Genomic DNA, 258,968 nt, shown 5'->3' with positions numbered 1-258,968 from the left:
GCAGAAGATAAGGGGCAATGCCGAAACGGCTCTCATTTCTTAATTCAAGCAAGTTGGTCGTAATGGACCAACCCTTTGTAAAGCCATGTTGTGCAGGGGAAATTATCGATTTACAGAATCGATGCAAAGAAGAAACAAGGATTTCTTCAATTAATTTAGGAATGGCTGATAGCTTTGCAATTCCTCTGTAATCTGAAATATCAGACTTTCCACCTTTTTTGTGGAGGAGAATAATATAAGATTCTTTCAAAAGATATGGAAAGATTGAAGATTCAAGGGATAGATTAAAAAGCTTATGCAACGGAGCAGCTAAAGAAGAACAACACTCCTTAAGGAGATAACTAGTAATGTTGTCTGGCCCAGACATGAAAGAATATTTTAAAGAGCTAATAGAAGAGATTATAGTGTTAAAAGAAATAGAGGGAGCAAACATAGTGTTTGATTAAAAAATAGAATAAGGATAAGATGAGTTGGAAGTGGAGATTGGAGAATAGGTGGATTGAAAAAAGTTAGCAAATAGTTCAGCGGCTGCAGAGTCGTTGCTGGCATTATCTATCCCATAAAAAATAGAGGAAGGTAAACTGGGGGACTTACGCTTCAAGTTAACAAATTTGTAAAATTGTTTAGGGTCACGGGTCACATTAGGCAGAAGATAAGGGGCAATGCCGAAACGGCTCTCATTTCTTAATTCAAGCAAGTTGGTCGTAGTGGACCGACCCTTAATAAAGCCGTGTTGTGCAGGGGAAATGATCGATTTACAGAGATGCTGCAAAGAAGAAACAAGGATTTTTTCAAATTATATGGGAATGGCTGATAGCTTTGCAATGCCTCTGTAGTTCGAAATATCAGACTTACCACCTTTTTTGTGGAGGGGAACGATATACGATTCTTTCCAAAGATATGGAAAGATTGAAGATTCAAGGGATAGATTAAAAAGCTTATGCAACGGAGCAGCCAAAGAAGAACAACTTTCCTTAAGGAGACAACTAGAAATGTTGTCAGGCCTAGGCATGAATAAAGATTTTAAAGAACTCATGGAAGAGACTATGGTGGTATTAAAAATATAGGGAGCGATAGTTTTAGTTTGAAAAATAGATTAAGGATTAGATGAGTTGCTGGGGTATATGTGAAATGAGAGCCAGTCGGCTAGCCATTTCTCTACTACCGCCAAATGTTCAGCTAGACGTGCTGTTGCTTGACTGGGGCATCTGAAGTAACTAAGGATTGCGGTGTCGTCGGCAAACGGTAGATGTTGTTAGCCGCTCGTTTATGGGGATGTCCGCTGTATATATTACGTATAGTGTTGGTCCCAATACACTTCCCAAAGAAGCTCCAGCTTCTATAATATGATTATTAGTTGTAGTAGTGTTGTACCTCACTGCGAGGACTCTATTGTAGAGGGACGACTCGAGAAGCTTATGAGTGTACACAGGGAGAGTCGTTTTGATTTTATGCATGAGACCATCAAGCCACACTCGATCAAAGGCCTGGGAGACGTCGAGAAATATTGCACTGCAGTATTCCCGATGTTCGTATGCTGTACGTATTTCTGATGTTATTCGGTTAACTTGCTCGATACTTCCATTCTTTTCTCGGAAGCCAAATTGATGTGTTGGGATTGTGTTGTGTGTTCTCAGATGAGGAATTATGCGCGTCAACAGTAATTTTGTCAAAAAGCTTAGACAAGCACGGTAGTAGGCTAATTGGTCTATACGATGATGTTATTGAATGATCTTCTCCAGGTTTAAGAATCATTATAATGAACGATTTCTTCCATTTATTTGAAAAGAAGCAGAGTGTTGTAATTGCGTTGAAAATTTTACAGATGAGGGAAATAGCACAGTTTGGAAGTGCAATGATCATTTTTTGAGTTCTTAGACCGCAGCCTGGAGCTTTCTTTGGTTTAATCTGTTCTTTAATGACTTTTACAATTTCATTTGAACGAAATTCAGGTGGTTCAGGCTCGCCAGGACTGTGAGATGCACAGGATGATAGTAAAAACGAATTTGTTGCGGGATTTGGTTGGAAAACATTACGTAGGTGAGCAGCAAATGTGTAAGCTCTGCGTTGATTGGTCTGCACATGTGCGTGTTGTGGAGTAGAGATTTTAGCTGCTGCAACAAGTACAGATTTTAGTAAATCAGCAGAGCAGTCGATGTCCACTTCGATGTTGAACTGCGGGTCAATATCGTGGTGAGAGCTCACGTATTTCTTGTACTTGAGCCAGTTGGTTCTGTGCGTTGTAAGTCTAATAGGATATTCCACATATTCCGGGGATTGGAGTAGATTTGATAACACGGGGGAGTGGTCGGATGAAAGATCCGAAAGTGTTACGGCGCTTATCAGATTGCGTGGGACGTTTTTTGTCACAGCAAAATCTAATAAGTCTGGTTGTTTGTTAGGGTCTGCTGGCCAGTTTGTTTATACCCGGGGAAACATAGTTGAATTCACCTTTTGTGGAATTCATGTTTGATGAGGTTTCTTATTAGATGATGGGGATGACCTAAAGACGGCAAAATTTCCGAAGTAATTAATAAAAACTAGAACAAGAATTCGATCATTATGATTTCTTAATGAATTTGTTTGTAACAACGAGCAATCCAGCAGGCAATCTAAAAAATTATCTTGTCATAAAGGAACAAGGTAATATGTGTTACTGAAAAATTACCACGCGGAATTAAAGCGGGAAAAGAGGAGCACTTCTTAAATTTTTCTTGAATAAACTTCATCAACTCAATTCGGATATAAATTAACCATATCTTAATCGGCGACTATTTAATGTAGCTATGCAAATACAGGTTCAAGCCACAGCTCTGAATTTTTTTTAACAAGGTCAAAAATCGTAAAAAAAAAAAGTAAAAAGAACAAAAAGTCATTATTTTCTTAATTCAAATTTGATTGCTCCAAAGCTTCTGTTTGAAATTTAGAACTGTTTATAATTGAAATGTAGAAATATTTATTAGATTTAAGAAAATCCAAAGCATTTTAAAATCGACTGATGACAAATGTATGCCTGCCTCGGAAAACAGGTATGAAAAAAAGCTACATTTTAAAAATATGTATTAAAGAACTCTTTCACAGAAAAAATATTATGTGTTTGTCATCTGGGGCTCAAAGTCTATCAAAAAAGCGGTTCAGAAGAAAAAGTGAAAATTTGTTGCCTAGTGTAATGAAAGAAGGCAAAATCGGGTTGAGGGTCTAGTTTTTTGAGACGGTACTGGCGGTCTTATGTACGTTGGAGTCACCGGATGTAATACGATATATAATACCCAATAATATTGTGAAAGGATCGTGATCATCTTGAGGTCGCGCTGTTAACAGCATCTTTCATTCCGGCCTTAAGGCGCTTCATAAGCTTATGAGGAAAGAAACGCAAAATATAGACCGATAATGCAACTAAAAAGCAAGCTTAACAAAAAGAATAAAAACAGCAAATTTGCGAGCTTTTTCATCCAGCAAACAAAATTAATTTTATGCATATTTATCAAATAACTAGGGGCTCCGCCCCCTGCTCGCTGCGCTCCACACTGGTTCAAATTGCGAAATATTTGGCATAAAGTCGAAAATTTCATTGAAATAAAACAAAGTTTTAGTACAACATAATCAAAGTAAATACTTTATCTAAGAATAATTGATAAATATTTTCGCTTCAAAGTCAGGTGTTTAGTCAGCTGTTTGCATTGATAAAATTGGCGGGAAATTTTTATTGCTTTTGCGCGCTTGGCATTTGCACGCTATTGGAGCAAAACTTATTGTTAATATTGGATATTGAAGGTCAGAGAATGTAGAATGGATAAACCAAACAACATTTTGTTAACAATTGCTATTTGTCATCTATGTGTATTGTTTTATTTTGTCCAAAAATGAAGAAAATTCAAGAAAAATGCTTGTGTTCTGTGGAGTAAAAACTAACTTTCTGCGGGTTTCTGCTATCTGATATGTATGTTAAAATAAAGTAGAAAGTGTCTATTAATTAATGTTTGCTATGTTTTTTTCGGCCTTTTCGGATAAGCTTGAGTTCTCTCATGCAACGATTCTGAACGTTTGATCGACAATATCCGAATATATTTGTAGTGTGGACCACCTATAAATTAGTCATAATTGACTTAATATTTATATTTATTTATTACTGTTTTACATTAACAAAAATAATTAAAAATCTCAATTTCCGATAAAAAAAAAAAAAAAAAAAAAATACTTAATCAGCTTACGGTATCCAGGAACCTTCTTTACAAGTTTGAAGTCACTAGCTCTTATGGTTTGAGATCGACGCGGACGGACAGACTGACATGGCTTTAACACCCTTCTGCCTGTTACATACATTGTGCCAAACACATTATCCCCTTTTTTGACTAATGGACTCAGGGTATAAAAAGAGGAGCACTTCTTATACTTTTCTTGAATAAACTTGTTTAACGCAAAAACAAATTGCTATACTATTTCAATAATTCGGACACTTGTTAATTCGGACAAACTGATAATTCGGACACTCAGTTTATATCTGTAAAAAATATTCTGATTCTGAAATTAGATCACATTAACGTTTTTTTTTTTGTAAGAAAAGAATAAAAGTATCTAAAATATGTACAAGAGAAGGCAATTTAACTGCATCGGGCTTATGTTACAGGTTTTTTTTATCAGTAATGCCATCTTTAATTCTGATGAAGATCAGTAATCAGTACCTGCTAAATGACATGATAGCTTCTTGTGCAAATAAACCCACTACGCACAGTGGTCGATTTGGCCGATTTAGCGTAACAAAAACCAAAATATTTTTTCCAAATTTAATTTTTGTACATGCATTTTGACCCAAAAGCCCATAAAAAATGATTTTTTTTTTTAAATTTTTAAATATAAAAAAAAATTTCTTTTGAAATTAAAATTTTTTTTATTTTTTAAAATAAAAATTTTAAATATAAGTATTTTTTTTATTTTTGTGTTAAATATTTCACAAGTTGTATATATAACAAATTTTACTCAGAGTCGGTGCTCTAATTCGATTCCGAGTTATTCGGCTTATTAGAAAATTTTTATAGACAATTAAAATTTTTTTTGTTTTTTAAAATACAAATTTTAAATATAAGTATTTTTTTTATTTTTGTGTTAAATATTTCACAAGTTGTTTATATAACAAATTTTATTCAGAGTCGGTGCTCTAATTCGATTCCGAGTTATTCGGCTTATTAGAAAACTTTTATAGACAATATGTTACCTCAGTTTCAGGGTTTTTCACCTAAACATGGTTACTAAAATGATCAACAGTTTTAACAGCTGCAGACTGCTGCATTTTTGGTCAATTTACACAGGAGACGATCCATTTTTTCAGATAAACTCAAAATTACTGTAGTCTACGATAGTCCCACTAAGTTTTACTCCACCAAAGTTAAGACTTACTCACAAAAAGGTTGTTACAAAGGTTGCTATTTTAAGACAGAAATTAATAATATAAAACATATGCACAGGTCACAAAACAATTTTTATACCCGGTACTTAAAAAATAAGCAAAAGGGTATATTGTGTTCGTTGGAATGTATGTAACAGGGAGAAGGAGGCATCTCCTACCCTATAAAGTATATATATTCTTGATCAGCATCTATAGCCGAGTCGATATAGCCATGTGTGTCTGTCCGTCTGTCTATCCGTCCGTCCGTATGAACAAAAGGATCTCAGAGACTATAAAGGATAGAGATACCAAACTTCCACTCACAGACTTTTATATACCCCACGCAGATCAAGTTTGTTTCAAATTTAAGCCATGCCTCCCTCCGCCGCCGCAAATAGCGAAAAATCACCACACCCACAGTTTTTAAGATAATATATTTTTTGTTATAATTAACGTTATATATTAGTATTATCTGCTATCCCACTGAATCGCATTAAAATCGGACAAGTAGAACGGCCGTTATGGCGAATACAAGTTTTCAGAGCAATACAAGTATTTTCTTTAAAGTACTTTTATATTTATTGAAGTAAATAACGGGAATCCTATGGTCGGGATCTAGACTATAGGCTTTTCGACTAGTTTTTCTTTAATTACAAACCTTTAACTTTAAAAAAACCAAAAACAAGTTGCGTAAAACAGTTAACTTAAATGCATATTCTATTATATTAGTAACAATGTCTCATAAAACAAAAAAGTTTTTCATACTAAAACTTGATTTTCGACCGCCTGTTCCCATGGATATAGTGGTCCAATTCAAAACAGAAACAAACAAAACCTGCCTGCAATATAGAGGAATCTACATACCAAATTTGGTGTCACTAGCTTTTAAATTGTTCTTATAATTTTGATATGAAATTAACAGCCGAGTCGATCTAGCCCTGTCCGTCTGTCTGTCCGTCTGTCTGTCCGTCTGTTTGAACGCGTCGATCTCAGATACTAAAAGTGCTAGCACTCCCTAACTGAACAATCAGTTGAGAAGTATGCGTATTAAACGACCCTGAAAATTTCAAAGCGATTGACCCATAAATAGAGAAGTTATTTCGGAATTTACATTTAATTCAATAATTACATTTGCAATGCAAATCAAACGTGCGAGCGAGACAGCATGTATACGTTTGTATGCAAGGCGCGCACAAAGACAGAACGAATTAGTACCCATTTTTTTTTGGGTACCAAATAAAAATCAAGCGATAAGCAAAAATATTATCGATATCATGTAATGAAAATGATAATGTATAATTTATGTATATACAAATATACAATTTGATAATAATATAATTGTGTTAATATATAAATATGTATTTTTGCATGGCAAAAATCAGCAGAAGCTGATAGCTATGCATGAAATAATAATTTTAATTATTAATATTTCCGATTCTTACACATATATATAATAAGTATCTGCTTATTATCGTTGTAAAAAAACACTTAGCATTTTCCGCTTTAACAATCACATAAAATTAGACATTGTCTTTTATTTCAAATTTCGAGCGCACTGCAGCAGCCTTTGGCAGGCTCGAATTTGTTGCGTAAGAGGGAGAGAGTGAGAGAGGAAAATGGGTGCTGCCAGATTGCAGGCTGAGCGAAGTTGTAGTTGTAGTACATCAATTGCAAGCAATTACGATTACGACCTGCGATTTACCAATTTATCAATTTCTTATTAATTTTAAATAAGTTTAATATAATACCGAGTGATGTATTAGTTCATTGAGGCATTTATAACGTAGTCTGCAGTGATAAGCACAGTGATTTAAGAAAACCGAAAGTTGTTCATAGTTTCGCGTGTGTAATTTTTATAGCCGGAGCCCATTGAAATGGGCAACAATCAACTTTTATAAAAGAGTACATGGGCTCAGGGTATCCTACTGTCGAGCGTGCTCGACTGTAGCCGCACCTCACCGCGAGCGAAGCGAGCCGTGGGTAGGCGAACGAAGCGAGCAGGGGGCAGAGCCCCTTTGTTTTGTTTAGATTTGGGGCCAAAAACGACGAAAAACATTTTTTTTTTCTTAATCAGAGTTTTTTTTTAGAATTTTTTAAAAATCTGGCTTTTTTGCTTACTGTTTTATAAAGGTGCGCCCACTTTTGTCATCATTACTTGTGAATGCCAAAACCGATTTTCAAAGCTTTTCTTTTCTTCCTTAAGGCTAATGAATATATCTGTATTTTGTTTATACACAGTCTTAGATTTAAACCAGTAGTTTAAGAGCTATCAGTTTTTGAATTAAGAAAATTATGATTTTTTGCTTAACTTTTTTTACTTTAAAATTTAAGGAAAACTTGAAAAAAATTAATTTAATTAAATTTTCGTTTCTATTTTTATTTACATAGCTGTATTAGTTACGCGTTGCTTAAGATGTGATTCATTAAAATCTATGGCGAAACGGCGAAATAAATTTTTTTTTATTTTTATGACTTCCTTATGGAGCAGCATGACCTTTAGTATGAACATTTTTTGTGTTTTTTGAGATAGCTTAACCAATCTCACACAATAATAATTTTTTGTTATTTTACGCATTTTGACAATATTTTTTATTTAAATTAGTCTACTATATCATACAGCTGCCATAGAAGAGATTGGTTCACAATCAGCCTTTAGTATGAAAGCTTCCGCTGTTTCTTAAGATTTATCATCCAATCTCGCAGGTTGGGTATCTAGTAATATGTTATACTTCAGTATGAAAACCTTTTTAATTTTTTAAGATATTTCAACCAAACTCACAAACTGTGTATTCAACATTGTCCTTCACCAATTTTATTTCAAAACTGTCAACTATATCATATAGCTGCCATAGGACCGATCGGTAGAAAATCAAGTTTTAGCATGAAAAACTGTTTTGTTTTTTAAGATATGTTAACTAAACTGATAGAATATGCATATAGGTTGGTCTTATGCAACCTTACCGAAGTTGGTTCAAATCGCTTCACCATATCATATAGCTGCCATAGGGCCGATCGGTAGAAATTCAAAGTTTAGAATGAAAAACTTTTTTCGTTTTCATAGATATCTTAATATAAATTAACAAACTGTGTATTCTATATTGACCTTAACATCTTCACAATTTTGAGTCATAAAAATCGAAAAAAATATCGATACAGATAAAAAATTTATATCGCCGTCTCGCCATAGATTTGTATGAATCGTATCTTAAACAACGCGTAATTAATACGGCTATGTAAATAAAATATTAACGAATTTTTTTTCGAGTTTTGCTTGAATATTAAAGTAAAACAAGGGGGCTACGCCCCCTGCTCGCTTCGCTCGCCTACCCCCTGCTAGCTTCGCTCGCGGTGAGGTGCGGCTACAGTCGAGCACGCTCCACAGTAGGATACCCTGAGCCCATGTACTCTTTTATAAAAGTTGATTTTCAACCAATTGTTCCTATGGCAATAATATTATATATGGAACCAAATTAAACCAATATTGGTCAGAATGTAAAAAACCAACTTAAATACATATTCTAACAGTTTACATGAGATATCTCAAAAAACAAAGCACTTTTTCATACTAAAAGTTTATTTTTGACCGATCGGTTTTATGACAGCTATATAATATAGTCGCCCGATTTAAACGAACTTCGACCAGAATGGACAAAACCCAGTTAATTGCATATTCTAAAAATCAAGATTTCCGTACTTAAGCAGTCCGTTTTCAAGTACAAACGATCTCAAAAGCTGTCTAAGTTCGGAATTTCTAAAGTTGAGAACAAAAATCTTAGTTCAAGCTCGGTTTTCGCAAGTATCAAAATCTTAAAATGAGATTTTCCCGGGATATTTTAAGTACGCTTTGGGTTTAATTCAACTCTGAAAAATTGAAAACATACTACTTTAAGTACACAAAAATCTTGAACAAACGCCAAAATGTACTTGTTTTTAGTACAAAACATTGCCATAATTAATTAACTTTAATCTTAAAACATACTCTAGTATGTGTACTAAAATTAGGCAAATTACCAAAATTAAATACCATTTAATAATACTGTATTTTCATGGCTAGCGACCTTTCGGAATAGGTGCTGATTTTACCAGCGATCCAAGCTTAACGTCATATATGCGTCGCCAGAACCAGTTGAGAATTCTTAGGTGCGACAATGAAAAAGAAATATCCCAAAACGTACTTGTTTTTAGTACGAAACGATCTTATTTTTAAATTCCTTTCGATCTTGAAAAAAACTTTTTTAAGTACAAAAAAAAATCTTAGGCTTGTTTAGTACAAATAACTCAGTTGTTTCTCAAGGTATCTTTACGAGACTCACAGATTATATATTTACCATGGTCTTATATATTCTTACTAAGTTTGGATAAAATCAGACTACTATTTCGGATAGCTGGCATAGGAATGTGAAGACAGAATTCTAAATTTAAGATCGAGTCATACTTAATTCAAGATTTTTGGTACACAGCAATCTTAAAATTTTAAGAACAAAACGGTATAAATTCAAGTAAGGTCGTACCTAATTTTAGGATGGCATATTTTTCTGAGTATACTTAGACTTCATTTTTGATATATTTGATCTCTATTGCAGCTATAGGATATAGTTGACCGATTTTAACCAAACTTGGTCAGGATGTATAATACCAGCCCAGATGCATATTATATTAGTTTGGTTCTGATAACTCAACAAATAAAAAACTTTTCTATGCCAATTTTCATTTTCGATGTAACGCTCTTATGGCAGCTATATGATAAAGTGGACCGATTTCAACCAAATTTGGTCAGGATGTATTATACCAGCCCAGATGTATATTCATTTTCGATGTATCGTTTCTATGGCAGCTATATGATATAGTGGTCCGATCCAAAAATAAACATAATACCCTTCTTTGTGGCCATTTTTAATGGGCACAGGGTATAAAAACAAACTTGATCTGCCTATGGTATCCAGGAACCTACATAACTACATACATACAGACGGACATGACTCAATCGACTCGGCTGTTGATCCTGATAACGAATATATATACTTTGAGGGGTCTGCCACGCCCCATTCTGCCTGTTACATACATTCTGCCAAACATATTATACCCTTTTTTGCCCATTTTCAATGTGCTCAGGGTATAAAAATTACACACGCGAAACTATGAACAACTTTCGGCTTTCGTCAGTCACTGGGTTTATTACTGCAGACTACGTTATTAATGCACCACTGAACTAATATATCACGTGGTATTATATTAAACGTATTTAAAATTAATTATAAATTGATAAGTTGATAAATCGCAAATCGTAATCGTATTCGCTCTGAATCGATGTAGAGTGTGTCAAGAGTAGCCACAAACTACAACTTTGCTCAGCCTGCAGTCTGACAGCACCCATTTTCCTCTCTCACTCTCTCCCTCTTACGCAACAAATTCAAGCCTGCCAAAGGCTGCTGCAGTGCGCGCGAAATTTGAAATAAAAGGCAATGTCTAATTTTATGAGATTCTTAAAGCGGAAAATGCTAAGTTTTTTTTTACAACGATAATAAGCAGACACTTATTATATATATGTGCAAGGAATCGAAAATATTAATAATTAAAATTATTATTTTGCAGCTTTCAGTGCTCGGCAAAGATGCAAGAGTAGTGCTGCAAAATGATCGCTATTTCTCTCATGCAATTTCATGCATAGCTATCAGCTTCTGCTGATTTTTGCCATGCAAAAATACATATTTATATATTAACACAATTATATTTTAATCAAATTGTATATTTGTATATACATAAATTATACATTAACATTTTCATTACATGATATCGATAATATTTTTGCTTATCGCTTGATTCTTATTTGGTACCCAAAAGAAAATAGGTTCTGTCTTTGTGCGCGCCTTGCATACAAACGTGAACATGCTGTCTCGCTCGCACGTTTGATTTGCCATGCAAATGTAATTATTGAACTAAATGTAAATTCCGAAATAACTTCTCTATTTATGGGTCAAAATATGTCAAAAATTGCGCCTGTTAATCGTTTTTTTTGCAATTTGTGGGCGAAGGGAGCGTGGCATCAAAAATTGGAAACAAACTTGACCTGCGTATGGTATTCACAGACCTGCATTCCAAATTTGAAGTCTCTAGCACTTATAGTATCTGAGATCACGCGTTCAAGCAGACGGACAGACAGACGGACGGACGGACAGAAGGACAGACGGACAGGAGGACAGACGGACAGACAGGGCTAGATCGAATCGGCTGTTGATCCTGATCAAGAATATATATACTTTATGGGGTCTGCCACCCCTCCTTCGGCCTGTTACATACATTCTGCCAAACACATTATACCCTTTTTTGCCCATTTTTGGGCTCAGGGTATAAAAATGGGTTTCGTCCGTTTTATTGCCAAGAAGTTCAAATTTGTTGCCTAGTGTAGTCAGTTAACAGTTATTTGACAAGAACTTTACATTTTTTGTTGTTGGAAATTTCTTTCTGAACGTAATAAGTAGCAACAAATTTGTATAATACTAGGAGCTCCCCTCGCACCTGCTCGCTTCGCTCGCCAACCCCCGGGTCGCTTCGCTCGCGAAATTGAAGCGTGATAAAGTGCAGCACTTCTTACATTTTTCTTGCATAAACTAATTTCACGCAAATATAAATTACTGTTCTACTTCAATAGTTGGAACTTTTGTTAATTAGGACAATTTGTATCTATAAAATATTCTGTAACACGGCAACACACAAAATTATTGATTCTGAAATCTGATCATAATAACGTGTTTGTATGTAAGAATCGAATAAACGTATACTAGTATAAAAATTGCAAGTGAAAGCATTTCAACTGCAGTTTCTGTCGTTCAAGAGCAAAGGGTCGCTTTTCAACATTGGGTTTATTCGGCAGTTTTGTTTTTTTTTACTTCTGATGGATCAGTACCTGCTAAATGATATGATACCTTCTTATACAAATAAGACTACTACGTTTTTCACCGTTCGTACGAAGCAATTATTATCAGTTAAGAAGATTTTAAAGTTTTTCGTTGTTGAAAATTACCTGCTCAATGTAATAAAATATACAATTTTTTGAAAGAAAAAATAATAATTATTTTCACGCTGCCAGATTTGGCGGGAAAAAGCCGGATTTGGCGGGAAAACTCCAAATTTGGCAGAAAAATTTTGAGACTTGGCGTGCAAAAGCGAACCTGTGAGTTTGGTTGAGATAACTTACAAAATAGAACAGTTTTTCTTAATAAAACTTAATATGATCCCGATTGTTCCTATGACAGCTATTTTGACCAAATTGTTATTATCGTAAAATTTATTAAAATGTTAAGAAAATGAAATGAAAAAATAAAAATAAAATCTTTCTCGGCCTGGGTTCGAACTCGCGACCCCGTGCCCGTAAGCCTACTACACCATCCTCTTCACTACCAGAGTACTAAGACCGCTGCAAACAACAATAAAAATTCAGAATGTAGAAAAATATTAGTATTTTAAAAAATACGAATAAAAATAAATTAAAAAAAAGAGTAATATTTGCTTGAGCTAAGCCGGCAGGTCTTTAACCCGTGAAGCCTTGCGCGTGAGTTTAACAGACCTTTCCCTGCACTACTTTGCCACTGAATGCCTCGCTTGACCAAACTCTACTACATGTAAACTGAAAATAAATGTGAACTTTGAACTTCATTTTAACGCACCTACAGGTCGAACTTGGCAAAACGCAATCTTATCTCCCGATGAAATTGTAATTACTTTGTTGTCCCAAAATTTCAAACTTGTATATTGAGCCGCTTGGCCTGTAAGATGATATATGGATGAGTGAATGAGTGTACTCTGAGTATTGAAAAAACATTTTAAACTATAGAAAAATGTGAAAATGTTTGATGTAGCCACCCTTGGCGCGGATTAAAGCATCGAGTATGCTCGGCATAAATTCACACTCAGCACAAACGTGGTCTGTTGAAATTTGGTTCCATTCTTGGCGAAGAACAGTTTTCCAAGCGTTGACCGTCTCAAATTTTTTAGTTGACACTTTGGCCTACAGAATGGAATATTTCGAAAAATTCAATGGGCTTAGATTTGGAGAATATGGCGGCCATTGCTGTGATGAAATAAAGCTGCGAACGTTGTCTTGTTACAATTTTTTTGTGTTTCTAGCTTTATGAGATGGTGCCGAGTCCTGTTGAAATGTCATATGGTATCTACCAAATTATTTACGTAGCAAAGCATTGTTTAAAATATTTTCAAGGTAGATATGTTGGCTAACCATTACGCCCTGAGCGATGAAAACTAGTGTTAAGCGTCTGTGGCAGTTACTGCAGTCCAAGCATCACTGATGCAAGCGCTTGCTTTCGCAGAGCAATTCACTGGTCTAAATTGTCGTATAACCATACGCGGTCGTTATTATTGTTTACAAATTGCTGAACTGTACAAATTTTTTCATTAGAAATTATAATATTTTCAAGCCCGTCACGTTCGTGCTGAGTGTGAATTTTTTGACTAACAAACTCGATGCTATAATCGGCGCTACATCAAAGAATAACTCATTTTTCCTACAGCTTAACATTTTTTTTCAATACTTAGAAGTTTTGAAATAAAAAATAAAAAAAAAGGTCAATTTACAGCTTTTTTTTCGACTAAAACTTCGCGTGCCCACACATGTATAGTAACCCGATTCAGACCAAATTGTCAAATATTGTTAAATTTAAAATAAATAAATTAAACTAAATTAAAAAATAAAATCTTGCCTGGTGTGGAAAATGAGCCCGCGCTTTATTTCACCTAGGTCTAACACATCATCTCCTGCCATACTTAGGTACTAAACTCGCCAGCTGACCAAACACTGCTGTATGTAAATCCAAAGAACACTTTTTTAAAAAGAGAAGCAAATAATTATATTCACGCTGCCCGCTGCCTCTGCAATTCGACTTTGGGAAAATCGCCCGATTTGGCGGAAAAAATTTTGAGTTGGTAGAGGTAGAATTTGGTTGAGATAACTTAAAAAACAAAAAAGTTTTTCATAATATTTTAATTACTTGGTTGCTTCTTCATTTGCATTTATTTTTGTTTTTGGCTGTTGTTGTTTTTGTTGGTGACTGCCTTGCTGCTCTTGTTGTTGGCCCTAACAATATGCCTGTTGCCGTGGCTGCTGTAGCTGCAAATTGGGCTGCAGCGCATTCACCGATCTCTCGCCGCCAAAATGCATTTTCGACTATTAGTGATGGGTATCGCTATTTATTGATGCAAAGAAGCGATACTTATGCAAAGTAAATATCGATATGACATTCAAAGCGATGTATCGATAAGCATACTAAATGCGGCATTTATTTATCACTGCGGACGGCAGTTCGCGTTAGTGACGAAAGCAGCACGAAGGGTGCGAAAGGCGACTAACTATATATACAGATAAGTTGGAAAATTTGCTACGACTGTCCGATCAGATCAAGTTATATATTGATCGAAAGGTTTAGTCTTAACTTACAAAATGGCTTACTAAAACCTTTTCTAATTCACCTGCGTCATGAGATACGGGGGTGTAAGTGGGAGGGGAAAAATTTGTATGATCGCAGCTTGTGGAGCCGTTGGGGCTTTTTGGTAAAATTATTTATTTTTTAAAAATTTTTATCAAAAATACGCGTCGATTGATACCTCGACGACCCAAATCCGTTAACTGGTTCAAAAGATAAATAAATTTGAAATTTTTAGTGGACTTTTCAAAATGAAATGAAAAGTTAGTTTCTTTGTTTGTCTGTTTGTCTGTTTGTATCAAAGCGCTAAAGAAGCTAAGATGTAATGATGGGGATTTATTCCTCTTTGAAAATCTAGAAATGTTTGTTTTACGACTTTTTTCAATTTCCCGCTAGTTTAGCGGGAAAACGCTAAATCCCGCTAAAATTGAAACTCCAAACCATAGAAGCTACAGATATGTTCTATATATCATTGGAAAGGTATGTTTGAGGGCTTTTATGCGTACCTTAAAACTAAAGTATTCTGGTAACATTTTACAGGTGATATTATGTTTTTAAGCTTACATTTTGGCGATTTTTGACAAAACGGCTCTAACGATTTCTGTTAAATTGTATAATGTTGTAAAACGCGTTTTTTGGTATATGAAACATAAATTTTGGTTGAGGGGTTTGGAAAATATTACCTGTTAAGTGAATAAATACATTTTTCTATCGGTCGAAAATCATGTTTTAGTACAAAAAACTTTTTGGTTTTATGAGATATCTCAACGAAACTGATACAATATGCATTTAACTTGGTTTTATATATCCTGACCAAAGTTGGTTCAAATAGGACTACTATATCATAAAGCTGTCATAGGACCGATCGGGTCAAAATAAGGTTTTAGTATGAAAAACTTTTTTGTTTATTGAGATATGTTAACCAAATTGATAGCATTTGCATTTAAGTCAGTTTTAAAAATCCTGACCGAAGTTAGTTTATCGGACGACTATATCATATAGCCAATCGGTCCAATATTAAGTCTTGGTATGAAAAAGTTTTTTGTTTTACGAGATATCGTAACCAAACTAATAGAATATGCATTTAAATTAGACTTATATATTCTGACCAAAGTTGGTTCTAATCGAACCACTATATCATATAGCTGTCATAGCACTGATCGGGCGAAATCCAAGTCTTAGTATGAAAAACTTTTTTTTTTTTCATAGTAAGTACGGGGTCTCCGACAGTAGAGTATGCTCGGCTGTAGCAACGCGAGCAAAGCGAGTTTTTCTTTATAATTAAAGAACAATTTTTTTTTTAAATATGAAATACGTTGAACAACTAAATTTATATATTTTATTATTTACCTGCATTAATGATAAAGTTACAATGTCAAAAGCAAAAGCAATTGCAAAAATTTCTGATATCCCACAAAAAAAACCTCTACACGAGGTAAAGTCTAGTGACGAAGCATTTCTAGCCCCAAATTTCTGATATCAATTTTGTGACGACAAAATTCAGTTTAATCTAAAAATTTTAAATAACAATATAAATTAATAAAAAAAATAGCGAAAATTGGCATTCGGCACTGCGCAAAAAGTAATTTTTATGTAAAAAGAAGCTCACCCTTTTTGCTCACAGTGCACAATGCCAATTTTCGCTTTTTTTTTTTAATTTATATTTTTATTTAAGATTTTTAGATTAAACTGAATTTTGTTCGTCACAAAATTGGATATCAGAAATTTTGGGGCTAGAAATTGCTTTCGTCACTAGACTTTTACCTCGTGTAGAGGTTTTTTTTGTGGGATATCAGACATCTATATTATACAGCTGTCTTGTCATCAATCGATCAAAAGATAAGATTTAGAGTAGATTTCTTGGTTTTTGATATTTCTTAACTAATCTAACACCCCTGTGGTTCTGAATGTCCCTTTGCTTGATTGTCCCTAACAATTTCAATGATGTTGTTGTCATTTCTTGACGTTTTGTTGTTAGTTTTGTAATAATTCTTCCAGCGTCTACTGGCCGCTGCTTGGTTGAAGCAGGCAGAATTTTTTATACCCTGAGTCCATTGAAAATGGGCAAAAAAGGGTATAATGTGTTTGGCAGAATGTATGTAACATATATATTCTTGATCAGGCTCAACAGCCGAGTCGATCTAGCCCTGTCCGTCTGTCTGTCCGTCTAATTGAACGCGTCGATCTCAGAGACTTCAAATTTGGAATGCAGGTTTGTGAATACCATACGCAGGTAAAGTTTGTTTCCAATTTCGGATGCCACGCCTCCTTCGCCCACAAATTGCACTCCCTAACTGAACAATCAGTTGAGAAGTATGCGTATTAAACAACCCTGAAAATTTCAAAGCGATTGAACCATAAATAGAGAAGTTTTTTTTCGGAATTTACATTTAATTCAATAATTACATTTGCATGGCAAATCGAACGTGCGAGCAAGACAGCATGTATACGTTTGTATGCAAGGCGCGCACAAAACCAGTACGAAATAATAAATAATATGTAAATGTATAATTTATGTATAAACAAATATACAATTTGATTAAAATATAATTATGTTAATATATAAGTATGTATTCCTTATGACGTCACAATTTTCAATATAGTCGGGCAGAAGCTGATAGCTATGCATGAAATTGCATGGGAGAAAAAGCGATTATTTTGCAGCACTACTTTTGCATCTTTGCCGAGCACTGAAAGATGCAAAACAATAATTTTAATTACTTATATTTCCGATTTCTCACACATATATATAATAAGTATCTGCCTATTATCATTGTAAAAAAAACTACATTTTCCGCTTTAAAAATCTCATAAAATTATACATTGTCTTTTATTTCAAATTCGCGCGCACTGCAGCAGCCTTTGGCAGGCTCGAATTTGTTGCGTAAGAGGGAGAGAGTGAGAGAGGAAAATGGGTGCTGCCAGATTGCAGGCTGAGCAAAGTTTTAGTTTGTGGCTACTCTTGACACATTCTACATCGATTGCAAGCTATTACGATTACGACTTGCGATGTACCAATTTATCAATTCCTAATTAATTTTAAATACGTTTAATATAAACCGAGTGCTATATTAGTTCATTGAGGCATTAATAACGTAGTCTGCAGTGATAAGCACAGTGATTTAAGAATACCGAAAGTTGTTCATAGTTTCGCGTGTGTAATTTTTATACCTTGAGCCCATTGAAAATGGGCAAAAATCAACTTTTATAAAAGAGTACATGGGCTCAGGGTATCCTACTGTCGAGCGTGCTCGACTGTAGCCGCACCTCACCGCGAGCAAAGCGAGCCGGGGGTTGGCGAGCGAAGCGAGCAGGAGGTGGTGCCCCCTTGTTTGGTCTGTTTTTGTTCTTTTCTCTGCTTTGGTTCGTGTCGACGTTGACAGAAAGGCAGCTACAGCGACGCAGGCAGGGATTGTTTCTGTTCGTTTGTTTATGTTTCCGTCTCTGTTTATCTTACAGTTCGACGTTGACGTTGACGTCGACAAAAATCGTACGGTGCAGGCAGAGGCTGCGGGTGCTCGCATTTGTTGTTGTTTCCTTCTCCGTCTAGCGAACAAATTTTCGTACGGCGTTAACGTCGACTGAAAGTCTACTTCGGCTGTCCGTTGCTGGACCCGCATCACCCCGCGGGAACCCTGTTTCCAACAACTGCGGCAGAGAATTTGTGCAGCAATACGTTCGTCATAACGAAAGAAGGAAATACCGGACCCAGTTTTTGTATCTCCATTTCGTTTTTGGCACGCGTTGTATTGATCTCGAGTTTATTTGATTCTTGGCCGCAAAGTAGCCACCGTGTTTTGTTTTTTAAACCCACAAAAAAAACTTCTACAAGAGGTAAAACTCTAGTGACGAAAGCAATTTCTAGCCCCAAAATTTCTGATATCCAATTTTGTGACGAACAAAAATTTAAGCTTCTTTAGCGCTTTGATACAAACAGACAAACAAAGAAACTAACTTTTCATTTCACTTTGAGAAGTCCACTAAAATTTTCAAATTTATTTATATTTTGAACCAGTTGTCGGATTTGGGTGATTGAGGTATCAATCGACGCGTATTTTTATTATAAAAAATAAAAAAATTTTACCAAAAGGCCCCATCAGCCCCATTAGCTGCAATCATTTAAATTTTACCCCCCCCCCCCCCACTTACATCCCCGTATCTCATGACCCAGGTTGGCTAGAAAAAGTTTTAGTATGCCATTTTGTAAGTTAGGACTAAACCTTTCGATCGGTATATAACTCGATCTTATCGGACAGTCGTAGCAAATTTTCCAACTTAGCTGAATATATTGTTAGTCGCCTTTGTGATTCAAAGTGCTGTGTTATTAAATTTAACAAAATACACAAGTTAAGGTAAGTCAAGTGAAGATAATCAAAATAATCGATTTGTGATTGAATATACAAATGTGCATAAGGGTAGTTTTTATTGTTGTTTATTGCTGCGTGCATTATGTGTTTGAATGTGACCAAAATAAATTAACTATATTTGCAACAAGTTGCAACTATAATACTGAATTTGTGCAACCTTGTCATTTTATACCGGTCACTAAATAAATCGCGCAGCAACAATAACAATAGACTTACCGTATGTTCAGATGTTTTAAAAACAATAGCACTGCCTTCCACCAAATATCAAATTACAGTCGCGGTAAAAAAAATAGTTTGATTTCATTAAGTGCAATTATCAAAATAATTTCGATTAACAGAAAAAATAATATAAAAAAGTGAATAGATGTTAAAAATGTTAAAATTAATAAAACAATTAGAAAAAAAATAAAATAAAAAAAATGGTAAAATTTTATGAAAGCTAAAATTATTTTTTTATTTTAATAAACTTGCTAAAAATTTTCGAAAAATGTTAAAAAAATATAAAAATGTTAATTAGTTAAAAACTGCTAAAAATTTAGAAATATTCAACCATTTAAAAAAAATATTTATAAAATTTAAAAAAATGTTACAAAATACCTTAAAATTATTTAAAATGTTAAAGAGATAATAAAAATATTAAGAAATTGTTTAAGTTTTAGAAAAACTTCAAGATATTTTTAGTTTAACATTTTCATAAAATCTTACCATTTTTTTTAATATTTTATTTTTTACCACTTCATAAAAATTAAAAATTTTTTTTATTTTATAATAAATTTCAACATTTTAAAGATTTGTTTTTTGTTTATTAATTTAAAAAAAATTTGTTTTAAAGGAAATGGTTATACTTATACTGGCGTAGACAGTACTAAATAATTTTTTATTATTATTAATATTTTTTTAATTTTATATTATTGCTAATAATATTTGTTATTTTTTCTTCTATTTTTTTTTTAATCGTTCTAATATAAATAACAATAAGTAATCTGACCTACTTCAATTTAACAATAATATTAAAAATTTGAAAAAAAATTTTTTTTTTTTAAAGTAAAATATTTACAGGTAGCAATAAAAAATTAAAATGGTTGGTGATAGGAAAATGCTCAAATTAGCCAAAAAAGAAAGGAACGCTTTACGTGCCGAGCTAGATTCTGCAAGAAAAAGCTTAAGGGAGAGTGGTAATGTAGAAGAAATTAGAGAAAGTGAAAATTTTGAACAATTATTGGCAGTGGTAGAAGAAAAAGGTGGGATTAATTTACCGGAAACGGTTAACCTTATAGAAGTAAAAGAAATCGTTGGTGATGATATAAATACACAATTGAAAAATTGGTATTAAGAACATCAACCAACAAGAAGCAGCGCTGTAGAATTAGTTGCGATTTTAAAATCGCATAACTTAAAAGTGAAGCCCTTCTATAAGTTTAATTGCTCTGAAAAGCCTATCGGCCTTTCAAAGCAATTAAATAAAATTTCAGTTTTTCCCAATCTTCCCAATGTCTTAAGTATTGATATAAATATTGACGGACTTCCGTTATTTAACGCTTCGAGTGCGCAATTGTGGCCTATATTAATTCGATTGAATAATATCATAAATCGTCATTTTTTTCCAATAGGCGCATTTTTTGGTCACAATAAGCCATTAAGCTGTAAATCATTTTTATCAAAATTTACTTGCGAATTGCCAGACATTATTAAAAATGGCCTCACCATTTCAAATAAGATAGTTCAATTAGAACTTAGAGCAATTAACTGCGATGCTCCTGCCAGACCTTTTTTTACTGGCACACCTGGACATACCTTTAGACACGGGTGTAGCAAGTGCATTCAGGTTGCACGCAAAATAGATTCTGTTTTGACATTCAGCACAAACTCTGCTGAATTAATAACAAATGAAAATTTTAATTCTAGAAAATACTCTTCTCATCACAAGAAGAAAAATTTATCCAGGCAGTCAGCTTTTGAAAAATTGGAGTCTTGATGATTACTCAAGTTCCACTTGATTGCATGCACCTAATTGACTGGGTGTCAATTAAATTTTTGAGAGGACATTATAACTATAAATTATTAGATAAAATTTAATATGCCAATAAAGTAAACATTTCGGATATATTGATATCAATGCAAATGACAGTTCTAGAAGAGTTTGCTCGAAAGCCGAGAACATTGCTAGAGTTTCCTATGTGGTAAGCCACTGAATTCAGGCAATTCTTATTATACACTGGTATTGTAGCTCTTAAAGATACAACTTTTAATGACCAGTATTATTTGTTTTTGTTATTACATTGTGCTTACAGATTGCTCTGCTCCCAGAAACAAAGGGAATCTAACCTTCAAACTTCTCAACAAATGTAAAATCTATTTTTTGAGAATTTTCCTCGTGTTTTTGGGAAAAACAGTATCTCCTACAATGTTCACGGCTAACTTCATGTAAGAGAAACTATTCAGCAAATCGGAGACCCGATTGAAGGTTCATCTTACTCCTTTGAAAATTATTTGCAAAATTTGTCCGTAAAGGTTCTCATGTATTACCGCAAGTTTACAGGAAAATAGTTGAAGACAGAAGACACATTGGGGGAAGAGAAGAGAAAATAGAGTTAATAGGTAGAAAACTTAGACTAAAAGGATATTCCCTTAGCAATAAAAGGCGTGACAAGTAATTTATTACAGTAGAGAACATTCTAATTAAGGTAGTTTATTATAAAAAAAGAACTAGGAGAAATTTTTATCATAGGTAGAAGATTTGCAGAAATTAGAAGCTTTTATTATGAGCCTATAAGTTCCTTAGATTCAGGCATATATTTAGTTAGTTTAAAATATCATAGGAAAGCGGTATAAGGGGAAATTAGTATTAGCTCCATTCATACATTTTTAATATTTTTTTTCATAGTTGCTAGATTTTTTATTTACTGCTACCCTTGAATATTTTAATTTCTTAAATTAATTTGGTGGTGTTTAGTCCGTAGGCGTTATACGAATCGGGCATATTTAAAGAGACGGCCTTTTAGATATCTTTGAAGATTCACCTACCATGGTTCGCTAAAAAAAAATAAATGTTTTCTCAAATTTAAAAGTATTTATGCTCTTTAATACCTATACTAACCAACTTACTTACTAATAACTAATTACTAATACTTTTCCTTATAATGGCAGAATCAAATGTTCAGCCCTTGTCCAAAGTGCAAAAGGTCACTTTAAGTACAAGCCGTAAGTATTTTAAAAACAATAATTTTATAAATTGAAATTAGTGTGTTTACTTTTATTTAGAGAATGAGACGGAGTCCAGCCTTAGACGTAAGTTTGGATATCAAAAAAGACATGTTATTATCGGCATTATTTTAAATTTTCTTAAATATTAATCTTTTCTTTCTAATTTTGCTTATTAATTTTATAGAAGAAAACAACGAGCTTCGCCAGGATGTGAAGACGGTAAGGGAAGTGATGGACAACCTTAGGTCAGAAGTGAATGCAGCGATGTAGGACTTGGCTAAGGAGGTAAAAGCAGAGCTGTCTTTCCTAGCCGACAAAAATGGAGTCAAACTGCTTACATTAAGAAACTCATTGAGAAAGAAGGCGCAATTTCCGAGATGCAGGGGTCAACTTTCCCAATCAATTCGGACATAGATCTGATAGAGGTTGACTCCAAAATTACGCTGGAGACTAGGCAGATTTATGTAAGTACAAGCTTATTAACTAATATCAAGTCTTTTATAACAATTAAATATTTTTCCCTTATTCGCAGGTCAACAGAATGAAAGACTGGCTCGCCCAGCAAAGCTCACTTTCGAAATCGATCAAAAATGTGCATTGAAAAGAAATTATAATGAACTACAATGTGGACGGAGTGGGAAAAAAAGGAGCTAAAGTCATATGCGTCGTTTTTATCGGCACTGTATTAAATTCATTTATTTTTTTTTTCAGAGGCCATTCAATTCATCTCCATCCGCGGATAAGCAACTTCGGCAGGCCGTGCAATGCGTTAGAAACAACGCAAGTCACCAAAAACTTAGAGATCTTAAGTCCCTAGCTAATAATGAAAATATAATTTAAAATATTAAATTTTGTATACACATAATTATTGTACATTTTATATACTGGCGAAAAAAGAGGTAGGGAATATCTGCGGAATTTTTAGAAATTGAACAAGCGGAATCCATAGTAATTTTTTTTTGGCAAAATCGAGGTTGAATCCTTATAAAATATAGCATTGGAAACGTTAGGGAATCCATGAGGATTTTTTTTTCGCAAAAATCAAGGTGGAATCCCTATACAATATGGGTAAAAAATCATTGGGGAATCCTTAGGGATTTCTCGGCAGAGTTCCACTAGGATTCACTAACGGTTTGTGTGAGGAAAACCTTAGGGAACACCTAGGGAGGTTTCCCTTGTCCTCCTTCCTAGGAACTCACAATGTTAAAGTCCACAACGTTTTTCATACATTGTCCTCAAGGTTTTCCTATCGATTGGGAACAAATCCAATATACAACAATATACATTTTGGTTTATGTGTGCGTGCGTGTGTATGTATGGATGTGTGGGTGTATGTGTGGATGTGTGTGTGTAGTTTTTTTTTTATTAATATTAGTAGTAAATAGGTACAGTAGTATAGAATAGATATATGTCCGCGTTCAATTGGTGGCCTTCAGTGCTCATCCTGCTATGTTCAGTGTCAAACAAAGAACACTCAAAAAAGGCGTGCTCGGCGCTACCCACGACTCGACAATGGCCGCAATATGGACTGTTAGTTTGTTTAAAGCGGTGGAGGTACGAATTGAAGCAGCCATGCCCTGACAGCAGTTGGCAGGTATTAAAATCTACCTGTCCATGCCGTCGTTGTATCCAAGGCCGAATGTTTTCTATCAGGCGTTTTGTCCAGCTTCTATTGCTAGGGCTTTCCCAACTCGCTTTCCTGTTGATCTCTATTGGGAGCTATGCCGCTGCTCCGTTCCGCTGCCAAGTGGTCCAACGGAATCATTCCAGCTATTATTATGGCTTCTGCTTCGGATACTGATCGAAAAGCGCAGGCTACTCTTAGGGCACATCTCCTATATACAGCCTTGCAGTGCCGGCTGTACGTGGGTACGCTCATCGCTGGGGCTCAAATAACGAATCAATATAGCAAGATGGACGTGACTTCCCCTGCTATGATCTTCCTGCGCTATTGCTTAGAACCTCCGGGGTTTGCCATCAAGCCAGATGATCCTTGAACTTCAACCTGTGATCTATCATTATACCCAAGTATTTGATAGCTAGTTGGGTTACAATTAATGTGGCGCCTATACGTATTGAGTGGCTCTGCGGCTTTTGTCTGCTACTGATTAGGACTGCTTCCGTTTTGTGCTCCGCGATGGAGAGACCGTGGTTTGCTAGCCAAGTGGTAATAGTATCTACGGAAATTCTGAAGCTGTCGGTTGTATTGGCAAGCAGATTCTCAACAGTTATCAGCGCGATGTCATCAGCGAATCCAATCAGTGTGCATCCCTCAGGCAAGGTGATGCGAAAAATTTCATCATACATTGTGTTCCAGAGCAATGGGACAAGAACAGAGCCTTGGGGATCTCCTTCAGTTATCGAATACTGTTTTTCACCTTCTTCTGTATCGTAAAGTAAAATGTGGCCCTTGAAATAGCTTAGGATCAGCTGGATGAGATATTTCGCGACTTCCAGTCAGCAGGATGACATTCCATTTGGCCGAGTAAAAGTCATTTTTTACGTCTAGCGTGCAGACCAAACATAACTGTGCCCGATTTCCTTCAATAGCGCGTCCTGCTATGCCTACGAGCTCGCCGATAGAATATGATGGTTCATCGCTGCGGCTTTCTATCTCGCTCTCCAAGCGATTGCATATTATTCTCCCCAATAATTTGATCTTTCGGTTCCTTGCCAGGCTTGGGTATGGCGACAAGTTTTTGCTCTTTCCACCTGAGTGGTATAGAGTACTCCCTTAGGCATGCAGCTATGACTGTCCTAAACACAGCCAGGTTGCTTTCCAAAGAAAAACTGCCTCTAGATCTTTGCAGCTTCCGCTTAGCAGCGCAGCAGTCAGCGCGAGCTTTGGCTCATTTCACCATGGGATAGGGTGGCGCTTGCTCCTTCACTATAACAGCAATCGACTCTTCACATACCTTGAAAGAGTCAGCAAATCCTTGTACACAGCTACTGGCATCTTCCGTTGCTCTAAGTCTACGCAAATTAGAAGGCCCACATGGCGGGCTGGTTGAAGCCTTCTTGTGGCAATTGTTGAGCGAAGTTCCGTTATTAGCTTTGTGGTCGCTGTGGGTATAGAGTTCAGGGCTGGCAAGGATGAGCAAACGTGTCCGCAAGAATCAGGCCTCGTGGATTGTTATTTTTGCTACCCCAATCTTTGCTCCATGCGTTAAAATCACCGGCGATTATAATGGGAGATTTATCCTGTGCATTCTGAGCAATGTCCTTAAGTACCGCCTGGAATTCCTGAACTTGTACTCTTGGAGGCAAGTAGCAGCTGTAGTTGTAAGTGTTCTTAGCTTTGGCTCTTTCAAACCACATGTGCGTCAACCTATGGGTGAGCTGCATTGAATGCTGGCCGCAACGCGAAATAGCTAATCCGCCATCGCTACTCTGGGGCCAGATGCCTTCGTGTTTTGATGAGTAAGTATCGTACAGGAAAGCGACATCGATACTCATCTCCTAAACGGTTTGCTCTAATAGATCCTGCGCTGCTCTGATTGGTATTAAGTTGGAGAAACTTAATTTTGGTGGTTTCTGATTGCCTCGAGAAAACGCGGACACAGTTTGCTTAACGTGCTGCGTTCTGCTCTTCTTATCTTTTGCAGAGTATGCAGGCAGCGGTCGATTTGCAGTCCTTTGCAGTATGGTTTTCTTCTCCACACTTGAAGCAAAGCTTGGTGGCGTCGTGATTGCTTCTGCATCTTGATGCAATGTACCCAAGGCTAAGGCATCTAAAGTATCGCCGAGGGTCAACCTTGGCCCGAAGTCGGCAGAGTGACCATCCAATTCGCATTTTACCAAGCTAAAGGATCTGCTCGGCTATATTCTTGGGAAGAATTAGCTTGGCTTTTTAAGTGCCTTGGTACGCCGGGCGAAGTTTGGGAGTGACAATGTCCCGGATCTTCACTGTGACTTTGTCAGCGATGTCTGATTAAGCCTTGAATTGCTTTTTGCAGCTTCCCTGTAGACTCATCAGAGGCTTTGGTCATTCGCAGAAATACCTCGCCTGCTGCTGTTCGTCGGATTCAAGACACCTTGTCCTTAAACTCCTGCATGTTCCATCGCTCTGGGCAGCTTTAAAGACCTGGGAGTACGTCTCCTTTTCCTTGCATCGAACCATTACCACGTGAGGTCTGTAGTTGGGTGTCGTTACCTGCTTTGCGCGACTTTCTACTTTCTGCCATTTCGTCGTTGCAGATTAATGAAGGTGTGGCATAGCGTCCGCCGCATAAGGCTTCAAACATAGTGCGCGCGGAGACGAAGCTAAAGACGAAGAAGACGAAGCCGACAAGTATGCATAGTGGAAGTCGAATATGCTGCGCTATTTTGGCAGTTACAATAATTTTATCACCTGATGAAGAACCTTTTTTGCAAGATAATTTGTTTTTAAAACTAAAAGCTAACTAAGATGCTGACAGCTTGCGTTTCGTCATATGATTTGCTCTTCACAGTTTTTCGTCTTCATTTTCGTCATCAGCTTCTTCTCAGTGCGCACTATGTTTGCAGCCTTAGGGGATCGAAGAGTTCCATTTTGCTGATAACAAGGGGGACTGGGAGCAGAGTGCTCTACATTCCAGGATTTGGTTGACGCAGTCCAGAATCGCACTTGGGGAATTCTTTTGAATGGCCGCTCACCTGTTGCTGGATTTGTCTCATCCACTTTAACATCTTCTTCATATCAAGATTGATATGCCAGACAGCAGGATTCTTATCCTTGACCGTGTATATAATATCGCCGGTAGGTGATTTGGTCCTCTTGGGCTTTTTGGGCGGTGTTTTTCGCTTCATATTCGTGGGACTTTCCAAGTCCCTGATCTTTTTGGTGTCTCATCTTTGCTGGCAGAAAAAAACAAAGCAGCATTAAAAACAAAGACTCCTTCAGCGATCCACGGCGGCGCCGATCCCGCGGCAAGCGCACATGTTGGTGGCGTTCGTAACACCTATTTCGACGCCGCAAACGCCTGTCATTTGTTTCGGCATTTGCACCTATACTGCTAGCTGCTCTGGCGGCCAGGAAGGGAACCGCTAGAGTAGAGTCTGTTTGGACAGACAGTTGCTAAGCAGACTCCAAAAGAGCGACAACTGCTCAAATTGTACGTATCATCAATTCGAGTTTAAATTAAAATTCAAACTTTAACTTAAATATATCGCTTGGCGCGAACTTCGATTTATCTCCGTAACAGAAAGCTCACTGATATGTCACTCGGGCTTCTCGCTATGAAGATCTGTGAGCTGTTGTAAAAGCTTATTAGCGGTTCGTATTTTCCAAAACTCGCAGCGTGATATGCAAATATATCCAGCAAGTGTGTGGAAATGTTGTGCCTAAATTTCATGCTCCTCGGCCAGTCAGTCAGTCGGTCAGGACCAGAGAGCTGCAATGGGTATGTTCGAGTATGATCGATCATGTGTGCGAAAAGTTCAATCAAATCAACTTAGCGGCTCGGGCGCAACGTGTTCGATCGGGTTCCGCCCCTCTCTGTTTATGATCGAGCGTGATTGTTTGTTTACGAATATCTCCAAAGCCACGTTTTGGTTTGGGTATGCCTCGAACTTGTGTGTGGGTATGAGTATGGGTATAAGCATGGCTGTGCGCATGGTTGCCTGCGTTTGGTTATGCAGGCTTGCAAGCGTATACATACGCGTATGTTTTTCTTGTTAGTTAGTATGTATTATAATTAATTATTGAATGGAAAAATAAATTGTATGACAAAGAAACAATAATTGAAAATATATAAATGATTTTATTTTGAAAATATTAAACAAAAACGTGTTATTAAAAATATTTTTTTTTGCATTTTAAAAATGAACTTATACTTTAAACATTTTACTGACTGCATTTTTTAAGTAACTTAAACGAAAGAAAGAAATTATTATTAACTTATTTCTAGAAGTTAATTATAAGGTTCATTTTAAATTATTGACGAAATTATAGTTGTAAATATTATTTACCTAATTCTAAAAGTTATAGTTATTCAAGCAAAAAGTAAAATTTTATATTTTCTTACACCTGTACCTTACATACTATTTTTTTTATATACACATTTTAGTGTTAGAGTAAACACAGAGCGCTCAGTTCGAGCGGTCCGCTTCTGTCGCTCAACCAAAGCGAAAAAATCACAACGAGTTCGAGTCAATGTTCGTGTATGATCGAAAATTTCATACCCGTTGCAGTTCTCTGGTCAAGACAAACAGTTTTATATATATAGATAGATGAGATATCGTTTTCTGAGATGTCGTAACCAAACTGATAGAATATGCATTTAGGTTTTTCTTATACATCTTTTCGAAGTTGGTTCAAATCGGTCCACTATATCATATAGCTGTCGTGGGACCGATGGGGCGAAAATATAGTCCTCGTATGAAAAACATTTTTGTTTTATGTGATATTGTAACCAATCTGACAAAGTATGCTTTTTAGCTGGCCTTATAGCAAGATTGAGCTAAATATTTTTAAGTTCTTAGCAGTCTTTACTATTTCCATTGTAAGTACGGGGTCTCCGACAGTCGACAATGGTCGACTGTGGCAAAGCGAGTGAAGCGAGCAGGGTTCGGAGTCCCTAGTTTTTCCTTAGTTATTTTCTGTTTTGCTATCATACTTGTATTGTAATTTTTGTCATGGAAATATAGTCTGATTTGTCCTGAAAATAAGCTATATTTTGCGGGATAGTAAACAGTAGGTTAGAAAATTAACTTTTTGTGCTTTACTTTAATTTTCATCATTTCTTACTCTAGCTTCGATAAGCTATCCGATTTTGGCCAAATTTTTAAAAAGGGTATAATGTGCTTGGCAGGCAGAAGACGGCGTGGCAGACCCCTTTAAGAGTATATATTCTTGATGAGGCTCAACATCCGAGTCGATATAGCCCTGTCCGTATAGTTTTTATACCCGTTACTTAAAAAATAAGAAAAAGTGTATATTGTGTTCGTTGGAATGTATGTAACAGGGAGAAGGAGGCATCTCTGACCCCATAAAGTAAATATATTTTTAACCATATAAGATATAGAGATTCCAAACTTTCACTCACAGACTTCTATATACCCCACGCAGATCAATTTTGTTGAAAATTGAAGCCACGCCCCCCTCCGCCCCCGCAAATAGCGAAAAACCGTTCGCTCGTCTGTTTGAACAAAGGGATCTCAGAGACTATAAGAGATAGCGTAACCACATTTCAAACACAGATTTCTATATACCCCACGCCCCCCTCCGCCCCCGCAAATCGCGAAAAACCACCACATCCACAGTTTTTAAGATAATAAATTTGTTGTGATAATTAACGATATATATTTGTATTACCCATTATACCACTGAATCGCATCAAGATCGGACAAGTAGAACGGCCGTTATGGCGAATACAAATTTTCAGAGCAAAACAAGTATTTTCTTTAAAGTACTTTTATATTTATTGCAGGGACTGAAAATAATGATTATTGTTCAAAAAAGCAACATAAAAAATCAACCATAAGGAGAAGTTCAATTTTTGTTTTGAATGTACCAAAATTTTTGTTATTTGTATATCTCTGCAAACAGCTAATAAACTTTTATTTGATTTATAAAAGAAAAAAATCAAAATTAATGGTTATTTAAAGACTTGATTTTTTAAATCACATTTAATAATTATTTGTGATCAAAAAAATAAAGAATAATAATTATAATTGATTTTTATTTTATTAATCTTTTATAAGGGTCTTTGATTTTTTGTTGAATAAAAGTCTTTAAGGACTTTGATAAATTTTATTTTGATAAATAAAATAAAAGTCTTTAAAGACTTTTATGATTTGAAAACTTTTGAATAAATGTCTTTGTCAATATCTTCGCTTATACTCAAGATAAAACTTTCAAAATTACAACACCAGTAAAACCTACGACATTCTATGAACCTTTATTCTCTACTAACCAACTACGCTCTTTTTCGCACAGCGGGATCAATTCACAATCTTTTGTTGCAATAATCATATCTCTTAATCCAATTAAGATATTTAAATTTAAAATAGTGGGAAATTGGCGGTAGAAGGCGGCAGCTAGTTTTTCATCAAAGATAAAATAGGAAGATCCATTGCATAATTTATCCACAATTTTAAAGTTTATATTTTGGCACATTTGTGGGTTTCAGCATTGGCTTAAGGAATAAAGCGTCATTATCCGAGTAAGCAACCACCCGACATCCTGCACCGTTTAAGTCATGAAGCAATTAGCTAACTAATTTATTAAGGTTTCTTTTAAAATATGTTTATTTTGTTATTTTTATACCCTGAGCCCATTGAAAATGGGCAAAAAAGGGTATAATGTGTTTGGCAGAATGTATGTAACAGGCAGAAGGGAGCATGGTAGACCCCCCAAAGTATATATATTCTTGATCAGGATCAACAGCCGAGTCGATTGAGCTATGTCCGTCTGTCTGTCCGTCTGTCCGTCTGTTTGAACGCGTCGATCTCAGAGACTGTAAGTGCTAGAGACTTCAAATTTGGAATGCAGGTTTGTGAATACCATACGCAGGTCAAGTTTGTTTCCTATTTTAGGTGCCACGCCGCCTTAGCCCACAAATTGAAAAAAAACGATTTACAGGCGCAATTTTTGACATAGCACTCCCTAACTGAACAATCAGTTGAGAAGTATGCGTATTAAACGACCCTGAAAATTTCAAAGCGATTGACCCATAAATAAAGGAGTTATTTGGAATTTAGATTTAGTTGAATAATTACATTTGATGGCAAATCAAACGTGTGAGCGAGACAGCATGTTCACGTTTATGCAAGGGCACAAACACAGTAAGAAATAGTACCAATTTTCTTTTGGGCTTCGATTTCAAGTACTATATGACCTAGAGACTTCAAATTTGTTATGTAGGTTCCTGGATACCATACGCAGGTCAAGTTTGTTTCAATTTTAGGTGCCACGCCCCTTCGCCCACAAATTGAAAAAAACGATTTACAGGCGCAATCTTTGACATAGCACTCCTAACTGAACAATCAGTTGAGAAGTATGCGTATTAAACGACCCTGAAAATTTCAAAGCGATTGACCCATAAATAAAAAGTTATTTCGGAATTTAGATTTAGTTGAATAATTACATTTGGATGGCAAATCAAACGTACGAGCGAGACAGCATGTTAACGTTTGTATGCAAGGCGCACAAAGACTGAACGAATTAGTACCCATTTTTTTTGGGTACCAAATAAGAAGTAAGCGATAAGCAAAAATACTATCGATATCATGTAATGAAAATGTTAATGTATAATTTATGTATATACAAATATACAATTTGATTAAAATATAATTGTGTTAATATATAAATATGTATTTTGCATGGCAAAATCAGCAGCTGATAGCTATGTATGAAATTGCATTAGAGAAATAGCGATCATTTTGCAGCACTACTCTTGCATCTTTGCCGAGCACTGAAAACTGCAAAATAATAATTTTAATTATTAATATTTTCGATTCCTTACACATATATATAAAAGGTATCTGCTTATTATCGTTGTAAAAAAAAAATTTGCATTTTCCGCTTTAAGAATCTCATAAAATTAGACATTGCCTTTAATTTCAAATTTCGCGCGCACTGCAGCAGCCTTTGGCAGGCTTGAATTTGTTGCGCAAGAGGGAGAGAGAGAGAGGAAAATGGGTGCTGCCATGAGCAAAGTTGTAGTTTGTGGCTACTCTTGACACACGCTACATCGATTAAAGCGATTACGATTACGACTTGCGATTTACCAATTTATCAATTTCTAATTAATTTTAAAATAAGTTTATTATATTAAAGTTTATTATATTAAACTTATTTAAAATTAATTAGAAAATAAATTGGCAAATCTGAAGTCGTAATCATAATCAGTGATGTATTAGTTCAGTGAGGCATTAATAACGTAGTCTGCAGTAATAAGCACAGTGACTTCAGAAAACCGAAAGTTGTTCATAGTTTCGCGTGTGTACTTTTTGATACCCTGAGCCCATTGAAAATGGGCAACAATCAACTTTTATAAAAGAGTACATGGGCTCAGGGTATCCTACTGTCGAGCGTGCTCGACTGTAGCCGCACCTCACCGCGAGCGAAGCGAGCAGGGGGCGGAGCCCCCTTGTTTTATTTAATAAGCCGAGATATTCACAAAGACTTTTATTCAAATTTTTTCATATGACAAAAGTCTTTATAGACTTTTATTTTTGAGGAATAAAATAAAAGTCTTTTGAGACTTTTAAAATTTTAAAGTAACCATTAAAAGTGACTTTTTTGGATATTTCTCATAACAGTTATGGTCCCTGATTTATTGAAGTAAGTAACGGGTATCCTATGGTCGGGATCTCAACTATAGCCTTTCCGACTAGTTTGTTTTTGATTGACAATTTTTTTTTTTATTGTTTTTGAAGATGTCTCGACCAACTTAATGGAAAATGCATAGGGGCTGGTCTTATATATCCAGATCAAATTTGGTTTATATCTGTTCCCTGTACCATAAAGCTGCCATAGGAACAATCTTTCGAAAATCAGCTTTTATTATAGAGTACCTGAATACAGCGTTTTCGACCGTAGCCGCTCTTCACCACCGTGCGTGTGTTTGTATATGGTTGTATGTGTATGTATGTGTGTGCTTCTGTTTTTTTTAATTCGTACTTTATTAAATGAAAGAAGAAAATAAGTATTTAGTATTAGTATAGTATTTAGTATTTAGTATTTAGGAAAAAGGTGAGTGGTTTATTTACGTAACAGCTCTGGTTGGTGGCTTGCACGCCCGTCTTCTATGTGTGGTGCAGTGTTGCCAACTTAGCTATTTCCCCGCCTAATCTACCGGGTTGCAATTGGCAAATGCGGGATAAATTGTAAAATTGCGGCTAGCGGTATTTATAGCTACTTTCCAAGAAAGGTGAAATCAACAAATATTGAAGAGATTCTGTTCCAATACTCGAACTTCCACTTTATTGGTAAAAATCAAAACGCATCAAAACCAACTTTACTTTTTCACACAGTGTACAAGACGCTGCTGAAGTCATAAATCATAGCAAAATGAACACTTTTATGACCGTACGCGTCGCAGCCGAAACTCGAGCATTTGCTGTGTGTTTGTTGTTTAGTTGTTGTTGTTGTAGTCGGAGCACTGGGAGCAGCGAGAGCAAGGGCTTGCCCACCGCTGGTATAGAATACCACAAGCTTTTGGGTCAAATTGTCCAACTACGTGGATGCAACAGGAAATAAAAGATTTCCGGCACTGGCATAATTTGCGCTAGCCCTTTTATCGCTGCCATGGTCTAACGCAAAGGTGTTAAGAGTCTTTAGTCAAATGAATAATATTTAAACTTAACTTTGAAATAGAATGGTTGTTCAAACAATAAATTCACTTTTACACATAAGATACGGACTACGCAGAACTTGAGAAGTTTTCAAATATACTGTATTAAATCAGTAAAAAAATATAATACAAAGAAAATGTTCTGGCTTTTTCTAGCTTTTTCCAAAGGCTAGTTTATCTTTTTAAAGACCCGTAGAGTTGGCAATACTGGTGTGGTGACTTCTGCTTTTCTCCAGGTTTCTTAGTTTCTTCATCACCAATTTTGCAAAGCTGCACATTACTCTTCAGGTTGCCGGGCATCTCAGCATATGGGTGACGTCGCATTCTGGGCAAAGGGGACTCATGATGCCCGTATCAGTGTAGGTATTTTCTAAAGCACCCATGTCCACTTATGAGTTGCATCAGGTGAACAGTTATTTCGCTGTGCCTCCTGTTCACCCATGGCTCCACAAGTAGGAACAACTGCGCAGTCCAGCGTCCCTTTTCCGCTCTCTCCCAGCTTTGTTGCCATCTTTTCAGGCTGACTATGAGAGCGTCGGCTATTATTTGTGTCGAGGATCTCTGATCCCCATCGTTGGCCTTACCTTTGAATATATCCCTAGATTCGATGGCCAATATTTCCAGCGGGATCATGCCGGCAATCAGCAATGCCGCCTCAGCTGATACCGTGCGAAAAGCACTGCAGACCCTGACCGCACACAGTCTGTACGTCGAGTTTATTCCCCTCATGTACGTCGGATTTGTGACTGCGTTCGCCCATACGGAAGCGTCATACAGAATCGTCGACCTCAGAGCGCTGCTGAGCAAGCGTTTGGTGCTGTACCTCGGTCCTCCGTGGTTAGTCATCATTCTAGAAAGACTCTAGATGATAAGGTCTGCCTTCTTCTGTATCTCCTGCATGTGTTCCTTGAAGGATAGGCGTGTGTCAATATGTACTCCGAGGTATCGAATCGATCGTGTCGAGACGACAGTTGCTCCATCCAGTCTCAGCGTGGCTTGCTCTACCTTTTTTCGGCTGCTTGTGGTTTTGTGGTCGGCTAACTACAGACCTACCTCCGCCAACCAGCTTCTGCCTTTCCTGATGGAAGCCTCTTCCAGTAGCTTGACTTCATGCAGGTGCTTAGCCACGGCAACAATGGAAATGTCGTCAGCAAAACCTACAGTTTGCATATTGCTCGGAAATTGCAAGCGCAGTATTCCGTCGTACATTAGGTTCCATAAGGTAGTGCCCAGGATGGAGCTTTGTGGTAGCCCTGCCGTAACTGCGAATGAACCAGAGCCAAAATCTGTGTCGAATTCCAGAGTTCGATCGCTCGAGTAGTTATCTATTGTCCGTAGGAGATATTCAGGCACATTGAAACTTCGTAATGCTCCCATGATGCTGCTCCACTTTGCAGCTTTGTGAGCGTTCTTTATGTCGAGCGTTATGACAAGACATTTTTTTTTCGTCCCTCCTTGCGAAACCCGAATTGACCGTACTTCCTGCTGACCCAGTCCTCGATTTTTGGAATAAGCCGGTGAGTCCCGCGACCTTCTGTTGACGCATCCGAGCGACACTGCCACTTTCTTAAGCAGTGTTGCCTGCATGCCGTGAGCACTCCGTCTTTTACCGCTGGTGTGAGTTCCAAACCATGTGTCTCTACGAAGAACGAAGTCCTCTCCCCCGCAAGGTATTCTATGGGCGCCACTCCCGCAATCACGTGGGATGCCTCGTCAGAAACCGTTCTAAACGCGCATATGGTGCGAAGTGAAGAAAGGCGTTGCGTGGTCATTGGGCCTCGGGCATAGCTCATTGTATTGAAAGCATTTCTCCAGACTGGAGCTGCATATAGCATCACCGATCTGATAACGCTTGTCAACAGCTTTCTTCTCCATTGCTTGGGACCCAGGGTATTAAGCATTAGCCATGAGAGAGCCCCATTTACTGCCACCGCTTTGGTGCTCACATAGACCACCGCCTTTCCACCGGGTGCCAGATATTGCGTTCGACGCGATATCAAAAAATCTATTGATAGCGTCAATAGTAGATTTGGCTTTTCGAAACCCATATTGGTGGGGAGACAGATCGCCTGCCTCTGGAATCGCTCTCTCTAAGCGTTTACATACTATCTTCTCGAGCAACTTACCTGCCGTGTCGATAAGCAAATTGGCCTGTATGATGAGTCGTCCCCTTACGGTTTACCGGGTTTTGGGACTAAAAGTTTTTGCACCTTCCTCCTTCTCGTAGGCAATTGTTGAAGAACTCCACGAAGACATCTGGGCGAAGGGAGAGGACAAGCTTAAGAACTCTGTTGGGGATTGAGTCTGAACCTAGGGCCCTTTTTGGACTCAGTCCTCTCGCTGCGGCAGCAATCTCCTCCACAATGCTTGCAGCACTCCTAGCATCGATGAGATCGCCAGATGAAGCATTGAATTGGTCTCCAATGCTTGGGAACAGTTTAGCAACAATGGATCAGACCTGAACTGGATCCGACGGCGGAGCCTGATTAATCGTGCTAAGCTTTTTTGCTACAATATTGTACGCCTTTCCCCATGGGTCATTCTCAGCAGAATCACAAAGCTCCAGAAAGCACTGCCGCTTGCTCTCTCTGCAGTTTCGGAACTTTGTTTGCCAATGCAGAAAAGCAGCACTCCCACGCGACCGCTGAGAGCTCCGCCGAGCGTGTTACCATCCACGACTCAGCTCTGCTATGTGATCGTTCCACCAATACACGGGTTGATGGTGTAGATGATAGCTTCGCTTTTGGGTCTTGGTAGTTTCCTATGCCGACTCCAAATGTTGCATGACGACGTCTGCCATACGTTCGGCTGTCCCATGCGCAGAGAAGTTTGCCATCAACTCCGAAACAATGCCATGTTGAGGCTGTCAGTTCGAAAGCATCTCCATCTAACTGCCGCTGGTACGATACTAGCTGCTTGCTGGCTGACGATGCATGTACTCGCCCGATGGTCGCTCGCTGTGTAGGCACCGCTTTTGTTCCATCTCGTGGTATTAATAAGCGAGCTACTTACAAACGCCACGATCGAGCCAACTCCTGCTCTGCTAAAGGTTGAATCAGAAGCGCTATGTCTAGGGGTGCAAGAGTCTCCAGCAGAACCCTTCCTCTCGCGTATGTCATGACGCTTCCCCATTCTTCAGCCCACGCGTCAAAGTCGCCTACAATAGTTATTATATTTGTATGTGTGTGCACGTATGTGTGTGTGTGTGTGTTAAATTCAATCACGAAGTTGACCCCCTTCCAGTGCATTTTTCGCAAAAAGTCGTCTTATTACGCCCGATGAAATTTTCTCAGCTATGTTGTGCCAAAATTTCATTCTCCTCGGTCTTACCGTTTGGGCTACACAAAGATCAATAAGTCAGTCAGGAAAAACAGTTTTATATATAGATAACATTTATTGTTAAATACATTGTATTTGTAAAATTTATTGTAATTATATTGCATTGCATTGGATATTTGGCGTGCAAAAGTGAATCTTTGAGTAGGTTAAGATATCGTAAAAATACAAACAAAAATCATACAATAGGTTAATTTGAACAAGATCTTTTATATGGCAGCTATATTATAAAGTCATCTGATTTTGAAAAAATTTGGACAGGGTGTAACCTAAAGTAAAAAAGACATATTCTGTGAGTTTGGTTGAGATAACTTAAAAAACAAAACAGTTTTTTATTCAATGTTTCTATGTCAGCTTTATTATATAGTCGTTTGATTTTAACCAAATTTGGATCTACCTATGATTACCTTTGATAAAACTAGTCGGCCGGTGCTACAGTCGAGCATAGTCGACTGTCGGAGACCCCGTGCTTACTTTGGCAAAAACTAATAATGGAAAAAAGTTTTTCTTGCTAAGATTGATTTTCGTCCGATCGGTCCTATGACAGCTATATGATATAGTAGTCCGATTTGAACCAACTTTGGACAGGCTATATAAAGCCAAGTTTTATGTATATTCTATAAGTTTGGTTACGATATCTCATTAAACAAAAAAGTTTTTCATACTAAGACTTCATTTTCACCCGATCGGTTTTATGACAGCTATATGATATAGTTGACCGAATAGAACCAACTTCGGTAAGAATGTATAAGACTAACTTAAATGCATATTCTATAGGTTTGGTTACAATATCTCAAAAAACTAAAAAGTTTTTCATACTAAGACTTAATATTGGACCGATCGGTCCTATGACAGCTATTTGATATAGTGCTCCGATTTGAACCAACTTTGGACAGGATATATAAAGCCAAGTTTAATGCATTTTCAATTAGTTTGGCTAAGATATCTCATTTATCCTTTTGACCCCAACGTTGCCTGTGGGCAACTTGGCTGTTTGACAGTTAACTGTGAGCGATCCTTATGTTTTCGTTACTAATACTTTATTTTCACCCGATCGGTCCTATGACAGCTATATGATATAGTAGACCGATTTGAACCAACTTGGGTAAGTATGTATAAGACTAACTTAAATGAGTTTTCTATAAGTTTGGTTACGATATCTCATAAAACTTAAAAGTTTTTCATACTAAGACTTTATTTTCGCCCGATCGGTCCCATGCCAGCTATATGATATGGGGGTCCGATTTGAACCAACATTAGACAGGGTATATAGAATCAGGTTTTATATATATTCTATAAGTTTGGTTACGATATCTCATTAAACTAAAAAGTTTTTTATACTAAGATTTCATTTTCACCCGATCGGTTTTATGACAGCTATATGATATAGTTGACCAATTAGAACCAACTTCGGTAAGGATGTATAAGACTAACTTAAATGCATATTCTATAGGTTTGGTTACAATATCTCAAAAAACTAAAAAGTTTTTCATACTAAGACTTAATATTGGACCGATCGGTCCTATGACAGCTATTTGATATAGTGCTCCGATTTGAACCAACTTTGGACAGGATATATAAAGCCAAGTTTAATGCATATTCTATTAGTTTGGTAACGATATCTCATTAATCAAAAAAATTTTTCATTCTAATACTTCATTTTCACCCGATCGGTCCTATGACAGCTATATGATATAGTGGACCGATTTGAACCAACTTCGGTAAGTATGTATAAGACTAACTTAAATGGGTATTCTATAAGTTTGGTTACGATATCTCATTAATCAAAAAAGTTTTTCATACTAGTACTTGATTTTCGCCCGATCGGTCCTATGCCAGCTATATAATATAGTGCTCCGATTTGAACCAACTTTGGACAGGATATATAAAACCTGTTGTTATGAATATTTAATCAGATTGGTTACGATATCTCATAAAACAAAAAAGCTTTTCATACTAAGACTTAATTTTCACCCGATCGGTCCTATGACAGCTATATGATATCGTTCACCGATTTGAACCAACTTCGGTAAGGATGTATAAGACTAACTTAAATGAATATTCTATACATTTGGTTACGATATCTCATAAAACTAAAAAGTTTTTCATACTAAGACTTGATTTTCGCCCAATCGGTCCTATGACAGCTATATGATATAGTGATCCGACTTGAACCAACTTTGGACAGGATATATATAACCAATTGTTATGCATATTTTATCAGTTTGGTAACGATATTTAAAAAAACAACTTTGGACAGGATATATAAAACCAAGTCATATGCCTATTGTATCAGTTTGCTTTAGATATCTCATAAAACAAAAAAGTTTTTCATGCTAAAACTTGATCTGCTTGCAATATAGAGGAACCAACATACCAAGTTTGGTGTCTCTAGTCTCTGAGATCTAGGCGCTCATTCAGACGGACAGACGGACATTGCTATATCGACTATTGATAAAAATCAAAAAAGTTCCAAAGGTGAAATTGAACCCGATTATTCCTATGGCAGCTATATGATATATTAGCCCGATTTTGACCAAATTGTAAAATGTCGTTCAATTTAAAAAAATATTAATAAAAAAAAAATATTTAAGTATGGCCTGGTCTGAGGTTTGAGCCCTCGCCTGCACGCACCTGGGTCTAGCACACCTCTGCCACTACCTATGTAATGAACCCGCCAGCTGACCAAACACTGCTACATGTAAATCCCAATATATGAATACTTTTACCTCGATTTTGACGCACTTGCAGATCGAATTTTCCATAACGCCGCCTTATCGATAAAATTATCTTATGTATATTGTGGCCAAGTTTCAAAATCGCACGTCAAACCGTTTGGACTGTTTCAATATAAATAGTCGTGCCACAGTGTGCCAAAAGAAACAATTGGCTTGATGTGCTTGGCACGGGAAAAAAGGGTTTATTCGAGGTGGTTCCACGAGGCACGGATAGACACTGGCGTTTAGATTAAAAGTTACACATTTTTTGTTTAGATTGAATTTTATGTCACAGCATTTGTGTTCACGTTGCTCCGTGCCAATGTGGCAGTCAAATATGTCTTTCTGCGCCCCTTTGTAAACTCAGCATAACTTTACTGAAGGGAAAATGAGCTTGAACATCATATTTCGTCGGTCCTGCAACTTGTTTTCTGATGGTATCGAGTGTCCCATTTTGGCGACTTGCGGGAAGCTGTTGAGTCGTCGACCCATCCACTCTGACCCTTTCAGTCGATCTTAAGGTGCTTACGACTGCACACTTTCTAAAGGGATTCAGCTTTACTTAGTTTCCTGAGCCGGACGTCACTCAAAGGTCAATCGTCTTAGCCGGTGGCAGCAAGTCAGCCAGATGATGCCAAACTTCTGAAAGAACCGAGGCCCTATCCCTGATTCAAGAAAGGTCCAAGTGGCGTGCTACACCCAGCAACTTACATGTGGAATTGTCATGTTGCTGAAGGAAGGCAATACGCCTCCTCTAAAATGGCCGCTCGGTTCAATCGGGAAAGTGATCTACTTGTAAAATAAATATCAGCTTGATTGAATGACTACTAAGATTTTGCTTTATAGTGGCGAAAAGCAGAAAGAACAAGCATTTATTATTACAAAAGTACAAACTGGAAGGAATCCCAAAAAAAGGTAAATCAACTTACTTTATAAAAACCAACCATAGATTCTCACCTTGACAAAATGAAAAAAATAATATACCATTCTATCGAAGCCATTATACCCAAATTTAAGCCATTATCTCTGCTTTCAGCACTCCTTTTTATACCCGTTACTTAAAAAATAAGTAAAAGGGTATATTGTGTTCGTTGGAATGTATGTAACAGGGAGAAGGAGGCATCTCCGACACTATAAAGTATATATATTCTTGATCAGCATCAATAGCCGAGTCGATATAGCCATGTGTGTCTGTCCGTCTGTCCGTCCGTCCGTCCGTCCGTCCGTCCGTATGAACAAAAGGATCTCAGAGACTATAAGAGATAGATAGATAGAGATAGATAAGATACCAAACTTTCACTCACAGACTTCTATATACCCCACGCAGATCAAGTTTGTTTCAAATTGAAGCTACGTCCCCCTCCGCCCCCGGAAATAGCGAAAAACCTTTCGCTCGTCTGTTTGAACAAAGGGATCTCAGAGACTATAAGAGATAGCGTAACCAAATTTGACAGACAGATTTCTATATACCTTACGCAGATCAAGTTTGTTTCAAGATTAAGCCACGCCCTCCTCCGCCCCCGAAAATCGCGAAAAACCACCACACCCACAGTTCTTATGATAATACTTTTTTTGTGAAAATAAACGTTATCTATTAGTATTATCTATTATCCCACTGAATTGCATTAAGATCGGACAAGTAGAATGGCAGTTATGGCGATTTAATGTTTTCAAAGTAATTTCTTTAAACAAAAGGATCTCAGAGTCTAAAAGAGATAGAATAACCAAATTTGGCTCGCAGATTTCTCTACACACCACGCAGGTCAAGTTTGTCTTACATTTTTATCACGCCTCCCTCCGCCCTCGCAAATCGCGAAAAACCACCACACTCACAGTATTTAAGATAATACGATTTTGTGGGTATTAGAGTTGCAAGTTGCTATTATCTATTATCCTATAAAATCGCAGCAAGATCGGACAAGTAGAACAGCAGTATTAACGTGCCGAAGCTCTTGAAGCAAAATTAGCTCCTTAGAGTATGCAATAGTTTTAATATTGTTAGACAACAAAAATGCATCAAATAATACTCAACTGGTTCTGACGACGCAAATATGACATTCGGCTTGAATCGCTACTCGACTCAACCCAAATGGTACCGATGAATCTTCAATGATGATGGAACTGGCATCTATCGAATCGTATTGAGCATACTCCTTGCATTTATGCAAGTGTAGTATGTTGTTGAGCGTGTCAAGTCACCGGTTACCATATAGAGAGGTCGCTAACCAAGGGGATTGACATTTAGAAAAATTATAAACATGAAGAAGTTGCTAATTTAAAATAACAAAAATTAATAATAACAAAATCCTTTTTTCCTTAAAAAAAAATTCTTAAAAAAATACTTTTATACATATTTAAGTTAAGTAACGGGTATCCTATCGACTATAACCTTTCCCACTTGTTTCAGCTATAGAGTTGCTCCGCGCATTCGACTTAGAAGACGTTTATATTTATTTAAAAGGTAAGTAACTCATCAACACATTAACTCTCTCTGTGTCCAGTCGTGTTTTTTCTGTGCTCTGTGAAATTATTAGTTTTTGTGAATAATAATAACCAATTTATATATATATATATATATCGTCATATATGTGTGTAATTGTGTTACCCATTTGATTGGTGTTTTATCTTACATTTTTGATACTTTTGCAGGGTTTTATTTAGTTAAAAATATCAAATCTTATGTGTGCATCAAATTGTACATATATATTTGTTTTTGTTTATTTTTTCCTTTCCTTCTACTTGATCTGCTGCTAAGTACATTGTTTTTGTTTGGGTAATTAACATTCTGTTAACTTGCTCTTTCGCTCTCAGTGTGCTTAGTTGCGCTCTCACTTAACAACGTCTCAAGCATTGCAAGCGCAAGCGCATTGTTTTTGTTCGTGCGTTAAGCCTATTTCTCCGTTAGCTAGCTCTCTAACTCTATCTTTGTGTCGCTTTTTGTTTACATTCTGCATTTTTGCGTCGGTTTGTAACCAAGCGTTGTTTTTGTCGTTTTCTGTGATCTTGTTTTGCATTGACATTTCGATTTGCATTTCCTTGTGAACTTTCGCACCGACTAGAAAATACCCTAAATTAAAATGTCAATCAGATTTGGTCTGTTATTATAACATGTGTCATGTTACTGATTTCAGGAAAGAGTTTACTGCTTGCTACTTCTGTGACCGGACTTATCATTTAAAGTATGTTGGTTTAACAACTAAAGCTTTAAAGAGAAAGTTTTAAGGACTTATCAAAGCTTTTTCATAAAGCAAATGTCGGTTTTTCGGATATGGAGAACTAGTTCAGTAGTTCGTCATTATTTAATGAGGAACCTAAACGGTAAAAGAGTAGCTCTGCTTCGCGCCATGCGCAGACTTCCTTTTCGATCCCGCAATCAGACCTGGATCTGCAGCAATCAAATACAAATTCCATTTCTCAATCATCCAATTTATTACCTCAACATGCTAGGACCCATCATGACCCACATGTGAGTGAAATATCTGCCTCACAATCAACATCTGTATCCAATAGTGTAAGTCTAAATGTCACGCCGATACGGCAGCCAATCCACTGACAACCGTACCGCCTCGCCTGTCAATGCCCCTCCAAGGCATACCCCCGCCGAATCCTTAGAGACATGTTTTTATCTCTAGGCTTTCTAAAGATCAGTCTTCGTATGATGTTAAGGCTTATGTCCAAAACAAAATACAACTAATTTCCTCTATTTCTGTAGCTTACCAAAAAGTACGAGGCCTTAATAGAAAGCTATCTAGACTATTTCTAAACAGTCATTCCTTTGACTTTGACATCATCTGTTTTACTGAGACCTGGCTCAAACCTGCCACATCAGATTTTTGTATTCTTTCTTCTAAATATACTACATGTAGATGCGATCGTATTACTCGAATTAAATGTGGAGTACTGTTGGCTGTTGACTCCAATCTCCCCTCGGAACCGATTCCAACCACTTTTAATTCGGACATTGAGTTCATTTGTGTAAAAGTATCTTTCAATAAATTTTCTATTTATTTAACATGTTCTTACATTCCACCCCTTGCTGATGAGACAGTATATGATACTCATCTAAGCGCTATTAAATATATATCATCTTTAGTTTCTGACACTGACTTGCTCTTTGTCTTGAGTGATTTTAATCTGCCCGATGTTAAATGGATCGCCTCAAACGGCTCGAATTTACTTATTCCTGATAATTCCGATAGCTTTATTGATGGTCTCTCAGAGCTATCGTTGGTTCAGATCAATCCAGTTCGAAATTCTATTAACAGGACACTCGACCTGCTATTTGTATTGGATTCTTCCGATACCATTGTATCTAGGATTGACATCCAACTCTTAATACATGCATCCATTTACCTTTGCGTTCATATGTATTATCAGCTGATACCGCTGTGCGCAGTCGGTGTTTAAAAAAAATAGATTTCAATAAGCTAAACAATCTGATTTCGTGTATGGATTGGTCTGAACTATACGCATATTCTGATTTGGATAATGCCAATAAGCTTATTTATAGTACTCTTAATTCTTTACTTGATATCTGCGTTCCGCTTGTATCTCCTATCAGTTCTGCTAGACCTCCTTGGTTCTGTAGAGAATTATCACATTTAAAAAGTGTAAAATCCAAGCTATTTAAAAAATATAAAAAGTCAGGAAATCCTTACGATTTCTCTCGACACGTAAATACCAACTCAAATTTTCTGGTACTTAACTCTCAGTGCTACAACAATTACTTACAACGTTGTAATGTTGAATTCTCTAGAGATCCTAAATTCTATAAATTTGTAAACTCTAAACGCAAAACTGTATCATTTCCATCATCTCTCACCTTTAATAACGATCAAGCTAATCCTGACCAATCCATAGCCGATTTGTATGCCGACTTTTTCCAAACTACATACTCTACGAGTCACTCTTACCCTTACATGCTGAACAGTATAAACTGTATGTACAGTCCCGCAATCACAAAGAGCTCGCTTCTTTGTGAGCTTAAATAAATTAAGCCAGTACGAGGTGTGTTCAAAAAATATCGCGAATTTTGAATTTTCGCGGGTTACGTATATTCGAATTTCGATTTTTTGTGGCGTTATGTTGGTACTCATGCCTCTCTTTTATGCCGACAAGCTCGGCCATTTTGAATGTTCACTTAATTGTTGACAGCTGCTTTGCTTGCACGTATTTTGGATCGTCTTTGATTTTTGCCTATTAAAAAAAATGGATCAAAGAACCTGTATCAAATTTTGTGTGAAAAACGAAATTAAGTGCGCGGATTCATTCCGAATGTTGACTGTGGCATACGGAGAAGCTACCTTGGACCGAAGCAACGTTTATCGGTGGTACAAAATGTTCTCAGAAGGCCGAGAAGCTGTGAACGACGAAGAGCGTGCCGGACGCCAAGTTCGGTCGAATGGGAAAGTTTTGCTGACAGTTTTCTTCGATTGCAGGGGCGTGGTGCATCATGAGTTCTTGCCACAGGGTAGAACGGTCAATAAGGAATATTACCTACAAGCTATGCGCAATTTGCGCGAAGCAATCCGCTAGAAACGCCCGGATTTGTGAAAGAACAAAAATTGGCTTTTGCACCACGATAACGCCCCTGCTCACACATCGTTGCTTGTGCCCGACTTTTTGGCCAAAAACAACACACTAATGATGCCGCAGCCACCGTATTCCCCAGATCTGGCCCCCTGTGACTTTTTCTTGTTCCCTAAACTGAAGAGGCCCATGAAAGGATGACGTTACGCTACGCTTGACGAGATAAAGACGGCATCGAAGGAGGAGCTGAACAAGATAAAAAAAAATTATTTTTTGAAGTGCTTCGAAGATTGGAAAAACCGTTGGCACAAGTGTATAAAATCTCATGGGGATTACTTTGAAGGGGACAAAATTGATATACATGAATAAATAAATAATTTTTGAAAAAACACAAAATTCGCGATACTTTTTGAACACACCTCGTACATTCACCAGGTTCCGATGGTGTGCCTAGCTCCGTATTAAAGTACTGGCGGATTCCTTGTGTAGACCGCTACGTAAGTTATTTACTTTGTCAATTGACCCTTCATCTTTTCCAAATCTATGGAAAGACTCTTATATTATCCTTCTTTACAAAAAGGGTGTTAAGTGCGACGTTCAGAATTATAGGGCTATTGCTAAGCTTTCTGCAATTCCGAAGTTGCTTGAGAAAATAATAACTTCTCATCTTCAAAATTTATGTGGGTCTATTATCTCCCCTACTCAGCATGGACTTATGAGATGTAAATCGACAACCATTAACCTTCTTGAGTTTACTTCTCTTGTGATTAAAGGGTTCAAGAAAAAGATGCAAATTGACGTTATTTATACGGATTTTAGTTAAGCTTTCGATTCTGTAAATCACTCCCTACTAATTCATAAGCTTGATCTTCTCTGCTTTCCGAAAAATCTTCTTCTTTGGATATCCAATTATTTAAGTAACAGAGCTCAAAGAGTTAGTTTCAAAACTTTCATCTTGGCCCACTTCTATTTACGTTATTTATAAACGATCCTCCAACTGTTCTATCTCACTCACGTGCACTCATGTATGCGGATGACGTCAAGCTTTGTTTAACCTATAGTGAACCTTTCTCTGATAGGTTTTTGCAAGCGGACTTAAACGCACTGTTTCTTTGGTGTCAAGCTAATTTTCTAAATTTAAGTAGCTCAAAATGTAATGTAATGACTTTCTACAGATCCTTTCGGCATATTTGTCAGTATTCACTTAATGGCATTATCTTGGAATGCTTAAATGAATCCGAAAATGATTCTAATCGCACGGTAAGTGATTTGGGTATAATTCTAGATCATAAACCGAAGTTCGATAAACATATTGCTGTTGCAGTCAATAAAGCAATGGGAGTTCTTGAGTTTATTAAGTGATGGTCCAAGGAATTCGATGATCCTTATATTACTAGGCTTTTATATACATCTCTTGTTTGCCCGATTCTTGAGTATGGGTCATGCATTTGCTTCCCTCAATACGAATCACATCGTGCCAGGATACAATCGGTTCAAAAACAATTCTTAATATTTGCTCTTCGCGGCTTGAGCTGGAACTCAGAAATTCAGATGCCTTCATCTGAAGACTTCGCTTAATCAATCTTCCCTCTCTTACTTATCGTAGAATTATGCTTGGAGTAATGTTCGTCCATAAATTACTACAGGGTCAAGTAGACTCAGTTAGTTTGATGGAAGATATTACTTTCAACATACCTTTTAGATTAACTCGTAACTTTAACCCTCTGTATCTTCCGCATTGCACCACTAACTGGGCTTTGCATGAACCTCTTCGTATTCTGTGTGCTGATTATAACAATCTATATCGTACGATTAGTTTCGAGTGTTCTTCGCTTACTATTAAAGCCTCTATATTAGTATTTCTAACTAATCGTACTAGCTAACTTATCTCTATATTTATCTTGGTCGGATTGGGTTTTTCTGGGTTTTCCCCAATCCTTGCAACAAATTTTGGAACAATCGTTTTCTTTTTCATTTTAGATACTCCCAGAATATTTATATTTACATTTACATTACACAGTAATATTTTATATTATTTGTTAATTCAAATGTATAGTTAAGTGTCGGCTGCTTATAATTTGACAATAAATAAATAAAAATAAATAAAAACTAATTACACAGCCACACAAAAATAAGTGATGTTCTGATCTGGGGGTAGATTTTGAATGATGAATTTTTCAAAAAAGTGTCTGCCATATTGGATTTTTTGGGTTATTTCGAGTACCTGACGTGCTGGGGAAAAATGGATTCGGACTTAGCGACCCAAAATCCATATAGTAAGCATAGTGAGACCCTCAGATCAGAGCATCACTTTTATTTTGTGTGGCTGTGTTATTAATTACAAATATGTATATTTATGTACATATGTGTGCACGATAGGGAGAAGTGAATTTTATTTTTTTGTTTTATTTTCGAAAACGTTGTATTGTCAATGGATGATACGATATAAAAGCATTATGTGTTAAAAAAAAATTTTTTTTTTTGAGGTCATCCTCCGCGCATCGACGATCTATTATGAGAAATCGGTCAAAAAACACAAGAAATCCGACATAACTGTGATATAATCCCAAAAGATAGTTATTTAAAAAATATATATTATTTTTGTTAGTTATCTCTTACTGTATAACATAAAACCATATCAACTGTTAAGATCGGTGAAAGAACGTCGGACTTACAGATTTTTAAAGAATTCAAAATTAGTAAAAATCCGTTACATTTAAGGAGAACACGATCTTTTGGAATGTGTGCAATTTATGAAGAAAGCACGTTATTTTTGGCAAATGTTTAAATGCATTTTTTAGGTTAATTAATTTAATAATATAGTTGTGAAAATTTTGTAAAATAAGTTGGCACTATAGTAGTCATAATGCCGGTCATAAAATTGTGGAATATTGAAAAATAATATACAACATATAAATACAATAAATACTGTACTCAAGTTGATTTTTGACCAAATGTTCCTATGGCAGCTATATGATATATGGATCCGAAAAAACCAAATTTTGTCAGAATGTTCAAACCAACTTAATTGCATATTCTAACAGTTTAGCTAAGAAATCTCAAAATACAAAAAACTTTTTATACCCTGAGCCCATTGAAAATGGGCAAAAAAGGGTATAATGTGTTTGGCAGAATGTATGTAACAGGCAGAAGGAGGGGTGGCAGACCCCATAAAGTATATATATTCTTGATCAGGATCAACAGCCGAGTCGATCTAGCCCTGTCCGTCTGTCTGTCCGTCTGTCTGTCCGTCTGTTTGAACGCGTCGATCTCAGAGACTGTAAGTGCTAGAGACTTCAAATTTGGAATTCAGGTTTGTGAATACCATACGCAGGTCAAGTTTGTTTCCAATTTTTGATGCCACGCCCCCTTCGCCCACAAATTGAAAAATAACGATTTACAGGCGCAATTTTTGACATAGCACTCCCTAACTGAACAATCAGTTGAGAAGTATGCGTATTAAACGACCCTGAAAATTTCAAATCGATTGACCCATAAATAAAGAAGTTATTTCGGAATTTAGATTTAGTTGAATAATTACATTTGGATGGCATATCAAACGTGCGAGCGAGACAGCATGTTCACGTTTGTATGCAAGGCGCGCACAAACACAGTAAGAAATAGTACCAATTTTCTTTTGGGCTTCGATTTCAAGTACTATATGACCTAGAGACTTCAAATTTGGAATGCAGGTTTGTGAATACCATACGCAGGTCAAGTTTGTTTCCAATTTTTGATGCCACGCCCCCTTCGCCCACAAATTGAAAAATAACGATTTACAGGCGCAATTTTTAACATAGCACCCTAACTGAACAATCAGTTGAGAAGTATGCGTATTAAACGACCCTGAAAATTTCAAAGCGATTGACCCATAAATAAAGAAGTTATTTCGGAATTTAGATTTAGTTGAATAATTACATTTGGATGGCAAATCAAACGTGCGAGCGAGACAGCATGTTCACGTTTGTATGCAAGGCGCGCACAAAGACAGAACGAATAAGTACCCATTTTTTTTTTGGTACCAAATAAGAATTAAGCGATAAGCAAAAATATTATCGATATCATGTAATGAAAATGTTAATGTATAATTTATGTATATACAAATATACAATTTGATTAAAATATAATTGTGTTAATATATAAATATGTATTTTTGCATGGCAAAAATCAGCAGAAGCTGATAGCTATGTATGTATGAAATTGCATGAGAGAAATAGCGATCATTTTGCAGCACTATCTTGCATCTTTGCCGAGCACTGAAAGCTGCAAAATAATAATTTTAATTATTAATATTTTCGATTCCTTACACATATATATAATAAGTATCTGCTTATTATCGTTGTAAAAAAAAACTTATTATTTTCCGCTTTAAGAATCTCATAAAATTAGACATTGCCTTTATTTCAAATTTCGCGCACTGCAGCAGCCTTTGGCAGGCTTGAATTTGTTGCGTAAGTGGAGAGAGGAGAGGAAAATGGGTGCTGCCAGATTGCAGGCTGAGCAAAGTTGTAGTTTGTGGCTACTCTTGACACACGCTACATCGATTGCAAGCGATTACGACTACGACTTGCGATTTACCAATTTATCAATTTCTAATTAATTTTAAACAAGTTTATTATATTAAAGTTTATTATATTAAACTTATTTAAAATTAATTAGAAATTGATAAATTGGTAAATCGCAAGTCGTAATCGTAATCGAGTGATGTATTAGTTCAGTGAGGCATTAATAACGTAGTCTGCAGTGATAAGCACAGTGACTTCAGAAAACCGAAAGTTGTTCATAGTTTAGCGTGTGTAATTTTTAATACCCTGAGCCCATTGAAAATGGGCAACAATCAACTTTTATAAAAGAGGACATGGGCTCAGGGTATCCTACTGTCGAGCGTGCTCGACTGTAGCCGCACCTCACCGCGAGCGAAGCGAGCCGGGGGTAGGCGAGCGAAGCGAGCAGGGGGCGGAGCCCCCTTGTTTTTATTAAGACTTAATTTTCGATTGAGCGTTATTGCGATTGCAGCTATATGATATGGTGGACCGATTTGAACCAAATTTAATCAGGATGTATAATACCCGCTCAGATGCATATTCTATCAGATTGGTTAAGATATCTCAACAAACTAAAAACTTTATCGTACTAATAGTTCATTTTCGACTAATTGTTCATGTAAAACAAACCGTCGGACCGTGCAGACGTGTTTCTTTAAAGCGCTCCGAATTAATCAAAACTAAATGGTACCCAAGTGCGGTAAAATCTAAATCAAGGCAAAGAGCCCCCTAGTGCGATGCGCACGATCATTAATTTAGATTTGAAAGTGTAATTATAAACTATAGGCAAATCAAAAAGAAATTGAATTGAGCAAGTGTTAACTTTGATGAGCGCGATCAGCGCGAGCAAGACGAGCGGCGACTCTCTTTAGCCAAAAATAGTTCGTACTTTAGCAATATCTCCGGCGCAACACCACATACAGCCGAAGAATCAAAGCAGAACCTCTTAGCCGTAGAAGATAAAAGAGCGCGTTCTTGCACTCCGATTTTACCAACTACAGCTCCAAAAACCTGGAGCGAAGAGTGTGCCTCTCCATTGCCGACCCTCCCTGCGGAAACCACTATCACCACCAAATTTGCCCTCAAAAGTCGCTGCAGCTAACGCTACGGCAACAACAACGTTAACTATGTCAACAGTCGTCGTACCATCTTTTGCTGACCAAGCGCAAGCTCTTTCAACTACTGCTTCGATTGCAAGCGCAGCGTCAAAACTAGTGGGTTCGGCTAGGCAGACCAGAATGGACCGCTACATTCAAATAAAGCCGAAACTTAGCTCACAAAAAATACGGGGAAAAAAAAAAAAAAACAAGGGGGCTACGCCCCCTGCTCGCTACGGTGAGGTGTGGAAGGGCTACAGTCGAGCCCACTCGACAGTTATACGCTCGCTACCCACATCTTTGCGGCAGTTAGATTTAATGACCAATAATAAAATAAATAAATATTCAAAAAACTTCAATTCGTACAGAAGCTAAATTAAATTGACACTTTAAACTTTCAAAATGTTTAAATAAAAGAAAATTTAACATACTTACCATCAAACATACATAAATATATGCAAATTTAACATTTATAGATTAACATAATTTATTGAACAATTGAATTAATAGAAGAATTGTATATTAACATAACATTCATATAACATGTCGAACATATATTATACTATGTTAATATAACATGTATATCTAAAACTATATTATGTAATAATAGCATTAACAAAACAAGTATACCAGCTGTTACCCCCATCCCTTCAGACTGTGCGTACCACGGCGTGCAAGCCGAAACTTATTTGATTAATATATTCGTTGTTTATTATCCGATGGCAATGAAATTTGCAGCATACATTATAAAGATGGAAATTTATATGTACGTGTGCTGAATTTGAAATCTCTACACATTAAATTGGATATTTAAGTTTTTTTTTCAATTACAGGAAATTTGGGAGGCGTGGCAAATAAAGGTGTTCAAATTAGTGTACCATAATTTCCACGAATCTAATAGGCTCTACTACCTATTTTTTTTGGGTACCGAGCTAATAAACCGCGGTGACTCAAACCAAACTGCTGGGGACCCAGTAAACATTAAAAATAGGTTTGCACCTTTGGCTGATACTGTCCACGACCAGCCTACCGAAGCTGGAAATGGACCAAAGAAACTAAAGCCCCCACCTCTATACATTCGGGAGAAGATATTCAACGCATTGGTGACCAAGATTGTTGATCTCGTTGGAAACAACAATTTTCATGTCGTTCCTTTTTATTAAAGGGAATATTCACAAAATCAAGCTTCAATCAAAAGACGAGGAGCATTTCCGTAGAATCTTTAAGTATCTAAATGATACTATAAAAAACTTCTACACTTACCAACTAAAATTCAGCAAGGGACTGCAAGTGGTACTTATAGGTATTGAACCGGATGTAACCCATTTCGAGGTCGCAAGTGAGTTAAAAGATAAAGGCTTTCTCGCTAAGAGAGTCACAAATAATTTAAGCAAAAGCAAAATACCGCAACCTCTCTTCAAAGTGGAGCTGAAGCCAGATAGTAAAGCACAAAAAAAAAAAAAAGTTCACCCGATCTACAAACTACAGCTCCTGCTGCATCGCCGGATCACTGTTGAGGAACAACACAAACGTGCTCAAACTGCCACGCATATGGGCATACCAGGACGTACTGCACGCTGCTTTCGGTATGTGTAGCTTCTGGAGACTCCCATGGCCCTGATTCCTGCCAAGTCAACAAGAATGACCCCAGTGCGAAAAAGTGCGGAATCTCCGGTGGAAATCACACAGCTACACAACTACAGAGGCTGTCCAGTGTACAAGGAACTAAAACACCGTATTCGACGATTAGCAACAGCGCGCCATTAGCACCTGCCAGGTGCAGTTAATGCATCCCAAGCTCCAGCTTTCTAAAGCTTTTCTCCAAAGCCGCCAGGTTCTTATTTGGTCCCGCAAACACTATCAACGTCATATCTTTCGCTAATGCTTTAAAGTCTGGCCTTCAAAAATCAACTCCCTCAGCAGCGCCCCCAAGTGTAATCCAAGACGATTCAGGTATGGATAACGCTCAGCAACCCATGCAGCAGTCACAAAGCTCTATTGAAGCGATGATTTTCACCCTAGAACAAGGTATGATGGAATTCATGTCGTTTATGAGATCAGCTATGCAAAATCTTATGCAGAATCAAAAAAACACCTTGATACAGATGCTTGCATCTCAACAATCCAAATAATCAATGGGGCCTCTACGAAAATCTCTGTGGAACGCCAACGTTGTTTCACGGCATAAACTTGAACTTACCCAATTCCTTTACGACAATCCCAAAATATAACTTACTAACAAATATAACTTTCAAATACGAGGCTACATATTCTACGGCACAGATCATCCGGATGGAAATCCACACGGCGAAACCGGTATTCTAATAAGAAACCGCATCAAACATGAATTCCGCTAAAGGTTTGCGGCAAACTATCTACAAGCCACATCTATAATTGTACTGTCGGACATCAGCAATCTTACTATTGCCGCTGTATACTGTCCTCCCCGCTTAAGAATCTCTAAAGATCAATTCATGCAATTCAACAATTCACTGGGTCAGCGATTTATAGCAGCAGGAGACTACAATGCGAAGCTCCCGCACTGGGGCTCTCACCTTGTGACCACAAAAGGAAGGCAGTTATACAACGCAATCATAAAATCAAGCAACAAACTCAACTATGTTTCCCCGGGTATAAACAAACTGGCCAGCAGACCCTAACAAACAACCAGACTTAATAGATTTTGCTGTGACAAAAAACATCCCACGCAATCTGATAAGCGCCGTAACACTTCTGGATCTTTCATCCGACCACTCCCCCGTGTTATTAAATCTACTCCAATCCCCGCAATATGTGGAACATCCTATTAGACTAACAACGCACAGAACCAACTGGCTCAAGTACAAGAAATACGTGAGCTCTCACCTCGATATTGCTCCGCAGTTCAACATCGAAGCGGACATCGACTGCTCTGCTGATTAATTAGAATCTGTATTTGTTGCAGCAGCTAAAATCTCTACTCCACAACACAAGCGTGTGCAGACCAATCAACGCAAAACTAATCTTCAAATATAACAACTTGTTATGGAAAAGAGACGATTGCGACGTGAGTGGCAGTCTCACCGGTCGCCATCTACAAAACAACGCTTCAAAGATGCTTCACGCAGACTCAGCACAGCTCTAAAGCAAGAAAAAGCAGATGCCCATCGCCGCTACATAGAGCAATTATCACCAACCAGCACCAAGCATCCTTTGCGGAGGGCTCACCCTACGCTAAGAGCGCCGATCGAAACGGTAACGCCTATAAGAAATTCTTCAGGCTGCTGGGCCCGTAGCGACAAGACAGAGCTAACAAATGTGCTGCTCACCTACGTAATGTATTACAACCAAATCCCGCAATAAATTCCTTTTTACTCTCATCCTGTGCATCTCATAGTCCTGGCGAACGTAAACCACCTGAATTTCGTCCAAATGAAATTGTAAAAGTCATAAAAGAACAGATGAAACCAAAGAAAACTTAGGCTGCTATCTTATAACTTAAAAAATGATCATTGAACTTCCAAACTGTGCTACTTCCCTCATCTCTAAACTGTTCAACGCGATTACAACACTCGGCTTCTTTCCAAATAAATGGAATAAATCGTTCATTATAATGATTCTTAAACCTGGAGAAGATCATTCAATAACATCTTCGTATAGACCAATTAGCCTACTACCGTGCTTGTCTAAGCTTTTTGAAAAATACCTCTTGACGCGCATAATTCCTCATCTGAGAACACACAACACAATCCCAACACATCAATTTGGCTTCCGAGAAAAGCATGGAACCATCGAGCAAGTTAACCAAATAACATCAGAAATACGTACAGTTTACGAACATCGGGAATACTGCAGTGCAATATTCCTCGACGTCTCCCAGGCCGTTGATTGAGTGTGGCTTGATGGTCTCATGCCTAAAATCAAAACGACGCTCCCTGTGTACACTCATAAGCTTCTCGAGTCGTACCTCTACAATAGAGTCTTCGCAGTGAGATGCAACACTTCTACATCTGATGAACATATTATAGAAGCTGAGTTCCTCAGGGAAGTGTATTGGGACCAACACTATACGTAATATATACAGCGGACATCCCCATAAACGAGCGGCTTACAACATCTACGTTTGCTGACGACACCGCAATCCTTAGTCGCTCCAGATGCCCCACTCAAGCAACAGCACGTCTAGCTGAACATTTGGCGGTAGTAGAGAAATGGCTGGCCGACTGGCGTATTAAAATTAATAAACAAAAGTGTAAACACATCACGTTTACTCTCAACATGCAAACATGTCCTCCCTTAGCACTGTCTAATACGCAACTCCCACAAGCCAAAGAAGTAACGTACTTTAGCGTTCATCTTGATAGGCGTCGTCTTGGCGTCGTCACATTGAATCAAAGAAAACGCAGATTAAGCTGAACGCCAATAACCTTTATAGGCTTTTGAGCCCCGATTTCCTCTCAGCTTGGACTACAAGGTCCTACTTTACAATTTCACCATAAAACTAGTGTGGACCTACGGCTCGCAGCTATGGGGAAACGCGTGCAGTAGCAATATAGATATCATCGAGCGAGCACAATTAAAAATCTTGAGGACTATCACTGGGGCACCATGGTATGCTCGAAACGAGAATATTCATAGAAATTTGAACGTTGTATACGTCAAAGATGACATAGCACGACAAAAGCCGTACTACAACATTAAGCTATCCCTGCACCCAAATCCTCTTGCTCGGTGATAAGCTCGGGCTTGCAGTCGAACCCGTTTTTAACGAAACGACCTTACAGCCCAACAATAAACCCTTGGGGCACCGTAGCTCAGATTAAGTCAACATGGCTTAAAAGCTTAAATATAAGATTTGATAAATTATAAGTCTTTCTTGGAGAAGATTATGGCCCGTTTTTATCATCTTGCTATCAACCTTACCGTCTAGACAAAATGGCTTTTAAGGGAGCTTTGATTTTCTTGTCAAAAATTTAGTTGCAGGCAAGCTATAAGTTACAGGGCAAGTCATCCATCGGGCTTAACATTCGCCAACTACGATTATTTCGGTGTTGCTAAGGGCAACGCCATACAGTGTATCAATTATTGCAAGCCTTTAGGAGCCTGATCTTTTTATCGTAATTTATGCTAATTTATTCCCGCGATGTATATCTGATATTTATTTATTTATTTATTGTCAAGCTATAAGCAGCCGGCACTTAACTATATATTTAAATTAACAAATAAATTAGAATATTACTGTGTAATGTAAATATAAATATAAATATTCTGGAATATTATATATATTTTCTAAAATGAAAAAGAAAACGATTGGTCGAACATTTATTGCAAGGATTGGGGAAAGCCCAGAAAAACCTAATCAGAACAAGATAAAAATTAGAGATTAGTTAGTTAGTAAGATTAGTTAGAAATACTTATATAGAGGCTTTAGTAGTAAGCGAAGATTGTATCCTGGCACAATGTGATTCGTATTGAGGGGAGCAAATGCATGACCCATACTCAAGAATCGGGCAAACAAGAGATGTATATAAAAGCCTAGTAATATAAGGATCATCGAATTCCTTGGACCATCACTTAATAAACCCAAGAACTCCCATTGCTTTATTGACTGCAACAGCAATATGTTTATCGAACTTCGGTTTATGATCTAGAATTATACCCAAATCACTTACCGTGCGATTAGAATCATTTTCGGATTCATTTAAGCATTCCAAGATAATGCCATTAAGTGAATACTGACAAATATGCCGAAAGGATCTGTAGAAAGTCATTACATTACATTTTGAGCTACTTAAATTTAGAAAATTAGCTTGACACCAAAGAAACAGTGCGTTTAAGTCCGCTTGCAAAAACCTATCAGAGAAAGGTTCACTATAGGTTAAACAAAGCTTGACGTCATCCGCATACATGAGTGCACGTGAGTGAGATAGAACAGTTGGATGATCGTTTATAAATAACGTAAATAGAAGTGGGCCAAGATGAAAGTTTTGAAACTAACTCTTTGAGCTCTGTTACTTAAATAATTGGATATCCAAAGAAGAAGATTTTTCGGAAAGCAGAGAAGATCAAGCTTATGAATTAGTAGGGAGTGATTTACAGAATCGAAAGCTTTACTAAAATCCGTATAAATAACGTCAATTTGCATCTTTTTCTTGAACCCTTTAATCACAAGAGAAGTAAACTCAAGAAGGTTAATGGTTGTCGATTTACATCTCATAAGTCCATGCTGAGTAGGGGAGATAATAGACCCACATAAATTTTGAAGATGAGAAGTTATTATTTTCTCAAGCAACTTCGGAATTGCAGAAAGCTTAGCAATAGCCCTATAATTCTGAACGTCGCACTTAATACCCTTTTTGTAAAGAAGGATAATATAAGAGTCTTTCCATAGATTTGGAAAAGATGAAGGGTCAATTGACAAAGTAAATAACTTACGTAGCGGTCTACACAAGGAATCCGCACAGTACTTTAATACGGAGCTAGGCACACCATCGGAACCTGGTGAATGTACGAGGTGTGTTCAAAAAGTATCGCGAATTTTGTGTTTTTTCAAAAATTATTTATTTATTCATGTATATCAATTTTGTCCCCTTCAAAGTAATCCCCATGAGATTTTATACACTTGTGCCAACGGTTTTTCCAATCTTCGAAGCACTTCAAAAAATAATTTTTTTTTTATCTTGTTCAGCTCCTCCTTCGATGCCGTCTTTATCTCGTCAAGCGTAGCGTAACGTCATCCTTTCATGGGCCTCTTCAGTTTAGGGAACAAGAAAAAGTCACAGGGGGCCAGATCTGAGGAATACGGTGGCTGCGGCATCATTAGTGTGTTGTTTTTGGCCAAAAAGTCGGGCACAAGCAACGATGTGTGAGCAGGGGCGTTATCGTGATGCAAAAGCCAATTTTTGTTCTTTCACAAATCCGGGCGTTTCTAGCGGATTGCTTCGCGCAAATTGCGCATAGCTTGTAGGTAATATTCCTTATTGACCGTTCTACCCTGTGGCAAGAACTCATGATGCACCACGCCCCTGCAATCGAAGAAAACTGTCAGCAAAACTTTCCCATTCGACCGAACTTGGCGTCCGGCACGCTCTTCGTCGTTCACATCTTCTCGGCCTTCTGAGAACATTTTGTACCACCGATAAACGTTGTTTCGGTCCAAGGTAGCTTCTCCGTATGCCACAGTCAACATTCGGAATGAATCCGCGCACTTAATTTCGTTTTTCACACAAAATTTTATACAGGTTCTTTGGTCCATTTTTTTTAATAGGCAAAAATCAAAGACGATCCAAAATACGTGCAAGCAAAGCAGCTGTCAACAAATAAGTGAACATTCAAAATGGCCGAGCTTGTCGGCATAAAAGAGAGGCATGAGTACCAACATAACGCCACAAAAAATCAAAATTCGAATATACGTAACCCGCGAAAATTCAAAATTCGCGATATTTTTTGAACACACCTCGTACTGGCTTAATTAATTTAAGCTCACAAAGAAGCGAGCTCTCTGTGATTGCGGGACTGTACATACAGTTTATACTGTTCAGCATGTAAGGGTAAGAGTGACCAGCATGGGGACTACTCGTAGAGTATGTAGTTTGGAAAAAGTCGGCAAACAAATCGGCTATGGATTGGTCAGGATTAGCTTGATCGTTATTAAAGGTGAGAGATGATGGAAATGATACAGTTTTGCGTTTAGAGTTTACAAATTTATAGAACTGTTTAGGATCTCTAGAGAATTCAACATTACAACGTTGTAAGTAATTGTTGTAGCACTGAGAGTTAAGTACCAGAAAATTTGAGTTGGTATTTACGTGTCGAGAGAAATCGTAAGGATTTCCTGACTTTTTATATTTTTTAAATAGCTTGGATTTTACACTTTTTAAATGTGATAGTTCTCTAGAGAACCAAGGAGGTCTAGCAGAACTGATAGGAGATACAAGCGGAACGCAGATATCAAGTAAAGATTTTACAGTTCTATAAAAAAGCTTAATGGCATTTTCCAAATCAGAACATACGTATAGTTCAGACCAATCCATACGCGAAATCAGATTGTTTAGCTTATTGAAATCTGTTTTTCTAAAACACCGTCTGCGCATTTTTTATATTAATATTAAGAGTTGGATGTCAATCCTAGATACAATGATATCGGAAGAATCCAATACAAATAGCAGGTCGAGTGTCCTGTTAATAGAGTTTCGAACTGGATTGATCTGAACCAACGATAGCTCTGAGAGACCATCAATAAAGCTATCGGAATTATCAGGAATAAGTAAATTCGAGCCATTTGAGGCGATCCATTTAACATCGGGCAGATTAAAATCACTCAAGACAAAGAGCAAGTCAGTGTCAGAAACTAAAGATGATATATATTTAATAGCGCTTAGATGAGTAGCATATACTGTCTCATCAGCAAGGGGTGGAATGTAAGGACATGTTAAATAAATAGAAAATTTATTGAAAGATACTTTTACACTAATGAACTCAATGTCCGAATTAAAAGTGGTTGGAATCGGTTCCGAGGGGAGATTGGAGCAAACAGCCAACAGTACTCCACCTTTAATTCGAGTAATACGATCGCATCTACATGTAGTATATTTAGAAGAAAGAATACAAAAATCTGATGTGGCAGGTTTGAGCCAGGTCTCAGTAAAACAGATGATGTCAAAGTCAAAGGAATGACTGTTTAGAAATAGTCTAGATAGCTTACTATTAAGGCCTCGTACTTTTTGGTAAGCTACAGAAATAGAGGAAATTAGTTGTATTTTGTTTTGGACATAAGCCTTAACATCATACGAAGACTGATCTTTAGAAAGCCTAGAGATAAAAACATGTCTCTTAGGGTTCGGCGGGGGTATGCCTTGCAGGGGCATTGACAGGCGAGGCGGTACGGTTGTCAGTGGATTGGCTGCCGTATCGGCGTGACATTTAGACTTACACTATTTGATACAGATGTTGATTGTGAGGCAGATATTTCACTCACATGTGGGTCATGGTGGGTCCTAGCATGTTGAGGTAATAAATTGGATGATTGAGAAATGGAATTTGTATTTGATTGCTGCAGATCCAGGTCTGATTGCGGGATCGAAAAAGAAGTCTGCACATGGCGCGAAGCAGAGCTACTCTTTTACCGTTTAGATTCCTCATTCAATAATAACGAATTACTGAACAAGTTCTCCAAATCCGAAAAAACGACATTTGCTTTATGAAAAAGCTTCGATAAGTCCTTAAAACTTTCTCTGGTTCGCTCCATATATTTGAGAACTTGAACCTCAATTTCCCGGCAAGTTTCACAACGCCATCTCAAACCAATGTGTTTCTCAAAATAATACTTGACTTTAGTTGTTAAACCAACACACTTTAAATGATAGGTCCAGTCACAGAAGTAGCAAGCAGTAAACTCTTCCCTGGAATCAGTAACTTGACACTTGTTAAAATAACAGACCAAATCTGATGTCATTGTAATATAGAGTATTTTCTAGTCGGTGCGAAAGCTCACAAGGAAATGCAAATCGAAATGCCAATGTAAAACAAGATTGCAGAAAACGACAAAAACAATACTTGGTTACAAACTGACGCAAAAATGCAGAATGTAAACAAAAAGCAACACAAAGATAGAGTGAGAAAGCTAGCTAACGGAGAATTAGGCTTAACGCAGAATAAGCAAAATAATAGCTAAAAATAACACGAAACGTTATTTAATAACAAAAGAGTTCTATATTCAAAAAGGTGGGTGGAATATATTGTTTTTGCGATTTGCATTTGACAACAGTGGCGTGGAAAAAATTGGAAAGGCTCTTGAAATACACCATCGTTATGGTAGTCTGTAGTCCAAATTTGGTTGCTCTAGCTCTTAAAGTGGTTGAGATATAGGTACAATTCACTTAAAAATTTCAGGATATTAAATTTTGCGCCAAATTTTCCGACAAGTGTTGCTCATTTCTAAAAAGTGTGACCCTTTTTGTGGAACTGAGCTGCCGACTTAGTCACAATTCTAAATGTTATATTTAAATCAAGATGAGAGAACGAAAAAAGTTAACGCCTATATTTAGGGTAAAGTTCCTTATGGGTAAAGTAGGCTTTAAAATTATAATGAGAAAACGGCCCTTAATAAATAAAGGCAATGTAAATTGAAAAAAAAAATATATATATATCGACGGACAGACAGACAGACGGACATGGCTAAATCGACTCGGCTGCTGTTACTGATCAAGAATATATATAATTTGGGGGGTCTTCCACGCCCCCTTCTGCCTGTTACATACATTCTGCCAAATACATTATAGCCTTGTTTGCACATTTTCAACGGGCTCCGGGTATAAAAAGAAGAGTTCGCCTTTTTTCTCTGCTATGTCCGCTAGATTTTGCACCTTTTACTTGGCGCATTTCATCTTAGTTTTAACAAGTTCTATTTAAATGATGGTCCGTGACGCAATGATCAGAGTAGCCGCTGCAGTCTCAAACTAGTCCCTGCCTTCTTCGCCCGCGGTGTTACAGTCAAGCATACTTAACTATCGGAGACATAAATGCAAATTCTATCAGTTTGGTTACGATGTCTCATAAAACAAAAAAGTTGTTCATACTAAGACTTGACTTCGCCCGATCGGGCCTATGTCAGCTGTATGATATAGAAGTCCGATTTGCACCAACTTCGGTCATAATTTAAAAGAATAACCCAGATTCATATGCTGCTCGTTTGGTTAAGGTACATATCTTAAAGACTTGATTTTTCCCAAGCGAAAGGTGCATTTTCGAGATTTGTTAAGAACACACATACATATAGAACAACAAACAAAAAATTTTTTTAATCATAAAACAAAATAAAACGTTGACAGAGCCCGGAATCGAATTTACGACTCAATTTTAAAAGTAAATTCAAAGCTTCTGTGGCGCAACCAATTGAGCCACACGGTAATTCATAATTTCAAAAATTTTTTTCAACATTATATGTTACCAAAACATTTATAAATACACATTGAATGTCAAAGCAAAATTATTGAATTAAAAAACATACGTTCCTACCAGGGCTCGAACTCATGACCGGCTGACCAACCATCTCCTGAGCTCTGTGACTCAGCACACTACGCCACAGAAGCCCACGACTGGTCGAACGCCAATTTGTTATATAATATGTTAACAAAATCTTCATTTTATGAACCCAGCAGTTCCAGACATTAAGGAAAAGTTGTGGTATCCATATGGATTTTTCCCTAATCGATAGGGAAACTTTGTGTACATTGTATGAAAAACGTTGTGGACTTTAACATTGTGAGTTCCTAGGAACGAGGACAACACTCCATCATCGAATCAAACAACAAAATTTATTATTTGAATATTTGGTATTTACTGTCCGATCGGATTAAGAAAACAGCAAAAATCTAGGCCACTTTTCTCTTTGTCTATGCAAAATCTTAAATCTCTAGCTCTTAAATTGTTCTTAAAATTTGGATATGTAATTTTCAATGTAGATTTTAAGGCGGTAAAGGGGGCGTGCAAAATTCTGAAACAAACTTGATCTGCTTGCAATCAAGAGGAACCTACATACCAAGTTTGGTATGTCTAGCTTTTATGGTGTTCATACAGACGGACGGACAGACCGACGGACATTGCTATATCGACTTGGCTATTGATGCTTATCAAGAATAAAAGTCTGAAAAGTTTTGTATACTAAGTCTTGATTTTCGTCCGATTAGCAGCTATATGATATCCCACAAAAAAAAGCCTCTACACGAGGTTATAGTCTAGTGACAAAAGCTATTTCTAGCAATTTTTATTTTTATTTCAAACTTTTATATGTTAAACTGAATTTTGTTCGTCACAAAATTGGATATCAGAAATTTTGAGGCTAGAAATTACTTTCGTCACTAGACTTTTACCTCGTGTAGAGGTTTTTTTTGTGGGATATCAGAAATTTTGACATTGCTTTTGGTTTTGACAATGTAACTTTATCATTAATGCAGGCAGATAGAAAAATATATAAATTTAGTTGTTAAATTTCTTTCATATTTAAAAAAATATTTTTTTTTAATTATAAAAAAATCTAGGGGGCTCCGCCCAAATTGAACCAACTTTGGTCAGAATATATAAAACCAAGTTAAATGCATATTGTATTAGTTTGGTTGAGAATCTCATAAAACCAAGAAGATTTTCGTACTAAAACGTGATTTTCAACCGATAGAAAAATTTATATATTCAGATAACAGGTAATGTCTTCCAAGCCCCTCAGCCAAAATTTATGTTTCATATACAAAAAAACGCACTACACTAAAATCGTTAGAGCCGTTTTGTCAGAAATTTAAGCTAAAAAACTTTATTTCACCTGTAAAATTTTACCTTAGGACTTTAGAAAAAAAGTAAGAAATTTTACCAAAAAGCCCCAGCATCCCCATTGGCTGTAATCATTGAAATTTCACCCCCAATTATAAATCATAATAATAAAATAATTATAATAATCGAGCAATTTTAAATGAATGAATATAATGACAAAAATCAGAATAGAACTTGAGATAAATTTCAATCGTTAATTACACAACTTTTGGCATCTTTCTTTACGTCAAACTTGCCATTACGCTTGACTTAAAAAATGTCGTACGGGCCAATGTATTTGTTGCCCAATTTATTGCCGTTAACGAATTGTGTGATTTTTATGGCAACCAAGTCTGCTACTTGGTAACCGTGTTGTTGTTGTTATAAGTGTTCTGTGCTTTTCCAATATGTACTTTGGCTTCCAATCTTATTTGATCATGTTCTTCTTCTCTTCTCTACCAACATCTGCTTCAGGTTCGTTTCGAATTTCGACGCCAAACATAATTTCGAAATGAGTGAATTTAGTTGATCACTCTTTGCTCCTGCGAGGTATATTTATACCACTTCGGCGGTCTAGCTGCTGACAGTTTTGATAACACTGATAGTATAACCCTGTTGACCCTTTCTATTTGCCCATCTCCTCTCGGGATACCAGTGGTTGTCTCGACGTGCTCTATCTTGTGTTCTAAGCAAAACTCCTTAAACTGCTTTGAAGTAAAGGCTGCTCCTTTATCGCTGATTACACTAGGCAACAGCCCAAATCTGAATTGAACCAAACCGACTTTTTTGGATAGATATGGGGGCCCAAACGACGAAAACCATTTCGTTTTTTTTTATGGCAGAGTTTTTTTTTAGAATTTTTTTAAACTTGCCTTTTTTTTCTTGCCGTTTTTTAGAGGTACGCTTATTTTTGTCATTATTTCTCGAGAATGGCAAAAGCTTTCCTTTTCCGAAAAGCGAATGTTTAAGTTTAAGTATAAGATTTAAGCCAGTAGTTTAAGAGCTAACAATTTTTGAATTAAGAAAATAATGTTTTTATAGCTTTTATTAGTTTAAAATTCAAGGAAAGCTCGAAAAAAATTCTGAACTTCGATTTTAATTTTTTTTTTCAAAGCTGCTTCTGCTTGCGACGTGCTTGGGCGCTCGTGTGGAGCGTCCTGCTGCCGCTCACTCGTTCCACGTGCTGCATCCGATGGCTGCTTGACCTCTTTGGAGCCGCTGTTCCGCCTTGTGCCTCCGGTGCTGCACGTGGCTCCCACCGTTCACGACTGAGCTAGTTGTTAACCCGGGCCCCCAGCCAGGCTGACTCTCGGCACGGTCCGAATAACACACTTAGTCCGGCCCGGAATAAGATGAGGAGTGAGTATGGGGGTAGGTACTTGTGGGAGAAGTTTGGGAAATTGTGAGGCTACGCTTTGTAAGTCGGCAACACAAACACGTTGCCAGTACGATGGTGAACATCGTACCCGCTGTTTGTCCGGGACTGCTTATTTGTCCAGACTTCTTCTCGAGAATGATGACAAAAGTGGGCGCACCTCTATACCCCTATACCTCACCAATCTGGTAACATTCATATCAGTATTATCTTTTTCAGCATTCTCCTGTGCTTTCTCAAACGTGTAACCATATGCATCTAACTTGATCGTAAACTTCTTAAGAAAATCGAATCCAAATATTACGTCAAAATTTAAATTCGCATCAGGAACAACAAGCAATGTGTGATTTTTAACGAGCCCATCCACCTCAACTTTTTCCGAAAATTCACCCAATACTGAAGTAGCAACATTACCCAATCCGAAAAGTTTTATGTTATTCTTTTGCAACTTTTGACCACTGAATGTCTTTTCATATATTTCTGTTCGCATTAATGAAACGTCTGCTCCCGTATCTATTAAACACTACATATTAGTTTTTCCGATTTAAATTAACTTAACGCGGCTTTCCTTTTCATTGCACTTAAAACATTTTGTCTTTTCTTTGCATTCTGCTCTCTTGAGGTGCAATTAAAACAATTTTGTTGTTGTTGCTCTTGTTGTTTTTCTCCCGTTTTTCATTTTTGCGGCTTTTCTTAAACGAACTGATTTTGGCAACTGATTCTACTAATTCATACCGAGTCAGTAGCTCTATAAAAGAGGACGCACTCTACAATGGAAACTTCAAATCATCTCGAATTTCTAGGCCGCCCACAATGTAGCTTATGATTGACTTATTTTCAATATGTCCAAGATCCGCTATTTTACGCAATTGTAAAATATATTCATGAAAATTTTCTGACGCTCGCTTCTTATGGTTTAGCAACAATTTGTGTTTTTTGTTTTCGAAAAAGCCTTAATTGAAATATTGTTTTTGTATTGATTATAGTCATTCTTCTCTGTTAAAATTTTTTATAAGAGCTGACAATTCGTTATTATGCACATGTGTGTGTGTTTCTGCGTAATACATATTGTTCATAACGTTTTGTTCTCCATTGATGTTTTTCTCGTCTTCATCATCATTGATCCTTTTTTCTTTATCCATATTATCTGCGTTTGTCTTGGCTTCAGTTAAAGTGTTTTCTGCTTCTTCCTGTTAAGTTGTCACCAACACATCTTATGCTCTGTCACTCTTTCTATCTCATTTTCTTCTTCTTGATCAGCTTTCTTGCTTCGACGCTTTATTTCAAACGTGCCGTCTTCGTCTACTCCGCTTTTGTCGATTTGTTTTCTTTCTTTTGGGCAGTATTTTTTTCGCGGTGTTTTTTGTGTAGCAGTTTTAGGCGTAGCGCTGCTTTTCTTCTTATTTGAGTGGTGCATGATTTCACAACTTTCAGGAAAATGTTCAACTTGTACCGTATTTAGTTTTTAAATTCTGACTAGCTGCTTTACAACGTTTTCAACATTTCAACTTTTACATTAATTTATTCATTTATTAATATATGTGGCTGCTCGACGCGGTTGAGCCTCCATGTAAGATTTATTGTTTTAATTCAGTTTATAAATCATAATAATAAAATAATAATAATAATCGAGCAATTTTATATGAATGAATAAAATGAGAAAAATCAGAATAGAACTTGAGATAACTTTCAATAGTTAAGTAAACAACTTTTAGCAATTTTCAATGAATACACAAATTTATTGCTGCCACTTCGCCAATATAGTGATGATCGTCAGTTCCTAGGGACGGCATACCATTCGATAGACGGGCATGCCACCCTGCGTCAAATGACCAGTGTTACCTCATTACATACATACCAAGTTTGGCGTCTCTTGCTTTTATAGTCTCTGAGATAATGTGGATATGAAATTTTCTATGTTGATAATAAAGCGTTAAAGAGGCTGTGGCCAAATTCTAAAACAAACTTGATCTGCTTGCAATATAAAGGAGCCTACATAGTTTGGAGTCTCTAGCTCTTATAGTATCTGAGATCTAGGTGTTTATACAGACGTTAGGACGTCAGGACAGACGGACATTGCTATATCGACACGGCTATTGATGTTGATAAAGAATATATATACTTTGTAGGGTCAGCCACGCCTCTTTCTGCCAAATTTTTTTAAGTAAGCTAAATGGACCGCTGTACTTATTTTAAGAACGGGGTCTAAAAATGGGAGTTCAAATTCTACACGGGACAGATTTTTAAATTTAACCCTCAACGGGTAAGACCGTCTTTTTTTATATTTTATATTTTTTAAATATTATCAAAAATACGCGTCGATTGATACCTGAATCACCCAAATCCGACAACTATTTCAAAAGATAATAATCACCCAAATCCGACAACTATTTCAAAAGATAATTAAATTTGAAATTTTTAGTGGACTTCTCAAAATGAGATGAAAAGTCAGTTTGTTTCCTTGTCTGTTTGTATCAAAAGCGCTAAAAAAGCTTAGATGTAATGATGGGGATTTATTCCTTTTCGACAATCTAGAAATGTTTGTTCTACGACTCTTTGAAAAAAAACGCTAGTTTAGCGGGAAAGCGCTGAATCCCGCTAAAATTGAAACCTTAACAGTTTCCAAACCATAGAAGCTACAGATATATTCTATATATCATTGGAAAGGTGTGTTTGAAGGCTTTTAGGCGTTCTATTTTGTCTTAAGTACTCAGGTCACATTTTACAGGTCAAATAAGGTTATTTAGCTTAGATTTTGGCGATTTCTGACAAAACGGCTTTAACGATTTTTATTCAATTTGAGCATGTTGTAGTACGTAAAATTTTGCGATTTTTGGTATTTGACTCATAAATTTTGGCTGAGTGGCTTAAAGGATATTACCTGTTTACTGAATAAACACAATTTTCTTAAGGTCGAAAATCACGTTTTAGTACGAAAAACTGTTTAGTTTTATGAGATATCCCAACCAAGCTGATACAATATGCATTAAACTTAGTTTTACACATCCTGACCAAAGTTGGTTCAAATTTGACCAGTATATCATATAGCTGTCATAGGACCGATCGGGCGAAAATCAAGTTTTACTGTAAAAAGCTTTTTAGTTTTATGAGAAATTTTAACCAAACAAATATAATATGCATTTAACTTGGTTGTATATATCTTGACCAAAGTTGGTTCAAATCGGACCACTATATCACATAGCTGTCATAGGACCAATCGGTCTTATATTAAGTCTTGGTATGAACAACTTTTTTGTTTTACGAGATATCGTTACCAAACTAATAGAATATGCATTTAAGTTAGACTTATAGATCCTGACCCAAGTTGGTTCTTATCGAACTACTACATCATAAAGCTGTCATAGGATCGATCGGAAGAAATCCAAGTCTTTGCACGAACAATTTTTTTGTCATAGTAGTACGGGGTCTTAGACAGTAGAGTATGCTCGACTGTAGCAACGCGAGCGAAGCGAGCAAGGGTCGGAGCACCAAAGTTTTCTTTATAATTAAAAAACACATTTTTAGACCCCGTACTTAAAAAAAGTACGTTTGTTTTAACGAATATGTGCGTAACAGGCAGACGGAGGCGTGGCAGACCCTATAAAGCATATATATTCTTGATCAACATCAATAGCCAAGTCGATATAGCAATGTCCGTCTGTCTGTCTGTCCGTCCGTCTGTATGAACACCTAGATCTCAGAGACTATAAAAGCTAGACATACCAAACTTGGTATGTAGGTTCCTCTATATTGCAAGCAAATCAAGTTTTTTTTCAGAATTTGGCCACGCCCCCTTTACCGCCTAAGAATCGACATAGAAAATTTCATCTCCAAATTATAAGAACAATTTTAAAGCTAGTGACACCAAATTTGGTATGTAGATTCCTCTATATTGCAGGCAGATCAAGCTTGTTTCTTTTTTCGATCGCACCACTATATAATATAGCGCCCATAGGAACAATTGGTCAAAAATTATGTTTTTGTATGAAAAACTTTTTTGTTTCATGAGATATCCTAACCAAACTGATACAATACGCATATAACTTGGTTTTATATATTCTGTCCAAAGTTAGTTCAAACCGGACCACTATATCATATAGCTGTCATAGGACCGATCGGGCGAAAATCAAGTCTTAGTATGAACAACTATTCTGTTCAATGAGATATCGTAACCAAACTGATAGAATATATGTAAAACCTGATTTTATATACCCTGTCTAAAGTTGGTTCAAATCGGACCCCCATATCATATAGCTGGCATAGGACCGATCGGGCGAAAATTAAGTCTTGGTATAAAAAACTTTTTAGTTTTATAAGATATCGTAACCAAACTTATACAATATACATAAAACTTGGCCTTATATTTCCTTTCCAAAGTTGGTTCAAATCGGAGCACTATATCATATAGCTGTCATATGACCGATCGGGCGAAAATTAAGTCTTAGCAAGAAAAACTTTTTTGTTTTATGAGATATCGTAACCAAACTTGTAGAATATGCATTTAACTTGGTCTTATACATCCTAAACAAAGTTGGTTCTAATCGAGCCACTATATCATATAGCTGTAATAGGACCGATCAGGCGAAATCCAAGTCTTAGTACGAAAACCTTTTTTGTTTTATGAGAAATCTTAAGCAAACTAATACAATATGCATTTAACTTGGTCTTATATATCCTGACCAAAGTTGGTTCAAATCTGACCACTATATCATGTAGCTGTCATAGCACTGATCGGTCCAATGCTAAGTCTTAGTATGAAAAACTTTTTGTTTCATAGTAAGTACGGGGTCTCCGACAGAAGAGTATGCTCGGCTGTAGCGGAACCCCCTAGATTTTCTTTATAATTAAAGAAAAAAAATTTTTTTTAAATAAGAAATAGGTTCAACAACTAAATTTATATATTTTACTATATGTCTGCATTAATGATAAAGTAACAATGTCAAAAGCAAATGCAAAAAGTTCTGGCATCCCACAAAAAAAACCTCTACACGACGTAAAAGTCTAGTGACGAAAGCAATTTCTAGCCCCATAATTTCTGATATCCAATTTTGTGACGAACAAAATTCAGTTTAATAGAAAAATTAAAAAAAAATATATATAAATTAATAAAAAAATAAAAAACGAAAATTGTACTGCGCAAAAAGTTATTTTTATGTACAAAGACATTCACCCTTTTTGCGCACAGTGCACAGTGCCAATTTTCGTTTTTATTTTTTTTTTTATTAATTTTTATTTTTATATAAAATTTTTATATTAAACTGAAATTTGTGATTCACAAAATTGGATATAAAAAATTTTAATGCTAGACTTTTTTTTCGTCTTTAGACTTTACCTCGTGTAGAGGTTTTTTTTGTGGTCTCAATCAAACTTATTAATTGGGTATTTGTAATTGCCCATTACATCTTTATCAAATTTGGTTGAAATCGGATCACTATATCATATAGCTGCCATAGGAATGATCGTACCAAACGTCGATTAGCTACCTTTAATACGAAAAAATTTTTTTTAAGTTATCTATACCAATCTTTCAAATTAAGAATCTCGTATTGTCTTATACAACCTGTCCAAATTTGGTTGGAATCGGACCACTATAACATATAGCTGCCATGGGACCGATCAGTCGAAAATCAATCTTTGCGAAAAACTTGTTTCATTGTTTATATACTAATAACTTAGACGTCTTTCCATCGATTTTAACGGTAAACATACTTAACGATGGGTAATTAATATAGCTATATATATAGAAGCAAATTTAATAGTTCAAATAACAAATGTATGCATATTCTGTCAGTTTAGTTAAAATATCTTTAAAAACAAACAGTTTTTTACACTAAATTTTGATTTTCGACCGATCGTTCCTATGGCAACTATATGATATACTCGACCGATTTCAACCAACTTTGGTCATAATGTGTAAGACAATAACAAATTCAAAGTCTGTGAGCTTGGTTAGGATATCTTAAAAAACACAAAAAAAAATTGCATACTAAATATCATGTCGCTCCACAAGGAAGTCATGCAAATCAAGAAAAACATGCATAGATGTAAAATTGTATCAATTCGCCGTTTCTTCATAGATTTTAATGAATTGACGCTCAATAAATGCAGCTTTGCAAAAAAAAAAAATTAAAATCGAAGTTCAGAATTTTTTCGAGTTTTCCTTGAATCTTAAAGTAATAAAAGCTAAAAAAAAGTTAAAAAAAAAACAACATTTTCTTAATTCAAAAATTTATAGTTTTTAAACTACTGTTTTAAATCTAAGACTGTGTATGGATGAATTACAGATATATTCATTCGCTTTTAGGAAAAGGAAAGCTTTTGAAAATCGGTTTTGTCATTCTCGACTAATGATGACAAAAATGGGCGTACCTCTTAAAAACGGCAAGAAAAAAGGCAAATTTCAAAAAATTAAAAAAAAAACTCTGCCATAAAAAAAAAATAGTTTTTGGTCATAGAATATGCATTAGTTTTGATTTTGTACATTCTAACCAGATTTGGTTAAAATCGGTCCACTATATCATATAGCTGCCATAGGAGCAATTGGTCGAAAATCAACTTTCATAAAACAGTACCTGGGCTAAGGGTTTTTTGTTGTAGCCGCACCTCACCGCAGAGCCCCCTTGTGCTCTTTATTATTAAAGAAAACAATTTTTTTTTTTAAATATGAAAGAAATTCCATAATTTAATTTTTTTAAATTTAGATATTTTGTTATCTGTCTGCATTAGTGCTAGTTATAATATAATGTCAAAAAAATAAACTGCAAAAATTTCTGATATCCCACAAAAAAAACATCTACACGAGGTAAAAGTCTAGTGACGAAAGCATATTCCAGCCCCAAAATTTCTGACCTTCAATCTTGTGACGAAAAATTAAGTTTGTATAAAAACTGTAAATAATAATATAAATTAAAAAAAAAGCAGGAAAAAGTAATTATAATGTTCGTAGTAGCTCAACCTTTTTACGCACAGTGCAGAATGCCAATTTTCGTGTTCTTAGACCCCGTACTAAAAAAAAGGACAGGGGTCTATTAAGTTTGTTTTAAAAAAAATGTGCGTAACAAGCAGAAGGAGGTGTGGCAGACCCTATAAAGTATATATATTCTTGATCAGCATCAATAGCCGAGTCGATATAGCAATGTTCGTCTGTCCTGACGTCCTGCTGTCCTGACGTCCTGACGTCTGTATGAATACCTAGATCTCAGAGACTATATGAGCTAGAGACACCAAACTCGGTATGTAGGTTCCTCTATACTGCAAGCAGATCAAGTTTGTTTTAGAATTCTACCACGCCCCCTTTACCGCCCAAAAATCGACATAGAAAATTTCATATCCAAATTATAAGAACAATTTTAAAGCTAGAGACACCAAACTTGGTATGGAGGTTGCTCTATATTGCAGGCAGATGAAGTATGCTACAAAATTTGTCCACGCCCACTTAACCGCCTACAAATCAAACAAAAAATTTCATATCCAAATTATAAGAGCAATTGAAAAGCTAGAGACTTAAGATTTTGCAAAGACGAAGAGAAAAGTATTCTAGATTTTTGCTGAAAATTTCACTTCGATCGGACAGTAAATAGTCAAGATATTGAAATAATAAATTTTACTGTTTGATTTGAGCGAGCGTTGGCAAGTAATAAAATCTTGAAGAACTTGATAACATGAAAATTGAGTTAACTTATTATACATATAACAAATTTGCTTCCGATCAGTCATGTGCTTCTGTGGCGTAGCGTGCTAAGAGACGGGAGGTCAAAAAATGTTCGTGTTTTCTTTTTCATTTAAAATAAATAAATGTATTATTAAGATGATTAAAGGCTAAAATAAAATTTTTTAATTTTGTAATTAAGTAATAAAAGAAGAAATATGTCAATTTGGGAGGCTAAGCGGATATGTGCAAGTCTGGCTCAATATGTTAAACCTCTGTCATTTAATATTTTTTAAAGTTTTGTTGCGGGTTCGATTCCCGCCGGGGAGAACTTTTTTGTTACCTGATTTTTTAGCTATTTTTTAATGTTTTTCAAATTATTATTTAACTTCAAAAATTTTATAAATTATTAATATATTGACATATTATATTGAATATATGTTTAATATTTTATTTTTATTATTTTATATTGACATTTATGTAAATGTCATGTGAAAATTCTATGTAAATTTAATGTTTTATAAATTTAGTATGTAAATTTATGTTATTAATAAATTTATCTGTTAACTTTTTTTGATTCAAATATATTATTTAATTAAATTTTGAGCTTCAAATTTGTTACTATATGACTTAAGTGTTGGTTAGTTTATTTACAACAACATTGTGCATATTGAACATGTAGTTTTAATTTAATCTCAGTTAAAGATTTACATTTATGTCGGCTTATATATAAGATTTTAAGTTTATCTTAAATATTATTTAATTATTAGAAGTGGCTGCTTTTAAAAAGTAAGTGCGGGGTCTCCGACAGTCGAGTATGCGCGACTGTAGCACCGGCCGACTAGTTTTTTTTATTAATTTATATTATTATGTCAAATATTAATTTTAAACTTAATTTTTTTCGTCACAAAATTGGCTATCAAAAATTTTGGGGCTGGAATATGCCTTCGTCACAAGACTTTTACCCCGTGTAGGTGTTTTTTTTTTTCGAACATACATATATTTAGTTTTTCAAACGCTTATATCGAACTAATTATTTTTGTACCGCCTTCCCGCCCTAATTTCTCACTGTGCGCCGTACCGCATTTGGTGGACATGTGTGGAAAAATTCAACAGAAAATTTGTATGAACCGCAGAGCGTCCATGTTTTAGTTACATACATATGTATGTATATATGCTTGAGTGCTGACCTTGTCGTATACATATACATATACATATACATATACATATACATATACATATACATATACATATACATATACATATACATATACATGCATATATACATATACATACATACATACATTATTATTATTATACATATACATATTATTATTATTATACATTATTATACATGCATATATTATTATATATAATATATGCATATACATATTGCATTAATTAATGCATATACATATACATATCATATGCATACATATACATATACGTATACATATATACATATAACATACATATATAGCCATAATACACATACGTATATGCGTATAACATACATACATATATACATACATATTATATTATACATATACACATACATATACATATACATTACATATATAACATTATACATATACATTATACATATACATATAACATTATACATATACATATAACATACATATACATATACATATACATATACATATACATATACATATACATATACATATACATATACATATACATATACATATACATATACCTTCGATAACAAAAAAATTTTTTTTGCGTTCCACCCTATACACATGCTTATGCATATACTCATGTACATATATATATGTTTATAGCAACAAATTGCTCACAGTGATTGCACAGTCACACATAAACACACAAACACTGCGGGCGTATACATCGTGGGCAAAAAAAAGATTTGTATGGACGTCGCGACATAAACTTTTTTCATTACCTTTCCAAAACTTGATTCGATTCTTTGAATTACCTCTGCAATATTTTCTCTTAACATTCTTTTGTACACAGTATGCAAGTATGTACATAACTATATTGTTGTTAGAACCAAATATTTCACATAAAAAAAAAGAACAATTTTACGCACTTATTTTCTTGGCAATGTTTTTTATTTATATTAATACAATTGAGTATATAATATTTATTTATCTCATAGGAATTTTCGAAATTTCAGTTCTTGAGAAACAAGGTGAATAAAATATTGTATTGTATGATTTGGTGGTGTTCGTTTTTATTTAAGCATGCAAACAGACTGAGTAAGCGACGCTCGCACGACAAGGATGTCCGCCGCAAACGACACGATGAGCCTGTGCTCGCGGCTAAAAATTGTGGAAAATGGTTTTTCCAGTGCTGGTGCTCTATCTCAGCTGCGCAGCGCAATTGCAGAGAGAGAAAAATAATCAGAGTGGGAGTAAAAGAGAGAGAGAGAGAAAGAGGGAGGAGCTTTGAGAGAAATCCGGAACGTGTGAGAGTTACTCAGTGTCATACATTTTAATATCTGACTACCCCATCTCCACGATTGAGACAACAGCTGGAAGTACTGGTGCTAAAAAATTTTTGTATAAGCAGCTGTTTCCCTAGAACGAATAAATTTTCATTTTATTTCTGTTGTTGTTTTGAAGCGCTGATGCGTCGCATCACCATATACATACGTCATACTCTCTCTTGACCGCCGCTCAGCTCATTAACTAGGGCGACTACCAAAAATGCACATTATTATAATGCTGTTGTTATTACTCCTTATCTTCATATTTTTGTTGAGTGCGTGTAAGCCAAAATATACATATATTGTACAAAAATAATATTTATAAGTACATACTAGCATTCATACAAACATGCAATCGACTTTTATCGGCGTAATATTTAAAGCAACCTCGCACGCGTGCATATGTTCGATTTACCAATACACACGCAACGAAAACAGTAGCAGTTAGAACGACGAAAATGGGGGTTTTGCGAGCGCTTGGCTTTAACAGCATTAAAAATGTACATATGCACTGCAAGACATATTTGAGAATCTCCATTTGTAGAACAAATATTTATTTACTTTGAATTTTTATTGCGAACCCCAATCCTTTACCACACAGTTGGACACTATTTTGAGTTTTAAGCTAGAAGGCATAAATTCGGTTGTCACGGGAGTAAGAAAATGCATACACAACAAAATATTGAATGAATTTAATTTGACTCGCATTTGACATCAGCGCTGCCATTTCATTATTTTTTAAAGGGTTTCAAAAGTCTTTAAAAGTAACCTTTTATTTTTTATACCCTGAACCTATTGAAAATAGGCAAACAAACTTGGTGTGTAGGTTCCTGGATTTTTTTTTTCGATATTTTTATTTTTGGATCTGACCACTATATCATATAGCTGCCATAGGAACAATACGTCAAAAAAGGAAGTTTTAGTATGATAAAGTTTTTTGTTTGTTGAGATATCTTAACCAATCTGGTAGAATATGCATCTCGGCTGATATTATACATCCTGATTAAATTTGGTTCAAATCGGTCAACTATATCATATAGCTGCCGGAGGCCCGGAAATAAAAATGTCAAGCTTCATATTAAAAAAAACTGCAGAAATTTTATTTTTTGGTTTTTTTTTTTTAATGTAGTTTGACAGGAATTTTTATTTCCAGGTATGAATAAGTGTCTTGGTTTTTTAGATATCTTTACCAAGCTGATAGTTACTTAGTTTTGTTCATTCTGGCCGAAGTTCGTTCAAATCGGTGGACTATATCATATAGCTGTCATACGATCGATCGGTCAAAAATCAACATTTAGTATGAACAAATTTTTTGTGTTTTGAGATATCTTATATCTTATGTACCCAAACTGTTAGAATATTTATTTAAGTTGGTTTTGTACATTCTGAACAAATTGGCTGAAAATCAACCTCAGTACAGTAACCCCCACTTGTTATACTCATTACTTAAAAAATAAGTAAAAGGGTATATTGTGTTCGTTGGAATGTATGTAACAGGGAGAAGGAGGCATCTCCGACCCCTATTGATCTTGATCAGCATCAATAGCCAAGTCGATATAGCCATGTCCGTCTGTCTGTCTGTATGAACAAAAATATCTTTATGGTAAAGATTTTTATGGTAAATAACGTTATCTATTGATATTATCTATAATCTCACTTAACAGCAGCAAGATCGGACAAGTAGAACGGGAGTATTACCTTAATAATAAAGTTATTATTTCAATACAATTGCCTAAAAGTATGCAGTAGTCTTTGTTGGGTAGTAATTTCTTTAAAGTACTTTGATATATATTGAAATAAGTAACGGGTATCCTATGGTCGGGATCTCGACTATAGCCTTGCCGACTAGTTTTATCTTGTTTCTTTGTATATGTGTTGTCAAATCTTCCCTTATTTAACAGTCAAATTTTGGCAGCACTGTTCGGCATGCGTCGGCTCGTGTCTGTGTGAGTACCCGTTAACGATTTGATAAACGTGCCCATCATTGATTTGGACCTATATTTTGGTAAAGTTTCGGTTCGGCGATGCTTACCCGTTGGGCCCCCCTGAAGGATTGGGTTCGAGCTGGGCAAGAGATGGTTACGGATCTATTCGGGATTCGTGTCCCGCGGGCTTCTTAAAAACATTCACGAGCTTCGGGCCTGCTAACACTAGGCAACAGCCTATAAATACCAAGAACCAAACCCACTTTATTGGATAGATTTGGGGCCCCATATGACGAAAAACCTTCTTTTTATAGTGAGATTTTTTTTTAATTTTTTAAAATTTGCCTTTTTATACCCTGAGCCCATTGAAAATGGGCAAAAAAGGGTATAATGTGTTTGGCAGAATGTATGTAACAGGCAGAAGGAGGGGTGGCAGACCCCATAAAGTATATATATTCTTGATCAGGATCAACAGCCGAGTCGATCTAGCCCTGTCCGTCTGTCTGTCCGTCTGTCCGTCTGTCCGTCTGTCTGTCCGTCTGTTTGAACGCGTCGATCTCAGAGACTGTAAGTGCTAGAGACTTCAAATTTGGAATGCAGGTTTGTGAATACCATACGCAGGTCAAGTTTGTTTCCAATTTTTGATGCCACGCCCCCTTCGCCCACAAATTGAAAAATAACGATTTACAGGTGCAATTTTTGACATAGCACTCCCTAACTGAACAATCAGTTGAGAAGTATGCGTATTAAACGACCCTGAAAATTTCAAAGCGATTGACCCATAAATAAAGAAGTTATTTCGGAATTTAGATTTAGTTGAATAATTACATTTGGATGGCAAATCAAACGTGCGAGCGAGACAGCATGTTCACGTTTGTATGCAAGGCGCGCACAAACACAGTAAGAAATAGTACCAATTTTCTTTAGGGCTTCGATTTCAAGTACTATATGACCTAGAGACTTCAAATTTGTTATGTAGGTTCCTGGATACCATACGCAGGTCAAGTTTGTTTCCAATTTTAGGTGCCACGCCCCCTTCGCCCACAAATTGCACAAAATGATTTACAGGCGCAATTTTTGACATAGCACTCCCTAACTGAACAATCAGTTGAGAAGTATGCGTATTAAACGACCCTGAAAATTTCAAAGCGATTGACCCATAAATAAAGAAGTTATTTCGGAATTTACATTTAATTCAATAATTACATTTGCATGGCAAATCAAACGTGCGAGCGAGACAGCATGTTCACGTTTGTATGCAAGGCGCGCACAAAGACAAAACGAATTAGTACCAATTTTTTTTTTGGTACCAAATAAGAATTAAGCGATAAGCAAAAATATTATCGATATCATGTAATGAAAATGTTAATGTATAATTTATGTATATACAAATATACAATTTGATTAAAATATAATTGTGTTAATATATAAATATGTATTTTTGCATGGCAAAAATCAGCAGAAGCTGATAGCTATGTATGTATGAAATTGCATGAGAGAAATAGCGATCATTTTGCAGCACTTTGCATCTTTGCCGAGCACTGAAAGCTGCAAAATAATAATTTTAATTATTAATATTTTCGATTCCTTACACATATATATAATAAGTATCTGCTTATTATCGTTGTAAAAAAAAACTTAGCATTTTCCGCTTTAAGAACTCATAAAATTAGACATTGCCTTTATTTCAAATTTCGCGCGCACTGCAGCAGCCTTTGGCAGGCTTGAATTTGTTGCGTAAGTGGAGAGAGTGAGAGGAAAATGGGTGCTGCCAGATTGCAGGCTGAGCAAAGTTGTAGTTTGTGGCTACTCTTGACACACGCTACATCGATTGTAAAGTGATTATGATTAGATTTGATTTTATTTATCATTTAATTAATTTTAAACAAGTTTATTATATTAAAGTTTATTATATTAAACTTATTTAAAATTAATTAGAAATTGATAAATTGGTAAATCGCAAGTCGTAATCGTAATCGAGTGATGTATTAGTTCAGTGAGGCATTAATAACGTAGTCTGCAGTGATAAGCACAGTGACTTCAGAAAACCGAAAGTTGTTCATAGTTTCGCGTGTGTAATTTTTGATACCCTGAGCCCATTGAAAATGGGCAACAATCAACTTTTATAAAAGAGTGCATGGGCTCAGGGTATCCTACTGTCGAGCGTGCTCGACTGTAGCCGCACCTCACCGCGAGCGAAGCGAGCCGGGGGTAGGCGAGCGAAGCGAGCAGGGGGCGGAGCCCCCTTGTTTTAATACTATTTTCAGAGGTGTGCCCACATTTGTCATCATTACTCGAGAATGCGAAAGCCGAAAAAGAATTACTTTTTCTGAAAGCTAATGAATATGTCTATAATTCATAAATACAAAGTTTATGATTTGAGCCAGTAGTTTGAGAGACATAATTTATTGAATTAAGAAAATCCCACAAAAATAAATTCTACAAGAGGTAAAAGTCTAGTGACGAAAGCCATTTCTAGACACAAAATTTCTGATATCCAATTTTGTGACGAACCGCTTCGCTCGCCAGCCCCCGGCCCGCTTCGCTCGCGGAATTGATGCGTGAATAAGAAGAGCACTTCTTATATTTTATTTGAATAACCTTCTTTACCGCAAAACTTAATTACTGTACTATTTCAATTATTCGAACACTTGATAATTCGGACAACCTAATAATCCGGACACTCAATTTTGATCTATAACATATTCTGTAACCCGGGCACCACACAAATTTGTTTATTCGGAAATCCAGTAACATTAACGTGTTTGCATGTAAAAATATAAATTAATAAAAACATAGCGAAAATTGGCATCTTCTTTGTACTAAAAAATTACTTTTTTTATTAATTTATTAATAAATTAATTTAATTAATTTAATTAATTTATATTTTTATTTAAAATTTTTAGATTAAACTGAATTTTGTTCGTCACAAAATTGGATATCAGAAATTTTGGGGCTAGAAATTGCTTTCGTCACTAGACTTTTACCTCGTGTAGAGGTTTTTTTGTTGGGATATCAAACATTTTTGCAATTGCTTTTGCTTTTGACATTGTAGCTTTATCATGAATGCAGGCAAATAGTGAAATATAAAAATTTAGTTGTTAAACGTATTTCATAAATAAAAAATTTTTTTTCTTTAACTTTAAAGAAAAACTAGGGGGCTTCGCCCCCTGCTCGCTTTGCGCGCGTTGCTACAGCCGAGCATACTCTACTGTCGGTGACTTCGTACTTACTATGATAGAAAAAAAAATTCATACTAAGACTTGGATTTCGCCCGATCGGTCCTATGACAGCTATATGATATAGTGGTTCGATTAGAACCAACTTTTGTCAGGATATATAAGTCTAACTTAAATGCATATTCTATTAGTTTGGTTAAAATATTTCATTAATTAAACATTTTCATACTAAGACTTAATATTGGCCTGATCGGTTCTATGGCAGCTATATGATATAGTGGTCCGATTTGAACCAACTTTGGTTAGGATATATAAAACCAAGGTAAATGCATATTGTATTAGTTTGGTTAAGATTTCTCATAAAACAAAAAAGTTTTTCGTACTAAAACGTGATTTTCGACCGATAGAAAAATGTATTTATTCACTTAACAGGTAATATCTTCCAAGCCCCTCAACCAAAATTTATGTTTTATAAACCAAAAAACTCAAAATTGTAGGTATCAAAACATATTTAAATCAAACAGAAATCGTTACAGCCGTTTTGTCATAAATCGCCAAAATGTAAGCTAAAAAACTTTATTTCACCTGTACATTTTTACCTGAGTACTTTAGAAAAAAAGTTCAAAGGTACTTTTATGCGCCCTCAAACACTCGTTTCCAATGATATATAGAACATATCTGTAGCTTCTTTGGTTTGGAAACAGTTGATTTTAGCGGCATTTAGCGTTTTCCCGCTAAACTAGCGGCTTTTTCAAAAAGTCGTAGAACAAACATTTCTAGATTTTTGAAAAGGAATAAATCCCCATCATTACATTTAAGCTTCTTTAGCGCTTTGATGCAAACAGACAAACAGACTTTTCATTTCATTTTGAGAAGTCCACTAAAATTTTTCAAATTTATTTATCTTTTGAACCTGTTATCGGATTTGAGTGATTGAGGTATTAAATGATATTTTTAAGTAGAATTTTTAAAAAATACAACATTTTACCAAAAGGCCCCAACAGCCCTATTAGCAGCAATCATTTAAATTTTTCGCCTCCCACTTACACCCCCGTACCTCATAACCCAGGTTGGTTAGAAAAAGTTTTAGTATGCCATTTTGTAAGTTAGGACTAAAACTTTTAATCGGTTTATAACTCGATCTGATCGGACAGTCGTAGCAAATTTTCCAACTTAGCTGTGTATATTGTTAGTCGCCTTTCGCACGCTTCGTGATGCTTTCGTCACTAACGCGAACTGCCGTCCGCAGTGATAAAAGTAACAAAAATATGTGCAAATGAAGGCATTTAAACTGCAGTTTCTGTCATTTAAAAGCAAAGGGTCGTTATTATTAACATTGGGCTCATTCGGCACGTTTTTTATCAGCTTATTATTTTTTACTTATGATAGTTCAGTAATTAGTACCTGCTAAAAGACATGATACCTTCTTATACAAATCAGACTACTAAATTTTTCATCGTTCGTACGATGCAATTATTATCAGTTATCAGTTATTTGAAAAAAAATTAGAAATTTTTTGTCATTGGAAATTTCATGCTAAATGCAATAAGTAACAAAAAATTTATATATTATAACATTTTTTGTAAAAGAAACGAATAATTGTATGCACGCGGCTAGATTTGGCAGAAAACTTCGATATTTGGCGTGTTTCATATTAAAGGTTAATTTGAAACCGACGTTCGTATGGCAGCTATTTTATATAGTCATCCGATTTAGACCAAATTTGAACAGGGTGTAACATTTAGTAAAAAAGACATATTCTGTTAGTTTAGTTGAGTTAGCTCGAAAAACAAAAATAATTTTCATACAAAATATTAATTTCTATCCAATTGTTCCAATGGCAGCTATATGATATAGTTACTCGATGTTCACCAAATTTGGTCAGGGTGTAACAGGCAGTCTCAAACACACAATCTGTGATTTTGGTTGACATGTCTTAAAAACCAAAAAAGTTTTTTATACTGAAGGTTAATTTGAGGTTGATTGTACCTATGACAGCCATATGATGCAGTCATCCGATTTTGACAAAAGTTGGTCAGGGTGTAAAATATGGTAAAAAAAAACACAATCTGTGTTTGGTTGAGATAACATGAAAAACAAAAAAGTTCTCCATACTAAAGTTGAAATTGAACCCGATTGTTCCAAATGCAGCTATATGATATAGTAACCCGATTTTGGCCAAATTGTAAAATATCCTAAAATTTAAAAATATGTTAATAAAATTAAATTAAAACATTAAATAAAAATCCTGCCTGTTGTAGGAAATAAACCCGCGCCTCCCTGCACCTGGGTCTAACACACCATCCTCTACCCTACTTATTTCGGTACTGAGCTCGCCAGCTGATCAAACACTGCTAAATGTTAATTAAATAAATGTATGTCTGTGTTTTGTCAAATTGATCAAGCGAGATTCGAGCTCGGAGCTTCTGCTTCTGAATCTAACAGACCATTCTCTGCACCACTTTGCCACTGAATACCGCGCCTGACCAAACTCTACTACACTACCATCACATGTAAACAGAAAATACATGGGAACTTTGAACTTTAATTTAAAAAAAGGGCAGCCTTATCTTGCGATAAAATTATCTTAAGAATTTTGTGGCCAAGTTTCAAGGTCGTACGTCAAACCGTTTGGCCTGTACAATTCCAAGTCAGTCAGTGAGTCATTTGGACAAAGAGATTCCGAGCATAGGATACCCGTTACTTACTTCAATATAAAAGTACTTAAAAGAAAATACTTGTTTTGCTCTGAAAACTTTAATCCGCCATATCTGCCGTTCTACTTGTCCGATCTTGATGCGATTCAGTAGGATAATAGATAATATTAATAGGTACCGTTAATTACCACAAAAAACGTTTTATCTTAAAAACTGTGGGTGTGGTGGTTTTTCGCGATTTGCGGGGCGGAGATAATACTAATAGGTACCGTTAATTACCACAAAAACGTATTATCTTAAAAACTGTGGGTGTGGTGGTTTTTCGCGATTTGCGGGGACGGTGAGGGGCTTGGCTTAGATTTGAAACAAACTTGATCTGCGTGAGGTATATAAAAATCTGTGTGCCAAATTTAGTTTCTATATCTCTTATAGTCTCTGAGATCCCTTTGTTCATACAGACGAACGAACGGCTTTTCGCTATTTGTGAGGACGGAGGGGCGTGGCTTGAATTTGAAACAAACGATCTGCGTGGGGTTTATAAAAGTCTGTGAATGAAAGTTTGGTATGTCTATCTCTTATAGTCTCTGAGATCCTTTTGTTCATACAGACGGACAGACGGAAAGACACACATGGCTATATCGACTTGGCTATTGATTCAGATCAAGAATATATATACTTTCGGAGATGCCTCTTTCTCCCTGTTACATACATTTCAACGATCACAATATACCCTTTTACTTTTTTTTTAAGTAACCGGTATAAAAACTACGAAAATTGGCATTCGGCACTGCGCAAAAAATAATTTTTATGTACAAAGACTTCTTACCCTTTTTGCGCAGTGCCGAATTCCAGTTCTCGTGTTTTTATGCCCTGAGCCCATTGAAATTGGCAAAAAAGGGTATTTGTATGTAACAGGCAGAAGGGGGCGTGGCAGACCCCCCAAAGTATGTATAGTCTTGATTAGGATCAACAGCCGAGTCGATTGAGCCATGTCCGTCTGTTTGAACGCGTCGATCTCAGAAACTATAAGAGCTACAGACTTCAAACTTTTTTGAATGGACCTCTACATCAGATAGCTGGCAAAGGAACGATAGATCGAGATTAAGTTTTAGTATGAAGAACTTCTTGGTTTTTTGAGATATCTCGACCAATCTGACACAATATACATCGAGTCTAATATTATATTTCCTGTCTAAATTTGGTTCAAATCGGACCACTATATCATATAGCTGCCATGGGAACGATACATCTAAAATGAAGTTTTAGTATGAAAAAGTTCTTTGTTTTTTTAAATATCTTAACCAAAATGATAGAATATTAATTAATGTTGGTTTTGTACATTCTGACCAGATTTGCTTCAGATCCATACATCTAATAGCTGCCATAGAAACAATTGGTCGAAAATCAACTTTTATAAAGAGTACCTGGGCTCAGGGTATCCAACTGTCATGCGTGCTCGACTGTATTCGCACCTCACCGCGAGCGAAGCGAGCATGCGGCGGATTTCCCTTGTTTCTTATTAATTTTTATTTAAAATTTTTATATTAAACTTAATATCAAAAATTTTGGGACTAGAAAATGCTTTCGTCACTAGACTTTTACTTCGAGTAGAGGTTTTTTTGTGTGAGATTTTAACAGTGTTTAAGAAACTGCCGTAAGTTTTATCCCACAAAAAAAAAATCTACACAAGGTAAAAGTCTAGTGACGAAAGCAATTTCTAGCCCCAAAATTTCTGATATCCAATTTTGGGACAAACAAAATTCAGTTTAATCTACAAATTTTAAATAAAAATATAAATTAATAAAAAAAAAAGGGAAAATTGCCATTGTGCACTGTGAGCAAAAAGGGTGAGCTTCTTTATACATAAAAATTACTTTTTGCGCAGTGCCGAATGCCAATTTTCGTTTTTAGACCCCGTACTTAAAAAAAGTACAGGGGTCTATTGGGTTTGTTTTAACGAATATGTGCGTAACAGACAGGAGGAGGCGTGGCAGACCCTATAAAGTATATATATTCTTGATCAGCATCAATAGCCGAGTCGATATAGCAATGTCCGTCTGTCTGTCCGTCTGTATTAGCGTCTAGATCTCAGAGACTATAAAAGATAGAGACACCAAACTTGGTATGTAGGTTCCTCTATATTGCAAGCAGATCAAGTTTGTTTCAAAACTCGGCCACGCCCCATTTATCGCCCACAACTCGAAAAAAAATTTCATATCCAAATTATAAGAGCAATTCAAAAGCTAGTGACACCAAATTTGGTATGTAGATTCCTCTATATTGCAGACAGGTCAAGTTTGTTTCTTTTTAGAATCGGACCACTATACCATATAGCGCCCATAGGAACAATCGGTCGAAAATCAAGTCTTAGTATGAAAAACTTTTTAGTTTTATGAGATATTGTAACCAAACCTATAGAATATGCAATTAAGTTAGTCTTATACATCCTTACCGAAGTTGGTTCTTATCGGTCAACTATATTATATAGCTGTCATAGGACCGATCGGGTGAAAATGAAGTCTTAGTATGAAAAACTTTTTTGTTTAATGAGACATCGTAACCAAACTTATAGAATATACATAAAACTTGGCTTTATATAGCCTGTCCATAGTTGGTTTAAAGAAAAACCTTTTTTCCATTATTAGTTTTTGCCAAAGTAAGTACGGGGTCTCCGACAGTCGACTATGCTTGACTGTAGCACCGGCCGATTAGTTTTAAAGTCAATTTGACAAAACACAGACATACATTTATTTAATTAACATATAGCAGTGTTTGGTCAGCTGGTGAGCTTAGTACATAAGTAAGTAGTGTAGAGGATGGTGTGTTAGACCCAGGTGCAGGGAGGCGCGGGTTTATTTCCCACAACAGGCATGACTTTTATTTTATATTATAATTTAATTTTACTAACATATTTTTAAATTTTAGGATATTTTACAATTTGGTCAAAATCGGGTTACTATGTCATATAGCTGCAATAGGAACAATCGGATTCAGATTCAACTTTTTTGTTTTTCAAGTAATCTCAACCCAACTCACAGATTGTGTTTTTTTATTACCATATTTTACACCCTGACCAACTTTTGTCAAAATCGGATGAGTATACTATATTAAATAGCTGTCATAGGTACAATCAAGCTCAAGTTAACCTTTAGTACGAAAAACTTTTTTGTTTAAACTTTCATTTTCGATGTAACGTTCCTATGGCAGCTATATGATGTAGTGTTCCGATCCAATAATACAAAAAACAAACTTGATCTGCCTATGGTATCCAGGAACCCACAAACCAATTTTGAAGTCTCTAGCTCTTATGGTCTCTGAAATAGACGAGTACCAACAGACGGACGGACTGACAGACTGACATGACTCAATCGACTCGGCTGTTGATCCTAATCAAGAATATATACACTTTAGGGGTCTGCCACTTCCGCTTCTGCCTGTTTTATACATTCTGCCAAACACGTTATATCCTTTATTGCCCATTTTCATGGGCTCAGGGTATAAAAAGAATAAATAAATTTCATATGCGTTACAGAAAGACACAACAAGTTTAGGTCAATTAAACTAGTTTAAGCCCGCATTGTCAAAAAACAAAACTTAACTATCTGGCAACACTGGCTGTTTCTGCAACACAAAACAAAACTTTTGGCAGCACTGGTTATTTTTGTCGCGCAAAAGCTGTCTGCTACATAGGTTTGCTGACATGCCACTTTATTGCTGCTGTCATCTTCAAACTCTTAGTAATATGTATATATACACTTGATCGGTAATAACTTGCCGAAACGAATTTTTACATATAATTGTGATAATTCAAAAAACGCGAAATTTTATTGACTATCTGGCATATACCTGGAATGCTTTGCACATCCTTCCATTTTTCATCTAAATTATAATCTAATGACAAACTTTCAATTTGTGAAGACTTAAATTCCATTTATGTTGTTTTCTGCACATTGATAAAAATAAAGTGCATCGGGTAAAAAAACGTTTTTTGTTTTTATTATTTGCCATACTTTTCTTTAAATTACGGCTGCAACTCCGTCCACAGCTCCCTTTCCGTGAGAACTGGCAAGAAAATTCCATTCAATGTTTTTCTTTTGAAAGCTTTTCTCTCCACCGTTTGCAGCTGGATTTATTTTTCCCGCCGTTATTTTCATTCATCTACATTAAAAAAAAATTATTTTTTTATTTACATACACAAAAAAAGATATTACAAACAAATGTTTTTTTTATTTAATTTATTTTAGACTTACCATGTCGCACGCGACTAACTTTAAAAAAAAGTTTCAAAAACAAAGCGCTGCTTATTTTCAAACAAAATTTTAATTTTTAATTAGTTTTGTACAAAAATATGAGTTTGGACCCAATATTTGATGCGCATTGAACAAATATCTTTTACGCACCGATAACAAATGTTCTTTTTCAACGTCGCACGCGATAAGATAAGAAATTCTCCGTAATTAGCAACCTCATCGTTTCTTTTAAAATTTTTTTATTTTCTTTGAAAGTAACCCGAGATTTAAAAGAGTGAATATATGTTAATGCATAATGTCTCTCATTAAGAACATAAATTAAAACAAAACGTGCAATAGAAATGTTCAAAACAGAACTATTGCACTTGTTCGGCTTTACATATAAATATTACAAAACGTGTTATGAGTAAATGTGTAATTCGCTTACATTAGTCAAATTTAATAGATTCCCTATAAAAATACGTTAAAACAACATACTTTTATTTACTTTGAATTTATTGGCTGCGGTTGACATTTCTGTGGAATTGCCCATATATAAATCTGTCCAGTACACTCACTCATGTATCATTGTACAGGTCAAACCGCTCAAAATGCAAATTTAAAATTTTGAAACAATAAACTTAAGATCATTTCATCGTGGGATAAGACGTGCGTAAAATTCGAGCCCAATGTTCGAGTATATTTTCATTTACAGTGTTTGGTCAACTAGGTAGTGCAGAGGATGGTGTCGTAGACTCCCGCACACGGTAACGTGGGCTAAAACTCAGGCGAGCCCAGCAAGATTTTATTTTTAATTTTATTTTTTTTAATATTTTTTATAATCAAAAATAAAATATTGCAACATTTTGCATTTTTGTTGTGTTTTGTTATGCTGTCATTGATATTCTTTTGTGCTAATCTCGCGCAAAATCTCAAAGGGCTGCAACATAAAATTTGTATAACAGATGCCAAAGCTGAGGTTAACAGGCTGTGTTAATATAATGATTTACATAAAATATTTTTTTTTTAAATTCTTTTTATCAAATACAATGTGTTGCTATATTCCGTACTTTATTTGTTGTTTGTTTTTGTTTTTGTTAAAACCAAAGAAAACTAAGCCCAGGGCTCCAGCATATCAAATTTCCCTAGCAGCTGTTAAAGGTTCTGTAAAGCAGCTGATTCACACTAAAAAAAATTTTCTTTTAATAAATAATTGTTTTCTCAAATTCTGTTATGAAAGCTAAATAAACCGAATTGTTTGTAAATTGTTAAACACGAGGTAAAAGTCTAGTGACAAAAGCAATTTCTAGCCCCAAAATTTCTGATATCCAATTTTGTGAGGAACAAAATTCATTGTAATCTAAAAATTTTAAATAAAAATATAAATTAATAAAAAAAAAAGCGAAAATTGGCATTGTGCACTTTGACCAAAAAGGGTGAGCTTCTTTGTACATAAAAATTACTTCTTGCGCAGTGCCGAATGACAATTTTTGCTTTTTTTTATTAATTTATATTTTTATTTAAAATTTTTAGATTAAAATGAATTTTGTTCGTCACAAAATTGGATATTAGAAATTTTGGGGCTAGAAATTGCTTTCGTCACTAGACTTTTACCTCGTGTAGAGGTTTTTTTTGTGGGATATCAGAAATTTTTGCAATTGCTTTTGACATTGTAGCATTATCATTAATGCAGGCAAATAGTAAAATATATAAATTTAGTTGTTAAACGTATTTCATATTTAAAAAAAAGTTTTTCTTTAATTAGAAAGAAAAACTAGGGGGCTTCGCCCCCTCCTCGCGTTGCTAAAGCCGAGCATACTCTACTGTCGACCCCGTACTTACTATGAAAAAAAAAAGTTTATCATACTAACACTTGGATTTCGCCCGATCGGTGCTATGACAGCTATATGATATAGTGGTTCGATTAGAAGCAACTTTGGTCAGAATATATAAGTCTAATTTAAATGCATATTCTATTAGTTTGGTTACGATATCTCGTAAAACAAAAAAGTTTTTCATACCAAGACTTAATATTGGACCGATTGGCTATATGATATAGTGTTCCGATAACAACTAACTTCGGTCAGGATTTTTAAAACTGACTTAAATGCAAATGCTATCAATTTGGTTAAAATATCTAACTAAACAAACAAGTTTTTCATACTAAAACCCAATTTTGACCCGATCGGTCCTATGACAGCTATATAATATAGTAGTCCGATTTGAACTAACTTTGGTCAGAATATATAAAACCAAGTTAAATGCATATTGTATCAGTTTGGTTGAGATATCTCATAAAACCAAAAAGTTTATCGTACTAAAACATGATTTTCGACCGATAGAAAAATGTATTTATTCACTTAACAGGTAATATCTTCCAAGCCCCTCAACCAAAATTTATGTTTCATATACCAAAAATCGCGAAATTGTACGTTTTACAACATAATAATTTAACAGAAATCGTTAGAGCCGTTTTATCAAAAATCGCCAAAATGTAAGCTTAAAAACATAATATCACCTGTAAAATGTTACCTGAATAATTTAGAAAAAGGTACGCATAAAAGCCCTCAAACACACCTTTCTAATGATATATAGAAATTATCTGAACCTTCTATGGTTTGAAAACTGTTGAGGTTTAAATTTTACCGGGATTTAGCGTTTTCCCGCTAAGCTAGCGGTTTTTTCAAAAAGTCGTAGAACAAACATTTCTAGATTTTCGAAAAGAAATAAATCCCCATCATTACGTTTAAGCTTCTTTAGCGCTTTGATGCAAACAGAAAAAAAAAAAAATTATAGCATCAGTCCCATTAGCTGCAATCATTTAAATTTTTCCCCTCCTACTTACACCCCCGTATCTCATGACCCAGGTTGGTTAAAAAAGTTTAAGTATGCAATTTATTAAGTTAAGACTAAACCTTTCGATATATAACACGATCTGATCGGACAGTCGTAGCAAATTTTAGAACATAGCTGTATATATTGTTAGTCGCCTTTCGCACCCTTCGTAATGCTTTCGTCACTAACGCGAACTGCCGTCCGCAGTGAAAGCATACAATGAATTTGACACCGATTTTTTAACGATTCACATCACATCCTTCACATCCCATCAGCATTAGCACATCGTTTATTTAGAAAACTTCAAATAAATTTGAACCACTTACGATCATCAATTGGACAAGATAACTTAGCAGTCTCCGTTTGTTATCAATCGAATATCTCTAAATATGGGTAATGTAATTTATGATTTTGCTTTCATTAAAGCTAAAAATTTATACCTCAACTTGGGGGACCTTAAATCAATTTTACAATTTTAGAAATAACAAACCAATATAAAATTAAAGATTAAAATTCTAATTTTTATCATGTATTTTAAAGTATGTATTCAGGATGTTATCGTTAAATTCAGACAATATGCTGATAAAATGGCAACGACTCAGCATTTAAAAAGTCAAAGAAGTCTAAAATATTTGATTTAACTAAAAAAAACATGGGCTGACGTGGGCCTGGCCAAATTATAAAATTAACTTTCGATAGTTCAACACCCTAAGAGTATAGTCACCCAATTTGGTTCCTCTAACTCGAATAGTCTCGGAGATAAAAGTGTTCAAACTGGTATACCATAATCTGTCGCGAATTTAATAGTACCCATTTTTATGTAACGAGATAATTATCATGCTATAAGTTTTTATTGTAGTAACATTCAATAATTTTAAGAAAATATTTTTGACAGTGGAGCTGTCAATTTAATATGTTTTTAAAGGAATTATCTTTGTTTTGTTTATTTGCTTAAAAAATGAGTTGCTAAAAAGAAATTGTAGGGGGTGGAGGGGGCGCCGACAAAATCTTTGCCCCGGGAGCAACTTTTCGTCACAACGGCGCTGAAAGTAAGTAACGGGTATTCTATGGTCGGGATCTCGACTATAGCCTTTCCGACTAATTATTTTTTAATTTTATTTTATTAATATTTTTTTAATTTTACAATATTTTACAACTACATCTACATCATATAGCTGTCATAGGTACAATGAAACTCAAATTATTCTTAAGTATGAAAAACTTTTTTGTTTTTAAAGACATATCAACCAAACTCACAGTTTGTGTATTTGGAACTGCCTGTTACACCATGACCAAATTTGGTGAGCTTCGGCTGCTGTAGCTGCAAATTGGGCTGCGTTGCACTTATCGATCTCTCGCCGCCAAAATTCATTTTCAACTGTTAGTGAAGGGTGTCGCTATTTATTGATGCAAAGAAGCGATACTTATGCAAAGTAAATATCGATATGACATTCAAAGCAATGTATCGATAAGCATGCTAAATGCGGCATTTATTTATTAACAATTAACAAACAATTCGGTTTATTTAGCTTTCATAATATTAATTTGAGAAAACAATTATTTAGTTAAAGAAAATTATTTTTTAGTGTAAATCAGCTTCTTTACAATACCTTTAACAGCTGCTAAGCAAATATGATGAGCTGCAGCCCTGGGTTTAGTTTTCTTTAGTTTTAACAAAAACAAAAACAAACAACAACAAAAATACGGCATGCTTCCGATCAGTCATGTGCTTCTGTGGCGTAGCGTGCTAAGAGACGGGAGGTCAAAAAATGTTCGTGGGTTCGAGTTCTGTCGTGGGCGAAAGTCATTAAACTTTTATTCTTTTTTCTTTTTCATTCAAAATAAATAAATGTATTATTAAGATGATTAAAGGCTAAAATAAAATTTTTAATTTTAAACGGATATGTGCAAGTGTGGCTCTATATGATAAGCCTCTGTCATTTAAATTTTCTTGGAGTTTTGGTGCGGGTTCGATTCCCGACGGGAACAACCTTTTTTTAGCTGATTGTATAGCTATTTATAAATTTTTTTTAAATTATTATTTAATTTCAAAATTTTGTTTTAAATTATTATTTATGAATGTTATGTTGACATATTATATTGAATACATGTTTAATCATTTAATAAAAGTTATTTTATATCGACATTATATAAATGTTATGTTAAAATTCTATGTAAATTTAATGTTTTATAAATTTACTATGTAAATTTATGTTTTTAATAATTTTATCTGTTAACTTTTTTTTGTTTCAAATAAATTATTAAATTTAATTTTGAGCTTCAATTGTGTTAAGTGTTGATTAGTTTATTTATTACAACATTTGGCATGTTGCACATGTAGTTTTAATTTAATCTCTGTTAAGGATTTATGAAGGCTTATATATAAGAATTTAAGTTTATCATAAATATTATTCAATTTTTAGAAGTGACTGCTTTTGGATAGTATGTACGGGGTCTCCGTCAGTCGAGTATGCTCGACTGTAGCACCGGCCGACTAGTTTTTTACCATATTTTACACCCTGACCAACTTTTGTCAAAATCGGATGTACATATCAAATAGCTGTCATGGGTACAATCAAGCTCAAAATAACCTTTAGTACGAAAAACTTTTTTGTTTCTTAAGACATGTAAACCAAACTCACAGATTATGTATTTGAGACTGCCTGTTACACCCTGATAAAATTTGGTGAACATCGGCTGCTGTAGCTGCAAATTGGGCTGCAGCGCACCCACTATTCATATATTAGTGATCGGTATCGGTTTTTTTAAATGCAAAGAAGAGATACTTATGCAAAGCAAATATCGATATGACATTCAAAGCGATGTATCGATAAGCATGCTAAATGCGGCATTTATTTATTAACAATTAACAAACAATTCGGTTTATTTAGCTTTCATAATATTAATTTGAGAAAACAATTATTTAGTTAAAGAAAATTATTTTTTAGTGTAAATCAGCTTCTTTACAATACCTTTAACAGCTGCTAAGCAAATATGATGAGCTGCAGCCCTGGGTTTAGTTTTCTTTGGTTTTAACAAAAATAAAAGCAAACAACAACAAAACTACGAAATGTAACAACACATTATTTTTGATAAAAAAAATTTAAAAAGAAAAAAATATTTTATTTAAATTATTCTATTAACAGGAGCTTTGATATTTTGTGCGAGATTAGCACAAAAGAATAACAATGACAAAGCAGCATAACAAACATCAACTAAAAAGCAAAATGTTGCAATAGTTTATTTTTCATTTAAAAAAATATTTCAAAAAAATAAATCTATATTTATAAAGTTGTTTGTCCAACTGACTGATTTAGCATTGTACAGGCCAAACGGTTTGACGTACGACCTTGAAACAGTGTTTGGTCAGGTGGCGAGCTCAGTACCTACCCTGTGGTTCTGAAGATCCCTTTGCTTGATTGTCCCTAACGTTGTCCATGATGTTGTTGTCATTTCTTGACGTTTTTTTGTTATTATGTAAAAATTCTGCCAGCGTCAACTGTTCGTCAACAGCTGCTCGTCCGCACTTTAAAATTTGAGTCAGTTAGTACATTATTGTTAGTCGTGAAATTTTAGGCTGAGTGGCGTAATGGTTAGGGTCGCCGACTCGCCACAAGCAGACCTATTCGGTTTGGGTTTCCGGGTTCGAATCCCCCTCTAAACAGTCTTCATAAATAAAATTAAATAAATATACGCCCGTCGTCAAAGTATCAAACATGTAGTTTAAAAATCTAAAAAAATAATTAAAATAGCGAAAAAAAAAATTTTAAAATAAGCAAAAGTTAAAGATATTTTTATTTTCACTATATTGCTTAGGGATTTCTCGTCAGAGTTCCACGAGGAAAGTCTTAGGGAATACCTAATGTGGTTTCCCCTGTACTCGTATCTAGGAACTCACAATGTTAAAGTCCACAACGGTTTTCATACAATGTCCACAAGGTTTCTTTATCGATTAGGGACAAATCCACATGGATTCCACACAGATTCGCTTTTGCATGCCAAATATTGAAGTTTTCTGCCAAATCTAACCGCGTGCTTACAATTATTCGTTTCTTTTACAAAAAATGTTATCTATATATATAAAGTTGTTTTTCCAACTGACTGATTTAGCATTGTACAGGCCAAACGGTTTGACGTACGACCTTGAAACTTGGCCACAATATTCTTAAAATAATTTCACCGGGAGATAAGCATGCGTATTTCGAAATTCGAAGTCAGGCGCGGCATTCAATGGCAAAAGTGATGCAGAGGATGGTGTGTTAGATTCAGAAGCAGAAGCTCCTGGTTCGAATCTCGCTTGATAAAGGCTTTTTAGCTCGGTACCCAAAAAATGGGTACTAGAGCTTATTAGATTTGTGACAATTATGGTACACTAATTTGAACACTTTATCTCAGAGACTATAAAAATTAGAGCAACTAAATTTTTTGACAATACTCCAAGGTTGTTGACCTATATCAAGATAATTTTAAAATTTGGCCACGCCATCGTTCGCCCACGTAATTGTTATAAAATCTAATAACAAGATCAATTTTAAAGCTACAGCTTTGAAACTTGGCACACAGGATGTGAGAACGAGTTCTGAGGTGTGGTGGAAATTTTAACAAGATCGGTTCATAAAAAGAGAAGATATTTGAGGAAATATGTATACGGCGGACATATAATTACCTGCATCTCAGAGATTATAAGAGCTAGAGCTACCAAGTTTCGTGACAATACTGCTATGTTGCGCGCGCAGATCAAGTTTGCTTTAGAATTTTCCCACGCCCCCCAATTTTCCTGTAATCGACAGAAAACTCAAATATCCAATTACAAGTCCAATTCAATAGGCAGAGATTTCAAAATCAGCGCACATATAGATTACTATCTTTTTGATGTATGCTGATAATATAATTGCGATTGGAAAATAAACAACGAATATATTAAGCAAATAATTTTCGCTTTGCACGCCGTGGTATGAACAGTCTGGAGGGGTGGGGGTAACAGCAGGTACACATGTTATGTAAATGTTTTATATCAATGTTATATTACCATAGTACTATTTATTCATTTTCAACTGTTAGTGAAGGGTGTCGCTATTTATTGATGCAAAGAAGCGATACTTATGCAAAGTAAATATCGATATGACATTCAAAGCAATGTATCGATAAGCATGCTAAATGCGGCATTTATTTATTAACAATTTACAAACAATTCGGTTTATTTAGCTTTCATAATATCAATTTGAGAAAACAATTATTTACTTAAAGAAAATTATTTTTTAGTGTAAATCAGCTTCTTTACAATACCTTTAACAGCTGCTAAGCAAATATGATGAGCTGCAGCCCTGGGTTTAGTTTTCTTTAGTTTTAACAAAAACAAAAACAAACAACAACAAAAATACGGCATGCTTCCGATCAGTCATGTGCTTCTGTGGCGTAGCGTGCTAAGAGACGGGAGGTCAAAAAATGTTCGTGGGTTCGAGTTCTGTCGTGGGCGAAAGTCATTAAACTTTTATTCTTTTTCCTTTTTCATTCAAAATAAATAAATGTATTATTAAGATGATTAAAGGCTAAAATAAAATTTTTAATTTTAAACGGATATGTGCAAGTGTGGCTCTATATGATAAGCCTCTGTCATTTAAATTTTCTTGGAGTTTTGGTGCGGTTCGATTCCCGACGGGAACAACCTTTTTTTAGCTGATTGTATAGCTATTTATAAATTTTTTTAAAATTATTATTTAATTTCAAAATTTTGTTTTAAATTATTATTTATGAATGTTATGTTGACATATTATATTGAATACATGTTTAATCATTTAATAAAAGTTATTTTATATCGACATTATATAAATGTTATGTTAAAATTCTATGTAAATTTAATGTTTTATAAATTTACTATGTAAATTTATGTTTTTAATAATTTTATCTGTTAACTTTTTTTTGTTTCAAATTATTAAATTTAATTTTGAGCTTCAATTGTGTTAAGTGTTGATTAGTTTATTTATTACAACATTTGGCATGTTGCACATGTAGTTTTAATTTAATCTCTGTTAAGGATTTATGAAGGCTTATATATAAGAATTTAAGTTTATCATAAATATTATTCAATTTTTAGAAATGACTGCTTTTGGATAGTATGTACGGGGTCTCCGTCAGTCGAGTATGCTCGACTGTAGCACCGGCCGACTAGTTTTTTTACCATATTTTACACCCTGACCAACTTTTGTCAAAATCGGATGTACATATCAAATAGCTGTCATGGGTACAATCAAGCTCAAAATAACCTTTAGTACGAAAAACTTTTTTGTTTCTTAAGACATGTAAACCAAACTCACAGATTATGTATTTGAGACTGCCTGTTACACCCTGATAAAATTTGGTGAACATCGGCTGCTGTAGCTGCAAATTGGGCTGCAGCGCACCCACTATTCATATATTAGTGATCGGTATCGCTTTTTATTGATGCAAAGAAGAGATACTTATGCAAAGCAAATATCGATATGACATTCAAAGCGATGTATCGATAAGCATGCTAAATGCGGCATTTATTTATTAACAATTAACAAACAATTCGGTTTATTTAGCTTTCATAATATTAATTTGAGAAAACAATTATTTAGTTTAAGAAAATTATTTTTTAGTGTAAATCAGCTTCTTTACAATACCTTTAACAGCTGCTAAGCAAATATGATGAGCTGCAGCCCTGGGTTTAGTTTTCTTTGGTTTTAACAAAAATAAAAGCAAACAACAACAAAACTACGAAATGTAACAACACATTATTTTTGATAAAAAAAATTTAAAAAGAAAAAAATATTTTATTTAAATTATTCTATTAACAGCAGCTTTGATATTTTGTGCGAGATTAGCACAAAAGAATAACAATGACAAAGCAGCATAACAAACATCAACTAAAAAGCAAAATGTTGCAATAGTTTATTTTTCATTTAAAAAAATATTTCAAAAAAATAAATCTATATTTATAAAGTTGTTTGTCCAACTGACTGATTTAGCATTGTACAGGCCAAACGGTTTGACGTACGACCTTGAAACAGTGTTTGGTCAGGTGGCGAGCTCAGTACCTACCCTGTGGTTCTGAAGATCCCTTTGCTTGATTGTCCCTAACGTTGTCCATGATGTTGTTGTCATTTCTTGACGTTTTTTTGTTATTATGTAAAAATTCTGCCAGCGTCAACTGTTCGTCAACAGCTGCTCGTCCGCACTTTAAAATTTGAGTCAGTTAGTACATTATTGTTAGTCGTGAAATTTTAGGCTGAGTGGCGTAATGGTTAGGGTCGCCGACTCGCCACAAGCAGACCTATTCAGTTTGGGTTTCCGGGTTCGAATCCCCCTCTAAACAGTCTTCATAAATAAAATTAAATAAATATACGCCCGTCGTCAAAGTATCAAACATGTAGTTTTAAAATCTAAAAAAATAATTAAAATAGCGAAAAAAAAATTTTAAAATAAGCAAAAGTTAAAGATATTTTTATTTTCATTATATTGCTAAGGGATTTCTCGTCAGAGTTCCACGAGGAAAGTCTTAGGGAATACCTAATGAGGTTTCCCCTGTACTCGTATCTAGGAACTCACAATGTTAAAGTCCACAACGGTTTTCATACAATGTCCACAAGGTTTCTTTATCGATTAGGGACAAATCCACATGGATTCCACACAGATTCGCTTTTGCACGCCAAATATTGAAGTTTTCTGCCAAATCTAACCGCGTGCTTACAATTATTCGTTTCTTTTACAAAAAATGTTATCTATATATATAAAGTTGTTTTTCCAACTGACTGATTTAGCATTGTACAGGCCAAACGGTTTGACGTACGACCTTGAAACTTGGCCACAATATTCTTAAAATAATTTCACCGGGAGATAAGCATGCGTATTTCGAAATTCGAAGTCAGGCGCGGCATTCAATGGCAAAAGTGATGCAGAGGATGGTGTGTTAGATTCAGAAGCAGAAGCTCCTGGTTCGAATCTCGCTTGATAAAGGCTTTTTTAGCTCGGTACCCAAAAAATGGGTACTAGAGCTTATTAGATTTGTGACAATTATGGTACACTAATTTGAACACTTTATCTCAGAGACTATAAAAATTAGAGCAACTAAATTTTTTGACAATACTCCAAGGTTGTTGACCTATATCAAGATAATTTTAAAATTTGGCCACGCCATCGTTCGCCCACGTAATTGTTATAAAATCTAATAACAAGATCAATTTTAAAGCTACAGCTTTGAAACTTGGCACACAGGATGTGAGAACGAGTTCTGAGGTGTGGTGAAAATTTTAACAAGATCGGTTCATAAAAAGAGAAGATATTTGAGGAAATATGTATATGGCGGACATATAATTACCTGCATCTCAGAGATTATAAGAGCTAGAGCTACCAAGTTTCGTGACAATACTGCTATGTTGCGCGCGCAGATCAAGTTTGCTTTAGAATTTTCCCACGCCCCCCAATTTTCCTGTAATCGACAGAAAACTCAAATATCCAATTACAAGTCCAATTCAATAGGCAGAGATTTCAAAATCAGCGCACATATAGATTACTATCTTTTTGATGTATGCTGATAATATAATTGCGATTGGAAAATAAACAACGAATATATTAAGCAAATAATTTTCGCTTTGCACGCCGTGGTATGAACAGTCTGGAGGGGTGGGGGTAACAGCAGGTACACATGTTATGTAAATGTTTTATATCAATGTTATATTACCATAGTACTATTTATGTGTATTTTTACGTGTATGTTAATCCATAAATGCTAAATGGCATATATTTATGTTAGTTTTTTTATTATAAAATTTTAAAAGATAAAACTGTCAATTAAATTAAGCCTCTGTACGAATTGAAGTTTATTTTATAATTTGTCATTAAATCTAACTGCCGCAAAAATGCGGGTAGCGAGCACATAACAGTGGGCTCGACTGTAGCCCTTTTACACCTCATCGCGAGCGAAGCGAGCTGGGAGTAGGCGAACGTAGCGACTAGGGGAGCGGAGCCCCCTTGTTTTAAAATCAATTTGACAAAACAAAGACATATATTTATTTAAGTAACATATATCTGTGTTTGGTCAGCCAGCGAGCTCAGTACCTTAGTAGTGCAGAGGATAGTGTGTTAGACCCTGATGCAGGGAGTCGCGGGTTCATTTCCCACACCAAGCAGGGTTTTTATCAATTTTTTTTTAATTTTATTAACATATTTTTAAATTTTTGGATATTTTACAATTTGATCAAAATCGGATTACTATATCACATAGCTGCAATTAAAAACAATCAGGTTCAGATTAGACTTTAGTATGGAGACCTTTTGTGTTTTTCAAGTTATCTCGGGTAGCTATATCATATTGCTGCCATTGGAACAATTGGATGGAAATTAACTCTTAGTAGGAAAATAATTTTTGTTTTTTGAGCTATCTTAACCAAACTAACAGAATGTGTCTTTTTTACTAAATGTTGAAACCTGTTCAAATTTGGTCTAAATTGGATGACTATATAATATAGCTGCCATATGAGCGTCGGTTTCAAATGTTAGTCTAATTTTTGTTAGAAGGTATAATGACATTTAGCAAGTTCTAATTACTGATCTATCAGAAGTAAAAAATAATGATAAACTGATAAAAAACGTGCCGAATAAACCCAATGTTAGAAAAAACGACCCTTTGCTCTATAATGGCAGAAACTGCAGTTTAAATGCCTTTTAATTTGACATATTTTTGTTACTTATATTATTTTTTTACATACAAACATGTTAATGTGATTGGATTTCAGAATAAACGAATTTGCCCGGATAACAGAAAATTTAATAGATAAAAATTGAGTGTCTGAATTATAAGGTTGTCCGAATTAGCAAGTGTCCGAACTATTGAAATAGTACAGTAATTTAGTTTTGCGGGAAAGAAGGTTATTAAAAAAATATAAGAAGTGCTCCTCTTTTTCAGGCATTAATTAAGCGTGAGAAACTAGCCGGGGGTTGGCGAGCGAAGCGACCAAGTGGCGGAGCCCCTGTTTAAAAATTAATATCTTGCTTGGTCTGCCTGAGTTTGAACCCACGTTACCGTGTGCGTGAGTCTACGACACCATCCTCTGCACTACTTAGGTTCTGAACCCGCTGGCTGACCAAACACTGCTATTTGTAAATCAAAATAAACGCGAACTTTGACCTCGAATTTAACGCACTTGTGGGGCGAATTTGTGAAAACGCCGTCTTAAACGCCGATAAATTTGTCATATCTGTGTTGTGTTAAAATTTCAAACTTGTATCTTGAGCCGTTTGGCCGGTACAATGCTCAGTCAGTTGGACAAAGAAAATTATATATATAGATTAAATATTGTTCGTCACAAAATTGGATATCAGAAATTTTGGGTCATCTAGACTTTTGTCACTAGACTTTTACCACGTGAAGAGGCTCTTTTTTGGAAGATATCAGAAATTTTCTTGTTTCATATGTTCCTGATTGTTACTTCACTAAAATTAAAAAACAAATGTAGGAAGACCCCAATCATTTAATTCTTTTAAATTTTATCTGCCCGCAATGTTAAAAAAAAAAAAAAACTTTTACTAAAACTGGTTATTACTGCAACGGAAAACCTATGCTACAGAAAAATTTCTGGCAGCACTGTTTATTTTTGATGCCCAAAAGCTGTCTGCTACATAGGTTGGCTGATATGTCATGTAATTGGTGCTGTCGTATTTCCCCTCTACATAATATGTATAACTATATACACTTATATGTTAATATCTTAAGAAAGCGAAATTTTACAGATATGTGTGATATATCAAAAAACGCGGAATTTCATTGACTATAACATATTGATTTATTTAGAGGAATCATTCTTTTTTTATTCAAAAAGTCGTAGATCAAACATTTCTAGATTTTCGAAGAGGAAATAATCCCCATTGTGAAGCGGCACTAGGAGTACCGCCTCCCATTGTAATATGTCACCTAGAGGGCGCAATAGGATAGCGGCAAGGAGCCGACGCAGCAGCGGGCTGTCCCTTGTATTATTTATTTAGTATATGTATTATTAATTTATAAGTAATTATTATTAATATTACTGTTAGTTACGAAGCATGCGCATGAAGCGCAGACTTAAAATATGAATTAAAATAGATTTAAGCTAAGAAAGCAACGATGGTTTGAAATTTGGGCAGGATTTAAACGTAACTGCGGCTTTCGCAGGCTTGCCCACGTTAGCGATCGGCTACACAACATTGCCAAGCGGAGTGCCGCTTCACCTCGTGATGAGAGAGCGAAAGCTCCGAGGTGAAGAGCGAGAGCCGTAGATTGAACTGAATTTTGTTCGTCACAAAATTGGATATCGGAAATTTTGGGGCTAGAAATTGCTTTTTTTGGTGGGATATCAGAAATTTTTGCAATTGCTTTTGCTTTTGAGATTGTAACTTTACATTTAATGCAGGCAAATAGTAAAATATATAAATTTAGTTGTTGAACGTATTTCATATTAAAAAAAAATTTTTTTCTTTAATTATAAAGAAAAACTAGGTGACTCCGGACCCCACTCGCTATTCTCGCGTTGCTACAGCCGAGCATACTCTACTGTCGGTGACTTCGTACTTACTATGAAAAAAAAAGTTTTTCATACTAAGACTTGGACTTCGCCCGATCGGTGCTATGACAGCTATATGATATAGTGGTTCGATTAGAACCAACTTTGGTCAGAATATATAAGTCTAATTTAAATGCATATTCTATTAGTTTGGTTACGATATCTCGTAAAACAAAAAAGTTTTTCATACTAAGACTTAATATTGGACCGATTGGCTGTATGATATAGTGGTCCGATAAGAACTAACTTCGGTCAGGATTTTTAAAACTGACTTTAATGCAATAGCTATCAATTTGGTTAAAATATCTCACTAAACAAACAAGTTTTTCATACTAAAACCCAATTTTGACCCGATCGGTCCTATGACAGCTATATGATATAGTGGTCCGATTCGATCCAACTTTGGTCAGGATATATAAAACCAAGTTAAATGCATGCTGTATCAGTTTGGTTGAGATATCTCATAAAACAAAAAAATATCTCATACTAAAACGTGATTTTCGACCGATAGAATAATGTATTTATTCATTTAACAGGTAATATCTTCCAAACCCCAAAACCAAAGTTTATGTTTCATATACCAAAAAACGGGAAGTTGTACGTATTACAACATATTTTAACAGAAATCGTTAGAGCCGTTTTATCAAAAATCGCCAAAATGTAAGCTTAAAAACATTATATCACCTGTAAAATGTTATAATAAAAGCCCTCAAACACACCTTTCCAATGATATATAGAACATATCTGTAGCTTCTATGGTTTGGAAACTGTTGATTTTTACGGCTTTTTCTTGCTAAATTAGCGTTCAAGGTATCAATCGACGCGTATTTTTGATAAGAATTTTTAAAAAATAAATAATTTTAACAAAAAGCCCCAACGGCTCAACAAGCTGCGATCATACAAATTTTTCCCCTCCCACTTACTCCCCCGTATCTCATGACCCATGTGAATTAGAAAAAGTTTTAGTATGCCATTTTGTAAGTTAGGACTAAACCTTTCCATCAATATATAGCTTGCTCTGATCGGACAGTCGTAGCAAATCTTCCAACTTAGCTGTATATATTGTTAGTCGCCTTTCGCACCCTTCGTGCTGCTTTCGTCACTAACGCGAACTGCCGTCCGCAGTGATTTTATTAAATTAAGGAGTACCTGTCGTTTCCTAGATACATTGACGAGAATTCAAGCTCTAAAGTTGAAGGTCGTGTTTTGTTCAGCTTTGTTCATTTCTAATAGCATCTTCTCTTTAAAGTTAAGTTTTCTAAAAATAATATTGTATTTGATCTCTTATCGCAAACAATTTTATTGAAGCAAGAACTAACGACAAAAATGCTAAAGAGGAAAATAAATATCAATCAACGGTAAAATGTTAACTTGTTTTTAATCATATTTCTATGTAACGTCAATTCATAGAACAAGCTCTTAATCTCTACACATCTTTGCTGATGATCTCAAGTACATGAAATCTTAAACTTAAACAGAGTTTAGTACGACAAAGTAAATAAATTATATAAATTTATATTATAAATTTCCTGTTCCAAAGAACTTGTGAGATGGTTCCGATGGCTTAGCTGAGGCCACCAGGCGGATCGCGGGTTGCGGATAGCGAACTTCTACCCCTTGGGGAGGTTAGCTGCGAATAGCGAATGGCCACCCCTTGAGGAGGTTAGATGCGAATAAAGCATCTCCCAAACCAGAGCGAATAATTCGCAGCGGCAGCGGCGCGAATATATAATTACATTGCGTCTTATGAACGTTTGCACACCAAAGCGGAGCGAATTCGTTTCGACGGCGAAATTGCAGCGTTTTTTTCCAGAACCGCGCATGCAGCGTTTTTTCCGCTTGCCGCCAAGAACGATAAAAGTAGATTGCGCAGAAATTTGCCCATGTTCTGCGCTGATGACGTCACATGTGATGCATGTGTTGAATTTTTGCCTTGTTTACATGTTAAATTACTATATTTTGGCTTTTAATACAATATAATTATAATAATATAATACGAGAAGCAGTTTTTAACTTATAATCATTCACTTTTATTGAAAAATATTTATTAAAAATCATCACATGTGACGTTTATGCGTTTAGCTGTTTATGCGCAATGTCTTTTTTCATGGCTGTCATTTGACGAAGACATTTTTGTGAACAAAGAAACCGCGAATAAATTCGCCGCGATGTGAACACACTTGCGATTTTGGCGCGGAAAACATCACGCGGTTTTTTCGCGCCGCTGCCGCTGCGATTTATTCGCTCTGGTTTGGGAGATGCTTAACGAGTAAACCTTGTAATAAGCAGTCCGGGACAAGCAGCGGGTACGATACTGACCATCGTACTGACAAGGCGTTTGTGTTGCCGTCTTTAAAGCATAGCCTCACACACCCTCAACTCCCTCACAAATACCTACCTCTAGCACCTACCTGAGCAAATGAGCACGGTTGGACCATCCTAACCGATGCGATGGCCTCGGATAGAAGGCAAACGCAGCATCGCATGGCGAAAATATTTCTAACATTAAATAAAACAAATGAAAATCGGTTAAAATCAAATAAAAAGCAATTAACGAAACAATAATAAGAAATAACAAAATAATAATAAGAAAAATAAAGTAATGTAAGGTTTTAAAAATTAAAATTTAATAATACATTTTATTTTCCACTCTTCTTTAAACATTTTTTTTCAGTGTGCATATTAAAAGTTGAGCAGTTTTAGTCGACGGCTGATCAGCAGCTGTTTCTGTGTTTTCTGCCGCTCTTCGCGCTTTGCTGAAATGCAGTGTTGACAACAAATCACGACAAAAAAAATGACAAACCGAACAGAAAAAAGGGGCAAAAAAAAAAATACAGATGCTTCTAACATAAACAGTGTTGACATTTAGATGATATTATTATTAATATACTTTCATTAGGCTTCTCTTTTTTTTGATCAAGTGTGCATGAATTTCATAAGTTTTAGAATTTATAAAATTGGATAGATTTTCAGCTAGAAAATGTCTGACATATTTTCCGTCGGACGTAGTTTTAAAAAGGACAGATCTGTTCAGAAAAAGGCTTAGTTGGCAACACTGCTGAAGTGACGAAAAGAGACAAAGAGAGCGCGAAGCCGAAGCACATGGCGAAGCACACGAAATGCGTTTATACTGTGTATGTGCAGCAGAACGCCGGCAGAGACAAATCCTATGCTCACTGTATAGGAGGCTGGGCACCGCTTGTTTGTAACCAAGCATTGTTTTTGTCGTTTTCTGTGATCTTGTTTTGCATTGGCATTTCGATTTGCATTCCCTTGAAACTTTTGCACAGACTTGAAAATACCCTATATTACAATGCCATCAGATTTGGTCTGTTATTTTTACAAGTGTCATGTTACTGACTCCAGGCAAGAGTTTACTGCTTGCTATTTCTGCGACCGGACTTATCATTTAAAGTGTGTAGGTTTAACAACTAAATTCAAAGATTATCTTGAGAAAAACATTGGTTTGAGATGGCGTTGTGAAACTTGCCGGGACATTAAGTGCAAGTTCGCAAAATATGGAGCGAACCAGAGAAAGTTTTAAGGACTTATCGAAGCTTTTTCATAAAGCAAATGTCGTTTTTTCGGATATGGAGAACTTGTTCAGTAATTCGTCATTATTGAATCAATCAACCAATTTATTACCTTAACATGGTAGGACTCACCATAACCCACATGTTAGTGGAATATCTGCCTGACAATCAACATCTGTCTCCAATAGTGTAAATAAGCGGTGGGCACAAAATTTGCAATCGGGAGCACTACAACAACATCTACAACAAACACAACTTCTGAAGTCATAAATTTAAGCAAAATGAAGACATTTATGACTCTCTGCGTCGCGACAAAAAATCTGTGTCGTTGTTGTTGGTTTTGACAAACCAAAACAATTATACACTAAATGAAGTTCTAATTAATTTTATTTGCAAGTCAAACGCTTATTATATGGTAAAAATCAAAACGCATCAAAACACATCAAAACCATCTTACTTTTTCACACAGTGTACAAGACGCTGCTGAAGTCATAAATCATAGCAAAATGAACACTTTTATGACCGTACGCGTCGCAGCCGAAACTCGAGCATTTGCTGTGTGTTTGTTGTTTAGTTTTGTTGGGGGGTCATAAATGATTTGCGCGCAGCCTCAAAAGTTGTTGTTGTAGTCGGAGCATTGGGAGCAGCGAGAGCAAGGGCTTGCCCACCGCTGGTGTAAATCTTGATGTCACGCCAGCTGGTACGGCAGCCAATCCACTGACTACCGTACCGCCTCGCCTGTCAATGCCCCTCCAAGGCATTCCCCCTCCGAATCCTAAGAGACATGTTTTTAACTCTAGGCTTTCTAAAGGTCAGTCTTCGTATAATGTTAAGGCTTATGGCCAAAACAAAATACAAGGTGCTGAAATTTCTCTGATAGGTTTTTGCAAGCGGACTTAAACGCACTGTTTCTTTGGTGTCAAGCAAATTTTCTAAATTTAAAAAGCTCAAAATGTAATGTAATGACTTTCTACAGATCCTTTCGGCATATTTGTCAGTATTCACTTATCTATCTCGGAATGCTTAAATGATTCCGAAAATGATTCTAAACGCTCGGCAAATGATTTGGGTATAGTTCTAGATCATAAACTGAAGTTCGATAAACATATTGCTGTTGCAGTCAATAAAGCAATGGGAGTTCTTGGGTTTAATAAGCGATGGTCCAAGCAATTTTATTATCCTTATATTACTAGGCTTTTATATACATCTCTTGTCCGCCCGATTCTTGAGTATGGGTCATGCATTTGGTCCCCTCAATACGAATCACATCGTGCCAGGATAGAATCGGTTCAAAAACAATTCTTAATATTTGCTCTTCGCGGCTTAAGCTGAAACTCAGAAATTCAGATGCCTTCATCTGAAGACTTCGCTTAATCAATCTTCCCTCTCTTACTTATCGTAGAATTATGCTTGGAGTTATGTTCGTCCATAAATTACTACGGGGTCAAGTAGACTCAGTTAGTTTGATGGAAGAAATTACTTTCAACATACCTTTTAGATTAACCCGTAACTTTAATCCTCTGTATCTTCCGTATTGCACCACTAACTGGGCTTTGCATTTACCCTATCGTATTCTGTGTGCTGATTATAACAATCTATACCATACGATTAGTTTCGAATGTTCTTCGCTTACTATTAAAGCCTCTATTTTAAAATTTCTAACTAATCTTACAAACTAACTAATCTCTAATTTTTAACTTGGTCTGATTGGGTTTTTCTGGGTTTTCCCCAATCCTCGCAACAAATGTTGGACCAATCGTTTTCTTTTTCATTTTAGATACTCCCAGAATATTTAAATTTATATTTACATTTACATTAAACAGTAATATTTTAATTTATTTGTTAATTTAAATGTATAGTTAAGTGTCGGCTGCTTATAGTTTGACAATAAATAAATAAATAAATTTTCATTTTAAATGGTTGTACCTATCTTGCTTATATTGACACTCCCTGGGTAAAACTCATTTAACATACCAGAATTTTGTATTTTTTTTTTAACAGATTTATGATGCAAACCCTTTTTCTCTTAAGAGACTGCTGTTTTGCTTGTATCCTATTTTCCCCGTAAGTTTATAATTTCTGATATACAAAACAATTTTAAATAAGTTATTCATTGGTTGATGGTCTTGTTAGACTAGAATTTAGATTTATTCCGAACATTTTTATAAGACTTGTTCTTATTGAACGTTTGAAAAACTTTTGGATTGGATGTAATGTCAGTTCTTTTATTCTCTTTTTGTCTAGTTTCATGGTTTAGTAGTCTATTTTTCACAAATGCCAATGTTATGTTGTCTTTTGCAAAAGTCTCAATTGCAGTAATAACTTCATCGTAAGTTGGTGGTAGGGACATTAAGAGGTGGGACACCGTTTTCATTTCGGACATAGCGCGATATGTCTGCGAGAACAGAATAATAATGTGAATTTGCATCTGCAATTGAATAGTTTTTAGAGCCATTTGCTTAAAAGTGGTTCATGCTCAACATGATGGCGATAGCTAGCCATAAAATAGCTGATTGCTCAGCACTGAGTTCGTTTTACTCTTACTTTTACCTCTCAAAATCTATGCTCTACATGGATTCGCCATAGTTTTAAGCAGTCAGTCGAAATTGTATACTAAAGAAGACAAGAAGTTAATTAAAAGTGAAGTGAAGAAAAAATCTATTTTTTTTTTTAACTTAGCTGTTCTGCCGCCCCGCCACAAACATTGGTTCTTCGAGCCGGAGAAGCTCGCCGCCACAAAGATTTTCGGTGGAGAAGAGAAGATAAGTTAATTATTCCATACCTACTTATATGTATGTGGTCCGCCATTTGCACTGATGGGGTATTTTTTTTAACTCCAAGAATCCAAGGGTCCATATCTATCTGTAATCCACATCCATATGAGCGCATTCTTGAAATGATTTGATTCGGCTAATATTTATTATTCACAGAATTTAATAAATGACTCCCAAAAAACTTTGAGATTTATGTACATTTGTACATACACATATGTGCATACATACCTGCCGGCAATTATCCAATTTGCCCTGTTCCAATCAAAGGCACTAGTTATCCGAAGCTGTTCTGTTTAACTCCAAAGCTCTAATTATAAATACATAATTAATTTCCATCAACATATTGCTCTCATATATACATACATATGTATGTATGTTGGCGATCTCTTTGACATACATACATACGTAGAGGGCTCATATGCTCTCACCTCTGCATACGTGCATATGTCCTACTACTACTAATATTAATACAACATCAACATCATAGTGAGCTGCATATTTATAGTTATTGAAACAAATAATTATTTAATCTGTGCTATGTTTCAATTATAATTATAATCTTTGTATTATTCATACGCATTGATTATTTATCCAAATTTATTATTTCACTTATTATTTAATATTTAATGCGTGGTGTTCAATATTTAACATTTAATATTCAGTGTTTGATATTTAATGTTTGATATTTAGTATTTAATATTCAATTGAATAATTATTATTTAACAGTTTTTATTTATTATTTGTTACTTGTTATATTTTTTTAACTGATTATTACTTATAATTTAACTTTATTAATCCACAAGTTTATATTATGCATTATCTCGGTCCTGATGTTTTCTTGTAATTCGTTCTGATTCACTGTTCCATTTCCGTTGTTCCACTCCTCTAGTTTGTCATTTTTCGAAACTTGCTAAATTTATCAATGGGAATAGTTATAAAAGGAATTATAAAATAGCAATTTTCAAACAGTCTGAGCTTAATATTGACTCCGTGGGGAGTCAATTATGTCCAGTGGAGACAATCCAGAAAAGAAATCTACACCTTTTACCCGAAAATCCACTCTTGAAACCGTATCAACTTTAAGACAAGCTGATTCCAATACACAACCCGAAGATAAGGCAGGTAAGAAGGAGTCCACGGCAAAACGAGTTAAATCCTTTAAGAGTACGATTAATGTGGAACCTCAATCCTGCAAGTCGATGAGAGATCGTCCTATATAAAGAAGCAAAAGCTTTGTTTAAACTGCTTCGCCAGAGGCCATCAAGTCAAAGATTGCACAAGCGCGCACAACTGCTACACGTGCAAAGGTCGCCACAATACTTTACTACATCGTGGTGATCCTCCACAAGTCTCTTCTGGTTCAGCCCCCGCAAGTTCAACTATTCCAAGTGTACAGTCCACTTCATCCAACTATCCAAATGTCCAGAACTATCTAGCAGCAAGCGTTCAAGGCGTTCTTCTCGGTACTGCGATGGTTAACATTTGCCATCAAGAGACAGCCTATAAAGCAAAGGCATTGAGCTATTCTGGATCAGAAGCTTCGTTCATTTCCGAACGGATGTTCAACCTTATTTAACTCCCATACCAGTCCGTTCACGCTTAAGTCGCTGGCCTGAACCAAGCAGTTGCTGCCAGTCCAAAGAAGTTATGTCACTTCAACATCGGCTCCCCATAGATGCCGAGAATCCAAATTCAGACCTCTCTAAAGGACATGCCAAATATTCAGTTGGCTGACCCCTCTTTTCATCTGAACTCGCAGGTAGCTGTGCTATTGGGTGCAGATATTCTCCCTTCTATTCTAGTAAGCGGCTCACGCTCCAATATATGAGGTTCACTACTGACCCAAGAGACTATTTTTGGATGGATTTTAACAGGACCAGTAAAGAAGTCACCGGCTTAGGTAATCTCTTCGTTTTCAACGAAAGTCATAGTCAGCCCAGCTCAAGGGCTGGAGAAACTTCTCACCATGTTTTGGGAGGTGGAAGATCGAAGGTGAACGAAGGTTCACGTTGTATTTAATGCCTCTATTCCTCCCTCCAATGGCAAAAGCCTTAATCTCATCCTGCGTACAGGACCAGTTCTCCAATACGATGTTAACATACAGATCCTAAAGTGGCGTTTTTATCGCTACGTATTTAACGCCGATATAACTAAGATGTATCGTCAAATTCTGGTAGACCCAAAGCACACACCTTCCAAAGAATCCTCTTTCGCAACAAGGACGACCTATTGTGCGATTTCGAGCTTAACACGGTCACCTTTGGTGTCAACTGTGCTCCATTCCTTGCAATTCGAGTCTTACAGCAGCTGTCCAAAGATGTTCAAACGCAATATCCATTGGCAAGCGCCATTCTATCCGAGCACATGTACGTGAACGATGTGCTAGCAGGAGCACACACCATGTCGCAGGCAATCCTGGCAATTGAAAAGTTACGGGCCGCGCTTTGCACGGCCGGCTTCCCATTGAGAAAATGGACATCTTATGAAAAAGCTGTCTTGCGCAACATTCCGAAAGGAACACCTACTCCGAGGTGACTTCCTTGAAATTGAAGAAGCTAGCGTCGCAAAGACACTAGGTATACGACTGCAGGCTGACTCCGACGAGTTATTTTTTTTGCCCTCCAATTTATCTTCCACGAAGTCCTTGACGAATCGTGAGGTGCTCTTACAGATTGCGAAGCTGTTCGATCCTGCAGGTTGGCTGGCGCCAAGATATTTATGCAGGAAATTTGGCTGCACGAACTTGGGTGGGATGATGTGTTACCAGATGAACTGGTACAACGTTGGCACGACTTCCTCCACAACTATCCATTTCTAGGAGGGATCCGCATTCCTCGATAAGTTGGTTTCCAACCCAAGGCAATTGTCCAATTACACGGATTCTGCTACACATCTCAACGTGCATATGGGGCAGCACTTTATGTGCGCATAGAAGTGAACGGGTGTATCTCTATCCATCTCCTCACAGCAAAGACACGAGTAGCACCGGTGAATACGGTGTCTTGACCACGCCTAAAACTGTGCGGAGCTGTGCTTCTAGCAGAATTAGGATCCGCAATTATACTCCATCTACCTGTCAATAGCTCCGAAATATTCTATTGGACAGATTCAACGATCGTGCTGGCCTGGTTAGGTAAGACTCCGTGCAAATGGACCACTTTCGTGGTTAACCGTGTAAAGAAAATCGCTGCATCCAATGGTAAATGGGCTCATGTTCGTGCTAAGCAAAATCCAGCAGATTTGGCAAGCCGAGGTGTTTCTCCCCAAGACCTGATTGAAAGATCCTTCTGGTGGCAAGGGCCAGAGTGGTTACAGACGACAAAGGACAAATAGCAGCGCAGAGCTTGCTGAAGCTAAAGACGAACTTATTATAATGTCACAACGTACGGAGTACCCAAAGGAATACTGCTTTTTGAAGGACATAAATCAGCTCCACAAATCAAGTAGTCTTGCCAATTTAAATCCGTTCATCGATCACAAGGTTATACTTCGCTCATGCGGTCGTGTGAATGCATCCGCCTTCTAAGTTATGACGAAAGGCATCCTGTCCTCCTTCCTTACGACTGTGACTTTTCACGCCCCTTGGTCCGCTTCACTCATTTTATTTCTCTTCATGGAGGCAACCAGCTCATGTTACGCCTCATACGAGCCAGGTACTGGATTTCAAAGGTGAAGGTTCTTGTCAAGTCTACCATAAGTTCCTGCAAGGTGTGTATAATACACCGTAAGAAACTGCAGACACGGTTGATGGGCTCCCTACCCGTTGAAAGATCGACGTTCTCCCGAGCATTCACCAACATAGATGTCGACTTTGCAGGTCCATTCGATATAAAAAAAATTATACAATCCGTGCGTGCTTTATAGCAAAGGGCTACTACGTCTGTGTCTTCGTATGCTTCTGTACGAAGGCAATCCATTTAGAGGCCACAGCCGATATCACTGCAGAAAAGTTCTTGGCCGCCTTCTCGAAGTTCGTTGCAAGACGCGGCTGTCCTCGTCAAATGCACTCCGATAATGGAAAAACATTTGTTGGAGCTTCTAGAGCACTAACTAAGGAGTTTTTGAAGCTACTAAGCTTTTGACGTCCAAGTTCAGTCAAAGCGGCCTTTCCTGGCACTTTAACCCTCCCAGCGCTCCTCATATGGGTGGTCTATGGAAAGCGGGCGTGAAAAGTTTTAAGACCCTCTTCTATAGGTCCAACTCCTCCACAAAATACACATTCGAAGATCTTTCTACTCTTTTGCGTAGAATCGAAGCGTGCCTAAGCTCCAGGCCTATTTCACCTATGTCGAAAGATCACTCAGACCTTTTGGCTAACACCGGGCCACTTCCTGATCGGCGGTCCCCCTTTGTCCATCTCAGAGCCAGAACTCAAGGAACCGGCCATGTCAATCATTAACCGGTGGCAACGACTCAAAGCCATAAGCCAACAGTTTTGCACACGATGAAAGGATGAATACCTCAAGGAACTGAACAAACGGAACAAATAGCAACTTCCGGGGAAGGATCTCCAGGAGGGCGATGTGGTCAAAGACGATAATCTACCGTCTAATGAGTGGCGCCTCGGAAGAGTGGTGGCCACCTATCCCGGTTCTGACAATAGAGTGCGTGTGACGACATTCAGACTGCACAAGGAATTCTAAAAAGACCTATTGTTAAGTTGCTTCGTCTCCCCACTGATACATCCGTTCTAAGTCAGTGCTAAGCGCTGACGCCTTTCATCCATTATTTCTACGTTAAGTTACATAGTTTAGAAATCGTTTATTGTACCCATTCAGTCAGCTAACATAATCAACTCTTTTAATCCAATACTCAGCAGATTTTCAGAATGGCTCCCCGCACAGCTAACGCCCAGGCACTGGAGGGCAGACGTTCGCGAGAAACTAGATCCTTCCGTTGCCGAATCTGCCGGGGCATCCATCCGCTACGGAAGTGCAACCGTTTGCTGCGCTTAAGCGTGGAGAAGCGTCTCCGGGCAGTTCTCATAAACAAATACTGCTCGAACTGCGTGGCCCACCAAAATTCTGGACAGTGTCGGAGCAAGGACAAGTGTTGGAAATGCGATCAAGAGCATCATACGCTCCTTCACATGCACGAGCGGAGTAGCCCATCCCGCCGACAGCCGCGCTCCTCGGCCGCACAAATCGGTAGCGCTCTCCTTCTTTGCGTGAAAGCAGGTCCTGGCACCCTCCCCACTCATCGTCACGGTCCTCCACGCCCGACTTACGCTCAAGACCACTTTCACGCTCCCAGACTCCGTCGCCGAACACAGATCTCACAGCATTGTGAACATGATGGAAATATCTAGCCATAAAATAGCTTATTGCTCAGCACTGAGTCCGTTTTTCGCCACAGTGGCTCTTTCTTACTTTTCCCACCCAAAATCTATGGTCTACATGGATTCGCCATAGCTTTAAGCAGTCAGTCGAAATTGTATGTTGAAGAAGACAAGAAGTTAATTAAAAGTGAAATGAAGAAAAAGTCAAGTTTTTTTTTTTTAACTCAGCTGTTCTGCCGCCCCGCCACAACTGCGCAGCCCTTAGCTTGCGTAAGACATTTTGATGTAAAATTCAATTAATTAATAAATGTCCCTCAAACATGAAACGTCGTTCTTTTCGTACTACATGGCGACCATGACATGTGTAATTTGTATCCTAAATAATGCTACAACAACACCTGCTTTGTGTGAAGTTTTGATTTTTCAATCACTCGTACACGTTTTAATGTACAAACGAACGACAACCTAAATTATTAAAAAACAAGGGGGCTCCGCCCCCTGCTCGCTTCGCTCGCGGTGAGGTGCGGCTACAGTCGAGCACGCTCGACAGTAGGATACCCTGAGCCCATGCACTCTTTTATAAAAGTTGATTGTTGCCCATTTTTAATGGGCTCAGAGTATACAAATTACACACGCGAAACTATGAACAACTTTATCACTGCACACTACGTTATTAATGCCCCACTGAACTAATATATTACTGGGTATTATATTAAACGTATTTAAAATTAATTAGAAATTGATAAATTGGTGAATCGCAAGTCGTAATCGTAATCGCTTGCAATCGATGTAGAGTGTGTCAACAGTAGCCACAAACTACAACTTTGCTCAGCCTGCATTCTGGCAGCACCCATTTTCCTCTCTCACTCTCTCCCTCTTACGCAACAAATTTAAGCCTGGCAAAGGCTGCTGCAGTGCGCGCGAAATTTAAAATAATAAAAGACAATGTCTAATTTTATGAGATTCTTAAAGCGGAAAATGCTAAGTTTTTTTTTACAACGATAATAAGCAGATACTTAATATATATAATAACAATGTTCAATCCGGTTTAGTTATAAAAAAATAAACTTTATTTATAATACGGAAAAGGCGAACTTTCGAGTTAGAGAATAAATCTAGACTAATCATAAAGTGTGTTGGCGACGCTTAGCAAACCTCGGCTGTGGGATCTTGGAGATGGAATCTGCTCTTAAGTAAACAGAGATCTTAGGGATCGCTCTCTTGAGATGACGAACGTTTGGGGTGCTAAGCAACAGATTGGATTTGTACTGCGTTGACAATACTGACCCTTAGTGAGCTAGCGGATGTTTATTTTAACATTAGGTTCGTGGAAGCACTTAAAATGTTATTTTCACTGGCCCTCTATTCTTATTGATATCTTATGACTTGATACGAGAATGTTCCTAGGCATACATAAGTGAGGTGTCGTATTAAATAATATAAGTGGGTATGTGTTGTGGATATGTCACTATACAAGTTAACTACGAGCTTCCCGCTAACCGAAGTAGAGAAGAGAATTTGCCACACGCGCTCCCCAGACTTGCTGACTCAACGTTATCAGTGGTCAGCGAGTTAGCGTAAACAAAAGCGTCAAATTCGGCAAGCTCCATCGGTCAACAACTTGCAATTATGTTGCCCAACATCCGCTGGGTAACGCGACACTATGCACGAGGCGCTTACGCTGCATTACCGTGGGACAGCAATGTGAGGCTGACGGCTTCAGCGGCAGCGCTGCCGGCGAGCTTAGGTTAGACGTTAAGCTTTTATGTTCTTTAGATTCAGATCTTATTTTGTATCACCAGGAAGCGTATCGCTCGAATAAATGTTAACAAAAGTATCTCGCTTAGTGTTTCCACTATTCTAACTTATCAAAACTTACTGGCGCCCAACCACGGTAACTCACGGTTGAATAAATAAATCCCTCGCGTCGCGGATTAATAAAACTAAAATACAACTCACAAGTGAAGTGTAATGAAACACAAATAAGTTGCAAGTAAAAACAAAAAACTAAACCAAACCAACGCAAGTGAAGTGCAACACAAACGAGTTGCAAGTAAAACAAAGCCACCATCAAAGTACACCGAAGCCGCAGGAGCTCTTCGGGCAGCGGAGAAGAAAATAAAGAAGCCTTGCAACATCAACGGAGCAGCAACATCAACGGAGCAGCAACATCAACGGAGCAGCAACATCAACGGAGCAGCAACATCAACGGAGCAGCAACATCAACGGAGCAGCAACACCCGCACAAATAGTCGCATAAATAAGAGAGAGCATGTAAGTGAGCCTTTCGATTAAATACTTGAGATCACATAGGTTTTTAAAGTTGTGAAAAATAAATATTTATGCTAAATTTGTGAGTTTCCTGTTCTTGTGTGAAAAATCATTTTTCTTTTGGTTTCGTATGCTACGTATCGTAGTAGGTTGAGTCTTATGAGTTATAGAACACGAACCGATTCAGACGATAGCGAATTAGCAGACTTAGTACAAGACCTGTGGCAGGTATCTGAAGTTCAAGCTACCCACTCAGAAGATAATAACGACAAAATGGACGCAAACCAAATGCGCGATCATCGATGCTGCTTTAAGATTTCAAGCCGAGGAATCAAATAGAAGAGAACAGCAGATCAGGGCGGAACTAGAAAAGAAAATAGAAGAATTGTCAGGGCGACTAGAGGCAACAAGGTTAGTAACTCCTGAAGTAAAAGTCTACAAAGAGGCGGAAATTATTCCGGGTAGAACTTGTGATGAACCCATGGACGCGGTAAAAAGCTTACCCGACTTTCTTGGGACACATGACACATACGTAGCTTGGCGACAAGCGGCCCATGCATCGTACAAAATTTTCGAAAATTATGTCGGTAGTTCACGACATTATCAGGCTGTCATAATTATTCGTAACAAAGTAAAGGGACCTGCTAACGCAGTACTGGCTTCTTTAATACAGTCCTTAATTTCGAAGCGATCATAGCTCGCCTCGATTTCACTTATGGTGATAAGAGACCCATACACGTTATTGAACAAGAAATGGGTACGCTGAGACAGGGACAAATGGGTATCTTAGAGTACTATGACGAGGTAGAGAAAAAGCTCACCTTGCTCACTAACAAAGTAAACATGACCTACGACAAGGATTTAGCAAAGGGCATGTGCGAAAAATTCAGGGGAGACGCGTTACGAGTATTTATCTCCGGCCTAAAGAGAAGTTTGACCGACGTTCTGTTTGCGGCACACCCTTCGGATTTGCCTTCTGCCTTAGCATTGGCCCAAGAGGTGGAAGCCAACCATGAACGATACGCATTTGCGACAAGCTATGCCAGGGGTCAGGAGGAGAAACTTAATAGGAATGAGTCACGAAACCAGAGTCGCCACAATTATCAGTCTCAGGAGCAAAAACCCAATGCTCAGAATAACCAGGGCAAAAGCCCAGCATTTAAAAGACAGAAATGGCAACAGAGGTCTGAGGCAGCTAACCCTACAACAGGTAATTCATCAGGGGTGGAACCAATGGACGTTGACCATTCGATGTCCAAATTTAGGCAACCCACGAGCTTTCAAAAGGCTCAAGGCTCTGGAAGAGTTAATCAAAACCAGGGTCAAGCCATGAAACGCTCCAATACGTCCGAACGGGTATCTGGCCAAAGGCGCCAAAGGGTAGACCATGTCTCAGCTGAAGCGGATCAAGATACGACTTACAGCGGGAAAGCTGAGGAGAACGTAGCCGAGATCGAAGACGGATCCGATAATGAATACGAGTACGACAGCGCCAACTTCCTTTTTGACAGCGTCAATTTTTTAGGGCAAAGTCCCTGCTGCCGTTCCTTCGGCGAAGAGTAGCGGGGGTAAGCCTTAAACTATTAATCGACACGGGCGCATCTAAAAACTACATCAAACCCTTTGAACAACTAAAAGGTGTAGGCCCGGTCGAATCCCAGTTTGTCATCCAATCCATTCACGGTTCGAACAGCATAACTAAGAAGTGCTTGTTACCGATGTTTGGACAGAGGGCAACATTTTTTATTTTGGATAACCTGTCCACATTTGACGGGATCATTGGCCTCGACCTGTTAAAGCAAGTCGATGCCGCTATCAGAATGAAAAAAGGTACTTTGGTAGCGGGTGGTGTTCAAGAAAAGATACACTACCATAATTGCAGAGATGTGAATCATTCAAAGATTCTTGACATCGAAGTTCCAATTGCGGTAAAACCGCAATTCTTGCAAATGTTAAAAGATTGTGCAAACGCATTCGCGGACCCTAACGAGTCTCTGCCTTTTAACACGGCTGTTGTCGCCACTATAAGAACAGTGAGCGATCAAGTTGTCCATTCAAAACTATACCCATACCCGCGCGGTGTAGATGACTTTGTTGCCTCAGAGGTAAACGACCTTCTAAAAAACGGCATCATTCGAAAATCTAGTTCACCCTACAACAACCCAGTTTGGGTGGTGGACAATAAGGGTATCGACAGTGACGGCAATAGGAAAAAACGGCTAGTGATTGATTTCAGGAAACTGAATAAAAACACAATTGCCGACAAGTACCCCATGCCAAGCATAACGATGATCTTGGCGAACTTAGGTAAAGCAAAGTTCTTTACAACGCTCGATCTCAAGTCCGGCTACCATCAGATAACTCTGGCGGAGCAAGATAGGGAAAAAACGGCGTTTTCTGTTAGCGGCGGAAAATACGAATTCTGTCGACTGCCATTCGGCCTGAAAAACGCTGGCAGCATTTTTCAAAGGGCCATTGACGACGTTCTTCGAGAACAGATTGGCAAATCATGCTATGTCTATGTCGATGACGTCATTATCTTCTCCGAAAGTGAAAAGGAGCATGTCAAGCACGTTGAATGGGTTCTCAAAAGTTTGCGGGACGCAAATATGAGGGTAGCCCAAGAAAAGTCACAGTTTTTTAGAAACAGCGTCGAATATTTGGGATTCATCGTGACAAATAATGGCGCAAAAACGGATCCTGAGAAGGTGAAAGCCATCCAGCAGTACGCAGAGCCAGACTCACTTTTCGCAATTAGGTCGTTCCTGGGGTTAGCAAGCTACTACCGCTGCTTCATAAAAGATTTTGCTTCAATAGCAAAACCCCTTTCCGATATCCTTAAAGGTGAAAATGGTTCCGTAAGTAAGTACAGGTCGAAAAAGATCCCTGTAAAACTTAACGAGAAACAACGCAACGCTTTTGAGAAACTAAGAAATATCTTAGCCTCGGAAGACGTATTGCTGATGTACCCTGACTACAAAAAACCATTTGATCTGACCACTGACGCGTCAGATTATGGCATTGGGGCAGTTCTTTCGCAAAACGGCAGGCCTATAACCATGATATCACGAACTTTAAAAGACAGGAAGCAAATTACGCTACTAACGAGCGTGAACTGTTAGCCATTGTTTGGGCTCTCGCCAAGCTTCGTCATTACCTTTACGGGGTAAAAGACATTAATATCTTCACGGACCACCAGCCACTTACGTTTGCGGTGTCCGAGGGAAACCCGAATGCAAAAATCAAGCGTTGGAAAGCACGCATTGACGAGCTAGGGGCAAACCTTTTTTACAAACCTGGTAAGGAGAATCACGTGGCTGATGCCTTATCACGACAAAAGGTAAATGCGCTCGAGAATAATGAGCCTGAGTCAGACGCCGCTACTATTCATAGCGAGGCATCCCTGACCTACACTATTGAGACAACTACCAAGCCGGTCAATTGTTTCAGAAACCAAATTGTCCTCGAGGAGGCCAGGTTTCCCTTAAAGAGAAATTTCATCCTGTTCGGAGAAAAAACTCGACATGTAATCAACTTTGTCGATAAAAATTCCCTTATTGACATTGTGAAATCAGTGATCAACCCAAATGTGGTAAACGCGATACTTTGCGAGTTTCCAACACTGGCCCAGATTCAACACGAACTGGTCAAATCTTTTCCCACTACAAAATTCTGGCATTGTAAGAACATTGTCAACGACGTTTACGATAGTGGGGAGAGAAGGGAAATCATCACCACTGAGCATAATCGCGCCCATAGGGCCGCCCAGGAAAATGTGAAGCAGGTAATGAACGATTACTACTTCCCAAAAATGACCAAACTCGCAAACGAGGTAATTCTCAATTGTAAGGTTTGTTCGAAAGCGAAATACGACAGACATCCAAAGAAGCAGGAACTTGGACAAACTCCAATCCCTTCACGCACCGGGGAGATGCTACATATCGATATCTTCTCGACAGACCGGAAATACTTTCTAACCTGCATTGACAAATATTCAAAGTTCGCTACTGTTCAGCATATAGCGTCCCGGACGATCGAGGACATTATACCTCCATTGCTCACTATTATGAACTTTTTTCCCCATGCAAAACAAGTGTATTGCGACAACGAGCCTTCACTCAAGTCTGACACTGTAACATCCCCATTGTTAAACAGTTTTGGGGTTAATACTGCAAACGCGCCTCCGTTGCACAGCACGTCAAACGGCCAAGTTGAGCGCTTCCACAGCACTCTTCTAGAAATTGCCCGATGCCTCAAATTGCAGAGAGGCATCAGCAACACGGTCGAGCTAATGCTTCGGGCTACGATCGAGTATAATAAAACAATTCATTCGGTCACCGACAGAAGACCAGTTGACATCGTGCATAGCAGCGGGCCGGAAGCCCATCAAGGCGTCAGGGATAGGATCGAAAAAGCACAACTGGTGCAAAATGCTCGAATCAACCAGGCTAGACAGAACAGGGTTTTCGAAGTAGGCGAAAAAGTCCTCGTCAAGACAAACAGGAGGTTGGGGAATAAGCTCACACCATTGTGCAACGAGGAGAAGGTAGAAGCGGACTTGGGGACAACGGTCCTCATTAAGGGGAGGGTGGTCCACAAGGACAACCTCCGTTAGGTTTACTGTTTAATCATTAAGATAGATTTAGACTTTATTTCGAAACTCCAACTGACGGACAATTACATTACAGGACCAACTGGACAACGATGTACGGAACGATACTGTTAATGCTGACTACAGTAACGGCACGAATAACGGACTACTCACGCTCGAACTATATTCCTGTCACGGACGGGGACGTACTCGTATGGAGGGACTACGACTTCTTGCACCACACTACGAATCTTACAGAGTTCACCCGCATGGCTGACGAGACCGAAAGGCTGACGGAAATGTTTCCACAATCTCTCATGCGCAAGCTCTTGGAGGTGGACACTGGACATGTCCGGGACTTGTTGGCAGCTCTCAGCGTTCATCACCGACTAGCGAGAAGTTTAGACTTCTTAGGGACAACACTAAAAGTAGTAGCGGGAACGCCGGACGCGCATGACCTAGAAAACATTAGAATAACTGAGGCTCGACTAATAGATTCCAATAGCAAACAAATCGAAATTAATTCTAGGACTCAAAGTCAAATTAACCTACTGACTGATACGGTCAACAAGCTAATCAAAATTTCAAAAAATAAACAGATTGATACTGCCCACTTATACGAGACATTACTAGCCAGGAACAGGATTCTCATTAACGAAGTTGGCAACCTTATGCTAACGATCACTCTTGCTAAATCAAATGTAATTAACCCAAACATATTAGACCATGCCGATCTCAAGTCCATTTTAACGAACGAGCTCATAGGGACTAGTGTTACTGACCTTTTAGGAGTTTCTAGAATTAAGGTTTTACAATCACCTAATGTAATTAAATTTATCATAAAATATCCTAAGGTTAGCAAGCTCTGCCGTAAAATAACAATCTTCCCCGTCACTCACAACGAATCCGTTCTGCAACTTCAAGACAACATAGTAGCAGAATGTGGCAACCAAATACTAGCGGTCACGGGTTGTATCCCAACAAGCACGGCAACATTCTGCGAGGAAACAGCTGAGGACACATGCGCCCGAGGTCTTCATGCAGGAGACATAGCGCATTGTAGTACGCAGCCTAGCCACTTGGACCCAGTCACCGTGGTAGACGAGGGAATCCTAATCATCAACGACAGGCCAGCAGTCGTGGTATGTGACGGAAGCAAGGAGGTTAGCGTTTCCGGAACCCAACTTTTGACTTTCGACTCATATGCTCTCGTAAATGGGACGAAATACGTCAACCAAAAAAATATCCAGGAGAGGTTCCCTGAAGTTGCGTCAAACCCGTTGCTCAATATTACTGGACATGACACCATCCTAAGCCTTCCCTACCTGCGCCGCCTAAGTGAAGACAACCTTAACTACATCAAGATGATCAAGGATGATGTCTCATCGGAATCGAGATTCGCGCTGGCAGTTGGAATGGGCCTTGGAGTCTGTGCCATAGCATGCGGCACCGTGTTCCTGTGTCAATTCATAAGAAGACGTCGGAACGCCCAACAGATCGTAGAGCTGGTGAAAGTTTTGAACGCGACCGAGGACGGTCGGTCTTCGAAGGGGGGAGTAGTTAACTACGAGCTTCCCGCTAACCGAAGTAGAGAAGAGAATTTGCCACACGCGCTCCCCAGACTTGCTGACTCAACGTTATCAGTGGTCAGCGAGTTAGCGTAAACAAAAGCGTCAAATTCGGCAAGCTCCATCGGTCAACAACTTGCAATTATGTTGCCCAACATCCGCTGGGTAACGCGACACTATGCACGAGGCGCTTACGCTGCATTACCGTGGGACAGCAATGTGAGGCTGACGGCTTCAGCGGCAGCGCTGCCGGCGAGCTTAGGTTAGACGTTAAGCTTTTATGTTCTTTAGATTCAGATCTTATTTTGTATCACCAGGAAGCGTATCGCTCGAATAAATGTTAACAAAAGTATCTCGCTTAGTGTTTCCACTATTCTAACTTATCAAAACTTACTTACATATATATTTTTATTCTCCATAATCAATAACTTTATAAAACTTTTTAAAAAACAAACATAGACACCATTTAAATATTCAAAAAAAAAAAATCAATAACAAATTTTAGGCCATTATTACATACAATCATATATATAAAAAAAAATTCATAATAAAACTCTTTTTAATTTTATAACTAGTTTATAAACATTTATACATTAAATTTAAAATAACTTCATAAGATTACGTTATTTTTCAAAAGGAGGGAGATGTAGTATGCGCACATATCGAATACACACTGTAACACTTTGTTGCAGTGATTACATAAACATAACATAAGTTCAAAGTGCAAAGTAATATGATCGCACAATAATGCAATGGGCAGCATAAGTGACAAGACGGCTAGCTTGCCGCGCATGGCACTCTCTTTGTGTGCACATAACATTCTCTCTTACATATATAAAACCCAAGGCGGCTGCTCCGCTGCCAGCGTACCTGGCGGACAAGTATAACGACAGTTATGACGATTTAATATTTTCAAAGTAAAACAAGTAATTTCTTGAAAGTACTTTTATATATATTGAAATAAGTAACGGGTATCCTATGGTCGGGATCTCGACTATAGCCTTTTCGACTAGTTTTTAATTAATAAATAAATATTACTCCATTTAGATAAAACACATCTTTGCTCATCGGGTGCAGTTTTTATAGTGTTCTTTATTCTAGAAATTATAAAGTTCTTAGCCTTATACATAAGCTGTATATATATATTGCTCTGTCGCAGCAGAGCGTTCTTAAAAGAGAGTGTGTAGCTTGCATGTGCCTGTGTTGGTGAGCATCCAGACGGAGCGTGGGTTATGCAGCGCACTATGGTCAGGATGAAGATTTTTAGGAATAACGTCATTTTATAAACATGTTCAAAGTACCGATATTTTGATGGCGATGTATTCAAAACACATTAAGCTCAAATGTTGCATATCTAAAATTTTAACATTTCTCAACACTGTTTAGCAATCAGCTGTTAAACAGAGTTGATTTGAACAAAAAGCACATGAAACGGATATTCTAATTTTTAAGGTTAATTTGAATTGTCTTACAACACGTATTTAAAAGCTTTATTAACAAAATTTATCATGGATTATATTCATTGTGGTTTTTATTTTGTTTTTATATGTCTGTGTTGCTTAAAATCAAAATGCTATATGTTGCCATCTGTAATTTAAAAACTTGCCTCGAAAAAAAAATTTTTCAATAACATTTTATCTTTAATAAGATATAACTAATTTTGTCAGCACTTGTCAGCAATGTGACTATATGCATTTTGAAGATTTATCAATTCTAAAATTGTACTGTTAAGCTCAAGTTGCGCATTTTTGCGCATTTTTCACAATTTCACTTTATTTCAGCTAACCTCACGTTATAAAATGCGTATTCGTTTAATGTGTGGCAACAACACATGAGACAAAATGACCAAAATTATTATTTTTTGGCTTATTTTATTGGGCGCATTGGCGAAAATTACTAATACTTGTGTTTACGTATTGAATAAATGTTAAATATTTACAATCGACAAAAAATAAAAATTTCTTGTTTCATACAAAAAGTCAGTTCACGACCGATTTTAATAATTTGCACAAAATGATATTATAAATGATAGTATTCCGATCTTGATATATGTTAGCCCGAATGTGAGGAGCATAATAACATTTATATACGATCAGTTTGGTCAGATAGTTTGGAAAAAAATAGCGTTTTTATAAAAAAAGTGACTTTTCGACTGATAATTCCTATTATTTCTATATGATATAGTTGTCCGATTTGAAATTTTGCCAATACGTTACGGGCATAGTAACACGCCTAACCTGTAAGTTTGGTCCTGCTAGCTTGAAAAACAAAAAATTTACATATCGCAGAATCCGAAATAAAGGCGTATTTATATCATAGGCCCAATGCAAAAGACTAGACAAAAAAAACTTTATTCGTTCTCGAGTGCAGCGTAAGCATAAACGGTCAGCTAGAGGGCTAGTGATCCGCGTTGCGTAATATGAGCCAGGGCCAATACATTCAAGTGGCTCTGGACTGTTTAGTGTATAATTGTCATGGTATGCAACAAAGTGCTACATAATATCTAAATGAATACAGGATGTTTATTTAAGGCACATACACACTAAACCTCCCCTTTTAGAGAAATAACGTAAAATAATATAGTTATTTTTAATTTATTGTAACTATTTTTGAAAAAATATTAAAATATAAAAATTGAGACATATAAAAATAAATTATTTAGAAAAAATTTTTTTGTGTTTTTGTTTTGGCTTCTTAGGCAGATATATATATATATATATATATATATATATATTAGGCTGTCCCTTATTTTTCAAAGTGTTTTTTTTTGCAATGCATAACCTCTATTTTTTAGACTTATGTTAAACCTTATAAAAACTATTATTAAGCCACGATGGCCACGAGATAGATTGGGATTTTAATTTGTTAGATAGCTGTTATAGCGCAATATCGAGGACTTTTTCATATATTTTTGCTAAGTTGGTACTAATTACATTATTCTTTAATTGATATTTAAATAATAGGTTATATTTTAGAATTACTATAAGTAACGAGAATTGTTCGTAAGCTCGCGAACTAAATTAACAATACGAGCCAAAATCGATTCCTGCATATAACTGTGAAATAATACTTGCATTAATTGCATATTGATTAATCTGATATTATGTAGCTGCTACGAAGTTCGCAGCCAAGTATATTATTAGTGGGCAACGAGGTACATCAAATACCAGGATCTAAGTTACCATCAAATCGACAAGTGCTATCAGTTCTTTTTAAATATGCGTGAAGTAAAGATGACGGCCAGAGAAAGTGGTAACCGCACTATTCTTGAGTGCATTATATTCTGGGAAAAAGCCAAAATACCAACAAAGGCTATGCCAAACAGCGTCACAAAACTGCTAAACTTGCATCAACTTTGAAGCGATCTTCAAAAGAATGCAAAAACAATTTAAGAAGGCCTGGTTGTCTTGGGGGCGTTGATAAAAAAGTGTTCCGACAGAGAAGAACGTTCCAGTCAAAGGATTTTGGAAGAAGAAAATCGCCAGAAAAAGTATTTTATGTCAAAAAACAAACCGGTAATATTTAACTATGCTGTATATTACGGCTCGTCAATTTATTTTAATTTCATAGGTTTTACAGGCAAAGAGGATACGTTTAATACGAGGGCGGGCTGATAAGTAATCGGCCTTACCAAAAATAAAACTTCTTAAACAACCCATAAATATTTTATTCGATTAGTGTTTTCTATCGGCTGATTGCTGAAAAAGTTTTAGGCGTTTTTCTCAACACTGGTAATTTTGGCGTGAGTTTTAGCATGGTCACTTTTGCATTGTCCCCAAAATGAGTAAAATAGAATATCGAGCTGTCATTAGATTTCTGTTTTTAAAAAAGAAATTTAACGATGAAATAAAAAATGAGTTAATCGAAGTTTATGGGGAATCAGCTTCATCGATTTCGACCATTAAATATTGGACTGCTGAGTATAGGCGCGGGCGGACAAGCATTTTTGACGAGGACCGTCCGGGACGTCCCAGAGAGGTGACAACCCCAGAAATGGTAGATAAAGTCCACGGAATGATATTGGATGATCGCCGAATAAAGCTGAGAGAGATTGCTAAGGCCCTAAACATTTCTCGTGAACGTGTTGGAAACGTCTTACACGAATATTTAAATATGAGTAAGCTTTCGTCAAGGTGGGTGCCGCGATTGCTCTCAGCGGAACACAAACGCAACCGCTTGGTCATTGAGAAGGAGAGTTTGGCATTGTTAAACGCAAATAAGAATGAATTTTTGCGTCGTTTTGTGACTGTCGACGAAACTTGGATACATCACCAAACACCAGAAAGCAAGGAAGCAAGGAAGGCAAAGATTGGTTTGTCGGCCAACAAGGTAATGGCAACGGTTTTCTGGGATGCCCGAGGCGTAATTCATGTGGATTATCTAGAAAAAGGCAGAACAATTAATGGAGAATACTATTCTAACCTTTTGGGACAGTTCGATTCAGAACTAAAGAAAAAAAGGCCGCACATGGCGAAGAAAAAAGTTCTGTTTCACCAGGACAACGCTCCGGCTCACAAGAGCGTTGTTGCCATGATGAAATTGTGTGAACTACACTATGAAATTCTTCCACATCCCCCCTATTCTCCAGATTTAGCACAATGTGACTATTATCTATTTCCAAACTTAAAGAAATGGCTTGGTGGAAAGAAATTTCAGTCGAATGAACAGGTGATCTGTGAAACAAACGCCTATTTTGAGGACCTGGACCAGTCATATTTTATGGAAGGTATAAAAAAATTGGAGGACCGTTGGACTAAGTGCATACGTTTAAAAGGAGATTATGTTGAAAAATAAAAAAGACAAATAAAAAAAAAACCGTGTTTTCTTTGGTAGGCCGACTATTTATCAGCCCACCCTCGTATATCATCTGGTGCATTGTCAGATAAGAGCACTATTGATTCTCTGGCTGATACATGTTGTGAAAATACAAAAGCACAGAATATCACAAGTCGAGGTAGAAAAGATATTATAACATCAAAACTCGTTGGAGCTCTTGATCGATGTCAAATAAGCATTAGAGATTCTGTTTACATTTTGGAAGCAACTATAGAGGCAATGTACTGCAGCGATGATAATTTTTCTATTAACAAATCATTTATTCAACGGATTCGGACAGAAAAACTCAAAGAGCGCTCTAAATCGATAAAATAAAATTTTAAAAATAAAGTTCCTGATTGCGTGTGGGTCCATTGGGACGGAAAACTGTTTCCTGCTCTAAGCATTCAAAGTAAGCAAGAAGAACGTCTTCCCATTGTCATCTCTTCGGAAATACAGAGCAACTTATTCCAGTCCCCAAATTGGAATATTCTACCGGCGGAGAGCAAGCACAAGCGGCTTGGGATGCCAATAGCAATTGGGATTTGCAGGACAGGGTACAAATTCTTTGTTTTAATACCACCGCCTCTACCACTGGTCGAGTCAATGGTGCATGCGTTCTATAAGAGCAAAAATTAAACAGTGACTTACTGTATTTTGCCTGTCACCATCACATTTATGAACTGGTCCTAAAAAGTGTTTTCGAAGCGAAAATTCAACACATCCCCCTACTTAAAATTCAAGAGCTACCATAACATCGTAGAAGACTACTTGAACTGATCCGAAATAGAATCATTTTTGGTGATCTTTCAAACTCCACATAGCAAATCTATTACAAGGGCAGACTACCGTGAATTTTTAGAGCTCTCTGTACTATTTTTGGGTGGAAATATTGAAAGACGAGGAAATAAAATCCGTCCTCCAGGGGCGTTACACCAAGCTCGCTGGATAGTCAGAGCGATTTATTATCTATTAATTGAACAGCTCAAGCTGAGTAAAAAGGATCAAACGGCTCTTCGGGACATATCCATTTTTATTGTCACGCTTTATATAAAACCATGGATGAAATGCTCTTCGGCAGTAAATGCGCCTTATCAAGATTTGTGCTTTCTAAAATCATTGAAGGCGTTTGAGAACACAGATAAATTAATTTCAGAAGTAGCATTGTAGAAGTTTTGTCATCATTTATGGTATCTTACCGATAAATTAGCTGTATTGTCATTATTTGATAATAAAGTAAGCCAACAATTAAAATCAAAAATAGTTGTCAATCTTAGTAATTCAAATAAGGGAAACTTTAAAAAACGAATCATTCCATCAAAGGACAATATTAAATGCTATATATTCGGTAAGATTGACAAATATTAGCTTATTTTGTGGCTTTAACTTTTTCTTCGGCTCTTTAGATAAAAATTTAAATGAATTCATTTCAATAAAAATCAAATCTACCTTCGATCGGCTTAAAATCGAAGTGGGTTTTTTTTTGCGTTGCGTACAGGACCATAGAAAAAAGTATCCCGATTGTAAAATAACAACGTTAAAAAGAAAATATTCCGATGAAAATTAAGTATTGACGGCAAGTTGTGTTTTTATTAAAATATAAGAATATTATTAATTTCCAAAATAATTTTTTTTATGTTTTAACATGAGTCTAAAATAATAGAAGCGTTTGCGTCTTCAAATTCTCAAAAAAAAACTTTTTCCTCAAATAAGGGACGCCCTAATATTTATAAAGGGTGTTTTTTTTTGAGAGGTATAAATCGTTTTAATGCCCATCAATTCGGCTTTATTGGTAGGACAATTTTATGCCATTAATGTTTAAATATGATTTCCGGCATGTGGCCGCCACGGTTGGCTCGAATATAACCAATTCTAGAAGTCCAATTTTCAAGCACTTTTTCGAGCATTTGGGGCCGTTTGTCGGCAATAACGCGACGAATGTTGGCTTCCAAGTCGCCTAACGTTTGTGGTTTGTTAGCGTAGACGAGCGACTTCACATATCCCCAAACTTATTTTATTTATTTATTTATTTACTTATGCACGACTATAAGCAGGCGGCAAAGAAAAAATTACCAAGTATAAAGATTAGGTTAAGGATTACAAATACAAATAAAATTAAATATAAATTATAAACTGTAAAGAAATAAATGAAAGTTAGATCTGGGGTAAGCAAAAATTATATATGATCCAACATTTGTTGGATTGGGGTAAACCCAGAAATACGCAATCAGATCAATAAAGATTAGTATTGTTAATATTAATAGAATGAATGTTAGACTAGTATAAAGTAACATAGCAAGTTATTAGTATTAGTAAGGTCAGGGATTTAAAGATAGGTATTGGAAAAGTGCGCATTTTAGGGAAGGGAGAGAGTACGGTGGTAAACGAAGGTTGGGATACCAGTTCAAACCACGTAAGGCGAAAAGCAGGAATTGCTTTTGAACTGATTCAATTCTATTCTAGTTCATTTGATACTGCGGGCTCCAAATGCATGAACAATATTCCAGGATGGGACGAACTTAAGAGACGTAAAGGAGTTTAGTGGTGAAAGTATCATTCAATTCTTTCGACCAACGTTTAATAAAACCAAGTACTCATTTGGCGTCATTAACTATAGTGGAGATGTGCAAATTGAAACATAATTTGCAGTCAAATAAAACTCCAAGATCCTTTACAGATTTTATACGTTGCAAAGGGGTATTGTCAATCGTATAAGAACCTAAATAGGGCCTAGTACGACTAAATGTCATAAACCTACCTTTTAACAATTGAGATACAACTTATTGGCCGAGCACCATAGTTGCATAGCGTTCAAATCGTCTTGCAGACGATTATGAAGAAGGGGATCAGTGTATGAAAAGATAAGCCTTACAGCATCCGCATACATTAAAATATATCAAGGGGACAGAATAATGGATACATCGTTAATGAACAGAGTAAAAATCGAGGGGGCTCCGCCGAATGCTCGCTTCGCTCGCGGTGAGGTGCGGCTACAGTCGAGCACGCTCAACAGTATGATACCCTGAGCCCATGTACTCTTTTATAAAAGTTGATTTTTAACCAATTGTTCCTATGGCAATTATATGATATATGGAACCAAATTAAACCAAACTTGGTCAGAATGTAAAAAACCAACTTAAATGCATATTCTAAATGTTTACATAAGATATTTCAAAAAACAAAGAACTTATTCATATTAAAAGTTTATTTTTGACCGATCGGTTTTATGACAGCTTTATAAAATATAGTCGCCCGATTTGAACGAACTTCGACCAGAATGGACAAAACCAAGTTAAATGCATACTCTATCATTTTTGATTGAGCGTCTCTATTGCAGCTATATGATATAGTGGAGCGACTTAAACCAAACTTGGCCAGGATGTATTATACCAGCCCAGATGCATATTCTATTAGTTTGGTTCTGATAACTCAACAAACAAAAAACTTTTTCATACTAAAAACTTCATTTTCGATGCATCGTTTCTATGGCAGCTATATGATGTAGTGGTCAGATCCAAAAATAAACATTATACCCTTCTTTGTGCCCATTTTTAATGGGCACAGGGTATTAAAACAAACTTGATCTGCCTATGGTATCCAGAAACCTACATACCCAGTATGAAGTCTCTAACTCTTATGGTCTCTGAAATCGACGCGTTCAAGCAGGCAATCAGCTTCTGCCCGACTATATTGAAAATTGTGACGTCATAAGGAATTTTGCCATGCAAAAATACATATTTATATATTAACACAATTATATTTTAATCTAATTAAATATTTGTACAAACATAAATTATACATCCACAATTTCATTGCATGAAATCGATAATACTTTTGCTTATCGCTCGATTCTTACTCGATACCCAAAAAAAAAATGGGTACCATTTCGTACTGTCTTTGTGCGCGCCTTGCATATAAACGTATCATGCTGTCTCGCTCGCACGTTCAACTTGCCATGCAAATGTGATTATTTAATTATTGAATTAAATGTAACTCCGAAATATCTTCTCTATTTATGAGTCAATCGCTTGGAAATTTTCAGGGTCGCTTAACAGACTTACTTCCCACCTGATTTTTCAGTTAAGGAGTGATATCTTAAAAATTGCGCCTGTAAATCACTTTGTGCAATTTGTGGGCGAAGGGGGCGCGCATCCAAAATTGGAAACAAACTTGACCTGCGTATGGTATCCAGGAACCTACATAGAAAATTTGAAGCTTCTAGCTCTTATAGTCTCTGAGATCGACGCGTTCGAACAGACGGACAGACAGACGGACAGGCCTAGATAGACTCGGCTGTTGATCCTGATCAAGAATATATATACTTTATGGGGTCTGCCACCCTCCTTCTGCCTGTTAAATACATTCTGCCAAACACATTATACCCTTTTTTGCCCGTTTTCAATGGGCTCAGGGTATAATAAAGGCCCCAAGTGACTACCTTGAGGTACACCAGAAGTAACGTGAACCGAACTCGAAATGGTTGACCTAAGAAGCACTTTTTGGGTACTACCTTTTAAGTAGGTGGAAGCCCAACGTACAAAGACGGGAGGGAAACCTATGCAATTAAGTTTGTAAAGTAAGAGGTCATGGTTCACAGAGGCAAAGGCTTTACATCATATGACATCAGTTTGCTTTTTCTCTGAAAATGCATCATTTACCAAGGAGGAAAATTCAAGCATGTTGGTCGTAGTGGACCGACCCTTAATAAAGCCGTGTTGTGCAGGGGAAATGATCGATTTACAGAGATGCTGCAAAGAAGAAACAAGGACTTTTTTCAAATAATTTAAGAATGGCTGATAGCTTTGCAATGCTTCTGGAGTTCAACATATCAGACTTACCACCCTTTTTTTTGGAGGGAAATGATATTAGATTCTTTCCAAAGATATGGAAAATGAGATTGAAAAATGAAATAAGTATAAGATGAGTTGGAAGTGGAGATTGGAGAATAGGTGGATTGAAAAAAGTTAGCAAATAATTCAGCGGCTGCAAAGTCGTTGCTGGCATTATCTATCCGATAAAAAAAAAGAGGAAGGTAAACTGGGGGACTTACGCGTCAAGTAAACAAATTTGTAAAATTGTTTCGGGTCACGAGAAAACTGTCTTTTGCATCGAGTTAGATAATTATCGTAGAATAGCAAGTTTAAATTGGCTAAGTCCGACTTGGCTAATAAAATAATTATTTGGTGTCAAATCACACGAACTTGGTGGCCAATTGATAGGTCCATTACGCGAAAATTTGCGCTCATCCAAACAGTCAGTTTTTGTGGATGTAACGGCGTCTCAAGGGTCTCATGTGGATTATCTTAACTCCAAATGCGGCAAATTTGCTTGTTGACGTAGCCATTCAACCAAAAATGAGCCTCATCACTGAACAAATGGACAAATCTCCAATTGCTGTACACGGTGGCGAATAGATTCATTCGGGTCCTCTTCAACACTTTGCTCTACAGCTGCAATTATTGCTTCGGTTCGCACTGTTCGTCTCTGCGGATGCGTATTATCACATAGAGTAAACGTAGTGCAAAAACGGTCCATGGTTAACCGAATTAATTGCTCTGATGTACGATTATGACGACCATAAAATGGTCGTAGCTTGCGGTAAACTTTGCGAACTGAACCATTATTTTCGAAATAAATTTGCACAATTTGCAAGCGTTGCACAGTGGGGCAGATCCTCGTTTTGCGTTGCAAAAATCATATCTTTTAAACCAGTGAAGATATTTTCAAAATTTAAAAAACAATTGATAGAAAACTTTTTAAGCTTTAAAATGAGTGTTTGCACTGCTTGATAGGCTCACTGATTGAAAAAGTTTTCGGTCAAAGTTGAAAAATATTTTCAGTGCATATCCTACATGTAAAATTTAAACAATAAATCTTTTTTTTTGTCCGAAATACTAATTTAAATTTTTTTCAACCTTTGAACAGCATTGTTTAATATATAAAAAGTTTTATTACGCTTGTTACATAAAAAAAAATTCAAAAAATTTGAAAATCTGGTATGATGCCTGTCATACCATAAACGTATGTAATTGTACTGCGCTCTTCCTCATCTATCACCATTTTTTTGCGAGGTTGTATCAGTTTTTGTCCTATAACTTCCCCAGACGCAGCTGGACGCATGAAAGACCGGGGTTATTTCGTTAGAGAATTGATTAACAAAGACTTCTGGGGTAGTGGGATCGAGTCCAAATGAGTCCAATTTTTGTTCTATTCCATCAATGTCAAAAAATAGCCTAATTTTAGTGCTTTTTTTAAACATCGCTGGGATAAAAGGTCAACAAGTGAAGAAACAAAATTATACGGCATTTAATTAGAAATGAATGTACTTTTCATATGAAAACAAAAACATAAAGATCGGTCATACAACTTGTCATCAAATCAGTTTTAAAGTTTGAATTTTTTATAAAATTTTCACATTTTTGCGCGCACTGAAAAATGGGTCAACTTTGAGAGGCTTTCACGCCCACAATATTTACCTGATTTCAAAAATCTTTGGATATCTTAAGATATCTTAACCAAACTCAAAGATTGTATATTTAGGACAGCCTGTTACACCCTGACCAAATTTGATCAAGATCGGACTATATCATATAGCTGCCATAGAAACAATCGGGTTCACATAACCTTTAGTATTAAAAACTTTTTGGTTTCTAAAGATTTTTAAGAATTAAAATTATTTTTAAAGTTTAGGTAAAAAACCAAAAAGTTTTTCATACTAAAGGTTAAGTGAACCCGATTATTCCTATGGCAGCTATATGATATAGTTGACCGACATTAACCAAATTTGGTCAGGATGTAACATTCTGTCCCAAATAGACAATCGGTGAGTTTGACTGCGATATCTTTAGAAACAATAACAATAACTATTACAATAACCATACAATAACTATATTTCATAATTCAAATGCCCTGTGGTGACCTTTGACCCGTTTTTGGGTCCATCAAATGATCTCCGATCGGGCTCAAATTTTGGAAGTTTATTCAAAACGGTCCCCTATATCATATATCATAGCTGTCATAGGGCCGATCGGAAGGAAATCAAGTCTTAGTATGAAACAGTTTTTTGTTTTATGATATATGAAACTTATAGAACATGCATTTAAGTTAGTCTTATCAGCGCCGTTGCGACGAAAAGTTGCTCCCGGGGCAAAGATTCTGTCGGCGCCCTCTCCACCACCTAAAATTGCTTTTTAGCAACACATTTTTTAAGCAAATAATCAAAACAAAGATAATTCCTTTAAAAACATATTAAATTGACAACTCCAGTGTCAAAAATGTTTCCTAACATTATTTAAATGTTACTACAATAAAAACTTATAACATGATAATTCGCTCGTTACATAAAAATGGCTACTATTAAATACGTGACAGATTATGGTATACCAGTTTGAACACTTTTATCTCCGAGACCATTAGAGTTAGAGGAACCAAATTGGGTGACAATACTCTTAGGATGTTGACATATCGGAAGTTAATTTTAAAATTTGGCTAGGCCCACGTCAGCCCATGTTTTTTTTAGTTAAATCAAATATTTTAGACTTCTTTGACATTTAAAATGCTGAGTCGTTGCCATTTTATCCGCATATTGTCTGAATTTAACAATAACATCCTGAATACATACTTTAAAAATACAAAATAAAATTAAGAATTTTAAACTTTAATTTTATAATGGTTTGTTATTTCTAAAAGTTTAAAATTGATTTAAGGTCCCCCAAATTGAGGTATTAATTGATAGCTTTTATGAAAGCAAAATCATAAATTACTTTACCTATATTTGGAGATATTCAATTGATAGCAAACGGAAACTCCTAAGTTATCTTGTCCAATTGATAATCGTAAGAAGTATAAATTTATTTGAAGTTTGCTTAATAAACGATGTGCTAATGCTGATGTGATGTGAAGGATGTGATGTGAATCGTTAAAAAGTCGTTGTCAAATTCATTGTATGCTTTTCAAGTTCACTGTCCGATTGGGATTTAGTGTTAAAGTCCTGTTTATAAATTCAAATCATCAGAAACAATAAAAAGTGCTTCAAATCTAAATTTTAGTTGCTAAATGATAGGGTCGATTGATTTTAAAAATGGAATTCGAGATGTAGCAGTTTCTGGAATGTTTTTGCCATTATCTGCAGCCAAATATTAAAATTGTTTTCGCATTTTTCGTTGTCTGATGTTTTTCATTTCAGGCTCAACCCCTCAAATTTTTTCTAAGTTTAAACTCTTTTTGAAATATCGGCGCCCCTAATATCTTAGCGCCCGGGGCAGTTGTTTTTTCCATAGTTTTCCTTATTTTTAAGAAGATTGGCAATAGTTTTTCTGTGTTTTCCTTATTTTTAAGAAGATTGGCGTTTTTCTGTGTCTTCCTGATTTTTCAGCAATTTTATGAAAGGATAGCCCAGAATCATAGTATGCTTCAATTTTTGATGTTTCTTCCAAAGATAAAACAGTTCCTCTTCCCATGTTGTGCGTTTATTTGTAGATAATTACTTGCTTGAAACTCACAAGAAATTTGGTAACTGTGATTGCCGAAACATTCGAGATAATTAACATTGAATTTGCAGGCGCTAACCTGATGACGCAAAATAAATGCAAGCTTTTTCGTAGAAAATAAAACAAATTGAATATAAAATATAACGGTTGTTCCAAAGAGCTTTTTTTTCTTGTAAAAGCGACCACATATAATTATTGCGAAAACAAAATAAAAACTACGAAGTTGAGTGCAATAGGAATGAAGAAAAATGCAAAAACAAATGAGTGGAAGGGGGGGCGCTAACCTGATTACGCGCAGTGTATATAAATCAAAATTAAAAAAAAAAAAAAATTTATATATAAGTTAACACCCTGCATGTCAAAGGCCCAACACAACAACAATAATATGAGTACATAGGCAACCTGGCCAAACATAATATAATATAAGCAGCCAGACAACAACAACAATTTAGCTGACGAGACAACAACAACAAACATTAGCGGCTAAACCAAAACAACAACTTAAGCAACTACCAAATCACGTGGACAGGTTGCGCAAGAAGCCACGAGCGCTGACCAAACGATATCAGCAGCTCACCGTGGGACTGGCGGATGCAATTGGACACCCTCGATCAGCAACGTTCCGCAGGTGCGAACGGCAGAGGGTACAGAGACGAAGACACGTGCGCTGAGTACGCACCCTTAAGGCCAGTGACCGTGGGACCAGCGGATGCAAGACGACACCCAACCAAACCCAAGTGCTAAGGTACGCAGCCCCAACAACAGCAGCGGTAACAACGACCAATGGCAGCCTAAGACGACAGCAGCGGTATGAACAGCAGCAGCAGCATAAACAGCGACGCAGGCAGAACGTAGGTTAAGTGGATAAACATAAGACATAATTGTTTTAGTTCTAATCAAACCACCAATAAATACTTATGTATGTTTTTCAAAAAGAAATAAAACAATTTTTTAATTGGCGCCCGAGCAGGGACCGTGTTAAAAGCAACTTAAAAAGTTCACGCGTCGAAAAATAGAGTGCCTACAAAGTAGCTACTGTTCGCGAAAAGTGCCTGCACGACCAGCCACAAACGTGAACGCGACAAGTATTGAACAATCTGGCGATTCGTCAAAAGTGCCTGCACAGCAGCTACAGCGCGAACGCGAAGGATCGTTTCAATATAGTGAACTGCTTTTTTCACGGTTCTGAAAAAAAAAAAACTTGATTGCTGATACCCTATAGTGTCCGTCCGTAGGGTACCGTGAGTTGTGTGTGTGCTGCAGGAACTTGAGTAACTAGACTCCACCGTGGGATAGACGAAAGGGATAAATCCGAGCCACCGTCGCGGGAATCACCAATGCTGAAACTACTATTGTAAGCGTATCTTTTAAGCAGAATTGAAAAAATTTTTGAGAAAAAAAACAACAAACAAGAAAACACACAAGAAATTAAATTTAAGTAACAATTAAAATATAAATAAGAGAAACAATTAAAATATAAATAAGGGACCGAAAAAAAATTTTTGGTTCAAATAGGAAAAAAAAACTATAGCAAACCCACTTCATTGACAAATTCCTAATTTTCTTCTGTTTTTGTTGAAAAAATCATCATCATTTCCTCCTCCGAGAATTCACCCCCAGATTTTTCGTGAGCTATTACCGAGCTAGGCGAAGCATTCTCTAAATTAAACATGCCGGACACTAATACCAAACCCCACGAACAACCAAGTACGTCGGGTAATCCTCTTTTATCGACATCTATTGAAAACACCGTTGAAAGGTATCTTAGAAAAATACTACAGGAAAAGGGCGACGATTTACTACATTCGAACGCAAACGCTTACACGATGACCGACCAGACTATAGCACGAGAGCATGTAGGAAAAATTAGTGAGTTAGATAGACTGCCAGATGTAGTAAGAATGTTAAAAGATTTTTCCGGTAACAAAGCTGAATTCACCTCATGGCGCAAAAGTGTGGACAGAGTATTTAAAGTTTACTCCGGTCAACAAGGTACCCCAAAACATTATGGGATTTTACTGGTAGTACGCAGTAAGATAGTAGGGGAAGCTGATGCCGTACTAGAGGCATATAACACCCCATTAAATTGGAAAGCAATCGCGCAGTGTCTTACAGATCATTTTGCAGACCGCAGAGATCTTAAGACACTAGAATACCAGTTGTATACGCTCAGTCAACGCGGCAAATCGATCGACGAATTTTATCAGACGGTGTACTATCATCTGTCTTTAATTCTGAATCAAATTAACAATCACGATTCATCGCCAGAGACGTTGAGAGCCCTTACAAAGATCTACAGGGACAAATCCCTGGATACTTTCATAAGAGGCCTTAATGGAGATTTGCCTAGATTGTTAGCTATCAAAGAACCAACTGATCTAAAACATGCCCTTCACTTGTGCCGACTAATCGAAAACCAATCTATTAGGAACGCCGTTAATCCCATCAAGCCTCCTTTGCTACCACCAAGAAACAACCAACAGGCTCAAAGATTCATTAACCAATACCCATTCCGATCTAACACTTCTCAAGCCATCAATAGGAACAATTTTAACCCAAATTTATATTACACTCCAAAACCCGTTGTCTTTTCACAACCACCCAATTTCGCTCCAAGACAAACGTATCAACAACCGCAGCAATTTTTTAACGCACCACCAAGACCATCGGCTCCTAAGCCACAACCGCCTCCACAACCAATGGAAGTGGATTCATCTATCCGAACAAGAAACATTAACTATATGAACAGACCGGACAATAACCAGTTCGCGGGAAAAAGACCCTTATCTTCAAGGGCAGATCAAATTCATGCTGAAGGCGAAGCTAGTGCTTATGCTGAGGCATATGCTAACGCTTACACCGACGCCTATGCACACTACATGGACGAACAAAACTACTTTACAGAAATGGAAGAACAAGGCATTCCCGAGATGCCATATGAAACCGAAAGCTTCCAGAACAACGACATTCCAACCGAGACAACAGACGTGGCTGAACTCAATTTTTTAGTCTAAATCGTTCCTCGTTGCCTTATTTTCAATGTAGAACGAGGGACGGCAAGATTGGCGGAAAAATAGCAATTACCCATCACGTTTTTCTAAATCTTTTCAGTCTCTACGCCACACCAATCAGATTTTTCATACTACCCACTCTCAAAACGTTCCATGGCATCTTGGGTAATGATACTATGAAACAACTTAACGTAATAATCGATGCTAGAAATGACATTCTCGTAGTAAATGGAAACAAACGTTTCCGAATCAAACAATTGCCTGCACAGGCAATTAACAATATAAAAGTAAGAACCGAACACATGTCCGATAGTCAAAAGAAAAGAATAGACACCCTAACGAATACCTTTAGAAATCTTTTCGCAGACCCAGAACAAAAATTTGACCTACGCTACAAACGTGGTAGGCGAGATCCGAACGTCCTCAGACACCCCTGTTTACACCAAACACTATCCGTATCCTATCGCACTCAAGCAAGAAGTAGAGAAACAAATCGCAGAAATGTTAGACGACGGAATAATACGACCTTCTAGATCGCCATACAATGCACCAGTTTGGGTAGTACCAAAAAAAACCGATGCTTCAGGAAAAAAGAAATATAGATTAGTTATTGACTCAATTTAGTAACTATACCTGATCGATACCCCATGCCCGAAATAGGGGAAATCATAGCCCAACTAGGAAACAATAAATTTTTCACGGTCCTTGACCTAAAAAGCGGTTTCCATCAGATCCCGTTAAAAAGACAAGACATAGAAAAAACGGCTTTCGCAGTCAATGGCGGGAAATATGAATTCACAAGACTACCATTCGGTCTCAAGAACTCCCCCTCAATTTTCCAAAGAGCCCTAGATGACATTCTAAGGGAACATGTTGGAAAAATTTGCTATGTCTACATTGATGACATAATCGTTTTTAGCAAAACAGAAAACGAACATGCTCATCACTTGGAACAAGTCTTCACGACGTTACAAAACGCAAACATGAAAGTACAGATGGACAAGTGCGAATTTTTCAAAAAAGAAGTCAACTTTTTAGGATTCACCATCTCAGATCAAGGCGTAAAAACCAATACACAAAAAGTTCAGGCGATTTCTAAGTTCCCCATTCCCCAATCTCTCAAAGAGTTGAGATCATTTTTAGGTCTCTCAGGTTACTATCGTAGATTCATAAGAGATTACGCAAAATTGGCGAAACCGCTCACCACTCTATTGAGAGGCGAAGGCGGCCGAATCTCAATCAGAATATCAGACAAAGTCAAAATAAGCATGAATAAGCAGGCTATAGAGGCTTTCGACAAAATCAAACAGACACTCAGTTCATCAGACGTTATCCTAAAATACCCCAACTTTAGTAAAGAATTTCACTTAACAACCGACGCTTCAAACTTTGCAATCGGAGCTGTTCTCGAGCAAGAGGGCAAACCCATTACCTTCATATCTCGCACGCTGCCAAAAACAGAAGAAAACTACGCGACAAACGAGAAAGAGATGCTTGCAATTGTTTGGGCTTTGCAGAGCCTTCGAACATACCTATACGGTAGAGCCAAGGTCGTAATCTTTACAGACCACCAACCTCTTACATTCGCCTTAAGCAACAAAAACCATAACACTAAATTAAAACGTTGGAAAACGTTTATAGAGGAATTTAACTACGAACTAAAATACAAACCAGGTACCTCCAACGTAGTGGCAGACGCTCTATCCAGAAATCCAATTATCGAGTTAAACAGTACCGAGGCCACAGTAATGAGCGACGAAAGTTCGTCACACAATCTAATCCCTTCAATGGAAGTACCCATTAATGTTTTCAAAAATCAACTCTTTATACTAACCGGCAAAAAACCCGACTACCGATTTGAAATACCATTTCCAACATACCATAGACACATAGTAACTCGACCAAGCTACACAGAAACCGAGTTAATTCAAATTTTTAAAGAAAGGCTCGATCCAAGAATAGTTAGAATAGGAAAAAAATAGTGGAAAAACTCACAGGAAAACAAAAAGCTGACTTAGAATACCACAACAAAAACAAGAACGAGGTAAAGAATTACGTGCGAGGGGAGGTAATTTTCGTCAAAATCGACAAAAGATTGGGTTCAAAACTGACACCCAGGTACAGAAAGGAAATAGTAGCAGAAAATAGAAACTCAACTATTAAAACACAGTCCGAGAAAATAGTACACAAAAATAATATAAGAACTTAATTTACATGATTATTTTACCAACATGCTTGGGGATAACGACAGTCCTCGACTACTCAAACTCACAAGTCATTTCAATCGACACCGGACTAGCAGCTAAACAGGACGGCACCTTTAAAATAATCCACATTTTTGATTTAGAGAAATATGCAATTATCTATTCATCATTGGAAACTTCACTTCAATCACTCAACCCATCTCATCCATTATACCCATACATCTCCTTTGAGCTGTCGCAAGTCAAAAATGACTTAAAAAGACTCAAACCCCCAAACAAAAACAAAAGAGCAATTGAAGCCTTAGGTACGGCGTGGAAATGGTTGGCGGGAACTCCGGACCACCACGATCATGAAGTTATAATTAATAAAATAAATGATCAACTAGAGAATAATAATAAACAAGTTGTCATAAACCGCATAATAAATGAAAAAAATAATCAATTGACAAACGTAACTAACGCAATACTAAAAGTAACTTTAAGTTCAGTAGAAATTGTTAACCAAAAAGCAAATATTCTTAAATACAAAATACAATTAGTAAAAGAGGAATTAACCAATATTTTACATGCAATTACATGGGCCAAGTCAAATACTGTAAATTCATTTATTTTCTCAGCAATTGAAACCGACATTGTAGAACAAATTTTTAAGAAAGAAAACAATTTATTTTTTAACATAGAAGAACTTTTAGAATTCTCAGAAGTAAAACTTGCAACAAACGGTAAAGACTTAATTTACATAATTAGCCTCCCAACCATTAGCTTAGATAAATGCAGAACACTTAAAGTTAAAGCCGTAAAGAAAGCCCAAATTATTAACGATATAAAATACGAAAATTTACTAGAATGTAAGAACGAACTATATGCCATAAAAGAAAATTGTGAAGATCATAATGACAGGACAATATGTAATAGAGATAATTTAATTGACTTAAGTAATGACACTTGCCTACACGCACTACTTAACCTACAAAAACCAGAATGCACCATAATCAACAATCAACACATTCCGAACTTTGAGGAGATACTCCCAGGTACCATAATGCTGAACGGATTCGACGGTTTTGTCACATACATCATCCAATACCGAAACTCCACAGTGAAAATCGGCGACAGGAGCTACAAAACAGAAGAGATCCAACCCGCGGAGCCAGAACCACCCCTGTTCCAGCTAGCCGTAGAAAAAACTAGACTGGACGAAGTACTCTCGCTGCAAATGATCAACGAGCTAAACATAAACAACACCAAGACACTGGAGAAACTCGGAGCCAAAGAAGCTATACAGGCAACTCTCAGCTACACCTCGCTCAGCATCCTATTACTAGTAATAATAGGATTAGCCATCGAGCTCATCAGAAGAATAAGAGATGCAGCCTCAGAGAAGAGAACAGGTGAAAAAAACGCACCAGACAATAGAACTCCATTAGGGGTTTATGTGACGACCGAGGACGCTCGCACTTAAAGGGGGAAGAGTTAACACCCTGCATGTCAAAGGCCCAACACAACAACAATAATATGAGTACATAGGCAACCTGGCCAAACATAATATAATATAAGCAGCCAGACAACAACAACAATTTAGCTGACGAGACAACAACAACAAACATTAGCGGCTAAACCAAAACAACAACTTGAGCAACTACCAAATCACGCGGACAGGTTGCGCAAGAAGCCACGAGCGCTGACCAAACGATATCAGCAGCTCACCGTGGGACTGGCGGATGCAATTGGACACCCTCGATCAGCAACGTTCCGCAGGTGCGAACGGCAGAGGGTACAGAGACGAAGACACGTGCGCTGAGTACGCACCCTTAAGGCCAGTGACCGTGGGACCAGCGGATGCAAGACGACACCCAACCAAACCCAAGTGCTAAGGTACGCAGCCCCAACAACAGCAGCGGTAACAACGACCAATGGCAGCCTAAGACGACAGCAGCGGTATGAACAGCAGCAGCAGCACAAACAGCGACGCAGGCAGAACGTAGGTTAAGTAGATAATCATAAGACATAATTGTTTTAGTTCTAATCAAACCACCAATAAATACTTATGTATTTTTTTTAAAAAGAAATAAAACAATTTCTTAATTTATATAAAAAAAAAATGTTTTCTCCTTTTTATTTATTAATTTCAATTTTAAGAACATGAATTCTTGAAATAAGAACTTGGTCTTACTTGAAATGTTCTTAAGACCAAGATGTGTTCTCTGAATTTAAAAATTTGTCAACGCGTTTTTTAGACCAAAAATTGTAGTTCTGAGATCAAAATCTTGATTTTAGAACATTTTTTTTATCAGTGTAGTGTCTTTTGATTTTTTTTGAAGTTTTTGCTATGCCACTGTGTCCTTCTTGTAAGGGATCGTCATGAAAAGCAGACATTATAGCTTATTTTTCTGTTTCGTTTTTTACTAGGGTCACCGGCTTGAGTAGCGCCATTTTGAGTTTTTTAAGATTTTTATTGCCCATTTGCTTAAAAGTATCGATTGAAATAAATTCAAAGATCTTTTCGCTCGGTGCCACTATTAGTTGGCTGATTCCTAATATACCGGCTGCTTTTTCAACCCTTTGGAAAAATTGACCTTAGTCTTATATTCCATTGGTATTAAGGTCGCTAATCTCAATTCTTGCAATAATATTTTTACTATGTTTTTAAATGCATAGCGTATTTGTTATGTGCAAGGTTACTATTTTTCGTATATCGTCGTTTTTAATGACGTCGTATACGTTGGGTTTAGAATCTTTATCAAGGTTTTGCTTGGCAAAATTTCTAGTTCTTTTAATACTCAGAATTTATTTTGTCTACTTTGTGGTCTTGTAGTGACTTTCAAGACATTTGTGTTAGTCCTTTTTAATTCGTTAATGGTTTTTCTAAATAACGCATCTGCAACAAAATTGTCTTTTCCCTTTAGATATTCCTCAGTGATCTCATACTCTTCTAAATCTAATCTCATTCTAGTTAGTTTCGATCTTGGATTTACCATTGAGAATAAATATGTAAGCGGTCTATGGTCTGTTTTTATAGTGAAATGTTGGCAATGTATGGTCGAAAATGGGTTATTCCCCAATTGATTACTCTTAATTTTTTTTTCTGTGGTGCTCATATGGCTTTCATCTTTCGTTAATGAACGTGAAGCGTATGCTACTGGTAATTGCTTATCACCATAAATTTGCTTCAGAACTGCTCCGCAAGCTTGTTTACTTGCATCCGTTATTATACAAAATTCTTTGCTAAAATCGGGAGTTATATACGTCAATGATGAGATAGCACGACAAAAGGCGAACTACAACACTAACCTATCACTGCACCCAAATACTCTTGCTCAGCGATTAACTCGTGCTTGCAGTCGAGCCCGCCTTAAACGAAACGACCTTCCATTTTTCTGGGTGTTATTTAAGGTTGTGTTTCCTGCATAAGTCAAAAACACTTGTTAAGTTTTTAATCATATGTTTTTCGAAACAACCGATGACTTTTAGGTCATCCATGTACAAGAAAGCTTGTGCAGCATCTAATCCAGAAAAAGCGATGGTCATCATTTTTTGAAAAGAATTAGGCGCTATTTTTAGTATCCGACCCTGGTAGTTCTCTTTTGGGTACTAGGAGTATTGGACTATTATATTCTGCTACTGATGATTCTACTATTTTGTCTAGAATGAGGTTATCTACTTGTTTAACTACTTCTTCTTTGTGAGTATGAGGTATTCTGTAGTCTTTAATATAAAGGGTGTTTTTTTTTAGAAGTTAGAAGGATAATTTTATGGCATTAATGTTTAAATATGATTGAAAGCATGTGGCCGCCGCGGCTGGCTCGAATATAGCCAAGTCTAGAGATCCAATTTTCAAGCACTTTTTCGAGCATTTAGGGCCGTATGTCAGTAATAACGCTACGAATGTTGACTTCCAAGTCCTCTAACAATTGTGGTTTGTTGGCGTAGACGACCGACTTCACATATCTCCAAAAAAAATAATCCAATGGTGTCAAATCACACGATCTTGGTGGTCAATTGACAGGTCTATTCCGCGAAATTATGCGCTCATCGAATGTTTCCTTCAATAAATCGATTGCGACGTGCGCTGTGTGGCATGTAGTGCCGTCTTGTTGGAACCATATCTCATCCGCATTCATGCCATCCGATTCGGAACAAAAAAGTCGGTTACCATGGGTCCTTACCGGTTTTCATTAACGGTAACAGACTCTCCAGCATCATTTCGGAAGAAGTATGGCCCAATGACTCCACCAGCCCATAGAGCACACCAGTTTTGGCGTCTTAAGGGTCACATGTAAATTATCTTCACTCCAAATGCGGCTATTTAGCTTGTTGACGTAGCCATTCAACCAAAAATGAACCTCAGCACTAAATTTTTCGATGAAAATCAGCATCGAGATCAATCTCATTTTCGGCCCATACACAAAATCACGATGCATTGCATGGTCTCGCGGCTTTAATTCTTGAACAAACTGGATCTTGTAAGGTCGTAAGCCAAGATCCTTGCCCAAAATCTTCCATATAGTTGATGGACAAAGCTCCAATTGCTGTGCACGGTGGGGAATCGATTCATTCGGGTCCTCTTCAACACATTGCTCTACAGCGGCAATTGTTTCGTCGGTGCGCACTGTTCGACGTCTCTGCGGATGCATATTATCACATAGAGTAAACGTAGTGCGAAAACGATCCATGGCTAAGCGAATTAATTGCTCTGATGGACGATTATGTCGACCATAAAATGGACGGAGCTTGTGGTAAACTTCGCGAACTGAACCATTATTTTCGAAATAAATTTGAACAATTTGCAAGCGTTGTTCTTTTGTTAACCTGTTCGTGATAAAATGGCAAGCCAAACTGAACATAAATGACATTAGAGTTGCCAGATTTAACGAAAATTTTTTTAGCTTTATCTAGACTCGAAAAACCAACCTCTAAAAAAAACACGTTTACACTGGTTCTTTATCTTTTAGTGTCAGATCTTGTTTATTTATTTTTTTTTTTTTGTTTACTTTGCTTTTATTTATTAAATCTTCCCCAAGGGACACTTACAATAAGTTTATCAAATCTTATATTTAAAGCTTAACTAACAGTCATGTTGACTTAATATGATTAACGGTGCCCCAAGGATTTATTGCTGGGCTGGAAGGTCGTTTCGTTTAAGGCGGGTTCGACTGCAAATCCGAGTTAACCGTTGAGCAAGAGGATTTGGGTGCAAAGATAGCTTAATGTTGTAGCTCGCTTGACGTATATAACGTTTAAATCTCTATGAATGTTCTCGTTTCGAACATACCATGATGCCCCAGTGATAGTCCTCAAGATTTTTGATTATGCTCGCTGTATGATATCAATATTGCTACTGCACGCGTTTCCCCACAGCAGCGAGCCGTAGGTCCACACTGGTTTTATGGTGGAATTGTAAAGTAGGACCTTGTAGTCCAAACTGAGAGGAGATCGGGGGTTCAAAAGCCAATAAAGATTATTGGCTTTCAGTTTAATCTGCGTTTTTTTTTGCTTCAAGGTGACGACGCCAGGTGAGCCGCCTATCAAGATGAACGCCAAGGTGCGTTACTTCTTTGGTTTGTGGGAGTTGCGTATTAGACAGCGCTAACGGAGGACATGTTTGCATGTTGAGAGTAAACGTGATATGTTTACACTTTTGTTCATTTATTTTAATACGCCAGTCGGCTAGCCATTTCTCTACTACCGCCAAATGTTCAGCTAGACGTGCTGATGCTTCAATGGGGCATCTGGAACGACTAAGAATTGCGGTGTCGTCGGCAAACGTAGATGTTGTTAGCCGCTCGTTTATGGGGATGTCCGCTGTGTAAATTACGTATAGTGTTGGTCCCAATACACTTCCCTGGGGAACTCCAGCTTCTATAATATGATCATCGGATGTAGTGGTGTTGCATCTCACTGCGAAGACTCTATTGTAGAGGTACGACTCGAGAAGCCTATGAGTGTACACTGGGAGCGTCGATTTGATTTTATGCATGAGACCTTTAAGCCACACTCGATCGAAGGCCTGGGAGACGTCGAGGAATATTGCGCTGCAGTATTCCCGATGTTCGTATGCTGTACGTATTTCTGATGTTATTCGGTTAACTTGCTCGATAGTTCCATGCTTTTCTCGGAAGCCAAATTGATGTGTTGGGATTGTGTTGTGTGTTCTGAGATGAGGAATTATGCGCGTCAAGAGGCATTTTTCAAAAAGCTTAGACAAGCACGGTAGTAGGCTAATTGGTCTGTACGATGATGGTATTGTATGGTCTTTTCCTGGTTTGGGAATCATTATAATGACCGATTTCTTCCATTTTTTTCGGGAAGTAGCCGATGGTTGTAATCGCGTTGAAAAGTTTACAGATGAGGGAAATAGCACAGTTTGGAAGTTCAATGATCATTTTTTGAGTTATTAGATCGCAGCCTGGAGCTTTCTTTGGTTTCATCTGTTCTTTTATGACTTTTACAATTTCATTTGGACGAAATTCAGGTAGTTCAGGTTCGCCAGAACTATCAGATACACAGGATGATTTTAAAAACGAATTTGTTGCGGGATTTGGTTGGAATACATTACGTAGGTGAGCAGCGAATGTGTTGGCTCTGTCTTTGTCGCTACGGGCCCAGCAGCCTGAGGAATTTCTTATAGGCGTTACCGTTTCGATCGGCGCTCTTAGCGTAGGGTGAGCCCTCCACAAAGGTGGTTGGTGATAATTGCTCTATGTAGCGGCGATGGGCATCTGCTTTTTCTTGCTTAAGAGCTGTGCTGAGTCTGCGTGAAGCATCTTTAAAGCGTTGTTTTGTAGATGGCGACCGGTGAGACTGCCATTCACGTCGCAATCGTCGCTTTTCCAGAACAAGTTGTTCTATTTGAAGATTAGTTTTACGTTTATTGGTCTGCACATGCGCGCGTTGTGGAGTAGAGATTTTAGCTGCTGCAACAAGTACAGATTCTAATAAGTCAGCAGAGCAGTCAATGTCCGCTTCGATGTTGAACTGCGGAGCAAGATCGAGGTGAGAGCTAACGTATTTCTTGTACTTGAGCCAGTTGGTTCTGTGTGTTGTGAGTCTATTAGAATATTCCACATATTCCGGGGATTGGAGTAGATTTAATAACACAAGGGAGTGGTCGGATGAAAGATCCAAAAGTGTTACGGCGCTTATCAGATTGCGTGGGATGTTTTTTGTCACAGCAAAATCTATTAAATCTGGTTGTTTGTTAGGGTCTGCTGGCCAGTATGTAGGACTACCCGGGGAAACATAGTTGAGTTTGTTGCTTGGCTTTATGATTGCGTTGTATAGCTGCCTTCCTTTTGCGGTCACAAGGCGAGAACCCCAGTGCGGGTGTTTCGCATTATAATCTCCTGCTGCTAGTGAATTGTAGAATTGCATGAATTGATCTTCAGAGATTGTAAAGCGGGGAGGACAGTATACAGCGGCAATAGTAAGATTGCTGATGTCCGATTGTACAATTATAGATGTGGCTTGTAGATAGTTTGCCGCGAACCTTTTCTGGAATTCGGGTTTGATGCGGTTTCTTATTAGAATACCGGTTCCGCCGTGTGCTTTTCCATCCGGGTGATCTGTGCCGTAGAATATGTAGCCGCGTATTTGAAAGTTATATTTGTCAGTAAGGTGCGTCTTAGAAAGCAGCATTACATTAATGTGATTGTCATATAGGAATTGTGTAAGTTCAAGTTTATGCCGTGTAACACTGTTGCCGTTCCACAGAGATATTCGTAGAGGCGCCATTGATTATTTGGATTGTTGAGATGCAAGCATCTGTATCAAAGTGTTTTGATTTTGCATAGTTGATCTCATAAACGACATGAGCTCCATCATACTTTGTTGTAGGGTGAAAATCATCGCTTCAATAGAGCTTTGTGACTGCTGCATGGGCCGCTGCGCGTTATCTATACTCGAATCTTCTTGTATTACCCTTGGGGGCGCTGCTGAGGTAGTTGATTTTTGAAGGCCAGATTTTAAAGCATTAGCGAAAGATATGCCGTTGACAGTGTTTGCGGGACCAAATGAGGACCTGGCTGCTTTGGCGAAGAAGACGTCGGGTGTAGTTTGGGATGCTATAATTGCACCTGGCAGGTGCGGATGGCGCGCTGTTGGTACACGTCGGATGCGGCTTTTTAGTTCCTTGTACACTGGACAGCCTCTGTAATTAGCAGTGTGATTTCCACCGCAGTTTCCGCACTTTTTTGTACTAGGGTCATTCTGTTGACTTGACAGGAATCAGGGCCATGGGAGTCTCCACAAGCTACACATACCGAACGCAGCGTGCAGTACGTCCTGGTATGCCCATATTCCTGGCAGTTTGAGCATTGAACTGGACCATTCCGTTTGTGTGGTTCCTCAACAGTGATCCGGCGATGCAGCAGGAGCTGTAGTTTGTAGATCGGGTGCACTTCATTTTTCTTTGGAGCTTTACTATCTGGCTCCAGCTCAACTTTGAAGAGAGGTTGCGGTGTTTTGCTTTTGTTTAAAATGTTTGTAACTCTCTTAGCGAGAAAGCCCTTCTTTTTTAACGCACTTGCGACCTCGGAAGAGGTTACATCCGGTTCAATACCTTTAAGTACAACTTGCAGGCCCTTGCTGCTTTTTAGTTGATAAGTGCAGAAGTTTTTCTTAGCTTCATTTAGATACTTGGAGATTTTACGGAAATGCTCCTCGTCTTTTGATTGAAGCTTGATTTCGTGAATGTTCCCTTTAATTAAATGAACGACATGAAAATTGTTGTTTCCTACTAGGTCAACGATCTTGTTCACGAATGCCAATATAGGTGGGGGCTTTAGTTTCTTTGGTCCATTTCCTTCTTCGGTAGGCTGGTCGTTGACAGTATCAGCCAGCGGTGCAAACCTATTGATGGTGTTTACTGGGTCCCCAGCAGATTGGTTAATTTTTGATTTAATTTTTCGTTTTTTGTGGGCTAAGTTTTCGCTTTATTTGAATGTAGCGATCCACTCCGGTCTGCCCAGCCGGCCCGGATGCTTTTGACGCTGCGCTTTCAATCAAAACAGTAGTTGAAAGAGCTTGCGCTTGGTCAGCAAAAGATGGTACGATGACTGTTGACCAGTTAACGTTGTTGTTGCCGTAGCGTTAGCTGCAGCGACTTGTACGGGCAAGTTAGGTGGTGAGGGGGCGGTGAGGGGGTCGGTAATGGAGAGGCACAATCTTCGCTCCAGGTTTTTGGAGTTGTAGTTGGTAAAATCGGAGAAGCAAGAACGCGCTCTCACATCTTCGACGGCTAAGAGGTTCTGCTTTGATTTTTCGGCTGTTGTGTGTTGCGTTTGTGGTTTTGCTTCTGAGACAAAGCTAAAGTAAGCGTTATTTTTGGCCAAAGAGAGTCACCGCTCGTCTTGCTCGCGCTGACGTTCGGCACGGGTATCGTAGTGACTCATCGAAGTTAACACTTGCTCAATTCAAATTCTATTTGATTTGCTTATAGTTTATATATTTGTTTAATTACACTTTCAAAACTAAGTGGATGATCGTGCGCATCGCACTAGGGGGCTCTTGGCCAAATTTTAGATTTTTACCGCACTTAGGTACTATTTAATTTTGATTAATTCGGAGCGCTTTAAAGAAAAACGTCTGCACGGTCCGAAGGTAGGTTCGCTATTTTTGTTTATAAAAATGGTTTGTTGTTATTGATTTGTTATTTGTTGTTATTGATTCGGTTTCTAATCCGAATATGTCTGTATACTTGGTGCATAGTTAGTTTAACTTTGTTTTGAATACCATTGGGAAGTTCTTGGTTACCTTTTTCATTACTAAGTTGTCTCTTTCTTCGTTAATATCGTTAACGATTTCAAAGTTATTTAACGTTTCGTACTTTATTTGGTCTAGGTTAACGATTTTTATTGAATTTTTTTTATTAAGAATTCGAAAAAAGTTGTCTTTTGAATCGGAAATCGTATTTTCTATGAAATTCCTTCCGCAATTTCTTGATTGGGAATTAGAGAATGATTTGTAATAGAGGATATTTTATTTTGAGGAGCGACTTCGGAACGGGCTGGTAGTATTGTGGCATTATTGTCACAAGTATGTATTATTGATAATTTTATCGGATAACTTAAGTTATTCGGTCGAATCGTTAGCAAATCATTATTTTCAGTAAAATCTTAATGACAATTGAATATTTTTATGAATTTTATTCCCATAATGCCATTACTAGGTATTGGAAAATTTTGTACGTCAAATGGAACCACAAAAAAAACTCTACACAAGGTAAAAGTCAGTGACGAAAGCAATTTCTAGCCCCAAAATTTCTGATATCCAATTTTGTGACAAACAAAATTCAGTTTAATATAAAAATATTAAATAAAAATATAAATTAATAAAAAAAAGAAAATTGGCATTGTGCACAAAAGGGTGAGCTTCTTTGTACATAAAAATTACTTTTTGCGCAGTGCCGAATGCTAATTTTCGCTTTTTTATATTAATTTATATTTTCATTTAATATTTTTAGATTAAACTGAATTTTGTTTGTCACAATATTGGATATCAGAAATTTTGGGGCTAGAAATTGCTTTCGTCACTAGACTTTTACCTCGTGTAGAGGATTTTTTGTGGGATATCAGAAATTTTTGCAATTGCTTTTGCTTTTGACACTGTAACTTTATCATTAATGCTGTTCGGTTTCTGTGCAAAAATGTTTATTGGCATCTCTGTGTGGGTACTGCTTGAGTACAGCCACTTTTGTGCATCACTAGTTAATTTCATCATCACTAGCATTCGCAACATGTTGTCATCATCTTGTAAATGGCAACAATTGACTTTAGTTGCGAAACCCAAATTGTTGCAGAACTTTTGCCATCGAATTTTGGCAACATGTCTTTAACCAGACTCAGCATCATGTTGCTATCGCCGTTGTTGCTCTCTTTTTGTTCTCTTCTCAACATTTCGTTTTCTAGTTTCACTAGTTTCATCTGCAGTTTTAACAGTTTTACTTCTGCACTGTCGTTTTCATTTTCTCCTTCCTCCGCACCTTCGTCGAAAGAGCGAACAATTTGTGTGCCAACTCTGACGCTGTTAAAATTTTCGCGTACACTTTGCACACTATTGTTGTTGTTGCGCCCGTTTTCGTTCTGACTCTGCATTGCTTCGCTGACGGCGACTTCGTTTTCGTCTTGACTTTGCATTGCGTTGTTGGTGTCATCGTTTGCGACTTGCTTCTGCGTAGCGGTTTCGATCCCGTTGATTTCACCAGAATTTTCTGGATTTGCACTGGGCGGTCCCTCTCCACGCACCATCACTGGAACTTCACTGATCCGAGCTGCCAAAGTAGCCTTGCTCCCATTGGTTGGTAACTCCAGGTGCCCAAGCCAAAGTTTTAGTTCTGCCAGTGTTAACTCGCTTGCATTAATTGCATGCATTCCAATCACTTCACTTTTAGTTGTCTCAAGCCGAGAATTTTTATTTTTTCTTCTTTATTAGGCGATTTACTGTCTTTATCCCACTTCTGAAGTTTAAAGTCACACGCGATGCGTTTTTGTTCATTGCCAAACTCAGAATGTTCTTTATTGTCTCTCTTTTTCTTTTGCTAGCTTATAATAATGTATGTGTGGATCCTGTGGATCTTGTGTATTGTGAATTACTTATTGCTATGTGTATATTACTTATTGCTATGTGTATATTACTTATTGCTACAAAGCACAGGTGCGTTGGGTTGCCATCGAATTTTCGTAGGCTGTTAATATATTTTAAGCACATTTCAATTTGTTCAACGCTAAGCTCAGCGTTAGCACTGCTGGTTGCAATTGGATCTGGAGCCATTTTTATTTATTTACTTTTTTTCAAAAAGCTTTGTTCGAGCTTTGATTGCTTTAAGTTTTCAATAACCGAATGTTGTAATTAGCACGGTTTTAGAAATGTAGATTTTGATTTTTAATTATTATTATTTTTTACCAAAAAGCTTCGTTCGAGCTTTGATTGATTTACTATTTCACTAACCGAATGTTGCAGTTAACGCGGTTTTTGGAAATGAAGTTCTTTAGCGGATAGAAACTTTATCGTATACGTCACCAAATAATTTCTATCCTACCGGCTACGCCACTTACTTGGCACTTGTTTTCGCTCAGTATCGAATTTAAATTAGAGCAAAGAACACGAACACATTTAAGTGCAGATAAGTTTTTATTCAGAGTGTTCTTGGTGAGCTTAAGTATGATATTAATTGTATATATATTCAAATTAATTTTGTCAGCTTCAATATAAACTTAATTTTATGTGGCAAATTAATGTTGCAATATTTTTAGGCTTTCTTCTATTCGTATATAGAACAGGCGTATTCAACTTGTATTTTGTGTATTTTTTCCGCCACAAATAAGCCTTTTGATCGTACACTAATTGTTTATAATTCTGTTTTTTTAATAAAAACCCAACCAAGACGGGGCAGGGCAATGATGGCAGGCAGAAATTGAGTTCTCATCTGGCAGACTCGCTTAAAGAGGTAGACGACTCCCACTATGATTGCGGTGATGAATACTGCTGTCGTGATGCTAGAGATATAGTGGGCGGGAAAATTAGTGGTTCTCCTTCCAACTTGATGTGCTCCAAGGCCGGTAGCTGAGTACTCAGGTTCAATGCTGGTACCAAAAAATCCACATCTGCTATCAGATCTTCATATGACGAAGCCCTCGATTCCTCCACTCGATGTTTTAACGCGCCGTACCTCTCCAGATCTGTGTGAATATCCACGTTCCATGTCGTCGTTGAAAGCCCCACAATGCCCTGATTTTGATTTTGACAATATGATTTGTTTGTACATAAAAATGTTAAAATAGACTCTACCATTTATTTATCTTACTTGGCTTATATGTGTGGATATTTCGTATCATTTCTTTTTCGTTTAATTGATTGTTTTTATTAATTTGTATATTATTATTTAATTTTTATACCCTGAGCCCATTGAAAATGGGCAAAAAAGGGTATAATGTGTTTGGAAGAATGTATGTAACAGGCAGAAGGGGGCATGGTAGACCCCCCAAAGTATATATATTCTTGATGAGGATCAACAGCCGAGTCGATTGAGTCATGTCCGTCTGTCTGTCCTTCTGTCTGTCCGTCCGTCCTTCCGTCTGTCTGTTTAAGCGCGTCGATTTCACTAAACTTGGTATGTAGGTTCCTGAAGTAAGCCTTTTAAACGAACCTAACAATTTCAAAGCGATTGACCCATAAATAGAGAAGATGACTTTGAATTAGTTTTAATTCAATAATTACATCTGCATGGCAAATTGAGCGTGAGACCGAGATGGCATATACACGTTTACATGCAAGCCGCGCGCAAAGTAAGCGCACAAAGAGAGTACGAACTAGTACCAATTTTACCAATCGAGCGATAAACAAAAACTTTATCGTTATCATATAATGAAAATGTTGGTGTATAATTTATGTACATCATTGCGGACGGCAGTACGCGCTAGTGAGGAAAGCATCACGAAGGGTGCAAATTGCAATATAGCAATATATACAGCTAATTTGGGAAATTTGCTATGACTGTCCGATCAGATCGAGTTATATACCGATCGTAAGGTTTAGTCCTAACTTACAAAACGGCATACTTAAACTAAAAAATTTCAATGATTGCAGCAAATGGGGATGTTGGTTTTGGTAAAATTTTGTATTCTTCTAAAAAATTCTAATTAAAAATACGCGTGGATTGATACCTCGATCACCCAAATCCGATAGCTGGTTCAAAAGGTAAATGAAATGAAAAGTCAGTTTGTATGTTTCTCTGTAAGTATCAAAGCGCTAAAAAAAAACTAAGATGTAATGATCGGGATTTATTCCATTTCGAAAATCTAGAAATGTTTGTTCTACGGATTTTTGAAAAAACAGCTAGTTTAGCGGGAAAGCGCTAAATCCCTCTAAAATTTAAACCATAGAAGCTAAAGTTATGTATCATTGGAAAGGTGTCGAAAATTACGTTTTAGTACTAAAAAACATTTTGGTCTTACGAGATATCTCAACCAAACTCATACAATATGCATTCAACTTGGTTTTATAAACACTGACCAAAGTTGGTTCGAATCGCATCACTATATCACATAGCTGTCATAAGACCGATCGGGTCAAAATTAGGTTTTAGTATGAAAATTTTTTTTGTTTAATAAAATATTTAAACCAAATTGATAGAATATGCATTAAAGTTAGTTTTACACATCCTGACCGAAATTGGTTCATGTCGGACCACTATATCATATAGCTGTCATAGGACCAATCAGGCGAAAATCATGTTTTACTGTGAAAAACATTTTTTTTATGAGAAATCTTAACCAAACTAATACAATATCCATTTAACTTGGTATTATATAATATATCCTGACCAAAGTAGGTTTAAATCTCTAACTATGTTTTAATTTATTATATTTTTTATTAATTTATATTTTTATTGAAAATTTTTATATTAAACTGAATTTTGTTCGTCGTAAAATTGGATATCAGAAATTTTGGGGCTAGAAATTGCTTTTGTCACTAGACTTTTACCTCGTGTAGAGGTATTTTTGTTACAAATATACAATTAGATTAAAATATATTTGTGTTAATATATTATTATGTATTTTTGCATGGCAAAATTCGAGATGACGTCACATTTTTTAATAAAGTCGGACAGAAGCTGATTGCTATGCAATAAATTACAGAAAAGGACAAGCGATCATTTTGCAGCACAACTTTTGCATCGTTGCCGAGTACTCAAAGCTGCAAAATAATAATTTTATTTATTAATATTTCCGATTCCTTACACATATATTCGTTAAGTCTCCGCTTATTATCAGTGTAAGAAGATACTTAACATATTCCGCTTGTTAAATGGCATAAAAGTAGACTGTGCAGCAGCCTCTGTCAAACTCTAACTTGTTTCAAGAGCGAAAAAGAGAGAGGAAAATTCTGCCAGAATTTAGACAGACTAAACTTGTAGTTTGTGGCTACCCTTGACACACTCTAAATCGATTTGCGACTTATCAATTTAAATTTATTTATACCCTGAGCCCATTGTTTTTTGTTTTTTGAGATATCTTAACCAAACTGATAGAATATACTTTTAACTTTTGTTTAAATCGGTCCACTATATCATGTAGCTGTCATAGGACCGATCAGTAGTTTTAGTATGAACAAGGGGGCTACGCCCCCTGCTCGCTTCGCTCGCGGTGAGGTGCGGCTACAGTCGAGCACGCTCGACAGTAGGATACCCTGAGCCCATGTACTCTTTTATGAAAGTTGATTGTTGCCCATTTTCAATGGGCTCAGGGTATAAAAATTACACACGCGAAACTATGAACAACTTTCGGTTTTCTTAAATCACTGTGCTAATCACTGCAGACTACGTTATTAATGCCCCACTGAACTAATACATCACTCGGTATTATAATAAACGTATTAAAAATTAATTAGAAATTTATGAATTGGTAAACCGCAAGTCGTAATTGTAATCGCTTGCAATCGATGTAGAGTGCGTCAAGAGTAGCCACAAACTACAACTTTGCTCAGCCTGCATTCTGGCAGCACCCAATTTGCTCACTCACTCTCTCCCTCTCACGCAACACATTCGAGCCTGCCAAAGGCTGCTGCAGTGCGCGTGAAATTTGAAATAAAAGACAATGTATAATTAATGAGATTTTTAGAGCGGAAAATGTAAGCAGATACTTATTATATATATGTGTAAAAAGTCGAAAATATAAGTAATGAAAATTATTGTCTTTCAGCTTTCAGTGCTCGGCAAAGATGCAAAAGTAGTTCTGCAAAATTAACGCTTTTTCTCTCATGCAATTTCATGCATAGCTATCAGCTTCTGCCCGACTATATTGAAAATTGTGACGTCATAAGGAATTTCGCCATGCAAAAATACATATTTATATATTAATATATTATTTGTATATACATAAATTATACATTAACATTTTTATTACATGATATCGGTCTTGTCGGTTTGAGCGGAAAAAAATCTGGTCGTTCGCTTGCATCACAAGGGAATATCGAACGCGGCTTTTGGCTATAACTTTTGCTATTATTTGCTTCTGAAGTGCTTTTTTGTGTTGGTAATCACTTATGTAAATAGAATAATATGCAATTGACTTAAATTTAAGTGACTATTATAAAATATATCAATCTATAACAGTTTTAAATGAACAATTGCTTGGGTTGACCGTTACTATGTAATATATGGAAAATCCTTTCAGAGGTATTTTTTTTAAGTTAGATGCCTTAAAATATATATATTTTTGTAATGGTAGTCCCAAAACGAACTTTGGGATTAGGATTGGATCTGAGGAGTGGTAATATCCTGACATATATACATATATAGTAAGGTAGCTATACAGCTAGACGCACATACCAATACAATACATACTTCTACCAAAATTCTGACTATATGCATCTTTTTCCTTTTTAATCAATCAAATTGAAAAATGATTTGCTTTTTTATATCTTTATCTGATGTCAGATAAACAGCTCGTTTCCAGTGATTGCTAAGCCGACTAAGTCATTTCATACCATTTTTTTTTAGGAAACTAGTTCTTTTGCTATTTTTGTAAGGTACTCAGCTTGCTTCGCTGCTCTGCGATCGTAAAGCTTGAGCCGGAAATTTTCTATGCAAGTACCCACTTGTATAATATGTTTGCATTAGTGGCACTCTTGTAGTAGAATAGCTTTCTTACTGTTTCTGCTCTTTATCCTTGGATTGTAACTGGCCATAAGGCCCTCCATCAAAGGGACTCCTGCCAATGTGATTATTGTATTCCTCATTTATTTGGAGGCAACTGATTTCTATATAAAGCTTCTGCATCCTACCATCATGCAGTGCTTTAGCTCTTTCCTCATTAGGATTGGATCTGAGGAGTGGTAATATCCTGACATATATATATAGTAACGTAGCTATAGAGCTAGACGCACATACCAATACAAGCACAACTCGACAGACAGAACCACAGCCAGTACAATTCATAACATAACATAACATTCTCAGGAAGCTCAAATTCAAAACATAGCAATCAAGAAACAGAACGGTTCACAGGCAGATCATATAAGCCAAATATAAACATAAAATATCTTGATAAGAGCCGCAGCCGATTTAACGATTTAACTTATAAATAAATAATTTGCATCGACAGCATAATTTCCCCAAAATTTGCGCCTCGCGACAATGGTCACGTAGGCCGCAGCCGAAAAACAATTTTAAACATAACTTTTGAGGTTTCTTTATTCATTACGATCGAAGATCGAGTTAGTCTTAATTTATTCTTAAGCTCACCAAGACCACTCTGAATTAAAACTTATCTGCACTTAAATGTGTTTGTGTTTTTTGTTGTAATTTAAATTCGGTACTTAGCGAAAACAAGAGCCAAGTAAGTGGCGTAGCCGGTTGGATAGAATTTATTTATTGACGTATACGATAAAGTTTCTATCCGCTAAAGAGCTACATTTCCAAAACCGCGTTAACTGCAACATTCGGTTAGTGAAATATTAAGTCAATCAAAGCTCGAACGAAGCTTTTTGGTGAAAAATAACAAAATTAAAAATAAAAATCTACATTTCTAAAACCGTGTTAATTACAAAATTTGGTTAGTGGAAACCTAAAGCAGTTAAAGCTCGAACGCAGCTTTTTCTGAAAAAAAACAAGAATTCCTAAATAAAAATGGCTCCAGATTCAAATGGAACCAGCAGCGCTAGCGCTGAGCTTAGCGTTGAACAAATAGGAATGTGTCTAAAATGTATAAACAGCCTATGAAAATTCAATGGCAACCCAACGCACCTGTGTTTGTTTGTGAAGATCATCGATTCAGCAATTTCGCTGTTTTCCACCGCTAGACCAATCCAGATGACACACCAGCTGAATGCAGTGAAGGGGCTTCTGATCGGAGACGCTATGCGGGTATTGATGAAGGCGAACTACGAGACAGAGTCCACCTTAACCCTCTAACAGGCAAATCGAAATAGGCATTCAATCAAGTTGATATATATTTTATAAGTAGATATAGCTAAAATTAGCTTAAGTTTTAAGTTTCATAATTTTCGGTTGGTCGGTGCGCTCACCAGTTGAAAAATACTGAAGACCGTCTACTGACGGTCTTGTCGGTTTGAGCGTAAAAAAATCTACAGGTATGGTTGTATGCAATAAATGCAATATCTTTATTTAAAGCCATTTTTTTTGGGTTAGTTGTTATAAGATGCATTAGTTTGATGGTGACAGTCCCAAAAACAATTTTGGGTGGCTGTCCCACTTAGGTTCCTTGCTGAGTTCAACGTCGGTATGCAGCTTGCACGCCAAAATGCGATTGGCTATTCAAGAAAAGCTAAATTAAAATCAATTTCATAAAAACAATGTGTATACCTCTCACTGTACCCAATCTATAAATTCCTCTTGCTCGTAAATATACTAATAAAGCCAGCGAAGTATAAAAGTTGTCAAAGTAGACAATATGATGAACAAAGTCAGGAATGGTATGGAATAAGCTAACAATAATGTTTGATGTGGCTCCAAGATCTGGTACTCCAGGCAATATAATATTATCTCCGGCGCCATTATACACTTCAAATCGGTAAGCGAATTAATTTGAATCGCAAAGCACAAAAAGTTTGACTTTCTACTTATGGGGCTTATTAGGCATGTATTGTAGAAGATGATGCTTTGTCTTAGTGCTGACTCATCTTGGAATGATAAATATATTTTTATCGTTAAGAATCGCTTCAGTTGCATACAGCTTTGAATTGGAGCGAACGCAATCTTCTAGCTCTCGAAATTTGGATAATTATATCAGTATTCCGATGTAATTCATAATTTCAGTGGAAGGCACATCGGTTTGTCTCTTCGCTGATAAGCTTCAATATGTCTTCTGTAAAAAAGTATTTAAAGAATTACAGTGGGGTCTCAAGCTTTTTTACTTCATCTGGTAGTGATAAGTCACCACGAAAAACCACTTCGTTTACATGCAACTGCATGGACCGTTTGCGCCACAACAAGTTGGCCTAAACAAAGATTTCATTCAAAGCTGGGGATGAATAAATAAACACAATGAATGTTTGTTTAAAAAGTACTAGAATTAAAATATTACCTTTTCCAATAAAGCCACCCGAAGAAGGCTGGATATGAGGACCAGTTGCTTCAACTACTGGCAATGGAGATCGCACTCGCTTTGATGGTTTAAAGCGTGTAGTTGATGTGGAAGGCTCTGCATAATCGATTGGTGAAGGTGAAACTTCTGCTTGCTCGACTTGAACTTCTGCTTCATCGATTGGTGAAGGTGAAACTTTTGCTTGCTTGACTTGGGAGACAATAATCCAGAAGCTAAAATCTTGAATGCATGCTTCCGTTATTTCAGCTTTAACAAATTGCTCAATATATTCTTCAATTGTTTCCGACTGACGTTGGCATTCCGGTGCAATGTTGTCAACAACGTAATCGGTGTCATCCTCAGTTTTATCACTGCTTAACTCGAAGTCTGTTTCCACCGAATCGAGCAATTGTTCGTCCGACAATGTTTTTAGATTGATCTTTTTTTTGTAGAAAATCCTTTTGGGATTCAATGTTTATTAACTTGCCAGTTCACAGTTATAGTAGTGTTTACCATCTCCAAGCACATTTAGAAACTAGTGGGCCGGTGCTACAGTCGAACATACTCGACTGTCGGAGACCCCGTACTTACTATGGCAAAAACTAATAATGGAAAAAATTAAAAAAAAAATTTAGTTAACTTAAATGTATATTCTATCAGATTGGTTACGATGTCTCATAAAACATAAAAGATTTTCATACTAAGACTTGATTTTCGCCCGATCGGTCCTATGACAGCTATATGATACAGTGATCTGATTTGAACCAACTTTGGACAGGATATATAAAATCAAGTTATATGCTTACTGTATCAGTTTGATTACGATATCTCATAAAGCAAAAAAGTTTTTCATACTAAACTTGATTTTTGCCCGATCGGTCCTATGCGCGCTACATGATGTAGTGGTCCGATTCGAACCAACTTTGGACAGGATATTTAAAACCAAGTTTAATGCATTTTCTATTAGTTTGGTTACGATATCTTATAAAACAAAAAAGTTTTTTATACTAAGACTTGATTTTCACCCGACCGGTCCTATGACAGCTGTATGACATAGTGGTCCAATTTTAACCAACTTCAGACAGGATATATAAAACCAAGTTATAGGCTTACTGCATCAGTTTGGTTACAATATCTCATTTAACAAAAAAGTTTTTCACAACAAAGCTTGATTTTCCGATTAAAAAAAGAAGCAAAATTGATCTGCCTGCAATATTGAGGAATCTACATACCAAATTTGGTGTCACTGGCTTTGAAATTGTTCTTATAATTTCGGTTTGTGGGCGATAAAGGGGGCGTGTCCAAATTTTGAAATAAACTTGATCTGCTTGCAATATAGAGCAACCTACATACCAAGTTTGGTGTCGCTAGCGCTTATAGTCTCTGAGATCTAGGTGTTCATACAGACGGACGGACAGACAGACAGACAGTCGGACAGACGGACATTGCCATATCGACTTGGCTGTTGATGCTGATCAAGACTATATTTATACTTTATAGGGTCTGCCACGCCTCCCTCTGCCTGTTACGCACATATTCGTTAAAACAAACCCAATAGACCCCTGTACTATTTTTTAAGTACGGGGTCTAAAAATACTAACGTTACACAAGTAGACGGCAAACGATACGAAATACAAAACCTAAGACATAAGACAGTTCACTACAAGACGGCATTTCAGAAGAAAAAGAAAATAAACAAATCTAAATATTCCAGGGAACCCGACGAAAATATTCCAGACCATGATGCAGATGACAATAATCCTGTTATCATATCGGGAGCCAGACAATACAGACAATACAATATCTTGCTCGAAATGGATAAATTTAAATTACCGTATAACTATTCGTACAGTGCACAATGCCAATTTTCGCTATTTTTTTTATTAATTAATATTTTTATTTAAAATTTTTAGATTAAACTGAATTTTGCTCGTCACAAAATTGGATATCAGAAATTTTGGGGCTAGAAATTGCTTTCGTCACTAGACTTTTACCTCGTGTAGAGGTTTTTTTCTACTTTCGAGCGTGCTCGTTAATCGATCAATCAATTGATCACCCCCACCCCAATTTGTAATGAAACCCGCATTACCTAACTACTTATAATTAACACTTTATTAACATATTTAACTTTCAGTGTTATAAAGTACATATCTGCAATTAAATTGCATTTAATTTTCAATTTACAATATACTGCAATCTCAAATTATATTTGGCCTCAATTAGATTAGACTCACGACGACTCGCATACACTACAAACATTACAAAACCTTTCACATAAGGGATGAGGTAAATATTTGCTTTAAAATCTGCGGCAACTTGGTGAGGTCCATGCATGCATAACTCTGTCCGTCGGGCATTTCAGTTATTATTCTAGAAATTAAAGCAAGATAGCTGGATGTAATGGCTCACAATTTATATATTAGGATAAGTGGTTACGTACTGATCAGCCTCTTCGGCCAGACTACCAATAAAAACTACATAGCCTTTGACCTTAGGTTCGCCGCGTTTAAGTGCCAGTGCCAGATCCTTGGGAACAATGCCATAGCGCGCAAGATTGGCATCGCTAAGGACAACGACAATACCATTTCCATAGTTTTCCTCCGTGCTTAACTTGGAACAAGCTTCGCGAGCTGCTTTTACGGTACTATCGCCAGACCAACAAAATTGCGAATGGGCATGCATCATACGTATTATCTCAAAACGTTCTTTGTCGTTCTTGGGGGCACAACCCAGATTGACGAAGGGCAACTCCCATCCTTCGCCACTATGACCGACGATGTCGTAAATAATTTTTTTTTCATATCCCTGGAAGGCTTCCATTACCATGACAACGGCCTCCAATTGACGATCTAGGCGGCCATCATAGCCATTAAATCTGTCAAAAATTCCATTTTTATGTATCACATTCGGTGTGTCAAAAAAAATGTACTCACCTGTACATGGATCCAGAAACATCGACGACAAGTTTGACCCTATTAGGTTGCTTTATAACATGATCCGACCATGGATAAGGCTCGGTGCGTCTTTTATAAATATTTCTTTCACCGGTGATGCCTTCGATGAGACGCGTGTCATCAAGATCACCATGTGTTTGATACTTTTTCCATTGACGCTCCTTGCTTTTAGTCTCCATTGCTTCCAAAATGGCTTTAAGTTGCTTTACTTGCTTACCGTTAGGCTTACTGAATTGTGCATATATCTTATGATCATGCGCGGTCATTTTAATCTCTTCTAACTTTTGATTAAACGCCTTGCGATTCATTTCACGCGCCGCGCGTTTTATTTCCTCTGGAATTTCGGCTTTCTCCTCGTCGCTAAGTTGATGAACTTGATGATCCATGTCCAGCCTAAATGGTCCACCTTTGCCGCCTAAGCCTGCTGTATCGCGTCCACCGCTACCACCAGCCCACGTGTTGCCACCCACATGCGCTTCATTTTTCGGATCTAATTTTCCAATCTTAGGTCCAAGGACGCCCAACCCACTATAACGCTGAACATCTAACTGGAGCGTCTTTTTCAGACGTAACGTTTCCAATTCCTCCTTTGCATATGCCTCAATCGGCAGACCATGTTTTGAAAGCACTTTGGTGACCTGCTGCAATGCCTCTGGCTGGTAACGATCAAAGTCTAACACGTTTCCTACCAGGTCGGACATGCTATCTTGCGGATAACTCTCTAAATGCTTTACAATGTTTACAACTTCCCGAGTTGAGTATGGATAGTTAAGCAAACCTTCGTCTGCCAAATTACGAAGCTCCCCGAATGCATTAACTAATTTTTGGAGTGTCTTAATGGGTACATTTGGTCCGTATTGCTGCAGTAGATAGAGCTCAGAGTCGGGCATGGGATTGTCGATGGCATGACAACTGAAAATGTCTCCTAGCGCAGCAAAAAAGTCGTTTCCCAAAAATGGAAAACCTGGACGGTTGGCCAACACAATAAGCCGAAATTCTGAATGTGTTTTAATTATGTTGGACGAGTTTCCAGAGTATCCATTAGGGACAATACGACGACCATCTGACAGCATCATTTCACCGCTCTCTACCAAATTGCGCAAAATGCAGGTAACATTAACCGGTGCCTTGTCTGCCTCATCTATGACCAAGACATGACCAGATTTAACCGCGCTAACCAATTCGCTATCTTCAAAGACTATTTGACCATCTCGTAGCGTGGACTTTATGGTAAGACTATGCACAGTGGTATCCCTGTGTAGTTGTATATATTCGCGCGGTTGTCGCATAAGTTCCAATAAGCGATCAATGAGTTTGTTTTTGCCTACTCCCTGATTGCCCACCAGAAGCAGATGCTCCCCTATTATATAGTCCTGTAATAGTCGTTCTAGCAAAAATACATGTTGAAAAGTTTCGTAAAATAGAGTTTTGGGTACTTTTGACTGCTTCGCCAATACCAATTCGGACAACAGCATCGAAGTATTGCCAATGCATAGCTTGTTGTCCACCACACAAATTGTTTTCTTATTATTGTTAGCGTTACAATCATGATTCGAACTTTGACGGATCCCAGCCTGCTTCATGGCTTGCTCCAAGCGGGCACGTAAAAGTGACGGCATAAACTTCATCAGGAATGTACTATGCAACAGTTCGTATACATCGCTGTCTGGATATGCAGCCAAGCGACGCCCTAGCTTCAATATCTGTCGTGTTGATAGCGTCTCCGACAAACCCTGAAGCATTGGATCCGTTGAGGTACGCAGTATCTGTGCCAGCGTCAGCATCCATTTCATCTTTGGTTGCACTTCTCCAAAGATCTGAACTAGAAGTTCGATTTCTTCATTTTGTTGCAATGGTCGTAGTTTCTGATACAAGAACATGCTTAATATTTCCGGTGTGAGCCAACTGTTTTTATTACTCTCCAGATTTGGCGGCTCGGCTAATGCTACAACGCGAAAGGACTCGGGTATCGGGAACAATCCACGTTCTTTTAACTGTTTGTCATCAAGTCCTTGGCTAAGCAACGCTTGGTAGCGATCGCGACGAAGCAGTGTTGTGCCATCACATAGCTGAAGCTCTCGGTCATGAAGTATTCTGTGATAAATAAAAGCTTTTATTTATAATCAATTATACAAGCTTTTAAAATTAAGCATCTATAAATAAAGTCGAGCTTCCCATACACGAACTTCTATTACTCGAACTTTATCCAACTCAAACAAATTTGAGTAGCAAAAGCGTTTACTTATGTTGTATGCACCTTGCACTAAAATATGAACGTTTTATTATGATCTCCCTTTTGAAGTTATTTGTGAAGGCAACAGTAGGAATACAAAAAATATTTGTACTGTTTAATTGCCTGTTTATTTAAGAAATAGTGTTGACACTTTTTGAGGTAAAATTTTGACTATAGTTTTCTTATTTTTGGCCTATGAAAGGAACCACTGTGCGTTATACCCACCGCAAAGGGTCCCTACCTCAGAATTTGTAGGAAAAATTGTACAGAATAGGCGGGAAAAGCCCTGGAAAGTGGCAGTGGTGAACTCGGAGAAAATATGGCGATAGTGATGAGAAAATAAATTGTCCTTATAGGCCTGGTTACACTTAGAGCAAAACGACCGCGAAATCAAAAACTCCATGTAAAAAAAACATCGAAAATTTTTTTATGATTTGTCGTTTGAAATTGGATTTACACTTACGCTACGCTACGTATCGACATTACGTTGCGTTAACAATAACATGACAATGTTATTTCAACTCTTTGCGATAACGTTATGCAACATGGAAGTGTTGTTTGATGATTTTGGAAAAATGGATAAGGTGCAGCTAATAAAGGCCGATAAAATGAAGAACGCAGATATGAATAAATATAAAAACTAGTCGGAAAGGCTATAGTCGAGATCCCGACCATAAGATACCCGATACTTATTACAATATATATTAAAGTACGAAATTACTTGTATTTCTTTGAAAACATTAAATCGCCATAACTGCCGTTCTACTTGTCCGATCTTGATGCGATTTAATTTAATTACCACAAAAAATATATTATCTTAAAAACTGTGGGTGAGTTGGTTTTTTGCGATTTGCGGGGGCGGAGGGGGCGTGGCTTAAATTTGAAACAAACTTGATCTGCGTGGTGTTAATATAAATCTGTGTGCCAAATTTGGTTTGGCGGAAGGGGGCGTGTCGAAAATTTCAAACAAACTTGACCTGCTTCAACGCCTTTGGAGTCTGTGAGTGTGTCTATGGTATTGCTATCTCTTATAGTTTCTGAGAGCTAGGCGCTCACACAGACGGACAGACAGACACACATGGCTATATCGGCTCGGCTGTAGATGCTGATCAAGAATATATACAATTTATGGGGTCGGAGATGCCTCCTTCTCTCTTTTACATACATTCCAACGAACACAATATACCCTTTTACTAATTTTTTGAGTAATGGGTATAATTATAAAATAAAACTTCTTTTCAATGATAATATTAAATAAATTAACTTTATTAATGTAAATAACACTTCGAGCAGAACGAGAGAACGAGTAACACCGATCAGTACGAGCAGTCCTTGCAGTAGCAGGATATACCATCAATCCTTGTTGTCCCAGGACCCTCCGAAAACATAACTTAGCATTAGTAGGTTATCATCCTCGCTGCTGCAGGAACCAACGTTGATATCCTGGCTGTAGCAGGATATAGTCCTTGCTGTCGCAGAGCACAACAGAGATAGCCTAGCATTACCAGGCTAAAATCCTCGCTGCCGCAGGAACCATCGTAGATATCCTTGCTGTCGCAGGATAAAGTCCTAGCTGTCGCAGGAATAAATTAAGTTATCCTTGCTGTCGCGGGACGGGGTCAGTTATACTCCTTGCTGTCGCAGGACCTAGTTTATTCGTCCTTGCTGTCGCAGGACATAGTCTTGGTCGTTCTCGCATTAGCAGGACTAGGGCCAACCCAGCTGTGAGCGCGCAAAACAAGCGGAGAATCCTTGGAGAACGCAGGATCGGGTCAGTTATACTCCTTGCTGTCGCAGGACCTAGTTTATTCGTCCCTGCTGTCGCAGGACATAGATTTAGTTGTCCCTGCTCTAGCGGGTCACGGGGGATTTATCCTTGCTGTCGCAGGATATGTTCCCAAAACTCTTGCAGTAGAGGGGTCCCAAGTACGAGAGACGAAATCAAACTACAACGAGTGGCGAAACCAGCGATACCAGGCGAGCGACGAATCCTTATCGGATTCCAAGGACATCGACCAGGGAACCCGAGGACATCATTATCAACGAAGATCATTGATATTAAATAGACTAATTTCAAATTGAAAGAGTCGGCCATCGTGTCGCTAATAAACCACTACCATTGAATATTGAATATCTATCTGCCTTCTTGTTTATTCGCAGGTGCTGCATAATATAAATTTGTTGCACAAACTCATAGTGCCGACCGAGTTAGGCCGGTGAACCTTTAAGGATCGTTAAATTAAAATAAATGAATATACATGCAAAAAGCATGCGTAACTATGATATTACATACAGACAAATAACAAACATAATTAATTAAACGCCTACCGGGTTTTTATTTGGCTAAATTCTCTTTAAATCTGTTTTTGTCATTTTGTTTTGTTTATGAAGACAACAGACCACAATAAATTTGTGTTGCTTATGAACAGTTGATTTGGTTTAACAGGGCACAATATAAGCGCAGAGTGCATTTTTTATACCCTGTGCCCATTGAAAATGCTTAATACGTTTACTGAGAGAATTACAAACAATTCTGCTTCCGTTACTCGAACTTCCATGAGTCGAATTTCTCCAAAGCTCGAACAAAAATATTTGCACGTGCTTCTGTAAGTCAAATTTTTGGGGGAAATCTCTAATGAATTGCGTTTTATTGCGTTTTTTTTGTCCGTCCGTCCGACCGTATGAAGAAAAGGATCTCAGAGACTATAAGAGACAGAGATACCAAACTTTCACTCACAGACTTTTATATACCCCACGCAGATCAAGTTTGTTTCAAATTGAAGTCACGCCCCCCTCCGCCCCCGCAAATAGCGAAAAGCCGTTCGCTCGTCTGTTTGAACAAAGGGATCTCAGAGACTATAAGAGATAGCGAAACCAAATTTGACACACAGATTTCTTAATACCTCACGCAGATCAAGTTTGTTTTAAATTTAAGCCACGCCCCCTTTCGCCCCCGCAAATCGAGAAAAACCATCACACCCACAGTTTTTAAGATAATACGTTTTTTGTGGGTATTAGAGTTGCAATTTGCTATTATCTATTATCCTATAAAATCGAATCAAGATCGGACAAGTAGAACAGCAGTATTAACGTGCCAAAGTTCTTGAAGTAAAATGAGCTCCTTAGAGTATGCAATAGTTTGTCTTCTTTAACAATGGAAAGTAAAATGTTCCATTTAACACTTCTTCCCTTATGTTTTTGTGCTAAAGTGTACGTTCCACAATCAATTTTACTTTTTATAGAGCCCGGCGTTTCAGTCATTTTGCTTATTCCTTCTAAAGCATCAATAAACAACTGAAATCAAGCGACTAAAAAACAAACCAGCGATCAGTGCTTAATGCCCTGCTCATGCATAAAAGTTGAAGACACTCGAAATCATAACTGTAAAACATGAGCGTTTCGCTCACGGCGCATTATTGCGCATTGCTTTTTGTGATCTATCGTTGCTGTTCGTACATTTGCTTTGAGTGCAATGTGCCGTTCACTTATCTACGCAAAATTTTTGGGTGTATGGTGAAATAGAATTGACGCTTACTGTTTGAGTGAGTGACGAAATGCAAAAACACGAAACACGGAATGCGATTTGTGCGTTTGAGTGTGTTATCCTTTTCTTGCTGATTGTGAGTGCGACAAGCACTCTAAATTTATAAGTGTGATTCGGGTGCCAAAAAGTGACACCCTTGACGTTCTCTACACCATACATTGGGCGGCAAATTTCGTAAGCACTTTTTATCAAAAATCAGCTGATTTTGCCACCCAACCGAAAAAAAAAATATTTTAATATAACTAAAGTATCTACTTTTAATAAATGAAGCCATTTTTTGATTATGATACCATACAATCTCGGACTTTATGCCGCCTAAACTGAAAAATCGCCCATAAGGCTATGTTTCTACAAGTTTGACTTAAGTTTAAGTCGCAAGTCACATATAATCACACCAAAAAAACCTCTGCACAAGGTAAAAGTCTAGTGACGAAAGCATTTTTCAGCCCCAAAGTTTCTGATATCCAACTTTGTGACGAACAAAATAAAGTTTAATATAAAAATTTTAACTCTATATATTAATCTCGTTGTCAAACTGCCTGAATCACTGACTGACTGATTTAGCATTGTACAGGCAAAACGCTTTGACATACGACCATGAAACTTGGCAACAATAATCTAAAGATATTTCATCATATTTTTTTTTATTTTTGAATTTCATTTTATTAATATTTTTATAAATTTTACAATATTTAACAATTTGGTCAAAATCGGCTAAATATATCATATATCTGTCATAAGAAAAATCGGGATTATATTAAGCTTTAGTATGAAAAACTTTTCTGTTTTTTAAGTTATTTCAACCAATCTCACAGATTCGTTTTTGCACGCTAAGTCACAAATTTGTTTTCCAAATCTAGAATTTTTCCCGCCAAATCGTTTTTAGTTTCTCTTTCAAAAAATGTTATTTGAATTTATTTACATATAGCTGTGTTTGGTCAGCTGGCGAGTTTAGTACCTAAGTAGTGCAGAAGATGGTGTGCTAGACTCAGGTGCAATAAGGAGCGGCTTCATTTCCCACACCGGGCCAGATTAAATTTTTGTTTTTTAATTTATTTTTAAATTTAACGATATTTTCCATTTTGGTCAAAATCGGGTTACTATATAATATACAAGTAACAGTGCAGTTATTCCTCCTTGACTCTCTACCAAAGAATGAGCTAGCCGGCAACGGGTAGAGAAAACCTGGCCACCATTGGGAGCAGTACCATAACTTGGATTTCATTAATTATTATTAAATAAGATTTGAATAAACTCATTATAACGATTTAACTTGGCTGCGTATTCTTTCCTGCGAAAACCTGTGGGATCTATTCTGGGACAGCTTGTGGGTTCGAGACTACTTGAACTTTTCAACTGCACACAATGTCTAGGTAATGCAGCAGTTCGTTGTCATTGGATGACGAACGACAAGTATTCCTTTGTCATGGGATAACGGAAATACTTAACTTACATAGCTGCCTTAGGTAAAATCGGGTTCACAATAACATTATGACATTTAACATGTGAACATTTATTTTTTTTTTTAAATTTATCTCAACCAAACATACAGATTCGCTTTTGCACGTCAAGTCTCGAATTTTTTTTCCAAATCTAGCGGGCAAGGTGAATATAATTATTCGTTTCTCTTTCAAAAAATATTATATTATATAAATTTGTTTCTACTTATAACATTCGGCAGGAAATTTCCGACAGCCAAAAATATCAAATTCTTCTTAAATAACTGATAACTGATAATAATTGCTTCGTACGAACGGTGAAAAAACGTAGTCTGATTTGTATAAGAAGATATCATGTCACTTAGCAGGTACTGATTACTGATACATCAGAAGTAAAAAAGTGATTACTGCTAAAAAAAAAACCTACCGAATAATGCTGAAAAACGACCCTTTGCTCTTATATTACAGAAACTTCAGTTGAAATGCCTTCACTTCAAATTTTTACGTTTATTCTATTCTTAGATACAAACACGTTATTATGCTCGGATTTTAGAATCAATAATTTTGTGTGGTGCCCGTGTTACAGAATATTTTATAGATAAAAATTGAGTGTCTGAAATATCAGGTAGTCCTAATTAACAAGTGTCCCAATTATTGAAGTAGAACAGTAATTTATATTTGAGTAAAAGAAGTTTATTAGAGAAAAATATAGGAAGTGATCCTCTTTTTCACGTTTCAATTTCGCGACCGAAGCAAGAAAGTAAATATATAAATTAATAAAAAAAACCCGAAAATTCGTATTTTGCACTGTGCGCAAAAAGTGTGAGCTACTTTTACTTTTACTTTTTGCACAGTGCCGAATACCAATTTTGGGGTTTTATTTATTAAATTGTATTTTTTATCTAAGTCTTTACATTAACCTTTATTTTGTTCGTCACAAAATTGGATATCAGAAATTTCGGAGATGGAATATGCTTTCGTCACTAGACTTTTACCTCGTGTAGAGGTTAAAGAGAAAAAACAACACATAAATTTAATATGCGTTGTAGAAAGCCACAACTTGTTTAATTGTTTAGTTCATTGTTGGCGTTTCAATTTTAGCTGGACTTAGCGTTTTCCAAATAAACTAGCGTTTTTTGCAAAAAGTCGTAGAGCAAACATTTCATGATTTTCGAAAAGGAATATTCGAAAGAATTCCTCATTATTAGTTTGATGCAATCAGACAAGAAACAAACAGACAAACAAACTGACTATTTATTTCATTTTAATTAGCTTTTAAACCAGTTGACTGATTTGGGTGATCGATGACGCATATTTTTGATAAGAATTTTTTAAAAATACAAATTTTTACCAAAAGACCCCAACGGCTCCATTAGCTGCTATCATTAAAATTTTGCCCCTTCCACTTCCACCCTTTTATCTCATGAGCCACGTGAGTAAGCAAAAGTTTTAGTAAGCCATTTTGTTAGTTACGACTAAACCTTTCGATCGGTTTAAGCATCTCCCAAACCAGAGCGAATAAATCGCAGCGGCAGCGGCGCGAATATATAATTACATTGCGTCTTATGAACGTTTGCACACCAAAGCGGAGCGAATTCGTTTCGACGGCGAATTTGCAGCGTTTTTTCCAGAACCGCACATGCAGCGTTTTTTCCGCTTGCCGCCAAGAACGATAAAATTAGATTGCGCGGAAATTTGCTCATGCTCTGCGCTGATGACGTCACATGTGATGCATGTGTTGAATTTTTGCCTTGTTTACATGTTAAATTACTATATTTTGGCTTTTAATACAATTTAATTATAATAATATAATACGAGAAGAAGTTTTTAACTTATAATCATTCACTTTTATTGAAAAATATTTATTAAAAATCATCACATGTGACGTTTATGCGTTTAGCTGTTTATACGCAATGTCTTTTTTCATGGCTGTCATTTGACGAAGACATTTTTGCGAATAAAGAAACCGCGAATAAATTCGCCGCGATGTGAACACACTTGCGATTTTGGCGCGGAAAACATCACGCGGTTTATTCGCGCCGCTGCCGCTGCGATTTATTCGCTCTGGTTTGGGAGATGCTTTATAACTCGATCTGATCGGACAGTCGTAGCAAATTGTCAATATTAGCGGCATATGTTGCTAGTCGCCTTTCGCACCCTTTGTGCTGCTTTCGTCACTAGCGCGAGCTGCCGTAAGCAGTGAATTTAGATAATGTGCTTCGAGCTTAATGTTCAAATCAGGCTCATGCTCAAATTGGTCAATGGTTGACGCTCAACATAATTAACGGAATCATAAAGAATACGAGTCAAGAAACCAACCAGCCTTAAACCATGACAAAAACAATTTTTTTTTCTATCGTGTACTTAAAAAAATACAGGGGTCTATTGGGTTTTTTTTACCGAATATGTGCGTAACAGGCAGAAGGAGGCGTAGCAAACCCCATAAAGTATATATATTCTTGATCCCATATATACCTTCTATAACTGAGTCTATTACCTCTATTTACTCCCCAAATCCATCTTATTTAAATATATACGCCATAATCCACCCTTATCTGCCCTTTATACCTTCTATAAATGCTTCTATTACCCCTATTTACTCCCCAAATCCATCTTATTTAACTATATACGTGTTTAAAGTTGGTTCAAATCGGAACAGTATATCACATAGCTGTCATAGGACCGATCGGGCAAAAATCAAGTCTTAGTATGAAAAACTTTTTAGTTTTATGAGATATCGTAAATAAACTTATAGAATATTCATTTAAGTTAGTCTTATACATCCTTACCGAAGTTGGTTCAAGTCGGTCCACTATATCATATAGCTGTCATAGGACCGATCGGGTGAGAATTAAGTCTTAGTATGAAAAACTTTTTTGTTTTATGAGATATTGTAACCAAACTGATAGAATATAAATAAAACTTGGTTTTATATAACCTGTCCAAAGTTGGATCAAATCTGAGCACTATATCAAGTAGCTGTCATAGGGCCGATCGGGTGAAAATCAAGTCTTAGTATGAAAAACTTTTTTGTTTAATGAGATATCGTAACCAAACTGATTATATAATATATTAATAGTATATTAATAATATGCATAACAATTGGTTTTATATATCTTGTCCAAAGTTGGTTCAAATCGGACCACTATATCATATAGCTGTCATAGGACCCATCGGGCGAAAATCAAGTCTTAGAAAAAAAATCTTTTATGTTTTATGAGACATTGTTACTAATATGATAGAATATGCATTTAAGTTAAATAAATATTTTTTAATTTGTTCCATTATTAGTTTTTGCCATAGTAAGTGCGGGGTCTCCGACAGTCGAGTATGCTCGACTGTAGCACCGGCCGACTAGTTTTTATTAATATTTAAAAAAACTTGCAATATTTTAAGCTTTTTTTTAAGGTGAGCTTGCTGTTTTCATAATTTCTCAAGCATGCCCAAACCGATTTTTAAATGCTTTACTTTTACTGAAATATATAGGCCTGTTCCGGTATTCACTTATATTTTACGAATTTCAATCCGATAATTTGACCCGAATTTTTCATAAATTTACCGGAAATTTTCTAGGAATTTCCCGACGTTTTTCCCTTTTCCGATTGTGGGCTGCAACAGTAATCGAAAATTTTCAGAGCAAATTAACTTATTGTACTCGTAGAGATAGAATTTACATTAGTTGCAGCTTAAAATCCATTCCCTTCAGTATAAGAAAAATTTAAAAATGATTTTGAAGCATAAGCACTGATTTTTAAGCTTCGTATGGCAAATAATAATGTTGCCGTATTTTAGGGCTGAAAATTTATATTTCACAGAGTTTTCAGCTCCGACACAATGTTTGATTACAAAACTAATATGTTTGGTTTCCATTTAATTGAACCCAATTTTGTTAAATTTTGCCATTTAAAAAGTGTAGAATTGTTTCATTTTGTATTAAGCTATAGTGAAAGCAATCAAATTGTTGTTCAAAAAATGTACCAAAAAAGTTACTCTTTTCTGCACATACATGGGCAGCCCTACTAAATTATCCATTTATTTTCACAAATACTTTCGGAAATAAGAACAGGTTGAGCAAATCCGACAAATTTTTTTAAGGTTAGAATCGAGGTGTGATGACTTTCAATTAATTTAAAAATCAAATAAACATTTTATAATTTATCTGAGGATGCAAAATTACTTCTAATATATTCAAGTATTTTGCAAATATTTTGTTTTCACAATGTTTTATGCTAATCATGTCAAAGTAATCAATTTATCTCTACCGAGTTTGAACTCACTAGCTCAATGTCAAGTGAATTCAATTCGTAAAATCTGGCCGAAAATAAAACCCGAACAGGATAAGGAAATTCATTTCAGCAAAGTCTTGCCGAAAGTAAAAACAGGAACAGTCATATACAGATTTAAATTTAAACCAGTACATTAAACCAGTAACCAGTTAAGAAAAGTATTTTGACTTTTAAATTCTAAGAAATCTAGAAAAAAAAATATTTACATAAGGTTTATTTATATACCTGCATTTATTAGGCTTCGTTTAATATACCAATCAATTAACATCTAAGGAGGGACGTACAAAAACAAACAAACAAATTTCAAGTAAAAGTTGATTTTCGACCGATCGGTATCATGGCAATCCATTCCAATTCAATTTGAACAGTTTGTATAAGACGATATGAGATACATAATATATGAGTTTGGTAAAAATAACTTTAAAAATATAAAAGTTTTTCCTAATGAAGGTTCCTATGCATAGCTGTGGCAGGTTTATGACATAGTGGTCCAAATTTGGTCAGGATATAAAGGGCAAATCAAGATACACTATTTATGAGTTTGATTGAGATATCTTAAAAAATAACAAGAGTTTTTATTCTAAAACTTGACCCAAGACCGATCGGTCCTGTGGCAGCTATATGATATAGTGGACCGATTGTAACCAATATTGGTGAAGATGTATAAAAACAAGGTTAGACAGGCAAAATATTTAACTCAAAATTAAAGGTCAGATTTTTTAAAAAAATTAAATATTTTTGCCTACATTTTGGTTGCCGGTCATACGTTAGGTAAAATCAACGGAATAGTTGGCAACGCTGATTTAGTACAAAACTCGGGTAGCATGAAAAAAATTTATGAAGTGTTTGCACTTTGCTACAAACTTGTTTTTGTAACTAACAGACAACTAAATTCCTACTTTTCTCAAAGCTTTGCTTTATGCATTGTCATCGATGAATGATGATTTCGGCAACAAAAAAATAATTTTTATTGGGAGTTTTGCTGCTGCATCAAAATATGAACTCTACGCTGGTGAGGAGGTTTAAGAAAAAAGCGGAAAGAAAATTAAATTTAAAGAAAATAAAAAAAAATAAAAATTAAATTAAAGAAAATTTAAAATATAAAATAATTCCTGTCACGGTCAGTTGTGTCATAGACTTAGGTCATACGCTGGCTAGGGACCAGCTTCGCTCATGGTTAGGTGCGACTACAGTCGAGTGTACTCAACCTGCTGTTCGGCACGCCGAAAATTGTATTCCCTTCTAGAGCGCTGTGTTAAACTTCTGACAATGTTTTTTCATAATAGCTGTAAGATATTAATCGGATTTAAACCAAACTCGGTCAGGATGCAAAAGACCTAGCTAGATGCATCTTATGTCAGATTCATTGGGACTTCTCAAAGAACTAAAAAACTATTAGTACTAAAACTTTATTTTCGTCAGAGTGTTCCAATTTTAGCTATATGAAATAGTGATTCGGTCCAAAAATCCACATATCAAATGTGAAGTCTCTAGCTGTTATAGTTTCTGAGATTACCACAACGGACAGACACACAGTCAGGACTGTTGATACTGATCAAAAATATATATGAGCATTTCCAAAGCCCCTTTGCGTTACATTCGTATGGCAAAATGTTACAAAAAACATGAAAAAGGTCAAAATATAAAAAATTTCTATTTATATATGTAGCGATTCAAGCAATCGACCTTTCCGATTAAAATATATAGGCAAAATAATGCGATGACGTAACGGTCCAAAAATGGAACTAGGTCTTGAGTTGGGATTGAAAAACGCAAAACTCTGCGAAATGGGCAAGACTTTTTCGAATAAAACTTTTTTTAATATCATTTTAAATAATGTTAGATCATTTTCCATGTTTTTAAATTTAAAAATTTCTTCTCATTTATCACTGCGGACGGCAGCTCGCGCTAGTGACGAAAGCAGCACGAAGGGTGCGACTGTCCGATCAGATCGAGCTTTAAACCGATCGAAGGGTTTTGTTCAAACTAACAAAATGGCGTACTTAAACTTTTTTTTTCTAACTCACCTGAATTTTGAAGTAAGGGGTGTCAGTGGGAGGGGAAAAATTTAAATGTTTGCAGGTAATGGGACCGTTGGAGCCTTTTGTTAACATTTGTTACTTTTTAAAAATTCTGATTAAAAATACGCGTCGATTGTTACCTTGATCACCCGAATCCGACAACTACTTCAAAAGATAATTAAATCTGAAATTTTTAGTGGACTTCTTAAAATGAGATGAAAAAATTGTTTGTCTGTTTTCATAAAAGCGCTTAAGAAGCTTAGAAGTAACGATGGGGACTTATTCCTTTTTGAAAATCTTGAAATGTTTGTTCTACGACTTTTTGAAAAAACGGATAGTTAAGCGGGAAAACGATAAGTCCCGCTAAAGTTGAAACCCTAACAGTTTCCAAGGCATAGAAGCTACAGATATGTCCTATATATCATTAGAAGGGCGTGATTGAGGGCTTTTATGCGTAACTTTAAATTTTTTTTCTTAAGTACTAAGGTAACATTTTACAGGTGAAATAATACATATGGGACTAATCAAACGGCTCTAACGATTTTTATTACATTTGAGTATGTTTTTTGATATATATATTTTTTTCTATCGGTCGAAAATCACGTTTTAGAATGAAAATTTGTTTACTTTTATGAGATATCTCAACCAAACTGATACAATATGCATTTAACTTGGTTTTATATATCCTGACCAAAGTTTGTTCAAATCAGACCACTATATCATATAGCTGCCATAGAACCGATCGGGTCAAAATTAGGTTTTAGTATGAAAAACTTTTTTGTTTTATGAGATATTTTAACCAAATTGATAAAATATGCATTTAGTTAGTTTTATATATCCTGACCGAAGTTGGTTCAAATCGGACCACTATATTATATAGCTTTCATAGGACCGATCGGTCTAATATTAAGTCTTAATATGAAAAACCTTTTTTGTCTTACGTGATATCTGTCATAGGAATAATCGGTCGAAAATTAAGTTCTACTGTGAAAAACTTTTTTGTTTTATTAGAAATCTTAACTAAACTAATACAATATGCATTTAACTTGGTTTTATATAACCTGACCAAAGTTGGTTCAAATCAGACCACTATATTATACAGCTTTCATAGGACCGATCGGTCTAATATTCAGTCTTAATATGAAAAACCTTTTTTGTTTTACGTGATATCGTAATGAAACTTATATAATATGCATTTAAGTTAGACTTATAGATCCTGACCAAAGTTGGTTTTAATCGAACCAGTGTATCATATAGCTGTCAGAGGACCGATCCGGCGAAATCCAAGTCTTAGTATGAAATACTTTCTTTTTCATAGTAAGTACGGGGTCTCCGACAGTAGAGTATGCTCGACTGTAGCAACGCGAGCCCCCTAGTTTTCTTTATAAAAAAATTTTTTTTTAAATATGAAAGAAATTCAACAATTTAATTTATATGTTTTACTATCTGCCTGCATTAATGATAAAGTTACAGCGTCAAAAGCAAAAACAATTGCAAAAATTTCTGATATCTTACTTAAAAAAAAAACCTCTACACGAGGTAGTCTAGTGACGAAGGCAATTTCTAGCGACCAAAATTTCTGATATCCAATTTTGTGACGAACAAAATTCAGTTTAATATAAAAACTTTCAACAAAAATATAAATTAAAAAAAAAAAAAAACCAAATTGGCATTCGGCACTCCGTCACCCTTTTTGCGCACTGTGCACAATGGTAATTTTCGTTTTTTTTTTTTTATTAATTTATATTTTTATTTACAATTTTTGTATTAAGCTGAATTTTGTTCGCCACAAAATTGGATAACGGAAATTTTGGGACTTTACCTAGTGTAGAGGTTTTTTATGTGGGATATCAGAAATTGCTTTCGTCACTAGACTTTACCTCGTGTAGAAGTTTTTTTTTTGTGGGATTTTTATTATCCTTAGTATGACACTTTAAGTTACATGACATAACGTTACATAAATTTCTCTAGCATTTTATAGCGAATTAATGTATGTCTAATTTAATACTTAATATCTTTTTTATGAAAAACACCCGTTACCATTTATATATACATATACAATAAATAATATACGAGTATAAAATTTCTGTAAATACTTTTGAACAAAAAGGTTAATAACAAAAAACAAAAACATAAAACACAATTAAAAATAAAATTTTTAAATGAATTTTATATGAGAAAATAGTCAACTATTTTCAAATTATTCAAAAAACAGACTCTTTTAATAAAGATTTACAAATTGGTACATTGAAAAAATTGGCCTATAACATTTCGAATGAACTAAAACTAACAAAAATAAAAAACAAACCAATTTGACATTTACTACACATATAACAATAACAAACACATAACAGAGCACTTAACCCAATAGTGCTAGTGTTACCATGTAGTAACACGCAAAGGCATTTAATAAAACTTTTTTTTAGGCAACATAGATTAACTTTTATATGATACTAGGGGGCTCCGCCACCAGCTTGGAACACTTCTCAACTAGGACAACCTGGTATTTCGGACACTTAATTTTTATCTATAAAATATTCTGTAGCACGGGCACCACACAAAAATATTGATTCTGAAATCTGATCATAGTAACGTGTTTGTATGTAAGAATAGAATAAACGTATAAAACTATAAAAATTGCAAGTGAAGGCATTTCAACTGCAGTTTCTGTCGTTTAAGAGCAAAGCTTTTTCTACATTGGGTTTATTCGGCAGGTTTTTATATTCACGCACCCAGATTTGGGAAAAAGCCGGATTTGGCGGGAAAATTCAAGATTTGGCAGAAAAATTTGAGACTTGGCGTGCAAATTGTTAAATATCGAAAAATGTATAAAAATGTTAATAAAATTAAATTAGTAAATAAAAATAAAATCTTTCTCGGTCTGGGTTCGAACTAGCGACCCCGTGTCCGTGAGTCTACGACACCATCCTCTTCACTACCTAAGTACTAAGCGCGCTGCAAACAACAACAAAAAATGTAGAATGCAGCAAAATATTAGTTTTGAAAAAAAATTAAGTAATATTTGCCTGGTCTGAACCAGGCAGGTCTTGAACCCGTGAAGCCTTGCGCGTAAGTGTAACCGACCATCCTCTGCACTACTTTGCCACTGAATGCCGCTCTTGACCAAAACTCTACTACATGTTAACTGAAAATACATGTGAATTTTGAACTCCATTTTGACGTAATTGCAGACCGAATATTGAGAAAAGCAGCCTTATCTCCTGATGAAATTGTCATAACTTTGTTGTCCCTAAGTTTCAAATTTGTATCTTGAGCGGTTTGGCCTGTACGATGATATATGGACAATATGCTTTCTTTCCTTATCTTCCCTTTCCCTTAGATTGCAGAGGGTGCACTGCTCAGCTTGGTTCCGCCCATAGGGTAGGTTATTAAGGCTTAGCACCTCAGTTCTGGCCTTCAAAATTAAAGATATTGTGTAAGGATCGTACTGATTATGGAAGTAATTGTTTTCTCCCAGTTTATAGTTTAGCAGCATATATGAGCTTCGTGTTTGACTTTGTCGTGCGGCGATTTCGAAGTTTCTCGTCTTCTCTTTTAGATTGGCTAAATCAAATTTTCTTGTGTGGAGCTCCAAGATTCTGGATTGCTTATGATCCTTTCAATACGATATTCTTGTCCTAGAGACTCCCAATATTTAAAACATTGAGCAAATTTGCGACGATGAAAGGTAGTCGATGATATTGAAGATTTATCGACTTATTTATATACCTGAAGTGTGTCTGCAGCGTGGACATATATATATCTCTGACAGTCCTGTTTCTAGGTGTAGTGCATATGTGGGTACATTTTGTGGTAGGTAAAAAATTCTTTTTGTAAAATATCGCAGAAGTTTCTCAACTTCCTCATATCAATCGAAGCCCCATACTTCAGCAGCGTAGCACATTATTGACTTGGACGTGGCCTGGAACATTTTATATTTTGAGCTTGAGCTAACTTTTTTTTCCTGTCCAATGAATTCCAAGTACTGTTTTTTGCCCGCTTTGCATCTCTTAGTTTTAGCTGTAAGTGCTTGCAGTACGACATATAAGACGTTATTGCTATGCCCAGATACTTGTACTCCGAAACCTTTTTCAACGACGTCCCATTCAAACTACCATAGTGTTGGACTTTGAGGTATTTACTTCTAGGCTCCATTTTTGGCAGTATGCATATGTTGCATCAATCATGCTGTGCATCATTTGTGATCTTTCAGCAAACATAACCATGTCATCAGCATACATTAACAATTTTAAATAAGTTTGTCGAATGCGCACTTCACCTGGTATATCTCCAGCTATGTCATTAACAAAAAGTGCAAAGAGCAGCGGACTCAATGGACACCCTTGCTTCACACCGCGATTAGTGTCAAATTATTCTGACAGGTTGCTCCCATTTCATTGCTGGTGTAAAGGCCTTCAATTATCTGTAGCATTTGGTTTGACACTCCGGCATTAAAAAGCTTCTGTAATAGATGTTTTCAATCAATAGTGTCAAATGCTGCTTTAAAATCTATAAAGAAAAAAGAAATAATTTCTTCTGGCCCCTAGAAATGACTTTGCAATGGTTGTGAGGACAAATATACTGTCGATCGTCGGGTAGCCTTTGCGGAATCCACATTGATTTTCGTTGGGCAAATTGTTGTTTCCTACAAAAGTGCTTAGTCTTGTTAGCAAAATTGATGCAAAGATCTTTGCAATTGCATTTAAGATCTATATGCCTCTGTAGTTTTCAACATTTTTCGGATCTCCTTTCTTCCATATCGTATAGATTATTGTGAGGAACAACTATGTGCTCCCCACAACAATTGCACATTTTCAGCGCCGCCTCTGACATACAAGCGATCAGAAATCCCGTTACCTACAGCGGCCCAGAGTATAAAAGGGCGCGCAACAGCGCATGCGGGACACTTCGAGCAGAACGAGCGAACGAATAACACCGATCAGTCCTTGCAACAGCAGGATAGACCACCAATCCTTGTTGTCACAGGACCCTCCGAAAACATAACTTTGCAGTAACAGGTTATAATCCTTGCTGTCGCAGGAAACATCGTAGATATCCTTGCTGTAGCAGGATATAGTCCTTGCTGTAGTACACAACGCAGTACACAACAGAGATAACCTACAATTAGCAGGTTATAATCCTCGCTGCTGCAGGAACCAACGTAGATATCCTGGCTGTAGCAGGATATAGTCCTTGCTGTCGCAGAGCACAACAAAGGTAGCCTCGCATTAGCAGGTTATAATCCTCGCTGTCGCAGGATCCATCGTAGATATCCTTGCTGTCGCAGGATAAAGTCCTAGCTGTCGCAGGAATAAATTAAGTTATCCTTGCTGTCGCGGGACGGGGTCAGTTATACTCCTTGCTGTCGCAGGACCTAGTTTATTCGTCCTTGCTGTCGCAGGACATAGTCTTGGTCGTTCTCGCATTAGCAGGACTAGGGCCAACCTAGCGGTGATCGGGCAAAATAAGCGGAGAATCCTTGGAGAACTCAGGATCGGGTCATTTATACTCCTTGCTGTCGCAGGACCTAGTTTATCCGTCCTTGCTGGAGCAGGACATAGATTTAATTGTCCGAGGGATTTACCCTTGCTGTCGCAGGATCTACATTCGGCAATCCTCGCTGTCGCAGGACTTGTTCCCGATACCCTTGCACTAGCGGGGTTCCCAGTACGAGAGACGAGTCGAGCTTCAACCAGGGGTGAAACCAGTGATACCTGGCGATAGAACCCTCATCGGATGCCAAGGACATCGGCCAGAGACCCGAGAATATCATCATCAACGAAGAACATCGAAATTCAATGAACCTACTTGAAATTTGAGAGAGTCGACCATCGTGTCGCTAATAAAAGATTACCATTAAATATTGAATATCCATCTTTACCATTCATGCTGCCGTTAAGCTCATTCCGTAGTTCTATCAGGGCTATAACGTTGTCCAGTTCGTTGGATATTTCATGGGACGGTGAATATAAAGCCAAAGACTCAGTGACATTGTGATGCAGTAGATTTTTAAAGTGACACGCCTGCTGCTCGCACGGGACTTGTATTCCGGGTCTTTCTGTTATCACATTCAGTCTCCTTAATGTCGCCCAAAACAATTTGCTATCCTTTATTCGGCATATTGTTGTCTCCAGTTGGAGGTAGTATTGGCGTTGCTTTGCTTCACACACCTGCTTATCTGATGTGTATTCTTAATTTGATACTCTTCCATGGTTTCGGTATCATTAGATCGGCGGGCTTGTTTTAGCAACTGCATTGATACTATTCTGGCCTGTTCACATTCATTGTCAAACCACACTTCCTTGTAACATTAGCCTTTGTGAATTGTGCAGCTTTTTGTATCGCTTCCACGAGATGTGTAATTTTATTATGCGTAAATTCTTTGTAAAACATTAAAACTCAGGTTTCTGTTATATCTGGCCTTATGCTTTTCGTACCACTTGAGCTTTAGCAGCAAATTTGGGTGCGCTATTATTTGCCTATCCTCTAAAGCGATATCAATAGCTATTGGCATGTGATCGGAGTAATTTTCCTCTAGCACCTTAAGATCCTGTGCAAGCTGGTGCCAGCGATCTCGAATCAGACAGTAGTTTATGGTGGTCTTTGCCAAGCCACCTATGAAAGTGTAGCAACCTTCAATATCCCCAGGTGATCTGCCGTTCAGCACCGTCAGTTTAAAGGAGTCGCACAGATCGATTATTTTTCTTCTTCTTGCATCCATATTTTTGTCTCTGGCTGATCTTCTAATAAATAAATGTTGGTTACATGGCTCTGAATGTGATACACAGTCTGTGTCCCCTATTTTCCATTAAGATCACCAATAATCATAATGATCTCTTCATTAGTGTCTATAAGCCAGTCATACAGCTTACTGAAGTCGTTATCCCAGCTTGTGCAGCTTAAGTATGTAGGCATAATAATAAATCTTTCTCCTTGCGATTCGATTTGGATAAGTTCCATGCCACCAGCCGTTATGAACTTGCATGTACTATAGAACTTGAGTTCATATTCATATTCATATTTTTCATTCAATTATTTTTATTCCAATTATAACTCCAACACTTGCACGTCCTCTAGAAGCATTTCGTTTGGCAGGGGTCTATAGTAATTCGAAGTTGCTAAAGTACAATCCATATTGGTTCTCGTTTTCTTCAACAAAGGTTTCAAATAGACAGATTATGTCATATTTATTTAGAAGCTCGAAAAATCGAAAAGGGTGAGCTTCTTTGTACATAAAAATTACTTTTTGCGCAGTGCCGAATGCAAATTTTTGCTATTTTTTATTAATTTATATTTTTATTTAAAATTTTAAGATTAAACTGAATTTTGTTCGTCACAAAATTGGATATCAGAAATTTTGGGGCTAGAAATTGCTTTCGTCACTAGACTTTTACCTCGTGTAGAGGTTTTTTTTGTGGGATATCAGAAATTTTTGCAATTGCTTTTGCTTTTGACATTGTAACTTTATCATTAATGCAGGCAAATAGTAAAATATATAAATTTAGTTGTTAAACGTATTTCATATTTAAAAAAAAAATTTTCTTTAATAATAAAGAAAAACTAGGGGGCTTCGTCCCCTGCTCGCTTTGCTCGCGCTCCTACAGCCGAGCATACTCTACTATCGCAGACCCCGTACTTACTATGAAAAAAAAAAGTTTTTCATACTAAGACTTGGATTTCGCGCGATCGGTGCTATGACAGCTATATAATATAGTGGTTCGATTAAAACCAACTTTGGTCAGAATATATAAGTCTAATTTAAATGCATATTCTATTAGTTTGGTTACGATATCTCGTAAAACAAAAAAGTTTTTCATACTAAGACTTAATATTTGACCGATTGGCTATATGATATAGTGGTCCGATAAGAGCTTGTAAAACTGACTTAAATGCATAATGCTATCTATTTGGTTAAAATATCTTACTAAACAAACAAGTTTTTCATACTAAAACCAAATTTTGACCCGATCGGTCCTATGACAGCTATATGATATAGTAGTCCGATTTGAACCAACTTTGGGCAGGATATATAAAGCCAAGTGAAATGCATATTGTATCAGTTTGGTTGAGATATCTCATAAAGCCAAAAAGTTTTTCGTAATAAAACATGATTTTCGGCCGATAGAAAAATGTATTTATTCACTTAACAGGTAATATCTTCCAAACCCCTCAACCAAAATTTATGTTTCATATACCAAAAAACGCGAAATTGTACGTATTACAACATAATAAAATTTAACAACTCGCCAAAATGTAAGCTTAAAAACATTATATCACCTGTAAAATGTTACCTGAATACTTTAGAAAAAACACACCTTTCCAATGATATATAGAACATTTCTGTAGCTTCTATAGCTTGGAAGCTGTTGAGGTTTCAATTTTAGCGGGATTTAGCGTTTTCCCGCTAAACTAGCGGGAAATTGAAAAAGTCGTAGAACAAACATTTCTAGATATTCAAAGAGGAATAAGTCCCCATCATCATCATACATCTAAGCTTTTTTTAGCGCTTTGATACAATCAGACAAACAACGAAACTAACTTTTCATTTCATTTTGAAAAGTCCACTAAAAATTTCAAATTAATTTATCTTTTGAACCAGTTAACGGATTTGGGTCATCGAGGTATCAATCAACGCGTATTTTTGATAAGAAATTTTAAGAAATAAATAATTTTACCAAAAAGCCCCAACGGCTCCTCCCACTTACACCCCCGTATCTCATGACCCAGGTGAATTAGAAAAAGTTTTAGTATGCCATTTTGTCAATATATAACTTAATCTGATCGGACAGTCGTAGCAAATTTTCCAACTTAGCTGTATATATTGTTAGTCGCCTTTCGCACCCTTCGTGCTGCTTTCGTCACTAACGCGAACTGCCGTCCGCAGTGATAATTTTTAAGCTATAACTTAATGCTATCATTATTATTACTACTACAGCATTTCTCTTCCTTTAAATTTAGTGCTGATAGTTTTTTGACTCTTTTATCTCCGAATCTGTCACCCCTCTCGTATGATAAGCTTCTAATTATCTATGCTTCTAAGCTTCTAATTATATATGGCTAGCAGGTTGTCCTCTGTGCATCAATACCCTATCTTCGTTAAAATGCATCCATTTGCCAGCTATATTAATTGAATCATTTTTTACGAAAATATTAACATCTTTGCTTATAAGACTGAGCTCATGTTTTAGTTTCAGTAGTACGGATTTTTGTTCCTGCTTTTGTGTGCTAGGATCTTTGTTGACGAAGATTCTTGTTCCAGTCAAACTCTTTCTTTGATTATTGCCTCAGCCATTCCTGCAGTATCGAGTTCAGCTACCACACCTACTATATTATTCCGCTTAAAGATTATTTTTGAGTATGAGGTAGACACATTTTCTCGTGAATAAACTTTTGAATCTCCCCTGGCGTAGCTTTTTCTTTTGAAGGCCCCTTATGATAACATTTTTGGCCTTACAGTTCTTAACTAGCCTGACAGCTCCTTTCGATGGGCATTTTTTTTCATGGCGCAGTTTTTCCAGGTCCCTTTTAAGCATGGCGTTTCCTTTTGCAGATGATCAATTGTCTCAGCGATGTCATCTTTCGTTGCCACTGCTGCTGAAAGTTTCTCAATTTTGTTGTCTACACTCTCTCCTATTTTGTTTATGGCTTGCATCAGATCATTTATCGAAAATTCTGGCGACAGCTCTCCTCTCTTTCTTTTCTCCTGTTGCTGCATAGCACTTGCTGGCGTGGAGACGGATGATGCGGCTGTTCCTGTGGCGCTTTCCAGTTTTCTTCCCGCTGGCGTTTATATGTGCATTTTTAAAAAATTAACGACTTTCTTATGCCCAGCCAAAAGTATGCAAGTTGACAACCCTGAATGTCCACGAGCTTTGTGACTGGTAAGCTGGGTCAGCTGTTCTTTAATTCTGCTTTGCCAGAAAGTTGAGTGAGTGGAGCGAGACTTGAGAAAGGTGTGCTTTCCTGTAATTTTTACTTTGACTCACCCTCTCACACGCTGAGTGATTTTAAATTGCTGAAAATTTGAGTCAGCATCCTCGTCTGAACAAGCGGCACAGTGGAAGTATCTATGTTTGTGTATTCAGGTGTGCTGTGTGGCCTAGCGTTGCACGTCTATTAAAGGCTTTCCCGTTGCAGGTTTCAGAGTAAACAAGCAGAAATGTGGAGCTCCCAAAGAATACGTCCAACACACTCAAGACTCAATATGACAGTCCAAAATATACTGAATATATATATTTCAATAATTATTAAGAGAGGACAGCAGCAACAAGGCAGGCGTAGCAGCCAGAGCTTGAGAGTGTAGCTGGCAGCTTTGCGTTGCACAAATAACCAGTGTTGCCAGACAGTGTTGTTTTGCGTTGCTGAAATATCCAGTGTTACCAGACCGCTTAGTTATGGTTGTTGACGATTTTTTTTTAATTATGAAAGAAATTCAACAAATAAATTTATATATCACTGCGGACGGCAGTTCGCGCTAGTGACGAAAGCAGCACGAAGGGTGTAAAAGGCGACTAGCAATATATATAGCTAATTTGGAAAATTTTCTATGACTGTCCGATCAGATCGAATTATAGACCGATCAAAAGGTTTAGTCCTAACTTCCAAAATGGCGTAAACTTTTGCTAACTCACCTGGTTCATAAGATAAGGGGGTGTAAGTGGGATTGTTATTAAATGTTTGCAGCTAAAGGGGCCGTTGGGGCCCCTTGGTAAAATTTTTTATTTTTTTTTAATTCTTATCAAAAATACGCGTCGATTAATATCACGATAAATATATTTGAAATTTTTAGTGGACTTCTTAAAATGAAATGAAAAGTCAGTTTGTTTGTCTGTTTGCATCAAAGCGGTAAAATACGTCAGATGTAATGATAGGGACTTATTTTATTTCGAAAACCTAGAAATGTTTGTTTTACGACTTTTTGAGAAAACCGCTAGTTTAGCGGAAAAACGGCACTTCCCGCTTAATTTAAAACGCCAACAGTTTCCAAACTATAGAAGCTACAGATATGTTCTATATATCATTGGAAAGGTGTGTTTGTGGGCTTTTTTGCGTACCTTTAAACTTTTTTTAGCTTACATTTTGGCGATTTCTGACAAAACGGCTCAAACGATTTTTATTAAATTTGAGTATGTTGTAGTTCGTAAAATTTTGAGTTTTTTAGTATATGACACATAAATGCCAATTTTCTTTTTTAGACTCCGTTTGTCAAGTTTGTTTCAAAATTCGCCCACGCCCCCTTTATCGCCCACAAATCGAAAAAAAAATTTCATATCCAAATTATAAGAGCAATTTAAAAGTTAGTGACACCAAATTTGGAATGTAGATTCCTCAATATTGCAGGCAGATCAAGTTTGTTTCTTTTTTGAATCGGACCACTATATCATATAGCGCCAACAATCGGTTGAAAATCAAGTTTTAGCATGAAAAACTTTTTTGTTTAATGGGATATCTAAAGCAAGCTGATACAATAAGCAAATGACTTGGTTTTATATATCCTGTTCAAAGTTGGTTCAAATCGGACCACTATATCATATAGCTGTTATAGGACCGATCGGGCGAAAATCAATTCTTAGTATGAAAAACTTTTTAGTTTTATGAGATATCGTAACCAAACTTATAGAAAATGCATTTAAGTTAGTCTTATACATCGTTATCAAAGTTGGTTCAAATCGGTTTACTATATTATATAGCTGTCATAGGACCGATCGGGCGAAAATCAAGTCTTAGTATGAAAAACTTTTTTGTTTTATGAGATATCGTAACCAAACTGATAGAAAATAAATAAAACTTGGCTTTATATATCCTGTCAAAAGTTGGTTCAAATCGGAGCACTATATCATATGGCTGTCATTGGACCGATCGGGCGAAAATCAAGTCTAAGTATGAAAAACTTGTTAGTTTTATGAGATATCGTAACCAATATGATAGAATATGCATTTAAGTAAACTAAATATTTTTTTATTTTTTTTATTCTTAGTTTTTGCCATAGTAAGTACGGGGTCTCCGACAGTCGAGTATGCTCGACCGGCCCACAAGTTTTATTAAAATTAATTTATATCTTTATTTAAAATTTGTATATTGAATTGAATTTTGTTCGTCACAAAATTGGATATCAGAAATTTTGGGGAAAGAAATTGCTTTCGTCACTAGACGTTTACCTCGTGTAGATGGTTTTTTTTTTTTTGTGAGATTTTTCTATAAGGCAGCATTAATGATAAAGTTACAATGTCTAAAGCAAAAGCAGTTTCAAAAATTTCTAACATACTCGAGGTAAAAGTCTAGTGACGAAAGCATATTTCAGCCCCAAAATTTCTGATATCCAATTTTATGACGAACAAAAAAAAGTTTAATATAAAACTTTCAAAAAAAAAATATAAATTAAAAAACAAATACCAAAATTGGCTTTCGGCACTGCGAAAAAAGTCTTTATTATGATCGTGATAGCTCACCCTTTTGCGCACAGTGCAGAATGCCCATTTTCGTGTTTACTTTGATCGAGGTATCAAGGTAATTTATGTGATTTTTATTTAAAAGTTATTGAATAGCTCTTATTTGTGACATTTAAAATAAAAATAAAAAATAACACTTAATTTAAATTTTAATTGAAAAAATCAAGAATATGAGTTCTTTTTAAACTTTTAAATTAAAAATTTTATTTAATTATTATTTTGCACTTTTTTAATAGAAATCAAAAATAAGTGTTAATTCCTAATTTTTTTTATTAAAGTTTTGAAATATCTGTTAAGTTGCAATATTTCTTTTTAAAACTTATAACTGTTACGGTCCCTGCTCTGCACTGAAAGTTGATTTTCGACCGATTGTTCAGAAACCTACATACCAATTTTAAAGTCTCTAGACTTTATGGTCTCTGAAATCGACGCGTTTAAACAGACTGACGGACGGACATGGCTCAATCGACTCGGCTATTGCTCCTGATCAAGAATATATATACTTCGGGCGGTCTGCCTTGCCCCTTTCTGCCTGTTACTTACATTCTGCCAAACACATTATACCCTCTTTTGCCCATCTGAGCCTTTTGATCAGGGTATATAAAGGCGGGAAATTCTTTTTGTCACAGCTGCGTTTACATATTTTGACTTTGGAAGCTCACAGCTGATCAAAAGTATCGATTAAAAATGTAAAAACATTTACTTATTGAACATTTTGCTATCGGCGGGAAATACAATTTTGGTAGATTTTAACGATCGAAAATTTTATTTCGTTACGCTAGATCGACCAAATCGCTCACTGTGCAGTTGGTTAAAAAATCAAAGACAAACAATTTTGTTCTTACTTTATTTAAAATTTCTTCCGCTTCTTCCTTCAGCAACGATAAGTTATCCGATTATGACCAAATTTGGTCATGATGTGTTAGACTGTCCTTATTACACAAACTTTTGTTAGACCCTGTACTTAAAAAAAAGTACAGGGGTTACGCACAAATTAAAAAAATAAATAAATGGGCGTAACAGGCACAAAGAGGCGTTTTAGACCCTACAACCATATATATTATTGATCAGCAACAATAGCCGAGCCGATATGTCCGCGTGTCCTGACGTCCTGCTGCTCTGACGTCTGTACGAACACCAATATCTCAGAGACTATAAGAGCTAGAGACACCAAACTTGGTATGTAGGTTCCTCTATATTGCAAGCAGATCGAGTTTGTTTCAGAATTTGGCATCCACATTTCATATCCACATTATCTCAGAGACTATAAAAGCTAGATATATCAAACTTGGTATATAGGTTCCTCTATATTGGGGACAGATCAAGTTTTGTTCGTTTTTCGGATCGAACCACTATATTATATAGCTCCCATAGGACAGATCGGTCAACAATTAAGCTTTAGTATGAACATTTTTTTATTTTTTTTGTGAGATATCTTAACCTAACTGATGGAGTATGCATATTAGCTATATCATATAGCTGCCATAGGACCAATCGGGCGAAAATCAAGTCTTAGTATGAAAATCTATTATGTTTTTTTTTTAATATAATATGGATTTAATTTGGTCTTTTACAGTAAAGAAAACTTAATACTTCAAATTTTTCCATTATTCGTTTTCGCCATAGTAAGTCCTAGAGGCTTATGCTGATTGTGTTAGCTTCGGCGGCGGCGTAGCCGGCAGAGAGAACCAGCGGCGGCTAAGCCGTCGAATTTATCGGCGGCGACGGCGTATGCAGTTAGAAAGCAAAATTTTTCTGTTTATACCCTAACAGAGGGTAGTATATTTTGAAATTTATATAACTTCAAATGTTTTATAAGTATTTAATAAATGATTTCATGAAAATAACAGTCCTTCTTCATAACCTTGTTTCCAGATTGCTTATTGAAATGTGTGAGTGAACATGTTCTTTAAAGTTTGTTAATTTTTGATCACTTGCTCATTTTTGTTCAATTGTTAATTTTTGCCTTGTTATCATATTTTGAATTTCAGCAAAAAAAATACGGGAAAAAATGTAAATAGGAAAATAACCAAAGTGAACATTGGGGGCAATCAGCAGGTTTGTTTTATCAGTAATAGCCCCTTTACTTGTGATGGATCAGTTACCAGTACCTGCTGAATGACATGATACCGTTTTATTAAATCAGCCAACTGTGTTTGTGAAAAATCTCCTTTCGTCGTTTATAATAAACAGTCAGTATCAGGTATTACACTATTTGTACGATTCATTTTTTGTGATTGTTGATGATTTGCTGCTGAATGTGAAAAGTAGTATTCAGGTATTATGATTGGTGATTAAAATTACCCGCTGAGTGACCCCAATGTCTGCACAAGTCTAGTAAACAACACTACAGCTGTTAAATGTTCTAGAGATGCGACCTAGGGAGATTGGGTAAGTATGCGCGACTGTAGCACCGTGAGCTAAGCAAGCCGGTGGGTGGAGAGCGAAGCGAGCAGGTTGGCGGAGTCTATTTTTGGATGATTTTGCGCCAATATCTTTTAATAACTTCATAAAAACCATTTTCCTTAATTTTTAATATTAACCACGAATTTGTTCCTGTTCCATTTTTATTAAATGGTAAATTTCAGATATTTTGTTCCAAAATTTCTGCTTCCTGCATCTTACCGTTTGGGCTGCACATAGATCGATCAGCCAGGACAATCATTTTTACATACATAAATATTTTAATCTATAAAGTATATGTCAGGGCTGTGCCTTAAAACATTATTATTAAATTTTCATTATCATTAAAAAAATGAATGATAATGAAATCAAATTTCAAGAGCATTTAAAAGTCTACTGCTAACGAAAGGTTATTTTAGTAGCATTGAAAAATCCTTTAAGTTTTTTTTTTTATTTTTTTAAATTATAATCAAAAATACGCGTCAATTGATACCTCGCTCATCCAAATTCGAGAACTAGTTCAAAAGAAAACTTAATTAGAAATTATTTGTGGACTTCTCAAAATAAAATAAAAAGTCAATTTGTTGGTCTGTTTGCATCAAAGCGCTAAAAGGCCTTAGATGTAATGATGGAGATTAGTTAGTTTAGCTAAATTACGTTAAATACATACTAAATTTTTTATGAATAACAAACTATTAAGTCAGAATTAAAGTGTTTTCTTCGTATGTTGATTAATTTTTTGATGATGAAAGACTGATTTCATTAAATTAACGTTATAATACTACATATAGCTATAATATATTACTTAGTAAGCGGTCGGACGTGCCTCGAAGCTCTCTGAAAGGAAAACAAATATACAGTGATATTGGTGGAAGGCTGCAACTGAAATTGGTGCACTGGGATCACGGATCTTTTACCTGGCTGAGAATCACCGAATTAAAACACACGTAAGGTAGCAATCGTCCAAATTTGGTTTTTTCTGGTGCATGTAATCCATGTAATTGTTGTTGCGAGAGTTTCACTCAAAAGTCAGAAAACGCGAAACATTGCACAAATTAAGGGTTGACAGCTGATCTTGACGCACAACAGCAGCTTACAGTGTTAGAAAATACCTGCATTTCGGAGTCTTGAGAGGAGAAGGCTTGTTTCGGAGTAAAAGAGAGGCAAGAGTTGACACACTGTCACAAACGACCACGCCAGTGCTGTTGATGCAAGCAGTACATACGTGGCGAGAAACTTAAAATCCTTTAAAATCTTTTTAGAACATTGCAATGCAACGTACTCCCCCAAAAAAACGCCCTGAGATGCTTAAAAGGGAACTTCAAGAAACGCGAACACAAAAAGAAGAGTCACGTCGGCTTCTAAGGGTAGAAGAAAGCTCGAACGTAGAAACCTGGTTTGCAGGGGATTGGATTCCAGCAAAATCCCCTATGATGCCGTAAAAAATCTGTTTGCGACAAAACTACGAATTGCAGATCCAGTAGGAATTGATCATGTCAGCAAAATATCCGATAAAAACGGTAAAATCCTCAGAAAATCCAAACTGTTAAAAGGAACAACAGCCTATACGATGATGACCGCAGATCAAAAAACTAACCGCACATATAGAACAAAAATAAAAATACTAGCGTATAATATAGCAGACCTTAAAAGGAAAACTAATTTTTAAGAATTTTTTTAACTTCATAAATAGTCATGAAATTTTTTTTCTCTTTGAAACATTTGTGGAAGGCAACTTTGAGGAGTTAAGAGCATATTTTCCAGATTATCATGTGCATTGGATAGCAGCAGAACGGAGATGTGCGAGAGGAGCAAATGGTGTAGATTTATATATAGAATACCAGAGCAGAACGGCGATACAAATGTCTCATAGTTCCCACAAATCCATAATTATACCGGCATAAGTTAACTGCAACAAGGGAAGAAGGGTGTTTGAGGAGCTACACAGCCTGTTGCTAGAGAATGCGGAGGAGAATGTCATGATAGTGGGTGATCTTAACGGAAGAATTGGTGACCAACAAGTTTTCACTGAAGATCTGAAACCAAGGGTCGATACGCAACACTAAGTAGAAAGGCAAGAGACAACAAGAAGGATGCACATGGACGAAAAATTATGGAAATGTGCGAATGTATAAATCTCACGATGTTAAATGGTAGAACACAAAGCGCTGAAAATGGAGATTTTATGTTTATTAGAGGGAAAGCTACGTCCACTATTGATTATTGCCTCTTAAAAGCCATCTGGCATGAATTGAAAGCAGACATGAAAGTAGAAGCTCAGAATTTCTCAGATCATCTACCGATCGTAGTAATGTGAAAAGTATTCGCCCCACAGTCTCGAAATAATCCCGCCAAAACACAGATGTTACCACAATTAAAATGGAATAGCAGAAGAGCGAATCAATATAAAAAACGTCTCGATGCAGAACTCCTGGCGATCCGGCGTGAAGCTGCAGAGCCCAGCACGATAGCTGAGCTAAAAAACTGGATCACGAAGGCTGCGAATTGCATGAGAGGACGAGGAAACCCAGTTGCCTATACGCAACCATGGTACGATAGGCACTGTGAAAAGGCACGTAAAAAATCATTGGAGCTGCTCAAATTCTTCAAGCATAACAATACCAGCACAGCCAAAGCATCATATCATCAAGCAAACAAAGCCTATAAAAACCTGTGCCGGGAGAAGCAACAAATGTATCTTGCACAAATCCAAAATACAATTAGGAGCGTGACAGATAGTAAATCATTCTGGTGCTTTGCGAGAAGACTAAATGGAAACCGTACACAGAAACTTGTTAAGGTGCAACCGGAAGACTTGGCAATCTACTTTAAATCGTTGCTACATGAAAACCAAGCCCCCAATCCATTTTCTTACTCCTTACCGTTACACACATAGCGAACTTGATGCCCAAATAATGGAGGAATATGTCAGAAAGGCAATCCAAAGATGCAAGGACAAGAAGGTACCCGGTATCGACCGCATACCAGCCGAATTTCTGAAAAATGCGACAACACGATTTCTGGAGGGGCTAACCAGTGCGTTCAATTCAGCATTTGATCGTTCAAAAGCGCCAAGCACCTGTAGGAAAAATATCATATTTACTATATACAAAGAAGGAGACCCAACACAAGCAGGAAATTATCGAGGAATATCTTTTTAGAATTTAATTGTGCTTCTACAACGGCTCACTATATGGGTCACTGAAAACGCGCTACTCAGTGAGTCTCAAGGCGGATATCGCAAGGGTTACTCCACAACTGATAGTATTTTCACGCTGACGAGCATTGCGAAGTTCTGTCTTGCACAGAAAAGGAAATTGTATATGTTCTTTGTCGATTGTAGAGCTGCTTTTGACACCATTAATAGAACGGCACTAATATACAAATTGAGCAACTTGGCAGTATCGTCGAAAATTGTAAATATGAGACGAATGAAACAACTGTATGGAGTGAAGGACATTGTTCGGAGTGGTTAAGCACCAACAGAGGAGTCAAGCAGGGCTGCATTATGAGCCCTTTGCTCTTTGCGCTGTTTGTTGCAACATCAATTGTCCGGAGGCGTCAAAATGGGCAGAGTGCGCTGCAATACATTCATGTATGCAGATGATATGGTGCTGTTAGCAGAAAATCCGCAAGCATTGCAACAAATGATGAATCAGGCATCAAGGTAGTGTAAAGAATGGAGTCTGCAAATAAACAAAAAAAAGTCGAAAGTAATGATTGTGCGGGATGGACGAGGAAGGAAGTCCAGTGATGAAAAATCGCTGCTTGATGGTGTTGAACTGCAGACAGTACCTGGGAGTTATTGTGACCAGTAATATGCGTTTTGAAACTCACGTTAAACAGAAGCTAAGAGATGCAATGGTGGCTTTTAACAGTACATGGATAAACTTCATGAATAAAACAAATGTAACAAACACCGCCAAGTACAAACTGTTCGAATCTACAGCCAGGTCCATCATAATGTAAGGAGCCGGGGTCTGGGGCTTTATGCCTTTTAACGATGTCGAGATGCTGCTTAGAAATTTCTTGAATAAATTGTTTAGACTTCCGGCTAATAAGCCTACCTACGCTCTACACCTTGAAACTAGCTTGACAACAATCTTTTACAAAACGTTGCAAACTCACTTTGCGTATATAAGAAAAATAATGAGTCTAGCGCAACATAGATTGCCCAGGGCGGTAGCGGAAGAGATCCGGACGGACAAAAGCCAGTATCTAGTCGATTGGGATGCACTATTTCAAGCCAACGAAATAACACTTCCTTCAATAATGTGTGTGACTCACACATAGATGGCGGCACTAGTACTAAATCATTATTTTTTTTCGAAAGTGGCAACCTTTTTAGGCTTACTATCGAAATCATATGTTAGTCCGACCATTTGTTTACAAGTTAAAGTGCTTAAAGTGACGCTACTTTTGAGTTTAAAAAAAAAATGAATTCAAAGCAATTCCGTGTGCTGATTTATCATTGTTTTTTAATGAACAAAAATACTGTTCAATGCCAGGAATGGCTTGAAAAACCATATTCGGACTCTGCTCCATCAAAAAGAAGCATTTGTTATTGGTATGCCGAATTCAAACGTGGTCGTACAGACACCGATGACATTCCATCTACTGGAAGGCCAAATGACGCTGTTATTCCGGAAAACGTTGAAAAAACACTGAAAATCATTATGTCCGACCGTAAAGTGAAAGTGAGAGAGATTGCTGACATTCTAAAGATATCAGCAGGCAGTGTACACACCATAATACACGAACATTTGGGTATGAAAAAAGTGTTTTCCTAATGGGTGCCGCCGGTACCGGTGCTGGTGTTTGCTCACACCGGAGCAAAAACAACAACGAATCGATGAATCAAAGAGCTGTTTGGACATGTTTACGCGCAATAAGTCGGAGTTTTTGCGTTGGTACATCACAATGGGTGAAACATGGATCCACCATTTCACTCCAGAGTCAAATCGGCAGTCTGCTGAGTGGCATGCAGCCGGTGAAAACCGCCCAAAGCGACCAAAGACGCAGCAGTTGGCTGGCAAGGTTATGGCGTCTGTATTTTGGGATGCGCATGGAATAATATTCATCGACTATCTCCAGAAGGGGCAGACCATCAACAGCGACTATTATATAGCGTTATTGGAGAGTTTGAAAGACGAAATCGCAAAGTAACGGCCTCATATGGCGAAGAAAAAAGTGTTGTTCCACCAAGACAATGCACCGTGTCACAAATCAATGAAAACGATAGCAAAATTGAACGAATTGGGCTTCGAATTGCTTCCCCATCCACCGTTTACTCCAGATTTGGCCCCCAGCGACTACTGGCTCTTCGCAGACCTCAAAAAGATGCTCCGTGGTAAGAGATTTCGCTCAAATGAAGAAATAATCGCAGAAACTAACGCCTATTTTGAAGGTAAAGAAAAATCGTTTTACAAAGGCGGTATCGAAAGATTGGAAAAGCGTTGGAATGATTGTATCTCCCTTAAAAGGGACTATGTTGATGAATAAAAACGAATTTTGGCAAAACAATGTGTTTTAATTAGTTAGTCACACACATTATTGAACGAAGTGTTATAATGTGATTTAGGGAATTCTGAGGAGTGAAATTACGCGCATGATGCAGTTTTAAAGGTGATGGATGCAAAACACCGGCAAGGATGTGAAGAACAAGCCCGGAATAGCGAATCAAGACCACTCTATAAGCGACTTGAATATAGCTTAGGAAACAACAACTATTTGATTTCTGATTTTTCGCGCAAGAACGGAGATGCTCGCTTTGGGATACAGACCGCATGTCACCGATGATCCTTGCAGCCTTTGCAATATGCGAGCAAGGGATGACACCATACACATAATTGCCATATGCCCCATTCTGGCTGCGATTCGAGCCAGGCACTTCGGACAGATGATCAAGCAATCGAGCAACTGAATGGTAGAAACTGGAGAATGCTTCCGGCGTACCCTGAGGCTGCGCTTACATATAGAACAAAAATAATTGAAGAGAATTTTTTAAGAAAGAGTATAATATGTAACAATTGAATTCAATAATTATAATTTAGAATTATTTACTATAATATAGCTAACGACATATTGTCATGCTGAAAATTTTAAATAAAACTTATTACTACTAATACTACAATTCAAAGTAGTCGGACGTGTTTGGAGGTATGCGACAAAAATGTTTCTACGTGTCCTCTAGGTCTAAAATTTAAAATGTGAGCTTATACAAATATTATACAACCATTTTGAAAAATTTGGGAGTGTTTATAAGCCAATACGCCCATTCCCATTTAAATATTCATATACAATAAATAAAATACGAGTACAAATCTTCTTTAAGTACCTTCCCAGTAGAACTGGACCTCAAAGAAATATTGAGAAAATGTTGAGGAACATTCCCTGGTCATTGAGGAAACATCGATCCGTTTGTCTGAAAATGCTTGAGGAATTTAACATTGGGAGTTCCTAGGAACGAGGAATGAGGAAGCTTCCCTATACATTTCTCAATGTTTCCCTAACAGGAAACGTTGGTGACTCCTCGTGGAATTCTGCCAAAAAATCCACAGGCACTAAACTAAAAAAAAAGTATTTCAAACGTATTGTTTTTCACTTTGAGTTTTTTTTTTTTTTTGTTAATTGTTTTTTTTATTATTTTTTTTTACTTTTTTTTTTAAATTTATATTGTATTAAATTTTTGTTTTATTTATGGCAGTTCTAGTGGTGTTCGAGCCGGGGCCCCCAAACTGAAAAGTTCTGCTTGTCTACCACACTCGGCGACTCTAACCATTGAGCCACGGAAGCTGAAATTTTTTGCTTAACAATAATGTAGCAATTGATTCCAATTTTATGTTCCGAAAAAGCAGCGGGCAGTTGACGCCGGCAGAATTATTACAACACCAACAAAAAAACGTCAAAAAAATGACAACAACATTAAGTAAACGTTAGGGAAAATCAAGAACAGGGAATTTTAGTTCCACTGGGTTTGAACAGAAAGTTTATTAACAAAAAACAAAAACATGAAACAAAATTTAAAATAAAAGTTTTAAATTAATTTTATATAAGAAAATAGTAAATTTTTTTAAAATAACACAAAAACAGACTCTTTTAAAAAAAGATTTACGAAATGGTACATTGAAAAAAATGGCCTACAACATTTCGAATGAACTAAAACTAACATTAATAATAATAAAGAAAGATAAAAAAAAACCAATTTGACATTAACTACACATATAACAATAACAAACACATAACAGAGCACTTAACCCGAATAGTGCAAGCGTTACCATATGGTAACACGCAAAGGCCTTTACTACATTTTTTTTTCATGCAACATAGATTAACTTTTATATGATATTCTAAGAATAATTTGTTTTCTTTAACTGATCAAAAGTTGATTGAAACAATCTATTAAAGTTAGCTGATTACTATATTCTGCACTGCATTTGGCAATTCGTCGCAAGTAAATTTAAATCGTTTAAATAATTTTAGTGAAACTATACATCATCAGAAAGTTAAAAGAGTGTTCTTTTTAATTAAGAAAAAATAAAAAACAATTCGGAGTAAAAAACACTTTTATTTCGGTAAATTTATTCGGGTTAACATAGAAAGCACAAAATAATTTGACGCTGGGCAGCTTGCGGCAGCTGATTCCTTTTGCGTTTTAATCTATTATTATTAAAAAATTAATAATAAGTAATATGAACGTGGACTTCGACGGCCTTCACAACTAAAAGCTTAAGGGAAAGATCGTCAAGTAAACAAAAAGCACTCACAAATGGTCATATAAGATTTTTTTGTTCTAGACGAAATACAACAATATATCAGGCCTGTGCCGGTTTTCACTTATATTTTACGAAATTCAATCCGATAATTTGAGCCGAATTTCCCATAAATTTCCCTGAAATTTTTTACGAATTTCCCATCGTATTTCCCTTCTCCGATTTAGTGCTGCAAAGCAAATTTTCAGAGCAAATGAACTTATTGTTGAGATTGAATTTACATTGGTTGCAAATTATAATCCATTCCCTCCAGTATATGAAAAATTTAAAAATGATTTTGAAGCATTAGCACTGGTTTTTAAGCTTTGTATGGCAAACAAAAATGTTGACTAATTCAATTTTTTGTTACAGAGTTGTCAGCTCTAATACAATGTTTGATTACAAAACTAATATGCTTTGTATCCATTTAATTCAACCCTATTTTTTCCAAATAAGCCTTTTAAAAAGTGTCAATTGCTTCATATTATATTACGCTATAATAAAAGCACTCAAATTGTTGTTCAAAATATGTACTGAAAAATTTACTCGTTTTTGCACATACAAAGACAGCCCTACTAAATTAACCATTTATTTTCACAAAAAATACTTTCAGAAATTAGAACAGGATGAGGAAATCCGATAAATGTTTTAGGTTAGAATCGAATTAATTAATTTAAAAACTAAATAAAAATTGTAGAATTTATCTAATGATGCAAAATTGTTCCGAATATATTCAAGTATTTTATAAATATTTTGGTTTCACTTTAATTTTATCCTAAGCATGCCAAATTCATTCATTTGTCTCTACTGAATTTGAACTCACTAGCTCAATGTCAAGTGAATTCATTCCCTAAAATCTGGCCAAAAGTGAAAACCCGAGCACTTCAAGGAAATTCATTTCCGCAAAATCTAGCCGAAAGTGAAAACAGAAACTGGCCTGTATAGTACAAAGTGTTAAATACTTCAAACCTGTCTGAATGATATCCATATTATTCAAAATTAATTGGAGCTGTGATATCTTGAAATTTTACAATTAACTTTTGGCTTCACTTTATGGCAAAAGACAACAAAACGCGAACGGTCACACTAAAAAAAAAACGTTGGTTTCAAATAGATAATTTATTTAGGAGATGATCGACATACTTCAAAATTTCGATTTCGGTTTCTTTATTTTTGTCGAATGGGAGCGACCACAGTGCATAGTCTCCATTTTGGAAGTCAATTTTTAAGAAAACGGTCAAATATAACCAAAACCTAAATGTATTAATATAAAATTATATAAGTTATGTCTAAAAAACTTGAGTATGTGTCCAGAAGAAAATTTATCAGTTTTAATCTTTCTTCAATTTTAAGGTTTTGGCCTCGATGGAATTTTCTATGGAAATGACAATGTAAAACAGTTAATGACGTGACGTTATACATTTTTGAAATTAAATATAAAATTAGTTATCTATTTTTGACCCAATAGTTTATTATATTTACATTCTCATACTAAATTCTGTTTTAGTTGAGATTTAACGCACTTGCGTGGTCCGCAAAGGTGTAAATAGATTAAAAGCTTTTTTGATGACGTGACGTTAGATAAAAATATCATTAAAAAGATATCAAAATTTTACCGTTGACTGATTTACCATATCTGTACAACCAAAATACCCCACTTTGTCAATTTATAATCGGATCAGGATATGAATAAATGTTTTATTATTTTAATTAAATATATCAAATATACATACAAGAAATTGGTAATTAATTATGCTCAAGCTAGTATTTTTAAAAATTTTATCCAAGTCAATTCAAAGTCCTCAGCACCGTTTTCTATTTTCTATTTGCAGTTTGCTCTAGCATTTTTTTTGTAAGAACAAACGCACACAAACAATTTGTATTTTGCAAACGTGTGTTCACACTGTTTTCAGACAAGGGCAAATACAAAGCACAATTTTGGCTTCAATATTTATCTATCTTGACGAAAAAGTCTATAAAAAACAATCATTTTTATTTTTAACTAAAAAAATTTTATATAATTTTTTTTCTTTTACTTTATAAGTTTGTTTTATAAAAACAAGTGGGCGGCTACAGTCGAGTAGTAGTACAGTAGCAAACCCTGTGTCCAGGTACTCTGTACTAAAAGATGATTTTCAACGGATTGTTTTTATGGCCGCTATAAGTTATAGGAAGCCGATCTGTACCAAATTTGGTCAGGATATATAACACTAATTTAAATGCATATTCTATGAGTTTGGTTATATCTCAAAAACTTTTTCTTAATAGAACTTGATTTTCGATTAAGAGTCTCTATGGAAGCTATATGATACAAAAAAAAACCTCTACACGAGGTAAAAGTCTAATGACAAAAGCATTTTCTAGCCCCCAAATTTCTGATATCCAATTTTGTGAAGAACAAAATTAAGTTTAATATAAAATTTTTAGATAAATGTATATATTAATTAAAAAGAACACGAAAATAGGCATTCTGTTTTTTCAATTTTAGCGGGATATAGCGTTTTCCCGCTAAACTAATGGGTTTTTCAAAAAGTCGTAGAACAAATATTTTTAGATTTTTGAAGAGGAATAAGTCCCCATCATCAAATCCAAGCTTTTTTTAACGCTTTGATACAAGCAGATAAACAAAAAAAACCAACTGACTTTTCATTTAATTTTTGAAAGAACACTAAAAATTGGGTGATCGTGGTATCAATCGACGCGAATTTTTAATCAAAATTTGAAATAAATAAAAAAATTTACCAAATGACCCCAACGGCCCCATTAGCGGCAATCATTACAATTTTTCCCTCCCACTTACACCACCTTATCTCATGAACCAGATGAGTTAGCAAAAGTTTAAGTAAGATATTTTGTAAGTTAGGGATAAGCCTATCGATCGGTATATAACTCGATCTGATCGGACAGTAAAGCTAATTTTCTATATTGGCTGTATATATTGCTATTCGCTTTCGCAACCTTCGTGCTGCTTTCGTCACTAGCTCGAACTGCCGTCCGCAGTGATAGTGGTCCGATTTGTACCAAATTTTGGTCAGGATGTGTAATACCTGCCCAGATGTATATTGTGTCAGATTGGTCAAGATATCTCAAAAAGCCAAGAAGTTTTTCGTACATAAACTTCATTTTCGATCTATCGTTCCTATAGTAGCTGTATTATGTAGAGGTCCGATCAAAAAAAAAAAAAAAAAATTTTGGATATAATTCGGATAGAAAAGAAGGAATTCCTATTCATCTGAGCTTCGAAGAGTTTATGTCCAGATATAAATGTTTAATTAAAAATAGGTCATGTTCAAGTACCCGATCTGATATTACACTAGTATTGAAAGAACTTAAAGTCCTAGAAGCTGAATGGCAAATTGGTAAATCAAAATTATTCTTGCGGAGTGCTGCATATGAACCGCTGGATATGTGATATGTGCGAATTCGACTATTATCCAGAAAAACTGTAGACGATATTCATGCTTCAAGAATTATTTACGAGTAAGAACGCCCCCTTCTGCCAAAGTTCTGCCAAACACATTATACCCTTTTTTGTCCATTTTCAATGGGCTTAGGGTATAAAAATTATTCAAAGTCGGTACTCAAATTCGATTCGGAACTATTCGCTTATCAGAAGACTCTAATAGAAGATTTTTATCTAAGTTTTAGTGTTTTTCACCCACACATTATTATTGAAATGATCGACATTTTTAACAAATGCGGATTGCCGCAGATAATTCTGGTCAATTTTTACAGAAGACGATCCATATTTTTAGATATACACAAATTTATTGCGGTGTGCGACGGAGCTCAGTAAGTTATACTCCATCTAAGTTAAGACTTGCTCACAAAAAGGGTGCTACAAAGGTTGTTAATTTAAAACACAAAACCTTTTATAAAAACAAAAAACAAGTTGCGTATATTGAAATTCAACAATTTTTCACGACAATGCATGCAGCTGTAAGCAAGTGGGCGGTAACAGTCGAGCACGCTCGCCAAGAGGATACACTGAGCCCAGGTCTCTGTACCAGGGACCGTAAATAAGTGTTATGTTAGAATTATGTTAGGATAACATGCAATAAACCAGAATTACTTATTTTTTGTCGTAATTAGCGATTTAGGCTAAAAACTTTTATTTCCGATAAAAAATGACATAAATAAGTTTTAATTCTTATTTTTGATTTTTATTAAAAACATGCAAAATAATAATTAAATAACAATTTTTATTTAAAATTTTAAAAATAACACTTATTCTTGATTTTCTCAATAAAAATTTAAAGCAAGTGTTATTTTTGATATATTTTTTAAAAGTCACAAATTAGAGTTATTCTATAACTTATAAATAAAAATCAATTAAATAACGTTAAGTTGAAAATCTTTTGATCTAATTGCTGTATTAAAAAAATTAAAAATATTTTTTTTCTAGGCTTCAGCAAAAAGCACCAAATCCGGCATTAATTCATTCAATTAGAAAATTTTTAAATTTTTTTAATACACCAATTGGTTCAAAAGATATTTAACTAAACTTTTATTTTTTAATATTTATTTAAAAGTTATTGAATAACTCATATTTGTGACATTTAAAATAAAAATCAAAAATAACACTTAATTTAAATTTTTATTGAAAAAATCAATAATATGTGTTATTTTTAAACTTTTAAATAAAAATTTGCACTTTTTTAATAGAAATCAAAAATAAGTGTTATTTCGTTTCTTTTAAATAAAAGTTTTGAAATATCTGTTAAGTTGCAATTTTTAATTTTTAAAACTTATAACTGTTAAGGTCCCTGCTCTGCATTGAAAGTTTATTTTCGACCGATTGCTCACAAACCTACATACCAATTTTAAAGTCTCTAGACTTTATGGTCTCTGAAATCGACGCGTTTAAACAGACTGACGGACGGACATGGCTCAATCGACTCGGCTATTGCTCCTGATCAAGAATATATATACTTCGGGCGGTCTGCCTTGCCCTTTCTGCCTGTTACTTACATTCTGCCAAACACATTATACCCTCTTTTGCCCATCTGAGCCTTTTGATCAGGGTATATAAAGGCGGGAAATTTTTTGTCACAGCTGCGTTTACATATTTTGACTTTGAAGCTCACAGCTGATCAAAGTATCGATTAAAAATGTAAAAACATTTACTTATTGAACATTTTGCTATCGGCGGGAAATACAATTTTGGTAGATTTTAACGATCGAAAATTTTATTTCGTTACGCTAGATCGACCAAATCGCTCACTGTGCAGTTGGTTAAAAAATCAAAGACAAACAATTTTGTTCTTACTTTATTTAAAATTTCTTCCGCTTCTTCCTTCAGCAACGATAAGTTATCCGATTATGACCAAATTTGGTCATGATGTGTTAGACTGTCCTTATTACACAAACTTTTGTTAGACCCTGTACTTAAAAAAAAGTACAGGGGTTACGCACAAATTAAAAAAATAAATAAATGGGCGTAACAGGCACAAAGAGGCGTTTTAGACCCTACAACCATATATATTCTTGATCAGCAACAATAGCCGAGCCGATATGTCCGCGTGTCCTGACGTCCTGCTGCTCTGACGTCTGTACGAACACCAATATCTCAGAGACTATAAGAGCTAGAGACACCAAACTTGGTATGTAGGTTCCTCTATATTGCAAGCAGATCGAGTTTGTTTCAGAATTTGGCATCCACATTTCATATCCACATTATCTCAGAGACTATAAAAGCTAGATATACCAAACTTGGTATATAGGTTCCTCTATATTGGGGACAGATCAAGTTTTGTTCGTTTTTCGGATCGAACCACTATATTATATAGCTCCAATAGGACAGATCGGTCAACAATTAAGCTTTAGTATGAACATTTTTTTATTTTTTTTGTGAGATATCTTAACTAAACTGATGGAGTATGCATATTAGCTATATCATATAGCTGCCATAGGACCAATCGGGCGAAAATCAAGTCTTAGTATGAAAATCTTTTATGTTTTTTTTAATAGAATATGGATTTAATTTGGTCTTTTACAGTAAAGTAAACTTAATACTTCAAATTTTTCCATTATTAGTTTTCGCCATAGTAAGTCCTAGAGGTTTATGCCGATTGTGTTAGCTGCGGCGGCGGCGTAGCCGGCAGAGAGAACCAGCGGCGGCTAAGCCGTCGAATTTATCGGCGGCGACGGCGTATGCAGTTAGAAAGCAAAATCTTTCTGTTTATACCCTAACAGAGGGTAGTATATTTTGAAAATTATATAACTTCAAATGTTTTATAAGTATTTAATAAATGATTTCATGAAATTAACAGCCGTTCTTCATAACCTTGTTTCCAGATTGCTTATTGAAATGTGTGAGTGAACATGTGAACATGGGAAAAAATGTAAATAGGAAAATAACCAAAGTGAACATTGGGGGCAATCAGCAGGTTTGTTTTATCAGTAATAGCTCCTTTACTTGTGATGGATCAGTAACCAGTACCTGCTGAATGACATGATACCGTTTTATTATATCAGCCAACTGTGTTTGTGAAAAATCTCCTTTCGTCGTTTCTAATAAACTGTCAGTATCAGGTATCACACTATATGTACGATACATTTTTTGTGATACCGATACCAAAATTTTACATTCTGATTGTTGATAGTTTCCTGCTGAATGTGAAAAGTAGTATTCAGGTATCATGATTGATGATCAAAATTACCTGCTGAATGCCCCCAATGTCTGCACAAGTCTAGTAAACAAGACTACAGCTGTTAAATGTTCTAAAGATGCGACTTATGGAGATTGGAGAATGAGACAATCTTGACGATTAATTATTTGTAATGAATATATGTCCAATTTTTTTGTATGACTCCGGACGCCGGCGGCGTAAACGTCTAGTAGGTACGGGGTCGCTGACAGTCGAGTATGCGCGACTGTAGAGCCGCGACCTAAGCAAGCTGGGGGTTGGCGAGCGAAGCGAGTTGGTTGGCGGAATCCCCTATTTTTGGATAATTTTATAAAAACCATTTTCCTTGAGTTTTTTTATTTACCACGAATTTGTTCCCGTTCCATTTTTATTGCATGGTAAATTCAAGATATTTTGGGATCTTACCGATTGGGCTGCACATAGATCGAACAGTCAGGACAATCATTAATATATACATAAATATTTTAATCTATAAAGTAATGTCAGAGTTGTGTCTTAAAGCATTATTATTAAATTTTCGTTGTCATTAAAAAAATGAAGGATAATGAAATCAGATTTCAATAGCATTAAAAAATCTACTAACAATGAAATTTTATTTCACAAGCATTGAAGTATCTGCTGCCAATGAAATTTTATTTCACTAGCTATATCTACTGGCAATGAACTTTTATTTCACTAGGATTGAAAAATAGTACTGCTAATGATATAAAATCTCACTACAATTGAAAATTGAAAGAACATTTAAATAGCATTGAAATAATGACAAAAAATTAAAATTTTCGTTTTGCCATAAAATAGTTTTAATAACAACTTAATTTAAATAGCATCACTGCGGACGGCAGTTCGCGCTAGTGACAAAAGCAGCACGAAGGGTGCGAAAGGCGACTAGCAATATATACAGCTAATTGGGAAATTTGCTATGACTGTCCGATCAGATCGATCAGATTGTATACCGATCGAAAGGTTTAGTCCTAAATTTCAAAATGACATACTAAAACTATTTCTAATTCAACTGGGTCATGAGATACGGGGGTGCAAGAGGGAGACGAAAAATTTCAATGATTGCAGCGCCGCACACTGGGGCAGGCGGCCGTAAAGCGTGGCAAAAATCATTTTTTTGACGAAAGCGTTCGTAAACATACTAGTAATAAAGTCAATCGATAGAGAAAACTTGAAAGATTACGAATCCAAAAGATTTTTGAAATCAGGTAAAAATTGTGGGCGTGACCTCCTCTCAAAGTTGACCCATTTTTCAGTGCGCGGACAAGTGTGCAAATTTTACAAACTTTAAAGCTGAGTTGTAGACAAGTTATGCGCCCGATCTTTATGTTTTTAGTTTCTTATGAAAGGTGCGTTCATTTCTAATAAAATGCTGATTTTGATAATGCTGATAAATTTGTCTTTTCACTTGTTTGCTTTTTATCCCAGCGGTGTTTTAAAATAGCACTAAAATTAGGGTATTTTTTAACTTTAGTGGAAGAAAAAAAACATTTCGCCACATTTGGCCACTATCCCACTACCACAGGACTCTTTGGTACTCAATTCTCTAACTGAATTTCCCCGGTCTTTCATGCGTCCAGCTGCGTCTACGGAAGTCATAGTGCAAAAACTTATGCAACCTTGCAATAAAATGGTGATAGAAGAGGAAAAGTGCAGTACAATTACATACGTTTTCCCTATGCCAGGCATCATACGAGATTATTAAAACAAATTTTTTTTTAGTTTTTAGAATATCTTTATTAGTTGAAAAGATATGATATTTTTACAGCAAAATCAGAGATTGTCCCAATGTGTGCCGTGAAAATCAATTTTTAGAATTGTTAAAAAAATAAAAACTTATAAATGCAAAGATATCGAAATTCTTATAATTTCAGCTTGCTTCTGCGATCTCCCTCAGTAAAATCCAAACATAGCTGTTTCCCGACATTGGTAAGATCCTCTGCGGGAACTCCGTCTTGTAGACAGTTGACATAATTTCTGGCAAAGATGAAATTGAGCAAAACGGAGGTGCATTTGATTTTAGCGTTTGCATTCATTGCATTCATTCTAGTTCGCCGAAACCGTGCCTTCAAATGCACCAAAGCGTTCTATACGAGCTCTTAATCCTTTCATGCACATTTCACTCCTCCTTTACGAGCTCAAATGGCATATTGGTATCATTTTGGATCTATTTCATTTTAGGAATTTTTGTCTTGTTTACGTCTCGAATTGTTTTTGACACTGACAGCAGCTCTGAATGATGCGACTTCAATGTTAACACTTGCATCATTTTTTCGCACATTCGACAATGATGCCGGCAGTATAAAATGAGTATAAGGATGATAAAAATCACGATTTAAAGTCGATAATTTCAATCGACATTTAGCATTTTGGCTAATTTTAGTGTGAAAGTTGTTTGGTGACGTCACGACACAGATGCACTGGTTTGATTGTGGAAAAATTTAACAATGCAACCGACAAATTATTTTGCAAGTCGAAACAAAAAAAACTGAACGGTACTTTCATATTTTATAAATATATTATTCGTTAATAATGGGCGCATGGTATAAATTTAAAAAAAAAAACAAGTAGGCGGATACAGTCGAGCACGCTCTACAGTAGGATACCCTGTGCCCATGTACTCTGTACTGAAGTTGATTTTCGACCAATTGTTCCTATGGCAGCTATATGATATATGGAACCGAATTAAACCAAATTTGGTAAGCATGTACAAAACCAACTTAAATGCATATTCTAACAGTTTGGTTAAGATATCTACATACTAAAACTTTGCTCAACCTGTATTCTGGCAGCACCTGTGTTCCTCTTTCACGTCAAAGGCTGCAGCAGTGCGCGCGAAATTTGAAATAAAAGACAGTGTCTAATGTTATGAGATTTTTAATGTGGAAAATGTTAAGTTTTTTTTCTTACAATGATAATAAGCAGAAACTTATTGAATATATGTGTGAGGAATCTGAAATATTAATAACTAAAATTATTAATTTGCAGCTTTCAGTGCTCGGCAACGTTGCAAAAGTAGTGCTGCAAAATGATCGCTTTTTCTCTCATGCAATTTCATGCATAGCAATTAGCTTCTGTCCAACTTTATTAAAAAAATTTTACATCAAGATTTCGTGTAAAAGAATGTCTCGATTTTGAACTAAATCACCGTACAATCGCTAATACAAATTATGTCAGAGCCAAAATGATTATTAGTTACCTTGAAATACCACGAACTATAGCAATTACATGAAAGAAGGTTTTCAATACGCTACAACGACAGTAGAAGAAGACTTAGTATTAGAGCTGCATCAATTTCATCAGGCTTGGTTTCCCAAATTAAGGAAAAATGCGGTGTTAATGCCAGTGGGGCAACTAAAAAACGCATTATTCGAAGTTAAAAATGAGAGATGGGAGAGATAGCACAATGTCGGGTTTTTCGATCAGAAAACCTTTTATCTGGATGGTCTTGACGAGTTTAAATAATACTTTCAAGAACGTACAAAAGGAATAATGTGTTTTAAGTCACCACCACACTGGTAAATGTGGTACAATTGTGTCGGGAGGCATAGCGTATTATGGAAGCTTTGAACTGCAGTTCGTTTTTTCAGAATTCAACGGAAATGTGTGCAAGACTGAACTATAAAAGAGCTTTTCCCAACTTTCCGAATTATTTGACCGGCTTTCATGGACATTTCGGCATAATAACGCCCTAACTTAGTCGGCAAGGGGGATTAAACAGTTGACTGACCGAAATGTGAGATTGCCTGAGTTACAATTATACTATCTGGACCTATACATTATGGAGAAAATATGGGGAGTCTTGTACATGCCATTTTAGGTAACCTTTTGGAAAATGAAATAATTTTAATATTTTTACTTGTGGTAGAAACCGAACCCATTTACATCTTATAAGCAACTAAATTATCTATGAAATAAAAACTATTTCATCAATTATTACATCTTATTAGCAACTAAATATCTATGAAATAAAAATAATTTCATCAAAATTGACCAATTGGCGAAAAAGATCTGGCCAAATTAATTCGACAAAAGTCGTGAACCTAGAGTTTCTAGATTTGAACCGGCAACTTTTGCACGTAGGTCTTAAACTCTAGCATCTAGACTACCAGGAAGCTCAAACATATTAAAACGAAATTACGGTGATGTTCACGTTTCCAGTAATGCACATGTGCCCGCTGCCATGCTGCCACTGTCAAGTGAAAACCAGAGAGCTGCAACGAGTCAAACAATTTTGTTTGTACTCGAGTACTGACTCGTACTCTGCCTGATTCTGCCAGTTTGCTTCATGTACATGTTTTGAACCGTTCGTCTTCAACTCAGCGTAAACGAACAAATTTTAATCACTACCAATCAGCTCATACATGAATTGCTTGCGAACGTTTACAGTCGCTAGCAATAACCGAAAATGAATCATACAAAAATGTTTATGATTCACATATTGAACAGTGTTCGGGCTGCACATCATACTCGAACAATGACATTTACCCGTTCTTTTGCCGTACATATATTCTCGCCACTTCTATTGATTTAACGTTATTCAAATTATTTTTTTGAGTGCGTAGTTCGAACCCAGACCAAAAAGATTTTATTTTTATTTATTAATTTAATTTTATTAACATTTTTATAAAATTTACGATATTTAAAATTTTTCTGCCAAATCTGGAATTTTCCAGACAAATCCGGCTTTTTCCCGCCAAATATGGCAGCGTGAATATAATTATTCTTTTCTCTTTCAAAAAATGTTATCTATATATATAAAGTTGTTTGTCCAACTGACTGAGCATTTTACCGGCCAAACGGCTCAAGATACAAGTTTGAAATTTTAACACAACACAGATATGTCAAATTCGTGGTTAAATTCGATGTCAAAGTTCGCGTTTATTTTGATTTACATATAGCGTTTGGTCAGCCATCAGGTTCAGAACCTAGATAGTGCAGAGGATGGTGTCGTAGACTAACGCACACGGTATAAAGTTCTTTGTCCAACTGACTGAGCATTGTACCGGCCAAACGGCTCAAGATACAAGTTTGAAATTTTAACACAACAGAGATATGACAAATTCATCGGCGATTAAGACGGGATTTTTCAAAAAACCGTCCTTCAATTGCGTCAAAAAGGAGTTCAAAGTTCGCGTTCATTTTCAATGTACATTAATTGGTGTTTAGTCAAGCGATGGCCTCAGTAACTAGGTGGCGCAGTGGATGGTGTATAGGCTTAGGCGCAAGAGGTCTGAGGTTCGAGACCTCGACAAGGCAAGGTTTTATTTTCATTTTTTAATTTCATTTTTTTTTAATATTTTTTATTTTATAAATATTTTTTAAAATCAAAAATAAAATATTGCAACATTTTTGTTGTTGTTTGCTATGCTGCTTTATCATTGGTTTTCTTTTTATATATCTCAAAGGGCTGCAACATAAAATTTGTTTAAGAGATGCCAACGCAGCTGTTAACAGGCTGTGTTAATAGAATAATTTAAATAAAATATATTTTTCTTTTTACATTTTTGTTATCAAAAATAATGTGTTGTTACATGCCGTAATTTTGTTGTTGATTGTTATTGTATTTTTTAATACCAAAGAAAACTAAACCCTGGGCTGCAGCACATCATATTTGCTTACCAGTTGTTAAAGGTACTGTAAAGAATCTGATTTACACTAAAAAATAATTTTTTTTAAATTAATAATTGTTTTGTCAAATTAATATTATGAAACCGAATTGATTGTAAATTTTTAATTAATAAATGCCGCATTCAGTATGCTTATCGATACATCGCTTTGAATGTCATATCGCTATTTACTTTGCATAAGTATCGCTTCTTTGCATCAATAAATAGATTGCTAATAGATGAAAATGAAATGAGAGATCGGTGGGAGCGCTGCAGCCCAATTTGCCGCTACAGCAGCCACAGCAACAGGCATATTGTTATGGCCAACAACAACAGCAGCAAGGCAGCCAGCAACAAAAACAACAGCAAAAGGAACAGAAGCAAATGCAGATGAAGAAGCAACCAAATAACTCAAATATTATGAAAAACTTTTTTGTTTTTTAAGTTATCTCAACCAAACTCACAGATTTGCTTTTGTACGCCAAGCTCAATTTTTTTGACAAAATCTAGATTTTTCCGCCAAATCTGTCTTTTTTGCCAAATCTGGCGATTTTCACAAAGTCCAATTGCAGAGGCAGCGGGCAGCGTGAATATAATTATTCGTTTCTCTTTCAAAAAATGTTATATTATATAAATTTTTTGCTACTTATTACATTCAGCAGGAAATTTTCAACAACTAAAAATTTTTAATTCATCTCAAATAACTAATAACTGATAAAAATTGCTTCGGACGAACGGTGAACAACGTAATAGTCTGATTTGAATAAGAAGGTATAATTTCATTTAGAAGGAACTGATTACTGATCCATCAGAATTAAAGAAGGGATTACTGCAAAAAAAAAAAAAAAAAACCTGCCGAATAAACCCAATGTTGAAAAAGCGACCCGTTGCTTGCAATTTTTATACTATTGTACGTTTATTCTATTCTTACATAGAAACACGTTATTATGATCAGATTTCAGAATCAATACTTTTGTGTGGTGCCCGTGTTACAGAATATTTTATAGATACAAATTGAAAGTCCGAAATACCAGAATTTTGTGGTTCGCTTAAATATTCTTGGTATTTTTTATATAGTTTTGGTATATTCCATAAATTCTTCTCAAATATATTTTATATATATTATTCTATATACGGAGAGGGTATTTTTGCGCATTGCGGGCTTATCTTATATGTTTGGATTTAATTTAAATCCCAAAAAATATTTTATAGATCCGTCTTACATTTTATATATCCTTTGTATACTTTTATGTATCTCTAGTATATTCTATATATTTATGTATGAAAATTATATTTTATATATTTTAAATACTTATATTCTGTATAACGCGAGGGTTTATTCGGTGCATTGCGGGCTATCTGAAATATTTTGGAATCTTATCGGAACTGGGCGTGAGTGGTCATTCAGGACATTAAAGGGTACAAAGGTTCAGGCTCGAACTAATATCCAACCCCCCGCGTATGTGGTGCCTATAAACGGAGCTCTGTGGACCGAGCCGAAGCGGTATAACCTCCACCAAGAAGTCATAGGGAAACTTGTGGTCACCGCTGGAGTCGTGCTTTGATCCTACGCTACCAAAAAAAAAAAAAAACTGTCTAGTCGAGCCAGTACGGCTTTGGGGGCGACACACCAGGTCCCCATAGCGGCAAGCGATATTGGTGGCCAGAATGAAGAAGTTATTGAGCCACTTCAAGCATTTGCTTAGTCCAGCAAAATGCTCAGGTCGCCACCCATTACGGAGAGCTCGCCCTTTTCGGCACCGCCAGTACTGCTAGTAAACGCCTTTGAGATCCCTGGAAAAAGCGCAACGGAGACTCCAACGAGAAGCAGGGAACTAGAAATATCTTACAACGCCCCCAGATTGAGGACAAAAAACCGGCGGTTCGGCATATCAACCTGGACATGAAGAAGATGCTTAAACGGATAAAATGTATTCAAGTGGAGGTTAGCCAACACCTTCGAAAGGTGCCAAAAATTCGGCCATTAACACTGAGTGCTCCAAATGAAAAGAGACTACACAAACGGGTGTTAAGGATCAGGCGACGGTGAACAGAGAGCCAGCTCAGAAGATTCCAAACAGAGCCGCGCTTATAGCCAAACTAAATCAAAAACAAGTAGGTGGTGAGCCTCTCCCGGAAAACTTGCCCCAACCCGACAAGCTCACGTGGCAGACGGTTGAAAAACGAGCGAAACACCCTCCCAAACGCAGCAGCAGACCAGATGCGGTCATGATCAGGTGCAACGAAAAAGAAGAATATGCTCAAGTACCCAAGGCAGTTCAGAACGACGGAACCCTCCAACAGTTCAAGGAGTTGGTATCTGGTATAAGGCGCACAGCGGCAGGAGAGGTCTTGATAAATCTGTCTAAGGTAGCGGACGAGAGCACGGCAAAGCTTCAGAAGGAAATTCAAGAGGTCCTAGGCGACAAAGCAGAGGTGAAAGCTTGTTGCGACGTCACTCTGGAAGTCCGTGACATCGCAGAATGGACAACCAGCGAGGCAGTACTCGAAGCTGTTTTTAGAATGGTGGACTTAGACTTGTCCCGCGATGCAGCCCCTAAACTGTGCCCAGGATATAGAGGAACGCAGACATACACGTTGGTTTTGCCGAAGGACGTTGCCGAGCAACTTCTTAAACTGGACAAAATCCGCATTGGATAAGCAGCCTGCGCCAAGAGGAGGAGCCGAGGAGATGCTATAGGTGTCTAAACTTTGGCCACATAGCTGCCAGGTGTAGAAGTAAGCACGATGCCTCCAAATTGTGTTATAAATGCGGAGCTGCAGCACGCAGCAAAAGGTTGCACTGCCCCTCCTGCATGAATACTATGCACGAGAGCCGGCGAGAAAAATGCTGCTCATACGACAGGATGTTTCAAATGCCCAGTCTACAAAGAAGCCGTGCGTAGACTACAACTATGAAACTTCTGCAAATAAAACTAAACCATTGCAAGGCGGCTCAGGATCTGCTGCATCAAACGGTGGCCGAACTTAACATAGAGTATAAGTGAGCCATTTTAGACGATTAACCAAAACTTCGTTAGCAGCAAGGATGTAACTGCGGCGATCTGGGTGTGCTCTATGCAGCCACACTTTTTGGACTGTACATACACGGGAGAGGGATACGTGAGAGCTCTCACCAATCGGATCTGGGTGTATAGCTGCTACATGCCGCCAAGAGTCTAGAGCAACTTGGAGAGGCGATCGACAGGCTCGTACGGCCAGCGACCACCTGGCTGTACTTATGAACTGACTATGAAAAGACGAGATACACGGATACCAAGGCAGGCGACAAAACGCTACAGAGTCCATAACTTAGAACCAGCGAGATTTAAGGGTCTCCAAGCAGACTTCCAGACGAAACGTCGGACCTTTCGCAAGGCGATTCAGGCGAGTAAAGTTCGCTGCTTCCGCACTCTTTGCGATGAGGCGAATAGAGACCCATGAGGACAGGCCTACCAAATAGTCGTAATAAGACTAAATGGTTTTCAAAACGGCGCCCCAACGGAACAAAACCGGCTAACAGATGTTCCCTACGCACCCGATGAGAGAGTTTATGAGTACGTTCTCCGTTCCAACCGAGCAAAGCCTGGTGAGAATATCTCCAGAAGAGGTCATCGACGCCGCAAATAGCCTACCCTAAAACAAAGCACAATGCGGCTAAGCTAGAGGTATCTTTACAGCCGAACGTGTTTGCTGAACTATTTTCAACATGCTTGAAGAAGGATCCTTTCCCAGATGCTGGAAGACTCAAAGACTTTGGCTGCTGCCAAAACCTAGTAAAGCGCCGGACCATCCATCGGCTTTTAGGCCAATCTGCCTTCTGGACATTGTCGGCAAACTGTTCGAGAAATTCATCTGCATGAGACTAACAGCGGCTATACAAAACGGAGGGAGGCCTTTCAGAGAGGCAACTCGGGTTCCGCAAAGCACGGTCGACGGTGGATGCCATTAAGCTAGTGACCAAGCTGGGTGCAGACGCGATCGATGGCTCCAGATGGGAGGGAGGATAAAAAAAAACTGCATCGTCATAATGACATTAAGAACGCGTTTACTTCCGCAAGTGGAGCAGGATCATGAGAGCTTTGGGTAATTTCGATGTGCCTCACTATCTCTCAAGGATATCAGGTAATTAATTGAGCGACCAAACGCTGGTTTTTGAAACGGACTCCGGCACCGGCACGTTCGAAATCACGCACGAGCTCCACAGGGATCCATACTGGGACCAACATTGTGGAATTTAATGTATGATGGAATCATCCATCTACAATACCCACATAACGTGCAAACCATAGGCGATGATGATATTGCCATCGTGGTCACGGCGAAACATCTTCACGAAGCCGAACAACTACTAGAGGAAGCCATCACGATAGCTGTTGCGAGAAGTAGGATTGGAGTAAGCGGACCAAGAAAACGAGGCGGTGCTTCTAAGCAGTTGGAAAAAACTAGAGCAAGCCACGCTGAGACTTCACGAAGCCACCATAGTCTCGAAAAGGTCTATTCGCTACCTAGGGGTTCATATATACGCGCCTCTCTTACAAAGAACACCTTAAGCAGATTCAGCGAAGGCAACACTCATTACACAGAGACTTTCCCAAATGATGACCAACCACGGGGGACCAAAGTACAGCATTAAGAGATTGCTTAGCAGTGTCCTGAGATCCACGATATTGTATGCGGCTCCCGTCTGGGCGACCGCAGTTAACAAGTCAACGTACATGACGGGGATAAACTCGTCTTATAGGCTATGCGCGATCAGGGTTTGCAGCGCTTTTCGGAGCAGAAGCGGCAATGTTGATTGCTGGCATGATTCCGCTTGAAATTCTGGCCGCAAAATGTAAGCAATATACGATGCCAAGAATACAGAATCTGACCAGAGACCTCTAGCGCAAATGTCATCATAACTTGTGAAAGTCAAAACCGATTTTCGAAAGCTTTACTTAATCTAAAAGCTAATGAATATATCTATATTTCCTTTCTACACAGTCTTAGATTTAAACCAGTATTTTTCTTTTTTTTTTTTTTTTTTTAGCTGTTTTTACAATAAAAATTCAAGGAAAACTCGAAAAAAAATATTAAAAAAATTTCGTTTCTATTTTATTTACATAGCTGTATTAATTACGCGTTGCTTAAGATATATATTCGAAAAAATCTATGGCGAAATGGCGTTATAATAACATTTTATCTGTAGGGATGTTTTTTTTTTTTTCGATTTTTATGACTTCCTTGTGGAGCAGCATGACCTTAAGTATGTAAATGTGGTTGTGTTTTTGAGATACCTTAAGCAATCTCACAGAATATCAATTTGTTGTTGTCTTACACATTATGACCATGTTTAAATCTGATATAGCTGCTATAGGAGGGATCGGTTCAGAATCAACCTTTAGTATGAAAACTTCTGAGTATCTAGTAATGCGTTATGTATCTTTACCAAATTTGGTTCGAATCGGTTTAATATCCATAGGAACGATCGATCGAAAATTCATCTTTAGTATGAAAAACTTTATTATTTTCTAAAATATTTCAACCAAACTAACAGATTGTGTATTTTATGCTGCCTTATATATCTTCACCAATATCGGCTCAAGTCGGACTACTAGATCATATATCTGCCGTAGGATCCGGTCTAAAATCAAGTTTTAGTGGGAAAAACTTTTTTGTTTTTGAAGATATCTTAGCTAAACTAATAGAATATGCAATTAAGTTGGTCTTATGCATCCTGATTGAAGTTGGTTCAAATCGGTTCACTATATCATATCTTCCAGAGAAAAACCTCTTAACGTGGTAAAAGTGTAAAATTTCTGATATCCACCATGCGCAAAAAGGTTGAGCTTCTTATTACATAAAAATTAGTTTTAACGCAGTGCCGAATGTCATTTATTTTTTAATTTATATATATTGTTTTAAATTTATATATTAAATTGAAATTGCTCGCCATAAATTTGGATATCAGAAATTTTGGGGCACGGAATGACTTTCGTCACAAGACTTCTACCTCGTAAAGAGGTTTTTTTTGTAAAATATCAGGAATATCAGCGAAAATTGATATTGTGCACTGTACGCAAAAAGGGTGAGCTTCTTTGTACATAAGAATTACTTTTTGCGCAGTGCCGAATGCCAATTTTAGCTTGGATATCAGAAATTTTGGGGCTAAAAATTGCTTTCGTCACTAGACTTTTACCTCGTGTGGAGGTTTTTTTTTGTGGGATATGAGAAATTTTGGCAATTGCTTTTGCTTTGACATTGTAACTTTGTCATTAATGCAGGCAGATAGTAAAATATATAAATTTAGTTGTTGAATTTTTTTTCATATTTAAAAAAAATGTTTCTTTAATTGTAAAGAAAACTTTCGGGCTCCGCCCCGCTCACGTTGCTCCAGTCGAGCATACTCTACTGTCGAAAACCTCGTACTTACTATGAAAAAAAAAGTTTTTCGTACTAAGACTTAATATTGACAGTTCGATTAGAACCAACTTTGGTCAGGATCTATAAGTCTTACTTAAATGCATATTTTATTAGTTTAGTTAAAAAAAGTTTTTCATACTAAGACTTAATATTGGACCGATCGGTCCTATGACAGCTATATGATATAGAGGTCTGATTTGAACCAATTTTGGTCAGGATATAGAAAGCTAACTTAAATACATATATTATCAATTTGTCTAAAATATTTCATTAAACATAAAACTTTTTCATACTAGAACCTAATTTTGACCCGATCGGTCCTATGACAGCTATAGTGGTCCGATTTGAACCAACTTTGGTCAGGATATATAAAACCAAGTTAAGTGCATATTGAATCAGTTTGGTGGAGATATCTCATAAACCCAAAAAGTTTTTCGTACTAAAACGTCATTTTCGACCGATAGAAAAATTTATATATTCAGCTAACAGGTAATATATTCCAAACCCCTCAACCAACCATGTTTGTTCCAAATTTAAAAATCTAATCGCAATCACATCAAAGCAGGATACCATGTTCTCAGTCATTTGAAGCCTTTCGGCACGCAGAAGCTGGGGGCATTAAATTTTAGACTGATTGCTCCAATGACAGCTATATGATATAGTGGACCGATTTTAACCAATTTTAGTCAGCATGTATAAGTCTGACATAAATGCATTATTTGTCAGATTGGCTTAGATATCTCAAAAAACAAAAAAGTTGTTCGTGATTTTCGACCGATCGAAAAAATTTTATCTTCAGTAAACAGGTAATGTCTTCCAAACCACTCGGCCAAAATTTATGAATGTTACACCAAAAAACGCGAATTACAACATATTAAAAATAAATAAAAATCGTTAGAGCCGTTCTGTCACAAATCGCCAAAAAGTAAGCTAAAAACCTAAAAAGCTTAAAGGCACGTCTAAAAGTCCTTAAAATTACCTTTCCAGCGATATATAGGACATATCTGTAGGCTCTATAGCTTGGATACTGCGGGATTTTAGCGGGATTTAGCGTTTTCCCGCTAAACTAGTGGTTTTTTCAAAAAGTCGTAGAACAAAAATTTCTAGATTTTTGAAATGGAATAGATCCCCATCATTACATTTAAGCTTTTTTTAGCGCTTTGATACAAACACACGAACAAACAAACTGACTTTTCATTTTGAGACGTCTACTAAATTTTCAAATTTATTTATCTTTTGAGCCAGTTATCGGATTTGAGTGCTCGGTATCAATCGACGCGTATTTTTAATCAGAATTTTAAAAAAATTAAAAATTGTACCAAAAGACCTCAACAGCCCCATTAGCTGCAATCAGCGCCGTTTCAAGGGTGGCAACCGCCCCGGGCGCTAAGATATTAGGGTCGATGATATTTCAAAAAGAGTTTGAACTTAGAAAAAATTTGAGAGGTTGAGTCTGAAATTAAATAAATCAGACAACGAAAAGTGCGAAAACAATTTTAATATGTTTTTGCAGATGATAGCAAAAACATACCAGAAAATGTTACATTTCGAGTTCCATTTTTAGAATCAATCGACCCCACTTTTTATTGTTTCTGATGATTTGAATTTATGAACAGGACTTTGACACTAAATCCGAATTGGACAGTGAGCTTGAAAAGCATACAATAAATTTGACAACGATTTTTTAACGATTCACATCACATCCTTCACATCAGCATCACTCAGCATTTTAAAAGTCAAAGAAGTCTAAAATATTTGATTTAACTAAAAAAAACATGAGCTGACGTGAGCCTGGCCAAATTTTAAAATTTGGTTTCTCTAACTTTAATAGTCTCGGAGATAAAAGTGTTCAAACTGGTATACCATAATCTTTCACGAATCTAATAGTACCCATTTTTATGTAACGAGCTATTGATCATGTTATAAGTTTTTATTGTAGTAACATTTAGTTAATTTAAGTAATTATTTTTGACACTGGAGTTGTCAATTTAATATGTTTTTAATGGAATTATCTTTGTTTTTTTTTTTGCTTAAAAAATGGGTTGCTAAAAAGAAATTGTAGGGGAAGGGAGCGCCGACAAAATCTTTGCCCCGGGAGCAACTTTTCGTCGCAACGGCGCACAGTGGGGCAGATCCTCATGTTGCGTTGCAAAAATCATATCTTTTTAACCAGTGAAGATATTTTTAAAATTTAAAAAGCATTTGATAGAAAGATTTAATTTCTTAAGCGTTAAAATGAGTTCTTGTGCTGCTTAATAGGCGCACTGGTTAATTTAGGGTTGTCGGTCAAAGTTGAAAAATATTTTCAGTGCATATTTTACATATTAAATTTAAAAAAAATCAATTTTTGTTTGCCCAAAATATACGTTTCAATCTTTTTTCATATTTTTAACAACATTAATAAGTATTTAAAATAGTTTTGTTATGCTAGTTCAAAAAAAAAATAATTTTTTTTTTTGAAAAATCTTGTATGATGCCTGGCATAGCGAAAACGTATGAAATTGCACTGCGCTCTTCCTCTTCTATCACTATTCTTTTTGCGAGGTTGCATCAGTTTTTGTCCTATAACTTCCCCAGACGCAGCTGGACGCATGAAAGACCGGGGTTATTTCGTTAGAGAATTGATTAACAAAGACTCCTGGGGTAGTGGGATCGAGTCCAAATGAGTCCAATTTTTGTTCTATTCCATCAATGTCAAAAAATAGCCTAATTTTAGTGCTTTTTTTAAACATCGCTGGGATAAAAGGTCAACAAGTGAAGAAATTAGGGCATTTAATTAGAAATAAATGCTCATTTCATATGAAAACAAAAACATAAAGATCGGTCATATAACTTGTCATCAAATCAGTTTTAAAGTTTTCATTTTTTTTTAAAATTTTCACATTTTTTCGCGCACTGAAAAATGGGTCAACTTTGAGCGGCTGTCACGCCTACAATTTTTACCTGAATTCAAAAATCTTTTGGATTCGTAATCTTTTAAGTTTTCTCTATCGAATGTCTTTATTACTTTTTACGAACGCTTTCGTAAAAAAAATGATTTTTGCCACGCTTTACGGCCGCCTGCCCCAGTGTGCGGCGCTGCATCATTGACATTTTTCGTCTCCCTCTTGCACCCCCGTATCTCATGACCCAATTGAATTAGAAATAGTTTTAGTATGTCATTTTGAAATTTAGGACTAAACCTTTCGATCGGTATACAATCTGATCAATCTGATCGGACAGTCATAGGAAATTTCCAAATTAGCTGTATATATTGCTAGTCGCCTTTCGCACCCTTCGTGCTGCTTTCGTCACTAGCGCGAACTGCCGTCCGCAGTGATGCTATTTAAATTAAGTTGTTATTAAAACTATTTTATGGCAAAACGAAAATTTTAATTTTTTGTCATTATTTCAATGCTATTTAAATGTTCTTTCAATTTTCAATTGTAGTTAAATTTCATATCATTAGCACTACTATTTTCAATGCTACTGAGATTTTATATCATTAGCAGTACTATTTTTCAATCCTAGTGAAATAAAAGTTCATTGCCAGTAGATATAGCTAGTGAAATAAAACTTCATTGGCAGCAGATACTTCAATGCTTGTGAAATAAAATTTCATTGTTAGTAGATTTTTTAATGCTATTGAAATCTGATTTCATTATCCTTCATTTTTTTAATGACAACGAAAATTTAATAATAATGCTTTAAGACACATACTTTATAGATTAAAATATTTATGCATATAAAAATTATTGTCCTGACTGATCGATCTATGTGCAGCCCAATCGGTAAGATCCAGGGAGCAGAAATTTTATCACAAAATATCTTTATTTACCATGCAATAAAAATGGAACGGGAACAAATTCGTGGTTAATAAAAAAACTCAAGGAAAATGGTTTTTATAAAATTATCCAAAAATAGGGGATTCCGCCAACCAACTCGCTTCGCTCGCCAACCCCCAGCTTGCTTAGGTCGCGGCTCTACAGTCGCGCATACTCGACTGTCAGCGACCCCGTACCTACTAGACGTTTACGCCGCCGGCGTCCGGAGTCATACAAAAAAATTGGACAAATATTCATTACAAATAATTAATCGTCAAGATTGTCTCATTCTCCAATCTCCATAAGTCGCAACTTTAGAACATTTAACAGCTGTAGTCTTGTTTACTAGACTTGTGCAGACATTGGGGGCATTCAGCAGGTAATTTTGATCATCAATCATGATACCTGAATACTACTTTTCACATTCAGCAGGAAACTATCAACAATCAGAATGTAAAATTTTGGTATCGGTATCACAAAAAATGTATCGTACAAATAGTGTGATACCTGATACTGACAGTTTATTACAAACGACGAAAGGAGATTTTTCACAAACACAGTTGGCTGATATAATAAAACGGTATCATGTCATTCAGCAGGTACTGGTTACTGATCCATCACAAGTAAAGGAGCTATTACTGATAAAACAAACCTGCTGATTGCCCCCAATGTTCACTTTGGTTATTTTCCTATTTAAATTTTTTCCCATGTTCACTCACACATTTCAATAAGCAATCTGGAAACAAGGTTATGAAGAACGACTGTTAATTTCATGAAATCATTTATTAAATACTTATAAAACATTTGAAGTTATATTAATTTCAAAATATACTACCCTCTGTTAGGGTATAAACAGAAAAATTTTGCTTTCTAACTGCATACGCCGTCGCCGCCGATAAATTCGACGGCTTAGCCGCCGCTGGTTCTCTCTGCCGGCTACGCCGCCGCCGAAGCTAACACAATCGGCATAAACCTCTAGGACTTACTATGGCGAAAACTAATAATGGAAAAATTTGAAGTATTAAGTTTACTTTACTGTAAAAGACCAAATTAAATCCATATTCTATTAAAAAAAAACATAAAAGATTTTCATACTAAGACTTGACTTTCGCCCGATTGGTTCTATGGCAGCTATATGATATAGTGGTCCGATATAAACCAACTTCGGTCAGGATGTATAAAACTAACTATATGCATATTCTGTCAACTTGGTTAAAATATCTCATAGAACAAAAAAGGTTTTTCATACTAAAACCTAATTTTCATCCGATCGGTCCTATGGCAGCTATATTATACAGTGGTCTGATTTGAACCAACTTTGGTCAGGATATATAAAACCAAGTTAAACGCAGTTTGGTTGAGGTATCTCATAAAGCTTAAAAAATTTTCGTACTTAAACGTGACTTTCGACCGATAGTAAAATGTATATATTCAGTTAACAGGTAATATCTTCCAAACGACTTATCCAAAATTTATGTTTCATATACCAAACGCAAAATTTTATGTGTTACAACATACTCAAATTAATAAAAAATCGTTAGAACCTTTTTGTCATAAATCGCCAGAATGTAAGGTAAAAAACCTTAATCTACATGTAAAATGTTACTTGAGTACTTTGGAAAAAAAAGTTTAAAGGTACGCATACCCTCAAACACTCCTTTTCAATGTTATATAGAACATATCTGTAGCTTCTATGGTTTGGAAACTGTTGAGGTTTCAATTTTAGCAGGATTAGCGTTTTCCCGCTAAACTAGCTGGCGGTCAGGATGCATAAGACAAACTTCAATGCATATTCTATCAGTTTAGCTAAGATATCTCTCAAAACAAAAAAATGTTTCTTACTAAAACTTGATTTTAGACTGATCATATGGCAGCTATTGGTGGAGATAAATAAGGCAATATAAAATACAGAATTTGTGAGTTTGGCTGAAATATCTTAGAAAAGAAGAAAGTTTTTCATACTGAACACAGATTTTCGATCAATCGTTCCTATATGATATAGTGAACCGATTTGAACCACATTTGGAATGGATGTATACCACATTACCAAATACACAACCTGCGAGATTGGATGATATATCTTAAGAAACAGTAGAAGTTTTCATACTAATACTGAACCGCTCCCTCCTATGGCAGCTCTATGATATAGTAATCCGATTTAAACCAAATATGGTCATAATGTGTTAGACAACAAGTTAATATTGTGTGAGATTGGTTAAGGTATCTCAAAAAACACAAAAAAAAAATTTCATACTAAAGGTCATGCTGCTCCATAAGAAAGTCATAAAATTCGAAAAAAAAAAAAAACATCGATACAGATAAACAAATTATATCGCCGTTTCGCCACAGATTTTATAAATCATATCATAAACGACGTGTAATTAATACAGCTATATAAATAAAATAGAAACGAAAATTGAATTAATTTTTTTCGAGTTTTCCTTGAATCTTACAGTAAAAAAACTGAAAAAAGGCTAAGCAAAAGATCATCAATTGATGATACGTTATAAAAGCAATATCTGTAAAAAAAAAATCAACTTTTTTTTGGGTCATCCTGAGGTGGCGCATCGACGATTAATTTTGAGAAATTAGCCAAAAATTAAAAAAATCCGACATAACTGCGATTGAACCTTAATAGATAATAATTTAAAATATAATTATTATTTTTCTTAGTTAACCCTTACATAATGCTCTTAAAAACAACATCAACTGTTAAGATCGGCTGAAAAACATCGGACTTACAGGTTTTTTAAGAATACCCAAATCGGTTAATATTCGTTACATTTTAGTCGGACACGTTCAATTAGAATGTGTGCATTACATGAAGAAGGCACGTTATTTTTCTAAACGTAATGAATACTCATTCTGTGCAATTTTGAGTATTCAAATGAACGTCATTCAGTGAATTCGGAGCGAACGAAATGAACGATGCCAAGAATGTCAGAGTTCTCGGAACACAACAACCGCGCAATTATGTTAGGCAAACGTTTGGCAAGATGTTTTCGGAAAGTATAAATGGAGAAAATGGAACCACTGAAGTATTTTAAATAAGAATTAAGTGCACGAAACAATCTTTTATTTCTTACACACACATCTATACACAACTAAAAAATATATTTATGTTCCTACTCCAGTACAAAAAACCCTATCTGTGAGATTGGATGAGATATCCAAAGAAACAAAAAAGTTTTCATACTAAAGGTTAAATTGAACCTTATTATTCCTATGACAGCTATATCCAAAGAAACAAAAAAGTTTTCATACTAAAGGTTAAATTGAACCTTATTGTTCCTATGACAGCTATATGACCTATGTATATGATATCGAGCCCTATTTGCATAAATAACGTACGCGCCAAAGTAATTTTGAGTAATTTTAGTTATCATGTTTCGTATGCCGCTTGTCGCTTACGTTATAATTGACAGGTCAATATCTTCGTAAATACACTGCCGTTCAACTGAATAGGCTCACGACTTTCGTCAAATTAAATTGGCCAGATCTTTTGAACCACTTGGTAAATTTTGATGAAATAATTTTTATTTGATAGATAATTTAGTTGCTAATAAAATGTAAAAGTTTCCAGTTTCTTACCACAAGTACAAATATTAAAATTGTTTCGTTTCCCAAAAGCTTACTTAAAATGGCATGCTTTTTTGGCTCAACTGAAAAGGTTCACGATCAACAGAGATAACTTAGAGACGCCAACTCTTTTTGGTTATTCATTTAGGGTTTTCACAGCTAAATTTAAGTAAAATGAACCGCATAGCTCAATTTACTTACTTTGAAAAAATTCATGTAAAGAATGTCTCGATTTTGAACTAAATTACAGCATAATCGCTAATACAAATGTGGTCAGAGCCAAAAATAATATAGATTGTCGTGCCACTATGTTAAAAAAAAATCCAACTTGCTCGATATGCTTGGCACGGGAAAAAACGTTCATTTGAGCTGGTTCTACTTAAACAGCTGTCAAATTATTTTCTGTCAAATCCTGTCAAATTTCAAAATGCGGTGTTAATGCAGGGCAACTAAAATACGAACTATAAAGAGCTTTTCCAAACTTTCCGAATTATTTGACCGGCTTTCACGGACATTTCAGCGCAATAACGCCCTACTTAGTCAACAGGGGGCATTAAACAGTTGACTGAAGATCAAAATGTGAGATTGCCTGAGTTATAATTATACTATCTGAACCTATACATTATGGAGAAAATATGGGGAGTCTTGGACACGAGGGCGACAGACTATTTGAAGGTACCAGGACCTTAATTAATGTGATTAAAAAAGCCTGGACCGCGATTTCGCTTCCAGTTATTGAAAAATATTTAAGATCCTTGCCAGGTTGTATTTAAGAAGTGATACTTAAGGCAGGAGGTCTTACTCATTATTAAATTATAGTGAATTAGTATATATTTAATAAAAAATTTACCCAAGCTTTGAATTCATGCGATAAACAATTTTTTTTTAACTTTAATCTCTTGAACCTATTCAATTGAGCCAAAAAAAGCTTGTAATTTTAGGTAGGCTTTTGGGAATTGAAATAATTGTAATATTTGTACTTTTGGTAAAAACCGGAAACTCACATCTTATAAGCAACTAAAATATCTATTAAATAAAAAATGTTTCATCAAAATTAACCAATTGGTTCAAAACATCTGGCCAATTTAATTTGACGAAAGTAGTAAACCTATTCAATTGAGCGGCAGTGTATATACAATACAGATTAAAAATTTTGTGTGCAGATGCGGTTGGTAACTATGAATACATTTGCATAAAAAAACAAATTTCGGAAAAATGGCATTTACGTTATTTATGCAAATAGGGCTCTATATAGTCATCTGATTATAACCAAATTTGGTCAGGATGTAACATATGGTAGAAAATACACAATATATGGGTTTGGTTGAGATAGATCTAAAACTAACAAAGCCATTGATACTAAGCAATTTTTTCAATGTGTAAACTTTGACCCCGAATTTGAAAGGAAACGGTCTTTTATTTAATTTGATCAAAATAAACACAATTAATAAAAAAAAAAAAAAACAGAAATAAAAATTCGGCACTTTTACCTCTCACTCGTTTATTTCGGTTATTTCTTAATTCAATTCGCTCTCCCTCTTTTGAATGCGTACTTTTCGGCTCGCGAAGAGCACACTCATCCATTTAATTCGTTAGAATACACAAACGGCTTCATTCAATTCTGTTGAGAGCAGAGCTCGCAAATAACCGAAGTGTCCGAGAAAAAACCGATCATCTTGGGACACTATGAGTTTGGGGGAGTAAGCAAACATACTCAGAAGTGTTTTCGGTCAACAGCAGTTCTTCTAAGAGCAAGACACTTTTTTTGGTGTTCTTGTTGGTTCAGTCTCTCGCAGACTACTTTGATTGGACACTTACGGCAAAACAGTCTTTTTGTATGTATGCGTGCGTCTGTGTGACCAGCGAACGTAAGTTTTGTTTCAGTCGCAATTTCATATGCGTTGAGGCCTATTCTTGTCTCTTTCTCGCACACACCAAGAAAAAACACTATTAGGAGACACTTATTGCGCAGCGGTCTTTTAAAGACAGTTTTGCAGTGAGCAGTTACTCAAAAGTGTCTCTTCCTTAGTTGTTTTTGAGAGACCGATCCGTTTGTTAATTGGAGCCAAACAGTCGCACCGAAGAGCGCAAGCGAAGCGAAAAGTGTTTTGCTCAGAGAGAGATCGTGTGTGCTTATTTTTTATGTTTTGTCAGTGTAAAGACTGCGTTGGAAAAATTGGTTGACGGTTATTTGCATTTTCTTTTCCTCGAATTTTAAAGTAAAAAAGCTAAGAAAAGAGCTAAAAAAAAATCCATAATTTTCTTAATTCAAGAATTGATATTTTTTAAGCTACTGGTTTAAATCTTAAACTTTGTATTATGGAATTATAGATTTATTCAATAGCTTTCAGAAAAAGTAAAGCTTTGGAAAATGGCTTTTGGCATTTTTGAATAGTGAAAAAGTGGGTTTGGATCTTGTAATAGCCCAAAAGTTCAGATTTGTTGCCTAGTGTTAGTAACCGATTCATGTATAACGGATGGTTCCGGTTCAATCAAGCATTAAATTTTCAAACTTATTTTGATTTAAAATTTGAATATTTATCTTATTAAACAGATCTTTTTGAAATCAAAGAAGTTTTGTCCTTATTATGTATTAACTTTCTTATATAATTTCTTCAACTTATTTTTTTTTTGTGAACCGAAATCATACCGATATATTAAAACCGATATACAAAGATTTTTTGTAACCGATAACCAAAATACAAACATAGCCGAAACCTTAACTGAAACCGATATTGGATTCAGTTTGATGCCCTGATAAAAATTATAATTATAAATGAAAATAGTTCGGCATTCGGCACATTGCGCAAGAAAGTCGACATTCTTTTTATCCGAAAATATATTGTTTGTGCAGTGCCGATTGCTGAACTATTTTTTTTTTTTAAATGGAGGGTTGGCAAATTGTGCATCAGGTCATGCCCCAATAGGTAACACAGGCCATATAATAATAATATACACCTCTTATGGTCTCTAACAACAATATATCTTCTCGAATATTTCCTGTGTTTATCAACCGATCTTGATAAAACTTTTAACGCACGTAAGGACTTGCCTCCCATTTTGTGTGCCAATTCTAAAGGCTGTAGGCTTAAAATTGTTCTTTATATTTATGTGGGCGGAGGTGGGAGAGGTCGAATTCTAATTCAAACTTGATATAATTCACCACATTTGGGAGTTTTGTCTTTTATAGTCGTGACGACTTTTAATTATCTCGACTATAAAAGACAAATCTCCCAAAACTCTTGGTGTGTGCGAGAAAGAGACAAGAATAGGCCTCAACGCATATGAAATTGCGACTGAAACAAAACTTACGTTCGCTGGTCACACAGACACACGCATACATACAAAAAGACTGTTTTGCCGTAAGTGTCCAATCAAAGTAGTCTGCGAGAGACTGAACCAACAAGAACACCAAAAAAAGTGTCTTGCTCTTAGAAGAACTGCTGTTGACCGAAAACACTTCTGAGTATGTTTGCTTACTCCCCCAAACTCATAGTGTCCCAAGATGATCGGTTTTTCTCGGACACTTCGGTTATTTGCGAGCTCTGCTCTCAACAGAATTGAATGAAGCCGTCTGTGTATTCTAACGAATTAAATGGATGAGTGTGCTCTTCGCGAGCCGAAAAGTACGCATTCAAAAGAGGGAGAGCGAATTGAATTACGAAATAACCGAAATAAACGAGTAAGAGGTAAAAGTGCCGAATTTTTATTTCTGTTTTTTTTTTTTTTTTTATTAATTGTGTTTATTTTAATCAAATTAAATAAAAGACTGTTTCCTTTCAAATTCGGGGTCAAAGTTTACACATTGAGAAAATTGCTTAGTATCAATGGCTTTGTTAGTTTTAGATCTATCTCAACCAAACCCATATATTGTGTATTTTCTACCATATGTTACATCCCGACTAAATTTGGTTATAATCAGATGACTATATAGAGCCCTTTTTGCATAAATAACGTAAATGCCATTTTTCCGAAATTTGTTTTTTTATGCAAATGTATTCATAGTTACCAACCGCATCTGCACACAAAATTTTTAATTTGTATTGTATATACACTGCCGCTCAATTGAATAGGTTTACGACTTTCGTCAAATTAAATTGGCCAGATGTTTTGAACCTATTGGTTAATATTGATGAAACATTTTTTATTTGATAGATAATTTAGTTGCTTATAAGATGTAAGTTTCCGGTTTCTACCAAAAGTACAAATGTTACAATTATTTCAATTCCCAAAAGCCTACCTAAAATTACAAGCTTTTTTTGGCTCAACTGAATAGGTTCAAGAGATTAAAGTTAAAAAAAAATTGTTTATCGCATGAATTCAAAGCTTGGGTAAATTTTTTATTAAATATATACTAATTCACTATAATTTAATAATGAGTAAGACCTCCTGCCTTAAGTATCACTTCTTAAATACAACCTGGCAAGGATCTTAAATATTTTTCAATAACTGGAAGCGAAATCGCGGTCCAGGCTTTTTTTAATCACATTAATTAAGGTCCTGGTACCTTCAAATAGTCTGTCGCCCTCGTGTCCAAGACTCCCCATATTTTCTCCATAATGTATAGGTTCAGATAGTATAATTATAACTCAGGCAATCTCACATTTTGATCTTCAGTCAACTGTTTAATGCCCCCTGTTGACTAAGTAGGGCGTTATTGCGCTGAAATGTCCGTGAAAGCCGGTCAAATAATTCGGAAAGTTTGGAAAAGCTCTTTATAGTTCGTATTTTAGTTGCCCCGCTGGCATTAACACCGCATTTTTGAAATTTGACAGGATTTGACAGAAAATAATTTGACAGCTGTTTAAGTAGAACCAGCTCAAATGAACGTTTTTTCCCGTGCCAAGCATATCGAGCAAGTTGGATTTTTTTTTAACATAGTGGCACGACAATCTATATTATTTTTGGCTCTGACCACATTTGTATTAGCGATTATGCTGTAATTTAGTTCAAAATCGAGACATTCTTTACATGAATTTTTTCAAAGTAAGTAAATTGAGATATGCGGTTCATTTTACTTAAATTTAGCTGTGAAAACCCTAAATGAATAACCAAAAAGAGTTGGCGTCTCTAAGTTATCTCTGTTGATCGTGAACCTTTTCAGTTGAGCCAAAAAAGCATGCCATTTTAAGTAAGCTTTTGGGAAACGAAACAATTTTAATATTTGTACTTGTGGTAAAAAACTGGAAACTTTTACATTTTATTAGCAACTAAATTATCTATCAAATAAAAATTATTTCATCAAATTTTACCAAGTGGTTCAAAAGATCTGGCCAATTTAATTTGACGAAAGTCGTGAGCCTATTCAGTTGAACGGCAGTGTATTTACGAAGATATTGACCTGTCAATTATAACGTAAGCGACAAGCGGCATACGAAACACGACACACGATAACTCAAAATTACTCTCTCCTGTAAAATTTGATTTTTGGCGCGTACGTTATTTATGCAAATAGGGCTCGATATCATATACATAGGTCATATAGCTGTCATAGGAACAATAAGGTTCAATTTAACCTTTAGTATGAAAACTTTTTTGTTTCTTTGGATATAGCTGTCATAGGAACAATAAGGTTCAATTTAACCTTTAGTATGAAAACTTTTTTGTTTCTTTGGATATCTCATCCAATCTCACAGATAGGGTTTTTTGTACTGGAGTAGGAAATAAATATATTTTTTAGTTTTGTATAGATATGTGTGTAAGAAATAAAAAAATACTTCAGTGGTTCCATTTTCTCCATTAATACTTTCCGAAAACATCTTGCCAAACGTTTGCGTAACATAATTGCGCGGTTGTTGTGTTCCGAGAACTCTGACATTCTTGGCATCGTTCATTTCGTTCGCTCCGAATTCACTGAATGACGTTCATTTGAATACTCAAAATTGCGCAGAAATGAGTATTCATTACGTTTAGAAAAATAACGTGCCTTCTTCATGTAATGCACACATTCTAATTGAACGTGTCCGACTAAAATGTAACGAATATTAACCGATTTGGGTATTCTTAAAAAACCTGTAAGTCTGATGTTTTTCAGCCGATCTTAACAGTTGATGTTGTTTTTAAGAGCATTATGTAAGGGTTAACTAAGAAAAATAATAATTATATTTTAAATTATTATCTATTAAGGTTCAATCGCAGTTATGTCGGATTTTTTTAATTTTTGGCTAATTTCTCAAAATTAATCGTCGATGCGCCACCTCAGGATGACCCCAAAAAAAGTTGATTTTTTTTACAGATATTGCTTTTATAACGTATCATCAATTGATGATCTTTTGCTTAGCCTTTTTTCAGTTTTTTTACTTTAAGATTCAAGGAAAACTCGAAAAAAAATTAATTCAATTTTCGTTTCTATTTTATTTATATAGATGTATTAATTACACGTCGTTTATGATATGATTTATAAAATCTGTGGCGAAACGGCGATATAATTTGTTTATCTGTATCGATGTTTTTTTTCGAATTTTATGACTTTCTTATGGAGCAGCATGACCTTTAGTATGAAATTTTTTTTTTGTGTTTTTTGAGATACCTTAACCAATCTCACACAATATCAACTTGTTGTCTAACACATTATGACCATATTTGGTTTAAATCGGATTACTATATCATATAGCTGCCATAGGAGGGAGCGGTTCAGTATTAGTATGAAAACTTCTACTGTTTCTTAAGATATATCATCCAATCTCGCAGGTTGTGTATTTGGTAATGTGGTATACATCCATACCAAATGTGGTTCAAATCGGTTCACTATATCATATTGGAACGATTGATCGAAAATCTGTGTTCAGTATGAAAAACTTTCTTCTTTTCTAAGATATTTCAGCCAAACTCACAAATTCTGTATTTTATATTGCCTCATTTATCTCCACCAATATCGGTTTAAATCGGTCTACTATATCATATAGCTGCCATATGATCAGTCTAAAATCAAGTTTTAGTAAGAAACATTTTTTTGTTTTGAGAGATATCTTAGCTAAACTGATAGAATATGCATTGAAGTTTGTCTTATGCATCCTGACCGCCAGCTAGTTTAGCGGGAAAACGCTAATCCTGCTAAAATTGAAACCTCAACAGTTTCCAAACCATAGAAGCTACAGATATGTTCTATATAACATTGAAAAGGAGTGTTTGAGGGTATGCGTACCTTTAAACTTTTTTTTCCAAAGTACTCAGGTAACATTTTGCATGTAGATTAAGGTTTTTTACCTTACATTCTGGCGATTTATGACAAAAAGGTTCTAACGATTTTTATTAATTTGAGTATGTTGTAACACATAAAATTTTGCGTTTGGTATATGAAACATAAATTTTGGCTATGTCGTTTGGAAGATATTGCCTGTTAACTGAATATATACATTTTACTATCGGTCGAAAGTCACGTTTAAGTACGAAAAATTTATGGTTTTATGAGATACCTCAACCAAACTGCATTTAACTTGGTTTTATATATCCTGACCAAAGTTGGTTCAAATCAGACCACTATATAATATAGCTGCCATAGGACCGATCGGATGAAAATTAGGTTTTAGTATGAAAAACCTTTTTTGTTTTATGAGATATTTTAACCAAGTTGACAGAATATGCATATAGTTAGTTTTATACATCCTGACCGAAGTTGGTTTATATCGGACCACTATATCATATAGCTGTCATCGGACCAATCGGACGAAAATCAAGTTCTACTGTGAAAAACTGTTTTGTTTTATGAGAAATTTTAACCAAACTAATACAATATGCATTTAAATTGGTTTTATATATTCTGAATAAAGTTTGTTTAAATCGGACCACTATATCATTTTGCTTTCATAGGACCGATCGGTCCAATAATTAGTCTTAGTATAAAAAACCTTTTTTGTTTCACGTGATATCGTAACCAATCTAATATAATATGCATTTAAGATAGCCTTATAGATCCTGACCAAAGTTGGTTCTTTCTCATATAATTTCTTCAACTTATTTTTTTTTTGTGAACCGAAGTCATACCGATATATTAAAACCGATATACAAAGATTTTTTGCAACCGATAACCAAAATACAAACATAGCCGAAACCTTGGATTCAGTTTGATGCCCTGATAAAAATTATAATTATAAATGAAAATAGTTCGGCATTCGGCACATTGCGCAAGAAAGTCGACATTCTTTTTATCCGAAAATATATTGTTTGTGCAGTGCCGATTGCTGAACTATTTTTTTTTTTTTAAATGGAGGGTTGGCAAATTGTGCATCAGGTCATGCCCCAATAGGTAACACAGGCCATATAATAATAATATACACCTCTTATGGTCTCTAACAACAATATATCTTCTCGAATATTTCCTGTGTTTATCAACCGATCTTGATGAAACTTTTAATGCACGTCAGGACTTGCCTCCCATTATGTGTGCCAATTCTCAAAGCTGTAGGCTTAAAATTGTTCTTTATATTTATGTGGGCGGAGGTGGGAGAGGTCGAATTCTAAACCAAACTTGACATAGTTCACCACATTTGGGAGTTTTGTCTTTTATAGTCGTGACGACTTTAAATTATCTCGACTCTAATAATCTTCTACCCATTTTGGGTAGTGAACTTAAAATTTGTCGTTTTTGATATTTTTTTTATTACTGTATGTTGTTTCGTTAATTTTAATCGAGTTTTCCATGATTTTATTATATACTTAATTATATTTATTTGCCACGTGATTCTCATGTGCAAGTGCAATAATAATGTAGAATAGAAAGAACACACAACGCAAAAAATAATAGGCAAAATTAAATTCTCCAGGAGAATTTATTTAAAGTTCTGTTTTACTTACCGTTGCAATACAGCGGATGTACTTCTATTTAATTGATGAAGACCATTTAACATAACAACCGATCCATTTTTGGCAGCACGTACCAAGGGCGAATCTTGCCAGATTGTGTCGCCCTCAGAGTTAGTAACTCGTTGTTGTAAAAGATCCCTCGAGGTCATGTCTTCGTAGAGCATCATTGATTCCGCGGATTGATTTTGCAGGTGCATTAACTGCTTTGTAAGCGTAAGCTTTCCAACGCCCTTCTGGCCGACCAGACACACGTCACCCACTGCATAGGTTTGTAGCAACAAAGCGAGCACTTGACGTTGATGCTCTAGATCTACAAAGAAGTTTCCTTTTGATACTGACGTTGATCCACTGGGAAAGCGCAGTTGTAATTCGTTAAGTTGAACATTGATGTGATCACCCTCAACATGTGAGGTAATCCGCTTGACACTATGTGAAGACACACGCTGAAGCTGTAGACTCGTGAACAATTCATGAATACGTTTTTGCTGCTCTGGTTTTAATGTGGATTCATATGGATATACGGTTGATATGACATCGTGCAGAGACAGTGCTGGATTAGTTTGCTAAGAACAAATATTACTGGGACAAATTCTGATCGGGTAAATATTCACATAGCTTACCATCATCTGGGCAACCCGTCCAAGATTATGTACAGGAAAATCGGGCAATTGGATGCTCTCGTCTGTTTCTTGAAGAGTCAATGCAAAACTAAGTAATTGCTTAAGTTTATCCGCAGGTACATTGGGCGTCAGCTGATGCAACTCATCGTACAGCTCCAAAAAGCTGTATGGTGAGACATGGCGTGATTGAAACCGCGATCGTAACGGCGGATCTAGGGGCGTGCCCTTATATTTCTGAACGGGAAGCCCAAGTGCCACGACACGAAAGTCTTCTGAGACACGCAGTATTCCCCTATCTTCGAGCTGCTCTTCTGTGTGTGTCTGTAAGTTTAGATCCGGTTTTAATCCGTTATATTAATATCCAATCTGCTGCTTTACAGACACACCTCTAATAATTTATCGTAGCGTTCAGGGGCCATTAGGAATTTACCACTTTCCAGATGCATTTCGCGATTTTCCAGAAGATTGTTTAGTACTGGCAGCACATTTCGTTCGCAATGCTCAACGCCGTCCAATACTAGAAATCGACCGTGGAGTGCAGCGCGTACTGCGCACTGATCATAGTACATGGAAGTCTTATTCTGAATCTCACGTTGCTGCTTTAGATCGCTTTCGGTTGTGTCGCGACTAAGCGCAACGTATTCCAATTCACGCTGCGTCAACTCTAGATACTGCATAACCAACTGACGTCTAAGCGGCCCTGGACCACCAATCAGAAACATATCTTGTCTCAATAAATCCTTTTGTAACATCCACCGCAGATGATGGAGTGTACTCTGACTCAACTGGACCGTACCATCCGATGCATAACTCACTATAGGTATAAAAGTTTTATAAAATACATATGTGTAAATACATTTCTATTTAACATTGAGAACTATTTCATATCAATAAACTTTACCATATTTTTGGGGTACCATATGAAGATTCTTGGGTTTTTTCAAGCGCATAACAATATCACCAATGGTTATCCGATCACCATCTAAATCGGTACTATATCTGGCCACTGTCGCCCAGCTTTGTCCGCACCATAACCTTTGGATGCTGTAACGTAACCGGGAACCACCTACGCATTGTAATTGAAATATCATTGTAGTCGATAAATAAGAAATTAAAAAATATAATATCAATTATTGCAGGAGTATTGTTATCTAGGAAAGGGTTATAAATAGGGTTGTTGATAATAAATGAAAATATCAATATATCGATATTTTTCCCAAAACTGATATATTTATATCGTAATATTTTTGTTGTCCAAATATCGAATATGCGATATTTTTTGGGATATTTTAAGATATTTTTGTGTTGGTCACTCTGGGAAAACGTCGAAAACGACCCCGTAAATGGGAAAGTGATCCCTTTCAATTCTGGAATTCACATAAGGCGTCCATGCCGGGACTTTATAAAATCGACTTAAGATACCTCATCAGCTCTGGTAGCTCAGTGCCTTCAGAGCGGGTGGTGTCCGCTATAAAATGTGTCATCTGTGACTCTTGTAGCCGAATGACAGATGTCCATAACACAAAGCGTATTTTTAAAGTCCTTGAGATCAAAGTATTGAAACTAAAAGTTCGTTCTTTTTTAATGTATAATTAAATTCGCTTAGTTATATAACATATTTATATCGAATATAAAAAAAACTTAGTATTTCATTACATACTAGTATCGAAGTAATAAACAATGTATCTTATTATATACCATGTTTATGCAGTGCATTAAGTTGCCTTTATTGAAAGCGAGTTACCTTAAACCGCCTTTGTAAAAACTTTTTTAATGCGATTTAACGTTAACAGGGATTGAGCTCGCTTTTAAAACCGGTCGCTAATTTTTACGCCGCTTTAAATATAAGTATAAACACTTATCCCTTAAAAAATGTACTACAAGACCGTATGGTTGTAAATGCAACTACTAAGTTCCATTGAAAATGCAACGATATGCTAAATATTTAATAATTACACAATAATAACATAATAAAGTCGCACGTTTAAGCACTTCAAAAAATGTTTTGTAGGAACTTACGGTTTAAGTTAAAATAAGGTTTAGCTGCTCCATAAACATATATGTTATGTTCATGTTTTATCGTTTGTGCCAGCTCGATGTTATCTTGTATTTCTTGTTACTATCGGCATAGTCGATATGTTTGTTATTTACTTAAATAGGTTGTTATCGCATATTTTTTATTATCTACATTAATAAAATTATTAGATTTACGATGTTTTCCTTTATAAAATATTAAAGACAATTATTTTTTATAGCTAAAGGGTATTTCATAGCACGCATGTTTTGTGCTTGGCTTGCTATGCCAGCAACGAGCTCGGCCAGCCAACTGAATCGAAACCAAAAATAATTTCCCTCAAACGACGCGTCCACCAAAAAATTACCCAATTACGCCCCGTCATGGCTTTAGCTGAGACACTTTCAGTTGTATGGGATGACTTCTCTATAGGTTATTTGCTTAGTGATAATGTGCAAGGGGGTAGCGACCGTGCATTTTAGGACAACAGCACACTTGTGCCTACGCTCGGTTCGGAAAGGAATCTTTGCGTCCCGCCAAAAGTTGTGCCGCGTCTGGAATCGAGCAGCACTGGCAAGCCTCGTGCCACACGAGAAACCTTCGTGACGTGCAAGGAAGAATTTATCTGTGCCGAGTATTTGTGCTGACTCCGGTTGCTTGTGCCGTCCCAGATTTTGTGCTGTCAAGGAGTCAGTCGACTGATCAGAGACATATCAGAATCGGCAAGGAGTATTCACAGGAGACGATCACCGCGTATGGATGTGGTTTGAAGTCGTCACTGCAGCAGCACGTCAACGACGTATAGAGAGAAATTCAACGTAAGACAAATTCAACGCCGCTATAATTTTGGAAAATTTATTAATATTTATTGGAAATATAAATGGAATGTCGTACATAACAAAAAAAGTTAAACAAAAGAAATTACAGATTTATAAAATATAAATTAAAAAGTTGAAATCTTAACCAATTTAAAATTAAAGTAAAAATACAATTTAAGTCAAATTAAAAGTTTTTATAACATAAGACTTAAGAAAAGTAAAAGTAAAGTAAAATCAAAACTATAGACAAAGTATAAAATGAGATAAAAAAAAAGGTTAATAAAATCAGTAAAAGTAAAAACGCGACAAACAGTTTATGAATAACACAAAAACAATAACACTGTAAATTATCTCAACAAATACAATATATACATATATACAGATATAACAGTGCCCTATCCAGGGAGCTCTTTAGGTAGTCATTAAGCGATACATATTTACATTTACTCACACACTAATCACAATCACATTTATTTCTCAAACTCACCTGTATCAATACAAATAAATATATACATATATACATATTTACGACAATTCCCGCGGCGTCTCCGCATCGTTGGCTTGCCACCTCATCACCGGCAAGTTTTTTACCTTTTTGCAGCATCATGGTGTTCCTGATATGTTGCGTTGTCTAATCGTTGTTTATATTTTTGCCTAATTGTTTGATTGTTTAATACATATCTGTAAATAGAAATTAAGATACGATGTTAATTATGGAGAAGAATCATATGACGAGATAATATAATACTTACCTGATGATGAAGATGTCCGTTTAATTATTTATATAGGGTGAAGGGAAAACACGATGGCCAACACAGGATGAAGTAGGTCCATTCGGTGGCCAACATGAGGGAGATGACGTTGAGGTGGTCATCTCAGGCAGGGCGGGTAAGCCTGGATTCGGACCCAGGATCCTGTTTGGACGAGACGTGGATCAGTCTTAGGTTTTGTGAATGTTTGTTTGTTTACTTACCGTATTGTCGTTTATTGCAGGTTTTGTTGTTTATGTTGTGGATTTCTGTCGTGTTTTGTTGTAGTGTTGTGTAGCCCGTTCGCCACAGCTGCTTGTGTATCGATGCTGTAATCGATTGTTCGGACTTCTGGCCAGAGATGGGACTCCACCTGAGAGACTGATGAGCCAGCCGGCGCGGCCCAAGGAGAAAAAGCAGTTCGTAGCATATACTAAAAATAAAGTTATAAGCAATGTATCTTATTACATACTAAAATCAAAGAAATAAACAATGTTATGTATGCTTAATATATATAATCTATAAATCTTATCATTTCTTCTTGTTGGGCAGAGTATAACTTTTTGTAAGAAAAAACGAAATAAGAAAAATATCAAATATATATTTTAAATCGATATATTAAATATTATTTTGATATTTTTCAAAACAATATATATTTTCGATACGATATTTAAAAAATATTCGACAGCCCTAGTTTTAATATGGCAATATCGATATTATATCGATATCGATGTACGATATTTTAACAGGAATCAATATGGTATCACCACTAAAGCGGAGTATGGTCATAAGATTTGACACAAGCGAAGGAAATGTGCTTAATATTTAGCTGTCGGCGAGCGAATGTCAGTGCTGCCAACGCAACACACAAAAATAACCAAAATTATGATGGTTACTCTGTTCCGACAATTGTGCTTTGTTTACATTTTTAAAAACGCACAACTGTTTAGATTGCATTGAGGAAGCGTAGGAAATGTAAAATGACGAAAGTGTTGGATATTTAGACATTTAATTCAAGTAGAACGAATATGCAAAGACACATAAAACTTATGTGCGTACTTTTCAATTTTATTAATAAAAATTAATCATTTATATAATTTGAGCTGACAAATTGTATCAGTTTTAGCTAATATTCTTGATATGTTGTCCTGGTTGAAAAACACAAGACGTCTTTGTTTTGTTTTCAAATGAATAACGGCCATTTTTAGCTTGACAGGCGTAAAATGTTTGAACAATTCCATATTTTCGCAGTTACCCGAGCTAAAAGCTGGCAGTGTTGAAAAACGAAAATTCCTTGATCTGGCAACTCTGTGTTATCCGTTCTCCGAGCAAACAAGCTAAAACGCTGGCTGAATTTCTGTCGAGCTAATTTAGCAACTGTTTTTTTTATATGGATTTGACATTTACACACAGCTTTTATCTTATGTCCATACTCAGCTTAAGCATATAACCTATAGAGAATTCGTTTCGTACAACAAAAGTGTCTACAAAAGACGCCAGACATTACACACGTCGCCACGTGAAATTAACTTATACCTGCAAAGAAGGACAGTTAGTGGTATCACTAGGCAAATACTCTAAAGAGAACCCATCCGATTCAAATGAAAGTGTCCGCACAAAACGCCAGACATTGAGTACACTGGAGAAATTTACTATGGACCTGAAGATAACGGGCCGTTCTTATCTGATTTCCATTGCCAACTAAAGCAAGGTACTCACATCAAAAAATGGGTAAATATCTATCCCAAAAAAAAAACCTCTACACGAGGTAAAAGTCTAGTGACGAAAGCAATTTCTAGCCCCAAAATTTCTGATATCCAATTTTGTGACGAACAAAATTCAGTTTAATCTAAAAATTTTAAATAAAAATATAAATTAATAAAAAAAAGCGAAAATTTGCATTGTGCACTGTGAGCAAAAAGGGTGAGCTTCTTTGTACATAAAAATAACTTTTTGCGCAGTGCCGAATGCCAATTTTCGCTTTTTTGTTATTAATTTATATTTTTATTTAAAATTTTTAGATTAAACTGAATTTTGTTCGTCCTTTCGATCTATATACCGATCTGATCGGACAGTCGTAGCAAATTTTCCATTTCAGCTGTATATATAGTTAGTCGCCTTTCGCACCCTTCGTGCTGCTTTCGTCACTAACGCGAACTGCCGTCCGCAGTGATAATACGGTTCTTATCTCAAAAAAAAAAAAACCACAAATAGGGGGTGATTTATGTTGAATTTATCAGTAAAAATTAGATTGGGGACTCACTCGGTTTATTTTTAAAAAATCATAGAAATTTTCATACAAAATTAAATTTTGCATGGTTGTATTGTGCAATTTGTCACTACTTTGTCCGTTTACCAACACTGCTTTTGTAAGCAAATCTGGTTAAGTACCTTATTTTGACGCTCTCGATTTATAGCCGTTTACCAACACTACTTCGTACTGGTGTTTAAATGTTGCCATAACTTTAAATTGAAAAATATTTAATTAGTGAACCGCATATTTCTTTTTAAAATATGTCATTTGCAGCTGCTGCGTCATCATTATGTATCCGCAGCATCTACGTCATCAGCGTCAAAATCGTCATCATCGTCTTCCCATCGGGATATGAAATATATGGGCCGTAAGCAAAAATTAAAAAAAAAAAGTCGCGCGATTTTTTTTTTTTAAATTTTGCCTGTGGCGTTTTTTTTTACACCTTAACAACTCACCTCATCTAAATGGACATATTCATTTATGACCAGCTCTTTGGATGGATTGTAAAGCCTTCCAATGGCCATAAACCCCTCATGGATCCTATCCGTGACATGTTTAAACTTCAACTTTTCACTGAGTTTTACGTTGTGACTCCGCATGAAGTCTAACAACTCTGAGTCTAAGAATCTCTCTCGCAGTAACATCACAACCTGTACACCACATTTTATAAAAATTAAAGCTTTCTGCACGATTCTGTTATATGTAGTGTTGGAAAACAGCTATCAATCGGGCGCGTCAAAATTAAGTACTTACCCAAATTCGCTTAAAAAAGTAGTGTTGGTAAACGGACAAAGTAGTGACAAATTGCACAATACAACCATGCAAAATTTAATTTTGTATAAAAGTTTCAAAGGTTTTTTAAAAATAAACCAAGTTAGTCCCCAATCTAATTTTTACTGATAAATTCATCATAAATCACCCCCTTTTTGTGGTTTTCTTTTGAGATAAGAACCGTTTTATACAGATTTACCATGTTTACTTCCATCGATGTTTTTGATGCTTTAACATCAGAACATAGATGTTTTTCGTAAAAATTCTTTATTTAATGCAGTGGTAACGTAATTTTGCTGTAAAAATGTATTCTATAGTGTACATTTAGACACCACTAATTGATTGAATTCCAAATTTATGTACAGAAAACAGATTTTTATAATCATTAGAATTAATAAACATAAAAATGTATTAACTTAGAGGTCATTCATTTACCATTCATAACAAAAATTATATGCCTTAACTAAAAGTGCATATATTTGATTATAGCAAATATCTTTGTCCTAAACAATACCGAAAACAGGTTACTGATTAGCCTGTTTTAGCAAATATGTACATACATATGTTTGTGTTCCTCTAACTAAACACATATGTATATTTTTAACTGAAGGTCTAGTAACACTGGATCGTGGAAAAAACTCCAAAAAAAAAAAAAAAAAAACAGTACAACACAACCAATCAAATGTCCCATACATTTATACACAAACTATTTAATTATTATTATTATTTATTTCCAACGATGTTTCTCCATCTCTACTTTTTGCACACGGATTTGATTACAATTACTTAAAAAAAAAAAAAAATGGCGTGAAAACACAAATTGAAAAAGAAAGTGAGAAAACTGTGTTTCTTAAAAAAGTGCAATTGGAATAATACTATTTATTTATAATGCTTAAGCTGCAATTTACACATTATCAGCTTCTTTTTTATCTTTGTCTTTTTAACCTATTTTAGTGCTTTGGCATTTATTCCCATGTCCCTTTCTTTGCTGTTATTCCAATCTGGGACATCTACAGCAATTATTCTGCATTAAGTACATATATAATTATTTAATTATCAATTATTGATATGCAGGACACAATTTCACCATTTTTCATTACCATGTTTATGCAGTAGCTTAAGCTGCTTTAAATGAAAGCGAGTAACCTTAAACCACCTTTATCAACCCTTTTTTAATGAGCTTAATGCTAACAGTGATTAAACGTAGCTTGCTTTTTAAGCCCGTCACTTATTTTGCTAGCCGCTTTAAATTATCGTATAAACAATTATCGCTTTCGAATGTACTAAAAAACCAGCTGTGTCTCATATAAAACTACTAAGTGAAATTAAAATCGCTACAATATGCCAAATAGTTTATGAATACACAATAATAATACAAATGAAGCCAAAACTATAAGCATTTTATAAAAATGTGTAGTAAGGAAAAATGATTTTAGTTTCATCAGGTTTAGCTGCTCTATAATCATGGTATTAATGGTCGCATTCACCAGAAAACGTGTGCACTGATCATGTATTACAAAAATTATATGCTACAGATACTTCCTGCTGAGCATTTTCCTGCCAACAGCTGATAATCGAATTGTCGATAAAAAATTTTATGAATAGCGCAGTTAGGATATTAAATTAAAACTATCTAATAAATTAAAATAAATTGTATTAAATTGAAAAACTGCTGCTGAAATTGCATATTGATAACAAAGAAATGTTTCGATAAACATTTTATGTCACTGCGGACGCCAGTTCGCGCTAGTGACAAGCGGAACGAAGGGTGCGAAAGGCGTCTAGCAATATATACAGCTTATATGGAAATTTGCTATGACTGTCCGATCAGATCGAGTTATATACCGGTCGAAAGATTTAGTCCTAACTTACAAAATGGCATACTAAATCTTCTTCTAACTCACCTGGTTCATGAGATACGGGGGTATAAGTAGGAGGGTCAAAACTTTAACAATTTTTTAAAAATTTTAATCAAAAATTTAATTAAATAAAATTAATACTTTGATCACCTAAATCCGACAACTAGCTCAAAAGATAATTAAATTTGAAATTTTTAGTGGACTTCTCAAAATGAGATGAAAAGTCAGTTTGTTTGCTGTCTGTTTCCATCAAGGCGCTAAAAAACCTTAGATGTAATTATGGGGATTTATTTCGAAAAACTAGAAAAGTTTTTTTTTACGGCTTTTTGAAAAAAAAAAACGGTAGTTTAGCGGGAAACGCAAAATCCCGCTAAGCCCCAATAGTTTCCAAACCATAGAAGTTACAGATATGTCCTTAATATCATTGGATATCTATGTAGAGAAATACAAAAATACCTTCGGACCGTGCAGACGTGTTTCTTTAAAGCGCTCCGAATTAATCAAAATTAAATAGTACTCAAGTGCAGTAAAAATCTAAAATTAGGCAAAGAGCCCCATAGTGCGATGCGCACGATCATCCATTTAGTTTTGAAAGTGTAATTAAACAAATATATAAACTTTAAGCAAATCAAATAGAATTTGAATTGAGCAAGTGTTAACTTCAATGAGTCACTACGATACCCGTGCCCAACGTCAGCGCGAGCAAGACGAGCGGCGACTCTCTTTGGCCAAAAATAACGCTTACTTTAGCTTTGTCTCAGAAGCAAAACCACCAACGCAACACACAACAGCCGAAAAATCAAAGCAGAACCTCTTAGCCGTAGAAGATGTGAGAGCGCGTTCTTGCTCTCCGATTTTACCAACTACAACTCCAAAAACCTGGAGCGAAGAGTGTGCCTCTCCATTACCGACTCCCTCACCGCGGAATCCACTATCACCACCAAACTTGCCCGTACAAGTCGCTGCTGCTAACGCTACGGCAACAACAACGTTAACTGTGTCAACAGTCGTCGTACCATCTTTTGCTGACCAAGCGCAAGCTCTTTCAACTACTGCTTCGATTGCAAGCGCAGCGTCAAAAGCAACGGGTCCGGCTAGGCAGACCGGAATGGATCGCTACATTCAAATAAAGCGAAAACTTAGCCCACAAAAAACACGGGAAAATAAATCAAAAATTAACCGCGGTAACTCAAACCAAACTGCTAGGGAACCCAGTAAACACCATCAATAGGTTTGCACCGCTGGCTGATACTGTCAACGACCAGCCTACCGAAGCAGGAAATGGACCAAAAGAACCAAAGCCCCCACCAATATTCATTCGAGAAAAGATATCCAACGCATTGGTGAACAAGATCGTTGACCTAGTTGGAAACAACAATTTTCATGTCGTTCCTTTAATTAAAGGGAACATTCACGAAATCAAGCTTCAATCAAAAGACGAGGAGCATTTCCGTAAAATCTCCAAGTATCTAAATGAAGCTAAGAAAAACTTCTACACTTATCAACTAAAAAGCAGCAAGGGCCTGCAGGTTGTACTTAAAGGTATTGAACCGGATGTAACCCCTTCCGAGGTCGCAAGTGCGTTAAAAGAGAAGGGTTTTCGCTAAGAGAGTGACAAATATTATAAAAAAAGCAAAATACCACAAAATAGCTCTCTTCAAAGTTGAGCTTGAGCCAGACAGTAAATCTCCAAAGAGAAATGAAGTACACGCGATCTACAAGCTGCAGTTCCTGCTGCATCCCCGGAACCCTGTTGATGAACTACACAAACGGAACGGTCCGGTCCAATGCTCAAACTGCCAGGAATATGGGCATACCAGGACGTTCTGCACGCTAGGTTCGGCAAGTGTAGCTTGTGGAGACTCCCATGGCTCTGATCCCTGCCTAGTCAACAAGGAAGACCCTAGTACAAAAAAGTGCGGAAACTGCGGTGAAAATCACACAGCTAACTAAGGAGGCTGTCCTGTGTACAAGGAACTAAAAAGCCGCATCCGACGTGTACCAACAGCACGCCATCCGCACCTGCCAGGTGCAACTATAGCTTCCCAAACTACACCCGACGTCTTCTTCGCCAAAGCAGCCAGGTCCTCATTTGGTCCCGCAAACACTGTCAACGGCATATCTTTCGCCAATGTTTTAAAATCTGGCCTTCAAAAATCAGCTCCCTCAGCAGTGCCCCCAAGGGTAATACAAGAAGATTCGAGTATGGATAACGCGCAGCAGCCCATGCAGCAGTCACAAAGCCCTATTGAAACGATGATTTTCACCCTACAACAAAGTATGATGGAGTTCATGTCGTTTATGAGATCAACTATGCAAAATCTTATGCAAAATCAAAACACCTTGATACAGATGCTTGCATCTCAACAATCCAAATAATCAATGGCGCCTCTACGAATATCTCTGTGGAACGCCAACGGTGTTTCACGGCATAAACTTGAACTTACCCAATTCCTATACGACAATCACATTGATGTAATGCTGCTGTCTGAGACGCACCTTACTAACAAATATAACTTTCAAATACGTGGATACATATTCTACGGCACAGATCATCCGGATGGAAAAGCACACGGCGGAACCGGTATTCTAATAAGAAACCGCATCAAACACGAATTCCACAAAAGGTTTGCGGCAAACTATCTACAAGCCACATCTATAATTGTACAATCGGACATCAGCAATCTTACTATCGCCGCTGTATATTGTCCTCCCCGCTTTTCAATCTCTGAAGATCAATTCATGCAATTCTACAATTCACTGGGACAGCGATTTATAGCAGCAGGAGACTATAATGCGAAACACCCGCACTGGGGCTCTCGCCTTGTGACCGCAAAAGGAAGGCAGCTATACAACGCAATCATAAAGCCAAGCAACAAACTCAACTATGTTTCCCCGGGTAGTCCTACATACTGGCCAGCAGACCCCAACAAACAACCAGACTTAATAGATTTTGCTGTGACAAAAAACATCCCACGCAATCTGATAAGCGCCGTAGCACTTTCGGATCTTTCATCCGACCACTCCCCCGTTTTATTAAATCTACTCCAATCCCCGGAATATGTGCAATATTCTAATAGACTCACAACACACAGAACCAACTGGCTCAAGTACAAGAAATACGTTAGCTCTCACCTCGATCTTGCTCCGCAGTTCAACATCGAAGCGAACATCGACTGCTCTGCGGACTTATTAGAATCAGTACTTGTTGCAGCAGCTAAGATCTCTACTCCACAACGCGCGCATGTGCAGACGAATAAACGTAAAACTAATCTTCAAATAGAACAACTTGTTCTGGAAAAGCGACGATTGCGACGTGAGTGGCAGTCTCACCGGTCGCCATCTACAAAACAACGCTTTAAAGATGCTTCACGCAGACTCAGCAAAGCTCTTAATCATGAAGAAGCAGATGCCCAACGCCGCTACAAAGAGCAATTATCACCAACCAGTACCAAGCATCCTTTGTGGAGGGCTCACCCTACGCTAAGTGCGCCGATCGAAACAGTAACGCCTATAAGAAACTCCTCAGGCTGCTGGGCCCGTAGCGACAAAGACAGAGCTAACACATTTGCTGCTCACCTACGTCATGTATTCCAACCAAATCCCGCAACAAATTCGTTTTTACTATCATCCTGTGTATCTGATAGTCCTGGCGAACCTGAACCACCTGAATTTCGTCCAAATGAAATTGTAAAAGTCATAAAAGAACAGATGAAACCAAAGAAAGCTCCAGGCTGCGATCTAATAACTCAAAAAATGATCATTGAACTTCCAAACTGTGCTATTTCCCTCATCTGTAAACTTTTCAACGCGATTACAACCATCGGCTACTTCCCAAAAAAATGGAAGAAATCGGTCATTATAATGATTCCCAAACCAGGAAAAGACCATACAATACCATCATCGTACAGACCAATTAGCCTACTACCGTGCTTGTCTAAGCTTTTTGAAAAATGCCTCTTGACGCGCATAATTCCTCATCTCAGAACACACAACACAATCCCAACACATCAATTTGGCTTCCGAGAAAAGCATGGAACTATCGAGCAAGTTAACCGAATAACATCAGAAATACGTACAGCATACGAACATCGGGAATACTGCAGCGCAATATTCCTCGACGTCTCCCAGGCCTTCGATCGAGTGTGGCTTAAAGGTCTCATGCATAAAATCAAATCGACGCTCCCAGTGTACACTCATAGGCTTCTCGAGTCGTACCTCTACAATAGAGTCTTCGCAGTGAGATGCAACACTTCTACATCTGATGAACATATTATAGAAGCTGAGTTCCCAGGGAAGTGTATTGGGACCAACACTTTACGTAATATACACAGCGGACATCCCCATAAACGAGCGGCTAACAACATCTACGTTTGCCGACGACACCGCAATTCTTAGTCGTTCCAGATGCCCCATTTAAGCAACAGCACGTCTAGCTGAACATTTGGCGGTAGTAGAGAAATGGCTAGCCGACTGGCGTATTAAAATAAATAAACAAAAGTGTAAACACATCACGTTTACTCTCAACATGCAAACATGTCCTCCGTTAGCACTGTCTAATACGCAACTCCCACAAGCCAAAGAAGTAACGTACCTTGGCGTTCATCTTGATAGGCGTCGTCTTGGCGGCGTCACATTGAATCAAAGAAAACGCAGATTAAGCTGAACGCCAATAACCTTTATAGGCTTTTGAGCCCCGATTTCCTCTCAGCTTAGACTACAAGGTTCTACTCTACAATTCCACCATAAAACCAGTGTGGACCTACGGCTCGCAGCTTTGGGGAAACGCGTGCAGTAGCAATATTGATGTCATTCAACGAGCACAATCAAAAATCCTGAGGACTATCACTGGGGCACCATGGTATGTTCGAAACGAGAACATTCATAGAGATTTGAACGTTATATACGTCAAAGATGAGATAGCAAGACAAAAGGCGAGCTACAACATTAAACTATCCTCACACCCAAATCCTCTTGCTCAACGGTTAACTCGGGTTTGCAGTCGAACCCGCCTTAAACGAAACGACCTTCCAGCCCAGCAATAAACCCTTGGGGCACCGTAGATTATATTAAGTCAACATGACTGTTAGTTGCTTTAAATATAAGATTTGATAAACTTATTGTAAGTCTCCCTTGGAGAAGATTCAATAAATAAAGGCAAAGTAAAAAAAAAAAAAAAAAAAAAAAAAAAATATCATTGGAAAGGTAAAGTTGAGGGCTTTTAGACGTACATTTGAACTTTTTTTCTTAAGTACTCAGGTAACATTTTACAGGTGAAATAAGGCTTTTTAGCTTCTCGTTTTTTTTTTTTTGGTATATCACATTTATCTGTAAAAACTCCTTTCGGCAAGATATCACCGATTAAGTGTATATATACATATTACTAAGAGTTCAAAGATGACAGCAGCAAAATATTAGCAATTAGTATAATATATATTAGTATATACTAATAAATATATATTAGTATATTAGCAAACCTATGTAGCAGACAGCTTTTGCGCAAAAACAATAAACAGGGTTGCCAGAAAATTTTGTTTTGTGTTGCAGAAAGAGCCAGTGTTACCAGATAGTTTAGTTTTGTTCTTTGACAATTCGGGCCTAAACTAGTTTAATTTGCCTTAACTTGTTGTGTCTTTCTGCAACGCACATGAAATTTATTTATTCTTTTTATACCCTGAGACCAGAATATCAGAATGTATGAAATAGGCAGAAGGAGGCGTGGCAGATCTCCAAAAGTATATTTATTCCTGATCAGGACCCACAGCCGAGTCGATTGAGCCATGTCCGTCTGTTTAAACGCGTCGATCTCAGAAACCATAAAAGCTAGAGACTTCAAACTTGGTCGTTTGTTTTTATTTCTGAGCCGGACCACTGTATCATATAGTTGCCATAGGAACGATACATCGAAAATGAAGTTTTAGTATGAAAAAGTTTTTTGTTCGTTGAGATATCAGAATCAGCCTGATAGAATGTGCATCTGAGCTTGTATTATACATGCTGACCAAATTTTATTAAAATCAGTTAGCTATATCATATAGCTGCAATAAAGACGGTCAATCGAAAATTAAGTCTTAAGTCTGTTCGAAAATCAACTTTTATAAAAGAGTACCTGGGCTCAGGGTATCCTACAGCTGGACTGTAGCCGCACCTCACCGCGAGCAAAGCGAGCAGGGGGCGGAGCCCCCTTGTTCTATGTATTATTAACGAAGACAACTTTTTAAATAAAGAAGAAATTCAACAAATAAATTTACATATTTTACTATCTGCATTAATAGTAATTATAATATAATGTCAAAAAAAGGTATTGCAAAAATTTCTGTATCCAAAAAAAAAAACCTCTTCACGAGGTAAAAAACTAGTGACGAAAGCATATTCGTCACAAAATTGGTTATCAGAAATTTTGGGGCTGGAATATGCTTTCTTTACTAGGCCTTTACCTCGAGTGGAGGGTTTTTTGTGGGATATCAGAAATTTTTGCAATTGCTTTTGCATTCGTACTGAGCAAGAACGAGAGCGAAGCCATCACCTTGTTATAATTTCGTCAAGTATGGGATGACTTCTCTATGGGTTATTTGCTTAGTGTTTGTATTTTACGTGTACTAAGCTTTTCTTTTATTGAAACAAATTATAATTTTTAGTTTAATTTAAATTTTTATATTTTATAATTTTGTAATTTCGTTCGACCTTTTTTTGTTATATATTGCAGCTCTTCAACTTTAAAATCTTGCCAAGCATGTGGCGGAGCAATCAGAATGGACTCACTGGAGCAGGATACTTAGTGCTGCCTCAGTGATGACGGCATGTTTGCCCACGATGATGCTAACTGTTGTTCCACAGGCTTCCACAGGTTCATCAGGATTGATGAACCACTTTGACACGATGCAGAGAGAACACGCACAAACACACAGCCTCGGCAACACAACAGACTCCGTGTTGGCCAATCGTCGGAGTGCTTTGATGTTGGACGACTGGGTGGCGTTATAGCATATCGTCGGAGTATCAGAGCGGATACCTGTATTTTCCTTCCCACTTTTCTTTATTTATTATAATTGTTGGACAGTGTGTCCGCTTACAAGAGAGTTCAGGAACGGAGGCTCCACGGCACTTCCAATTTCTCTCTTTAGGGCACACGCCCGCTTTTGACCGCAGCCAAAGTCGAACTTCTAATTACAATTTTTGACAGCCTCGTGGTCTTCGCAAAATGTAACCTATTCTCCTCTTTTCCCTTTCTTTTCAAATCCAAGAGATCGCCGTTACTGCAAAAACAAATTACATCGTCTCCCTCTTCATGATCTTAAAAGTAGGGTCGCCACCGCTTTCAAAAGCGTCGAGCGAAGCCATCACTTATAACGCACTTATCGCGTTTATTTTGTCATCTACATTTATAAATTTATTTCATTTACGCTGTTTTTCCTTATAAAATATAAAAGAAAATAAGTTTTTATAGCTAAAGGGTATTTCATAGCACGCATGTTTTGTGTTTGGCTTGCTATGCCAGCAACGAGCTCGGCCAGCCAACTGAATCGAAACCAAAAATAATTTCCCTCAGACAACACGTCCAACGAAAAATTTCCCAGTGGACGCCTCGTCATGCTGTAAGCTGAGACACTTTTAGTTGTATGGGATGACTTTTCTATAGGTTATTTTCTTAGTGATACAAATTAAAGTAAAATCACTAAACAAACAGAATAGGAACAAGAATGCAAACCATTACAATATCACACATAAACAGATAAATATTCATTTACATATGCAAATTAATAAGAGTAGTTATATTTTTAATTAATCAGTTTATTAATTATAATTTAATAAAGCACGTCTACGTTTTAGAGCGTGAATGAGCCTAACATTTACTGGACGACTTGTCGCAGCGTAAATCAAATCAGAACTAAAAACTAAGACATTATTATTATTCAAAAACATAAAAAGTGAAATCATAGCGGCCACAGAAACGCTTAGCTTGCATCTCGTGCATTGCATGCTATGCAACGACATCCGGCCCAGAGCTGAATTGGCGTCTGTTCTGGAGTCGAAGACCAGGCCGCAACGCTATGTTAAAGCAACGACATCCGACCCAGAGCCGAGTCAGCGTCTGTGTTGGAGTCGAGGACCAGGCCGCACTGGTATGTTAGCTACTCCTCCTTTAAGTTAAGGCCGCCTTCGGCCGATCCTATTTCAGCGATCACCTCGTTCATTCTCCTAGCTGCGATCCTCTTCCTGGTGATTCGCCAATTGGTGAAACCGATGCAGATGCCACAGGCCACACTCGAAAAAAGCAATATTATGGGAGTGTTAATATTGCCTATATCGTCTCTGACTTCCTGTATTGTCTCTAGGTGACGTTCGTTCAGTCGATGAAGGTAAGGGAGACTAAGAATGTCCGATGACCCGTGACATTCAACAGGGGGAGGCTGCGATGCCTGGGAACCGGTTCGGAACGTTGTTGCGATTGATGTCCTTTGTTCCATTTATCGTGACCCAATTGTTAAACGTGATTAATTGAGTATGATCCCGTCGTCAACCCATGCGATCGCATTCAGATTGCTTGGTTGGATTTCGCAATGAGCCACGCCGACGGCAAGGAGTTCTTTGGCGCCCGAGCTGCCCTTTGATAATTGACAGAAGGTTGTTCTCGCTGCGGCTGTGCAATTTTTTAGTGCATAAATTTGGTCTTGGCACTCGGCGACGATGTTGTCATCTACTCGCAGCATGTGACTCTTGTGCGAGACCGAGAAGAGCGTAATTTTTCTACAGGTGTACTTAATTTTTGAAAATGAAATTATGAAATAAATTATGTTTGTGGGTTGTAGCACTTTTACGGACGCAACGGACATTAGGTCGGCAATGGGGGTATCTGTGGGCTCCTCATGCCAAACGGATTTTAAGCCTGCGTGGTCTAGGATGTTTGGACTAACAATGTTGACCTTAGCGAGGGTAATTGCGAGCATTATGTTTTGCAATTCCATCAGTAACATTCTGTTCCTGGCCAAAAGTTTTTCGTATAAATGGCCAGAATCGATTTGCTTATCCTTAGTGGCCTTCAAAATTTATTTTACCGTGTAGGTAAGTTGATTGATCTGATCCTGTACCCTAGTGTTTATTTTTACCTGTCTATTGTCTGAATTTATTCATGTCCCATCACCAAAACTTAACTATTTGGGGTGCCAAGTGGCGTAAAAACCTATATCCTATTAGATTAATATAAGAGAAAAATGCCTAATGGAGCGATAAGGTAAAAAATTTTAATGATAAAAAGGAAAAACTGGATGCTCTACCTCAAGTTGTCCTTGTGGAGAACCCTCCCCTTAATGAGAACTGTGGTTCCCAGGTCAGCTTCCACGGCTCGCTCTTCCCACAAAGGTGTGAGTTTGTTTCCAAGCCTGCAATTAGACTTCACCAACACCTTTTCCCCAACTTCAAAGACCCTATTCTGTCAATAGTAATTTTCCCTAGCTCGTAGTGTGTCTTGTGCCTTCTTGAGTTTGTTCTGAATTTGTGATTCGTCTGGGAGGGAACGGACAACATCAACTGGTCGTTCATCAGTGACTGAGGATTGAGCAGGGACCCACCCCTAAAACATTGATAGCGTCAGAATCCCCATCCGAGTCGTCAGCTATTCGTGCCTCAGTACTTCTTGCTGCCGCTGCGTATTCCTCAGATCCACATTATTGGCTCTGGGTAGTGTGATTTACCCTTTGGCGCCTCTGACCCGTTGTTCGGTCAGAGGTGCTCGTTCTTTTGTAAGCTTGTGGGTTACTTGAGTTGACATACACTGGTGCCTGCGATGGCATCAGGACTTTAGACATTGCGTTGTCTACTACGCTGGTCGGTCTGTTTGGGCTATTGTTGCCGCGTGTAGTGTGGGCTTTTTGCAAGGCCAGGCTGTGCCTCTGTTGCATCTGAGCCTTTTTGCCGTTGCTGAGCCTAAGGTCTTTGGTCGGGTCTCTGAGCCTTCTCCTTAAAACTTTTCGCATAGTTCGCCTGTGCGAGCGCTAACGCTGAAGGACGATCAGGCGGTTGTGCCGCAAAGAGAACATCTATGAGACTGTGCCTAAGACCAGAGATGAATACGCGCAAAGCATCACCCCTAAACTTCTCGCACATGCCTCTCGCTAGTTCTGGGTCATATGTCATATTGACTTTGTTTATGAGCAAAGTGAGCTTTTTCTCAACTTCGTCATAATATTGAAGTAGGGTAAGTTGCCATTGCCTGAGAGTGCCTATTTCTTGTGCAATGACATGGAGTGGTCTCTTGTCACTGTAGGTGAAATCTAAACGGTCAATGATGGCATCAAAATTCAATCGATATATATTTTGTATGCTGCCGTTGCCGCTTGTCGCCATGAAACATAAGCTCCTTGGACCCTGTAAACTCGGGCAGGCATTTGATCGCATCTAAAGGTTCATCGCAACGAATGTCGTCAACGATTTGTATTTCCTCAAACGTTTTGATTGGGGGTGCTGTGACTTTCATTTCTGTTACCCTTTGCGTCAATTCAGCGATTTGTCTGTTAAGAACGGCATCCCGTGCATTAATTGCCTGCGCTTGCTTTGCTAGCGCAGCTGCAACCGCTGAGTCAACCAACATTCTAATCTTTTGGGGATCCGTGTTTGTCTTGGTTGAGGGCGTCGGCTTTCGCAAACAGTCTTCTAAGTCTCCTTTGTCTGGTTTTACTCTATCGACGTCACTATCTGAGCTTTCTGAATCGCAGTTTTTTGAAGTAGGGTCTCTATAATTTAGGAATGCCCAATTCATGAGTTGCTTTGATAAGTGACAAAAGTCATCTAGTTACAGAATCAGATCATCAAATAGTAGAGAGAGAAGAAAATTTTTTTATATATTTAATATTTACTGAAACGATGGTCGAAAGCGCCAAACGTTTCTTATATTTAACAGAAACTTGACCGGATTTGCAAAACAAGATGACACACAAAACTCATTTATTTTTAAATTTCCTTTTTTACACAAGACTTAAAATTTTCGTTGCTGAGCAACCCACTTACATGATCTTAAGGACGGGATAATCCTTGGCTTATGTAAATAAATTCCGCCGGCGATGCTGTTTCCCTCGCTGCAGTCGGTAATATGTTCTCAACGCTGTCAAGATTAGCTTGCTTGCTGTACTGGTGACACTCCGCTGCCCGAAGAGCTCCAGCGGCTTTGGTGTACAAAAGAAATACTTCGTGTGCTTCAACTTTGTACCTACTTATAATTTAACAGCAATACATAATTGCAAAAACACACAACGACACCTTGTCGTTAACGTTAACAAAGCTGAAGTACCCAGCACATTTCGAGTGCAACGAAATATGATCGCACTTGACTGTAGCGGGCAACGGCCAGAGCCTAGTCAGCATAACTAGCAGACTATGACCGTATACATGTGGTACTAAGTGCATATAACTCTCTGCCCCTCAGCAACGTTTCCGTTGCCTTACATAAATACCCATATATTATGTATTCTGCTGTTCTGCTGCAGGCACAGACGTGTCGAAGTCTAAACCAAACCACAACCAAAGTGTTCTCAACATATTCAAAGTGATAACGATTATGATATTAGATGGCGACCGTGAAGAAGAATAAGCTATAATCGCCTGGAGAAGAGCTGAAGCTGGAGCCGGAGCGGAGACTGGAGCTGGAAGAATAAAACCAAATTGATACTGAGCGAGTATAGGGCATAAGCTCGAGGGCCCAGACGCAGTGGCATTAAGGAGCGAATCAGACGTTGAAAGTCTGAAATAGTAAGACTCCTGTATAAATGCGAAAACCCGCCTCCATGGGACAATGCAGTCGAAATAAATAACGAACTCGAACACATCGAGTCGTTGTTAAAATCAAAGAGAACGCCCTGTCTCGCAGAAAGTATTGATCAAATAAAACTAACAAGAAATCATCGTCCATCGCCAAGACAGATTCCAGCACGCCCGCGCCGATGCCCACCAGACTGTAAGGGTCCACTCTTCGGCCCCCATTGCAAGGGCACCTGCCGTGTTAACGAAGCACCAGCAGAGCCAACAACGCATGACAGGCCGACCGTCGCTTATGCCAACGAGGGAACAGAAAGCGATCAAAACAACGCATGAGAGGCAGACCACCGCTTATGCCAACGAGGGAACAGAAAGCGATCAAAACAACGCATGAAAGGCAGACCGCTGCTGATGCCAACGATTAAATAATTATAGCTATATAATAAGAATTGTAATGCCCGACGACAATTAAGTCGACCGTCAAGACGTTTGGTCCGTAAAGCCATTCGAAACACTAGGTAGGAAAAGATAAAGAAATTGTTAAACAAATCGAAAATCAAATTTAACAGGACTAAACGAGTTACATAAACTAGAAAGAAAAATTCCTGGTCATGTTTGACAATAGTATAAGTAAGACAGACACATAAGAAATGGGCTTAATAGCTAGCGTTATAAACAAAGTAGAGGTAGAAAATCAAGATTTAAGCCTTATAAGCATACTTCTAATTATCATTGTAATATTAATGTCAGCCAGTATGTTCTTAAAACTTTACAAATTACATAAAAAATGTCTAAGAAAACAAGGGGGCTCCGCCCCCTGCTCGATTCGCTCGCGGTGCGGTGCGGCTACCGTCGAGCACGCTCGACAGTAGGATACCCTGAGCCCATGTACTCTTTTATAAAAGTTGATTGTTGCCCATTTTCAATGGGCTCAGGGTATAAAAATTACACACGCGAAACTATGAACTTTCGGCTTTCTTAAATCACTGTGTTTATCACTGCAGACTACGTTATTAATGCCCCACTGAACTAATATATCACTTGGTATTATATTAAACGTATTAAAAATTAATAAGAAATTGATAAACTGGTAAATCGAAAGTCGTAATCGTAATCGCTTGCAATCGATGTAGAGTGTGTCAACAGTAGCCACAAACTACAACTTTGCTCAGCCTGCATTCTGGCAGCACCCATTTTCCTCTGTCACTCTCTCCCTCTCACGCAATACATTCGAGCCTGCCAAAGGCTGCTGCAGTGCGCACGAAATTTAAAAAAAAAAAAACAATGTCTAATTTTATGAGATTTTTAAAGCGGAAAATGTTAAGCTTTTACAATGATTATAAGCAGATACTTATTATATATATGTGTGAGGAATCGGAAATATAAATAATTAAAATTATTGTTTTGCAGCTTTCAGTGCTCGGCAAAGATGCAAAAGTAATGCTGCAAAATGATCGCTTTTTCTCTCAAGCAATTGAAAATTGTGACGTCATAAGGAATTTTGACATGCAAAAATACATATTTATATATTAATACAATTATATTTTAATCAAATTGTATATTTGTATATACATAAATTATACATTAACATTTTCATTACATGATATCGATAATATTTTTGCCTATCGCTCGATTTTTATTTGGTACCCAAAAAAAAAAAATGGGTACTATTTCGTAATGTCTTTGTGCGCGCCTTGCATATAAACGTATACATGCTGTCTCGCTAGCAGGTTTAACTTGCCATGCAAATGTAATTATTGAATTAAATGTAATTCCGAAATATCTTCTCTATTTATGGGTCAATCGCTTTAAAATTTTCAGGGTCGTTTAAAAGACTTACTTCCCACCTGATTGTTCAGTTCAGGAGTGATATCTTAAAAATTGCGCATGTAAATCATTTTGTGCGATTTGTGGGCGAAGGGGGCGTGGCACCTAAAATGGGAAACAAACTTGACCTGCGTATGGTATCCAGGAACCTACATAACAAATTTGAAGTCTCTAGGTCATATAGTATCCCTGAAAAAAAACCTCTAAACGAGGTAAAAGTCTAGTGACAAAAGCAATTTCTAGCCCCAAAATTTCTGATATCCAATTTTGTGACGAGCAAAGTTCAGTTTATTCTAAAAATTTTAAATAAAATATAAATTAATAATAAAAAAAAGCAAAAATTGAAATCAGAAATTTTTGCAATTGCTTTTGCTTTTGACATTGTAACTTTATCATTAATGCAAATAGTAATATATATAATTTAGTTGTTGAACGTATTTCATATTTAAAAAAATTATTTTTCTTTAAATATAAAGAAAAACAAGGGGGCTCCGCCCCTTGCTCGCTTCGCTCGCGGTGAGGTGCGGCTACAGTCGAGCACGCTCGACAGTAGGATACCCTGAGCCCATGTACTCTTTTATAAAAGTTGATTGTTGCCCATTTTCAATGGGCTCAGGGTATCAAAAATTACACACACGAAACTATGAACAACTTTCGGTTTTCTGAAGTCACTGTGCTTATCACTGCAGACTACGTTATTAATGCCTCACTGAACTAATACATCACTCGATTACGATTACGACTTGCGATTTACCAATTTTTCAATTTCTAATTTATTTTAAATAAGTTTAATATAATAAACTTTAGAATAATAAACTTATTTAAAATTAATTAGAAATTGATAAATTGGTAAATCGCAAGTCGTAATCGTAATTGCTTGCAATCGATGTAGCGTGTGTCAAGAGTAGCCACAAACTACAACTTTGCTCAGCCTGCATTCTGGCACCCATTTTCCTCTCTCTCTCTCCCTCTTACGCAACAAATTCAAGCCTGCCAAAGGCTGCTGCAGTGCGCGCGAAATTTGAAATAAAAGGCAATGTCTAATTTTATGAGATTCTTAAAGCGGAAAATGCTAAGTTTTTTTTTACAACGATAATAAGCAGATACTTATTATATATATGTGTAAGGAATCGAAAATATTAATAATTAAAATTATGATTTTGCAGCTTTCAGTGCTCGGCAAAGATGCAAGAGTAGTGCTGCAAAATGATCGCTATTTCTCTCATGCAATTTCATACATAGCTATCAGCTTCTGCTGATTTTTGCAAAAATACATATTTATATATTAACACAATTATATTTTAATCAAATTGTATATTTGTATACACATAAATTATACATTAACATTTTCATTACATGATATCGATAATATTTTTGCTTATAGCTTAAATCTTATTTGGTATCCAAAAAAAAATGGGTACTAATTCGTTCAGTCTTTGTGAGCGCCTTGCATACAAACGTGAACATGCTGTCTCGCTCGCACGTTTGATTTGCCATGCAAATGTAATTATTGAATTAAATGTAAACTCCGAAATAACTTCTTTATTTATGGGTCAATCGCTTTGAAATTTTCAGGGTCGTTTAATACGCATACTTCTCAACTGATTGTTCAGTTAGGGAGTGCTATGTCAAAAATTGCGCCTGTAAATCGTTTTGTGCAATTTGTGGGCGAAGGGGGCGTGGCACCTAAAATTGGAAACAAACTTGACCTGCGTATGGTATCCAGGAACCTACATAACTAATTTGAAGTCTCTAGGTCATATAGTACTTGAAATCGAAGCCCAAAAGAAAATTGGTACTATTTCTTACTGTGTTTGTGCGCGCCTTGCATACAAACGTGAACATGCTGTCTCGCTCGCACGTTTGATTTGCCACGCAAATGTAATTATTCAACTAAATCTAAATTCCGAAATAACTTCTTTATTTATGGGTCAATCGCTTTGAAATTTTCAGGGTCGTTTAATACGCATACTTCTCAACTGATTGTTCAGTTAGGGAGTGCTATGTCAAAAATTGCGCCTGTAAATCGTTTTTTTTCAATTTGTGGGCGAAGGGGGCGTGGCATCAAAAATTGGAAACAAACTTGACCTGCGTATGGTATTCACAAACCTGCATTCCAAATTTGAAGTCTCTAGCACTTACAGTCTCTGAGATCGACGCGTTCAAACAGACGGACAGACAGACGGACAGGGCTAGATCGACTCGGCTGTTGATCCTGATCAAGAATATATATACTTTATGGGGTCTGCCACCCCTCCTTCTGCCTGTTACATACATTCTGCCAAACACATTATACCCTTTTTTACCCATTTTCAATGGGCTCAGGGTATAACTAGGGGGCTGCACCCCTTGCTCGCGTTGCTACAGCCGAGCATACTCTACTGTCGGAGACCCCGTACTTACTATGAAAAAAAAGTTTTTCATACTGACTTGGATTTCGCCCGATTGGTTCTATGACAGCTATATGATATAGTGGTCCGATAAGAACTTACTTCGGTCAGGAATTTTAAAACTAACCTAAATGAATATGCTATCAATTTGGTTAAAATATCTCACTAAACAAAAAAGTTTTTCATACTAAAACCTAATTTTGACCCGATCACTCCTATGACAGCTATATAATTTAGTGGTCCGATTTGATACAACTTTAGTCAGGATATATAAAACCAAGTTAAATTCATATTGTATCAGTTTGGTTGAGATATCTCATAAAACCAAAAGTTGTTCGTCCTACAACGTGATTTTCGACTGATAGAAAATGTATTTATTCACTTAACAGGTAATATCTTCCAAGCCCTCAACCAAAATTTATGTTTCATATACCAAAAAACGCGAAATTGCACGTTTTACAACATATTTTAATTTAACAGAAATCGTTAGAGACGTTTTGTCAAAATGGCCAAACTTTATTTCCCCTGTAAAATGTTACCTGAGTACTTTAAGTTTAAAGGTACGCCTAAAAGCCCCCAAACACATCTTTCCAATGATATATCGAACATATCTGTAGCTTCTATGGCTTGGAAACTGTTGAGGTTTCAATTTTACCGTTTTCCCGCTAAACTAGCGGTTTTTTCTAAAAATTGTAGAACAAACATTTCTAGATTTTCGAAAAGGAATAAATCCCCATCATTACATTTAAGCTTCTTTAGCGCTTTGATACAAACAGACAAACCGACAAACAGACAAACAAAGAAACTGACTTTTCATTTCATTTTGAGAAATCAACTAAAATTTTCTAATTTATTTATCTTTTGAACCAGCTATCGGATTTGGGTGATTGAGGTATCAATACCAAAAGGCCCCAACAGCCCCATTAGCTGCAATCATCTAAATTTTTCCCCTCCCACTTACACCCCCGTATCTCACGACCCAGGTTGGTTAGAAAAAGTTTTAGTATGCCATTTTGTAAGTTGAGACTAAACCTTTCGATCGGTATATAACTCGATCTCATCAGACAGTCGTATTAAATTTTCCAACTTAGCTGTATATATTGTTAGTCGCCTTTCGCACCCTTCGTGATGCTTTCATCACTAACGCGAACTGCCGTCCGCAGTGACTTGAAATCGAAACCCAAAAAAAAAATGTGTACTATTTCTTACTGTCTTTGTGCGCGCCTTGCATACAACCGTATACATGCTGTCTCGCTCGCACGTTCGATTTGCCATGCAAATGTAATTATTGAATTAAATGTCATTTCGAAATAACTTCTCTAATTATGGGTCAATCGCTTTAAAATTTTTAGGGTCGTTTAATACGCATAC

General features: G+C 36.5%; 2 protein-coding genes and 1 long non-coding RNA gene across 3 annotated transcripts; 1 reads left to right on the top strand and 2 right to left on the bottom strand.

The window, feature by feature from the left end:
- The first annotated feature begins 52,475 nt into the window (after positions 1 to 52,475).
- Positions 52,476 to 244,569, top strand: LOC117794103. Its single transcript, XM_034634585.1, has 3 exons — positions 52,476 to 52,521; positions 112,530 to 112,535; positions 243,690 to 244,569. Exons 1-3 carry the CDS (start codon positions 52,502 to 52,504, stop codon positions 244,009 to 244,011), a joined length of 348 nt encoding a protein of 115 aa, XP_034490476.1. The 5' UTR covers positions 52,476 to 52,501; the 3' UTR covers positions 244,012 to 244,569.
- On the bottom strand, positions 160,759 to 234,299 carry LOC117794102 (von Willebrand factor A domain-containing protein 8). Its single transcript, XM_034634584.1, has 7 exons — positions 234,069 to 234,299; positions 233,554 to 233,981; positions 233,168 to 233,488; positions 232,539 to 233,110; positions 161,553 to 163,667; positions 161,060 to 161,494; positions 160,759 to 160,989 (listed from the first exon to the last, which is right to left on the bottom strand). The coding sequence occupies exons 1-7, from the start codon at positions 234,256 to 234,258 to the stop codon at positions 160,890 to 160,892; spliced, it is 4,161 nt and encodes a 1,386-aa protein (XP_034490475.1). The 5' UTR covers positions 234,259 to 234,299; the 3' UTR covers positions 160,759 to 160,889.
- LOC117794104 lies at positions 235,388 to 237,037 on the bottom strand. The gene is made up of 4 exons (XR_004618359.1): positions 236,973 to 237,037; positions 236,752 to 236,913; positions 236,487 to 236,680; positions 235,388 to 236,019 (listed from the first exon to the last, which is right to left on the bottom strand). It is a non-coding gene; the product is annotated as an uncharacterized LOC117794104 (long non-coding RNA).
- Positions 244,570 to 258,968: the final 14,399 nt, after the last annotated feature.

Source organism: Drosophila innubila, chromosome X, assembly GCF_004354385.1.
Source record: "Drosophila innubila isolate TH190305 chromosome X, UK_Dinn_1.0, whole genome shotgun sequence".
Taxonomy (NCBI): Eukaryota; Metazoa; Arthropoda; class Insecta; order Diptera; family Drosophilidae; genus Drosophila; species Drosophila innubila.
This window is presented reverse-complemented; position numbering and strand designations above follow the sequence as displayed.

What these genes read in the sequence shown, in the direction of transcription:
- LOC117794102 (XM_034634584.1), bottom strand. Translation starts at nt 234,258, where the DNA reads ATGATATTTCAATTACAATGCGTAGGTGGTTCCCGGTTACGTTACAGC. An exon ending in ACATCCGCTGTATTGCAACG is followed by an intron (nt 163,668 to 232,538) that starts GTAAGTAAAACA and finishes TATTTATCACAG; the next exon opens with AATACTTCATGACCGAGAGC. An exon ending in CTGGCCGAAGAGGCTGATCA is followed by an intron (nt 160,990 to 161,059) that starts GTACGTAACCAC and finishes TTTAATTTCTAG; the next exon opens with AATAATAACTGAAATGCCCG.
- LOC117794103 (XM_034634585.1), top strand. Translation starts at nt 52,502, where the DNA reads ATGGCCCTGATTCCTGCCAA.